A 288,358-nucleotide genomic window follows, 5' to 3' on the forward strand; every position below is an offset into this window, starting at 1 on the left:
TTATATAGGGAGAGCAGGTGCGGCATTATTTCCTTTTTGTAGTGTAGGTAGACCTCCACTGGGAGTCCATCTGGACCCGGTGTCTTATTTTTTTGCCATATCATTTATTGCCTCCTCTATCTCTTCCTCTGTAATGGGGGAGTCTAATAGGGTCTTAGAGGTATCTTGCAATACTGGGAATGTTATGTCGGCTAGGTAACACTCTAGTTCTGCAGGTGAGTAGTCGGTTCGCGATTGGTAGAGGTCATCATAGAATTGCTGAAACCTGTCTATGATGTCTTTTGGGTCTGTGAGCGTTATTCCTTCAGCTGATTTAATTCTTAAAACAGACGGTGGGGCGGTCTCCTGTCTTGCCATGTAGGCTAGTAATTTGCTGGACTGGTTTCTTAATTCAAAAAAGGATTGTCGAGTAAAGAAAAGGTTTCTCTGGGCTTTTTCTTTTAGATATATTAAGTAATCTCTACCTGTCTGTAGCCATCTATCTCTTTTGGTATCTGTAGGGTCGGCGACAAATTCCTTTTCTAGTTGTTGACATTGCTCTGCTAGGAGTTCTCCTTCCCTTGCGGTGTCTTTTTTTATAAAGGAGATTGATGACCTAAAGCAACCTCTAAGGTACGGTTTGAATGCCTCCCACACTAGCATTATATCCGTGTGTGCCTAGTGCGCTTCGTAGTATATCTGGATCTGGTCCGGTATGCGGTCATTGGGGCCAAATAGCGAGAGCCAGAATGGATGCACCTTTAGTCTCTTAATTGTGGCCGGGCCTGGGTTTTTAAGAGCCATGCGGATTGGTGAGGGGTCTGAGATCCCTCGAGGGAGGAACTCTATGGATTCAATTTTGGGAAATAGTGAGGGGGACCCAAATATATAGTCTATTCGACTAAGCGCATGGTTGTGGGCTGCGTGGCAAGTAAACTCTTTTTGTTGTGGGTGGAATATGCGCCATAGATCTAGCCATCCCGTCACTGATATAATAGAGGCTACGCGGGTCATATTGTGTCTCCCTCCCTCCGAGCACCACTTTCGAATCTATCAATAGTGGGATTCATTACCATGTTCATATCTCCCATACAGACGATCGTTGCGTCTGGCGAGAATGATGCGCATTGGATGCCGTCTGCTAAGATGGCTGTTGTCGCCGAAGATGGGTTATAGCAGCACAAAAGGACGTATGGGTCGTTATTGATTCTGGCTCTCACAAAGACGTATCTACCCTCCGGGTCTCTCCTAAGTTGTTCCATCTCCCATCTGAGCGACCTTCCTATTAATAGAGACACCCCTCTGGAGTAGGATGTGTGGCATGAATGGGCAGACCACTGTATCCACGGTTTCGACAGGACTTTTGTAGTTTCAGGTGTCAGGTGGGTCTCCTGCAGGCACAGCACATGTGGTTGCCAGGAGCGTACTAAAGAATTTATTGCTGATCGCTTTCTGGCTGCCCCATGCGCCTGACATTCCAGGACACAAAAACTATCCCCGCCATAGGCTGGGGAGAGTCGATCGGGTCCGGATGAATTTCTTTATATTGTTCCGACCGTCAGGAGTCCCACCCCGACACTCGGTTACATTCTTATTATACATCATGCAACAGTATTTCAGTGCATTTTTAAGATCATCATGGAGCTCTTGATGCGTACAATTTGTTAACATTACGGTAGTATACTACCAACTTAACACTTAAACAGCTTATTTTGGAACAAACTTTAAATGCTTTTTCTGTTGAGATAGTATTCGTGGCGAACTGGTATTAGGGGGAACCTACTTAGCATAGCTTTAATATGGGCTATACTTGAGGTACTGTTATATAGATCAATAATAGAGGCCGACTTTAGCCTGGTGGGCATTATCTAGCTGGGCCCCCTTGCGGGGGGGGGGGGGGGATCTCTCCTCTTCGGGCACTTCCACGTTACCTTTCTCTATATAAATGATAAATTTCGCTATGCCCGGAGCAGAAGACAGGAGGGGGAGAAGGGGGGGGGGGGGAGGAGGTATATGATAGGTCAGAAGGAAGGGGGAGGGATTAATAGTACCAAGGGGGAGGACGGCTCACCGCCATCTTCGGGGGGGAGCATGTCGAGCAGCCACAATAGTTTGCAGGAGTCTCAGTCCTGTGTCTCAGTCTCAGATATGGTCTCGGTATGTCTGGGGCACAGTTTCTGATGCGCAGTCATGTGGCTTTTAAAGGTATGTTCGTGTGTTTACACGGGAGTCCTGGCACCTGGAGGAAGAAAGGAGTGGCTTCTGGACGACGTCTGGTAGCCAGCCACTCTTCTGCTTCGGATGGGGTAGAGAAGAAGCGGGCACGGTGTCCGTCTGTCACTCATAGTTGTGCCGGGTACATCATGGAGTACGGGAGCTGCAGGTCTCGAAGTTGCCTTTTGATTCCGAAGAACGATGCTCGCTGTTTTTGGAGGTTCGCTGAGAAATCTGGGAAAATGGAAACTGTGGCGTTGTCATATCGCAGAGGTCCTCTTTTTCTAGCAGCTTGTAAAATTATATCTCTATCACGAGAGTTGAGTAGTTTAGCCAGCAAGGGTCTAGGTGGTGCGCCTGGTATGGGCGGCTTCATGGGCACCTGGTGGGCTCGCTCAATCACAAAGACTTGTGATAGTCCGGCATTGGGAATAGTGGCATCCCACAGCAGTCCCCAGCAGTAGTAGTGATATCCCACAGTGGCCCCCAGTAGTAATAGTGACATGCCACTGCAGCCACTAGCAGTAATAGTGACATCCCACAGCGGCCCCCAGTAGTAATAGTGATATGCCACAGTGGCCTCAGTAGTAATAGTGACATCGCACAGCGGCCCCCAGCAGTAATAGTGACATCCCACAGCAGCCACCAGCAGTAATAGTGACATCCCGTAGTGGCCCCAGTAATAATAGTGACATCCCACAGCGGCCCCCAGTAGTAATCATTACATGCCACACCGGCCTCAGGAGTAATAGTGGCATCCCTCAGCAGTCCCCAGCAGTAGTAGTGATATCCCACAGTGGCACCCAGTAGTAATAGTGACATGCCACTGCAGCCACTAGCAGTAATAGTGACATCCCACAGCGGCCCCCAGTAGTAATAGAGATATGCCACAGTGGCCTCAGTAGTAATAGTGACATCGCACAGCGGCCCCAAGCAGTAATAGTGACATCCCACAGCAGCCCCAGTAGTAATATTGACACCCCACAGCGGCCCCAGTAGTAATAGTGACACCCCACTGCGGCCCCTAGTAGTAATAGTGACATCCCACAGCGGCCCGCAGTAGTAATAGTGACATCCCACAGTGGCCCCAAGAGTAATAGTGACATTCCACAGCAGTCCTCCGTAGTAATAGTGACATCCCACAGCAGTCCCAGTAGTAATAGTGGCATCCCACAGCGGCCCACAGTAGTAATAGTGGCATCCCACAGCGCCCCAAGAAGTAATAGTGACATCCCACAGCGACCCCAGTAGTTATAGCACCCTCCTGAGACCCATATACTTACCCCTTCCTCCTCATGAAGCGCTGCTCCTCCTCTGCTTGGCACTGCTAGCGGCGCTGATCCCAGGTGCACAGTCTGACCTCAGTGTACGCTGCCGGAAGCCTCCTTTCCCTGCTCTCGCGGAACCTAAGAGGAAGCGTCAGGGAAGGTGAGAGGAGGATCCCGGCTGCACATTAACGTCACAGTGTGCGCCGGGATTAGCACCGCAGCTGAGTGAATATCGGCATGTGCTGCTGCTTAGCCCAATTCCTCCCATTCTTTATGTGCTATTTTTATTTTTCTTGCCCAGATGCAGGACTTTGCATTTCTCCTCGTTAAATATCATTGTGTTAGTCGCCACCCACTGTTCAAGCTATTCTAGATCTTTTGAATACTCTCTCTCTCTTCCCCAATGTTAGCTATCCCTCCTAGCTTTGTGTCGTCAACAAATTTGATCAGTTTACCATTATTTCCCTTCTCCAGATCATTTATAAAAATGTTGAACAACACTGGGCCTAGGACAGAGCCTTGTGGTACCCCACTTGATACATTCTTCCACTTGGATGTGCAGCCATTTATGACCACTCTTTGAGTACGATCACTCAGCCAGTTGTGAATCCACCTACCAGTTGCCTTGCCTTGTTGCGTGTAGCCATCAACCCACACAGTATGTTACAGTTTGCTTTACACATATGCCCCCTACCCTGCGGTTGGGTCCAAACCCACCAGGCCGTGTGCCCGCATCTTGAGCCACATATCATAGTATTTTTGACTGGTCTTGCGTTTAGAATATATATTCCTTTCCCAGGGAAGGATTTGGTTAACTTTATTTTTAAATTCACACAATGTAGGAGGAGCCTCATCCAACCAGCGTTGGGCTATCGTTTTTCTTGCTAGATATAGTAGCCTAGCTACTATTGCAAGTTTTTCATGCTCTTCCAGTGCCAAGTCATACATGTAGCCTAAAATGCATACAAATGGCGTTAGATCTATAGCTACACCAAGCACTGTGCCAACCAAATCACATACCTCTGTCCAATATGGAGGCCCATACTTTTTTTTAGCATAACTATACTAGTTAAAAAAATTAATATAAGGGCTTATTCACACAAGCGTATATCAGCCGGCCGATATACACTACTGCGTGATGCACTGGGAGGTGTATACGCTGTCGGGCGGGGGGGAACAGCCCTTCCCTCCCCCTCGCCGGCTCTCTGCAAGGGGAGGAAGCAGGACTGGACGAGAGGTAGTGTGCGGAGCTCCCGCCCCTCTCCACCCTTTGCTGCTGTTTGCAATGGGAGGGACAAGGCGGGGCTTAGCTGTTTAGGACATTTTCTATAACATACTTAATTGTACTTATATCTACACTTCTTTATTCTACTCTTAGACCTTATGTCCACGGCACGTGCGCATTTCGTGCAGGGAATCCAGCTGTACCCGCGTGGCTGTGTGGGTTTTCTATCTTCTCCACTGCGGATGTGGGAGGCCGCACCATCCGGTGTGCCATTGCACATGCGCAATCAAGTTTTTGTTTTTTTTTAATTTGCTACTTTACCATGGGATCCACGGACCATCTGCAGTGTCAGCTGTGGATGGGTCACGGATCAGACAGTTTCCATTGACTTCAATGGAAGCTGTCAATGCGGGACCCACAGCAAAATGGAGCATGCTGCAATTTGTTTTTCAGACCAAAATGTCCGTAAATCAAATCCGTATGCTAAATTCAGCTGCGGGCACCCATAATTCTCTTTGGGTGGCTTGAACTGCAGATCATCTGTGCGGGTGCCCCGCACTGATTCCTTAATTCAATTTTGCTGGGGGACATGAGGCCTTAAGGTTATTGTCTGCAATCTGTTTCTGACAGCCAAAATCTGAGCACAAATTTGGAATCGACACCCAAAACTGTAAGAAATACAAACATTTGGTCCAGAAAAAATTACGTTTTGCTTTTTGCAACATCGCTCTATACATGTGCAGGGATTCTCTTTTAATGCCCTCATATAATACCCTATTTTTGCTTTTGTTTTTATTTTAGATTTTATTTATCCACGGCTTGCTTCAGCGTATCAGCTGGCTTTCCTTGGGCTGTTGGTACCTGGAAGGTTACCTCCATGAACCTGGTTACTGGATTTTTCCAGTATCTTTGGGGTAAGTCCAGTGAATCGTTGCTTTAGAATGTATACCATTTATATTCTGCTTTGTGCTGTTGCTGTTTAGTCTTTGGGTTATGGATGGAGCTAAAGACAATAATGATGTATGACTAGTAAAGATGGACTTTCAGTGTTAGATTAGTCAATGGTTATATTCTCATCTCTTGTAGGACTTTAGGTGAATTAATAGACTGCAAAATAAGGACAGTTGTAATAAATATATAATATATTATGCTCATGTTATTGATAAAAATAGGATATGGTATATTCTGACTGGCCCGCCTGTTTACAAGTAGAGATCTCTAATAAGCAAGCTTGTAACAAAGTGGCTGTCACATGTCATCACTAGCTGCCAAACAGTAACCAAAATGAATCTTTCTTCTGGGACCTGAATATTGAAGGCTGCTCTGTGTAAGGCCTCCTGCACACTGGTGGATTTGCATTGTGGAGTCCCCGGTGGATGTCCGCCCCCGGACTCCACGGCAAATACCGCCCAATAGCATGCTATGGCAAACCGTGATTTCATCTCCGCTTGCGGAGAAGAAATCACAGCATGCTGTGATTCTGTGCGGGCTATGCACAGACAGCTTCCGTGAGCACTGTGGAAGTAGCACGGAATCCGCGTTATCGCCTAGCGCTGACAGCTACTGCATATGCGTGTTGGAGCGACGGCTGGCACATCCGCACGCTGACATTAGACACCGGACAGGTACGTGGGGTTCACTGGCCAGACATCAACTCAAACTCTGCTGGTGGAATCCGGCATGCGGGGTCTCACCCGCCTGTGTGCAGGAGGCCTAAATGGTCATATAACATCCAAGCTCAAGTCCTGTCAGTTGTGTTGGCTGCTGCATGTTCATAGAATCATGGAATGGTAGACAGATATTTGTCCAGCCTTTGTTTTGAACACTTCCATTGAAGGAGAACCCACCACCTCCCCTGGTAACCTGTTCCACTTATTGATCACCCTCACCATTAGAAAGTTTTTTTCTAATATCTAATCTGTGTCTCCTCTTTCAGTTTCATCCCATTGCTTCTAGTCTTTCCTTGTGCAAAGGAGAATAGGGCTGATCTCTCTGCATTGTGACAACCCTTCAGATATTTGTAGACACCTATTAAGTCTCCTCTCAGCCTTCTTTTTTGCAAGCTAAGCATTCCCAGATCCTTTAAAGGGGTTGTCCCGCGGCAGCAAGTGGGTCTATACACTTCTGTATGGCCATATTAATGCACTTTGTAATGTACATTGTGCATTAATTATGAGCCATACAGAAGTTATAAAAAGTTTTTTACTTACCTGCTCCGTTGCTAGCGTCCTCGTTCCCATGGAGCCGACTAATTTTCGCCCTCCGATGGCCAAATTAGCCGCGCTTGCGCAGTCCGGGTCTTCTGCTCTCTTCAATGGAGCCGCTCGTGCAGAATGGCGGCTCCGTGTAGCTCCGCCCCGTCACGTGCCGATTCCAGCCAATCAGGAGGCTGGAATCGGCAATGGACCGCACAGAAGAGCTGCGGTCCACGGAGGGAGCAGACCCCGGCGGCCATCTACAGCAGATAAATATGAAGACGCCGGACCGCCGGGATTCAGGTAAGCGCTGAGCGGTTTGTTTTTTTAACCCCTGCATCGGGGTTGTCTCGCGCCGAACGGGGGGGGGGGGGTTAAAAAAAAAAAAAAAAAACGTTTCGGCGCGGGACAACCCCTTTAACTGTTCTTCATAGGACATGATTTGCAGACCGCTTACCATTTTGGTAACTCTTCTCTGAACTTGCTCCAGTTTGTCTATGTGCCCAGAGCTGGACACAGTATTCCAGATAAGGTCTGACTAAGGAAGAGTACAGAGGGATAATGATCTCACGTGATCTAGACTCTATGCTTCTCTTAATACATCCCAGAATTGTGTTTGCCTTTTTGGCAACTGCATCACATTGTTGACTCATGTTCATTCTCTGATCTATTAGTATACCCAAGTCTTTGGTTATAGCCGGAAGGAAAATCTATATCCACTTCTGAGGACGGAGGATGAGATAAGTCATTCAGCACAAGGTTAGTGAAGCTTTTCTTTCGCTTCCTCCATGTCCTTCACTATTGTAAAAAAAAAAAAAGTTTTTTATTCACACACAAATGCAACGCGTTTCGGCTAACCGGTAGCCTTTTTCAAACATTAAAATAGATTACTACACCGACAAGGAACGTGTGAAATCTCACATCCCCTTGCACTCCTCTCGACCACAAGTGGTATTCGGGCGACACTGGATTAGGGGTGCACTCATCAGAGGCACCCCTGTGCAGGAAGACCTTCACCATCTACAAACTATATGCATAATCTGGAGCTCTAGGGTTTTTTGTATAGGATTTGCCTATACCATTGTGTTTGCTCCCTCCCCAATAATATATCTTTGGATTCCCATGGATGCTCTCCCAAGTGGATGTCCTAATGGACCAGCGCATTTGTATTTATAGCCTTACCAGTATATAGGATGTACCGGAGCATCCTGCCTTAAAGAGGACTCTGTTACATCGAGTCCAATCAATATTTTTTTACCTCTAACGTATCCACTTAGGTTTTCGGGGTGCTCCCTATTGATTTTTCAAAACATACTTAAATACTTTTTATTTCCACTATGAATTGTATGTAGGGCGGCTTCACACAGGTATATTTGAGTATAAAAATTTTGTGTTTACAATGCATAAGGAATAGAAGCCACTGAAATCAATGGGTTCATTTACATTTCCGTATCTTCTGGTGCATTTTGTGCGTGCAAACCATAGGCAGCATGCTCTACTTTTGTGCACTTTTGGGAATCAAGGGTCTACAAAGAAGTCCACCTTTTTTTTGGTTTAAATACCTGTGCTATTGTGTGTATACGCATCCATAGAGAACAATGGTCTATCACGTGTGTATATATCGGCAAAATAGAACATGCTGCATTTTTTTTGTATTTGCGTATTATTATGCAATTCCGTCGCTCCAATGTGAACTGTGAGTCCGGCCTTCAGCTGTATTTCGGCTCTGTTCACGTGTATTGGGGCTCCTTTCAGAGTCTCCTGTGCAGATCTGGCGTAAGATGCCGGACGAAAGAGTCATGCATGTAGGACTTGTTCATTCGGTAATAATGGCAGACAGATGCAGGAACCAAACGTCCCCCATTATAGTCAGTGGGGTCCATGCGGCGCAGTTTGGTTCTGTTCATCCAGAGGATCCCCACTTCCTGTTCCCATAACTGAATCCCCAGCACAGATCTGAGCTCAGCCGTATGCAGACGGGAGCGTTGGACCCATATTGCACTTGTAAAACTGTCATTTTTTTTTCTTTCTGAGACTATCATGCGTTTTGTGTGAAAAACACATCCTATCATTGTAAATGCGTTTACCCTATCATTGTAAATGCGTTTACCCTATCATTGTATATGCGTTTACCCTATCATTGTATATGCGTTTACCCTATCATTGTATATGCGTTTACCCTATCATTGTATATGCGTTTACCCTATCATTGTATATGCGTTTACCCTATCATTGTATATGCGTTTACCCTATCATTGTATATGCGTTTACCATATCATTGTATGTGCGTTTACCCTATCATTGTATGTGCGTTTACCCTATCATTGTATATGCGTTTACCCTATCGTTGTATATGCGTTTACCCTATCGTTGTATATGCGTTTACCCTATCGTTGTATGTGCGTTGACCCTATCGTTGTATGTGCGTTGACCCTATCGTTGTATGTGCGTTGACCCTGTCGTTGTGTGTGCGTTGACCCTGTCGTTGTGTGTGCGTTGACCCTGTCGTTGTGTGTGCGTTGACCCTGTCGTTGTGTGTGCGTTGACCCTGTCGTTGTGTGTGCGTTGACCCTGTCGTTGTGTGTGCGTTGACCCTGTCGTTGTGTGTGCGTTGACCCTGTCGTTGTGTGTGCGTTGACCCTGTCGTTGTGTGTGCGTTGACCCTGTCGTTGTGTGTGCGTTGACCCTGTCGTTGTGTGTGCGTTGACCCTGTCGTTGTGTGTGCGTTGACCCTGTCGTTGTGTGTGCGTTGACCCTGTCGTTGTGTGTGCGTTGACCCTGTCGTTGTGTGTGCGTTGACCCTGTCGTTGTGTGTGCGTTGACCCTGTCGTTGTGTGTGCGTTGACCCTGTCGTTGTGTGTGCGTTGACCCTGTCGTTGTGTGTGCGTTGACCCTGTCGTTGTGTGTGCGTTGACCCTGTCGTTGTGTGTGCGTTGACCCTGTCGTTGTGTGTGCCTTTACCATAGCATTGTGTGTGCCTTTACCATAGCATTGTGTGTGCCTTTACCATAGCATTGTGTGTGCCTTTACCATAGCATTGTATGTGCCTTTACCATAGCATTGTATGTGCCTTTACCATAGCATTGTATGTGCCTTTACCATAGCATTGTATGTGCCTTTACCATAGCATTGTATGTGCCTTTACCATAGCATTGTATGCGTTCACCATATCATTGTATATGCGTTCACCATATCATTGTATATGCGTTCACCCTATCATTGTATATGCGTTCACCCTATCATTGTATATGCGTTTACCCTATCATTGTATATGCGTTTACCCTATCATTGTATATGCGTTTACCCTATCATTGTATATGTGATTTTCTCATATGTTAAAAAAAAAAATCACATATTTCTTCAGCAGTTAAAATAGAAAAAAACACCCCATTCTTGCACGAAAATCATATGGCATGTGAGTGCGATTCATGTACGTGTAGGAAGGAAGTAATGGGCATTCTTGAATAAAATCGCCCAAAAATAAGATTTGCTGTGAATTTTCAACCTTCACTCTTGGAGCGAGCAAAAAAAAAAATCGCTAATCTACATTAACCCGTTGAAATCTAAGGCTTACTCTCACTTACGGGTTTCATCCATTTCACAGTCGGACAGAACTCGCATGGGAAAATCATTTGCGTAAAAAATCCCTAAGAACCTCATCTATTGTGGTGATGATTAAAATATTGGAAGTTTCTTCTGCATCCATTACTTACACTAAGGGTTAAACTTAGCTCCGCCCCTGTCCCTCCCATTGCAGACAGTGGCAAGGGGGGGGAGATAAAGCGGGAACTCAGTGCACTAGCCCCCCCCCCTTTTCCCGTCCCATCCTGCCTACTCCCTCTCCAAAGAGGGGCAGCGTATATCGGCCGGTGTGAAAACCTGACCGATATACAGTACGTCCCTCTGAATAAGCCCTTATAATGATATAAACCCCTGATTATAACGGTTTTGCTCTCATTAGCGGTATTGTCGCCCCTTACTAGTGCGGGTGAGATAAGATCGGACTTGCCCAGTCCTTCGCGCACACTTTCCCACATGTAGTAATACTATCTTCCCGAGGTTTTATTGCTAGAGCGGTTTTATATTTGTTATAGCGCACAGTTTGAATATTCAGAGATGAAAAATACCCATTCTTGCACAAGCAGCTCCGTAGCGGCGAGCGCGGTTGTGCAGACAAACCATTTTTTTCAATGAGTTCAGTCACAACTGTATTTATCATGCGACTTTCGGTCGTGACGTATTCGCACATGAACAAGTCATTCTTGTACGTGTATCGGCACATAGTACAGTAATTTTTGCACATGCAGGGCATTTTCACGTACATGTGCAAAACACCCAACCTCATCTAAAAGGCTATTGCATCTAATGAGGTCCAGATGTGGTGTTTTCCCCGCGGTGAGTTGTGTATGTATGTATCCCCGCCCTTAACATATAGCGGAATTTTAAAAAAATCACCCACTGCGCATGTCCATGACGTGGGATTCATGCCTACAGGCAGTGCCAGACTCTGCCCATACACGGTCTCTGCCAGCAGCATGGGCTGTGATGTGTAAAACCCGCAGCGTGGTACGCATACAGCCGTGGGCATGAGCCCTCATGTATCACAATACTTTGTAGGAAATATAAGGGCCGCCGTCCATGACCTCCAGCTGAAGGGGCATCAGGTGATGCAATAAGACAAGGATCCAAAGCACAGAAGCATGGAGTGCGTCGGACGGGTGGATTTAGATCCTTGGACTGTCTAAGGATGCAGCACTTGGGGAACCCCGGGTGTCACCCATGACCCCTACCAACTGTATTTGATCTTTGCTGCGAAGTCCCCAAGCGTTACTCACAAGGATAGTCCCGGGAGTGCGGCTGCTGGCGCTGCACTGGGCTGGGGTGCGGTACGTGGTGGTGTGAATGGGTGCGCAGCTGGTGCAATGGTCAGGGCTGGTGGCATCGATAATGGCAGAAGGTTTGGGCAGGCAGCAAGCAATATAGAGGTCAGATACACAGAGCCGAGGTCAGGGAGCTCAGAAAGCCGACAGAGGGGGACATAGGCAGGAACTCAGAACTGCAATGGGGCTTTGTCACAATGGCTTAAGAGACTGATAAACACCAATAAAACATATAAAAACCTCCAGTACGATAGAAGTTCGGATATTTCCTGATATTTTTCAGGCGTCAGAGATGGTAAAAAAAAAGGTTGCATGAATAGGTAAAAAAAATTACGGAATAAAATAAAAATCTATACATAACAAAGAAAATGACCCAAAGCCAAATCCAAAACCATACATATTATATATTAAAACGTCCGAAACAAAATGTGGAACCCGTTCCCATACTTTATTTTAGAGTAAATTTTACTAAAAAAAACTATACATGTTAAAAATATTTTTTTCAAATCTCCTACTTTCCTGTGGGTCCGCGGCACGCTTGCAGTGACAGTTGTGGGTGTGCCGCAGATCGGACGGCTTCCATTGACTCCAATGGAAGCCGTCCCTGCGGGATCTGCGGCAAAATAGAGCATGCTGCGATTTGTTTTCTGGACCCGAAGGTCCGCAAAACAAATCAGCATGCTTTATTAAGCTGCGGGCAACCATAATTGTCTATGGGCGGATTGAACTGCGGATCATCCCTGTGGGTACACCACACAGATTCCGCAATTCAATCCCGCCTGTGGACATGAGCCCTAAGTGGTGACCCTGTGGTTCACTCTTGATGATCCATGTATTTTTCTTAAAACTCAAAGACAGATGTGATCTGGAGGTTGATGGGGTGTAACTACATGCCCCCCCCCCCCCCCCGACCCATGACTTAGGTCAATCAATAGGATGCCTTATCAAGGAGTAACAAAGAAACTAAACTTTAGTAAAGCAAAATTTGATGAGCTTAGAACTACTATCGGTAACATTAATTGGGACAACATCCTCAAAAATATCAGTACGGAGGAAAAATGGGAAGAGTTCAAAAGGATCCTAATCGCCTCATGTGAACAGTTCATTCCCTTCAGAAATAAAAGTAACTCAGCTAAAAGGAAACCAATGTGGCTCGACAAGACGGTACGAGGGGCAATAAACGAAAAGAAGAAAGCGTTCAAACTACTAAAGCAACAAGGCAGCGAAGAAGCGCTAAAATCATACAGGGAAAAAAACAAAATATGCAAAGATACGATTAAAACTGCCAAAGAGGAAGCGGAAAGACGGATCGCAAAAGAGAGCAGAAACAACCCGAAGCTATTTTTCAACTACATAAACAGCAAAAGGATTTGCAGGGAGAGCACTGGCCCTTTAAAAAACAATGCAGGAGAAATCATTGATGATGACGAAGGGAAAGCAAATCTAATAAACAGTTTCTTCTCAAGTGTGTTCACCAAAGAAAAGGAAATGCCACACGAGGAGCAGAGGAATAAAACGAACCCCTCACAAAATATCTCATACCTAACGCAGGAGGAGGTGCGGAAGCGTCTAAAGAAAACTAAAATTGATAAATCACCGGGCCCTGATGGATTACACCCAAGGATACTAAAGGAACTAAGTGACGAGATAGCTAGGCCGCTATACCTTATATTTCTAGACACTATCAAGACTGGAGTAGTACCATTGGACTGGCGCATTGCCAACGTGGTACCAATCTACAAAAAAGGGAGCAAAAGTGAGCCTGGTAACTACAGGCCAGTAAGTCTCACTTCAGTAACGGGAAAAATTTTCGAGGGGATTCTGAGAGACGCCATCGATGAGTACCTCAAGGAGATTAAGGGAATAACTCCTCACCAGCATGGATTCATGAAGGGTCGCTCATGTCAGACAAATCTGATCAGTTTCTACGATGAAGTAAGCTCTAAGCTGGACCAGGGAGAATCTATTGATCTTGTATATCTGGACTTCTCTAAAGCCTTTGACACCGTGCCACATAATAGGCTAATATACAAAATGAGGCAGCTCGGACTGGGCGAAAACGTGTGTAAGTGGGTAAAAAATTGGCTCAACGATAGAAAGCAGAGGGTGGTAATAAATGGTTCGTACTCTGATTGGACCACAGTCGCTAGCGGGGTGCCACAGGGTTCAGTATTAGGCCCCACTCTGTTCAACATATTTATTAATGACTTGATAGAGGGGCTGCACAGCAAAATATCAATATTTGCAGATGACACAAAATTATACAATGTAATTAATGCAACGGAGGACAATATGTGGCTACAAACGGACCTGGATAAGCTCGGGGCTTGGGCAGAAAAATGGCAAATGAAGTTCAATGTTGAAAAATGTAAGACTATGCACATGGGCAAGAGGAACGGATGTCACGAATATTCACTTAATGGGGTACCACTAGGGAAAAGTGATATGGAAAAGGATCTGGGGGTATTAGTGGATAATAGACTAAACTGGAGTAACCAATGCCAGTCAGCCGCTGCAAAGGCAAATAAAGTCTTGGGGTGCATCAAAAGAGGAATAGGGGCGAAGGACGAGAACATCATCCTCCCACTATATAAGGCACTTGTCAGACCTCACATGGAATACTGCGTACAATTCTGGACACCGGTGCTCAGGAAAGATGTCACAGTGCTTGAGGGGGTTCAAAGAAGAGCGACTAAACTAATACATGGAATGACGGGACTGGAATACCCAGAGAGGCTATCCAAATTGGGACTATTTACTCTAGAAAAAAGAAGGTTAAGAGGCGACCAAATAACCATGTATAAGTACATGAGGGGACAACACATGGATCTCTCCCGCGATCTGTTTACACCCAGGACCTCGACGGTAACAAGAGGACATCCGCTACGATTAGAGGAAAGTAGGTTTCATCACCAACACAGAAAGGGGTTCTTTACTGTAAGAGCAGTTAGACTGTGGAACTCTCTACCGGAGGAAGTGGTGATGGCAAAATCCATAGAGGAGTTTAAAAGGGGACTTGATGTCTTTCTGGAGAAGAAGGATATTACAGGATATAAATATTAGGTTAAGTGTCAATCCTGGAATATAGGCAGGTAGGAACTATTAGGGGTTGATCCAGGGAACAGTCTGATTGCCATTAGGGAGTCGGGAAGGAATTTTTTCCCCAAAAGGGCTAATTGACTTCTGGCCTTGGGGTTTTTTGCCTTCCTCTGGATCAACACAGTAGGATAGACAGGCTGGACTAGATGGACAATGTCTTCATTCGGCCTTACATACTATGTTACTATGTTACTATGATACCTAGTGGCATTGGGAGAACATTAAATAGCACATCCAAACGGAAATAAAGACACCGACACAAAGGTTTATGGAGGGAGAAAGAACATTTTATTTCTAGTTGTAGGAAACTGTAGATTTTATTATGGGGAATTTTGAGGCGGAGTTGCTCCAGAGGAAGGCGAAAACCCTTTGATAGGAAAAAGCCAATTATCCTTATTTAAAGGGGAAAAATTCCTTCCTGACCCCAAATATGGCGATCAGAGCAAGTCCCAAGATCAAAGCCGAAATCTGACCTGACTTTCTAAAATGTGTTATTGTTTCCATAAATCTATATAAATCTATTACCATTTATTGTTTGTGTGAGATATAATATGTATTGGAATAAAGCTGTTTATAGACTGTGTTGATCCAGAGGAAGGCGAAAACCCCCTTGAGGAAAGGGCCAATTATCCTGTTTTAAGGGGGTAAAATTCCTTCCTGACCCCAAATATGGCGACCAGAATAAATCCCAGCATCAAACGCCAGCCGCTCACCTCCCTAGTGTATGTGATGTCAGCTAAAGATTGTGTTTCTTTATGTTTATATTATGTTATTTATGTGGCTGGTTCTTTATAAATAAGACCTAACCCTATTTAAGGCTGTGAGTTGATCCAGAAGAAGGCAAAAACCTCCTTGAGGTATGAGCCAATTGTCCTCAAGTTGGAAAAATTCCTTCCTGACCCCAAATATGGCGATCAGAGCAAGTCCCAGGATCAAAGCCGACATCTACACCTATCTGTGTGTATACTTGTGTCTATGTATGTGTTAGTGTCTACACTAGTGTCTAACCTTAATGTATGTGGTGCGTGCTACTTACCTGGCCTGTGCTGAGGTCTTACTAGTAACCAGGAGTTCAGGGATAATAGTCACTTGGGCTATTGTTCCTGAACTCGCCAGTTACCAATCAAGCACAGGCCATTCCTGGGGGTGTAGAGGATCTTCAGGAGAGGATGATGTCCGATGTCAGCCAGAGGATGTCGGGGTCCGGGGTAGCATGATGGTAATGCCGGATACAGTTGGTGGAGAGAGGATGTTCCTGGTAAGCCGGGGTCTTCTACAGCAGCAGAGTTGTGGGTTCAGCAGACAGTTGTCGCGGCCGAGCCTACAAAATATAAGAGAGAATTGTCAGTTTTACCAGTTGTGGATATAAACCAGTGAACTACTGCAACATGACGACTTGTATCAGGATCTGATTTGTATCTGATATAAAGAAAAGATATTTTATATATTAAACTTTTTACAGTATGTGAAGTTCTCCTACAGTGTATGGATATAATCGTAGGTGTCCTGTGTACATAGGTGTATATAGGTGTACAGATATGTGTGTGGAGTTGTATATAGAGGATACTTACCAGATGGTTGTGGCTTCCTTCACAATCGGATTCTTCTCGTCATCGTAAGAAGAAGCAAAGACATAGTAATTACAGAAGCAATAATATTGTAGCCAAGGAGGGAGAAGTCTGCGGACCAGACATGGTGACATGAAGCAGAGGATGATGATGAACACAGAAGTCTGCCTGAAGAACATCATCCCTAAAGGAGGAAGATCTTACCGGGTCCAGCTTGGTGAAGCGTACGAGAATCCGTCTACGGGGTGAAGGGGTGTCCCAACCTTCGGCCATGGAAGGTCTCGATTCTTCGGAACTCTGCTGAAGGGTTTGGATGGCGGCTCTGCTCTTCTCAGTTCCAACTCCTCCCAATTTATGGTGCTGAAGAATCGGTGACCTCTGATGTTCTTCTGGACACCAAGCCTCCTCTTAGGCTTCTTCTGCAGCAGTCCCTTCAGAAGATGCTTTACGTCAGCATCCAGCCAAGATGGAAATTTTGGCTTCTTTCTTTTGATGGACTTGATGATCTTTCTCCTGGAGGAGCCTTGGTAGAAAGGGGACTGTCCTGTCGCCATGCAGGATACGACGATCCCCAGGCTCCACCAGTCGACTGCTGCGTCATAGTCCTTCTCGCGAAGCACCTCTGGGGCCACGAAACGAGATGTGCCCGTCACGCCACTGATGATCTTAGATGGGACGACGCCATCTTGGGCCAGCCCCAGGTCAATAAGGCGAATGTGTCCATCTCCATCCAGCATGATGTTTGTCGGCTTTATGTCACTGCAATGAAGAAAAGAGAAATGTTAATCTGTTCAGTTAGACAGAAGACTTAGGAATGTACCGCAGCAAAACCGGTCCTAATTCAGGACTTTGGGGAAGCTGGGTACATTATCGCCATCATCTCAAGGAAACAGGGAGATGTGGGACAGTTATACTTAACGGTGGATGATGTAGCGTCGGTGCAGGAACTGGAGACCGCATGCTATCTCCGCTGTGTAGAATCTGAGAAAAGAGTGTAGTATCAATGACATGACATCATTCCCCTGACATCATGTCACCATCATAGTGTCCCCACCAGAAGAGGTGCTGTTTATGGCAGCCTGTATGTCCTCCACTCTTCTATACCTGTCATGTCGCCCTCAGTATCCCCCCCCCCCCTACCACCCGACTCCTAATTAGTCATTTACTCACCTCACATGGTTGATGTCCAAGCTGCCGCACATCCTGATCATTGCTGCCAGGCTTCCTCCGGACAGATACTCCGTGATGAAGTAAGCCCGGTCTGCTGACTGCTGTGCGGCGTACCTTACTGAAGATGTCAGCCAGAGAGGACACTGAAAGCAGCCTGCTGGTCAGTAGACTGCTTTGGGAGTACCGGGGAGGGAGGATTGAGACATCAGGATCTGGTGCTGGAAGTCCTTTTTGCTGTCTCCGTCTCTTAGGACAGAGATGCACAAAAGGTTAGAGAGGGCGAGTGCGCAAATGTCCAGTTTGCTTGCGGCGGCTAGAAGAGGGCCACACCAAGCCACTATGTGCGGACTGTGCGGAGAAGGTGATCCGCGAAGAGGGTTCCTCGGGCATGTCGGACATCCGATCCATGATCCGCGAGGAGATTGAAGCCTCGCTCTCATCTCTTTCTCTGCCGCCCCCCACGAAAAGGGTAAGGCGGGCACGAATGGAAGAGTCAGACTCTGAGGAGGTCCTAGAAGATTCTCCTTCAGAATTCATGCCACCCATGGAGGATGCAAGGAAGTATTTCTTTTCATCGGCGGACTTGGGTCAGCTGTTAACTGCAGTCCGGCGCACCATGCAGGTGGAGGAAGAGGTGCCGCAGCAGCCATCCTTTCAGGATAGCCTGTTCCGGGGACTCCTACCACAGCCAAAACCGTCATTTCCAGTTAATGACATTTTAAAACAGCTGATCCTGACAGAGTGGAAACAGGCAGATCAGAAATTCCTCCTGTCCAAGGAATTCAAGGATCGGATGGTCTTCACACCAGAAGATATCGAGTTCCTAGAAACCGTCCCTAAGGTGGATCTGGCGGTTGCCAGGGTCTCAAAAAAAGCAGCCCTTTGAGGACATTTCCCAACTGCGGGATCCACTAGATACCAGAGTGGATTCTGCGATGAAAAAGGCCTGGGAGACCGCGGCCCTGACCGTCAAAGCCAACATCACGGCCACATCTGTGGCGAGATCTATGTCGGTCTGGTTAGACCAACTCCAGACGCTGATTTCTCAGAGGGGCTCTAGGGAGGACATCTCCAGCTGCCCTCCCCTCCTCCAGCAGGCAACCGGCTTCCTGGCAGACGCCTCTGTGGAGTCAGTGAGGTTCGGGGCCCGTTCAGCAGCCCTCTCGAACACAGCCAGGAGGGCTGTCTGGGTTAAGGCCTGGACAGGAGATAACGCCTCCAAGAATAGACTCTGTTCCCTGCCCTTCCAAGGACACAGAATCTTCGGGCCTTCCTTGAATACTCTCCTAGAGAAGGCATCGGATAAGAGCCAGGGACTACCATCGGAGAAATCGTTTAAGCGGCCTTCCTCCTCCTACCCTCCTCCTTTTGCTCCCTCTAGAGCAGGGGTGGGCAATTAATTTTCCCATGGGGCCACATGAGAAATTGGAATAGTTTTAGAGGGCCAGACCAACAAATTCCCCGCTATGTCTTCGACCCGTCTCGTTATAGTTCGCCTGGAGAGGGGCACATTTGCGAATGCTTCTTTTTTCTCAGGACAAATTAGCGCTGCAGAGTCCACCAAACATTCTTTGACAAACTCCCCATCAGAGAATGGCTTACTGTTTCTTGCAATTTTGTAGGATACTACAAAGCAGGTCTTTACGGCTGCATCCCTGGATGAGTGAAGCTTTTTAAAAAATCCTTGCTGACTTTGCAGTTTTGCTAGCAAATCTTCAGATACCCGTGCCCGCTCTGCCTCCGTCAAGTTCTTGTATTTCTCTCCGTGTTTAGTCTCATAATGGCGATGCAAATTGTAATCTTTAAATACAGCTATCTGCTCTCCACAAACTGAACACACAGCTTTACCTTTGGTTTCAGTAAATAGATATTTAGAAGTCCATTCTTTGTTAAAAACTCGGCATTCTGCATCAATTTTTCTTTTTTTAATGTTAGCCGCCATATTTAAGGGTTAACAGCTAACCTCGGAAAATAGATTTTTTTAATACACAGTAGTATGCTCCTAGGAGAGGGCACAGAGAGCTGCCCCAAGAAGAGAGATTAAAAAGTGAATATTATTAGTATTATTATTCTAATTACAATGCAAAGGGAAAAGTCCTGACACTTACCAATGACGAGCGTGGAACGATTGTCCTGGCACTCCCCAAGGTCCGCAACGAGCATCCTGGCACTCAGAAGTTACAGTGGCATCACTTACTCAGCATCGGGAAGCAGTGAAACTACAAACTCCGAAGCCTTGTCCATTTTGTTAACTTATGTGCTGTTTAATAAAGTTATTCAAGCCTACGTCATTGGTAGAGGTGCTTGAATAAGTAAGGCCTGAATAACTATTAGCACAGCACAGAAGTGAACAAAATGGACAAGGCTTCGGAGTGCATAGTTTCGCTGCTTCCCGTTGCTGACACCGGACTCATTGGTGAGTCACCAGGACACTCTTTGCGGGCCGGTCCGAGCTATTCAGCGGGCCAGATGTGGCCCGCGGGCCGTGCTTTGCCCAGGTCTGCTCTAGAGCATACAAGGGGAAAGGAAAAACCGGACGCTGGTCCTATCCCAAAGGCGGAAAGGGTGAGAATCCGCCTTCCCGGATCCTACAAGTAGGGGGTAGACTGAAGGGGTTCGCCCTTAGATGGAGCGAGGTGACCTCCAATCCCTGGCCCTTACGCCTAGTCTCGGATGGCTACAAAATTGAATTTTCCTCCCCTCCTCCCCGGAGGTTCGTGGTCACCCCCTGCCAGTCACCTGCGTCTGCTCAGGCCCTCCAGTTGGGGGTGCAAGAGCTGTTGTCCCTAGGGGCCATCACTCGGGTTCCCGCAGAAGAACTATTCAAGGGGTGCTACTCCCCCTTGTTCCTAATCAAAAAACCCAACGGATCCTATAGAACTATAATTAATCTGAAATTCCTGAATAAATCTATCGCATATCAAAGATTTAAAATGGAATCGGTGCGGTCAGCAATCTTCCTAATTGCGCCGGATAGTGTCATGGCCACCGTGGACTTAAAGGACGCATATTACCATGTCCCCATACACATAGATTCCCAGCGGTTTCTGCGGTTTGCCCTGGTGATAGATGGCTCTGTCTCTCACTTTCAATTTACGTGCCTGCCGTTCGGGATTTCCTCCGCACCCCGGGTGTTCTCCAAACTGGTGTTAGAGATGGTGGCGGCACTAAGGACTGACAAGGTGTTGATTGTCCCATACCGCGACGATTTCCTGATTATAGCAGGATCGGCTTCAGAACTCCAGTTCCAGGCCAACCTCACACTCTGTCTGTTCGAGTCGTTAGGCTGGATCATCAACTCCTCTAAATCCAGTCTTCTGCCCGAGCAGAAGAAAAAATTTCTGGGAGTGATTCTGGACTCACACCATCAGTGCTCATCCCTTCCTAGAAAGGCAAAAAAAAAAAACATCCAGGATGAGTGTCGGGCACTTTCTATAACCACTGAAGTCTCCCTTAGGAGAGGCATGAGGGTCCTCGGCCTCATGACATCTTGCATCGGGGTAGTCCCTTGGGCCCAGTTACATTGTAGAACCCTCCAAGACTTTATCCTAAACAACTGGGATAAATCCCCCGCCTCCCTGGATCGGAAAGTCGTCCTTACCTACAAGATAAAATCCTCCTTGGAATGGTGGATGTCTATCTCCAACCTTGCCATAGCCACGGCTTGGTACCCCGCATCTCCAGTATCCATCTCTACTGACGCAAGTGCAACTGGTTGGGGGGCCCACTTAGGCCGTCATTACGTCCAAGGGGGCTGGAACCGGGAGGAAGTTGCTCAATCCTCCAACTACAAAGAACTTTGCGCTGTCTGGAAGGCCATTCGGGACCTCGAGACAGAGATCAGGGGTAGACACATTAAGATCTTTTTGGATAACATAACAACTGTGTCCCTCATCCGCCACCAGGGATCCACGCGGAACCCCCGACTTCAAGACCTGGCGGTGAAAGTTCTCCGGTGGATAGAGCAGCGGACGCCTTCCGTCACAGCGTACCACGTAAGGGGCCCAGAGAACTCCATGGCGGACCATCTCAGCCGCAGGAAGATAGACCCCGGGGAGTGGACTCTACATCCACACGCGTTCCAGCTAATTTTAGAGAGATGGGGGACACCCAAGGTGGACTTGTTCGCCTCTCGGGAGAACACCAAGTGTCCCCAGTTTTTCTCCAGGGGAGCAGACGGGGGCTCCCTGGGAATAGATGCACTATCCCAGGCCTGGGATTGGGACCTTGCATACGCCTTCCCGCCTATCCCCCTGATTCCTCGGGTCCTAAGGAAAGTTCAGGAGTCCCCAGGCTCTGTTATCCTGGTGGTCCCATTCTGGCCCAAGAGACCCTGGTTTCCGCTCCTGGTCGCTCTCTCGACAAGGAGCCTCTACATCTGCCGCAGAAAGACGACCTCCTTCAGCAGGGCCCCTGATATGCCCAAAGGTCCGACAGTTCAGACTGGCGGCCTGGAAGTTGAGCGGGTAAAATACCTGAGCCAGGGCCTATCAGGGAGGGTGACCACTACGTTATGTGAGAGCCTCAAAAAATCCACCAGGAAAATATACTCCAGGGTGTGGGATACCTGCTCTAGGTGGTTGGGGCATAGTATACATGACCTCCAACAGCCCGACATTAACAAAATACTGGAGTTCCTACAGGATGGGTTGGACATGGGGCTAAGACCTGGTACCCTTAAGGTCCAGGTGGCCGCCCTTGGGGCCTTCTTCGACTTCCCCTTAGGCGACCATAGGCTAATTAAGAAATACCTGAAAGGGGCAGTCAGACTTCACCCCTTTATAAGGGAAACCATGCCCCCCTGGGACCTGAACCTTGTTTTGCAGGCCCTCTGCGCACACCCCTTTGAGCCTCTGGAAGATCTATCAGTAAAGATCCTCTCCTATAAAGTTGCCTTTCTAGTTGCCATCACATCCGCCAAACGGATTGGGGAGATCCAATCCCTCTCTATTAGGCCCCTGTACATGACCACCTTCCCAGATAAAATAGAGTTCAGGCCTGACCCCTTTTTCCAACCGAAAGTTCTCACAGACTTCCACAGAGAACAGCGAATAGTACTTCCCTCCTTCTGCCAAGAACCCCGTAACACCACGGAACAGAGGTTCCATAATCTAGATGTTAGACGAGCAGTCCTGAAGTATTTGGAGGTCACACATTCCTTCAGGAAGTCTAACAATCTCTTTATTCAATTTCAGGGTCCACGCAGAGGAGGGGCCGCTACTAAGGACTCCTTAGCGCGTTGGGTCAGGAGGGCCATAGAAGAGGCATACAGATCCCAGGGGATCCCACTCCCGGGCGACGTTAGAACCATTCCACTAGGGTGGTCGCCTGTTCCTGGGCGGAGAGAGCCCAGGCGACAACCGACCAGATCGGCAGAGCCGCCACATGGTCGAGCACTCATACCTTCACTAAACACTATCGCCTGGACCGGGGGGCCAGCCGTGATATGGCCTTTGGGCGGAAGGTGCTACAGGCGGTGGTCCCTCCCTAAAGCCCTTGGTCGTTGGCATTCCTCCATGTGTATGCTGTCAGGATGACGAGGGGAAGACAGGAATTAGGTCCTACCTGTTAATTCCTTTTCTTGAAGTCATCCTGACAGCATAGGGGCTTTTCCCTCCCCTTGAGTTAATTTTACGTGAAGTAACGTATTGTACTTTAATTGCTGTATTAAAAATGATTGGTTCAGCAAGCCGGGTCACTGTAGTTATTTGGTACACACTGGTGAGCCAGTGGTGGGAGTTGCCTTTTATATTTTCCGCTTCCTGTCCCAACAGGTGTCCAGCAGACAACCTCCATGTGTATGCTGTCAGGATGACTTCAAGAAAAGGAATTAACAGGTAGGACCTAATTCCTGTCATATCCAAGCTAGAAGTAGTACAACAGGATATCAAAGCCTCCATGTCAGCCAGTTTCCCATTTTGTATCCAAGTAGAGGCGGTACAATAGGGTACTATAGTCTCTATTTCCGCGTGTATCACATCTTGTATCCAAGCTAGAAGCGGTACAAATGGAACTAGAGACTCCATACTAACCTGTTTTACACCTTGAAACCAAGCAAGAGGCGGTACAACAGGGTACCAGAGCCTCCGTGCCCACCTTTTTCACATCTTGTATCCAAGCTAGAAGCGGTACAGGATGGTAGTAGAGACTCCATACTAAGCTATTTCACATCTTGTATCCAAGCTAGATGTGGTACAACCGGTTACTAAAACATCCATGCCCGCCCGTATCACGTCTGCTATCCAAGCTATAGGCACTACGACAGTATACTAGAGGCCACATGTCTGCCTGTATTACATCCTGTGTTCACGCTAGAAGCGGTACAACAGGGTTCTAGAGCCTCCCATCAAGGGGTCAATTTTCCACAATAATGGTCAATGTGTACGGATGGAAATTCCGCAGTGAGATTCCGCATGCACGCAATTCTATGCAGACAGCTGCAAGTTTGATCGTGAAAAATCTGTGCAGTAACAAATTTGCGGCATGTCCTATTTCTGTGCGAGCGTCACAAAGGCTTGCATAGAAACATCACCGCTGACACGCTCTGCTCTATGCATGGGTGTCTGTGCCATCTGACGCAGAGCAGAGAGAGAAGGCGCCGGACGGGTAAGCGAGAGGTCACTGCAGGGACACAGGTCTCATTCCGCTGTGAGAATCTCGCAGTGTGAATCCGACCCGCCGTGTGCATTCGGCCTTAATGATACTTTTGCTCTGATATTTTAATTACTTTTATCAACATTACAATGACATATAGGAAGTTCTATTTCATTCAGGCCACTTCTGCCTGATGTTATGTGGTTGTCATCAAAACAACTCTGCCCTCATGTGTCTGCTTTATGTAACTACATGCTGTGTCTCACATTCACTCATCATCACCATAGCATCTACAGCAAACTACATGCCTCACATCATCTAAATCTACACAAGCAGCGCCAATCTGCCCCTCTATGGCTAGGCTCACACAAACATGGCGTATATCTGTGAGTGGCCCAGTAGATATCAATGGGCTATTGGCATTATGTGTTGCACACAGGAAAATGGCGTGCGCAATGACAATACGCCCGTGTGAGATCGGCCTAAGTCAAACACACAAGCCTACATCGGGTGAATGTACTCTTTTTTCAGCAATCATCTGCTGAGTTTCCATGGCGACAATTTCACGAAATGCCAAATATTGAATCAAGAAATTCCAAACTTAAGTCCTCTGAAATCCTGGTGCAGTCTGACATATATGATGGAGAAGAAGAACTCCGAGTCGCACAAGCAGAGACAGCGGCTTAACATTAAGGCCATTCTCACACGACCGAGTTTGAATTGTGGAATCCGTGATCGTCACCCGCATGGAAGCTCCGCGGCATTTCGTACACATTGAAACAAATAGAATATTTGCGATGGCATGGAAAAAAAGATTTGAAAAAAATGTGTACTGCGCCTGTCCAACAGGGAGCCGTCCGGACCATCCGCAGTACAGATAAAATTCAGGTACGTGTGGGCGCCGGCCGGGGACAGGGACAGATTCCGGTACGAGCTCGCACATGGGGAATCCGAATGGTCCATGTGAGGCCGGCCTAAGGGTGCGTTCACGTGTGGCGGAAATCCTGTGGTTTTTTTCTCTAACAGAAATTATGCGGTAAAAACAGCAGAAACGTCAATTAATAAAGTGAATGGGATTAACGCAAATCTTGTTTAGGCCAGTGGCAGACGACCGGATTTGAACTGCACAATCCGCGATCGTCACCCGTGCGGACGATCCGTGATATTCCGCATCCACTGAAAGAATAGAATGTTTTCATGTCCGCTCACATGAGCAGCATGTTCTGTTTTTGTGCGGACTCCACATGGACGGCTTCCATTGTCATTACGGTTTGGTCGTGGTCATTCGCGTCATCGCCTAGCGCTGGAAAAGCAAAGATTTAAAAAACAAAGAGCAAGACCAACGGCGAGCTGCCATGGTCATGCACAATACAAAGCTGACCAGGTATGCAGGGTCCTCAGCCAGGGACAGAGACGGGTTCAGCTGCGGGCTCCTGCAAGCGGAATCCAACCCGTCCGTGTGCAGCTGGCCTCATGTGTAGAGTTAAAAAGAAGCTCACATGAGCGAACAATGATTGTGATTTCCACAAGTGGAAATAAATTCGCAGTATCTACTATTTTTGTGCGATCTATGATAGATAAGCTCACCGCGTAGAATCGCGGCATGCCGCAATTTACCATCCGCGAGCAGAGCGTTTCTATGATTCTCCGCTCGGGGACATGGGAGGTTGCGCCTTCCATAGCTACACGTGCGCTCACTAGGTTCCTCGTGGCGGATTATCGCCGCGGGGAACGCAGATCACAATCGCCTGTGGACAGGAGCCCTTAAAGGTGAGCTCTCTTTTTTTCTCTCTAGTATTTTTTCTCCACTTTTAAAAATGATCCCCCTTTTTTTTATCCGTCCCGTCGCTGTCGGAGGACTGGTGGTTTGCAGGTGTTTTTCAATGATCCTATGTAATGCACTAAAATACTTAAAAAAAACAACTAATGGAGTCAAATGGGGGAAAAAGCGCAATATTGACATGTTCAAGGGGTCAGTCTTTTATGGCGTTCACACTGGCTTCATTCTGCGGGTCGGTACGATTACTACCAGACCGAGTTTATAGAGATTGTTTTAATGTGCTACTTTTAGAAAAATAATTTTTGGAAGAAAATATAATTTCCTGCCGCCTTCTTCAAACAGCCAGAACTTGTTTTATTTCCATTGACATCAGTGTACGACGGCCCGTGTTTTTGCGGGACGTCCTGTACTCTCCATTTGTACCATTTTGGAGTACATACCACTTTTTCATCGCTTTTCATTACATCTTTTTTTGGAGACTGTGAGACCAAAAAGCTCCATTGTGACGAGTATTTTTTTAATTTTTATTTTTCTGCTGACGTTCACCGTGAGGGGAGAATAATGCGTTACATTCATAGATCTCACTTTTATGGATACAGCGATTCCAAATATGTGCTTGTTGGTTTTAGCAAATTTTTTTTTTAACTAGAAATATGGCTTTTTTTTAACTTTATTTAATGCAACTTTTAAAAACTTTTTTTCATAGCTTCTCCAGTATTATGTAATACCATAGTGATACATTATACCACGATCCTGACTTAATAGGCAATCTGCAAAGGCAGCTCTGGGGTTTTCCGAAGTCTTCTGGCTGCCATGGCAACCAAACCGCATCCAAGATCTCATTTCACTGGTGCCGATTGGTACCTCCGATCTCCGATTCGGTAGCAGCATATAAAGGGTTAGCAGCCGCAATCAGCAGGAGTTAAAAGGAGTCTCCAGCACACAAAATGCCCCCAGAGTAAGTAATGGTGCAAAAACAAATATTGCTCACCTCTCACCTTGCCTCCGAGTCAGCACTGCCGATCCGCTACCCGCTGAGCCAGGAAGTGTCATCGTTCGTATGGTGGTGAGTGTACTGTGCCCACCTGCGTATCACAAGCGCACGGATACGTACAGGGGGACTCTTTTTTTTTTTTCCAAAATTCCCCGCTGTGTTTCAGAGTGGGATGCATATGAAGACGCCACCCAAACGCAATGTATTGTGTATGGACAGCATTTCATACAAATGTATAGGGGTAACGCTGCATACCGGTAGTACATAGGGAAATAGAGCGTGCTGCCATCTATTTCTTGTGCGTATCGATACCCAGTGTCTACACCCACATGTGTAAGGATCAGTGAAAGTCCATTGACTCCATTCACTACGTATCGCGCAGCGTGGACAGTCATGGACATGAGCCCCGTAGACCGATAGTCCGAGTTCTCTGCATGGCTTATTCTTCTGCAAGAATCGCCCATTATTTTCTTTGGGAGCGTAAAAATAAGCACATCACAATCACATGTTCCAGCGCGGCTTGTCCAACACGGCTTCTCTGCAGTATGTGGACGAAATTTTTGCAAATCTCGTCCTCTCTGCTGGATCGGCTCAGATTTAAGATCGCTGGTTTCTGCCCCGTGTGACCCTGGCCTTATGCTGCCGGTCCTTCATGTTACTGAGAATTCTGTCTTCTCCATTAGGATATATTCTGTAATCACAAGACAACGGAAACAAATGCCAACATTACTGGACACATATTGTAAATGTAGGGCTCATCCCCACGAGCGTGACGTATCACGCAGGGAATGAAGTCCGTGAAAGTTCATTGATTGTCATTGAAGCATTCACATTGCATATATATATATTGCATGAAATACAGCATGTTCTATTTCACTGCGTATCACGCGTGTACATAACTTTTTTTCTTTGGCTTGTGTATTCAACCATGTTCATACTTGATACATTGTGTATATGCGGCGTTGGATATGCAATGCTGCTACAGAGCGTGTGTGCGTGAGATCCGTATACAGCGACTCTCTGCTGGCATCCATGGCGGGAAAACGCAGGATTCACCTAGCAGTTTCTGCATACGGTTGTGTGAATGAGGCCTTAGGCAATGATTAGGGATGTACTACCATGTTTCCCTGAAAATAAGACCCTGTCTTGTATTAATTTTGCTGCAAAAGAGGCACAGGGTCTTATTTTCGGGGAATGCTTTATTATACTTACCTAGCAGGCGCGGCCCGAGTCCCCCCGCTGGTCTCCACCGTTCCAGCAGGCTTCCGAGTAGTTCTCACCGCCAACAGAACATCGCTTGTTGGTTACGAGGTCTGTAAACCTCATCTACAGCAAGCGATGTTTTGTCGGCGCTGAGAACTGCTAGCAAGCCTGCCTGGGACTGCGGAGACCAGCGGGAGGGACCCGGATGGCGCCTGCTAGCTAAGTATTGCTTTTTTTCATGTATTCTAGCTAGGGCTTATATTTTTGCTGGCAACACACTTCTCTGTTAACCTGACCTATGTCTAAACGCTGCCTACGCTTCTGGCAAAGCAAATGCTGAGGAAGGGGTGCCAAAACACTGAAGCGCGTCTCCTCAGGCTGCCTGTCCACGGGCATTTTTGCACTGTGTTCTCCGTGGCGATAATCCGGCCCCGGGAAAGCGCAGCCCTGTCCACGAGCGGAAAATCACAGCGATTCTCCGCTCGCAGGCAGCAAATGCAGTATGCTGGGCATTGCTGCGATTCTCCACGGTGAGCCTATCTGTCAGGTAGGCTCACTGCGCAGATCCAACAGCTGGCTCCTGCTCCCCGACGGCGACTCCCTCGGCAGACCTCAGCAACGCTGGTGGACAGGCAGCCTTAAGCCGGTTTCAATAAAGCAGAGTAGTTGAGCTAATCCCCGATCCATTGTGCTTCGCTAAGATAGTCACACCTATACCCAGTTTTTTTTTACTATTGACCAACAGAATCCTTGAAGGATGGCAGGCTACATCAGCTGTGCGGACCGGTCGGCGCCTGTAAGATGCGCTACGCTATTTGCCCAGCGCGGCCTTCCTAAGTTTTGACTCAATTACTCAGTGGCACGCTGACGTGGAATGCGTTAGTTGCTACATTTATAAGTTGATGTCTTGTAGATTTAAAATCCGCCCCGCAGGTCAATTTAAACTGTAGTTTTTTCTCCACATAGCTACGCTATTTACTTAGTGCGGCCGTGCTGCACAGATAGTGTAGTGCTGAGTCAAGTTGAGTTGTGACTCAGTTACTCAGTGGCATGCTGCGCCATTTGCCTGGTGGACTTGTGCCAGATGGTCAGTAGTACCTGTGGACGCATTGTTGGCAATGAGACTAGTGCTGCGCAGCCAACGTTTGCTATATAGCCCTGCGACCTCACACTCTCAAGCCGGTTTCACATGACCTTTTTCCTATTGTGGAATCCGTAGTCGGCGTCCACGCGGAGGATGCACAGCAAATAGCACGCATTGAAAGATACATACATTCGTTTTTTTTTTTTCTTTCACACTCGCGGATACGAATTGAAAAAGTCGCAGAATGTTCTATTTGCTGGGGACTTCCTCCATTGAAGTCAATAGAGGTCATCTGACGTGCAGCCCATCCGCAATGTCTGACGGTGCGGGAAATACAAGTATTTTAAAAAACAAAAATCTGTACTGCGCATGACGGCCTGCGAGCCTCCGCGGTCACCTGCATTACAGATTTTACAGGAACACAGGGTCGCCGGCCAGAATCCGCTGCGGTATCGGGATGTGGGACCTGAAGTGGTCATGTGCAGCCGGCCATACTGAAGACAATGGAGTTGCGGTATAACTCACAAGTAGCTGCGACCCGTATATTGCAAGAAATCCAACCTCGGTGGGGTTTTTGAAATCTGTAGGTTGTGGCAACTAGCGCGACCCCATTGATTTAATTGAAAATGCAACTTCACAGGGCTGCACAGCGATCTTTGGTCACATGACCCATGTCATGGCGAAATACTCCATGGAGTTCCAGCCTTAGAGCTCATGTCCATAACTGTGTTCTCACCGCGGAGACCCGCAGCGTTTTATGCCTACAGCCGTGGGTCCTTTGGCCAGATTCACATGAATATATCTGCGCAGCATATCACAGCGGGGGAAATCATGTTACTGTACGCTGCGATCGCAAAAATTACATTAATATGCACCAATATGCCCATAAAAGCACATCACTTACAGCGCAAATGTGTTGCACTTAGTCAAGTGTTTTTGGGCATGCGCTCGTATAAAGGGTCCCTGAAACACGCACGCTTATTTACGCAATACCTATCACACAAACAAGGAGGCCGTGCTCTGTGCCTGCATCATTTAGGCTGCTGTCACATCTGCATTGTGGTTCCGTTTTCCTACTCCATTCCAGGAGCAGGAAAGGATTCCCGTGGCTGAACGGGTACGGCTTATGATGAAACCGAACATCCATTCTGTAATCATCATCCTCTGTACAGCGCCGGTGCTCCAAACGGCACATTCGCAGCAGAGGAGAAAATCGGCGGAGAGGTACGCTGGGTCACCGACAGGGCACCGGGTCGAACTCCGCTGTGGGAATCCCGTATGCTGGGTCCGACCCGACCGTGTGCAGACGGCTGGGAGACACTTTGAGTTTCATAATAGACTGTTGCAATGTTATGGGATCATAGTACAGTAAGTTTATATTATAAGGAGGGCAGCAAGGAGGAAGAAAGTTGTCATATACTTTCTTAGGCCTTGTGTCCACTTGCACGGATACCAATGCTGAATCCCGCAGGGGTATCCGTGCGTGCCCGCGTACATGGAAAGGGAAAGACAGTTTATTACCTCTCCAGGTCCAGAGCAGGTCTCCACTGAGCCGGCCAGATCTTCATTCTTCAGCACGGCGGATGCGTCCGGGGGCGTTGGGCGACACGCCCGGCACATGCGCAGTTCTTTCTCTTTTGTTTTTGAATCTCCTGCTTTCCCGCGTAACTTTAAAGGCTAATTACAATGAAGCCTCTGTATTTGGCCTTCAGTCATTCACCACCTAATATTCTTCCGCTTTGTTCCACATGTAATCGCTTTACAATATACGTATTTTATGTACATGTCGTAGGCTTCTGTCTGATTGGTTACTGAACAACTCTTTCCATTTGGCAGGCGGACAGATATCAGGGACCTTCAGAGGGGACTTTGGAGCTTCTAAAAAGTGAGATGTTTCCTAGAAGCTGGACTCGTGGTCATTCTGCAACCATCACTTTCTTGATGGCCGCCTTCACTAGCAGAATGCTGTCAGAGACATCTGTACCATAAATCTAGCCGAGGAAGAATGTAGCCTTTTCCGTATTGAACTTCTGTAATTCCCTGCTTGCTGATCGGTCATCACAGAAGGTCTCAGCAGTGTTGGTTCAGCACTTGTTCTGCTGACATCAGTAATATTGTCCCATCCGAGAACAGACATTTGCTTTTGGGATTCCTTACAGGAGCTGCAGGAGTTAGCATTGCCTTGTGCTGGAGAAGATATGGCAAACATGGCTACATTCTCCACTGGCCCGAGACTTGGTCATTTGGTACAGCTAACCAAGTTCAGGACAACCAAGGTGCTGTTATGGTCCTTCCGAAACTAGAAGAACAGATTAAGGATGAGCTCAGAGGCAAGAATGATGGGAAGAAGGTTAGTCCGCAGCACCGAAGTCTTTAAAGAAAGAAAAGTGAGACCACAAAGGCATCGGGTGATTATCCTAGTTCTGAGGATGCACAAAGCGAAGGGGGTAAGTGTGAAATACAGTAAATGCCGTAATATGTAATTTTCTTGCGTTCATGCTATCTTGTGTTCTCAGATTATAGATGTGCTGTCCGCTTCCTACTGCATATAATCCATACAATCTGCACATACAGATTATGGCAGTGCTGGCCAGTTACTACGTAATCCTCAAAACTGCATATACAGATTATGGCAGTGCTGGCCAGTTACTACGTAATCCACAAAACTGCATATACAGATTATGGCAGTGCTGGCCATTTACTACATAATCCTCAAAACTGCATATACAGATTATGGCAGTGCTGGCCAGTTACTACGTAATCCACAAAACTGCATATACAGATTATGGCAGTGCTGGTCAGTTACTACATAATCCTCAAAACTGCATATACAGATTATGGCAGCGCTGGCCAGTTACTACATAATCCTCAAAACTGCATATACAGATTATGGCAGCGCTGGCCAGTTACTACGTAATCCACAAAACTGTAAATACAGATGCAGGCAGGGGGCAATGCAGAATAACAGGCCAACACTGATTGGCTGAGTCTCAGCGAACCAACGCTATGTTTCATCTCTGCATTGCTTAGCGCCACAACAGCATAAAGCACACCATTCCACCCCTAGTGGTTCCACCCCTTGTAGCCTGTCCTGCCTGACTTCACGATTCCAATTAGAATCAGAATTGTGCTTCACCAAAATGGTGAATTAAAGGGGCTTTCCAGGCGAAAACTATTGGTGACCTTTTCTTAGGACAGATCAATAGTTAATCCGCTTCAGCCCTGCCACTTAGGATCACTGATCGCCAGGACCGTTGCACTGACTTTTTCATCAGGGTCACGATAGGAAGTACCAAAGTCGTCTTCTCTCCTATTGAAATCACTGGGAGTGCTGCCTCCTGTTACACTTCCAGAACTTCTGCCTCCTACATTGGATTCAGAATGATGGGAGTGAAGCCCACTATAACACTTCCTGTGCCGATGGCTATGTCCGGACTGCCATACTTATAGGGGACCGGATGATCAGCTGATCGCCAGGGATCTTGAGCAGCAGGTTCACAGCATTTAATTATAGTGAGGATAGGTCATCAATAGTTTTTACCTGGACAACCCATTTAATTAAATTCAAATGTGATTAATCGCCCGGCCCTATCTGTAGATGTAGCTTATACCAATGAATGTTTTAAGGCTTTTCTTAAAATCCTACTTTATAGATTTCATTTACTATATACCATACAGTTTTCTTTTTTGCCTTCTTTCTGTCTGCCCATGAAAGATATGTCAGAAGAACTCTGTAATACTATATACTACATATCCAAGTGACTTAAAGGGATCCTGTCATCAGGTTCATGCTTGCCGAACCGCAGGTAGCGTGAACCCCGGGAAGCCTGCTGCAGCCGTGAGTGTTTTATACTGAAACGCTAAAACTCACAGCGACAGTATACTTCTTTTATCTTATTAAGCCCAAATCACCGAAAAATAATCTAAAAACTAACCTTTATTAAATATTTGTTTAACAGAATGAATGGACAGACTCCAAGATGTAGCTGTAAGGGGAGACCCGGGTCTATGGCTGGCCACCAAAGGGTTACACTCCTTACAACCTATTCACCTATAGCTGTATAGGGCCGGAGAACCTACAAATCCATGGATGATGCATCGGTATAATATTGTAGCTCCGCGGCGCTGTACCAGGGATGCCAGGGAATAGGAAGGCACTTGGTGTATAAATCTAAGAGCCTTTTGTTTTGTTGGTCCTCCGAGGGGAATGTCTGTATACTCTGCCTGGATTATTGTAGTATACAGCGCACTATTTGCTGCGGATGCCAACAATAAATGCAGCGCTGACTTATGGATCCATTCTATCCTGTAATAAACCACGTTCTCAGTTACTTTCTTTGGTGTTTTAACCCCATTTCCTTATACCCGCTCCTCTCTTTTATCCTGCGTTATTCCCAGCAGGAGGAATAAAAGAAGGTAAACCCTTGTATGCCAGGGGGAGATTTACACCAATGATGGACAAATAGTGGCAGCATAAAAACAGGTGCGCTATTTGGCATTAATACCGCACACAATGTCATTTCACTAAGACAAATCGTCTGCTCAGTTTCTAATAAATAAATAGAGTCGCACATGGGGATCAGCACTGGACATCCCCCTTCCCTTCTCCCCATATAGTGTGAGATCCCTGATTGTGGAGGCCATCTGTTCGCCCCGTTATTCCACATGGGGATCAGCACTGGACATCCCCCTTCCCGTCTCCCCATATATCGTAAGATTCCTGATTGTGGAGGCCATCTGTTCGCCCCGTTATTCCACATGGGGATCAGCACTGGACATCCCCCTTCTCTTCTCCCCCGATAGCGTGAGATTCCTGATTGTGTGGGGTATCTGTCCGCCCTCTTACTCCACATGGGGATCAGCACTGGACATCCCCCTTCCCTTCTCTCCATATAGCGTGAGATCCCTGATTGTGGAGGGCGTCTGTTCGCCCCGGTACTCCACATGGGGATCAGCACTGGACATCCCCCTTCCCTTCTCTCCATATAGCGTGAGATCCCTGATTGTGGAGGGCGTCTGTTCGCCCCGGTACTCCACATGGGGATCAGCACTGGACAGCTCCCCTCGGCCATTCTATGTATTGTGCCTCCGCTCTTACTGGGGTCTCCGTGCCCCTTAACTCTTCAGTCTCTGAAGCCACAACTAGTAAGCTGGCTTCTACTAGGGATTAACCCCTTCTCAGTCCCCATAAAGTGCTGGCTATATTTGCCTCAATTAAGGGAGATTCATGACTGCCTATATAAGTGCAATCCATGTCTGCGGAGATCTACATAATTGTACAGGGATCTTGTGAGAGGAAATCACCTTAAAGGGACGGTCATTGTTAATATATAGTGGCCCAAAGAAGACGGTGTACATATAGTACCTAAAGACATCTGGTCTGGCTAACATTCGCGTCATATGACTTCTGCATTCAAACCCCAGCTTGAATAGGTGGCTTATTCATTACCCAAACGCTTATTTCAAATCAAGGCATAGCTGCGCTGATGCGGTGACCAGAAATCTAGATGAGGTAGTCGGCACGTTATCTGCAGCTAGCCCAGTGTAGCCGGCGGCCTGATACCATCTATCATGCGGCTACACCGGTGCCCACTAAGCTCTAGGACAGCGCTGCTCCTCAGCATTGGGAGAGATAGCTAGGGTTTCTCCCATTGATACGGACCATTTACATCGGGTATTAACCCTTTCCTCCCCACTCCTCTATCGGAAGCTGGGGAGAATGCTAGTATTTGGTAAATACTAAATGGCGCGCCTGTCGTTCTGGTGTCTCTGTGTACCCCAAACTTTGGAAACCTATTACTGGGATATTGAGCACAGACACCAGTGGTTAACCCCTTCCTCTCTACTCATTTATCAGAAGCTGAGGAGACAAATTATTTCAGAAAAAACGACAGTGCACGCAGAATAAACGCTAAAATGGCGTGCCTGTCGTTCTGCTGTCTCCATGTTAACCCCTTCCTCTCTATTAATTTATTAGAAACTGAGGAGGCGATTTGTCTTAGTGAAATGACATTGTGCGCGGTATAAACGCCAAATAGCGCACCTGTCATTATGCTGCCACTATTTGTCCATCATTGGTGTAAATCTCCCCCTGGCATACAAGGGTTTACCTTCTTTTATTCCTCCTGCTGGGAATAACGCAGGATAAAAGAGAGGAGCGGGTATAAGGAAATGGGGTTAAACACCAAAGAAAATAGCTGAGAATGTGGCTTATTACAGGATAGAATGGATCCATAAGTCAGCGCTGCATTTATTGTTGGCGTCCGCAGCAAATAGTGCGCTGTATACTACAATAATCCAGGCAGAGTATACAGACAATCCCCTCGGAGGACCAACAAAACAAAAGGCTCTTAGATTTATACACCAAGTGCCTTCCTATTCCCTGGCATCCCTGGTACAGCGCCGCGGAGCTACAATATTATACCGATGCATCATCCATGGATTTGTAGGTTCTCCGGCCCTATACAGCTATAAGGGAATAGGTTGTAAGGTGTGTAACCCTTTGGTGGCCAGCCATAGACCCGGGTCTACCCTTATGTCTACATCTATGAGTCTGTCCATTCATTCTGTTAAACACAAATTTAATAAAGTTTAGTTTTAAGATTATTTTTAGGTGATTTGGGCTTATGAGATAAAAGAAGTATACTGTCACTCTATTTCCGTGATTTATACTGAAACACTGTATCTTTTCAGAATAAATATACTATAAATAGAGATGAGCGAGTATACTCGAGCGAGCATTGCCTTTACCAAGTACCTGCCCGCTCGAGATGAAACGTTCGAGTCCCGCCGGCGGGCAGGGAGCTGCGGGGGAGAGCGGGGCGAAATGGAGGGGAGATCTCTCTCTCCCTCTCTCCCCCTCGCTCCCTCCTTATGACAGCCGCTACTCACCGCTCCCCCGCGCCGGCACCCGAACGTTTCATCTCGAGCGGGCAGGTACTCTGCAAAGGCAATGCTCGCTCGAGCAATTGCCTTTACTGAGTATACTCGCTCATCTCTAACTATAAAGTTTGACGTGGCACTGAGTCCGAGTCACGGGGGTGGGCCGCACCGGACCCTCACTGCCCGCTGCATAATAGATATAATTACAAGATGTGCCAGATTATGAGGAGGAAAGACATTATTTGTAGAGTTTCTCCAGTCCGGATAATAGAGGAGGGTCTGAGGGTCCTGAGCAGAACCACCTACTATTATCTTCGGGTCACATGGTGGAATCCGATGCGGACGTTTCCATTTCTAAAAACTGCAGGAGTAACCTGCGGCCAAGTCACATGTTTCTGCCGCTTATTTACTGCACAGACAGCTCCCCTAAAACCATGGCAGAAATCCACAGTTTCTCTGCCGTGGATCGGCACACGGATTTAGCCGCATCAAAGAGCAAAATCGGCGGAATTTTCCTTGCTAACATGCATGAAATGACCTGACGCTACTTCACACAGATACGTGGATTATGTCCATTGACACGGCTAAATCTGCTTGTAAACCTGCGGCAGAAACATGCAGCTCAGCCACAGATTTCTCCTGCGGTTTTTAGAAGTGGAAGATTCCGCATCAGATTCCGCCACGGGACCCTCATGAATCCGTGATACTGCGTTTAAAAAAGTCTCTGGGATATTTCTTGGCATTTTGGGTCAGGATGAGTATCATTTCTCCATAAGGAGAGCACCTAGAAGGTAAGGAAGGAGACTTATAAGGCCATCCATGCTCCTCTGGGAAATATGCAAGTAGGGAAGATGGAACAATACCCCTGCAGCGCCACCTATTGGAGGGCAGTTTTCCTGCAAGTCAATGTCAGACTTTTTAGACAAGCCTTCCATCTTCCTATTTGCATATGGCATTGTGTAAATGCTTTCGTTAAAGGGTCATTTCAGATATGCATACTGCCATCTCTACAATGAGAAGTTTATAAGTAATGAGTAGACGCACAGCTGGAAGATCAGATGCTGTTACTGATGCAGTTGTGCCTTCCAAGAAGCCGTTCCTGCACCCACTATTGCCCCCCTTAGGCTAGGCTCACAAAGGACTGAAATCTCATGGAGCGACCACACGGAAATATCGCCAGATTTCTGCAGGAAAAATGAATCTTCACACTTTTGCAGTGTCTTCGCCGCCTGCATTCCGCTGCAGCCATCTCTCCCCATAGAGAGTAGAGAGGCTGCAGCGGAAACAGTGAAAGAATCGACATGTCGCATCTTTTAATTCTGAGTCACTGCGGAAGTATTGCAGGACAGACGGCTTTCATTGACTGCAATGGAAACCGTCCGTGAGATTTTTCGCATAGAATAAAACATGCTGCACTTCTCCTCTGCGAGCGGAAAATCGCAGTTGATTTCCTCTCGTGGGCAGGGGAGAATCATTTAACACTTCATGTCTATGGACGGACATTGCTGCGGAATTCGCGGTGGGTGTCTGACCGTGAATTCCGCAGCGATAATCCGTCCCTGGGCATTTGGCCTAAATAAGACATCCAATGGAAATAAAGACACCGACACAAAGATTTATGGAGAAGGAACATTTTATTTCTAGTTGTAGGAAATGGTAGATTTTATTATGGGGAATGTTGAGGCGGAGTTGAACCAGAGGAAGGCGAAAACCCTTTGATAGGAAAAAGCCAATTATCCTTGTATAAAGGGGAAAAATTCCTTCCTGACCCCAAATATGGCGATCAGAGCAAGTCCCAAGATCAAAGCCGAAATCTGACCTGACTTTCTAAAATGTATTATTGTTTCCATAAATCTATATAAATCTATTACCATTTATTGTTTGTGTGAGATATAAAGTGTATTGGACTAAAGCTGTTTATAGACTGTGTTGATCCTGAGGAAGGCGAAAACCCCCTTCAGGAAAGAGCCAATTATCCTGTTTAAAGGGGGGAAAATTCCTTCCTGACCCCAAATATGGCGACCAGAATAAATTCCAGGATCAACGCCAGCCGCTCACCTCCCTAGTGTATGTGATGTCAGCTAAAGATTGTGCTTGTTTATGTTATGTTATTTATGTGGCTGATTCCTTATAAATAAGACCTAACCCTATTTAAGGCTGTGAGTTGATCCAGAGGAAGGCAAAAACCTCCTTGAGGTATGAGCCAATTGTCCTCAAGTTGGAAAAATTCCTTCCTGACCCCAAATATGGCGATCAGAGCAAGTCCCTGGATCAAAGCCGACAACTACACCTGTCTGTGTGTATACTTGTGTCTATGTATGTGTTAGTGTCTACACTAGTGTCTAACATTCATGTATGTGGTGCGTGCTACTTACGTGGCCTGTGCCGAGGTCTTACTAGTAACCAGGAGTTCAGGGATAATAGTCACTCGGGCTATTGTTCCTGAACTCGCCAGTTACCAATCAAGCACAGGCCGCTCCTGGGGGCGTTGAGGGTCTTCAGGAGAGGATGATGTCCGATGTCAACTGGAGGATGTCGGGGTTCAGGGTTACATGATGGTAATGCAGGATGCAGTTGGTGGAGAGAGGATGTTGTTGGTAAGCCGGGGTCTTCTACAGCAGCAGAGTCGTGGGTTAAGCAGATAGTTGGCACGGGTTGAGCCTACAAGACATAAACAGAATTGTCAATTTTACCAGCAGTGGATATAAACCAGTGAACTAATGTAACATGATGGCTTGTATCAGGATCTGCTTTGTATCTGATCTAAAGAAAAGATACTTTATATATTAATCTTTCTATAGTATGTATGGATATAATGGTAGATGTCCTGTGTGTATAGGTGTATATAGGTGTACTGATATGAATGTGTAGGTGTATATAGGTGTACAGATATGAATATGTAGGTGTATATAGGTGTACGGATATGAATGTGTAGGTGTATATAGGTGTACAGATGGGTATGTGTAGGTGTATAAAGAAGATACTTACCAGATGGTCGTGGCTTCCTTCACAATCGGATTCTTCTCGTCATCCTAAGAAGAAGCAGAGACATAGTAATTACAGGAGCAATAATAATGTAGCTGAGGAGGGAGAAGTCTGCGGACCAGACATGGTGACATGAAGCAGGGTTACTATATGACCTCCTGTGCTGTCTGACACTAGAGGAACAATGATGGTGAACACAGAGGTCTGCCTGAAGAACATCATCCCTAGAGGGGGAAGATCTTACCGGGTCCAGCTTGGTGAAGTGTACGAGAATCCGTCCACGGGGTGAAGGGGTGTCCCATACTCCGGCCACGGCAGGTCTCTGTTTCTCGGAACTCTGCTGAAGGGCTTGAATGGCGGCTCTGCCCTTCTCAGTTCCAGCTCCTCCCAATTTACGGTGTTGAAGAATCGGTGACCTCTGATGTTCTTGTGGACACCCAGCCTCTTCTTAGGCTTCTTTCGCAGCAGTCTCTTCACAAGATGCTTTACGTCCGCATCAAGCCAAGATGGGAATTTTGGCTTCTTTCTTTTGATGGACTTGATGATCTTTCTCTTGGAGGAGCCGTGGTAGAAAGGGGACTGTCCTGTCGCCATCCAGGATACGACAATCCCCAGGCTCCACCAGTCGACTGCTGCGTCGTAGTCCTTTTTGCGAAGAACCTCTGGGGCCATGAATCGATATGTGCCCGTCACCCCGCTGATCTTCTTAGACGGGACAACGCCGTCTTGGGCCAGCCCCAGGTCAATCAGGCGGATGTGTCCATCTCCGTCCAGCATGATGTTCGCCGGCTTTATGTCACTGCAAAGAAAAAAGAGAAATGTTAGTCTGTTCAGTGATACAGAAGACTTGGGAATGTACCGCAGCCAAACCAGTCCTAATTCAGGATTCTGGGAAAGCTGGGTATATTATCTCCACCAATGAAACGGGGAGATGTGGGAAAGTTGTGCTTACCGATGGATGATGTATCGTCGGTGCAGGAACTGGAGGCCGCAAGCAATTTCCGCTGTGTAGAATCTGAGAAAAGAGTGTAGTATCAATGACATGACATCATTCCCCTGACATCATGTCACCATCATAGTGTCCCCACCAGAAGAGGTGCTGTTTATGGCAGCCTGTATGTCCTCCACTCTTCTATACCTGTCATGTCGCCCTCAGTATCCCCCCCCCCCCCCACCCGGCTCCTGATTAGTCATTTACTCACCTCACATGGTTGATGTCCAAGTTGCCGCACATCCTGATCATTGCTGCCAGGCTTCCTCCGGACAGATACTCCGTGATGAAGTAGGCCCGGTCTGCTGACTGCTGTGCGGCGTACAGATGGCAGATGAAGGGGCAGTCTTGGGCCTTTAGGAGTATCCGCCGCTCTCTCCTTATGACGTCCGCCTTGCTCTTTTCTCTGTCGACAACCTTGATGGCCATAAAGGTGTTCCTTCCGGGGAAAGATGCCAGGACCACCTCAAGAAAGCAGATAGGAAATTATCACTGACAGCGGCCAGAGGGGAAAGTCATATACATTTATTACATAGGGGATTTATCACTAGGCCGCCTTCATACGGCCAAGAAGAGCGCACAAGATTTGTACTCTGCGAGACGCACAAATAAGAACCCCATTCCTTTGAATGGAATCATATATCATGACCGTTTTTCTCTTTTTTTTTTTTTCAGCATCTTGATGCTGGAAAAAAATATTTGCAGCATGTTCTCTCTGCACGTTCCTCGGACGCATCGCCCGTTGTTTTTTTTTTTTTTTACAATGCATGTGTATAAGTCAATCAATTAATAGACGAATAAATCTGCCCCCCCCCAAAAAAAGTCCCCACATTTATAAGAGTTCGCTGTCCATTGAGCATAAAGAGCTTATAAATTCATATATATACAAACAATAAATAATCGCTATTTCCAAGCACATAATATAAATAATACAATGAAGCATAAACAGTAATAAATCTTGTATTTGCTGATAAAACAGTAGATCCTTTCCATCAGGGGTTACTGACTCTTATTACCGCCAGCGTCATCCCATTATAAACACCCGCAGTCACGCCAGGGAATGAAGGGGCGTGCAGAGAGCCGTCCCCCGAAGGACACCGAAACGTCCCACTGTCCAGCAGCGAGGTCACGGAGTGCAGGGAAAGTTTAGCGCCACAGTTGCCTAGCAACAAACCACCAAGAATTATAATAAGAATGCGATCTAGAAATAAGCCTTGTGATTATAACGGCTCAATCATCACCAGTCCCAGAAATATGGAAATGTGCAGAGAATTCCCCCTGATTGTGGTAACGCCGTCCCTACCTGCCAGTTGTCCCATATAGAAGTATCCTAAGCCTCTCCTGTGGGTTACATGGCTGATAACAGGGAACAATAGTCCGCACAGGTAATGGAAGTAGTGAAAATAGCAGTCATATAACTTACCTCGCTGAAGCTTCCTCTGCCCAAGATCTGAAGGGCGGTGAAGCGATTGATGTTAAATCCGCGGTCTGATGGTAGAGGGTCCTGGCTGGTGCCCGGTCGTGGCTCCTCATCCTCTCCGCTCCTCCTCCTCTTTATCTCCGTGAGTCCGCTCACGCACTCCTCTTCTCTCTTACGCTTTTCGGCATCTCTATGTCCATTGGACGACATTTTTCTCAATCCAATAGTCTTCGATCCAACCGCTGCCGTCGTCAGTTGAAAGGAAATGGCAGTTGGCCGAGTGGAGGTCAAAGGTCAGTGAAGCTGCCAGTACTTTGCTTGCCAGTACTCTTCTCTGCCATATACACAGTGATGTGGGCACCTTGAGTGATGGTCTAGTGCCCAAAGAAATGGAGAAATTCATGGCTGGTTCTTCTAGGGCCACATTATTAGTAGATGGGGCAAGGATGGCACTTCATGTCTGGGTTGGCAGTGGTGCCCATAGTTTATCAGAAATTTCTGCAGTTTTAGAAAACTTACAGTTGTGTGGACATTGAAACAAACCCGCTGGAGGGATAAGCCATAAATTGTACTAATGAGAGGAATAATAAAGCCTTCTGAGGGTCATTTTCTGCTGCAGTCAATAAGTGTCCATCATCCAGATACATGGCGTGTATTTCCATAGGTTACAATGGGCAGCGCCCTCGCCAGTGCAGATCTGGGTGTAGCGGGCGGAGATGCTTTTATGGAGGTTATCCCCTTAGAGACCAAGCTTTTTCTTATTTTTTTTTTCGTTTTTCCATTTTTTTGTTTTTTCCTCCTTTCTTTTAAAGCATTGTAACCCCTTTATATATCCCTCGCCGTCGCTATATGAGGGCTTGTGAGGGCGAGACAAGTTTTATTCTTCAATGGTATTATTTAAATTACCATATAATACACTGAAAAAGTGAAATTCCGCCATCTTTCGGTGCGTCTTGTTACAAACTGGTACAATAATGACATACCGTTATTCTGTAGGTCGGTACGACTACTACCATACCAAACTTTATAGAGGTTTTTTTGCTGAACTACTTGTATTTTTTTCAAAGACATTTAATTTTTATAAATTATTTTCTGCCGCCATCTTCTGTGCGCAATAGCTTTTTTAATTTTTCTGTTGACACAGTTGTACGAGGCCTCATTTCTTGCGGGACGTCCTGTAGTTTACGTTGCTGATATTTTGTAATACATAAGACTTTTTGATCGCTTTTTATTGCAGTGTGAACAAAAATGCGAATTTCTGGTGTTCTTTATTTTTTTTCTGCCGACGTTCACCGTGCGGCGTAAATAATGTGATACTTTGGTAGATTGAACTTTTACAGACATGGCGATACCAAATATGTATTTTTGCTTTTATTATTTATATTTTTTTTATTATAAATATGGTTGAAGGTTGTTTTTTTTTTTAAACTTTTATTACTTTGTTTTTCATAATTTAGTAAACTTAATTGATCTTATTCTTCATTTTTTCTTTTAGCCTCCATAGGGAACAAGAACCTACAATGCTTTGATCGCTCCTGCAGTATGATGTGATGCCACAGGAGGTCAAACATAAGTGAATGGTTTCAGTGTTTGCAGCCTTGGGGATCCATCTTCCATCCTTATTATAGGTTATTTCCTGTTTCCCTGTATTACATCCCTCAGTACTAGTGATGGTTGTCGCAGTCATGTAGCCGTCACTCATCTTCATAGTAACCATTATAATAAACATTGTAGAGAATGATACATTGTAATTTCCTATTATGTTCTTGCAGATTCATCACTGCTCAGACTGACCCAGAAGCAGAATCAGAGGACGAGCCTGGAGTGGGAATTGTCAAAGTCGAAAGGGCTAAAATCCTCAAAGAAGAAGCTGAACTTCATCCTCTGCTGCAGCAAGCGGATAGCAGCCACAAAGGCTCCGAGTCCGATAAACATGACGGCTTCAGAGTGTTACTGAACAAGCAGGAAAAGGTACTGAAAGAACTGCCTTCCTGTGGGCCTAATACATATACTGTACGGGGGGCTGTCAGTTGCTCGGGGTGCGTGAACAGGCTTTCTCTAAGGGTACGGGCGCACCTAGCAGAATTGGGGTGGATATTCTGCAATGAAAAATATACACCAAAAGCTGCTTCCAAATGTGGATTATTGGTGTGGATTTAGATGCTGAGTTTACCATAGAGCCGCAGCAGACTTCACATCTTCCATTGAGAGGGTGAAATCGTCTGCAGGTCCGAAGGCAAAAATGGCACCAAAATGTGCACCAAATGCTCTACTGATTTTGGTGCTGATCCACACTAAAATACGCTGTGTGTGAATGCCCCCTCAGCCCAAATCACATGTTACATGACAGTACTAAGTCACATTCTAGAAAAGTATTTCCCCACCTTCCACGTATCCTATGCTGCCCACAAAGTTTTAAAACTTTGCAATCCTCATTTTATTGTAGTCCATCCATAAAGCAACTCGCTGGAACAGTTCTTTTCACACCGATAAGGCACATCCTGTGGACTCACATTGCATATTTAAGACTTAGCTAAATCTCTTTATGTCTCTTGGTTCTGTCTGAATCCTCAAATGGGTTTCATTGGCGACCTTGAACAAAACCATAGGCTGCCATTACTAAAGCTGAGACCAAAGCTGCACGTTTTCATTTCAGCAGGTTTCTGTTGGTTTCCCACATTTGTGCCGGACAGAATAACTTAGTCGACTACACGGCTCTATCTGGCCAGAAACTAACGGAAACCTAGTTAAATGGAGACCTTTTGTCTCCATTTGACTAATGAAAGCCTATTGTTGTGTCCGGGAGCTCCGTCTGAATGACCTGGACATACAAGATCTGTGACTGAAGGCTTAGAAGGGTATTTCAATCTCAGCAAATAAAAGGAATCCCTTGTATAATAAAGAGTTACAATCTTCTGATATAATTTCTATATGAATTCCTCCGTTTACAAGACCTCTGCTTGCAGTCATTTAATAGAAGTTTTCACTGTTTACTCCCAGAGTATAAAATCTCCCGTGGTCCTGTGCAGATCATGCATGTGCTTGACTTGTTGCAAGCACTTAAAGGCCGGGCGCAGAAGAGCGTGTTGTGAAATGCTGTGTGTATACTGCAGAGCTTTACCGCTGTGTAACCCGGTGTACGGCAGCGATTTTTGACTCTGCATGACAGCGTATCTCACACACGCAGTTTCCTTGTTCATTTTTTACTTCCCGCTGTGTCGCTTAGTAACTTTGCGTATAAACCCTACTCATACGCAATGTAATTTGAGCCTGAAGTCCATGGTGGCCGCATCTCGAGTTCTCCACAGGAGCGCTGATAACATTGTTTTCAGCTGCAGTCCTGTGACAGAACAAAGAGGCTGTGTTCAGAGAACAGACCACCTGCTGTTATCTGCATACATCAAAGGCATGCTCATGTTAATGCAAATGAATCTAATAATCCACTAATGGCTATTAGTGCCCATTAGCAGCTTATCCAAAATGATCGCTCGAACTGTCAATCATCCTATCTTTTGATTGTATTTTTATGGATCCTCTTTGTGGGTAAATGGGGCTTAAGGGTTTCAGATGGCCTTTGTTAACGATCGATCGTTCACGGTTGGCCTGTGAAGGCTGCTGTCTGTGATGATGATGATGATGATACATGATTTTAAATGGCAATTTGAACAAAGCGACAGAAGGATCTGTTCCATGATCGGAGACCGAGCCCGGGCTTCTGTTAATGAGATGCAAATCTGTCATTAAACAGGAACAACTTCTTAATGACCCGACAACTGCCAGAAATCCAACACCGCAGATTAACTTTTCGACAAGTATCTGCCGTTACCCGGCATCTGTCATTAATATTCCAAAAAGGCGCAAATCGTTGGATGAAAATGGTCTTTCAGACCAAGACGGATTTTTATCCACTGAAGGTAAAGAAGGAAAATGGCTGTAAGATTTGAGAACCTCGAGGATTTGATACAAGTGTAACAGAATACTTTTCTAAAACCAGAATACCCCTTTAAGTGGACTACAAATACGTAAAGGTTGTAGGGAGATGTAATAGCGGCTGTAGAGCTGTCCATAGACCTCAATGCGAGCAGCCTTGTACTTGTGGCTGTCCGCTCGGCAAGCATGCAGATGCTCTTACAGCTTTCTGCTCCCCGCTGTATTCTGTCGCCTCCCGTGCACAAACACATTATAACACAAGATCAGTTGTGATGATTGGTGCCTACCATAAACAATAATAAAAGCTGTGATGGAACGGCTTTTATGTTTAATATGTTTTTATTGGAATTTTCACATATTAATCACATATAAAACAGAACAACAGATAGAGAGAAATAGATAACATTGGTTTTATGGTGGGTTGCGCGGACCGCAACTTGTGATTGGGGGTTTGATGACAAATGTCACAATAACTGAATAAACTGTATCATCATTTACAAGGTCCTTCTGGTGAAATCTTGCGGACCGCCTTCTAAAGTAATTAAGGTGTGTCACTAGGCCCTCGTAACCAGCACCTTCTTACACTTGCTGAACCTGTTCAACTCTTAACTAGATGTACTTTCAAACAGCAAAATTGCTAACCAACGTTGAAAAGGACCAACAAACACATAAGGTACTTAGGGGAAGATTAGAGATAAGGGAGAAAAAGAGACTCTCAGGAGTAGAGAAAGCAGCACGAAGGCAAAAGGGGGGAGAGCCCCACGTGGGTCTGGCTGTTAAAAGTCGTCTGGTTATATCTGTCGCGGCATCGGCTCCCCGCACCCCCCGAGACCCATCGCTCACCATCCCACCGCCAGCTGGAACTGCGGTGAGTCACGGTACGTGTTCCACAACTCCCAAGCTTGATTACTTAGCCTGGGTCCCTCCGCTCCTTCGTCGCCTAGCTCTTCCATATACATTAACTGGTTCAGTCCCTGAACGAATTCCAGGATTGAAGGAGCTGAGATTACCGCTCGGGCCGCTGTAAGGAAATGCCGTAGAAGCTCCTTTTTGATGACAGCGAATGGGCCCAGATAATTGACAGCAGTGCCAGCTGCAAGGTGACCTCCGCTGCACAATGCGACGCTCCCTCATACTGGAACGGCTTTTATATGCAACTTAGCGCAGATGCTGATGTGTAAAGGCTGGATCTGCCGGTCTGGCTCTCCTAGCGGGGACACTCTATGGATTACATAAGCCCTGTGAACAGAAGTCTTCTTCATAAGAACCCCTTTATAGGGATGGAATTGGTAGTGACATTCTGAACATTACTTCAGTATATTTTAATGTTTTTTTCCAGAAAAAAATAGTTTGTTTTCGGGAAAACCTCCAGCATAAATGATGCAACACTTCTTCATGTACAAGATAATATACCTACTGACTGGGTTTCCTGTACGAAGTGTTTTCCGGTATCATGGCCCCACTTAATCATTTCTATGCTCAGATTTTTTCAGCTTGTGATGAATTAGATCACGTTATGAAAGTTTTTTTTGTCTTTTTTCAGTACGGAAATAAGGTTGACTTCCTCTGGAGGCTGGCGCCGGCGTACAGCGACATGTTTTCTCTCACAAACGATGTAGAAGAGAAGAAGCGCTATGCAGCCGACGGTAAGACGGGATTTATGAAAATCTTCTATGTTTGCTCGTGTAAAGGATTTTTCCCAAGATAGATATTTATAACACATTAGTTATTTTGTAAGCGCAAAATATCTGATTGGTGGGGGTGAGATCACTGAGACCCACGCCCATCTCCTGGATGGGTACTGCTGCCCCGTTCACCATTGCCTCCAGAGTGGTGATGGCATGTACATGCTCCCCATCCAAACTATAAGTGGTACAACGAGGTACCAGAGCGTCCATTCTTGCCTGTATCACATCTCGTATTCAAGCTAGAAGTGTTACAACTGTTTACTAAACCCCCCCATGCCCGCCGGTATCACATTTGCTATCCAAGCTAGAGATGGTACGACAGCGTACTAGAGTCCATATACCCATAGAGTCCATATCTAAGCTAGAAGTGCTACAAAAGAGTACTATAGCCTCCGTGCCCAACCGTATCACATCTGCTAGCAAAGCTTAGTGTGCCTTCACATGGGCGTTACGTTTTTGGTCGGTGCCAAAATGCAGTGAAAGGACAAATGTGTATCTGCTTTGTAAAGTGGTCATGCCTTTTTACACCGAAATCGATGAAAAGATGGCTTCATATTATTGATGCAAAAAAAGCCGAAAAATAAAACATGCCAAGATTTTTGGCTATCGCAACTGAGAACACATCACAGTTGTAAATGAAACCATCGAAAGACATTGCTTTCATAAATCAGCTTTTTTACTCACTCTCGCATAGAGCAAAAAACATGCAATTTTAGTGTCCGTGTGGAGGTACCATAAAGGTAGTACAACAGGGAACTACAGCCTCCATGTCCGCCTGTATCACATCTAGTATCTAAGCTAGAGGCAGTACAACAGGGTACTAAAGCCTCCATGCCCGCCTGTATCACTTCTAGTATCTAAGCTAGAGGCAGTACAACAGGGTACTAAAGCCTCCATGTCCGCCTGTATCACATCTAGTATCTAAGCTAGAGGCAGTACAACAGGGTACTAAAGCCTCCATGCCCGTCCGTGTCACATCTGCTATCCAGCTAGAGGTGGTACAACAACGTAGTATAGCTTCCATACCCCCTGCATGACATCTTGTATCCAAGGTAGAATGGCACAACAGGGTACTAGAGCCTCCATGCCTACCTGTATCAAATCGTTTATCCAAGCTAGAATTGTTACAACAGGATACTAGAGTCACCGTGCCCACCTGTATCAAATCGTTTATCCAAGTGAGAGGTGGTAAAACAGGGAACTAGATTCTAAATGCCCGCCTCTTTCACATATTGTAAGCCAGAAGCTGGACAACGGGATACTAGAGCCTCCATAGACAACTGTCTAACATCTTGTATTCAAGCTAAAAGTGTTAAAACAGGGTACTAGAGGCGCCATGCCTGCCTATATCACATCTTGTATCCAAGCTAGAAGTGGTGCAACAGGATACTAGAGCCTCCAAAGACACCTGTTTCACTTCTTGTTTTTAAGCTCGAAGTGGTATAAAAGGGTACCATAGCCTCCATGCCCGCCCGTATCACATCTAGTATCCAAGGTAGAGGTGGTATAACAGGGTATTAGAGCCTCCATGTCCGCCTGTATCACATCTAGTATCCAAGCTAGAGGTGGTATAACAGGGTACTAGAGCCTCCATGCCTGCCTGTGTCTCATCTTGCATCCTAACTAGAAGCCGTGCAGCAGGGTACTAGAGCCAACATAGTCACCTGTTTCACATCTTGTATCCAAGCTAAAAGTGGTACAACAGGGTACTAAAGCCTTCATGCCCGCCCTATATCGCATCTTGTATCCAAGCTAGAAGCGGTACAACAGGGTGGGTATTAGGGCCTCCATGCCCACCTGTATCACATCTACTATCCAAGCTACAGATGGCACAACAGTGTATTAGGGCTTCCATGCCCCCTGTAAACCATCTTGTATCCAAGCGAGAGATGGTACAACAGAGTACTAGAGTCTACATGTCTGCCCCTGTCACATCTTATATTCAAGCTAGAAGTGGTACAACAAGGTACAAAAGCTTCCATGCCCGATCTGTATCACATCTTGTTTCCAAGCTAGAAGTGGTACAACAGGGTAATATCATAGCATTCTAGAAAGATATCTAGTCCCCTCTTAAACTGCTCTTTGGATTTTGCCATCACCATGTCCTCAGGCAGTGAGTTCCACACTCTCAGGGCTCCCATCCACTGGCATTTTTTTTCTCCACTGCGATGCGATTCTAAAGTTAAAGTCTCGCATTGCAGTGCGAGAAAAACGCAGGCAGATATCCCAAAATCGCTGGGATATCGCTGCGACATCGCCAGTCTCTTCAATGGGGCCAGCGGCAGCAGCGCTAGCCCCATTGAAAAGATATGGAGAATGCCGCTGACTTCTGCCGGAGGACGCAGCTGACAGCAGGAGAGGTGAGTAACTTTTTTAATAATTTTTTTTAACCACTTTTTTATGATTATTGAGGAAGGGCTTATATTTCAAGCCCTTCTCCGATAATCATTCTGCAGGGCTTATCAGAAACCACTGCTTTCAATGGGATCGGCAGCAGTGTCGATCCCATTGAAAGCAATGGGATAGCATGCCGCTGTCTTCTGCCACAGCTGTGACAGCTGTCACAGCTGTGACAGAGAGCTCCTTTATCCCCGCGGTCCCCGCGGGGAAGAAGGAAACTCCTGCCACAGCTGTCGCAGCTGTGGCAGAAGTCCGCGTCATTCTCCATATCTTTTCAATGGGGCTAGCGCTGCTGCCGCTGGCCCCATTGATAAGACTGTCGCAGCGATATCCCAGCGGTTTTTCGGACTGCTCTCGCAGCGCAGTGGAGAAAAAAACGCTAGTGGGTGGGAGCCCTCACTGCTCTTATAGTGCTGGTATCGGCTGCTGAGCTGCTCCGCTGTCCCCTTTAGCCCCCTGCTCATGCCTCCGTCTCGTGCCGCTGCTCCTGGCGTCAGCCCCAGTAGTACGTGTTCCCCACAGTGGCCCCAGTAGTAAGTGTTCTCCACAGTGGCCCCAGTAGTAAGTGTTCTCCACAGTGGCCCCAGTAGTAAGTGTTCCCCACAGTGGCCCCAGTAGTACGTCTTCCCCACAGTGGCCCCAGTAGTACGTCTTCCCCACAGTGGCCCCAGTAGTACGTCTTCCCCACAGTGGCCCCAGTAGTAAGTGTTCCCCACAGTGGCCCCAGTAGTAAGTGTTCCCCACAGTGGCCCCAGTAGTAAGTGTCCCCCACAGTGGCCCCAGTAGTAAGTGTCCCCCACAGTGGCCCCAGTAGTAAGTGTCCCCCACAGTGGCCCCAGTAGTAAGTGTCCCCCACAGTGGCCCCAGTAGTAAGTGTCCCCCACAGTGGCCCCAGTAGTAAGTGTCCCCCACAGTGGCCCCAGTAGTAAGTGTCCCCACAGTGGCCCCAGTAGTAAGTGTCCCCCACAGTGGCCCCAGTAGTAAGTGTCCCCCACAGTGGCCCCAGTAGTAAGTGTCCCCCACAGTGGCCCCAGTAGTAATAGTGTCCCCCACAGTGGCCCCAGTAGTAATAGTGTCCCCCACAGTGGCCCCAGTAGTAATAGTGTCCCCCACAGTGGCCCCAGTAGTAATAGTGTCCCCCACAGTGGCCCCAGTAGTAATAGTGTCCCCCACAGTGGCCCCAGTAGTAATAGTGTCCCCCACAGTGGCCCCAGTAGTAATAGTGTTCCCCACAGTGGCCCCAGTAGTAATAGTGTTCCCCACAGTGGCCCCAGTAGTAATAGTGTTCCCCACAGTGGCCCCTGCAGTAATAGTGTTCCCCACAGTGGCCTCTGCAGTAAGTGTTCCCCCACAGTGGTCTCTGCAGTAATAGTGCCCCCCCCCACAGTGGCCTCTGCAGTAATAGTGACCACCCCACAGTGGCCTCTGCAGTAATAGTGACCACCCCACAGTGGCCTCTGCAGTAATAGTGACCCCCCACAGTGGCCTCTGCAGTATTAGTGACCCCCCACAGTGGCCTCTGCAATAATAGTGACCCCCCCCCCACAGTGGCCTCTGCAATAATAGTGCCCCCCCCCCCACAGTGGCCTCTGCAGTAATAGTGACCGCCATACACACACACAGTGGCCTGTGCAGTAATAGTGACCCCCCCCCTCAGTGGTCTCTGAGGTAATAGTGACCCCCCACATGTGGCCTCTGCAGTAATAGTGACCCCCCCCCCCACAGTGGCCTCTGCATTAATAGTGACCCCCCCCCCCACAGTGGCCTCTGCATTAATAGTGACCCCCCCCCCACAGTGGCCTCTGCAGTAATAGTGACCCCTCCCCACAGTGGCCTCTGCAGTAATAGTGACCCCCCCCCCCACAGTGGCCTCTGCATTAATAGTGACCCCCCCCCCCACAGTGGCCTCTGCATTAATAGTGACCCCCCCCCCACAGTGGCCTCTGCAGTAATAGTGACCCCTCCCCACAGTGGCCTCTGCAGTAATAGTGACCCCTCCCCACAGTGGCCTCTGCAGTAATAGTGACCCCCCCCCCCCCCACAGTGGCCTCTGCAGTAATAGTGACCCCCCCCCTACAGTGGCCTCTGCAGTAATAGTAACCCCCCCCCCACAGTGGCCTCTGCAGTAATAGTGACCCCCCCTCCCCCCCACACAGTGGCCTCTGCAGTAATAGTGACTCCCCACAGTGGCCTCTGTAGTAATAGTGACCCCCCACAGTGGCCTCTGCAGTAACAACGACCCCCACAATTGCCTAAGCAGTAATAGTGCCCCCCAACCCCCCATAGCGGCCCCAGTGGTAATAGTGAATTAAGATGAGTCAGCACGATGAACAATAAAATGTCTATGTGCACACGAGCGTGTAGACCATTTTTGTAAATAGTATATAAGACGGGCTGAGAGTATAAGGGCAGGAGGCTCGCCTATGGATCTGATGAGATGCCTGGGACCTTTACCCTGATTTGATGTGACTCCTGCCTCGATAGAAATCCAGGGCTTCATTTACAATGGGCTCTGGGTCTCTAGAGCGATGGCAGTTTTTGGAGACCGCTATAGACCAGAAATGGAAGGGACCTTTTTATTTGTTTTTAATACTTCTGTCTGCTTTATTGTCCTTTCTCTTGTGTCAGTGCGTCCCAAAATCAATCCTTCCACTATAAGGGGGTATTGCAGGCTAATGCTGAGGATGTGATGTCCTCGGGATGGGTTGTCAGTGGTTGACCAGCTGGGGTCCGCCACTTCGATTCGCCGCCGATCAGCTGATTGTCCGGCTTGTCAGTGCAGCAAGCTGGACATTGTCATTGGTGGTCTGGGTCAGGAGTGTGGTAGGTGGCTTCATTCCCATTGAGATCAGTGGGAGTGATGCTTTCAATTACACTTCCGGATTCTCATTGCAGTCAGAGCCAAAGGTGAAATGGGAGGCATCGCTCCTGTTGGTTTTGGTGAGGGGGGAAGCTATCTATTGCATTTCTAGCCTTGACTACCAATGACTATATCCAGCCCCGCTGTACTGACAGTGAGCCAGAGGATAAACTAATGTAGCGGGGATTCTGAGCGGCGGATCCCCGCTGGTTGACTGTTGGTGCTCTATCTTGGGGATAGGTCATCAATGGTAAAAGCACGGAATAACCCTTTAATTGCCAACATATTCCTTACATATACTTTTGATGTATATATTCTATATATATTGATATTTTATCAATTGCAGCTTGAACAAGGTAGTAAATGGTTGGCTATCTATCAGTTCCATGGAAATAGAGCCGTGCTCACACATTAGCAGTATAACTCTATTCACAAGGGGGCTAGGGGACTGCCATTCTCGTGATCACTGGAGGTCCCGGTGGTCGGTCTCCCAGCCTCGTACATTTATCTCCTAGTTTTCCTGGTGGTTTAGGGTAGAAGAACGGGTTCAAATGTATTTCACTTCACACTGTGAGGTGCCCCTAAGTGGTTTAGGGAGTTTTGACCAAAGTGATTATATGTTGCACAGGGCTTCTGTGGGTTCAGCTATTTCCAGTTCAGCAACAGAACTACCCTGCACTTCTTTTAATGTTTTTATGGGTTCAGGTGAGAAATGTTAAGATAAAGTAACTTTTAAAAAGGTTGAAATGCTTTAGTATGGAAAACTAATTTGAACTAAACGTCTTATATATAATGTTTATGGCCATCTCTACCACCCCAGCTGAGGCCATGCGGACACACAACTGGGTACATAGAAGTGTCGGACAAAGCCTAAGGCCTCATGTTCACTTGAAAAATACAATCCGCGCAGAATCTGCCGCGTATTTGCTTTAAGTGGTATTTTTTTTGCATGCAGATATCCGCACACATTGCTATCAATGTGATAGCAATGTTGCTGATTCGCGCGGAATGCGCGGCAGAATCGAGCATGCCGCTTTTTTTCTCCCGCGCATGAAAAATGCAATTCTTTTAAAATGCCATCCGCGGGTGCAAAATTCAATTTAATGGACCGTGGATGGCCAATGATTCCCTATGGGCAAAATCCGCTGCGGATTCCGCAATTCCATTTAGCTAGTGGACATGAGGCCTTAGAGCTCTCCTTACTGCTACACATGAAGTTCAGTTCTGGTCCCAGGGCCTTAAAGGGGTTCTACCAAGATTATAACTTATCCCCTATACACAGGATGAGGGAATAAGTGTTTAATCAGTGAAGGTCCAGTTGCTAGTACACCTACCAATGAGAAGAATTGGGGTCTTTTGTTTTTCATGGATGAATGGAGTGGCGGTCAAGCATACACATTGCTTCCTCTACATCCCTATGGAACTGCCAGAGATAGCGAGCATGCGTGCTGGGGGAGAGCTGTATCATGGGATTGATTGGCTAGTGGGAGTGGCCTAATTTAGGGATGTTGACACTATAGGGGATTATAGGACAATCAGGCATCTATAAAGCAACATGCTCTACAGGGGCTCCTGTGAAGTAAGCAGGAACAGAGTAGAGGAGAACAAACAGTCTTTCTCGTATTATAAGCTTGCAACGTTTAAGCTTTTCTTTAGATTTCTGTACGACTTGTTGGCGGTTGCATTTAGTAAAGTTGCGTTGTTTACACTAAATGTGGTTGCAGTTGTTTTCTTAATGGGGAACCACTTGGGATTCACCACCCTGCGTGTTACTAATCAGTGTATCGCTTCACATCAGGAAGGAGGACATGATGGGTTGGTTGTCTGGTTATGCCCAGGATCTGTGATCATCTCAAGTGTCTCTGATCCTGGGTTTACACATACAATATCTTCCCTTGGGCTTGCCGTACAGGCTGCACTGCAGTTTGTGGCTTACGTGTTAATATTCATATCTTTGTGGAAACCAGAGCTGTAATTGCCTTCACATGCGGCAAATATTCAGTTTGTTGCACTTGCCCTGCATTTACATACCTTACCAAGGCCTCCCCCTGGCACCTGGGGCACGTGCTCCCTTTCATCCCTCATTTACATACCTCACCAAGGCTTCCCCCGACACCTGGGGCACGTGCTCCCTCTCATCCCTCATTTACATACCTCATCAAGGCCCCCCTGGCACCTGGGGCACATGCCCTTTCTCATCCCTCATTTACATACCTCGCCAAGGCCCCCCACCGCTCCCGACACCTGGGGTACATGCCCTTTCTCATCCCTCATTTACATACTTCACCAAGGCCCCCCCCCCTGGCACCTGGGGCACATGCCCCCTCTGATCCCTCCCTGACCTCCGTCTAGCTACAACTTTGCTGCAAACAACCATTTTCTCACCCATATGTATTTGGATTCAATTCCATAAATTTAAGAAATGGTTTATTTAGAAAGTATTGTCTGAAATCAACCTTCACCAGAAAATAAATTCTCGCATGCTCCAAAATAAAAACTTAAGAGAAGTGTCAATTATAAAAGACTTTATTTATTTAAGGTTTTCAACATTTTAGTTTTATGGCTTCCCTAAGGCTGCAGATCCAAAAGAAGGCGAAAAATCCCTCGACACTTTTAGCCAATTTGTGTCACAGGGGAAAAATTCCTTCTTGACCCCGGGAAAAGGCGATCAGTCCTAGAACCCTGGATCAGAGCCACTGATGATAGTGTGATGGTGGTGGGCATTGTACATGTAGAGCTGGAGGGGGCGCGCTGTGTGGGTGTCCAAATGAAGTTGCTGGCTGGGTGTACAGCTAGTAGACGCTGTGTGGTGGGGTGCATGGTGACGGCGCTGTACGGCGGGGTGCAGGGTGAGAGTGTTGTGTGGCGGGGTGCAGGGTGAGGGCGCTGTATGGCAGGGTACAGGGTGGGACGGTGTGTGACTGCACCCCCCTTATAGTCCGAGGGAAGAATCATTTGCTGTTTCAGTGGATGAATGAGCGATCCTGGTTGTCAGGTCATGGTCACATGATCAGTACTTCCAGAATTACAGCCTTCATTCATTCAGAATTGTTGTCACAGCAAATGGAGGATAATGCTTGCTTGATTGCAGCATCTCTCTGTAGAGCTGGGGGGCGCTGTGTGGCTGCGTGCAGGGTGAATGCGCTGTGCGGCTGCCTGTTGGGTGAGGGCGCTGTGCGGCTGCGTGCGGGGTGAGTGCGCTGTGTGACTGCACCCGTCCAAGGGAAGAATCATTTGCTGTTCCAGTGGATGAATGAGCGATCCTGGTTGTCAGGTCATGGTCACATGATCAGTACTTCCAGAATTACAGCCTTCATTCATTCAGAATTGTTGTCACAGCAAATGGAGGATAATGCTTGCTTCATTGCAGCATCTCTCTGTAGAGCTGGGGGGCGCTGTGTGGCTGCGTGCAGGGTGAATGCGCTGTGCGGCTGCCTGTTGGGTGAGGGCGCTGTGTGGCGGGGCGCAGGGTGGGACGCTGTGTGACTGCACCCGTCCAAGGGAAGAATCATTTGCTGTTCCAGTGGATGAATGAGCGATCCTGGTTGTCAGGTCATGGTCACATGATCAGTACTTCCAGAATTACAGCCTTCATTCATTCAGAATTGTTGTCACAGCAAATGGAGGATAATGCTTGCTTGATTGCAGCATCTCTCTGTAGAGCTGGGGGGGGCGCTGTGTGGCTGCGTGCAGGGTGAATGCGCTGTGCGGCTGCCTGTTGGGTGAGGGCGCTGTGTGGCTGCGTGCAGGGGTAAGTGCGCTGTGTGACTGCACCCGTCCAAGGGAAGAATCATTTGCTGTTCCAGTGGATGAATGAGCGATCCTGGTTGTCAGGTCATGGTCACATGATCAGTACTTTCAGAATTACAGCCTTCATTCATTCAGAATTGTTGTCACAGCAAATGGAGGATAATGCTTGCTTCATTGCAGCATCTCTCTGTAGAGCTGGGGGGCGCTGTGTGGCTGCGTGCAGGGTGAATGCGCTGTGCGGCTGCCTGTTGGGTGAGGGCGCTGTGTTGCGGGGCGCAGGGTGGGACGCTGTGTGACTGCACCCGTCCAAGGGAAGAATCATTTGCTGCTCCAGTGGATGAATGAGCGATCCTGGTTGTCAGGTCATGGTCACATGATCAGTACTTCCAGAATTACAGCCTTCATTCATTCAGAATTGTTGTCACAGCAAATGGAGGATAATGCTTGCTTGATTGCAGCATCTCTCTGTAGAGCTGGGGGGCGCTGTGTGGCTGCGTGCAGGGTGAATGCGCTGTGCGGCTGCCTGTTGGGTGAGGGCGCTGTGTGGCGGGGCGCAGGGTGGGACGCTGTGTGACTGCACCCGTCCAAGGGAAGAATCATTTGCTGTTGCAGTGGATGAATGAGCGATCCTGGTTGTCAGGTCATGGTCACATGATCAGTACTTCCAGAATTACAGCCTTCATTCATTCTGAATTGTTGTCACAGCAAATGGAGGATAATGCTTGCTTCATTGCAGCATCTCTCTGTAGAGCTGGGGGGTGCTGTGTGGCTGCGTGCAGGGTGAATGCGCTGTGCGGCTGCCTGTTGGGTGAGGGCGCTGTGTGGCGGGGCGCAGGGTGTGACGCTGTGTGACTGCACCCGTCCAAGGGAAGAATCATTTGCTGTTCCAGTGGATGAATGAGCGATCCTGGTTGTCAGGTCATGGTCACATGATCAGTACTTCCAGAATTACAGCCTTCATTCATTCAGAATTGTTGTCACAGCAAATGGAGGATAATGCTTGCTTCATTGCAGCATCTCTCTGTAGAGCTGGGGGGCGCTGTGTGGCTGCGTGCAGGGTGAATGCGCTGTGCGGCTGCCTGTTGGGTGAGGGCGCTGTGCGGCTGCGTGCGGGGTGAGTGCGCTGTGTGACTGCACCCGTCCAAGGGAAGAATCATTTGCTGTTGCAGTGGATGAATGAGCGATCCTGGTTGTCAGGTCATGGTCACATGATCAGTACTTCCAGAATTACAGCCTTCATTCATTCTGAATTGTTGTCACAGCAAATGGAGGATAATGCTTGCTTCATTGCAGCATCTCTCTGTAGAGCTGGGGGGTGCTGTGTGGCTGCGTGCAGGGTGAATGCGCTGTGCGGCTGCCTGTTGGGTGAGGGCGCTGTGTGGCGGGGCGCAGGGTGGGACGCTGTGTGACTGCACCCGTCCAAGGGAAGAATCATTTGCTGTTCCAGTGGATGAATGAGCGATCCTGGTTGTCAGGTCATGGTCACATGATCAGTACTTCCAGAATTACAGCCTTCATTCATTCAGAATTGTTGTCACAGCAAATGGAGGATAATGCTTGCTTGATTGCAGCATCTCTCTGTAGAGCTGGGGGGCGCTGTGTGGCTGCGTGCAGGGTGAATGCGCTGTGCGGCTGCCTGTTGGGTGAGGGCGCTGTGCGGCTGCGTGCAGGGGTAAGTGCGCTGTGTGACTGCACCCGTCCAAGGGAAGAATCATTTGCTGTTCCAGTGGATGAATGAGCGATCCTGGTTGTCAGGTCATGGTCACATGATCAGTACTTCCAGAATTACAGCCTTCATTCATTCAGAATTGTTGTCACAGCAAATGGAGGATAATGCTTGCTTCATTGCAGCATCTCTCTGTAGAGCTGGGGGGCGCTGTGTGGCTGCGTGCAGGGTGAATGCGCTGTGCGGCTGCCTGTTGGGTGAGGGCGCTGTGTGGCGGGGCGCAGGGTGGGACGCTGTGTGACTGCACCCGTCCAAGGGAAGAATCATTTGCTGTTCCAGTGGATGAATGAGCGATCCTGGTTGTCAGTTCATGGTCACATGATCAGTACTTCCAGAATTACAGCCTTCATTCATTCAGAATTGTTGTCACAGCAAATGGAGGATAATGCTTGCTTCATTGCAGCATCTCTCTGTAGAGCTGGGGGGCGCTGTGTGGCTGCGTGCAGGGTGAATGCGCTGTGCGGCTGCCTGTTGGGTGAGGGCGCTGTGCGGCTGCGTGCAGGGGTAAGTGCGCTGTATGACTGCACCCGTCCAAGGGAAGAATCATTTGCTGTTCCAGTGGATGAATGAGCGATCCTAGTTGTCAGGTCATGGTCACATGATCAGTACTTCCAGAATTACAGCCTTCATTCATTCAGAATTGTTGTCACAGCAAATGGAGGATAATGCTTACTTCATTGCAGCATCTCTCTGTAGAGCTGGGGGGCGCTGTGTGGCTGCGTGCAGGGTGAATGCGCTGTGCGGCTGCCTGTTGGGTGAGGGCGCTGTGTTGCGGGGCGCAGGGTGGGACGCTGTGTGACTGCACCCGTCCAAGGGAAGAATCATTTGCTGCTCCAGTGGATGAATGAGCGATCCTGGTTGTCAGGTCATGGTCACATGATCAGTACTTCCAGAATTACAGCCTTCATTCATTCAGAATTGTTGTCACAGCAAATGGAGGATAATGCTTGCTTGATTGCAGCATCTCTCTGTAGAGCTGGGGGGCGCTGTGTGGCTGCGTGCAGGGTGAATGCGCTGTGCGGCTGCCTGTTGGGTGAGGGCGCTGTGTGGCGGGGCGCAAGGTGGGACGCTGTGTGACTGCACTCGTCCAAGGGAAGAATCATTTGCTGTTGCAGTGGATGAATGAGCGATCCTGGTTGTCAGGTCATGGTCACATGATCAGTACTTCCAGAATTACAGCCTTCATTCATTCAGAATTGTTGTCACAGCAAATGGAGGATAATGCTTACTTCATTGCAGCATCTCTCTGTAGAGCTGGGGGGCGCTGTGTGGCTGCGTGCAGGGTGAATGCGCTGTGCGGCTGCCTGTTGGGTGAGGGCGCTGTGTTGCGGGGCGCAGGGTGGGACGCTGTGTGACTGCACCCGTCCAAGGGAAGAATCATTTGCTGCTCCAGTGGATGAATGAGCGATCCTGGTTGTCAGGTCATGGTCACATGATCAGTACTTCCAGAATTACAGCCTTCATTCATTCAGAATTGTTGTCACAGCAAATGGAGGATAATGCTTGCTTCATTGCAGCATCTCTCTGTAGAGCTGGGGGGCGCTGTGTGGCTGCGTGCAGGGTGAATGCGCTGTGCGGCTACCTGTTCAGTGAGGGCGCTGTGTGGCGGGGCGCAGGGTGGGACGCTGTGTGACTGCACCCGTCCAAGGGAAGAATCATTTGCTGTTGCAGTGGATGAATGAGCGATCCTGGTTGTCAGGTCATGGTCACATGATCAGTACTTCCAGAATTACAGCCTTCATTCATTCAGAATTGTTGTCACAGCAAATGGAGGATAATGCTTGCTTGATTGCAGCATCTCTCTGTAGAGCTGGGGGGCGCTGTGTGGCTGCGTGCAGGGTGAATGCGCTGTGCGGCTGCCTGTTGGGTGAGGGCGCTGTGCGGCTGCGTGCAGGGGTAAGTGCGCTGTGTGACTGCACCCGTCCAAGGGAAGAATCATTTGCTGTTCCAGTGGATGAATGAGCGATCCTGGTTGTCAGGTCATGGTCACATGATCAGTACTTCCAGAATTACAGCCTTCATTCATTCAGAATTGTTGTCACAGCAAATGGAGGATAATGCTTGCTTGATTGCAGCATCTCTCTGTAGAGCTGGGGGGCGCTGTGTGGCTGCGTGCAGGGTGAATGCGCTGTGTGGCTGCCTGTTGGGTGAGGGCGCTGTGTGGCGGGGTGCAGGGTGGGATGCTGTGTGACTGCACCCGTCCAAGGGAAGAATCATTTGCTGTTCCAGTGGATGAATGAGCGATCCTGGTTGTCAGGTCATGGTCACATGATCAGTACTTCCAGAATTACAGCCTTCATTCATTCAGAATTGTTGTCACAGCAAATGGAGGATAATGCTTGCTTCATTGCAGCATCTCTCTGTAGAGCTGGGGGGGGCGCTGTGTGGCTGCGTGCAGGGTGAATGCGCTGTGCTGCTGCCTGCAGGGTCAGGGCGCTGTGTGGCGGGGCGCAGGGTGGGACGCTGTGTGACTGCACCCGTCCAAGGGAAGAATCATTTGCTGTTCCAGTGGATGAATGAGCGATCCTGGTTGTCAGGTCATGGTCACATGATCAGTACTTCCAGAATTACAGCCTTCATTCATTCAGAATTGTTGTCACAGCAAATGGAGGATAATGCTTGCTTGATTGCAGCATCTCTCTGTAGAGCTGGGGGGCGCTGTGTGGCTGCGTGCAGGGTGAATGCGCTGTGCGGCTGCCTGTTGGGCACTGTGCGGCTGCGTGCAGGGGTAAGTGCGCTGTATGACTGCACCCGTCCAAGGGAAGAATCATTTGCTGTTCCAGTGGATGAATGAGCGATCCTGGTTGTCAGGTCATGGTCACATGATCAGTACTTCCAGAATTACAGCCTTCATTCATTCAGAATTGTTGTCACAGCAAATGGAGGATAATGCTTGCTTCATTGCAGCATCTCTCTGTAGAGCTGGGGGGCGCTGTGTGGCTGCGTGCAGGGTGAATGCGCTGTGCGGCTGCCTGTTGGGTGAGGGTGCTGTGTGGCGGGGCGCAGGGTGGGACGCTGTGTGACTGCACCCGTCCAAGGGAAGAATCATTTGCTGCTCCAGTGGATGAATGAGCGATCCTGGTTGTCAGGTCATGGTCACATGATCAGTACTTCCAGAATTACAGCCTTCATTCATCCAGAATTGTTGTCACAGCAAATGTAGGATAATGCTTGGTTCATTGCAGCATCTCTCTGTAGAGCTGGGGGGCGCTGTGTGGCTGCGTGCAGGGTGAATGCGCTGTGCGGCTGCCTGTTGGGTGAGGGCGCTGTGTGGCGGGGCGCAGGGTGGGACGCTGTGTGACTGCACCTGTCCAAGGCAAGAATCATTTGCTGTTCCAGTGGATGAATGAGCGATCCTGGTTGTCAGGTCATGGTCACATGATGAGTACTTCCAGAATTACAGCCTTCATTCATCCAGAATTGTTGTCACAGCAATGGAGGATAATGCTTGCTTCATTGCAGCATCTCTCTGTAGAGCTGGGGGGCGCTGTGCGGGGTGAGTGCGCTGTGCGGCTGCGTGCGGGGTGAGTGCGCTGTGCGGCTGCGTGCGGGGTGAGGGCGCTGCGCGGCTGCGTGCGGGGTGAGGGCGCTGTGCGGCTGCGTGCGGGGTGAGGGCGCTGTGCGGCTGCCTGCGGGGTGAGGGCGCTGTGCGGCTGCCTGCGGGGTGAGGGCGCTGTGCGGCTGCCTGCGGGGTGAGGGCGCTGTGCGGCTGCCTGCGGGGTGAGGGCGCTGTGCGGCTGCCTGCGGGGTGAGGGCGCTGTGTGGTGGGGCGCAGGCTGGGCATGGGCTGGGCTACTCACAGATCGTCCATGCTTGGCGGGTTGGTAGCGTGTGGTGTTGGGTAGTTCCGCAGTATCTTCCTTTATCTTTCACTGGATGCCATGAACTCTTGCTTCCTGTCCGTCTAGGTTGGCCCGTTCCTCACGCACATTGCCTGGTAGCCAGCAGCTCTGCGACTTCCGGAAAGTGATGGTGTTACCTGCGCTGCATCCTCTCTCTTCGTCCTCGCCTCGTGATCAGAATGCGGTGATGTCACAATGTTTAGAATTCTCTCATCCTATGATGTCACAATAAGTGCTCCACAGGCCGCCATCTTGTTATATCGCAAATGATGATGAAAGTGGTCGCATCACTACATGCAAAGTGGATGGGACCATAAAGGTCGCATATAAATTATACACAACATTAACCCCTTAATGCTCCATGATGTACTGTTAAGTCATGGTGGTTTGGGGTTTGTATGGAATGGGTTCTGGGCCCGTCCAAGGGAAGAATCATTTGCTGTTCCAGTGGATGAATGAGCGATCCTGGTTGTCAGGTCATGGTCACATGATCAGTACTTCCAGAATTACAGCCTTCATTCATTCAGAATTGTTGTCACAGCAAATGGAGGATAATGCTTGCTTGATTGCAGCATCTCTCTGTAGAGCTGGGGGGCGCTGTGTGGCTGCGTGCAGGGTGAATGCGCTGTGCGGCTGCCTGTTGGGTGAGGGCGCTGTGCGGCTGCGTGCAGGGGTAAGTGCGCTGTGTGACTGCACCCGTCCAAGGGAAGAATCATTTGCTGTTCCAGTGGATGAATGAGCGATCCTGGTTGTCAGGTCATGGTCACATGATCAGTACTTCCAGAATTACAGCCTTCATTCATTCAGAATTGTTGTCACAGCAAATGGAGGATAATGCTTGCTTGATTGCAGCATCTCTCTGTAGAGCTGGGGGGCGCTGTGTGGCTGCGTGCAGGGTGAATGCGCTGTGTGGCTGCCTGTTGGGTGAGGGCGCTGTGTGGCGGGGTGCAGGGTGGGATGCTGTGTGACTGCACCCGTCCAAGGGAAGAATCATTTGCTGTTCCAGTGGATGAATGAGCGATCCTGGTTGTCGTCCTCGCCTCGTGATCAGAATGCGGTGATGTCACAATGTTTAGAATTCTCTCATCCTATGATGTCACAATAAGTGCTCCACAGGCCGCCATCTTGTTATATCGCAAATGATGATGAAAGTGGTCGCATCACTACATGCAAAGTGGATGGGACCATAAAGGTCGCATATAAATTATACACAACATTAACCCCTTAATGCTCCATGATGTACTGTTAAGTCATGGTGGTTTGGGGTTTGTATGGAATGGGTTCTGGGCCGATTCTACTCTATACAATGCTGTCTGGTATAGCTGACACCCGCCTGCAACAAATTAACCCTTTAAATGCTCCGATCGAAGTTTGGAGGTCCCTTACGGTTACAATGGCAGCTGGGGGCCTTCTGCACACTCTCAGGGCTTCCATTGCAGATTGCCTATGAAGCCATGCCTGTGATCTGTTCTCTGCCTGATCTTAAAAGGGGTTGTCCCAAGTTTGCATTCATTATAATGTTGCTTCCATCAAAAAGGCTCTTAGAGAATCATTATATTGTGCATGAGACCTAAGGTGAAATGCAAGTGCCTGTAGCGCCAAATGGTGAGGGATAGAGGAATACAATGCTTTGACATCGCAAGTTACCCAGGTTTTATCTGCCCCCCATTTGTGTCCTGCTAATATTTGAATGACTTTATTGCTATTAGGAATATATCCGGGGATTTGAACTACCACAGCAATTGGGTAGATAGAAAATTACAGCCTGAGTCTCTCACATAGGGATCCTCGTCCCGAAACTATTGGGCGCATGGGAGGTGGAAATACATTTTTGTGAGACTTGGGAATCCCATAAAAATTTGCAAGAATAGGATTTTTGGGAACTAGATAAGCCATTTCTTTGTCGCTTAATACCCCCATTGAGCCCCCTCTGGTAATCAAATCAGACAATGAATGGGTGAATGTTACGGTGGGATCAATCTCTAATTTTCTATAAGTTTTATCATCATTGAGTATTTTTTCAACACCTAAACTGTATAATGCATTATCCATTATGGCAATGGTGCCCCCTTTGTCCGATTGCTGAATTATTAAATCAGTATCGTTAATGAGATTCTGTAAGTCACGTCTCTGGGACACTGAGATGTTAACATTTTTATATTTGGATGCATCTTTCTTTTGACTGGATCTATATAGGTCATTAAGATCTCTTTCCATACTGTTTTGAAAATCATCCACCCATCTAGTTCTGAGATGTTTGGGGTAAAAAGAGGGATTGGGAATCCTCGTATCTGATGGCATTGGAATTGAATCTGGTGCCATATCAGTGTCCATCTGTTCTTTTTCTAGTTGTTCTAAATCCCAGAGAAAGGCAATGTCCCTTGTTGTTAGGTCTCCATGTTTGTCGTCTTGTTTTGCAGACTCCTAAGAAGCTGTTCTGTTTGCCCCATTGATTCTGGTTTGTTCGCAGAAATACTTCTTTACAATGAGGTCCCGAACAAATTTGTTTAGGTCCAGCATAGTATTGAAAGGGTCAAACGTGCAGTCAGGTACAAAATTCCTACCCTTATTGATAATTTCCAATTGCTGGTTAGAGAGAATACGGGGTGTGAAAACAATTATATTGTCCGCTAATTCCGAATGGTTGGTCTGCGGCTGGGGTATCTCCTTCTTGGCATATGGCCCCCTCTCGGTGCCTCGTTTTTTGACAGTCTCCCCATAGTCTGCATTCTTTGTGTTGGTTCTTCAAATACCTGAGGGTCACCACTGGAGACATCTGATGATACATAGGATGTGTCCCCTTCCCACTCTGAGGAGGAGAATGTGACACTATTCAAATTGCCTGTATGATTTCTCATTGATTGTTTCTTGAGAATTGATTTGGGGTTTTGAATCCTTTTGGAACTCCAGTTGTAAACTTTGTCATCTTGGTAATCGCGTCTGTCTCTTTCCAGTTTGGTTTTTTTTATGTGAATTATCTTTTCTTCCATTTTATGTAGTTCCATATCCTGTTTTTGTATTAGATTATCCCATTCTGTGGAATTCTAAGTTGCTCTCAATTTATGTTCAATGTCTTGTATGTCTTTCTGCAATTTATTTAATTTTAATTGCTCATTATCAACTATAAATCTCATCAGTTTAGCAGAGCAATCGGAGAGGATATCATTCCAACTGGACAGAAAATCATCATCATAAATTGTTGTTGGTATTTTTTTCAAACGCAATCCTCTTGGGATCATTGTAAGATCCCAATATTTATTCAGGGAGTGTTGGTCCCACCAAGTCTGTAATTCTGATTTCTTATAGTTGGTTAATGATTGGATTAACCCCTTTGTGTCAGGATGCATACTTTGTATATTGTCCTGAAACAGACTGGATAATTTTTGCATCCTGGCCCGGACAACTGTTTCTTGTTCATGCAATCATACTTTGTTGAAAACCCCAATAAAAATTAACATAGGTACATTAGAGTCCCATAAAACTACTAATAATAGATGGTATACCTTAGTGGCTAAATTTTCATTTACAAATAGTGTGAGGATCGTGAGCAAATGTCCAAAAATAATGGAGATACTGCACTTATAAATATGGGTAGAATTTACCTCAATCCTTGTATACTTGCATTTGGTGCTGTGCATAGTCTCCTCTGAACAAGTTATTCATTGCAACACCGGCCGGGTAATTCCAAAGAAAAAGACACTTGAAAATAGTGTGCTGTGCTGTCAGCTTGCTCACTTCATATGTCTCACGATCCACTGCTTGCTCAAGCGGTTTCACCTGCCCCCGGTCCTGGGCTTAAACAGCAGAAAATTCCATGCAGGAAAAAGTGTCATCCACGCTTGCTTGCAGAATAAAATGTATAATCTTCCTTTATTTAGACATATTTAAAATTTGCCAGGTATACACATCTCTGGACCAGACGCGTATGGGGATGGGATGAGGTGAGAGGACATTATATGGGAGATGTGATGAGGAGCAGCAGACAGTACATGGGGGATGTGATGAGTCTTAAAGAGTATCTGCAGCACCTGAAGTAAGGAATGTCTTCTCATTCACTGCCTGACTGACATGAGGCTCTTCTTAAGGAGAGTATATAGTAGATAGGTTGTTGAATCGTATATATTGTATATCATACATGTGACTATATATATGTGCGATCAAGGAGACGTACTGTCAGATGGGTTCTTCTTCCCCCTTTCGTTTACTTCCTTTCCTTAAAGGGGTTGCCCCGCGCCGAAACGGGGTGTTATTTTTTTTTCAATAGCCCCCCCGTTCGGCGCGAGACAAACCCGATGCAGGGGTTAAAAAAGAAAACCGGAGAGTGCTTACCTGAATCCCCGCGCTCCGGTGACTTCTTACTTACCTGGTGAAGATGACCGCCGGGATCTTCACCCTCGGTGGACCGCAGGGCTTCTGTGCGGTCCATTGCCGATTCCAGCCTCCTGATTGGCTGGAATCGGCACGTGACGGGGCGGAGCTACGAGGAGCCGGTCTCCGGCACAAGCGGCCCCATTCCGAAAAGAAGGCCGGACTGCGCAAGCGCTTCTAATCCGGCGATTAGACGCTGAAAATTAGACGGCACCATGGAGACCAGGACGCTAGCAACGGAACAGGTAAGTGAATAACTTCTGATAACTTCTGTATGGCTCATAATTAATGCACAATGTACATTACAAAGTGCATTAATATGGCCATACAGAAGTGTATACCCCCTCTTGCTTTCGCGGGACAACCCCTTTAATTAATTCTGAATACTTGTAAATTTCAGCTTTTTCTTCCCCAACGGAGGACACGGCCCAGGTACGATCCTGTCCTATAACAGAGCTAACAGTGCGGTTGCTATACTTTGCATCAGCAGGAACCCCTGAACATTCAATCATCCATGGCTAATCTGAGATCAGAGGTGGGCAAGAAATATAATGTCACTCGCAGTCACCAATAAGATGGTGGATCAGTGATTTGCAGCCGACGGCTCTCCAGCTGTTCTGTGACCGCAGTGTGATGGGAGTTACATATCACAGACCACTTTATGTAGTAGTACAAGTATTTTGTTAGTGTTTTATATAATTGAAGCTTAATTTATATAAAACCCTAACAATATACTTGCACTACTACAACTGATCAGCTGTTCAGCGGTCGGTGCACACCTGCACTTATATGACTGCTGCAGGAAGCACACAGCTCTGTTCCCGCTGTGGTGAGGCTTGGTATTACAGGCCATTCACTTCAATGGGAAGTTACCCTGCAATATGAGACCGGACCCTTGCTGTGGGAACAGAGCTGTCTGCTTCTTGTAGAGATTAGCTAGTGTGCAAGTGCAGCGGCCCAGCGAAAAGCAGAGTGTTGGGGGTCCTGGAAAGCAGACCCCACTGATCTCCTATTGATCATCTATTCTAAGGACAGGTCATCAATGGTTTATAACTGGACAACCCCTTTGTCTTCTCTTATTTCTCTCCAGATTGAGGCCAATAAAGAGCAGATTTCATAAAGAAGAATCTGAATGAAGAGAAGAAAGAAGCTAAAGAAAACAACCCGGAGAAGCTGGTGTAGTATGTAGGATGCCCTAAATGTCATCTTAATAGGACTAGCATTGTGGTGTGCACCATGTAAATGAGCGTGCAGCTATTTCTGGGGGACTTTTTCCTTCCAGATCCCCCTGTGTATTAATCCTTCGGATTCCATATATCAGCTACCACTATGGTCAGTTCATATGAGGTGTAATGACGATGTGATGCTGGCAGGAAAATTCATCAAAACTGGTGCAGGTGAAAAATGGTCAGTGGAAATCTATTTGCTTTGGGTAACTGCGCCAGTTTTCCTTGCACAAAGTTCATTGAAATTCTCCCTTTGCGAGTAGACTACTGTAGGTGAAGTGATATTCTGAGATGTTCCCCATAACTTCTGACAGCACCTAATAATATAACAGGGGGGGTCTACTGAATGAGCAGCTGTATAGGACGTAATTTACTTAGACAGCCTGTTCGCTCCATATCGCTGCTAAAGACTTAAAGGGATTGTACCAAGATATAACGTTATCCCCTATCCCCCACTGATCACAAGAACGGGGATCCTAATGGTCTCCCCACATGAATGGAGCAGTGATAACGCATGCCTACTGCCACTCAAATCAATTAAATGACAGCACTGGAGTTTGCTGGGAGTTTGTACAATTTCTGCATTGTGATTGACTGAATATGCGCATTCTCCTCTCCATTTATCTAGGCACTTTCAGGAACTCTTTTCTCAGGATTAGTGGGAGTCCCAGCGTTTGGATCACCACTGATCATAAGGTTATTCCCTATCTGGTGGATATGGGATAATTTTAGTTCTTGGTACAATTCCTTTAAACAAAGGTTTTAAACTCCTCCTTTCTGCTGGAATCCACTCCTGGGTTTGGCTCAAAGAACTGCAGTGGAGTTATTCCAAAAAGCGCTGTGTGGGAAACCACCTTTAGCGTAAGGCCAGACGTAGAATACGCATCTACCGCCGCAGAATTGTGTGTGGTAAATCTGCGATGTGTCACAGTACAAGCAATGCAGATGCGACTTCACGTAACCTTCGCACCACTTGGGGCAGATTTTGCCACTGCAAAAAATTAGTGTCAGATCTGTAACGTACGGCTTTACCGTAACAGTCACTTGGGGAACTCTTTCTATGGATGTGGTATATGATGTCTTCCTTTTGTCTTAGACTTGTGGAAAGCAAGAAGAAAGCTGTCATAAGAACAGAAGAACGGCTACTGAACTTGGAGGTGCAGGAGACTGACTGAGAAGACAAGAAACAGATGGCCTTGAGTTCCTTCAAGCTGAACTATCTGGATCCCCAGATTTCGGTGGCTGGTGAGTTCTTTAATTTCTTGTGGAAAGTTTGCATATTCTTCATGTCTGCAAATCAATTATGTGCATTGCATGTCTTTATAACAAAGTCTATTGCTGGTCTCACACATTAGATAGCAGTCGGCCAAATAGTTATTTGGGTGACAGCTATTCCTTTTGACACAGTTGGAACATCCCTGTACACATGAAATGGTAGTCTGGTCCTACCAAAATCAGTGTGTTCAGCTGCTGTTGATCTAATGTGTATGGGCACATTTTAAAGGGAACCTGTCACCACCTGAGAGCACCATAAACTAAGCTCTACTGCTCATAGGGCAGGTTCTGAGGGGTTCAGGAATGTTATTATGATTACCTGACTCTCTGTTCCCGCGCGGTCACCCACGGAGGGCAGCAGCAGAGGACTCCTCTCTACAGCTGTGTGTCCGCTTCCATAGAGCGCAATATGTATTTCTCGTCCGTATCATTGGGGGCCACAGCCTAGACCATGGGATATAGCCACTGCCCTAGGAGGCGACACTAAGCAAAAAAGTGTTAGCTCCTCCCCACCTGGCTATATCCCCCCTGCAGGCACTCAGCTAATTAATTAGTCTTTAGCTTAGTGTCTGCTAGGAGGCAGACGTGGAAAGAGCTATTCGCGGGAATCCGGGGAGTCGGGGCTTTTCCCTGGCTCTACTGGCCTCTCGGGGGAGACGCAGGGGGGGGGTGTCTCCACCACTACTGCGGCGTCTCACCCAGAGAAGAAAAAGGGGCCCGACCATGCAATGCGCATCTGAGTCGGTTACCCGCCAGCCATAGGGCTCCCCCTCCCTGGAGTAGCGCACTGTCTGACGGTGACGTGTAGGGGGCAGCACTGCTGGAGTGGTTGACGCAAGGGCAGGCTGTGGCTCCCAGGACAAAGACACCCCCGCTTGGGACTATGGACAGCACGGCAAGCATTCCGGCGCCACACGGACAGTGCATACCTTAAGGAGCATCAGGACGACGGCGGGGGCAGCGGCAGCGGCGATGGCAGCGGCGAAGGCGGCGGCAGCGGCAGCTCTCCCGGCCAGGGATAGAAGCTTGCGTGTTGCAGGACGCAGGGACGCCGGTCGGCAGGCCACTTCCGGGCACGGTGCTCCGGGGGGCGGAGCGCCGTCGTCACGGCCAGAAAGCGTCACTTCCGGGTCGCGGGGACGCTTCCGGGGCAGGCCACGCCCCCTCCGACCGGGGTGAATGTAAAAAGACCGCCAGACAGAGGAATGGCCGCGCTCTGGGACACTTCATTGGTCTACACCTCTGAGCCCAGCACCTGCAGCTCTCTGAAGCACACAGCAGCCTTCCAGCCGTTCAGCCCTGCAGTCCTGCAGTTTCCCTCTGCAGTTTTCCTTCTGCAACGGAGAAAGCACCCGGACAGCAGCAGCACCTCCTGTCTCGGGCACCAGCAGCAGTAACAACTCCGCAGCAGTCCCTGCCACAGCACCTGCCGGGTCACCAACGCCGCGAGATCGTGTGGTACACCAGCGTCGACTTCCGACAGCATCCAAGCGTCAGGACCAGAGGCTCCAGCTGGACCGGGGGAACCGCAGAAACAGCTGCTAGACCGGGTAAGCCCTGCCCAAGGCAGCACTTTGCGGTGTTCTCCCCTCGCCCTCCCCGTCCCCCCCTGCAGGCATTCCTGTAACGGTACTTAGCTTACCCGCTACCTGGGAATTGTTTTTCTGTTGCCATGTCTGACCCTAGATCAGAGGGTTCCAGCCCGGCCAAGGGGAGGGTGAAGCATTACGCTTGCACTATCTGCAGCGTTAAGTTCACTTGCGGTCAAGTCGACCCCCGCTGCACTAGATGTGCCGCGGTGCACGCAGCTCCAGGGACCCCGGTGCCCCCCGCCGCCCCTGTGGAGCCAGGGCCCGAACCCCAACGGGCGAGGTCCCTGGCCGCTGCCATTTCTGGCTTGGCCACATCATCTGCGGCGATTTTACGCCGGTTAGAGTCCAGCTCAGACGCGTCCTCCTCGGAATATGCACGAGGGAGGGCACACAAGAGGAGGAGGTCCCGTAGCAGCGAGGACACTCCCCATAGATCGTGCCACACCGGGAGGTCGTCTAGACCCTCAAAGTCCAGACAACCCAGGGACTCTCATGGCTCTCATGGTCCAGGGAGTCCATGCATACTTATCATAGATCAAGGCATTCTTCACGGTCCCGGTATTCTGCGAGACCAGCCCGGGCTCGCCATGAGTCCCCTCGAGTATCTTGCTCATGGGCGCCCCAGGACACGGCCCAAACGGCAGGCAAGGGCAGTGGGTCTGAAGACTACGACCACTCTGCAGGCTCGTCAGTTTTGGAACTAGACGAGGAACAGGTGTCGCGCCTAGCCAGCCTAATGTATGGCCTGGTAATATCCATAAGAGAAACCCTCCAAGTAATGGAGGAAACAGTGGAGACGCCTCCTTCCGCGGTGTCATTTAGACGGCAGAAGAGATCACGACAGGTCTTCCCAGACCATCCGGATTTTTCGGAGGTCCTTAACAAGGAATGGCAGAACCCGGATAAGAAATTTAGGCAACCCGGGAAGACTTGGGAAAGTACATATCCATTCCCAGGGGGCCTGAAAAAGGGTTGGACGGTACCTCCGGTAGTTGACCCGCCAGTGTCGCGACTGTCTAGAAGTTCAGCACTGCCAACAGCCGAGGTAGCAATGCTGGCTAATCCTCAAGACAGGAAGCTGGATGCGTTGGCAAAAACCGTGTTTTAAGCCACAGGCACCGCCTTACAGCCGATTTTTTGCGGCCGCATGGGTCAGCAAGGCATCCATAGCCTAGGCCAAGCAGCTACGGAGAGACAGTGTAGCAGGCGCTCCACCAAATGAGTTGCTCGAAATGACAGACAACGTCATACAGGCAAACAAATTTGTATGCGCAGCAGAACTAGACGCAGCCAAGTTCGTTGCCCGGCCATCCGCTGCATCGGTTGCGGCAAGGAGAACTCTCTGGCTGAAAAAGCTGGTCAGCAGATATAGCATCCAAGATGGCCCTAACAAAATTGCCATTCGAAGGAAACAGGCTGTTTGGACCTAAACTGGATGACATGATAAAGGACGCTACAGGCGGCAAGAGCACGTCGTTACCACAAATGCCGGCAAGAAAGGAGAAGGTTCCACTAAAAAGGAAACCGTTTTTTAGATCCTTTCGGCGTTTTTCGTCCCGCCCAGGGTCAGGGCAGTGGTCCCAGTCTACAAGAACCCCGACGGACGCAAAGAGGGGCCCCTCTTTCAAAACAAGACAAACATGGCGATCCCGACCCGGAACATCTAAAACAGCGGGATCAAAGAGCGCGGCATGAGATGCTGCCCCCACCCAGTGTCACCAGGGTGGGGGGCAGGCTCTCCCAATTTCGAGAGACATGGGGGAGGCGCGTGAGCAACAAGTGGGTGCAGGAAATTGTGACATCCGGTTACGCAATCGAATTCACGACTCTCCCACGGAATTCATTCTGCAGGTCCAGAGTGCCTACCACCCCGGAAGGAGTAGCCAACCTACAGCAGGCAGTGCGGAACCTTCTGGCACAGGGGGTTGTGAAACCGGTACCGGGGGCCCAAGAGAGGCAAGGGTTCTATTCGAATCTTTTTCTTGTACCCAAAAAGGACGGCAGAGTGAGGCCGGTGCTGGATTTAAGGAGGTTGAACCAATTCATCAGAACAAAACATTTCCGGATGGAGTCAATCAAGTCCGTGATAACCTCCATGCAACCAGGCGAATTTCTGTCCTCAATAGATATCAAGGACGCTTATCTCCATATCCCGATTCGGGAAACACATCAAAAATTCCTTCGTTTCAAAACACAGGGAAGGTATTTTCAGTTTACGGCGCTGCCATTCGGCCTGTCTACCTCTCCAAGGGTCTTTACGAAGGTACTAGCAGCAGTGAGGGCCGCTCCATGCGGAAGGTATATCAGCCATTCCATACCTGGACGATATACTAATAAAGGCACCGTCGTGGGACGGCAACATCAAAAGCTTACACGTCACGATGAAGATTCTAGAAGAATTCGGCTGGATAGTGAACCGCGAAAAATCATGCCTAATACCGACACAACACTTGGAGTTTTGGGCATGATATTCGATACCAGCCAGCACCGGGTCCGGCTACCTCAAGCAAAGGTAGACAAGCTCCGGCAGGAGGTCCGGTCCCTAATACAGGGGAAACCGTTAACCCTCAGACACTGCATGGCTATCCTGGGCCAGATGGTGGCAGCATTCGAGGCGTTTTCGTTCTCCCAGTTCCAGTCAAGGAAACTACAACACTTGATATTGTCACGCCGGAATGGGTTCCGGATGACCCTGGAGCAGCGAATCCAGATAACCCCTCAAGTCCAAAGGTCACTGAAGTGGTGGCTGAAACCTGGGAGGCTTCAGGCGGGATGCCTTTGGGTCCAAGTCGCTGGACAGTAGTGACGACGGACGCCAGCCTTTCAGGTTGGGGCGGAACACTAGGGGACCAGTCTGTGCAAGGAGTGTGGTCTCAAAAAGAGACAAGGCTACAAATAAACATCCTAGAGTTGCGGGCCATCTACTGGACGCTCCGACACTTCGGGCCCAATCTCAAGAGAAAAAATGTACGCATTCAGACGGACAACACCACAGCTGTGGCCTATGTCAACCGACAAGGAGGAACACGGAGCGTGTCGGTAATGAGCGAGGTAGCAGGCATACTAACGTGGGCAGAGAAGCATCTGAGCTCGCTTTCCGCAGTCTACATTCCCGGAATAGAGAAAACTGGGTGGCGGATTACCTAAGCCGAGAAACAGTGGATCCCGGCGAATGGGGGCTGCACCCAGAAGTATTTCGGACGATATGCCGGAAGTGGGGCACGCCAGACGTGGACCTCAGGGCGTCCCGACTAAATTACAAGCTACGCCCGTTTATGTCCCGAGCGCGGGATCCACAAGCAGCGGCAACGGATGCGCTGACCATTTCGTGGGAGGAGTACAAGCTCCTATACGTATTTCCACCCATCCCTCTCATACCGAGGATCCTAGGGAAAATCAAGCAGGAAGCATGATCAGCAATATTAATAGCACCAGACTGGCCAAGAAGAAGCTGGTACGCGACCATCATAGAAATACTGTTCGACACACCGTGGCATCCTCCAGAGCAAAGAGACCTGCTATCCCAGGGGCCTTTTTTCTACACCCAAATTCCAAGTCTCTACATTTGACGGCTTGGCCATTGAGACCGAGGTGTGGAGGAGGAAAGGTTATTCGGAGAAGGTTATTCAGACAATGATACGGGCCAGAAAACCAGCCTCATCTGCAGTTTTATAGAGTCTGAGAAGCGCTCCTTCACCTGTGTGAGGAGGGGCGGGTACAACCAATGCAATTGTCGGTGGCCAGAATTCTTGCATTCCTACAATCAGGCCTCGAGGTAGGATTGAGGGTAGGCTCGTTAGGGGGACAGGTGTCGGCATTGACGGTACTGTTCCAAAAGCCAATCGCAAAGAGGATGGCAGTACGTACATTCCTGCAAGGAGTCGCCCATACGACACCCCCGTTTAAACCCCCGGTCCAAACTTGGGACCTTAATCTCGTGTTGGACACTATGACGGGCCAGCCGTTTGAGCCGCTGAAGGAGATTTCTATGCGACTACTGACCTGGAAGGTGGTATTCCTCGTCGCCATTACGGCAATCCGTAGGGTCTCGGAGCTGGCGGCTTTGTCTATACAGGCGCCATATATGACCGTCCACCAGGACAAAGTGGTGCTGAGGCCATCACCCGAGTTTCTACCAAAGGTGGTATCACAGTTTCATACTAATGAAGAAAATTGTCTTGCCTTCTTTTTGTCCAGATCCAGTACACAAAAAGGGAAAAATGCTGCACCACCTGGACGTAGTAAGGGCGCTGAGGATCTATGTGAAAAGAACAAAGGCGTATCGCACCTCAGGGCGCTCGCCGCCATTTCGGGTTACGGCCCGCTCCACACGGTAGGGGCTAACCGGGCAGTCCGTCACGGAGCCTCAGCCCTTCAGGAGGGTAAGGCAGCCACCTGGACTTCCTTACATATGTTCTCAAAATTTTATAAGGTCCACACAGCCGCATCATCTGACGCCGCTCTTGGCCGGAAGATCTTGCAGGCGGCGGTCGTTGACCGCACAGCCGAACTTTGAATGCCCACCCAATATATTGTTTTCGGGACTGCTTGTGGACGTCCCATGGTCTAGGCTGTGGCCCCGAATGATACGGACGAGAAACAGATATTTTTGGTATAACTTACCGTAAAATCTCTTTCTCGTCGCGTTCATTGGGGGCCACAGCACCCACCCCTTATTTATTTAGGCGGTTGCTGGAACTTTCTGTGCTTCGGTCATGGTTCGGCAGAAAATTGTGCCAAGAGTTTGTTTTTGGTATGTATAAAACATAATATGTATAATCTTACTCCCACTGGCTTCCTACTGCTTGCAGACAGACTAATTAGCTGAGTGCCTGCAGGGGGGATATAGCCAGGTGGGGAGGAGCTAACACTTTTTTGCTTAGTGTCGCCTCCTAGGGCAGTGGCTATATCCCATGGTCTAGGCTGTGGCCCCCAATGAACGCGACGAGAAAGATTTTACGGTAAGTTATACCAAAAATATCTGTTTTCCGGCACAGCCTGCAGACGTGAGTCCACTTGTGCATCCTTTCACATGTGATGGCGTGGGAATGAGCCGGGTGAGCTTAAAAACTACATCCCCGGACTCCTTGGAACCTGCCCTGTGAGCACTATAATTTAGTCTATACAGATTCAAGAATAGGTTTTTGTCCTGCGCTCATAAGGATTACATAAAAACAGCCTGATAAATGGAAAACTTACTTAGATGGGAGCTCTCATGTCCTTGAGACCTCCCCAAATGGATTCCAGGCCGGGTAAGTTTATCCAAAACAGTTGTCGTCCAAAAAGGGGGGATTTTAATTGACCAAATAGCAATAAATACTGGTAGGTAGACAAATCACTGGGCACAGGTAATAAAACAGATGGTGCAACGTGTTTCAGGACGGTATGTGGCCCTTTATAAAGCATAGTAAACAGGGTATCAGGACTTCCTTTTATACTAGGTGGTATTCCCTTCATAGAGGAGCAGTGTACTGGCGCTGTTCTCACTGTAAGGCCCACATCGATGACATCACACGTCATAACGCTGGCGTCCGTCACTGCCAGCTTTATAGTAACGTGGTGTCTCCCCGAGCTCGCTCGCCCGGGTGCTGTCACGGCACGTAGTTGTGATGTAACTAGTGATATTAGCTATGTGAAACGTTATCCCGAACGGGCGCTGCATTCCAGCGCCCGTTCCACTGGACATTGGATGGCCTCCCTGGAGTGTCATGTGCTCCAAAGGGTGCGTTCCAGCGGGGTGTGTATATCTCTTAGCTAGGTAGCCATCCTGAGAGTGAAAAAATGTAGTGTTGTTGTTTGTACAGCATTAATGATTAAAGCAGTGTGTTTAATATGGTCCATCCCTGGTCTAATGTATATAAGGTTGTTAAAATGTTGCGGATTTGGGAAACATTAAATATAAATAGTTGTAACATATAGTATTTTTGAATATGAAAACTACACATAACTAATTACATATATTATTAAGCAAATAAAAGCAGCTGCAGCACTACTGCAGGCAATCAATATATTATTATGCCATGGCTGCGACGATACAAGCAAATACAAGCGGCTGCAGCACTACTGCAGGCAATTCATATCTAAATATAAGCGGCATTGTGAGATTTTTTTTTTTTTAAACACGTTTTATTGAACAGTATGTATTTTGTACAATACATGAATAAATAACTTTGAATACATCATAGGCTCCATGTACTCATGTAATCAAAACTTGAGTACGTTAGATTGATATATGCAGTAGTTGAATACAGTGCGTCAGTACATTTTCTCATGGTATCAGTGGAAGGCGGTAACATTCGTTCGTTTTACCGAGCATTCCTAGGTATCGTTGCCCTCAGCAGGTCCTGTAATCGATCTTGCGTGAATACTGTGTACGTTGATCCGCACCATCTTTCCCAAACCTTGTTGAATTTTTCAGGGCATTTTCTGTTTTTATATACTATTTTTTCGTATGGCAGAATTGCATTAATGATATTCTGCCATTTCGAGAGTGTCGGAGGACGTCTGTCCATCCAACGTAGGGCTATTGCTTTGCAAGCAAAGAATAATACTTTGGTAAGGAATATCCTATCGTGATGTTGCCATTGCTCTTTGTCTAGAAGGCCTAATAGGCACACTGCTGGATTGTGTGGTACTGGTATACCCATCAATTGGGTTAGAAATTCTGTGACCTCTCCCCAGTACGTATAGATATCTGGGCAGCTCCATATTAGGTGGTTAAAATTTGCATTAGGTGCTCTGCACCGATGGCACTGGTTTGTGGGTGTCCTATTCATTTTATATAGTCTGGTCGGTGTTAGGCAGCATTGGTGTAGGATGTATAATTGTGTTAGTTTATTATTTGCAGCTGGTGATACCGTGGTGTATGTGGACACTGCAGACTCCCAGTCCTCGCTAGTGAGAGTGGGAATGAGCTCTCTCCATCTCTCTACCACCGCCATCGGCGTGTCAGGGATCTTGGATTGTAGTAAGTGTGTGTACAGCACCGATATCAGGCCTTTGGGCCCTTGGGTGCGAAGTATGCCTATTAATGGATATTGTGAGAAGGATTGTCTGGGCTCTGGGAATTGTGTTGTCAGAGCGTGCCTGAGTTGCAGGTATCTAAAGAAGCCCTCTCTTGGGATTTGATATAATTGTTGTAGTTGTTCGAAGGAGGCCAATACTTGGTCGATATATAGATGTTCCAGTGTGGTAATTCCTAGATTTATCCAGAACTGTTTATCCGGTAGATTCATCAGGTGCGGCAATGCTCTATTGTCCCATAAGGGGGTCTCCAGAGGGGTGTCGTCTGTCTTAGTCAGTGCTTTGCATGTCTGCCATACGTTGACTGCAAGTCTATGGATTGGTAGCATCTGCTTAGTCAATAGTCCTGGTTTTTCCAGGAGGACCCAGAGTGATGTCTCCGAGAGAAAGAACATCAAGTGGTGCTCGGAGTTTGGGAGAAGAGAGCCCGATAACCAGTGACGGATATATCTCACCTGTCTCGCTAAGTAGTAAAGTTTGAGGTCTGGTAGCGCCATTCCTGCCATCTCCTTGGGTCGCTGTAGGGTGTCCATGCGGAGTTTCGCTCTGGAGTTCCCCCAAATGAATGATGTTATTAGGGAGTTAGTTTTTTTGAAGAACTTTTGTGGTATGGCTGTTTCTGCGTGCTCTAGACAGTATAGGTACTTGGGGAGTATTATCATTTTTATAAGGTTTATTCTGCCCGCTACAGATAGTGGTAAGGAGCTCCAGTTTTTTAATTTTAGTTGTAGGGTTGCCAATAAGGGGGTGATGTTTAAATCAAGGCTCTGAGTGTGATCTCTGGTGATGTGTATCCCTAGGTATTTGAATTTAGGAGTGACTTGTAGTTTACAAAATACGTCTCCCTTTGCCATCCCTCTGGTCTTAGGGGCATAAAAGCGGATTTTTGCCATTTGATACACAGGCCTGAAAAGTTCCCGAATTCATCTATTAGTGAGATAGCCAGCGGCAGGGCATTCTTGGGGTCTGACATGTATAGTATTAGATCGTCTGCATATAATCCTATTCTATCTTCTCTGGGTCCTATCTGGATACCCCTATATGACGTGTGTTGTCGGATTCTCAGAGCCAGCGGTTCTATTGCAATTGCAAACAGGAGGGGGGAAAGCGGGCAGCCCTGTCGGGTTCCTCTGTGGAGTGAGAAGGAGGTGGAGGCCAGGCCGTTTACTACTACTCTGGCTGTCGGAGATTTATATAGAATAGAGATCCACTTGATGAATGAGTCTCCGAATCCAAACCTCCGTAAGACCTCCATCAAATATGGCCATTCAACTGAATTGAATGCCTTAGCCGCATCTAGTGAGGCCAAGGCCCAATCTGACCTCCACCTCCATCCCACCTGTGTAATCACCTACGTCCTTCTGATGTTGTCTGATGTAGACATTTCTGGGATAAAGCCAGATTGATCAGGGTGTATAATTTCCTTAATGGCTTGGTTTAAACGAGAGGCCAATATTTTAGTGAGGATTTTGTAGTCTGTATTTAATAAGGAAATTGGTCTATACGAACCGCAATCTTCTGTGTTTTTATCTGGTTTTAAAATAAGGACTATATTGGCTTCTAACATTGACTCTGGGAGTTGGTTTTTATCGAATATGTATTTATATAGGGAGAGCAGGTGCGGCATTATTTCCTTTTTGTAGTGTAGGTAGACCTCCACTGGGAGTCCATCTGGACCCGGTGTCTTATTTTTTTGCCATATCATTTATTGCCTCCTCTATCTCTTCCTCTGTAATGGGGGAGTCTAATAGGGTCTTAGAGGTATCTTGCAATACTGGTAATGTTATGTCGGCTAAGTAACACTCTAGTTCTGCAGGTGAGTAGTCGGTTCGCGATTGGTAGAGGTCATCATAAAATTGCTGAAACCTGTCTATGATGTCTTTTGGGTCTGTGAGCGTTATTCCTTCAGCTGATTTAATTCTTAAAACAGACGGTGGGGCGGTCTCCTGTCTTGCCATGTAGGCTAGTAATTTGCTGGACTGGTTTCTTAATTCAAAAAAGGATTGTCAAGTAAAGAAAAGGTTTCTCTGGGCTTTTTCTTTTAGATATATTAAGTAATCTCTACCTGTCTGTAGCCATCTATCTCTTTTGGTATCTGTAGGGTCGGCGACAAATTCCTTTTCTAGTTGTTGACATTGCTCTGCTAGGAGTTCTCCTTCCCTTGCGGTGGCTTTTTTTATAAAGGAGATTGATGACCTAAAGCAACCTCTAAGGTACGGTTTGAATGCCTCCCACACTAGCATTATATCCGTGTGTGCCTAGTGCGCTTCGTAGTATATCTGGATCTGGTCCGGTATGCGGTCATTGGGGCCAAATAGCGAGAGCCAGAATGGATGCACCTTTAGTCTCTTAATTGTGGCCGGGCCTGGGTTTTTAAGAGCCATGCGGATTGGTGAGGGGTCTGAGATCCCTCGAGGGAAGAACTCTATGGATTCAATTTTGGGAAATAGTGAGGGGGACCCAAATATATAGTCTATTCGACTAAGCGCATGGTTGTGGGCTGCGTGGCAAGTAAACTCTTTTTGTTGTGGGTGGAATATGCGCCATAGATCTAGCCATCCCGTCACTGATATAATAGAGGCTACGCGGGTCATATTGTGTCTCCCTCCCTCTGAGCACCACTTTCGAATCTATCAATAGTGGGATTCATTACCATGTTCATATCTCCCATACAGACGATCGTTGCGTCTGGCGAGAATGATGCGCATTGGATGCCGTCTGCTAAGATGGCTGTTGTCGCCGAAGGTGGGTTATAGCAGCACAAAAGGACGTATGGGTCGTTATTGATTCTGGCTCTCACAAAGACGTATCTACCCTCCGGGTCTCTCCTAAGTTGTTCCATCTCCCATCTGAGCGACCTTCCTATTAATAGAGACACCCCTCTGGAGTAGGATGTGTGGCATGAATGGGCAGACCACTGTATCCACGGTTTCGACAGGACTTTTGTAGTTTCAGGTGTCAGGTGGGTCTCCTGCAGGCACAGCACATGTGGTTGCCAGGAGTGTACTAAAGAATTTATTGCTGATCGCTTTCTGGCTGCCCCATGCGCCTGACATTCCAGGACACAAAAACTATCCCCGCCATAGGCTGGGGAGAGTCGATCGGGTCCGGATGAATTTCTTTATATTGTTCCGACCGTCAGGAGTCCCACCCCGACACTCGGTTACATTCTTATTATACATCATGCAACAGTATTTCAGTGCATTTTTAAGATCATCATGGAGCTCTCGATGCGTACAATTTGTTAACATTACGGTAGTATACTACCAACTTAACACTTAAACAGCTTATTTTGGAACAAACTTTAAATGCTTTTTCTGTTGAGATAGTATTCGTGGCGAACTGGTATTAGGGGGAACCTACTTAGCATAGCTTTAATATGGGCTATACTTGAGGTACTGTTATATAGATCAATAATAGAGGCTGACTTTAGCCTGGTGGGCATTATCTAGGTGGGCCCCCTTGCGGGGGGGATCTCTCCTCTTCGGGCACTTCCACGTTACCTTTCTCTATATAAATGATAAATTTCGCTATGCCCGGAGCAGAAGACAGGAGGGGGAGAAGGGGGGGGGGGGAGGTATATGATAGGTCAGAAGGAAGGGGGAAGGATTAATAGTACCAAGGGGGAGGACGGCTCACCGCCATCTTCGGGGGGGAGCATGTCGAGCAGCCACAATAGTTTGCAGGAGTCTCAGTCCTGTGTCTCAGTCTCAGATATGGTCTCTGTATGTCTGGGGCACAGTTTCTGATGCGCAGTCATGTGGCTTTTAAAGGTATGTTCGTGTGTTTACACGGGAGTCCTGGCACCTGGAGGAAGAAAGGAGTGGCTTCTGGACGACGTCTGGTAGCCAGCCACTCTTCTGCTTCGGATGGGGTAGAGAAGAAGCGGGCACGGTCTCCGTCTGTCACTCATAGTTGTGCCGGGTACATCATGGAGTACGGGAGCTGCAGGTCTCGAAGTTGCCTTTTGATTCCGAAGAACGATGTTCGCTGAGAAATCTGGGAAAATGGAAACTGTGGCGTTGTCATATCGCAGAGGTCCTCTTTTTCTAGCAGCTTGTAAAATTATATCTCTATCACGAGAGTTGAGTAGTTTAGCCAGCAAGGGTCTAGGTGGTGCGCCTGGTATGGGCGGCTTCATGGGCACCCGGTGGGCTCGCTCAATCACAAAGACTTGTGATAGTCCGGCATTGGGAATAGTGGCATCCCACAGCAGTCCCCAGCAGTAGTAGTGATATCCCACAGTGGCCCCCAGTAGTAATAGTGACATGCCACTGCAGCCACTAGCAGTAATAGTGACATCCCACAGCGGCCCCCAGTAGTAATAGTGATATGCCACAGTGGCCTCAGTAGTAATAGTGACATCGCACAGCGGCCCCCAGCAGTAATAGTGACATCCCACAGCAGCCACCAGCAGTAATAGTGACATCCCGTAGTGGCCCCAGTAATAATAGTGACATCCCACAGCGGCCCCCAGTAGTAATCATTACATGCCACACCGGCCTCAGGAGTAATAGTGGCATCCCTCAGCAGTCCCCAGCAGTAGTAGTGATATCCCACAGTGGCGCCCAGTAGTAATAGTGACATGCCACTGCAGCCACTAGCAGTAATAGTGACATCCCACAGCGGCCCCCAGTAGTAATAGTGATATGCCACAGTGGCCTCAGTAGTAATAGTGACATCGCACAGCGGCCCCCAGCAGTAATAGTGACATCCCACAGCAGCCCCAGTAGTAATATTGACACCCCACAGCGGCCCCAGTAGTAATAGTGACACCCCACTGCGGCCCCTAGTAGTAATAGTGACATCCCACAGCGGCCCCCAGTAGTAATAGTGACATCCCACAGTGGCCCCAAGAGTAATAGTGACATTCCACAGCAGTCCTCCGTAGTAATAGTGACATCCCACAGCAGTCCCAGTAGAAATAGTGGCATCCCACAGCGGCCCACAGTAGTAATAGTGGCATCCCACAGCGCCCCAAGAAGTAATAGTGACATCCCACAGCGACCCCAGTAGTTATAGCACCCTCCTGAGACCCATATACTTACCCCTTCCTCCTCATGAAGCGCTGCTGCTCCTCTGATTGGCACTGCTAGCTGCGCTGATCCCAGGTGCACAGTCTGACCTCAGTGTACGCTGCCGGAAGCCTCCTTTCCCTGCTCTCGCGGAACCTAAGAGGAAGCGTCAGGGAAGGTGAGAGGAGGATCCCGGCTGCACATTAACGTCACAGTGTGCGCCGGGATTAGCACCGCAGCTGAGTGAATATCGGCATGTGCTGCTGCTTAGCCCAATTCCTCCCATTCTTTATGTGCTATTTTTATTTTTCTTTCCCAGATGCAGGACTTTGCATTTCTCCTCGTTAAATATCATTGTGTTAGTCGCCACCCACTGTTCAAGCTATTCTAGATCTTTTGAATACTCTATCTCTCTTCCCCAATGTTAGCTATCCCTCCTAGCTTTGTGACGTCAACAAATTTGATCAGTTTACCATTATTTCCCTTCTCCAGATCATTTATAAAAATGTTGAACAACACTGGGCCTAGGACAGAGCCTTGTGGTACCCCACTTGATACATTCTTCCACTTGGATGTGCAGCCATTTATGACCACTCTTTGAGTACGATCACTCAGCCAGTTGTGAATCCACCTACCAGTTGCCTTGCCTTGTTGCGTGTAGCCATCAACCCACACAGTATGTTACAGTTTGCTTTACACATATGCCCCCTACCCTGCGGTTGGGTCCAAACCCACCAGGCCGTGTGCCCGCATCTTGAGCCACATATCATAGTATTTTTGACTGGTCTTGCGTTTAGAATATATATTCCTTTCCCAGGGAAGGATTTGGTTAACTTTATTTTTAAATTCACACAATGTAGGAGGAGCCTCATCCAACCAGCGTTGGGCTATCGTTTTTCTTGCTAGATATAGTAGCCTAGCTACTATTGCAAGTTTTTCATGCTCTTCCAGTGCCAAGTCATACATGTAGCCTAAAATGCATACAAGGGTTTCACAGTTACAGGACGCATACAAATGCATACAAATGGCGTTAGATCTATAGCTACACCAAGCACTGTGCCAACCAAATCACATACCTCTGTCCAATATGGAGGCCCATACTTTTTTTTAGCATAACTATACTAGTTTAAAAAAATTAATATAAGGGCTAATTCACACAAGCGTATATCAGCCGGCCGATATACACTACTGCGTGATGCACTGGGAGGTGTATACGCTGTCGGGCGGGGGGGAACAGCCCTTCCCTCCCCCTCGCCGGCTCTCTGCAAGGGGAGGAAGCAGGACTGGACGAGAGGTAGTGTGCGGAGCTCCTGCCCCTCTCCACCCTTTGCTGCTGTTTGCAATGGGAGGGACAAGGCGGGGCTTAGCTGTTTAGGACATTTTCTATAATATACTTAATTGTACTTATATCTACACTTCTTTATTCTACTCTTAGACCTTATGTCCACGGCACGTGCGTATTTCGTGCAGGGAATCCAGCTGTACCCGCATGGCTGTGTGGGTTTTCTATCTTCTCCACTGCGGATGTGGGAGGCCGCACCATCCGGTGTGCCATTGCACATGCGCAATCAAGTTTTTTTTTTTTTTTAATTTGCTACTTTACCATGGGATCCACGGACCATCTGCAGTGTCAGCTGTGGATGGGTCACGGATCAGACAGTTTCCATTGACTTCAATGGAAGCTGTCAATGCGGGACCCACAGCAAAATGGAGCATGCTGCAATTTGTTTTTCAGACCAAAATGTCCGTAAATCAAATCCGTATGCTAAATTCAGCTGCGGGCACCCATAATTCTCTTTGGGTGGCTTGAACTGCAGATCATCTGTGCGGGTGCCCCGCACTGATTCCTTAATTCAATTTTGCTGGGGGACATGAGGCCTTAAGGTTATTGTCTGCAATCTGTTTCTGACAGCCAAAATCTGAGCACAAATTTGGAATCGACACCCAAAACTGTAAGAAATACAAACATTTGGTCCAGAAAAAATTACGTTTTGCTTTTTGCAACATCGCTCTATACATGTGCAGGGATTCTCTTTTAATGCCCTCATATAATACCCTATTTTTGCTTTTGTTTTTATTTTAGATTTTATTTATCCACGGCTTGCTTCAGCGTATCAGCTGGCTTTCCTTGGGCTGTTGGTACCTGGAAGGTTACCTCCATGAACCTGGTTACTGGATTTTTCCAGTATCTTTGGGGTAAGTCCAGTGAATCGTTGCTTTAGAATGTATACCATTTATATTCTGCTTTGTGCTGTTGCTGTTTAGTCTTTGGGTTATGGATGGAGCTAAAGACAATAATGATGTATGACTAGTAAAGATGGACTTTCAGTGTTAGATTAGTCAATGGTTATATTCTCATCTCTTGTAGGACTTTAGGTGAATTAATAGACTGCAAAATAAGGACAGTTGTAATAAATATATAATATATTATGCTCATGTTATTGATAAAAATAGGATATGGTATATTCTGACTGGCCCGCCTGTTTACAAGTAGAGATCTCTAATAAGCAAGCTTGTAACAAAGTGGCTGTCACATGTCATCACTAGCTGCCAAACAGTAACCAAAATGAATCTTTCTTCTGGGACCTGAATATTGAAGGCTGCTCTGTGTAAGGCCTCCTGCACACGGGTGGATTTGCATTGTGGAGTCCCCGGTGGATGTCCGCCCCCGGACTCCACGGCAAATACCGCCCAATAGCATGCTATGGCAAACCGTGATTTCATCTCCGCTTGCGGAGAAGAAATCACAGCATGCTGTGATTCTGTGCGGGCTATGCACAGACAGCTTCCGTGAGCACTGTGGAAGTAGCACGGAATCCGCGTTATCGCCTAGCGCTGACAGCTACTGCATATGCGTGTTGGAGCGACGGCTGGCACATCCGCACGCTGACATTAGACACCGGACAGGTACGTGGGGTTCACTGGCCAGACATCAACTCAAACTCTGCTGGTGGAATCCGGCATGCGGGGTCTGACCCGCCTGTGTGCAGGAGGCCTAAATGGTCATATAACATCCAAGCTCAAGTCCTGTCAGTTGTGTTGGCTGCTGCATGTTCATAGAATCATGGAATGGTAGACAGATATTTGTCCAGCCTTTGTTTTGAACACTTCCATTGAAGGAGAACCCACCACCTCCCCTGGTAACCTGTTCCACTTATTGATCACCCTCACCATTAGAAAGTTTTTTTCTAATATCTAATCTGTGTCTCCTCTCTTTCAGTTTCATCCCATTGCTTCTAGTCTTTCCTTGTGCAAAGGAGAATAGGGCTGATCTCTCTGCATTGTGACAACCCTTCAGATATTTGTAGATAGCTATTAAGTCTCCTCTCAGCCTTCTTTTTTGCAAGCTAAGCATTCCCAGATCCTTTAAAGGGGTTGTCCCGCGGCAGCAAGTGGGTCTATACACTTCTGTATGGCCATATTAATGCACTTTGTAATGTACATTGTGCATTAATTATGAGCCATACAGAAGTTATAAAAAGTTTTTTACTTACCTGCTCCGTTGCTAGCGTCCTCGTTCCCATGGAGCCGACTAATTTTCGCCCTCCGATGGCCAAATTAGCCGCGCTTGCGCAGTCCGGGTCTTCTGCTCTCTTCAATTGAGCCGCTCGTGCAGAATGCCGGCTCCGTGTAGCTCCGCCCCGTCACGTGCCGATTCCAGCCAATCAGGAGGCTGGAATCGGCAATGGACCGCACAGAAGAGCTGCGGTCCACGGAGGGAGCAGACCCCGGCGGCCATCTTCAGCAGGTAAGTATGAAGACTCCGGACCGCCGGGATTCAGGTAAGCGCTGAGCGGTTTGTTTTTTTAACCCCTGCATCGGGGTTGTCTCGCGCCGAACGGGGGGGGGGGTTAAAAAAAAAAAAAAACGTTTCGGCGCGGGACAACCCCTTTAACTGTTCTTCATAGGACATGATTTGCAGACCGCTTACCATTTTGGTAACTCTTCTCTGAACTTGCTCCAGTTTGTCTATGTGCCCAGAGCTGGACACAGTATTCCAGATAAGGTCTGACTAAGGAAGAGTACAGAGGGATAATGATCTCACGTGATCTAGACTCTATGCTTCTCTTAATACATCCCAGAATTGTGTTTGCCTTTTTGGCAACTGCATCACATTGTTGACTCATGTTCATTCTCTGATCTATTAGTATACCCAAGTCTTTGGTTATAGCCGGAAGGAAAATCTATATCCACTTCTGGGGACGGAGGATGAGATAAGTCATTCAGCACAAGGTTAGTGAAGCTTTTCTTTCGCTTCCTCCATGTCCTTCACTATTGTAAAAAAAAAAAAAGTTTTTTATTCACACACAAATGCAACGCGTTTCGGCTAACCGGTAGCCTTTTTCAAACATTAAAATAGATTACTACACCGACAAGGAACGTGTGAAATCTCACATCCCCTTGCATTCCTCTCGACCACAAGTGGTATTCGGGCAACACTGGATTAGGGGTGCACTCATCAGAGGCACCCCTGTGCAGGAAGACCTTCACCATCTACAAACCATATGCATAATCTGGAGCTCTGGGGTTTTTTGTATAGGATTTGCCTATACCATTGTGTTTGCTCCCTCCCCAATAATATATCTTTGGATTCCCATGGATGCTCTCCCAAGTGGATGTCCTAATGGACCAGCGCATTTGTATTAATAGCCTTACCAGTATATAGGATGTACCGGAGCATCCTGCCTTAAAGAGGACTCTGTTACATCGAGTCCAATCAATATTTTTTTACCTCTAACGTATCCACTTAGGTTTTCGGGGTGCTCCCTATTGATTTTTCAAAACATACTTAGATACTTTTTATTTCCACTATGAATTGTATGTAGGGCGGCTTCACACAGGTATATTTGAGTATAAAAATTTTGTGTTTACAATGCATAAGGAATAGAAGCCACTGAAATCAATGGGTTCATTTACATTTCCGTATCTTCTGGTGCATTTTGTGCGTGCAAACCATAAGCAGCATGCTCTACTTTTGTGCACTTTTGGGAATCAAGGGTCTACAAAGAAGTCCACCTTTTTTTTGGTTTAAATACCTGTGCTATTGTGTGTATACGCATCCATAGAGAACAATGGTCTATCACGTGTGTATATATCGGCAAAATAGAACATGCTGCATTTTTTTTTGTATTTGCGTATTATTATGCAATTCCGTCGCTCCAATGTGAACTGTGAGTCCGGCCTTCAGCTGTATTTCGGCTCTGTTCACGTGTATTGGGGCTCCTTTCAGAGTCTCCTGTGCAGATCTGGCGTAAGATGCCGGACGAAAGAGTCATGCATGTAGGACTTGTTCATTCGGTAATAAGGGCAGACAGATGCAGGAACCAAGCGTCCCCCATTATAGTCAGTGGGGTCCATGCGGCGCAGTTTGGTTCTGTTCATCCAGAGGATCCCCACTTCCTGTTCCCATAACTGAATCCCCAGCGCAGATCTGAGCTCAGCCGTACGCAGACGGGAGCGTTGGACCCATATTGCACTTGTAAAACTGTCATTTTTTTTTCTTTCTGAGACTATCATGCGTTTTGTGTGAAAAACACATCCTATCATTGTAAATGCGTTTACCCTATCATTGTATATGCGTTTACCCTATCATTGTATATGCGTTTACCCTATCATTGTATATGCGTTTACCATATCATTGTATATGCATTCACCATATCATTGTATATGCGTTTACCCTATCATTGTATGTTCGTTTACCCTATCATTGTATATGCGTTGACCCTATCATTGTATATGCGTTGACCCTATCATTGTATATGCGTTTACCCTATCATTGTATATGCGTTTACCCTATCATTGTATATGCATTCACCATATCATTGTATGTGCGTTTACCATAGCATTGTATGTGCCTTTACCATATCATTGTATGTGCGTTTACCCTATCATTGTATATGCGTTTACCCTATCATTGTATATGCATTCACCATATCATTGTATATGCATTCACCATATCATTGTATATGCGTTTACCCAATCATTGTATATGCGTTAACCATATCATTGTATATGCGTTTACTCTATCATTGTATATGCGTTTACTCTATCATTGTATATGCGTTTACTCTATCATTGTATATGCGTTTACTCTATCATTGTATATGCGTTTACTCTATCATTGTATATGCGTTTACCCTATCATTGTATATGCGTTGACCCTATCATTGTATATGCATTCACCATATCATTGTATATGCGTTTACCCAATCATTGTATATGCGTTAACCATATCATTGTATATGCGTTTACCCTATCATTGTATATGCGTTTACCCTATCATTGTATGTGCGTTTACCCTATCATTGTGTGTGCGTTTACCCTGTCATTGTGTGTGCGTTTACCCTGTCATTGTGTGTGCGTTTACCCTGTCATTGTGTGTGCGTTTACCCTGTCATTGTGTGTGCGTTGACCCTGTCATTGTGTGTGCGTTGACCCTGTCATTGTGTGTGCGTTGACCCTGTCATTGTGTGTGCGTTGACCCTGTCATTGTGTGTGCGTTGACCCTGTCATTGTGTGTGCGTTGACCCTGTCATTGTGTGTGCGTTGACCATGTCATTGTGTGTGCGTTGACCATGTCATTGTGTGTGCGTTGACCCTGTCATTGTGTGTGCGTTGACCCTGTCATTGTGTGTGCGTTGACCCTGTCATTGTGTGTGCGTTGACCCTGTCATTGTGTGTGCGTTGACCCTGTCATTGTGTGTGCGTTGACCCTGTCATTGTGTGTGCGTTGACCCTGTCATTGTGTGTGCGTTGACCCTGTCATTGTGTGTGCGTTGACCCTGTCATTGTGTGTGCGTTGACCCTGTCATTGTGTGTGCGTTGACCCTGTCATTGTGTGTGCGTTGACCGTAGCATTGTGTGTGCGTTGACCGTAGCATTGTGTGTGCGTTGACCGTAGCATTGTGTGTGCCTTTACCGTAGCATTGTGTGTGCCTTTACCGTAGCATTGTGTGTGCCTTTACCGTAGCATTGTGTGTGCCTTTACCCTATCATTGTATGTGCGTTTACCATAGCATTGTATATGCGTTTACCATAGCATTGTATATGCGTTTACCATAGCATTGTATATGTGATTTTCTCATATGTTAAAAAAAAAAATCACATATTTCTTCAGCAGTTAAAATAGAAAAAAACGCCCCATTCTTGCACGAAAATCATATGGCATGTGAGTGCGATTCATGTACGTGTAGGAAGGAAGTAGTGGGCATTCTTGAATAAAATCGCCCAAAAATAAGATTTGCTGTGAATTTTCAACCTTCACTCTTGGAGCGAGCAAAAAAAAAAATCGCTAATCTACATTAACCCGTTGAAATCTAAGGCTTACTCTCACTTACGGGTTTCATCCATTTCACAGTCGGACAGAACTCGCATGGGAAAATCATTTGCGTAAAAAATCCCTAAGAACCTCATCTATTGTGGTGATGATTAAAATATTGGAAGTTTCTTCTGCATCCATTACTTACACTAAGGGGTTAAACTTAGCTCCGCCCCTGTCCCTCCCATTGCAGACAGTGGCAAGGGGGGGAGATAAAGCGGGAACTCAGTGCACTAGCCCCCCCCCCCTTTTCCCGTCCCATCCTGCCTACTCCCTCTCCAAAGAGGGGCAGCGTATATCGGCCGGTGTGAAAACCTGACCGATATACGTCCCTCTGAATAAGCCCTTATAATGATATAAACCCCTGATTATAACGGTTTTGCTCTCATTAGCGGTATTGTCGCCCCTTACTAGTGCGGGTGAGATAAGATCGGACTTGCCCCATCCTTCCCGCACTCTTTCCCACATGTAGTAATACTATCTTCCCGCGGTTTTATTGCTAGAGCGGTTTTATATTTGTTATAGCGCACAGTTTGAATATTCAGAGATGAAAAATACCCATTCTTGCACAAGCAGCTCCGTAGCGGCGAGCGCGGTTGTGCAGACAAACCATTTTTTTCAATGAGTTCAGTCACAACTGTATTTATCATGCGACTTTCGGTCGTGACGTATTCACACATGAACAAGTCATTCTTGTACGTGTATCGGCACATAGTACAGTAATTTTTGCACATGCAGGGCGTTTTCACGTACATGTGCAAAACACCCAACCTCATCTAAAAGGCTATTGCATCTAATGAGGTCCAGATGTGGTGTTTTCCCCGCGGTGAGTTGTGTATGTATGTATCCCCGCCCTTAACATATAGCGGAATTTAAAAAAAATCACCCACTGCGCATGTCCATGACGTGGGATTCATGCCTACAGGCAGTGCCAGACTCTGCCCATACACGGTCTCTGCCAGCAGCATGGGCTGTGATGTGTAAAACCCGCAGCGTGGTACGCATACAGCCGTGGGCATGAGCCCTCATGTATCACAATACTTTGTAGGAAATATAAGGGCCGCCGTCCATGACCTCCAGCTGAAGGGGCATCAGGTGATGCAATAAGACAAGGATCCAAAGCACAGAAGCATGGAGTGCGTCGGACGGGTGGATTTAGATCCTTGGACTGTCTAAGGATGCAGCACTTGGGGAACCCCGGGTGTCACCCATGACCCCTACCAACTGTATTTGGTCTTTGCTGCGAAGTCCCCAAGCGTTACTCACAAGGATAGTCCCGGGAGTGCGGCTGCTGGCGCTGCACTGGGCTGGGGTGCGGTACGTGGTGGTGTGAATGGGTGCGCAGCTGGTGCAATGGTCAGGGCTGGTGGCATCGATAATGGCAGAAGGTTTGGGCAGGCAGCAAGCAATATAGAGGTCAGATACACAGAGCCGAGGTCAGGGAGCTCAGAAAGCCGACAGAGGGGGACATAGGCAGGAACTCAGAACTGCAATGGGGCTTTGTCACAATGGCTTAAGAGACTGATAAACACCAATAAAACATAGAAAAACCTCCAGTACGATAGAAGTTCGGATATTTCCTGATATTTTTCAGGCGTCAGAGATGGTAAAAAAAAAAGGTTGCATGAATAGGTAAAAAAAATTACGGAATAAAATAAAAATCTATACATAACAAAGAAAATGACCCAAAGCCAAATCCAAAACCATACATATTATATATTAAAACGTCCGAAACAAAATGTGGAACCCGTTCCCATACTTTATTTTAGAGTAAATTTTACTAAAAAAAACTATACATGTTAAAAATATTTTTTTCAAATCTCCTACTTTCCTGTGGGTCCGCGGCACGCTTGCAGTGACAGTTGTGGGTGTGCCACAGATCGGACGGCTTCCATTGACTCCAATGGAAGCCGTCCCTGCGGGATCTGCGGCAAAATAGAGCATGCTGCGATTTGTTTTCTGGACCCGAAGGTCCGCAAAACAAATCAGCATGCTTTATTAAGCTGCGGGCAACCATAATTGTCTATGGGCGGATTGAACTGCGGATCATCCCTGTGGGTACACCACACAGATTCCGCAATTCAATCCCGCCTGTGGACATGAGCCCTAAGTGGTGACCCTGTGGTTCACTCTTGATGATCCATGTATTTTTCTTAAAACTCAGACAGATGTGATCTGGAGGTTGATGGGGTGTAACTACATGCCCCCCCCCCCGACCCATGACTTAGGTATACGATACCTAGTGGCATTGGGAGAACATTAAATAGCACATCCAAACGGAAATAAAGACACCGACACAAAGGTTTATGGAGGGAGAAAGAACATTTTATTTCTAGTTGTAGGAAACTGTAGATTTTATTATGGGGAATTTTGAGGCGGAGTTGCTCCAGAGGAAGGCGAAAACCCTTTGATAGGAAAAAGCCAATTATCCTTATTTAAAGGGGAAAAATTCCTTCCTGACCCCAAATATGGCGATCAGAGCAAGTCCCAAGATCAAAGCCGAAATCTGACCTGACTTTCTAAAATGTGTTATTGTTTCCATAAATCTATATAAATCTATTACCATTTATTGTTTGTGTGAGATATAATGTGTATTGGAATAAAGCTGTTTATAGACTGTGTTGATCCAGAGGAAGGCGAAAACCCCCTTGAGGAAAGGGCCAATTATCCTGTTTTAAGGGGGTAAAATTCCTTCCTGACCCCAAATATGGCGACCAGAATAAATCCCAGCATCAAACGCCAGCCGCTCACCTCCCTAGTGTATGTGATGTCAGCTAAAGATTGTGTTTCTTTATGTTTATATTATGTTATTTATGTGGCTGGTTCTTTATAAATAAGACCTAACCCTATTTAAGGCTGTGAGTTGATCCAGAAGAAGGCAAAAACCTCCTTGAGGTATGAGCCAATTGTCCTCAAGTTGGAAAAATTCCTTCCTGACCCCAAATATGGCGATCAGAGCAAGTCCCAGGATCAAAGCCGACATCTACACCTATCTGTGTGTATACTTGTGTCTATGTATGTGTTAGTGTCTACACTAGTGTCTAACCTTAATGTATGTGGTGCGTGCTACTTACCTGGCCTGTGCTGAGGTCTTACTAGTAACCAGGAGTTCAGGGATAATAGTCACTTGGCCTATTGTTCCTGAACTCGCCAGTTACCAATCAAGCACAGGCCATTCCTGGGGGTGTAGAGGATCTTCAGGAGAGGATGATGTCCGATGTCAGCCAGAGGATGTCGGGGTCCGGGGTAGCATGATGGTAATGCCGGATACAGTTGGTGGAGAGAGGATGTTGCTGGTAAGCCGGGGTCTTCTACAGCAGCAGAGTTGTGGGTTCAGCAGACAGTTGTCGCGGCCGAGCCTACAAAATATAAGAGAGAATTGTCAGTTTTACCAGTTGTGGATATAAACCAGTGAACTACTGCAACATGACGACTTGTATCAGGATCTGATTTGTATCTGATATAAAGAAAAGATATTTTATATATTAAACTTTTTACAGTATGTGAAGTTCTCCTACAGTGTATGGATATAATCGTAGGTGTCCTGTGTACATAGGTGTATATAGGTGTACAGATATGTGTGTGGAGTTGTATATAGAGGATACTTACCAGATGGTTGTGGCTTCCTTCACAATCGGATTCTTCTCGTCATCCTAAGAAGAAGCAAAGACATAGTAATTACAGAAGCAATAATATTGTAGCCAAGGAGGGAGAAGTCTGCGGACCAGACATGGTGACATGAAGCAGAGGATGATGATGAACACAGAAGTCTGCCTGAAGAACATCATCCCTAGAGGAGGAAGATCTTACCGGGTCCAGCTTGGTGAAGCGTACGAGAATCCGTCTACGGGGTGAAGGGGTGTCCCAACCTTCGGCCATGGAAGGTCTCGATTCTTCGGAACTCTGCTGAAGGGTTTGAATGGCGGCTCTGCTCTTCTCAGTTCCAACTCCTCCCAATTTATGGTGCTGAAGAATCGGTGACCTCTGATGTTCTTCTGGACACCAAGCCTCCTCTTAGGCGTCTTCTGCAGCAGTCCCTTCAGAAGATGCTTTACGTCAGCATCCAGCCAAGATGGAAATTTTGGCTTCTTTCTTTTGATGGACTTGATGATCTTTCTCCTGGAGGAGCCATGGTAGAAAGGGGACTGTCCTGTCGCCATGCAGGATACGACAATCCCCAGGCTCCACCAGTCGACTGCTGCGTCATAGTCCTTCTCGCGAAGCACCTCTGGGGCCACGAAACAATATGTGCCTGTCACGCCGCTGATGATCTTAGATGGGACGACGCCATCTTGGGCCAGCCCCAGGTCAATAAGGCGAATGTGTCCATCTCCATCCAGCATGATGTTTGTCGGCTTTATGTCACTGCAATGAAGAAAAGAGAAATGTTAATCTGTTCAGTTAGACAGAAGACTTAGGAATGTACCGCAGCAAAACCGGTCCTAATTCAGGACTTTGGGGAAGCTGGGTACCATATCGCCACCATCTCAAGGAAACAGGGAGATGTGGGACAGTTATACTTAACGGTGGATGATGTAGCGTCGGTGCAGGAACTGGAGACTGCATGCTATCTCCGCTGTGTAGAATCTGAGAAAAGAGTGTAGTATCAATGACATGACATCATTCCCCTGACATCATGTCACCATCATAGTGTCCCCACCAGAAGAGGTGCTGTTTATGGCAGCCTGTATGTCCTCCACTCTTCTATACCTGTCATGTCGCCCTCAGTATCCCCCCCCCTACCACCCGGCTCCTGATTAGTCATTTACTCACCTCACATGGTTGATGTCCAAGCTGCCGCACATCCTGATCATTGCTGCCAGGCTTCCTCCGGACAGATACTCCGTGATGAAGTAGGCCCGGACTGCTGTGCGGCGTACCTTACTGAAGATGTCAGCCAGAGAGGACACTGAAAGCAGCCTGCTGGTCAGTAGACTGCTTTGGGAGTACCGGGGAGGGAGGATTGAGACATCAGGATCTGGTGCTGGAAGTCCTTTTTGCTGTCTCCGTCTCTTAGGACAGAGATGCACAAAAGGTTAGAGAGGGCGAGTGCGCAAATGTCCAGTTTGCTTGCGGCGGCTAGAAGAGGGCCACACCAAGCCACTATGTGCGGACTGTGCGGAGAAGGTGATCCGCGAAGAGGGTTCCTCGGGCATGTCGGACATCCGATCCATGATCCGCGAGGAGATTGAAGCCTCGCTCTCATCTCTTTCTCTGCCGCCCCCCACGAAAAGGGTAAGGCGGGCACGAATGGAAGAGTCAGACTCTGAGGAGGTCCTAGAAGATTCTCCTTCAGAATTCATGCCACCCATGAAGGATGCAAGGAAGTATTTCTTTTCATCGGCGGACTTGGGTCAGCTGTTAACTGCAGTCCGGCGCACCATGCAGGTGGAGGAAGAGGTGCCGCAGCAGCCATCCTTTCAGGATAGCCTGTTCCGGGGACTCCTACCACAGCCAAAACCGTCATTTCCAGTTAATGACATTTTAAAACAGCTGATCCTGACAGAGTGGAAACAGGCAGATCAGAAATTCCTCCTGTCCAAGGAATTCAAGGATCGGATGGTCTTCACACCAGAAGATATCGAGTTCCTAGAAACCGTCCCTAAGGTGGATCTGGCGGTTGCCAGGGTCTCAAAAAAAGCAGCCCTTTGAGGACATTTCCCAACTGCGGGATCCACTAGATACCAGAGTGGATTCTGCGATGAAAAAGGCCTGGGAGACCGCGGCCCTGACCGTCAAAGCCAACATCACGGCCACATCTGTGGCGAGATCTATGTCGGTCTGGTTAGACCAACTCCAGACGCTGATTTCTCAGAGGGGCTCTAGGGAGGACATCTCCAGCTGCCCTCCCCTCCTCCAGCAGGCAACCGGCTTCCTGGCAGACGCCTCTGTGGAGTCAGTGAGGTTCGGGGCCCGTTCAGCAGCCCTCTCGAACACAGCCAGGAGGGCTGTCTGGGTTAAGGCCTGGACAGGAGATAACGCCTCCAAGAATAGACTCTGTTCCCTGCCCTTCCAAGGACACACAATCTTCGGCCCTTCCTTGAATACTCTCCTAGAGAAGGCATCGGATAAGAGCCAGGGACTACCATCGGAGAAATCGTTTAAGCGGCCTTCCTCCTCCTACCCTCCTCCTTTTGCTCCCTCTAGAGCATACAAGGGGAAAGGAAAAACCGGACGCTGGTCCTATCCCAAAGGCGGAAAGGGTGAGAATCCGCCTTCCCGGATCCTACAAGTAGGGGGTAGACTGAAGGGGTTCGCCCTTAGATGGAGCAAGGTGACCTCCAATCCCTGGCCCTTACGCCTAGTCTCGGATGGCTACAAAATTGAATTTTCCTCCCCTCCTCCCCGGAGGTTCGTGGTCACCCCCTGCCAGTCACCTGCGTCTGCTCAGGCCCTCCAGTTGGGGGTGCAAGAGCTGTTGTCCCTAGGGGCCATCACTCGGGTTCCCGCAGAAGAACTATTCAAGGGGTGCTACTCCCCCTTGTTCCTAATCAAAAAACCCAACGGATCCTATAGAACTATAATTAATCTGAAATTCCTGAATAAATCTATCGCATATCAAAGATTTAAAATGGAATCGGTGCGGTCAGCAATCCTCCTAATTGCGCCGGATAGTGTCATGGCCACCGTGGACTTAAAGGACGCATATTACCATGTCCCTATACACATAGATTCCCAGCGGTTTCTGCGGTTTGCCCTGGTGATAGATGGCTCTGTCTCTCACTTTCAATTTACGTGCCTGCCGTTCGGGATTTCCTCCGCACCCCGGGTGTTCTCCAAACTGGTGTTAGAGATGGTGGCGGCACTAAGGACTGACAAGGTGTTGATTGTCCCATACCGCGACGATTTCCTGATTATAGCAGGATCGGCTTCAGAACTCCAGTTCCAGGCCAACCTCACACTCTGTCTGTTCGAGTCGTTAGGCTGGATCATCAACTCCTCTAAATCCAGTCTTCTGCCCGAGCAGAAGAAACAATTTCTGGGAGTGATTCTGGACTCACACCATCAGTGCTCATCCCTTCCTAGAAAGGCAAAAAAAAAAAACCATCCAGGATGAGTGTCGGGCACTTTCTCTAACCACTGAAGTCTCCCTTAGGAGAGGCATGAGGGTCCTCGGCCTCATGACATCTTGCATCGGGGTAGTCCCTTGGGCCCAGTTACATTGTAGAACCCTCCAAGACTTTATCCTAAACAACTGGGATAAATCCCCCGCCTCCCTGGATCGGAAAGTCGTCCTTACCTACAAGATAAAATCCTCCTTGGAATGGTGGATGTCTATCTCCAACCTTGCCATAGCCACAACTTGGTACCCCGCATCTCCAGTATCCATCTCTACTGACGCAAGTGCAACTGGTTGGGGGGCCCACTTAGGCCGTCATTACGTCCAAGGGGGCTGGAACCGGGAGGAAGTTGCTCAATCCTCCAACTACAAAGAACTTTGCGCTGTCTGGAAGGCCATTCGGGACCTCGAGACAGAGATCAGGGGTAGACACATTAAGATCTTTTCGGATAACATAACAACTGTGTCCCTCATCCGCCACCAGGGATCCACGCGGAACCCCCGACTCCAAGACCTGGCGGTGAAAGTTCTCCGGTGGATAGAGCAGCGGACGCCTTCCGTCACAGCATACCACGTAAGGGGCCCAGAGAACTCCATGGCGGACCATCTCAGCCGCAGGAAGATAGACCCCGGGGAGTGGACTCTACATCCACACGCGTTCCAGCTAATTTTAGAGAGATGGGGGACACCCAAGGTGGACTTGTTCGCCTCTCGGGAGAACACCAAGTGTCCCCAGTTTTTCTCCAGGGGAGCAGACGGGGGCTCCCTGGGAATAGATGCACTATCCCAGGCCTGGGATTGGGACCTTGCATACGCCTTCCCGCCTATCCCCCTGATTCCTCGGGTCCTAAGGAAAGTTCAGGAGTCCCCAGGCTCTGTTATCCTGGTGGTCCCACTCTGGCCCAAGAGACCCTGGTTTCCGCTCCTGGTCGCTCTCTCGACAAGGAGCCTCTACATCTGCCGCAGAAAGACGACCTCCTTCAGCAGGGCCCCTGATATGCCCAAAGGTCCGACAGTTCAGACTGGCGGCCTGGAAGTTGAGCGGGTAAAATACCTGAGCCAGGGCCTATCAGGGAGGGTGACCACTACGTTATGTGAGAGCCTCAAAAAATCCACCAGGAAAATATACTCCAGGGTGTGGGATACCTGCTCTAGGTGGTTGGGGCATAGTATACATGACCTCCAACAGCCCGACATTAACAAAATACTAGAGTTCCTACAGGATGGGTTGGACATGGGGCTAAGACCTGGTACCCTTAAGGTCCAGGTGGCCGCCCTTGGGGCCTTCTTCGACTTCCCCTTAGGCGACCATAGGCTAATTAAGAAATACCTGAAAGGGGCAGTCAGACTTCGCCCCTTTATAAGGGAAACCATGCCCCCCTGGGACCTGAACCTTGTTTTGCAGGCCCTCTGCGCACACCCCTTTGAGCCTCTGGAAGATCTATCAGTAAAGATCCTCTCCTATAAAGTTGCCTTTCTAGTTGCCATCACATCCGCCAAACGGATTGGGGAGATCCAATCCCTCTCTATTAGGCCCCTGTACATGACCACCTTCCCAGATAAAATAAAGTTCAGGCCTGACCCCTTTTTCCAACCGAAAGTTCTCACAGACTTCCACAGAGAACAGCGAATAGTACTTCCCTCCTTCTGCCAAGAACCCCGTAACACCACGGAACAGAGGTTCCATAATCCTAGATGTTAGACGAGCAGTCCTGAAGTATTTGGAGGTCACACATTCCTTCAGGAAGTCTAACAATCTCTTTATTCAATTTCAGGGTCCACGCAGAGGAGGGGCCGCTACTAAGGACTCCATAGCGCGTTGGGTCAGGAGGGCCATAGAAGAGGCATACAGATCCCAGGGGATCCCACTCCCGGGCGACGTTAGAACCATTCCACTAGGGTGGTCGCCTGTTCCTGGGCGGAGAGAGCCCAGGCGACAACCGACCAGATCGGCAGAGCCGCCACATGGTCGAGCACTCATACCTTCACTAAACACTATCGCCTGGAACGGGGGGCCAGCCGTGATATGGCCTTTGGGCGGAAGGTGCTACAGGCGGTGGTCCCTCCCTAAAGCCCTTGGTCGTTGGCATTCCTCCATGTGTATGCTGTCAGGATGACGAGGGGAAGACAGGAATTAGGTCCTACCTGTTAATTCCTTTTCTTGAAGTCATCCTGACAGCATAGGGGCTTTTCCCTCCCCTTGAGTTAATTTTACGTGAAGTAACGTATTGTACTATGATTGCTGTATTAAAAATGATTGGTTAAGCAAGCCGAGTCACTGTAGTTATTTGGTACACACTGGTGAGCCAGTGGTGGGAGTTGCCTTTTGTATTTTCCGCTTCCTGTCCCAACAGGTGTCCAGCAGACAACCTCCATGTGTATGCTGTCAGGATGACTTCAAGAAAAGGAATTAACAGGTAGGACCTAATTCCTGTCATATCCAAGCTAGAAGTAGTACAACAGGATATCAAAGCCTCCATGTCAGCCAGTTTCCCATTTTGTATCCAAGTAGAGGCGGTACAATAGGGTACTATAGTCTCTATTTCCGCGTGTATCACATCTTGTATCCAAGCTAGAAGCGGTACAAATGGAACTAGAGACTCCATACTAACCTGTTTTACACCTTGAAACCAAGCAAGAGGCGGTACAACAGGGTACCAGAGCCTCCGTGCCCACCTTTTTCACATCTTGTATCCAAGCTAGAAGCGGTACAGGATGGTAGTAGAGACTCCATACTAAGCTATTTCACATCTTGTATCCAAGCTAGATGTGGTACAACCGGTTACTAAAACATCCATGCCCGCCCGTATCACGTCTGCTATCCAAGCTATAGGCACTACGACAGTATACTAGAGGCCACATGTCTGCCTGTATTACATCCTGTGTTCACGCTAGAAGCGGTACAACAGGATTCTAGAGCCTCCCATCAAGGGGTCAATTTTCCACAATAATGGTCAATGTGTACGGATGGAAATTCCGCAGTGAGATTCCGCGTGCACGCAATTCTATGCAGACAGCTGCAAGTTTGATCGTGAAAAATCTGTGCAGTAACAAATTTGCGGCATGTCCTATTTCTGTGCGAGCGTCACAAAGGCTTGCATAGAAACATCACCGCTGACACGCTCTGCTCTATGCATGGGTGTCTGTGCCATCCGACGCAGAGCAGAGAGAGAAGGCGCCGGACGGGTAAGCGAGAGGTCACTGCAGGGACACAGGTCTCATTCCGGTGTGAGAATCTCGCAGTGTGAATCCGACCCGCCGTGTGCATTCGGCCTTAATGATACTTTTGCTCTGATATTTTAATTACTTTTATCAACATTACAATGACATATAGGAAGTTCTATTTCATTCAGGCCACTTCTGCCTGATGTTATGTGGTTGTCATCAAAACAACTCTGCCCTCATGTGTCTGCTTTATGTAACTACATGCTGTGTCTCACATTCACTCATCATCACCATAGCATCTACAGCAAACTACATGCCTCACATCATCTAAATCTACACAAGCAGCGCCAATCTGCCCCTCTATGGCTAGGCTCACACAAACATGGCGTATATCTGTGAGTGGCCCAGTAGATATCAATGGGCTATTGGCATTATGTGTTGCACACAGGAAAATTGCGTGCGCAATGACAATACGCCCGTGTGAGATCGGCCTAAGTCAAACACACAAGCCTACATCGGGTGAATGTACTCTTTTTTCAACAATCATCTGCTGAGTTTCCATGGCGACAATTTCACGAAATGCCAAATATTGAATCAAGAAATTCCAAACTTAAGTCCTCTGAAATCCTGGTGCAGTCTGACATATATGATGGAGAAGAAGAACTCCGAGTCGCACAAGCAGAGACAGCGGCTTAACATTAAGGCCATTCTCACACGACCGAGTTTGAATTGTGGAATCCGTGATCGTCACCCGCATGGAAGCTCCGCGGCATTTCGTACACATTGAAACAAATAGAATATTTGCGATGGCATGGAAAAAAAGATTTGAAAAAAATGTGTACTGCGCCTGTCCAACAGGGAGCCGTCCGGACCATCCGCAGTACAGATAAAATTCAGGTACGTGTGGGCGCCGGCCGGGGACAGGGACAGATTCCGGTACGAGCTCGCACATGGGGAATCCGAATGGTCCATGTGAGGCTGGCCTAAGGGTGCGTTCACGTGTGGCGGAAATCCTGTGGTTTTTTTCTCTAACAGAAATTATGCTGTAAAAACAGCAGAAACGTCAATTAATAAAGTGAATGGGATTAACGCAAATCTTGTTTAGGCCAGTGGCAGACGACCGGATTTGAACTGCACAATCCGCGATCGTCACCCGTGCGGACGATCCGTGATATTCCGCATCCACTGAAAGAATAGAATGTTTTCATGTCCGCTCACATGAGCAGCATGTTCTGTTTTTGTGCGGACTCCGCATGGACGGCTTCCATTGTCATTACGGTTTGGTCGCGGTCATTCGTGTCATCGCCTAGCGCTGGAAAAGCAAAGATTTAAAAAACAAAGAGCAAGACCAACGGCGAGCTGCCATGGTCATGCACAATACAAAGCTGACCAGGTATGCAGGGTCCTCAGCCAGGGACAGAGACGGGTTCAGCTGCGGACTCCTGCAAGCGGAATCCAACCCGTCCGTGTGCAGCTGGCCTCATGTGTAGAGTTAAAAAGAAGCTCACATGAGCGAACAATGATTGTGATTTCCACAAGTGGAAATAAATTCGCAGTATCTACTATTTTTGTGCGATCTATGATAGATAAGCTCACCGTGTAGAATCGCGGCATGCCGCAATTTACCATCCGCGAGCAGAGAGTTTCTATGATTCTCCGCTCGGGGACATGGGAGGTTGCGCCTTCCATAGCTACACGTGCGCTCACTAGGTTCCTCGTGGCGGATTATCGCCGCGGGGAACGCAGATCACAATCGCCCGTGGACAGGAGCCCTTAAAGGTGAGCTCTCTTTTTTTCTCTCTAGTATTTTTTCTCCACTTTTAAAAATGATCCCCCTTTTTTTATCCGTCCCGTCGCTGTCGGAGGACTGGTAGTTTGCAGGTGTTTTTCAATGATCCTATGTAATGCACTAAAATACTTAAAAAAAACAACTAATGGAGTCAAATGGGGGAAAAAGCGCAATATTGACATGTTCAAGGGGTCAGTCTTTTATGGCGTTCACACTGGCTTCATTCTGCGGGTCGGTACGATTACTACCAGACCGAGTTTATAGAGATTGTTTTAATGTGCTACTTTTAGAAAAATAATTTTTGGAAGAAAATATAATTTCCTGCCGCCTTCTTCAAACAGCCAGAACTTGTTTTATTTCCATTGACCTCAGTGTACGACGGCTCGTGTTTTTGCGGGACGTCCTGTACTCTCCGTTTGTACCATTTTGGAGTACATACCACTTTTTCATCGCTTTTCATTACATCTTTTTTTGGAGACTGTGAGACCAAAAAGCTCCATTGTGACGAGTATTTTTTTAATTTTTATTTTTCTGCTGACGTTCACCGTGAGGGGAGAATAATGCGTTACATTCATAGATCTCACTTTTATGGATACAGCGATTCCAAATATGTGCTTGTTGGTTTTAGCAAAATTTTTTTTTAACTAGAAATATGGCTTTTTTTTTAACTTTATTTAATGCAACTTTTAAAAACTTTTTTTCATAGCTTCTCCAGTATTATGTAATACCATAGTGATACATTATACCACGATCCTGACTTAATAGGCAATCTGCAAAGGCAGCTCTGGGGTTTTCCGAAGTCTTCTGGCTGCCATGGCAACCAAACCGCATCCAAGATCTCATTTCACTGGTGCCGATTGGTACCTCCGATCTCCGATTCGGTAGCAGCATATAAAGGGTTAGCAGCCGCAATCAGCAGGAGTTAAAAGGAGTCTCCAGCACACAAAATGCCCCCAGAGTAAGTAATGGTGCAAAAACAAATATTGCTCACCTCTCACCTTGCCTCCGAGTCAGCACTGCCGATCCGCTACCCGCTGAGCCAGGAAGTGTCATCGTTCGTATGGTGGTGAGTGTACTGTGCCCGCCTGCGTATCACAAGCGCACGGATACGTACAGGGGGACTCTTTTTTTTTTTTTTTTTTTGTTCCAAATTCCCCGCTGTGTTTCAGAGAGGGATGCATATGAAGACGCCACCCAAACGCAATGTATTGTGTATGGACAGCATTTCATACAAATGTATAGGGGTAATGCTGCATACCGGTAGTACATAGGGAAATAGAGCGTGCTGCCATCTATTTCTTGTGCGTATCGATACCCAGTGTCTACACCCACATGTGTAAGGATCAGTGAAAGTCCATTGACTCCATTCACTACGTATCGCGCAGCGTGGACAGTCATGGACATGAGCCCCGTAGACCGATAGTCCGAGTTCTCTGCATGGCTTATTCTTCTGCAAGAATCGCCCATTATTTTCTTTGGGAGCGTAAAAATAAGCACATCACAATCACATGTTCCAGCGCGGCTTGTCCAACACGGCTTCTCTGCAGTATGTGGACGAAATTTTTGCAAATCTCGTCCTCTCTGCTGGATCGGCTCAGATTTAAGATCGCTGGTTTCTGCCCCGTGTGACCCCGGCCTTATGCTGCCGGTCCTTCATGTTACTGAGAATTCTGTCTTCTCCATTAGGATATATTCTGTAATCACAAGACAACGGAAACAAATGCCAACATTACTGGACACATATTGTAAATGTAGGGCTCATCCCCACGAGCGTGACGTATCACGCAGGGAATGAAGTCCGTGAAAGTTCATTGATTGTCATTGAAGCATTCACATTGCATATATATATTGCATGAAATACAGCATGTTCTATTTCACTGCGTATCACGCGTGTACATAACTTTTTTTCTTTGGCTTGTGTATTCAACCATGTTCATACTTGATACATTGTGTATATGCGGCGTTGGATATGCAATGCTGCTACAGAGCGTGTGTGCGTGAGATCCGTATACAGCGACTCTCTGCTGGCATCCATGGCGGGAAAACGCAGGATTCACCTAGCAGTTTCTGCATACGGTTGTGTGAATGAGGCCTTAGGCAATGATTAGGGATGTACTACCATGTTTCCCTGAAAATAAGACCCTGTCTTGTATTAATTTTGCCCCAAAGGAGGCACAGGGTCTTATTTTCGGGGAATGCTTTATTATACTTACCTAGCAGGCGCGGCCCGAGTCCCCCCGCTGGTCTCCACCGTTCCAGCAGGCTTCCGAGTAGTTCTCACCACCAACAGAACATCACTTGTTGGTTACGAGGTCTGTAAACCTCATCCACAGCAAGCGATGTTTTGTCGGCGCTGAGAACTGCTAGCAAGCCTGCCTGGGCCTGCGGAGACCAGCGGGAGGGACCCGGATGGCGCCTGCTAGCTAAGTATTGCTTTTTTTCATGTATTCTAGCTAGGGCTTATATTTTTGCTGGCAACACACTTCTCTGTTAACCTGATCTATGTCTAAACGCTGCCTACGCTTCTGGCAAAGCAAATGCTGAGGAAGGGGTGCCAAAACACTGAAGCGCGTCTCCTCAGGCTGCCTGTCCACGGGCATTTTTGCATTGTGTTCTCCGTGGCGATAATCCGGCCCCGGGAAAGCGCAGCTCTGTCCACGAGCGGAAAATCACAGCGATTCTCCGCTCGCAGGCAGCAAATGCAGTATGCTGCGCATTGCTGCGATTCTCCGCGGTGAGCCTATCTGTCAGGTAGGCTCACTGCGCAGATCCAACAGCTGGCTCCTGCTCCCCGACGGCGACTCCCTTGGCAGACCTCAGCAACGCTGGTGGACAGGCAGCCTTAAGCCGGTTTCAATAAAGCAGAGTAGTTGAGCTAATCCCCGATCCATTGTGCTTCGCTAAGATAGTCACACCTATACCCAGTTTTTTTTTACTATTGACCAACAGAATCCTTGAAGGATGGCAGGCTACATCAGCTGTGCGGACCGGTCGGCGCCTGTAAGATGCGCTACGCTATTTGCCTAGCGCGGCCTTCCTAAGTTTTGACTCAATTACTCAGTGGCACGCTGACGTGGAATGCGTTAGTTGCTACATTTATAAGTTGATGTCTTGTAGATTTAAAATCCGCCCCGCAGGTCAATTTAAACTGTAGTTTTTTCTCCACATAGCTACGCTATTTACTTAGTGCGGCCGTGCTGCACAGATAGTGTAGTGCTGAGTCAAGTTGAGTTGTGACTCAGTTACTCAGTGGCATGCTGCGCCATTTGCCTGGTGGACTTGTGCCGGATGGTCAGTAGTACCTGTGGACGCATTGTTGGCAATGAGACTAGTGCTGCGCAGCCAACGTTTGCTATATAGCCCTGCGACCTCACACTCTCAAGCCGCTTTCACATGACCTTTTTCCTATTGTGGAATCCGTAGTCGGCGTCCACGCGGAGGATGCACAGCAAATAGCACGCATTGAAAGATACATACGTTCGTTTTTTTTTTTTCTTTCACACTCGCGGATACGAATTGAAAAAGTCATCACTGCTCACTGCTCTTATAGTGCTGGTATCGGCTGCTGAGCTGCTCCGCTGTCCCCTTTAGCCCCCTGCTCATGCCTCCGTCTCGTGCCGCTGCTCCTGGCGTCAGCCCCAGTAGTACGTGTTCCCCACAGTGGCCCCAGTAGTAAGTGTTCTCCACAGTGGCCCCAGTAGTAAGTGTTCTCCACAGTGGCCCCAGTAGTAAGTGTTCCCCACAGTGGCCCCAGTAGTACGTCTTCCCCACAGTGGCCCCAGTAGTACGTCTTCCCCACAGTGGCCCCAGTAGTAAGTGTTCCCCACAGTGGCCCCAGTAGTAAGTGTTCCCCACAGTGGCCCCAGTAGTAAGTGTCCCCCACAGTGGCCCCAGTAGTAAGTGTCCCCCACAGTGGCCCCAGTAGTAAGTGTCCCCCACAGTGGCCCCAGTAGTAAGTGTCCCCCACAGTGGCCCCAGTAGTAAGTGTCCCCCACAGTGGCCCCAGTAGTAAGTGTCCCCCACAGTGGCCCCAGTAGTAAGTGTCCCCCACAGTGGCCCCAGTAGTAAGTGTCCCCCACAGTGGCCCCAGTAGTAAGTGTCCCCCACAGTGGCCCCAGTAGTAAGTGTCCCCCACAGTGGCCCCAGTAGTAAGTGTCCCCACAGTGGCCCCAGTAGTAAGTGTCCCCCACAGTGGCCCCAGTAGTAAGTGTCCCCCACAGTGGCCCCAGTAGTAAGTGTCCCCCACAGTGGCCCCAGTAGTAATAGTGTCCCCCACAGTGGCCCCAGTAGTAATAGTGTCCCCCACAGTGGCCCCAGTAGTAATAGTGTCCCCCACAGTGGCCCCAGTAGTAATAGTGTCCCCCACAGTGGCCCCAGTAGTAAGTGTTCTCCACAGTGGCCCCAGTAGTAAGTGTTCCCCACAGTGGCCCCAGTAGTACGTCTTCCCCACAGTGGCCCCAGTAGTACGTCTTCCCCACAGTGGCCCCAGTAGTAAGTGTTCCCCACAGTGGCCCCAGTAGTAAGTGTTCCCCACAGTGGCCCCAGTAGTAAGTGTCCCCCACAGTGGCCCCAGTAGTAAGTGTCCCCCACAGTGGCCCCAGTAGTAAGTGTCCCCCACAGTGGCCCCAGTAGTAAGTGTCCCCCACAGTGGCCCCAGTAGTAAGTGTCCCCCACAGTGGCCCCAGTAGTAAGTGTCCCCCACAGTGGCCCCAGTAGTAAGTGTCCCCCACAGTGGCCCCAGTAGTAAGTGTCCCCCACAGTGGCCCCAGTAGTAAGTGTCCCCACAGTGGCCCCAGTAGTAAGTATCCCCCACAGTGGCCCCAGTAGTAAGTGTCCCCCACAGTGGCCCCAGTAGTAAGTGTCCCCCACAGTGGCCCCAGTAGTAATAGTGTCCCCCACAGTGGCCCCAGTAGTAATAGTGTCCCCCACAGTGGCCCCAGTAGTAATAGTGTCCCCCACAGTGGCCCCAGTAGTAATAGTGTCCCCCACAGTGGCCCCAGTAGTAATAGTGTCCCCCACAGTGGCCCCAGTAGTAATAGTGTTCCCCACAGTGGCCCCAGTAGTAATAGTGTTCCCCACAGTGGCCCCAGTAGTAATAGTGTTCCCCACAGTGGCCCCTGCAGTAATAGTGTTCCCCACAGTGGCCTCTGCAGTAAGTGTTCCCCCACAGTGGTCTCTGCAGTAATAGTGCCCCCCCCCCCACAGTGGCCTCTGCAGTAATAGTGACCACCCCACAGTGGCCTCTGCAGTAATAGTGACCACCCCACAGTGGCCTCTGCAGTAATAGTGACCCCCCACAGTGGCCTCTGCAGTATTAGTGACCCCCCACAGTGGCCTCTGCAATAATAGTGACCCCCCCCCCCCACAGTGGCCTCTGCAATAATAGTGCCCCCCCCACAGTGGCCTCTGCAGTAATAGTGACCCCCACACACACACACAGTGGCCTGTGCAGTAATAGTGACCCCCCCCCCTCAGTGGTCTCTGAGGTAATAGTGACCCCCCCACATGTGGCCTCTGCAGTAATAGTGACCCCCCCCCCCCACAGTGGCCTCTGCATTAATAGTGACCCCCCCCCCACAGTGGCCTCTGCATTAATAGTGACCCCCCCCCCCCACAGTGGCCTCTGCAGTAATAGTGACCCCTCCCCACAGTGGCCTCTGCAGTAATAGTGACCCCTCCCCACAGTGGCCTCTGCAGTAATAGTGACCCCCCCCCCCACAGTGGCCTCTGCAGTAATAGTGACCCCCCCCCCACAGTGGCCTCTGCAGTAATAATGACCCCCCCTCCCCCCCCCCACAGTGGCCTCTGCAGTAATAGTGACCCCCCCCCCCCACACAGTGGCCTCTGCAGTAATAGTGACTCCCCACAGTGGCCTCTGTAGTAATAGTGACCCCCCACAGTGGCCTCTGCAGTAACAACGACCCCCACAATTGCCTAAGCAGTAATAGTGCCCCCCAACCCCCCATAGCGGCCCCAGTGGTAATAGTGAATTAAGATGAGTCAGCACGATGAACAATAAAATGTCTATGTGCACACGAGCGTGTAGACCATTTTTGTAAATAGTATATAAGACAGGCTGAGAGTATAAGGGCAGGAGGCTCGCCTATGGATTTGATGAGATGCCTGGGACCTTTACCCTGATTTGACGTGACTCCTGCCTCGATAGAAATCCAGGGCTTCATTTACAATGGGCTCTGGGTCTCTAGAGCGATGGCAGTTTTTGGAGACCGCTATAGACCAGAAATGGAAGGGACCTTTTTATTTGTTTTTAATACTTCTGTCTGCTTTATTGTCCTTTCTCTTGTGTCAGTGGGTCCCAAAATCAATCCTTTCACTATAAGGGGGTATTGCAGGCTAATGCTGAGGATGTGATGTCCTCGGGATGGGTTGTCAGTGGTTGACCAGCTGGGGTCCGCCACTTCGATTCGCCGCCGATCAGCTGATTGTCCGGCTTGTCAGTGCAGCAAGCTGGACATTGTCATTGGTGGTCTGGGTCAGGAGTGTGGTAGGTGGCTTCATTCCCATTGAGATCAGTGGGAGTGATGCTTTCAATTACACTTCCGGATTCTCATTGCAGTCAGAGCCAAAGGTGAAATGGGAGGCATCGCTCCTGTTGGTTTTGGTGAGGGGGGAAGCTATCTATTGCATTTCTAGCCTTGACTACCAATGACTATATCCAGCCCCGCTGTACTGACAGTGAGCCAGAGGATAAACTAATGTAGCGGGGATTCTGAGCGGCGGATCCCTGCTGGTTGACTGTTGGTGCTCTATCCTGGGGATAGGTCATCAATGGTAAAAGCACGGAATAACCCTTTAATTGCCAACATATTCCTTACATATACTTTTGATGTATATATTCTATATATATTGATATTTTATCAATTGCAGCTTGAACAAGGTAGTAAATGGTTGGCTATCTATCAGTTCCATGGAAATAGAGCCGTGCTCACACATTAGCAGTATAACTCTATTCACAAGGGGGCTAGGGGACTGCCATTCTCGTGATCACTGGAGGTCCCGGTGGTCGGTCTCCCAGCCTCGTACATTTATCTCCTAGTTTTCCTGGTGGTTTAGGGTAGAAGAACGGGTTCAAATGTATTTCACTTCACACTGTGAGGTGCCCCTAAGTGGTTTAGGGAGTTTTGACCAAAGTGATTATATGTTGCACAGGGCTTCTGTGGGTTCAGCTATTTCCAGTTCAGCAACAGAACTACCCTGCACTTCTTTTAATGTTTTTATGGGTTGAGGTGAGAAATGTTAAGATAAAGTAACTTTTAAAAAGGTTGAAATGCTTTAGTATGGAAAACTAATTTGAACTAAACGTCTTATATATAATGTTTATGGCCATCTCTACCACCCCAGCTGAGGCCATGCAGACACACAACTGGGTACATAGAAGTGTCGGACAAAGCCTAAGGCCCCACTTGAAAAATACAATCCGCGCAGAATCTGCCGCGTATTTGCTTTAAGTGGTATTTTTTTTGCATGCAGATATCCGCACACATTGCTATCAATGTGATAGCAATGTTGCCGATTCGCGCGGAATGCGCGGCAGAATCGAGCATGCCGCTTTTTTTCTCCCGCACATGAAAAATGCAATTCTTTTAAAATGCCATCTGCGGGTGCAAAATTCAATTTAATGGACCTTGGATGGCCAATGATTCCCTATGGGCAAAATCCGCTGCGGATTCCGCAATTCCATTTAGCTAGTGGACATGAGGCCTTAGAGCTCTCCTTACTGCTACACATGAAGTTCAGTTCTGGTCCCAGGGCCTTAAAGGGGTTCTACCAAGATTATAACTTATCCCCTATACACAGGATGAGGGAATAAGTGTTTAATCAGTGAAGGTCCAGTTGCTAGTACACCTACCAATGAGAAGAATTGGGGTCCTTTGTTTTTCATGGATGAATGGAGTGGCGGTCAAGCATACACATTGCTTCTTCTACATCCCTATGGAACTGCCAGAGATAGCGAGCATGCGTGCTGGGGGAGAGCTGTATCATGGGATTGATTGGCTAGTGGGAGTGGCCTAATTTAGGGATGTTGACACTATAGGGGATTATAGGACAATCAGGCATCTATAAAGCAACATGCTCTACAGGGGCTCCTGTGAAGTAAGCAGGAACAGAGTAGAGGAGAACAAACAGTCTTTCTCGTATTATAAGCTTGCAACGTTTAAGCTTTTCTTTAGATTTCTGTACCACTTGTTGGCGGTTGCATTTAGTAAAGTTGCGTTGTTTACACTAAATGTGGTTGCAGTTGTTTTCTTAATGGGGAACCACTTGGGATTCACCACCCTGCGTGTTACTAATCAGTGTATCGCTTCACATCAGGAAGGAGGACATGATGGGTTGGTTGTCTGGTTATGCCCAGGATCTGTGATCATCTCAAGTGTCTCTGATCCTGGGTTTACACATACAATATCTTCCCTTGGGCTTGCCGTACAGGCTGCACTGCAGTTTGTGGCTTACGTGTTAATATTCATATCTTTGTGGAAACCAGAGCTGTAATTGCCTTCACATGGGGCAAATATTCAGTTTGTTGCACTTGCCCTGCATTTACATACCTTACCAAGGCCTCCCCCTGGCACCTGGGGCACGTGCTCCCTTTCATCCCTCATTTACATACCTCACCAAGGCTTCCCCCGACACCTGGGGCACGTGCTCCCTCTCATCCCTCATTTACATACCTCATCAAGGCCCCCCTGGCACCTGGGGCACATGCCCTTTCTCATCCCTCATTTACATACCTCGCCAAGGCCCCCCACCGCTCCCGACACCTGGGGTATATGCCCTTTCTCATCCCTCATTTACATACTTCACCAAGCCCCCCCCCCCCCCGGGCACCTGGGGCACATGCCCCCTCTGATCCCTCCCTGACCTCCGTCTAGCTACAACTTTGCTGCAAACAACCATTTTCTCACCCATATGTATTTGGATTCAATTCCATAAATTTAAGAAATGGTTTATGTAGAAAGTATTGTCTGAAATCAACCTTCACCAGAAAATAAATTCTTGCATGCTCCAAAATAAAAACTTAAGAGAAGTGTCAATTATAAAAGACTTTATTTATTTAAGGTTTTCAACATTTTAGTGTTATGGCTTCCCTAAGGCTGCAGATCCAAAAGAAGGCGAAAAATCCCTCGACACTTTTAGCCAATTTGTGTCACAGGGGAAAAATTCCTTCTTGACCCCGGGAAAAGGCGATCAGTCCTAGAACCCTGGATCAGAGCCGCTGATGATAGTGTGATGGTGGTGGGCATTGTACATGTAGAGCTGGAGGGGGCGCGCTGTGTGGGTGTCCAAATGAAGTTGCTGGCTGGGTGTACAGCTAGTAGACGCTGTGTGGTGGGGTGCATGGTGACGGCGCTGTATGGCGGGGTGCAGGGTGAGAGTGTTGCGTGGCGGCGTGCAGGGTGAGGGCGCTATATGGCGGGTGCAGGATGGGACGCTGTGTGACTGGACCCCCCTTATCATCCGAGGGAAGAATCATTTGCTGTTTCAGTGGATGAATGAGTGATCCTGGTTGTCAGGTCATGGTCACATGATCAGTACTTCCAGAATTACAGCCTTCATTCATTCAGAATTGTTGTCACAGCAAATGGAGGATAATGCTTGCTTGATTGCAGCATCTCTCTGTAGAGCTGGGGGGCGCTGTGTGGCTGCGTGCAGGGTGAATGCGCTGTGCGGCTGCCTGTTGGGTAAGGGCGCTGTGCGGCTGCGTGCGGGGTGAGTGCGCTGTGTGACTGCACCCGTCCAAGGGAAGAATCATTTGCTGTTCCAGTGGATGAATGAGCGATCCTGGTTGTCAGGTCATGGTCACATGATCAGTACTTCCAGAATTACAGCCTTCATTCATTCAGAATTGTTGTCACAGCAAATGGAGGATAATGCTTGCTTCATTGCAGCATCTCTCTGTAGAGCTGGGGGGCGCTGTGTGGCTGCGTGCAGGGTGAATGCGCTGTGCGGCTGCCTGCAGCGTGAGGGCGCTGTGTGGCGGGGCGCAGGGTGGGACGCTGTGTGACTGCACCCGTCCAAGGGAAGAATCATTTGCTGTTCCAGTGGATGAATGAGCGATCCTGGTTGTCAGGTCATGGTCACATGATCAGTACTTCCAGAATTACAGCCTTCATTCATTCAGAATTGTTGTCACAGCAAATGGAGGATAATGCTTGCTTCATTGCAGCATCTCTCTGTAGAGCTGGGGGGCGCTGTGTGGCTGCGTGCACGGTGAATGCGCTGTGCGGCTGCCTGCAGGGTGAGGGCGCTGTGTGGCGGGGCGCAGGGTGGGACGCTGTGTGACTGCACCCGTCCAAGGGAAGAATCATTTGCTGTTCCAGTGGATGAATGAGCGATCCTGGTTGTCAGGTCATGGTCACATGATCAGTACTTCCAGAATTACAGCCTTCATTCATTCAGAATTGTTGTCACAGCAAATGGAGGATAATGCTTGCTTGATTGCAGCATCTCTCTGTAGAGCTGGGGGGCGCTGTGTGGCTGCGTGCAGGGTGAATGCGCTGTGCGGCTGCCTGTTGGGTGAGGGCGCTGTGTGGCGGGGCGCAGGGTGGGACGCTGTGTGACTGCACCCGTCCAAGGGAAGAATCATTTGCTGTTCCAGTGGATGAATGAGCGATCCTGGTTGTCAGGTCATGGTCACATGATCAGTACTTCCAGAATTACAGCCTTCATTCATTCTGAATTGTTGTCACAGCAAATGGAGGATAATGCTTGCTTCATTGCAGCATCTCTCTGTAGAGCTGGGGGGCGCTGTGTGGCTGCGTGCAGGGTGAATGCGCTGTGCGGCTGCCTGTTGGGTGAGGGCGCTGTGTGGCGGGGCGCAGGGTGGGACGCTGTGTGACTGCACCCGTCCAAGGGAAGAATCATTTGCTGTTCCAGTGGATGAATGAGCGATCCTGGTTGTCAGGTCATGGTCACATGATCAGTACTTCCAGAATTACAGCCTTCATTCATTCTGAATTGTTGTCACAGCAAATGGAGGATAATGCTTGCTTCATTGCAGCATCTCTCTGTAGAGCTGGGGGGCGCTGTGTGGCTGCGTGCAGGGTGAATGCGCTGTGCGGCTGCCTGTTGGGTGAGGGCGCTGTGTGGCCGGGCGCAGGGTGGGACGCTGTGTGACTGCACCCGTCCAAGGGAAGAATCATTTGCTGTTCCAGCGGATGAATGAGCGATCCTGGTTGTCAGGTCATGGTCACATGATCAGTACTTCCAGAATTACAGCCTTCATTCATTCAGAATTGTTGTCACAGCAAATGGAGGATAATGCTTGCTTCATTGCAGCATCTCTCTGTAGAGCTGGGGGGCGCTGTGTGGCTGCGTGCAGGGTGAATGCGCTGTGCGGCTGCCTGCAGGGTGAGGGCGCTGTGTGGCGGGGCGCAGGGTGGGACGCTGTGTGACTGCACCCGTCCAAGGGAAGAATTATTTGCTGTTCCAGTGGATGAATGAGCGATCCTGGTTGTCAGGTCATGGTCACATGATCAGTACTTCCAGAATTACAGCCTTCATTCATTCAGAATTGTTGTCACAGCAAATGGAGGATAATGCTTGCTTGATTGCAGCATCTCTCTGTAGAGCTGGGGGGCGCTGTGTGGCTGCGTGCAGGGTGAATGCGCTGTGCGGCTGCCTGTTGGGTAAGGGCGCTGTGTGGCGGGGCGCAGGGTGGGACGCTGTGTGACTGCACCCGTCCAAGGGAAGAATCATTTGCTGTTCCAGTGGATGAATGAGCGATCCTGGTTGTCAGGTCATGGTCACATGATCAGTACTTCCAGAATTACAGCCTTCATTCATTCAGAATTGTTGTCACAGCAAATGGAGGATAATGCTTGCTTCATTGCAGCATCTCTCTGTAGAGCTGGGGGGGCGCTGTGCGGGGTGAGGGCGCTGTGCGCCTGCGTGCGGGGTCAGGGCGCTGTGCGCCTGCGTGCGGGGTCAGGGCGCTGTGCGCCTGCGTGCGGGGTGAGGGTACTGTGCGGCTGCCTGCGGGGTGAGGGCGCTGTGCGGCTGCCTGCGGGCTGAGGGCGCTGTGCGGCTGCCTGCGGGCTGAGGGCGCTGTGCGGCTGCCTGCGGGCTGAGGGCGCTGTGCGGTTGCCTGCGGGCTGAGGGCGCTGTGCGGCTGCCTGCGGGCTGAGGGCGCTGTGCGGCTGCCTGCGGGCTGAGGGCGCTGTGAGGCTGCCTGCAGGGTGAGGGCGCTGTGTGGTGGGGCGCAGGCTGGGCATGGGCTGGGCTACTCACAGATCGTCCATGCTTGGCGGGTTGGTAGCGTGTGGTGTTGGGTAGTTCCGCAGTATCTTCCTTTATCTTTCACTGGATGCCATGAACTCTTGCTTCCTGTCCGTCTAGGTTGGCCCGTTCCTCACGCACATTGCCTGGTAGCCAGCAGCTCTGCGACTTCCGGAAAGTGATGGTGTTACCTGCGCTGCATCCTCTCTCTTCGTCCTCGCCTCGTGATCAGAATGCGGTGATGTCACAATGTTTAGAATTCTCTCATCCTATGATGTCACAATAAGTGCTCCACAGGCCGCCATCTTGTTATATCGCAAATGATGATGAAAGCGGTCGCATCACTACATGCAAAGTGGATGGGACCATAAAGGTCGCATATAAATTATGCACAACATTAACCCCTAAATGCTCCTTGATGTACTGTCAAATCATGGAGGTTTGGGGTTTGTATGGAATGGGTTCTGGGCCGATTCTACTCTATACAATGCTGTCTGGTATAGCTGACACCCGCCTGCAACATATTAACCCTTTAAATGCTCCGATCGAAGTTTGGAGGTCCCTAACGGTTACAATGGCAGCTGGGGGCCTTCTGCACACTCTCAGGGCTTCCATTGCAGATTGCCTATGAAGCCATGCCTGTGATCTGTTCTCTGCCTGATCTTAAAAGGGGTTGTCCCAAGTTTGCATTCATTATAATGTTGCTTCCATCAAAAAGGCTCTTAGAGAATCATTATATTGTGCATGAGAGCTAAGGTGAAATGCAAGTGCCTGTAGCGCTAAATGGTGAGGGATAGAGGAATACAATGCTTTGACATCGCAAGTTACCCAGGTTTTATCTGCCCCCCATTTGTGTCCTGCTAATATTTGAATGACTTTATTGCTATTAGGAATATATCCGGGGATTTGAACTACCACAGCAATTGGGTAGATAGAAAATTACAGCCTGAGTCTCTCACATAGGGATCCTCGTCCCGAAACTATTGGGCGCATGGGAGGTGGAAATACATTTTTGTGAGACTTGGGAATCCCATAAAAATTTGCAAGAATAGGATTTTTGGGAACTAGATAAGCCATTTCTTTGTCGCTTAATACCCCCATTGAGCCCCCTCTGGTAATCAAATCAGACAATGAATGGGTGAATGTTACGGTGGGATCAATCTCTAATTTTCTATAAGTTTTATCATCATTGAGTATTTTTTCAACACCTAAACTGTATAATGCATTATCCATTATGGCAATGGTGCCCCCTTTGTCCGATTGCTGAATTATTAAATCAGTATCGTTAATGAGATTCTGTAAGTCACGTCTCTGGGACACTGAGATGTTAACATTTTTATATTTGGATGCATCTTTCTTTTGACTGGATCTATATAGGTCATTAAGATCTCTTTCCATACTGTTTTGAAAATCATCCACCCATCTAGTTCTGAGATGTTTGGGGTAAAAAGAGGGATTGGGAATCCTCGTATCTGATGGCATTGGAATTGAATCTGGTGCCATATCAGTGTCCATCTGTTCTTTTTCTAGTTGTTCTAAATCCCAGAGAAAGGCAATGTCCCTTGTTGTTAGATCTCCATGTTTGTCGTCTTGTTTTGCAGACTCCTAAGAAGCTGTTCTGTTTGCCCCATTGATTCTGGTTTGTTCGCAGAAATACTTCTTTACAATGAGGTCCCGAACAAATTTGTTTAGGTCCAGCATAGTATTGAAAGGGTCAAACGTGCAGTCAGGTACAAAATTCCTACCCTTATTGATAATTTCCAATTGCTGGTTAGAGAGAATACGGGGTGTGAAAACAATTATATTGTCCGCTAATTCCGAATGGTTGGTCTGCGGCTGGGGTATCTCCTTCTTGGCATATGGCCCCCTCTCGGTGCCTCGTTTTTTGACAGTCTCCCCATAGTCTGCATTCTTTGTGTTGGTTCTTCAAATACCTGAGGGTCACCACTGGAGACATCTGATGATACATAGGATGTGTCCCCTTCCCACTCTGAGGAGGAGAATGTGACACTATTCAGATTGCCTGTATGACTTCTCATTGATTGTTTCTTGAGAATTGATTTGGGGTTTTGAATCCTTTTGGAACTCCAGTTGTAAACTTTGTCATCTTGGTAATCGCGTCTGTCTCTTTCCAGTTTGGTTTTTTTATGTGAATTATCTTTTCTTCCATTTTATGTAGTTCCATATCCTGTTTTTGTATTAGATTATCCCATTCTGTGGAATTCTAAGTTGCTCTCAATTTATGTTCAATGTCTTGTATGTCTTTCTGCAATTTATTTAATTTTAATTGCTCATTATCAACTATCAATCTCATCAGTTTAGCAGAGCAATCGGAGAGGATATCATTCCAACTGGACAGAAAATCATCATCATAAATTGTTGTTGGTATTTTTTTCAAACGCAATCCTCTTGGGATCATTGTAAGATCCCAATATTTATTCAGGGAGTGTTGGTCCCACCAAGTCTGTAATTCTGATTTCTTATAGTTGGTTAATGATTGGATTAACCCCTTTGTGTCAGGATGCATACTTTGTATATTGTCCTGAAACAGACTGGATAATTTTTGCATCCTGGCCCGGACAACTGTTTCTTGTTCAGCCATCATACTTTGTTGAAAACACCAATAAAAATTAACATAGGTACATTAGAGTCCCATAAAACGTACTAATAATAGATGGTATACCTTAGTGGCTAAATTTTCATTTACAAATAGTGTGAGGATCGTGAGCAAATGTCCAAAAATAATGGAGATACTGCACTTATAAATATGGGTAGAATTTACCTCAATCCTTGTATACTTGCATTTGGTGCTGTGCATAGTCTCCTCTGAACAAGTTATTCATAGCAACACCGGCCGGGTAATTCCAAAGAAAAAGACACTTGAAAATAGTGTGCTGTGCTGTCAGCTTGCTCACTTCATATGTCTCACGATCCACTGCTTGCTCAAGCGGTTTCACCTGCCCCCGGTCCTGGGCTTAAACAGCAGAAAATTCCATGCAGGAAAAAGTGTCATCCACGCTTGCTTGCAGAATAAAATGTATACTCTTCCTTTATTTAGACATATTTAAAATTTGCCAGGTATACACATCTCTGGACCAGACGCGTATGGGGATGGGATGAGGTGAGAGGACATTATATGGGGGATGTGATGAGGAGCAGCAGACAGTACATGGGGGATGTGATGAGTCTTAAAGAGGATCTGCAGCACCTGAAGTAAGGAATGTCTTCTCATTCACTGCCTGACTGACATGAGGCTCTTCTTAAGGAGAGTATATAGTAGATAGGTTGTTGAATCGCATATATTGTATATCATACATGTGACTATATATATGTGCGATCAAGGAGACGTACTGTCAGATGGGTTCTTCTTCCCCCTTTCGTTTACTTCCTTTCCTTAAAGGGGTTGTCCCGCGCCGAAACGTTTTTTGTTTTTTTTTCAATAACCCCCCCGTTCGGCGCGAGACAAACCCGATGCAGGGGTTAAAAAAGAAAACCGGAGAGTGCTTACCTGAATCCCCGCGCTCCGGTGACTTCTTACTTACCTGGTGAAGATGGCCGCCGGGATCTTCACCCTCGGTGGACCGCAGGGCTTCTGTGCGGTCCATTGCCGATTCCAGCCCCCTGATTGGCTGGAATCGGCACGTGACGGGGCGGAGCTACGAGGAGCCGGTCTCCGGCACGAGCGGCCCCATTCCGAAAAGAAGAAGACCGGACTGCGCAAGCGCGTCTAATCCGGCGATTAGACGCTGAAAATTAGACGGCACCATGGAGACGAGGATGCTAGCAACGGAGCAGGTAAGTGAATAACTTCTGATAACTTCTGTATGGCTCATAATTAATGCACAATGTACATTACAAAGTGCATTATTATGACCATGCAGAAGTGTATACCCCCACTTGCTTTCGCGGGACAACCCCTTTAATTAATTCTGAATACTTGTAAATTTCAGCTTTTTCTTCCCCAACGGAGGACACGGCCCAGGTACGATCCTGTCCTATAACAGAGCTAGCAGTGCGGTTGCTATACTTTGCATCAGCAGGAACCCCTAAACATTCAATCATCCATGGCTAATCTGAGATCAGAGGTGGGCAAGAAATATAATGTCACTCGCAGTCACCAATAAGATGGTGGATCAGTGATTTGCAGCCGATGGCTCTCCAGCTGTTCTGTGACCGCAGTGTGATGGGAGTTACATATCACAGACCACTTTATGTAGTAGTACAAGTATTTTGTTAGTGTTTTATATAATTGAAGCTTAATTTATATAAAACCCTAACAATATACTTGCACTACTACAACTGATCAGCTGTTCAGCGGTCGGTGCACACCTGCACTTATATGACTGCTGCAGGAAGCACACAGCTCTGTTCCCGCTGTGGTGAGGCTTGGTATTACAGGCCATTCACTTCAATGGGAAGTTACCCTGCAATATGAGACCGGACCCTTGCTGTGGGAACAGCGCTGTCTGCTTCTTGTAGAGATTAGCTAGTGTGCAAGTGCAGCGGCCCAGCGAAAAGCAGAGTATTGGGGGTCCTGGAAAGCAGACCCCACTGATCTCCTATTGATCATCTATTCTAAGGACAGGTCATCAATGGTTTATAACTGAGACAACCCCTTTGTCTTCTCTTATTTCTCTCCAGATTGAGGCCAATAAAGAGCAGATTTCATAAAGAAGAAGCTGAATGAAGAGAAGAAAGAAGCTAAAGAAAACAACCCGGAGAAGCTGGTGTAGTATGTAGGATTCCCTAAATGTCATCTTAATAGGACTAGCATTGTGGTGTGCACCATGTAAATGAGCGTGCAGCTATTTCTGGGGGACTTTTTCCTTCCAGATCCCCCTGTGTATTAATCCTTCGGATTCCATATATCAGCTACCACTATGGTCAGTTCATATGAGGTGTAATGACGATGTGATGCTGGCAGGAAAATTCATCAAAACTGGTGCAGGTGAAAAATGGTCAGTGGAAATCTATTTGCTTTGGGTAACTGCGCCAGTTTTCCTTGCACAAAGTTCATTGAAATTCTCCCTTTGCGAGTAGACTACTGTAGGTGAAGTGATATTCTGAGATGTTCCCCATAACTTCTGACAGCACCTAATAATATAACAGGGGGGGTCTACTGAATGAGCAGCTGTATAGGACGTAATTTACTTAGACAGCCTGTTCGCTCCATATCGCTGCTAAAGACTTAAAGGGATTGTACCAAGATATAACGTTATCCCCTATCTCCCACTGATCACAAGAACGGGGATCCTAATGGTCTCCCCACATGAATGGAGCAGTGATAACGCATGCCTACTGCCACTCAAATCAATTAAATGACAGCACTGGAGATTGCTGGGAGTTTGTACAATTTCCGCATTGTGATTGAATGAATAGAGCGACTGTCACATGCGCATTCTCCTCTCCATTTATCTAGGCACTTTCAGGAACTCTTTTCTCAGGATTAGTGGGAGTCCCAGCGTTTGGATCACCACTGATCATAAGGTTATTCCCTATCTGGTGGATACGGGATAATTTTAGTTCTTGGTACAATTCCTTTAAACAAAGGTTTTAAACTCCTCCTTTCTGCTGGAATCAACTCTTGGGTTTGGCTCAAAGAACTGCAGTAGAGTTATTCCAAAAAGCGCTGTGTGGGAAACCACCTTTAGCGTAAGGCCAGATGTAGAATACGCATCTACTGCCGCAGAATTGTGTTCGGTAAATCTGCGATGTGTCACAGTACAAGCAATGCAGATGTGACTTCACGTAACCTTCACACCACTTGGGGCAGATTTTGCCACTGTAAAAAATTAGTGTCAGATCTGTAACGTACGGCTTTACCGTAATAGTCACTTGGGGAACTCTTTCTATGGACGTGGTATATGATGTCTTCCTTTTGTCTTAGACTTGTGGAAAGCAAGAAGAAAACTGTCATAAGAACAGAAGAACGGCTACTGAACTTGGAGGTGCAGGAGACTGACTGAGAAGACAAGAAACAGATGGCCTTGAGTTCCTTCAAGCTGAACTATCTGGATCCCCGGATTTCGGTGGCTGGTGAGTTCTTTAATTTCTTGTGGAAAGTTTGCATATTCTTCATGTCTGCAAATCAATTATGTGCATTGCATGTCTTTATAACAAAGTCTATTGCTGGTCTCACACATTAGATAGCAGTCGGCCAAATAGTTATTTGGGTGACAGCTATTCCTTTTGACACAGTTGGAACATCACTGTACACATGAAATGGTAGTCTGGTCCTACCAAAATCAGTGTGTTTAGCTGCTGTTGATCTAATGTGTATGGGCACATTTTAAAGGGAACCTGTCACCACCTGAGAACACCATAAACTAAGCTCTACTGCTCATAGGGCAGGTTCTGAGGGGCCCAGGAATGTTATTATGATTACCTGTCTCTCTGTTCCCGCGCGGTCACCCACGGAGGTCGGCAGCAGAGGACTCATCTCTACAGCTGTGTGTCCGCTTCCATAGAGCGCAATATGTATTTTCCTGCACAGCCTGCAGACGTGAGTCCACTTGCGCATCCTTTCACATGTGATGGCGTGGGAATGAGCCGGGTGAGCTTAAAAACTACATCCCCGGACTCCTTGGAACCTGCCCTGTGAGCACTATAATTTAGTCTATACAGATTCAAGAATAGGTTTTTGTCCTGCGCTCATAAGGATTACATAAAAACAGCCTGATAAATGGAAAACTTACTTAGATGGGAGCTCTCATGTCCTTGAGACCTCCATAAATGGATTCCAGGCCGGGTAAGTTTATCCAAAACAGTTGTCGTTCAAAAAGGGGGGATTTTAATTGACCAAATAGCAATAAATACAGGTAGGTAGACAAATCACTGGGCACAGGTAATAAAACAGATGGTGCAACGTGTTTCAGGACGGTATGTGGCCCTTTATAAAGCATAGTAAACAGGGTATCAGGACTTCCTTTTATACTAGGTAGTATTCCCTTCATAGAGGAGCAGTGTACTGGCGCTGTTCTCACTGTAAAGCCCACATCGATGACATCACACGTCATAACGCTGGCGTCCGTCACTGCCAGCTTTATAGTAACGTGGTGTCTCCCCGAGCTCGCTCGCCCGGGTGCTGTCACGGCACGTAGTTGTGATGTAACTAGTGATATTAGCTATGTGAAACGTTATCCCGAACGGGCGTTGGATGGCCTCCCTGGAGTGTCATGTGCTCCAAAGGGTGCGTTCCAGCGGGGTGTGTATATCTCTTAGCTAGGTAGCCATCCTGAGAGTGAAAAAATGTAGTGTTGTTGTTTGTACAGCATTAATGATTAAAGCAGTGTGTTTAATATGGTCCATCCCTGGTCTAATGTATATAAGGTTGTTAAAATGTTGCGGATTTGGGAAACATTAAATATAAATAGTTGTAACATATAGTATTTTTGAATATGAAAACTACACATAACTAATTACATATATTATTAAGCAAATAAAAGCAGCTGCAGCACTACTGCAGGCAATCAATATATTATTATGCCATGGCTGCGACGATACAAGCAAATACAAGCGGCTGCAGCACTACTGCAGGCAATTCATATCTAAATATAAGCGGCATTGTGATTTTTTTTTTTTTTTTTTAAACTCGTTTTATTGAACAGTATGTATTTTGTACAATACATGAATAAATAACTTTGAATACATCATAGGCTCCATGTACTCATGTAATCAAAACTTGAGTACGTTAGATTGATATATGCAGTAGTTGAATACAGTGCGTCAGTACATTTTCTCATGGTATCAGTGGAAGGCGGTAACATTCGTTCGTTTTACTGAGCATTCCTAGGTATCGTTGCCCTCAGCAGGTCCTGTAATCGATCTTGCATGAATACTGTGTACGTTGATCCGCACCATCTTTCCCAAACCTTATTGAATTTTTCAGGGCATTTTCTATTTTTATGGCCATCACAGATATAGAATTTAAAATTTCACTTTTATTTAGAATTAATATATAAAAAGGGTCAGGGCCTACTAACAAAACAAAACATAGAACATATAACACAAGACAGACAGATCCACGCCAGTGGAGTCCCGGGGAATATAGGGGAAGGAGAGAGGATCTCAACAACTCCCGTATATTCTTTCCCAGAGAAGCACCAAGAGTCTTTATTTAAAAGACTTTTATGTGTAAGAAGTTTAGATGAATGTCTTTTGGTGTATTACACTTTGTTAAATGGTGCGTTTCTTGTACTTTTTTTCACCATTTCTCACATGAAAACTCTCCAAGACAATAAAGTGAGAGTTTTATTGGTATAGCTCATGTACAAGAAATTTCTGTTATTACGTAGATATAGTTGTTGCTCGAAGGATGAGAGCTTTTTATTTTATTGCTCATATAGAGAACTTCTGCTTTTGCTCAACAATAAGAGCTTTTTTAGAGTTTGTTTTTGCTCGTATAGAAAGCTTCTGCTTTTGCTCGACGCGTTTCTGTATCGGAAATGACCGATAGTTCATCAGGAGCTGGGCAAAAAAATATGCCCTTGAGTGAGCAGAGAGGAGTTTACTAACTGAGAAGGTATAACAGAAGAATAACTCAAATGTGTCTGTCAATATTTCATAAAGGGAGATGCTCCCAATTGCCTTATTATAATATATTGCTTGACCCTAACAATATTCGGGTTCACCAGCATACTCTACCCATCTATAGATCAATACACCTGGATCTAAGTTAGCTCGCAATTAGAAGCTGAAGGTAGACATGGGGGGTGTGTCACTCTGGAGTGAGAAATCTTAAATATGCACTATGTGCATCGTGTGAGGATAATGCACACGATCCGTATAAGTGCTACCTGCATCTGTACGGAATAACCAGGTTTTACTTTGGTATTTAGCATAAAACCATGAACCATACGCTAGGGCTGGTGGCTACTAAATGAACAGCCACCAGGTTAAATACCTATTGGCCCAGCCGGTTAAAGGGATATGCGCACAACATATGCAGGCACTATCAGAGTAGAATCTATCTTAGGTAGCCCCCAAGGTCTCTGAGAGGTCAATCTAGACCAGTGAGTCGTCTGCCAAGACTAGTAGCTTCACATGAATAGGCTGCCAGATTGTAAATTCATTAATTCAATCTGGGACAATGCCCAAGTCTAGCCTAGCTACTGTTAGTAACTGCCACAATGGCACAAAGCAATTTTAGGCTAGCTATACTAGTCAGCAGAGCGAGAGAGATAGAGTAGAGTAAGGCAAAGAGAGATTTTAGGAGTAATCTCCAGCAGCGCCTGCGGCTCTGATGGTGAGCTTTAGGCACCTGACCCTTTTTATATATTAATTCTAAATAAAAGTGAAATTTTAAATTCTATATCTGTGATGGCCTCAACTTTGGACTAATATAGATATTACATACCACTGTGACTTCATTTTCTATTTTTATATACTATTTTTTCGTATGGCAAAATGGTGTTAATAATAATCTGCCATTTCGAGAGTGTCGGAGGACGTCTGTCCATCCAACGTAGGGCTATTGCTTTGCGGGCAAAGAATAATACTTTGGTAAGAAATATCCTGTCATGGTATTGCCATTGTTCTTCATCTAGAAAGCCTAATAGGCACACTGCTGGATTGTGTGGTACTGGTATACCCATCAATTGGGTTAGAAATTCTGTGACCTCTCCCCAGTATGTATAGATATCTGGGCAGCTCCATATTAGGTGGTTAAAATTTGCATTAGGTGCTCTGCACCGATGGCACTGGTTTGTGGGTGTCCTATTCATTTTATATAGTCTGGTCGGTGTTAGGTAGCATTGGTGTAGGATGTATAATTGTGTTAGTTTAATATTTGCAGCTGGTGATACCGTGGTGTATGTGGACACTGCAGACTCCCAGTCCTCGTTAGTGAGAGTGGGAATGAGCTCTCTCCATCTCTCTACCACCGCCATCGGCGTGCCAGGGATCTTGGATTGTAGTAAGTGTGTGTACAGCACCGATATCAGGCCTTTGGGCCCTTGGGTGCGAAGTATGCCTATTAATGGATATTGTGAGAAGGATTGTCTGGGCTCTGGGAATTGTGTTGTCAGAGCGTGCCTGAGTTGCAGGTATCTAAAGAAGCCCTCTCTTGGGATTTGATATAATTGTTGTAGTTGTTCGAAGGAGGCCAATACTTGGTCGATATATAGATGTTCCAGTGTGGTAATTCCTAGATTTATCCAGAACTGTTTATCCGGTAGATTCATCAGGTGCAGCAATGCTCTATTGTCCCATAAGGGGGTCTCCAGAGGGGTGTCGTCTTACTTAGTCAGTGCTTTGCATGTCTGCCATACGTTGACTGCAAGTCTATGGATTGGTAGCATCTGCTTAGTCAATAGTCCTGGTTTTTCCAGGAGGACCCAGAGTGATGTCTCCGAGAGAAAGAACATCAAGTGGTGCTCGGAGTTTGGGAGAAGAGAGCCCGATAACCAGTGACGGATATATCTCACCTGTCCCGCTAAGTAGTAAAGTTTGATTGTAGATAGTCGCATCTCAGAGTAGCTCCTGCAAGATCCGACATTCCCATCCTGTTAACGGGACCCAGAGACGCCGAAAGGCAATCAAAAAGCAGCGGAGGCACAGTAGCAAGCTCCGGAGACAGAACAGACAGCAGCAGAGTTAATGGTGCGAGGCAAGGAGCGGGGGAAGGCAGATGAAGCCGGCGGCAGGCAGAAACAACACGGCGCCGGAGGGAGGGAGCCGAGAACGCTCATACCGCGGCCCAGCACAAACAGTGCAGACACAGCACGTAAACTGGCAAGGTATGCCAGGGAGGAGGGGGGCAGAAAACAGGACTCCATAAGCCCTAAACAACAGAGGGGAGAGTGGGAGAGCCCACAGAGAAGCACACAAACGGAGGGAGCAGGAGGGGAGGAAGAAACTGCAGACACAGTACATGCAGAAAGTGAAAGTCAAAAGGAAAGAGCAGACAAAGCAAACACAACAACGGACCCTGCTAAACACAGCAAGGACAAGGAAAAACAAAATAGTCTACATGCTGTACAAGATCATGCTGGAAATAAGCAGGAAGTCACAAGTCAGGCAGACAACCCCAACTACAAAAATAAAGGTGCAAACAGTGTCAATCCAGACGAAAACTACACAGAAGACAGCATGAATAATGCAAGCAGCCCAGGCATATGCACGCACAGCGCAAATCACGCAGACACCTCAGAAAGCACTATACGAGACACCTCCCAAAGTGCAGAAGATGCCGCCAAAAAAGATCAAAGGCAGGAGGACGAAAGGTGCGCCAGGGAGCCTACGTTGAAAGAAATATTCAGCGAAATCACTAAAGGCAACGCATCACTGAACAACCTTAATATGCAGATGGGGGCGATGCAAAGTAATGTAAACCTGCTACGGCAAGATATGAGGAAAATATCAGAGCGTCTGACAGAAACTGAACAACGTATAAGCGACGTAGAAGACGCAATACAGCCGATGCAACGAGACGTGGAAAAAAATCTGCATGACATACAATATCTACAGAACAAGGTAGACGACCTAGAAAATAGGTCAAGAAAGAACAATGTGCGGATTGTGGGCCTCCCAGAAAAGACGGAAGGAAGAAACCCTGCAGAATTTTTTGAAACATGGCTGCCCGAACTGTTCGGAAGAAACACTCTAACTGCAATGTTTGCAGTCGAAAGAGCCCACCGTGTACCGACACGACCCCTCCCCCTGGGGGCTCCAGCCAGACCGATACTCATCAAAGTACTGCATTACAGAGACCGTGATACCATACTCCAAAAGGCCCGCGAAAAGGGTGAAATCCAATATAATGGCGTGAAAGTCTCCTTCTATCCAGATTTCTCCACGGAAATACAAAAGAAGCGAGCAACATTTGTAGAAATAAAAAGACGACTGCGAAACCTACAAGTGCCCTACGGGATGCTGTACCCGGCTAAACTGAGAGTGGCGGCGCTGGGCACGACACAATTCTTTGAAAACCCAAAAGATGCAGGTGCCTGGATAGATCAAAATGAAGAACAGATTCGGAGGGGAAGATCGCCGCGCAAGACACCATGAAGAGGCTGCACCTAAAGAAACGTTCATGCAAAGGGAACCGAAAATTTCTGAAAGGAGCTCCTGGGACGACAGGATGCATCGCGTAGGAGAATGGAGGACTGGTACCCCGATCCGATGAGACAACGGATCAGTGAGTTACATGTTGGGGGTGTCTGTTGTTTGGTCTCTCTCTCGCATATTAGGGGAATATTAGATAAGATACAGTTAAAAGGGATAAGGTTAAACGATAGAAAAATGATTCAGGGTGGGATAAGGGGAAGAAATGTCAACGTAAATGTACAAATGATAAATGTGTTGCAAATAACGAAAATATGTATAGTAAATGTGGATAAATGTCTGTACTGGGGGATGTGGGGGACCAAACCAAAATGTTACTGGAGAAGCCCTATGCGGAGAACAAACAGTAATACACATACACATATACGGGGCGACACGGGCGAGACACAAATACAGAGATGGGGACCCTCCCAGTGCGTCTCACTCATAAAAACAAAAAGGGGTGGAGGCGCCCAGAAAATAATAACCCTGCGGAAAACAAAAAACAAGGAAAATGGGTAGTAGGATAAGGGTCGTATCGTGGAACGTGAGAGGTATGAGTGACCAGACAAAACGATCAGCAGTACTGCAAGTCATCAAGGAACAAGGCCCGGCTATTATATGCTTGCAGGAAACACATTTATCAAAAGAAAATACGGACACGTTCAAAATAGGGGGGATGGGTCAGAGCTTCCACTCCACACACACGAGGTATTCCAGGGGGGTCAGCATAGTGATACACAGAAATATACCGTTTAAATGTCTCTCACAAAAAATTGACCCAGAAGGCCGCTTTATATGCCTACACTGCAGAATCTACAACTACACATGCATTATAGCTTCAGTATATATCCCGCCACCATATAATAACATGATAATGAGGCAAGTTATAGGTTTCATAACAGATAAACCGGACATTCCAGTCCTTATCATAGGCGACTTTAATTCGGTCATTAACCCTGCACAGGACAGACTAAGGGCAGGAAACGCAAACGAAGAAAGGAACCTGAACCACTAGGTAAACTAATAAACGAGATATCATTGATAGACATATGGAGAACACGGCACCCCACAAACAAACAATACTCCTGCTACTCATCCACATACCAATGCTTATCTAGAATAGACCTAGCGGTAGGGAATATTCAGATATATAGAGATATAACCTCGATAGAATATCTACCAAGAGTTGTTTCTGACCACTCCATCCTACGTCTGGACATACAGCACAGTAACACTGTGAGTCATTCCCAAAAAAGATGGAATCTGAACTCGCACTGGCTAAATATATTAAACAAGGAAATAGTGAAAAAAACACTAGAGGAATACTTCATATTAAATAAGGATACCACAAGTATGACGATTTGCTGGGAGGCCATGAAGGCATATATGAGGGGGGTATACATACAGCAAATCACACAGGCAAAAAAAGGACATAGAGAAAGAGGGCAAAAAATACGAGACAAACTAAAAGAATCAGAAGAAAATTACATAAAAGAGAAAACTATAACAACACTCAACCTATGGAAACAGGCCCAAGAGGCCCTTAATAAATACGTCCTAGAAACGGCAGCCACTAAAAATGGGTTCAGGAAACAGACATATTATGAGGAGGGAGAAAAAACAGGACATATGCTGGCAGTTATAGCCCGAGCACAAACTAGCCCCACATACATCATTGAACTAAAAGACGCACAAGGCGAGATAGTCAGGGACGCAACATCCATAAGAGAGATTGCACGGGAATTTTACTCCTCTCTGTATTCCTCGAAACTGGAAAAAACGGTAGAACAAATCGAGGAATACTTGGCGGATATAAGAACACATAAATTGACGGAGGAACAGAGAGAGTTTCTAGATGCACCAATAGACTTGGAGGAGATGCAAGAGGCAGTAAAAGATATGCAAAATAACAAGGCCCCAGGGGAGGATGGTTTCCCAATAGAATTTTACAAACAACATGCAGACACTTTATTACCACAACTCCTGGAGACATGGGCGGGGGCGGAAAAGGAAGGGGAACTGCCGCAAACAATGCGAAAAGCAAAAATAATAATTCTGTTAAAACCAGAAAAGGACCCCCTGTTGATGGACTCGTATAGGCCGATATCGCTGTTAAACGCGGATGTCAAAATTATAGCAAAAGTTTTAGCCAAGCGGCTATCACAAGTGGCATCCACCCTGGTGCATCCAGACCAGAGTGGGTTTATACCAGCAAGATCAACGGCAACGAACATCCGTAGAGTATTTCTAAACCTACAAATACCCGTAGATAATACCGGAGACAGAATCATATGCTCACTGGACGCGGCCAAGGCGTTTGATAGCGTTGAGTGGCAATACCTGTGGAAGGTACTAGAAAAAATGGGCTGTGGCCCAATATTTGTGAGACGAGTAAAACTCCTATATGCTAGAGCGGAGGCGGATGTGTCCATCAATGGGGGGTCATCAGAAACATTCCCACTACATAGAGGGACAAGGCAGGGATGCCCACTATCGCCACTCCTGTTTGCACTTGCAATAGAGCCCCTAGCATGCAAAATTCGGTCACACCAGGAAATAGTGGGATTCATAAGAGGAAACATGGAGGAGAAAATCGCTTTGTATGCAGACGACATGTTATTATTTTTAGGGGACAGGGAAAAATCTTTAGAAACCACGATGCAAACAATAAAAGAATTTGGAGCCTTCTCAGGACTCGCTATCAATTGGACCAAATCCAAAATACTATCAATAGACACCCCAGACATGCAAGTTGCCAACAGAGAATTAACCCTGAAATGCACCCCAACAATTAAATATCTGGGAGTTAAAATTACGAAAGAGGTCAGTGAGTACGGGAAAATAAACCTGGAACCACTTATGGAAAAATGGAACCAAAAACTTCACATATGGAAAAAACTACCCATGACAATCATAGGAAGAGTGAATCTTATAAAAATGATATGGATGCCCCAATTACTGTATCTAATACACAACTCCCCACACTGGATAACACAAAAATTTTTCCACAAGGCCAAGGGACTGTTTAGAGAACTCATATGGGGAGGGAAGACACCTAGGATAAAATTAGAACTGCTATACAATTCAAAAGAAAAGGGAGGATTAGCCTTGCCCAATCCGTTCTCGTACTTCATGGCCTCCCAGCTGCAACATCTCAGGGGATGGGAGACAGAAGAAACACACGACGCTAGTTTCAGAATCCTTAAAAATCTCTTTAACGGATCACATTTGTTTGAAACCCTGGAACGTGGAGCGTTTAAAAAAAACGGTCAAAGTGCCCCCACGCTATTATTGATACATAAAATATGGTGGAAGACCAGAAACATGCTTGATATAAAAAACTGCACACAACATACCCCCATATGGAATAACCCGCACCTGCCAGAAATCAACAAGCTAAAAGGATTCCAAGGGTGGAAAGACAGGGGAGTTAGGAGAATGGATCAGATACTGGAGGGGGGGGAACTAAAAACCTTTGAGCAGTTAAGGCAAAACCACGACATCCCCAATAGTGACTTTTACAAATATCTGCAACTTAGACACGCTATACAAGCGGAAAAAAACACGGCGGAAATAACAATGGCAATAAATATAGTAGCGGACATAATAGGAAAAGCCACCACCACAGCGGGGAAAATATCTGTACTATATTCCCATATACAGGACACGGTCAATGCACACAACCCGTTATCAACAAGAGCAAAATGGGAGGCAGACATAGGGCCCATTGAGGAGTCGCACTGGGAGGAAATCCTACAAATGACACCCAAGCTATCTCTGAGCGAATCACACAGAGTCTCACAAATATTTCTAATACACAGAGTGTACCGCACCCCGGCCTTCTTACACAATATAGGAATGAGAACCTCCCCGATATGTGTAAGGTGCAAAACCCACACGGTGGACCTAATCCACATGCTATGGCGATGTCCGAAATTGCACAGATATTGGATGGGAATAAGAAATGCAATTAACGCGGCATTTGGCATACGTATGGACTTTACACCATACGTGTGCATTCTGGGATACATACAGGATCTAACATTAGATGATCATGAAAAACTAGCGGTAGCCAGACTATTGTATATAGCCAGAAAAACAATAGCCCAGCGCTGGTTGGACGAAGAACCACCCACGCTGGGAGAATTCAAAAATAAGGTCAACCAAATTTTACCGTGGGAAAGGAGTATTTACACTAAGCGTAAGACCAGTCAAAAATATCAGGACATATGGCTGAGATGGATACACGCCCAGAGCAGTAATGTTGGATCAAATACATAGGGAGTGGTGAGCCGTGTGGGGAGGCACCAGTAAACCGGGGATTTACTAAGACATAACAACGTATGTAATGGATATATATAAAGTTTATTGGGAAATTTACAGACTCGATATACAATAAAATAAAGTGGTAAGGAGTAATAGGGAAAAGTTAAGAAAGGAGGGATTGGAGAGAGAGAGACCGGGCAACGGGCAAAAGAAATATGACCCCCCCTCGAATGCAACAAAAAATCTAACCCTGAATCAATAAAAGAAAACAGCAAGAAGATAAGCAACACGAAGACCAAAGAAGAAAACAAATATACGTTACAAGAACTGTTATTATTGTTTACAACACAACACGGTGTTCATTCAGAGACAGTTTACCCAAAGAACAGAACGTTGAGAGAGAGATCTTAGGGGGGATGGGGGAGGGAGGGGGGTGAGGGGAAGGGGGTGGGTGAGAGGGGGAGGGGGAGGGAGGGGAAACCAAAGATTTGTTAAAAAAACTGTTTTAAAATATGCAAAAGGTGAAAAAGTTTAATAAAAAATACTTTAATTAAAAAAAAAAGTAGTAAAGTTTGAGGTCTGGTAGCGCCATTCCTGCCATCTCCTTGGGTCGCTGTAGGGTGTCCATGCGGAGTTTCACTCTGGAGTTCCCCCAAATGAATGATGTTATTAGGGAGTTAGTTTTTTTGAAGAACTTTTGTGGTATGGCTGTTTCTGCGTGCTCTAGACAGTATAGGTACTTGGGGAGTATTATCATTTTTATAAGGTATATTCTGCCCGCTACAGATAGTGGTAAGGAGCTCCAGTTTTTTAATTTTAGTTGTAGGGTTGCCAATAAGGGGGTGATGTTTAAATCAAGGCTCTGAGTGTGATCTCTGGTGATGTGTATCCTTAGGTATTTGAATTTAGGAGTGACTTGTAGTTTACAAAATACGTCTCCCTTTGCCATCCCTCTGGTCTTAGGGGCATAAAAGCGGATTTTTGCCATTTGATACACAGGCCTGAAAAGTTCCCGAATTCATCTATTAGTGAGATAGCCAGCGGCAGGGCATTCTTGGGGTCTGACATGTATAGTATTAGATCGTCTGCATATAATCCTATTCTATCTTCTCTGGGTCCTATCTGGATACCCCTATATGACGTGTGTTGTCGGATTCTCAGAGCCAGCGGTTCTATTGCAATTGCAAACAGGAGGGGGGAAAGCGGGCAGCCCTGTCGGGTTCCTCTGTGGAGTGAGAAGGAGGTGGAGGCCAGGCCGTTTACTACTACTCTGGCTGTCGGAGATTTATATAGAATAGAGATCCACTTGATGAATGAGTCTCCGAATCCAAACCTCCGTAAGACCTCCATCAAATATGGCCATTCAACTGAATCAAATGCCTTAGCCGCATCTAGTGAGGCCAAGGCCCAATCTGACCTCCACCTCCATCCCACCTGTGTAATCACCTACGTCCTTCTGATGTTGTCTGATGTAGACATTCCTGGGATAAAGCCAGATTGATCGGGGTGTATAATTTCCTTAATGGCTTGGTTTAAACGAGAGGCCAATATTTTAGTGAGGATTTTGTAGTCTGTATTTAATAAGGAAATTGGTCTATACGAACCGCAATCTTCTGGGTTTTTATCTGGTTTTAAAATAAGGACTATATTGGCTTCTAACATTGACTCTGGGAGTTGGTTTTTATCGAATATGTATTTATTAGAGATGAGCGAACACCAAAATGTTCGGGTGTTCGTTATTCGGAACGAACTTCCCGCGATGCTCGAGGGTTCGTTTCGAACAACGAACCCCATTGAAGTCAATGGGCGACCAGAGCATTTTTGTATTTCGCCGATGCTCGCTAAGGTTTTCATGTGTGAAAATCTGGGCAATTCAACAAAGTGATGGGAACGACACAGCAACGGATAGAGCAGGCGAGGGGCTACATGTTGGGCTGCATCTCAAGTTCACAGGTCCCACTATTAAGCCACAATACCGGCAAGAGTGGGCCCCCCCCCCCCCCTCCCAACAACTTTTACTTCTGAAAAGCCCTTATTAGCATGGCATACCTTTGCTAAGCACCACACTAGCTACAACAAAGCACAATCACTGCCTGCATGACACTCCGCTGCCACTTCTGCTGGGTTACATGCTGCCCAACCGCCCCCCCCCCCCCCCACAGCGCACACCAAAGTGTCCCTGCGCAGCCTTCAGCTGCCCTCATGCCACGCCACACTCATGTCTATTTAGAAGTGCGTCTGCCATGAGGAGGAACCGCAGGCACACACTGCAGAGGGTTGGCACGGCTAGGCAGCGACCCTCTTTAATAGGGGCGGGGCGATAGCCCACAATGCTGTACAGAAGCAATGAGAAATAGAATCCTGTGCCACCGCCATCAGGAGCTGCACACGTGGGCATAGCAATGGGGAAGCTATGTGCCACACACTATTCATTCTGTCAAGGTGTCTGCATGCCCCAGTCAGACTGGTAATATGCACCTTAACAGTAGCCGCGTTGGTGGTAATGTGGTGGTGACTGCGGACCTAGTAGCACGGTTGTATTTTGTTGGTTTTCGGAATGTGGCCAGGATTAAGTAGGTCGTGGCGGGGGGATGGTGTGGGGGCTCTCTTGTTGTGTCGGTAAAGGTGAAATTCTTGGACTGCCACCAGACGAACCAATGCAAAGGCATTTGCCAAGAATGTTTTCCCTGTTGGAGGAGGAGGGGGATGTTTTTGAGGCACTACGTGTCCTCTCCACGTGTCCGTGGTTATATGCACCTTAACAGTAACCGCGTTGGTGGTAATGTGGTGGTGACTGCGGACCTAGTAGCACGGTTGTATTTTGTTGGTTTTCGGAATGTGGCCAGGATTAAGTGGGCCGTGGCGGGGGGATGGTGTGGGGGCTCTCTTGTTGTGTCGGTAAAGGTGAAATTCTTGGACTGCCACCAGACGAACCAATGCAAAGGCATTTGCCAAGAATGTTTTCCCTGTTGGAGGAGGAGGGGGATGTTTTTGAGGCACTACGTGTCCTCTCCACGTGTCCGTTCCATGTCAGCAATAGTAGCACTCAGGACAGGCCCCATTAACAATTCTGAAGCAGCAGTATAGCGGGAGCGCAGTCTTCGTTCCATGTAAGCAATAGTAGCACTCAGGACAGGCCCCATTAACAATTCTGAAGCAGCAGTATAGCGGGAGCGCAGTCTTCGTTCCATGTAAGCAATAGTAGCACTCAGGACAGGCCCCATTAACAATTCTGAAGCAGCAGTATAGCGGGAGCGCAGTCTTCGTTCCATTTCAGTAGCCTTAGTATAGCCAAGGCACAAGTTACATTTATGTAGCTAAACTGTAGGCCAACCCCACACACCTTTCTGTACCATGAGTGCAGGCGAAGAACATAGAAATTACTATGATTACACTGTAGGTGAGGGCCCCAAAAAATTGGTGTACCAACAGTACTAATGTACCTCAGTAAAAATTGGCCATGCCCAACCAAGATGGCAGGTGAATCGCTTTGGTTAATGTGGCTTAAGTGGTAACTAGGCCTGGAGGCAGCCCAGTGTAACGAAAAATTGGTTCAAGTTAAAGTTCCAACGCTTTTAAGCGCATTGAAACTTATAAAAATTGTTCAGAAAAATTATTTGAGTGAGCCTTGTGGCCCTAAGAAAAATTGCCCGTTCAGCGTGATTACGTGAGGTTTCAGGAGGAGGAGGAGGAGGAATATTAGACACAGATTGATGAAGCAGAAATGTCCCCGTTTTGGATGGTGAGAGAGAACGTAGCTTCCATCCGCGGGTGCAGCCTACGTATTGCTTACGTATCGCTGCTGTCCGCTGGTGGAGAACAGAAGTCTGGGGAAATCCAGCCTTTGTTCATCTTGATGAGTGTTAGCCTGTCGGCACTGTCGGTTGACAAGCGGCTACGCTTATCTGTGATGATTCCCCCAGCCGCACTAAACACCCTCTCCGACAAGACGCTAGCCGCAGGACAAGCAAGCACCTCCAGGGCATACAGCGCTAGTTCAGGCCACGTGTCCAGCTTCGACACCCAGTAGTTGTAGGGGGCAGAGGCGTCACCGAGGATGGTCGTGCGATCCGCTACGTACTCCCTCACCATCCTTTTACAGTGCTCCCGCCGACTCAGCCGTGACTGGGGAGCGGTGACACAGTCTTGGTGGGGAGCCATAAAGCTGGCCAGGCCCTTAAAGACTGTTGCACTGCCTGGGATGTACATGCTGCTCGATCTACGCACATCCCCTGCTACCTTGCCCTCGGTACTGCGCCTTCTGCCACTAGCGCTGTCGGCTGGGAATTTTACCATCAGCTTGTCCGCAAGGGTCCTGTGGTATAGCAACACTCTCGAACCCCTTTCCTCTTCGGGAATCAGAGTGGGCAGGTTCTCCTTATACCGTGGATCGAGCAGTGTGTACACCCAGTAATCCGTCGTGGCCAGAATGCGTGCAACGCGAGGGTCACGAGAAAGGCATCCTAACATGAAGTCAGCCATGTGTGCCAGGGTACCTGTACGCAACACATGGCTGTCTTCACTAGGAAGATCACTTTCAGGATCCTCCTCCTCCTCAGGCCATACACGCTGAAAGGATGACAGGCAATCAGCCGGTGTACCGTCAGCAGCGGCCCAAGCTGTCTCTTCCCCCTCCTCCTCATCCTCCTCATGCTCCTCCTCCTCCTCCTGTACGCGCTGAGAAATAGACAGGAGGGTGCCCTGACTATCCAGCGGCATACTGTCTTCCCCCGCCCCCGTTTCCGAGCGCAAAGCAGCTGCCTTTATGGTTTGCAGGGAATTTCTCAAGATGCATAGCAGAGGAATGGTGACGCTAATGATTGTAGCATCGCCGCTCACCACCTGGGTAGACTCCTCAAAATTACCAAGGACATGGCAGATGTCTGCCAACCAGGCCCACTCTTCTGAAAGGAATTGAGGAGGCTGACTCCCACTGCGCCGCCCATGTTGGAGTTGGTATTCGACTATAGCTCTACGTTGTTCATAGAGCCTGGCCAACATGTGGAGCGTAGAGTTCCACCGTGTGGGCACGTCGCACAGCAGTCGGTGCACTGGCAGCTTAAAGTGATGTTGCAGGGTGCGCAGGGTGGCAGCGTCCGTGTGGGACTTGCGAAAATGTGCACAGAGCCGGCGCGCCTTTACGAGCAGGTCTGACAAGCGTGGGTAGCTTTTCAGAAAGCGCTGAACCACCAAATTAAAGACGTGGGCCAGGCATGGCACGTGCGTGAGGCTGCCGAGCTGCAGAGCCGCCACCAGGTTACGGCCGTTGTCACACACGACCATGCCCGGTTGGAGGCTCAGCGGCGCAAGCCAGCGGTCGGTCTGCTGTGTCAGACCCTGCAGCAGTTCGTGGGCCGTGTGCCTCTTATCGCCTAAGCTGAGTAGTTTCAGCACGGCCTGCTGACGCTTGCCCACCGCTGTGCTGCCACACCGCGCGACACCGACTGCTGGCGACATGCTGCTGCTAACACATCTTGATTGCGATACAGAGGAGGAGGAGGAGGAGGAGGGTGCTTTAGTGGAGGAAGCATACACCTCCGCAGATACCAGCACCGAGCTGGGGCCCGCAATTCTGGGGGTGGGTAGGACGTGAGCGGTCCCAGGCTCTGACTCTGTCCCAGCCTCCACTAAATTCACCCAATGTGCCGTCAGGGAGATGTAGTGGCCCTGCCCGCCTGTGCTTGTCCACGTGTCCGTAGTTAAGTGGACCGTGGCAGTAACCGCATTGGTGAGGGCGCGCACAATGTTGCGGGAGACGTGGTCGTGCAGGGCTGGGACGGCACATCGGGAAAAGTAGTGGCGACTGGGAACTGAGTAGCGCGGGGCCGCCGCCTCCATGATACTTTTGAAGGACTCAGTTTCCACAACCCTATACGGCAGCATCTCAAGGCTGATGAATTTTGCTATGCGGACGGTTAACGTTTGAGCGTGCGGGTGCGTGGCGGCGTACTTGCGCTTGCGCTCGAACACTTGCGCAAGCGACGGCTAAACGGTGCGCTGAACTACACTGCTGGATGGGGCCGAGGACAGCGGAGATGAGGGTGTGGGTGCAGGCCATGAGGCGGTAGTGCCTGTGTCCTGAGAGGGGGGTTGCATCTCAGTGGCAGGTTGGGGCACAGGGGGAGAGGCAGGGGTGCAAACCGGAGGCGGTGAACGGCCTTCGTCCCACCTTGTGGGGTGCTTGGCCATCATATGTCTGCGCATGGTGGTGGTGGTGAGGCTGTTGGTGTTGGCTCCCCGGCTGAGCTTTGCGCAACAAAGGTTGCACACCACTGTTCGTCGGTCGTCAGGCGTCTCTGTGAAAAACTGCCAGACCTTAGAGCACCTCGGCCTCTGCAGGGTGGCATGGCGCGAGGGGGCGCTTTGGGAAACACTTGGTGGATTATTCGGTCTGGCCCTGCCTCTACCCCTGGCCACCGCACTGCCTCTTGCAACCTGCCCTGCTGATGCCCTTGACTCCCCCTCTGAAGACCTGTCCTCCTGAGTAAGCGTTGCACACCAGGTGGGGTCAGTCACCTCATCGTCCTGCTGCTCTTCCTCCGAATCCTCTGTGCGCTGCTCCCTCGGACTTACTGCCCTTACTACTACCTCACTGCAAGACAACTGTGTCTGATCGTCATCGTCCTCCTCACCCACAGAAAGTTGTTGAGACAGTTGGCGGAAGTCCCCAGCCTCTTCCCCCGGACCCCGGGAACTTTCGAATGGTTGGGCATCAGTGACGATAAACTCCTCTGGTGGGAGAGGAACCGCTGCTGCCCAATCTAAGCAGGGGCCCGAGAACAGTTCCTGGGAGTGTTCCCGCTCCTGAGCAGGTGTTATTGTAGTGGAGTGAGGAGGCTGGGAGGAAGGAGGAGCAGCAGACAGAGGATTCGGATTGGCAGCAGTGGACGGCGCAGAACTGCGGGTAGACGATAGGTTGCTCGAAGCACTTTCTGCCATCCAGGACAGGACCTGCTCACACTGCTCATTTTCTAATAACCGTCTCCCGCGTGGACCCATTAATTGGGCGATGAATGTGGGGACGCCAGAAACGTGCCTCTCTCCTAATCGCGCAGCAGTCGGCTGCGACACACCAGGATCAGGAGCTCGGGCTGTGCCCACACCCTGACTTGGCCCTCCGCGTCCTCGGCCGCGTCCACGTCCTCTAGGCCTACCCCTACCCCTCAGCATGCTGTATTACCAGTGATTTGATTTCACAGGCAGGAAATAAATTGGCGCAAGACTGCAGGCCAAATATAATTTTTGCCCTTTTTGGAAAACGAAAGGCCCCACTGCCTCTAGTGAATGAATTATCTAAGTTTAATAACTGTGCTGTGTCCCTGCTAATGTGTCACAGAACGTGAGGGTAGCAGAGTTATTAACTCTGGCAGAGCAGGTATTTTTTTCCCAATTAAGGAAAGCAAATGGCGAAGCCAGCAGTAAAGCGTAGCTGGGTGCGTCTGATTTAGCAATGTTGTTCACGCAGCTCACACGTCTCCACCGCCCTTAGGACGGACAGAGGCTGGACAAATAGATTTGTTTTCAGTTTTTTTCCACCAAAAGGCAGCACTGCGTATATTCAATGAACATGAGAAGTTTAATAACTGTGCTGTGTCCCTGCTTATGTGTCACAGAACGTGAGGGTAGCAGAGTTATTATAACTCTTGGAGAGCAGGTATTTTTTTCCCAATTAAGGAAAGCAAATGGCGAAGCCAGCAGTAAAGCGTAGCTGGGTGCGTCTGATTTAGCAATGTTGTTCACGCAGCTCACACGTCTCCACCGCCCTTAGGACGGACAGAGGCTGGACAAATAGATTTGTTTTCAGTTTTTTTCCACCAAAAGGCAGCACTGCGTATATTCAATGAACATGAGAAGTTTAATAACTGTGCTGTGTCCCTGCTTATGTGTCACAGAACATGAGGGTAGCAGAGTTATTATAACTCTTGGAGAGCAGGTATTTTTTTCCCAATTAAGGAAAGCAAATGGCGAAGCCAGCAGTAAAGCGTAGCTGGGTGCGTCTGATTTAGCAATGTTGTTCACGCAGCTCACACGTCTCCACCGCCCTTAGGACGGACAGAGGCTGGACAAATAGATTTGTTTTCAGTTTTTTTCCACCAAAAGGCAGCACTGCGTATATTCAATGAACATGAGAAGTTTAATAACTGTGCTGTGTCCCTGCTTATGTGTCACAGAACGTGAGGGTAGCAGAGTTATTATAACTCTTGGAGAGCAGGTATTTTTTTCCCAATTAAGGAAAGCAAATGGCGAAGCCAGCAGTAAAGCGTAGCTGGGTGCGTCTGATTTAGCAATGTTGTTCACGCAGCTCACACGTCTCCACCGCCCTTAGGACGGACAGAGGCTGGACAAATAGATTTGTTTTCAGTTTTTTTCCACCAAAAGGCAGCACTGCGTATATTCAATGAACATGAGAAGTTTAATAACTGTGCTGTGTCCCTGCTTATGTGTCACAGAACGTGAGGGTAGCAGAGTTATTATAACTCTTGGAGAGCAGGTATTTTTTTCCCAATTAAGGAAAGCAAATGGCGAAGCCAGCAGTAAAGCGTAGCTGGGTGCGTCTGATTTAGCAATGTTGTTCACGCAGCTCACACGTCTCCACCGCCCTTAGGACGGACAGAGGCTGGACAAATAGATTTGTTTTCAGTTTTTTTCCACCAAAAGGCAGCACTGCGTATATTCAATGAACATGAGAAGTTTAATAACTGTGCTGTGTCCCTGCTTATGTGTCACAGAACGTGAGGGTAGCAGAGTTATTATAACTCTTGGAGAGCAGGTATTTTTTTCCCAATTAAGGAAAGCAAATGGCGAAGCCAGCAGTAAAGCGTAGCTGGGTGCGTCTGATTTAGCAATGTTGTTCACGCAGCTCACACGTCTCCACCGCCCTTAGGACGGACAGAGGCTGGACAAATAGATTTGTTTTCAGTTTTTTTCCACCAAAAGGCAGCACTGCGTATATTCAATGAACATGAGAAGTTTAATAACTGTGCTGTGTCCCTGCTTATGTGTCACAGAACGTGAGGGTAGCAGAGTTATTATAACTCTTGGAGAGCAGGTATTTTTTTCCCAATTAAGGAAAGCAAATGGCGAAGCCAGCAGTAAAGCGTAGCTGGGTGCGTCTGATTTAGCAATGTTGTTCACGCAGCTCACACGTGTCCACCGCCCTTAGGACGGACAGAGGCTGGACAAATAGATTTGTTTTCAGTTTTTTTCCACCAAAAGGCAGCACTGCGTATATTCAATGAATAACAACTGTGTTGTCGCCCTGCCTATACAATTCTTTCCCTGCAGTATCAATGGAGGGTGCAATGGTCTGCAGAGGCGATTTTGAGAAGCAAAAAAAAATGCAGCACAGCTAACAGCAGCCTGGACAGTACTGCACACGGATAAATATGGCCCTAGAAAGGACCGTTGAGGTTCTTGAAGGCTACACTCACTCCTAACACTCTCCCTGCCTATGCAGCACTTCTGTCCCTAATGCCAGGTGCATCGGTCTGCAGAGGCGATTTTGAGAAAAAAAAATTTGCCACTGCTAACAGCAGCCAACACACAGCTATCAGTGGCCCTAATAAGGACCTTTGGGGGGTCTTGAAGCCTACACTAACTACCAATTCTTTCCCTACAGCAGCTCCGGTACAAACAGCACTGTCCCTCATCTAACTCACACCGCATCTGAGGCGAACCGCGGGAGGGGCCGACTTTTATGTTCGGGTGACACCTGATCTTCCCAGCCACTCACAGCAGGGGGGTGGTATAGGGCTTGAACGTCACAGGGGGAAGTTGTAATGCCCTCCCTGTCTTTCAATTGGCCAGAAAAGCGCGCTAACGTCTCAGGGAAGGAAGTGAAAATAACCAGAACACCGCATGGTGTTCGTTACGAATAACGAACATCCCGAACACCCTAATATTCGCACGAATATCAAGCTCGGAAGAACACGTTCGCTCATCTCTAGTATTTATATAGAGAGAGCAGGTGCGGCATTATTTCCTTTTTGTAGTGTAGGTAGACCTCCACTGGGAGTCCATCTGGACCCAGTGTCTTATTTTTTTGCCATATCATTTATTGCCTCCTCTATCTCTTCCTCTGTAATGGGGGAGTCTAATAGGGTCTTAGAGGTATCTTGCAATACTGGGAATGTTATGTCGGCTAGGTAAGACTCTAGTTCTGCAGGTGAGTAGTCGGTTCGCGATTGGTAGAGGTCATCATAGAATTGCTGAAACCTGTCTATGATGTCTTTTGGGTCTGTGAGCGTTATTCCTTCAGCTGATTTAATTCTTAAAACAGACGGTGGGGCGGTCTCCTGTCTTGCCATGTAGGCTAGTAATTTGCTGGACTGGTTTCTTAATTCAAAAAAGGATTGTAGAGTAAAGAAAAGGTTTCTCTGGGCTTTTTCTTTTAGATATATTAAGTAATCTCTACCTGTCTGTAGCCATCTATCTCTTTTGGTATCTGTAGGGTCGGCGACAAATTCCTTTTCTAGTTGTTGACATTGCTCTGCTAGGAGTTCTCCTTCCCTTGCGGTGGCTTTTTTTTATAAAGGAGATTGATGATCTAAAGCAACCTCTAAGGTACGGTTTGAATGCCTCCCACACTAGCATTATATCCGTGTGTGCCTAGTGCGCTTCGTAGTATATCTGGATCTGGTCTGGTATGCGGTCATTGGGGCCAAATAGCGAGAGCCAGAATGGATGCACCTTTAGTCTCTTAATTGTGGCCGGGCCTGGGTTTTTAAGAGCCATGCGGATTGGTGAGGGGTCTGAGATCCCTCGAGGGAGGAACTCTATGGATTCAATTTTGGGAAATAGTGAGGGGGACCCAAATATATAGTCTATTCGACTAAGCGCATGGTTGTGGGCTGCGTGGCAAGTAAACTCTTTTTGTTGTGGGTGGAATATGCGCCATAGATCTAGCCATCCCGTCACTGATATAATAGAGGCTACGCGGGTCATATTGTGTCTCCCTCCCTCCGAGCACCACTTTTGAATCTATCAATAGTGGGATTCATTACCATGTTCATATCTCCCATACAGACGATCGTTGCGTCTGGCGAGAATGATGCGCATTGGATGCCGTCTGCTAAGATGGCTGTTGTCGCCGAAGATGGGTTATAGCAGCACAAAAGGACGTATGGGTCGTTATTGATTCTGGCTCTCACAAAGACGTATCTACCCTCCGGGTCTCTCCTAAGTTCTTCCATCTCCCATCTGAGCGACCTTCCTATTAATAGAGACACCCCTCTGGAGTAGGATGTGTGGCATGAATGGGCAGACCACTGTATCCACGGTTTCGACAGGACTTTTGTAGTTTCAGGTGTCAGGTGGGTCTCCTGCAGGCACAGCACATGTGGTTGCCAGGAGCGTACTAAAGAATTTATTGCTGATCGCTTTCTGGCTGCCCCATGCGCCTGACATTCCAGGACACAAAAACTATCCCCGCCATAGGCTGGGGAGAGTCGATCGGGTCCGGATGAATTTCTTTATATTGTTCCGACCGTCAGGAGTCCCACCCCGACACTCGGTTACATTCTTATTATACATCATGCAACAGTATTTCAGTGCATTTTTAAGATCATCATGGAGCTCTTGATGCGTACAATTTGTTAACATTACGGTAGTATACTACCAACTTAACACTTAAACAGCTTATTTTGGAACAAACTTTAAATGCTTTTTCTGTTGAGATAGTATTCGTGGCGAACTGGTATTAGGGGGAACCTACTTAGCATAGCTTTAATATGGGCTATACTTGAGGTACTGTTATATAGATCAATAATAGAGGCCGACTTTAGCCTGGTGGGCATTATCTAGGTGGGCCCCCTTGCGGGGGGGGGGGGGGGGGAATCTCTCCTCTTCGGGCACTTCCACGTTACCTTTCTCTATATAAATGATAAATTTCGCTATGCCCGGAGCAGAAGACAGGAGGGGGAGAAGGGGGGGGGGGAGGTATATGAAAGGTCAGAAGGAAGGGGGGGGGGATTAATGGTACCAAGGGGGAGGACAGCTCACCGCCGTCTTCGGGGGGAGCAAGTCGAGCAGCCACAATAGTTTGCAGGAGTCTCAGTCCTGTGTCTCAGTCTCAGATATGGTCTCTGTATGTCTGGGGCACAGTTTCTGATGCGCAGTCATGTGGATTTTGAAGGTATGTTCGTGTGTTTACACGGGAGTCCTGGCACCTGTAGGAAGAAAGGAGTGGGATTATGTATACATTACGGCCCTTCTGGACGACGTCTGGTAGCCTGCCACTCTTCTGCTTCGAATGGGGTAGAGAAGAAGCAGGCACGGTCTCCGTCTGTCACTCATAGTTGTGCCGGGTACATCATGGAGTACGGGAGCTGCAGGTCTCGAAGTTGCCTTTTGATTCCGAAGAATGATGCTCGCTGTTTTTGGAGGTCCGCTGAGAAATCTGGGAAAATGGAAACTGTGGCGTTGTCATATCGCAGAGGTCCTCTTTTCTAGCAGCTTGTAAAATTATATCTCTATCATGAGAGTTGAGTAGTTTAGCCAGCAAGGGTCTAGGTGGTGCGCCTGGTATGGGCGGCTTCATGGGCACCCGGTGGGCTCGCTCAATCACAAAGACTTGTGATAGTCCGGCATTGGGAATAGTGGCATCCCACAGCAGTCCCCAGCAGTAGTAGTGATATCCCACAGTGGCCCCCAGTAGTAATAGTGACATGCCACTGCAGCCACTAGCAGTAATAGTGACATCCCACAGCGGCCCCCAGTAGTAATAGTGATATGCCACAGTGGCCTCAGTAGTAATAGTGACATCGCACAGCGGCCCCCAGCAGTAATAGTGACATCCCACAGCAGCCACCAGCAGTAATAGTGACATCCCGTAGTGGCCCCAGTATTAATAGTGACATCCCACAGCGGCCCCCAGTAATAATCATGACATGCCACACCGGCCTCAGGAGTAATAGTGGCATCCCACAGCAGTCCTCAGCAGTAGTAGTGATATCCCACAGTGGCCCCCAGTAGTAATAGTGATATGCCACTGCAGCCACTAGCAGTAATAGTGACATCCCACAGCGGCCCCCAGTAGTAATAGTGATATGCCACAGTGGCCGCAGTAGTAATAGTGACATCGCACAGCGGCCCCCAGCAGTAATAGTGACATCCCACAGCAGCCACCAGCAGGAATAGTGACATCCCGTAGTGGCCCCAGTAATAATAGTGACATCCCACAGCGGCCCCCAGTAGTAATCATGACATGCCACACCGGCCTCAGGAGTAATAGTGGCATCCCACAGCAGTCCCCAGCAGTAGTAGTGATATCCCACAGTGGCGCCCAGTAGTAATAGTGACATGCCACTGCAGCCACTAGCAGTAATAGTGACATCCCACAGTGGCCCCCAGTAGTAATAGTGATATGCCACTGTGGCCTCGGTAGTAATAGTGACATCGCACAGCGACCCCAAGCAGTAATAGTGACATCCCACAACAGCCCCAGTAGTAATAGTGACACCCCACTGCGGCCCCCAGTAGTAATAGTGACATCCTACAGCGGCCCCCAGTAGTAATAGTGACATCCCACAGTGGCCCCAAGAGTAATAGTGACATTCCACAGCAGTCCTCAGTAGTAATAGTGACATCCCACAGCAGTCCCAGTAGTAATAGTGGCATCCCACAGCGGCCCACAGTAGTAATAGTGGCATCCCACAGCGGCCCACAGTAGTAATAGTGGCATCCCACAGCGCCCCAAGAAGTAATAGTGACATCCCACAGCAACCCCAGTAGTTATAGCACCCTCCTGAGACCCATATACTTACCCCTTCCTCCTCATGAAGCGCTGCTGCTCCTCTGCTTGGCACTGCTAGCGGCGCTGATCCCAGGTGCACAGTCTGACCTCAGTGTACACTGCCGGAAGCCTCCTTTCCCTGCTCTCGCGGAACCTAAGAGGAAACGTCAGGGGAGGTGAGAGGAGGATCCCGGCTGCACATTAACATCACAGTGTGCGCCGTGATTAGCACCGCAGCTGAGTGAATATCGGCATGTGCTGCTGCTTAGCCCAATTCCTCCCATTCTTTATGTGCTATTTTTTTTCTTGCCCAGATGCAGGACTTTGCATTTCTCCTTGTTAAATATCATTGTGTTAGTCGCCACCCACTGTTCAAGCTATTCTAGATCTTTTTGAATACTCTCTCTCTCTTCCCCAGTGTTAGCTATCCCTCCTAGCTTTGTGTCGTCAACAAATTTGATCAGTTTACCATTATTTCTCGCTCGTGTCATTGGGGTACACAGCAAAGACCGTGGGATATAGCTTCTGCCACTAGGAGGCGACACTAAGCACAAAAAAGTTAGCTCCGCCCTCTGGCTATATCCCTCCTGCCGACAGCAGGCTAATTAGTTTTTAGCTTAGTGTCTCGTAGGAGGACAGTCGTGCCCCTTAGGGCTGCTTTAAGGGCCAGGGTTAGACGGAGAGGCAAGACGCTCCCCATCAAACCCGAACGGAGAGGAGGGCGAACAACCTCGGGTTTGTCCAGGTTGTTTCTTGCCCGGCCCGCCTCAGAAGAAAAGGTGGCACATCTGGATCATATATATCTGCATGTGGCCCTCCAGCGAGAGCCCCCCATGTTTGGTGCAGAGGTCCGCATCCCCTTCCCATGGGCAGGCGATGTTATAGGGGTAGGCTGCTGGAACTGGGGAGCCGCTTTTTCTTCCAGCAAGCACGCAGGAGGCAAGTATGCGCTTGCGACATCCCTCCCTCCCTCTCCCTCCCCCCTTCCTGGCTCTCCCAGTATGTCGCTTTTTGCACACGTACCTTGTGGGTTGCAGCGAGGCGCAGGGATTGGCGCAGGCGGACAGGATCCTTTTCGTCGGGAGTAGTATATGCTATGCATGAGCTGCGGCAGCGGAGGGCATTATTTGCTGGGGCATTCCTGCATTCGGCTCCCCTTGAGCTTCCAGGCGGGGTGGGGGGAGGGCAGGTGAGTTCACCGTGGAGGTATGGGCTCACCTGATATTCAGGGCGCTGGTTCCAGGCACAAGCCGGCGGGGGGGCGTGGCCTCGCGGGCATGGTACTTCAGGGCAACAACTTTCAGTATGCCCTGGCCTCCTGGCTCCCTGCAGGGGCTCTCAGCAGGAGTTCCTGCGATGTGGGGGCTCAATGGAGAGGGCTGCACAGCAGCCCCGGGCGCGGCAACGGCGGAATCGGAGGGGGCGTGGCCTCGGTGTGTGACCTTGCCCCATCATGTGCCACAAGGGGCGTGGCTTTGCGGCAACACCTCCGTGGATGGGTGTGGCCACGCCCCCCCGCCCTCAATGACTCCGTGCAGGGGGCGTGGCCTCACCGGCAATGCATGCCGCCATGCCCCTCCCCCTTCCTCCCTCAGCCCAGGTGAAGGGGGATGACATCAGAGAAGCAGCCTATTGGGGACAGCATGCCAGGACTTAAAAACCGCCCTGCTGCTCCACTCCTTGCTGCCTTTTTCTGCTCAGCTTATACGCTGTACAGCTCAAGCTCCTGGAAAGAAGGCCCTTCAGCACCTGCAGGCTCCCCGGACCTCTTCGGACCTCGGCAAGGACCTGGGTAAGCTCTGCCTGGCGGCTAGCTCCCCTCTTTCGCTGCGTATCCCTCCTGCCGGCGGTTGGCATAGCAGAGGCTAGCTCGCAGTTTTCTTTGTCCGGTGAAATCCCAGCACCATGTCTGACCCCAGAGCCCTGGAGGCTGGACCAGGGACAGCAAGAGTAACGCACTTTGCTTGCTTACGCTGTAACCTAAAGTTTGCATGCGGACAGGCTGAGCCCTTTTGTAGAGATTGTCCCCCTGCGAAACAGGCGGCTGTGCAGGGCACCCATCCCCCCATTCAGCCCCCAGCTATGGCCGAGCCGGAGTGGGCCCGCTCCTTGTCACTGGCGGTGTCTGACCTCTCTCGGGCATCTGGCGCAATTTTGGAAAAATTAGCGCAGGACGCCTCCAGTTCGCGTGAGGAGCGCGGCCGTAGACGAAAACGGGTCAGGCCTTCGAACTCCCGGCGGTTCTCCCGGTCACCATCCTCCTCGTCACTTTTGCGCTTTTCTGGCACTAGGTCGCGGCGCTTGTTGGCAGAGGATGTTTCGGACGAGGAATCATCTGAATCCTCCTCAGACTCTGTCGTGGAGGAGGATCAGGTCCCAAAATTTTCGGCTATGGTGGAGAGCTTAGTGGTTGCGGTGCGTGACGCTTTTCAGCTCACTGAACAGGAACTACAGGCATCTGGGATATCGTTTTCTTTCAGGCAGCCTAGACGCTCTCCAAAAACCTTTCCTCCTCATGAGGACTTTGACAAGGTCCTATCTAAGGAGTGGAAGGCACCGAATAAGCGTCTTTCCAAGATGGGTTACTTGGACGGGAAATACCCCTTCCCACAGGACTTAGTGAAGAAGTGGTCGGTCCCACCGCTAGTAGATCTACCCATTTCGCACCTGGCTAAGCATACCGTGCTATCCACGGCAGAGTCCTCCTCCCTCAGGGATCCCAGGGATCGAGGAGTCGAGGCCTTGGCAAAGACCGTTTTTGAGGCGGCAGGGTCAGCTTTTAGGCCTGTGTTTGCCTCGTCCTGGGTCAGTAAGGCTGTTACTGACTCGGCAAAGCGGTTACGGGAAGGAATCCTCGAAGGGGCGTCAACCGAGTATCTGGTGGGCATTACACGCCAGATTGAACAAGCAGGCATGTTTCTCTGTGAGGCCTCTATGGATACAGCCAGGCTGGCGGCCCGAGCCTCCGCGGCATCGGTGGCGACTCGCCGGACCCTATGGTTAAAATCGTGGGATGCGGATGCTTCCTCCAAGGGGTCGTTAATCAGTATGCCCTTTGTAGGATCTCATCTTTTCGGTGCCAAGCTAGACGAGCTAATCTCAGAGGCTACGGGTGGAAAGAGCTCACTTTAGCACAGAACCGTCCAAAGCGGTCATCTCCGCAGCACAGACGTTTTCGTTCCTATCGCCGGACGAGTCCTCATAGGGTGGAGAGAGAGGGTCCACAGGAGCGGGAACAAAGGAAGGTTCCTTCCTTTAAACCAAGCTCCTCTTGGCGGGGGCCCCTGCCCACAAAGGGTGTTAAGGACCGTTACACATGACCGGTCACATTAACCTTTCAAGCCTTGGGTTCCAAATTAGTTCATACCTGGATGCATCAGAGAGGACAAAAACTATATGATTTATAGTAATTAGCTCTCACAGATATGTAGAGATGAGCCGCGGCAGGTATTCAGCCCACCCTGCTTAAGGCGCGTACACACTGAATCTTTATTGACTGAGTATATTTCTTAATACAGGAAAGCAATACGTCATTAGTCATGAGGTTAATCTTATTGGGTTAGAAAAAACATCAAGAATTGTGCTTTGTTGAACAATCAGCGCAGTGAGAATAAATATGTGAAATGTCCTTCAAATGATTATTCTCTCTTGTGAGTTTGGATGATCGCAGCGTCTTATCAGCACGATTTGCTCTTTTCCAAAGCTCAGGACATGGGGGAGGTTTTTCTGATAGCGACTGTACCAGGCAAATGTTCTCGGATGAATAGAAAGGAAAGAAAAAACAAACAAATCATTAGACAATGCACCGAATACCCTGCTGTAAAGTTATTTTTGCAAATTTATTGTTTCACTACACACAAGCTTATTTACATCTTATAATGCTCCATTTTGAATTTAGCGGCCATTTTGAGACAGATTCTTCCATTTTATGGACCTGTACCTTCTCAAATCCCCCTAGAAACTGTCTCAAAATAAACAATACCTTATAACTTCTACTGGGCGGGGTAAGGTTTGCTTTCCCTATCTTTAGTTTATTATCTATGCCCTACCTATCATTGTTGGTCAGCTGTCCAAGGGCTAATCCCTTCCCCGACAACTAATCCTAGCTAACTAAACGCGAAGACCTAATAGACACAGAAGGGATCTACAACACACATGCTACTCTATTCTAATGGCTGGGAGACTAGAGTGGTCACCCCTGTTTCTGCTGAGACAGATTCATAAGGGGACAAATCGCTCTGTTGTATTATAGGCATATAGCCATCGCCTGGGGTTTCCGCATCAACATACACGGGAGCAACAGGCACCATCTGATCTGTAAGCTTAGCACAGGAGCGTTTTATGCAGGGCACAATACAGACAGAAAGTAGCAGGAGTATGATAAGAGTAACCAGAATCCCTATTCCTATCTGCATCAAGAATTGTTTCCATTGTCCGGTCCATACAAACCACTCATCCCAGGGGTTAGTTATCCCAGAATTACGCTTCAGCTCTACTGACAATGTGGCCAATTTCTTTATTGCGATAGTCACCTTACCTGAGGGCCCTGTGTTATCTGGAATATACGTACAGCAAGTTTCACCAATCATTTTACAAACACCACCTTTCTCGGCTAGCATCATATCCAGAGCCACTCGGTTCCGGAAAGCCATGGTGGCCGTGGGGCCCAACTGATCAGCAAGCCCCTAAAGTGCATCTCTTGTATAGCTCACGAACCCCTGCTGGTTGTAATATATATACAAACATTCTTATTGATGGTTACTATTCCAAACAGGGACTCAAATCCGGCCTTAACTTGATCCCTGGCTTTAAACTCATCTGGCACCCCCCTTTGGCACTCTGATTGCATCTATATATATATATATATATATATACACATGTGGATCAAACCTGCCACCTGGTTTCAGATTGTGATGCTCGTCTGTAGGACCTGAGAGAGAAGCAGAGACCACAGAATGCGTTATTGACAATTCATTGGAGAGACCTATGACAAAATTAACAAGAGAATCATTTCCCAAACTTGGCTACTGTGGCATGTATCCTCCGGAGAAAAAGAAAAAACTAATGGAAGACACTCAGTTCAAGATTTACCCGTTTCCTTCATTGCCCATGGATCTACTTTCCCACTACTCCGTGGACGGTAGGGTGTGTGAAAAGCCTGGAATATACCCAAAGCAGACATGATGTATTGCATTATTTCACCTGTGAAGTGTGTACCTTTGTTTGACTCAATCACTTCCGGTGCCCCATATCTGCAGATTACCTCATTCATGAGCTTCTGTGCGGTTACCTGCTTATTTACTTTGGTAACAGAGTAGGTCTCCAACCTGAAAAGAAATCAACAACAAGCACATATTCATGCTTCCCAACAAGTGGGAGCTGAATGTAGCCAATTTGCAATCCCTGAAATGGGTAGAGTGGTCTAGGCAAGCGTTATGTGGCAAATTTACTTCTGCCCTGTTGCTTACGGCAAAGATCATGCAAAATTGGACAAATGATACAGCAGCTACAGCAGCTGTAGGACCTGAGAGAGAAGCAGAGACCACAGAATGCGTTATTGACAATTCATTGGAGAGACCTATGACAAAATTAACAAGAGAATCATTTCCCAAACTTGGCTACTGTGGCATGTATCCTCCGGAGAAAAAGAAAAAACTAATGGAAGACACTCAGTTCAAGATTTACCCGTTTCCTTCATTGCCCATGGATCTACTTTCCCACTACTCCGTGGACGGTAGGGTGTGTGAAAAGCCTGGAATATACCCAAAGCAGACATGATGTATTGCATTATTTCACCTGTGAAGTGTGTACCTTTGTTTGACTCAATCACTTCCGGTGCCCCATATCTGCAGATTACCTCATTCATGAGCTTCTGTACGGTTACCTGCTTATTTACTTTGGTAACAGAGTAGGTCTCCAACCTGAAAAGAAATCAACAACAAGCACATATTCATGCTTCCCAACAAGTGGGAGCTGAATGTAGCCAATTTGCAATCCCTGAAATGGGTAGAGTGGTCTAGGCAAGCGTTGTGTGGCAAATTACTTCTGCCCTGTTGCTTACGGCAAAGATCATGCAAAATTGGACAAATGATGCAGCAGCTACAGAAAACCCAGGAGCCACCCGTCCTTGCTCAAGCGTTGACATCATTGCTGCTTTGAACGGGGTGCTGGATGAGGCAAGCATCGCCATCATGCTGAAGGAGGTGCTAGAAGGCCTGGAGTACCTGCATAAGAACGGCCAGATCCACAGGGATGTTAAGGCTGGAAACATCCCCCTGGGTGAAGACGGCTCAGTGCAGATCGCAGATTTTGGCGTCAGCGCGTTTCTAGCCACAGGAGGCGACATCACCAGGAATAAAGTCAGAAAGACCTTTGTGGGCACGCCATGTCGGACGGCACCGGAGGCGACGGAGCAGGCCAGAGGACACGACCTCAAGGCGGACATCTAGACCCCCGGTAGGTGTGTCTTTCCGTGCATCAGCTGGGCCATCATGGGGCACAGGGACCGTGGTGGGCAAGTTCTGTTGACCGGCCTATTTCTGCTGCTCCCATATTTAGTCCATTTGTCTTTTTTCTTCATTGCTGGCTTGTAACTGTAAAGTCTTTAGCATATCAAAGTCCAAGTTTGTATCAAAGTCCAAGTTCATATCAAAGTAGTCAAAGTCCAAGGTTTATATCAAAGTCCAAAGTTATTGTCAAATTCTTCTTTTCTTCTTTTCTTCCACGGCTTCAGGGCCGCTGCCTTCACTGTGTGGTTTGTGATGGCGTTGCCTCTTGCTTCTCCGGTGTAGGAATTGGTGTGAGCTTTCCACTTTGTCACCGCTGCACCATTCTTAACAAGCTGTCTGGCCTTCCATGTTAGGCCGTAGTCATGAGCTATGCCAAATGCATACCGGGAGTCAGTGTAAATGTTTGCCGTCTTACCTTCTACCACTCCACACGCCTCAGTGAGGGCCTGTAACTCCGCTTCCTGTCCTGGGACATGCGGAGGCATTCTGCTTTTAGGACATCTTGTTGCGTGACCACTGCATATCCAGCGTGGAGTCGTCAATTACCCTGGTACCATCTACAAAAACAACTCAGAATATACATTATTAACAAGGGCTTTCAGTTAACATTTATTATGGCCACCTGTTCTGGCAACATGATGGCTTCCATTAGTAAACTTACAACTTTTCTATTCTTGATGGAGGAAACACAAAAGGCTTAGTGATACATTGAGGTAACTATTTGGGTCAGGAGTACATAAAAAAAGGTAAATCATCAACATATTACAAGAGGGTAGTGCCCTCGGGAATTGGCCAGGCATCTAATATCAGCTTCATGCATCTGGTAAACTGGTTTTGGGCTATTCTGTGCCCCTTATGGCAGCACTGTCCAACAGTACTGCTTTCCTCTGAAAATAAATGCAAACAAATGCTGACAGTCTGGCTGGCCCTTTAAACTCTTTCTGCTAATGGGGAACAAAAAGGGGTATTGGCTGGGAAGACACATTTCTTAAGGGCTTTAAATTAACATAAAGAAGAGACAATGTCTGCAATTGCATCTTCCTGGACATGTGCCAGGGGGTACTGACGGACCAAGGGGGCTAAGAGCTTGGTCCTCTGCGTACGTAAAAGTGAGGACGGGTAGAGGTGTCGCTTGGTCTGCTGCCATCCGACATAGGGTCGGGTGACTTTCAGACCCGGGGTGTATACAAGCCTCACCGGACGGGTGAAGTTTGATACAACCTCCCAAGGGTCCCATCACGCAATTCTCAATGTGCTTTCAGGACCTTCCAGCATAAGGAAGCGCGTGAGGTATCGTGACCCTTTAAACATTACCTCAAGCGGTTCATTTTCTGCCAGCTGAATTGGCACTTCTGAAACCCCTTGCACCGATTACCGCTAGACAATCGGGCTGGTATTCTATTTTAAATAGATCATAACCTTATTGTAAAAAGGAAAAAGAAAAAAATTTAAAATTTAAAAATAGCTGACCTGCAATACCTAGATCACCTATATCTTCTCTCCCCCCCCCCCCCTTTGAACTAGGGTACTTAATTGGGAGAGTAACCGAGTTCAAGGTAGTAGCAACAGTGAGAAGAATGACAAGAGCACATTGTAGCTGGATTTGACGGGCCAGAAATAAGTGCTTGGGTTGCACTTGCGTGTATACGCTCCGAATGACATGAGGGGTGAGGACCACTAAGGAATGGGGGGGGGCGGGGGGGTGTAGTCCAATACCAACTCAGAAGGTTTGTCAACCATTACCTGTACTGCTGCCACCGCACAAACACATGAGGGAGCTCCTCGAGCCACTGGATCCACCCTCATTGAGTAGTATCCAAGTGGCCGTGGTTGTCCTCCGTGCTTTTGTGTCAACACTGCCGTCACATGGCTAGAAAGTTCAGTACAGAAAAGAGTAAAGGGTAAAGAGTAGTTGGGAATACCCAAGACTAGAGAGCTGCTTCAGAGGTGAGAGAGAAAAGAATAATTGAAAGACAGTCATAGAGTGGTTGCATGAGAGAGGAAACCGAGGGGATTCATGGGCAGCAGTATGAAACAAGGCCCAGAAAGGTGCAGAGTTTGGCAACAGATGTAGGTACAGGTATGGCCTGGACAGCAGCCTTTTGTTCCTCTGTCAGATGTCCAGTTCCTTGGCCTAAACAATGACCCAGGAGAACAACCTTTATTTTGCAGGACTGGAGTTTGTCATTTCTGCAAGAAAAATTAACAGTGAAATTGTGGCCTGTTGGCAGGCTTCCAAATTATCAGCATACAGAACCGACATGCCGTAGGTGTCTGACTGACACCTCATCAGCACACAGTGCCTACATCCCACAGCGCCGACAGCACACAGCGCCTACATGTGGTAGGCGCCTGGCTGACTCTTCAGCGTTTTTTCTGGACTGGAAAAAAGAGGGGTGTTTGTTGGAGCAGTTAGTTTACAAAACTCTTCTGAACCGGCACCTGAGGTCTCAACCCGTACCGATCTATCCGGTAGGAATTTGATGGATGCAGATAAGGCCTGTAAGATATCAGTGCCAATAACAGACATGAATATTCTACAAACATCTATCCACATTGGAAATTTACAGTCTCCATATGCAGGGGGGAGGAGGGGAAATTGTATTCCCAGTCAATATCTGCATCGTCTGAACACGGGTCATTAACTCTCATCCATCCATGCGGTCAAGTATGTCTCTCTCATTCAAATGCCTATGATTCACCACACACACAATGTTTGTGCCGTTAGAGTTCAGGAAATTGTGGATACATTGCACTAGGATGCACACCATTCACACCAGGAGATAACGCAAAGGATGCAACTGTCCTCATCTTGCAAACAAATGCATTCAATCACTACCACCTCTCCCTGGAATCAGTCAAACTTTAACTGTCTGTAATACTAGAGATGTACAACAGATCCCACAACACTAATATTTCCCACAAAAGGAGCACACATCTAGCAATTATGCACACGTCCAACCAAAGCAAACTTCTCTAATCTTTGGCCTTGAGAGTTAGATGAAGAAAACCAAAGGGAAGGGGGGGGGGGGGAGATTGGAGACGGGGGAGAACCTGCTCCGGTCTAGCTGCAGCTTCTAATAGATCAAGCATTAACCCTCTATGTACTTCTATATATAGATATATATTATCCCATATTGACCCTCTCCTTCGTTCTGTAAGCTTTCCTACTGCCGTCTGCGATCCTAGCACCTATAGTGACCTTTCTTCTCAGCAGTATCTGACTTATGAGATATGGACAACACGTACAGCAATGACACAATGTTAGGACATTAAAACATACAAATTGTCACATAATTGTCTGCAGATTTTGCATGAACTTGCTTCATGTCATAGGGGGACACAGACTAGAGGATTCCCTTTCTCCTCCATTTTTCCCCCTTGCAAAGTGGAAAAGATTTTTCCAGCAACAACTACATTTATGGTAAATTTTAAGCACAAACCTACTTGGGATGGGGGTGCTAAACACAGACTGCAGAACAGATAATCGGGAGGAGGCTGTTCGCAGGCGCGATGAGGGGACTTGAATGTTTCTATGCAAAATTCAGAAAAGGCACTCGTCATTGCAGTTCAAAGAATTGGTATGCCAGGTAAAAACATACATAGATGGGAGTTCAGAGGCCAGCTCATTTCTGCTGCGGAGCTAAGAGGACGTCTGAGCGGCAGCTGAAGGTATTGTTACAACAGATGCTAAAATGGCCGCTGGGCTATGGCTGGCACTGAAATGGCCACCGAAGGCGTGGCCTGACTGGGCGATGGTGACGGGAGGGTCCAGGAATACTACATACTAGACACGTATCAAGATATATCGACTGGTATTGGCCCCAATAACAACACGGCCATCTAGGGGCAGGACAAAAGGGAGAAAAACATCGTCCATGACACGGCCGGGGCGGTGCCCTCAGATGTGGTGAAGAAGCACTGCCTTCCTTTGTCTTCAACTCAAAGCATATGAATAATCGCCATCTTGAATCTGCAACTTTCTTACTTCAACTTTACGTTACTTACTGAAACATCTTTCTCTGCAAACTTGAGCAAACGTCTATTAACTACAATTCCTTCATTATCAGCTAACACACTTTTCAAGCCTTCTCCGACAGCCCCCACCTTTGTAAAACGGCTGTCCGCTCTCTGTGAATATGAACTATTCCCTGCATTTAGACTCATAGATAAACACATATTCTTGGTTTTGAATTCCACACCTTGTGCACATCCAATGTGGAACATCATCAGTCTTATCAGAGCCCTCGTATGGAGGCGGTCTGACAGGCTTACGGTGCTTGTAAGACTTTACATGTTCTTCAATCCATTCAACTTCCTCATAACCTTCAGCTTTCAACTGTACAGAAACCTTATGCCACATTTCAGCATCTTTCAATAAACCAGCATCATTCAGTGACCCTCTACACTTAATCAACATTTCTGACCACAATCCAGGTTGTAACCTGCCACCAGACGGCATACCCACTATCTCACATAACTTCTTAACCTTCTTCACATACTCCTCTTCTCTACATGACACCAAGTGGACAGAATCCAGGAGACCCTGATCAGTAGTCTTCTTAAAGAACTTCAACATGTTTCTAATATCCGAGCCCTTTTTCCATTGGAGGTCTGACGCCCTATGCTCAATCACGTGATGTTCAAAGACTTTCACGTCTGATGCCCTATGCTCAATCACCCCCTGGAACCTATACTCATGGATATCTTTAAATACATCTAATATCCGAGCCCTTTTTCCAATGGAGGTCAGGATCGCCCCCTGGAACCTATACTCATGGATATCTTTAAATACACAATAAATTTGCAACAACAACTTAGGTACCTATATCTATCGATTCTGTCCCTTGGTGTCACTTAAGATTACCCAAGACCTGAGGTAACAATGTCTATTGATGACAGCTTAACAATTGTACATTGAAATAATGACTGACCGCAGGACAGACTACAATCAAACGTGCCAAAACAGACCACGGTAGACATCATATATATGTATATATGAGACTTACCGCGCTGTATGGGGTTGATCAGTCCCCGGACTTTGGCACGGCTGATATCATCAATCCAGGTCTGTGTCGCAGTCCAATGGTTATCATCAGCGTCAATCAATAAATATCCTGCCGACTACGCCAGTTGTTAAGGACCGTTACACATGACCGGTCACATTAACCTTTCAAGCCTTGGGTTCCAAATTAGTTCATACCTGGATGCATCAGAGAGGACAAAAACTATATGATTTATAGTAATTAGCTCTCACAGATATGTAGAGATGAGCCGCGGCAGGTATTCAGCCCACCCTGCTTAAGGCGCGTACACACTGAATCTTTATTGACTGAGTATATTTCTTAATGCAGGAAAGCAATACGTCATTAGTCACGAGGTTAATCTTATTGGGTTAGAAAAAACATCAAAAATTGTGCTTTGTTGAACAATCAGCTCAGTGAGAATAAATATGTGAAATGTCCTTCAAATGATTATTCTCTCTTGTGAGTTTGGATGATCGCAGCGTCTTATCAGCACGATTTGCTCTTTTCCAAAGCTCAGGACATGGGGGAGGTTTTTCTGATAGCGACTGTACCAGGCAAATGTTCTCGGATGAATAGAAAGGAAAGAAAAAACAAACAAATCATTAGACAATGCACCGAATACCCTGCTGTAAAGTTATTTTTGCAAATTTATTGTTTCACTACACACAAGCTTATTTACATCTTATAATGCTCCATTTTGAATTTAGCGGCCATTTTGAGACAGATTCTTCCATTTTATGGACCTGTACCTTCTCAAGGGTACCGAAGGCAAGCCCCCCGCATGAGGGACTGCCCCCACCCGTTTCGGACAAGGTGGGGGGGGATGGCTTCTCCAATTCAGCCAGGTTTGGTCGTCTCAGGTCACAGACACCTGGGTACAGGAGGTCGTGTCCAGGGGCTATGCGATGGAGTTCCACTCACAACCGCATGACCGCTTCTTTCGGTCCAGAACCCCAAAAAAGGACGGCTCCGTCCGTACAGTTCTGGACCTAAAGAAGCTGATGGTATCGTCTTTCGAGGCAATTCCTTCTGCCCTGTTCCACTCCCGCCCCTTGCAGTGGGCGATACTCTCAAGGTGGGACAGGTTAGCGCGATCCCTCGAGGGGAAGATAAGGTTTCCACCAGGAGTTCAGCTGTCACTCCAGTGGTGGTTGGACTCGCCACGCATCCAGCAGGGCAGGTCGTTCCTGCCCCTGCAGTGGTAGGTGCTGGCTACAGTCGCCAGTATGACGGGCTGGGGGTGCATCAATTCCTTTCTTTCCTCGGATGCTCAGGAGGATCAGGAAGGAAGGGCTACCAATGATTCTTATAGCCCAGATTGGCCGCGAAGAACGCGGAACGCTGAGCTCATGGACATGTTAGCAGACGTGCCCTGGCGATTACCCCTACGAAAGGATCTACTCTCTCAGGGGAACCATTAGCGGAAGTACTGTGGCGCTTGCTGTCCTGGAAGGGCGCTTTCCTGGTGGCAGTTACCTCCCTTCGTAGGGTTTCGGAGATTGCGGCGCTGGTGGCAAAACCACCCTTTTACGTTTTTTTTCACCAGGATAAGGTGGTGTTGCGAATCGTAACGGATGTCCTCTTGTTACCGTTGTGGTCCTGGGTGTAAACAGATCGCGGGAGAGATCCATGTGTTGTCCCCTCATGTACTTATACATGGTTATTTGGTCGCCTCTTAACCTTCTTTTTTCTAGAGTAAATAGTCCCAATTTGGATAGCCTCTCTGGGTATTCCAGTCCCGTCATTCCATGTATTAGTTTAGTTGCCCTTCTTTGAACCCCCTCAAGCACTGTGACATCTTTCCTGAGCACCGGTGACCAGAATTGTACGCAGTATTCCATGTGAGGCCTGACAAGTGCCTTATATAATGGAAGGATAATGTTCTTGTCCTTCGCCCCTATACCTCTTTTAATGCACCCCAAGACTTTATTTGCCTTTGCAGCAGCTGACTGGCATTGGTTACTCCAGTTTAGTCTATTATCCACTAATACCCCCAGATCCTTTTGCAAATCACTTTTCCCTAGTGGTACCCCATTAAGTGAATATTTGTGACATCCGTTTCTCCTGCCCATGTGCATAATCTTACATTTTTCAACATTGAACTTCATTTGCCATTTTTCTGCCCAAGCCCCCAGCTTATCCAGGTCCATTTGTAGCCGCACATTGTCCTCCGTTGCATTAATTATGTTGTATAATTTTGTGTCATCTGCAAATATTGATATTTTGCTGTGCAGCCCCTCTATCAGGTCATTGATAAATATGTTGAACAGAGTGGGGCCTAATACTGAACCCTGTGGCACCCCGCTAGCGACTGGTCCAGAGTACGCACCATTTATTACCACCCTCTGCTTTCTATCATTGAGCCAATTTTTTACCCACTTACACACGTTTTCGCCTAGTCCGAGCTGCCTCATTTTGTATATTAGCCTATTATGTGGCACGGTGTCAAAGGCTTTAGAGAAGTCCAGATATACAAGATCAATAGATTCTCCCTGGTCCAGCTTAGAGCTTACTTCATCGTAGAAACTGATCAGATTTGTCTGACATGAGCGACCCTTCATGAATCCATGCTGGTGAGGAGTTATTCCCTTATTCTCCTTGAGGTACTCATCGATGGCGTCTCTCAGAATCCCCTCGAAAATTTTTCCCGTTACTGAAGTGAGACTTACTGGCCTGTAGTTACCAGGCTCACTTTTGCTCCCTTTTTTGTAAATTGGAACCACGTTGGCAATGCGCCAATCCAATGGTACTACACCGGTCTTGATAGTGTCTAGAAATATTAGGTATAGTGGCCTAGCTATCTCGTCGCTTAGTTCCCTTAGTATCCTTGGGTGTAATCCATCTGGGCCTGGCGATTTATCAATTTTAGTTTTCTTTAGACGCTTCCACACCTCCTCCTGCGTTAGGTATGAGATCTTTTGTGAGGGGTTCGTTTTATTCCCCTGCATCTCGTGTGGCATTTCCTTTTCTTTTGTGAATACACTTAAGAAAAAACTGTTTAGTAGATTTGCTTTCCCTTCGTCATCATCAATGATTTCTCCTGCATTGTTTTTTAAAGGGCCAGCGCTCTCCCTGCAAATCCTTTTGCTGTTAATGTAGTTGAAAAATAGCTTCGGGTTGTTTTTGCTCTCTTTGGCGATCCGTCTTTCTGCTTCCTCCTTGGCAGTTTTGATCGTATCTTTGCATATTTTGTTTTTTTCCCTGTATGTTTTTAGCGCTTCTTCGCTGCCTTGTTGCTTTAGTAGTTTAAACGCTTTCTTTTTTTCGTTTATTGCCCCGCTTACCGTCTTGTCGAGCCACATTGGTTTCCTTTTAGTTGAGTTTCTTTTATTTTTAAAGGGAATGAACTGCTCACATGAGGCGATTAGGATTCTTTTGAACTTTTCCCATTTGTCCTCCGTACTGATATTTTTGAGGATGTTGTCCCAATTAATGTTACTGATAGTTCCAAGCTCATCAAATTTTGCTTTACTAAAGTTTAGTTTCTTTGTCACTCCCTGATAAGGCTTCCTATTGATTGACAGCTGGAAGTTGATTATATTGTGGTCACTGTTCCCCAAGTGCCCCTCAACCTGCACCCCCTTTATACGTTCCGGTTTGTTGGTTAGTACTAGGTCCAGAATGGCCCTCCTTCTTGTTGGTTCCTGCACAAGTTGGTTCAGGTAATTGTCTTTAATTACTCTCAAGAATTTATCACCCCTGTGAGATTTGCAGGTTTCGTTCTCCCATGTTATATCTGGATAATTAAAGTCCCCCATGATAATTACTTCGTTTCGCTTTGACACCTCTTCTATCTGCCTTAGTAGTAAGTTTTCAGTTTCTTCTGTTGCTTTTGGTGGTCTATAGAAGACCCCTATCAGGATTTTGTTATTTTTTTCCTCCCTGTATTTCTACCCAGGAACCCAAATCCCTCCTTCTTACACCAACTCTGGAGCCACTTGTTTACCTCCCTAAGATCCTGCTGCCTTTCTAGTGTGGCTTTAGGTACAGGTAGTATTTCCGAGAAAACTACCCTGGAGGTCCTCGCCCTGAGCTTGGACCCTAAGTCCCTGAAATCATTTTTGAGGGCCCTCCATTGACCTCTAACTTGTTCGTTGGTGCCAACGTGCACCATGACCGCTGGATCCTCACCAGCCCCTCCCAGTAATCTGTCAATCCAATCCGCGATGTGTCGAACTCGAGCGCCAGGAAGACAACACACCGTTCGACGATCCCGGTCTTTATGGCAGATTGCCCTCTCTGTCCCCCTAATAATTGAGTCCCCCACCACTAGAACCTGTCTAGCCTGCCCTGCGCTCCCCGTCTCACTGGAGCAGTCATCCCCCTGGCGTTCAGAGGGCATGTCGTGCTGCAGCGGTGCTGGCTCTGTAATGGCATCGCCCTCATCTGCCAACGTTGCAGACATGTTGGGTTGTGCCAGTTCAGGACCAGCCTCCCTGGATCTATTCCCTCTACGCCTCCTTCTATCTGACACCCAGCTGACTGCCTGCTCCCCCTGCACTTCCGTACTACCATCCGCCCCCGCCTCTACCCCAGCGAGTGTCTGCTCAGTGAGCACCAAACTCCTTTCCATGATGTCAATGGCTCTCAGTGTTGCCAGTTGCCCATTTAGATCCAGAATTTGGGCTTCTAAATGTGCGACGTGCACGCATCTTGCGCAACAGTATGCACCCTCGATCGGCTGATCAAGGACCGCATACATTGCACAAGTAGCACACTGGATGACATTGCCAGACATGGAGCTCATCCTAATGGGGGATCTACAATTTACTTGTGGAAGTAGTGAAGATAGACTTGTTCACACTCCGCTCACACGCTGCTGCAACCGCTGACCCGCTGCTGCAACCGCTGACCCGCTGCTGCAACCCCTCACCCGCTGCTGCCTCTGTGCAACCACTTACACGCTGCCGTTCTCGCGCAACCTCTTACCCGCTGAGACTTATGCGCAACCGGTCACAATTTTTTTTTTTTTTTTTACCCCCCTCACAAACACTTAGACCCCCAGACACACACACACACACACAGAAGACACAAATAACCGGATACACAGAAGACACACACTTAGCTCACAAACACATACAGAAGATACTTATCAGCTCCTCCACTCCTCCTGGTGACGTCACCCGCTGTCCCGGCGGCCGCTCACTCTGCCCTCCTGTCTCAGCTGCTCCGTTCTGGTCCCCTCCGCTGCTGCTGGTGCTGGACTCCTGGTGGCCTCTTGGCGCCGGCTGCTGCGCTCCGGTCTTCTCCTTGCTGCCCCCGCACCTGCTTCGGTGCTGGTATCGGCTGCTGAGCTGCTCCACTGTCCCCTTCAGCCCCCTGCTCGTGCCTCCGTCTCGTGCCGCTGCTCCTGGCATCAGCCCCAGTAGTACGTGTTCCCCACAGTGGCCCCAGTAGTAAGTGTTCCCCACAGTGGCCCCAGTAGTAAGTGTTCTCCACAGTGGCCCCAGTAGTAAGTGTTCTCCACAGTGGCCCCAGTAGTAAGTGTTCTCCACAGTGGCCCCAGTAGTAAGTGTTCCCCACAGTGGCCCCAGTAGTAAGTGTTTCCCACAGTGGCCCCAGTAGTAAGTGTTTCCCACAGTGGCCCCAGTAGTAAGTGTTTCCCACAGTGGCCCCAGTAGTAAGTGTTCCCCACAGTGGCCCCAGTAGTAAGTGTTCCCCACAGTGGCCCCAGTAGTAAGTGTTCCCCACAGTGGCCCCAGTAGTAAGTGTTCCCCACAGTGGCCCCAGTAGTAAGTGTTCCCCACAGTGGCCCCAGTAGTAAGTGTTCCCCACAGTGGCCCCAGTAGTAAGTGTTCCCCACAGTGGCCCCAGTAGTAAGTGTTCCCCACAGTGGCCCCAGTAGTAAGTGTTCCCCACAGTGGCCCCAGTAGTAAGTGTTCCCCACAGTGGCCCCAGTAGTAAGTGTCCCCCACAGTGGCCCCAGTAGTAAGTGTCCCCCACAGTGGCCCCAGTAGTAAGTGTCCCCCACAGTGGCCCCAGTAGTAAGTGTCCCCCACAGTGGCCCCAGTAGTAAGTGTCCCCCACAGTGGCCCCAGTAGTAAGTGTCCCCCACAGTGGCCCCAGTAGTAAGTGTCCCCCACAGTGGCCCCAGTAGTAAGTGTCCCCCACAGTGGCCCCAGTAGTAAGTGTCCCCCACAGTGGCCCCAGTGGTAAGTGTCCCCCACAGTGGCCCCAGTGGTAAGTGTCCCCCACAGTGGCCCCAGTAGTAAGTGTCCCCCACAGTGGCCCCAGTAGTAAGTGTCCCCCACAGTGGCCCCAGTAGTAAGTGTCCCCCACAGTGGCCCCAGTAGTAAGTGTCCCCCACAGTGGCCCCAGTAGTAAGTGTCCCCCACAGTGGCCCCAGTAGTAAGTGTCCCCCACAGTGGCCCCAGTAGTAAGTGTCCCCCACAGTGGCCCCAGTAGTAAGTGTCCCCCACAGTGGCCCCAGTAGTAAGTGTCCCCCACAGTGGCCCCAGTGGTAAGTGTCCCCCACAGTGGCCCCAGTGGTAAGTGTCCCCCACAGTGGCCCCAGTAGTAAGTGTCCCCCACAGTGGCCCCAGTAGTAAGTGTCCCCCACAGTGGCCCCAGTGGTAAGTGTCCCCTACAGTGGCCCCAGTGGTAAGTGTTCCCCACAGTGGCCCCAGTGGTAATAGTGTTCCCCACAGTGGCCCCAATAGTAATAGTGTTCCCCACAGTGGCCCCAGTAGTAATAGTGTTCCCCACAGTGGCCCCAGTAGTAATAGTGTTCCCCACAGTGGCCCCAGTAGTAATAGTGTTCCCCACAGTGGCCCCAGTAGTAATAGTGTTCCCCACAGTGGCCTCTGCAGTAATAGTGTTCCCCACAGTGGCCCCAGTAGTTATAGTTTTCCCCACAGTGGCCTCTGCAGTAAGTGTTCCCCCACAGTGGTCTCTGCAGTTTAGTGACCCCCCACAGTGGCCTCTGCAGTAATAGTGCCCCCCCCACAGTGGCCTCTGCCGTAATAGTGACCACCCCACAGTGGCCTCTGCCGTAATAGTGACCCCCCACAGTGGCCTCTGCAGTAATAGTGACTCCCCACAGTGGCCTCTGCAGTAACAACGACCCCCACAAGCAGTAATAGTGCCCCCCAACCCCCCATAGCGGCCCCAGTGGTAATAGTGAATTAAGATGAGTCAGCACGATGAACAATAAAATGTCTATGTGCACACGAGCGTGTAGACCATTTTTGTAAATAGTATATAAGACGGGCTGAGAGTATATGGGCAGGAGGCTCGCCTATGAATCTGATGAGATGCCTGGGACCTTTACCCTGATTTGACGTGACTCCTGCCTCGATAGAAATCCAGGGCTTCATTTACAATGGGCTCTGGGTCTCTAGAGCGATGGCAGTTTTTGGAGACCGCTATAGACCAGAAATGGAAGGGACCTTTTTATTTGTTTTTAATACTTCTGTCTGCTTTATTGTCCTTTCTCTTGTGTCAGTGGGTCATTACGTCCAAGGGGGCTGGAACCGGGAGGAAGTTGCTCAATCCTCCAACTACAAAGAACTTTGCGCTGTCTGGAAGGCCATTCGGGACCTCGAGACAGAGATCAGGGGTAGACACATTAAGATCTTTTCGGATAACATAACAACTGTGTCCCTCATCTGCCACCAGGGATCCACGCGGAACCCCCGACTCCAAGACCTGGCGGCGAAAGTTCTCCGGTGGATAGAGCAGCGGACGCCTTCCGTCACAGCGTACCACGTAAGGGGCCCAGAGAACTCCATGGCGGACCATCTCAGCCGCAGGAAGATAGACCCCGGGGAGTGGACTCTACATCCACACGCGTTCCAGCTAATTTTAGAGAGATGGGGGACACCCAAGGTGGACTTGTTCGCCTCTCGGGAGAACACCAAGTGTCCCCAGTTTTTCTCCAGGGGAGCAGACGGGGGCTCCCTGGGAATAGATGCACTATCCCAGGCCTGGGATTGGGACCTTGCATACGCCTTCCCGCCTATCCCCCTGATTCCTCGGGTCCTAAGGAAAGTTCAGGAGTCCCCAGGCTCTGTTATCCTGGTGGCCCCATTCTGGCCCAAGAGACCCTGGTTTCCGCTCCTGGTCGCTCTCTCGACAAGGAGCCTCTACATCTGCCGCAGAAAGACGACCTCCTTCAGCAGGGCCCCTGATATGCCCAAAGGTCCGACAGTTCAGACTGGCGGCCTGGAAGTTGAGTGGGTAAAATACCTGAGCCAGGGCCTATCAGGGAGGGTGACCACTACGTTATGTGAGAGCCTCAAAAAATCCACCAGGAAAATATACTCCAGGGTGTGGGATACCTGCTCTAGGTGGTTGGGGCATAGTATACATGACCTCCAACAGCCCGACATTAACAAAATACTGGAGTTCCTACAGGATGGGTTGGACATGGGGCTAAGACCTGGTACCCTTAAGGTCCAGGTGGCCGCCCTTGGGGCCTTCTTCGACTTCCCCTTAGGCGACCATAGGCTAATTAAGAAATACCTGAAAGGGGCAGCCAGACTCCACCCCTTTATAAGGGAAACCATGCCCCCCTGGGACCTGAACCTTGTTTTGCAGGCCCTCTGCGCACACCCCTTTGAGCCTCTGGAAGATCTATCAGTAAAGATCCTCTCCTATAAAGTTGCCTTTCTAGTTGCCATCACATCCGCCAAACGGATCGGGGAGATCCAATCCCTCTCTATTAGGCCCCTGTACATGACCACCTTTCCAGATAAAATAAAGTTCAGGCCTGACCCCTTTTTCCAACCGAAAGTTCTCACAGACTTCCACAGAGAACAGCGAATAGTACTTCCCTCCTTCTGCCAAGAACCCCGTAACACCACGGAACAGAGGTTCCATAATCTAGATGTTAGACGAGCAGTCCTGAAGTATTTGGAGGTCACACATTCCTTCAGGAAGTCTAACAATCTCTTTATTCAATTTCAGGGTCCACGCAGAGGAGGGGCCGCTACTAAGGACTCCTTAGCGTGTTGGGTCAGGAGGGCCATAGAAGAGGCATACAGATCCCAGGGGATCCCACTCCCGGGCGACGTTAGAACCATTCCACTAGGGTGGTCGCCTGTTCCTGGGCGGAGAGAGCCCAGGCGACAACCGACCAGATCGGCAGAGCCGCCACATGGTCGAGCACTCATACCTTCACTAAACACTATCGCCTGGACCGGGGGGCCAGCCGTGATATGGCCTTTGGGCGGAAGGTGCTATAGGCGGTGGTCCCTCCCTAAAGCCCTTGGTCGTTGGCATTCCTCCATGTGTATGCTGTCAGGATGACGAGGGGAAGACAGGAATTAGGTCCTACCTGTTAATTCCTTTTCTTGAAGTCATCCTGACAGCATAGGGGCTTTTCCCTCCCCTTGAGTTAATTTTACGTGAAGTAACGTATTGTACTATGATTGCTGTATTAAAAATGATTGGTTAAGCAAGCCGGGTCACTGTAGTTATTTGGTACACACTGGTGAGCCAGTGGTGGGAGTTGCCTTTTGTATTTTCCGCTTCCTGTCCCAACAGGTGTCCAGCAGACAACCTCCATGTGTATGCTGTCAGGATGACTTCAAGAAAAGGAATTAACAGGTAGGACCTAATTCCTGTCATATCCAAGCTAGAAGTAGTACAACAGGATATCAAAGCCTCCATGTCAGCCAGTTTCCCATTTTGTATCCAAGTAGAGGCGGTACAATAGGGTACTATAGTCTCTATTTCCGCGTGTATCACATCTTGTATCCAAGCTAGAAGCGGTACAAATGGAACTAGAGACTCCATACTAACCTGTTTTACACCTTGAAACCAAGCAAGAGGCGGTACAACAGGGTACCAGAGCCTCCGTGCCCACCTTTTTCACATCTTGTATCCAAGCTAGAAGCGGTACAGGATGGTAGTAGAGACTCCATACTAAGCTATTTCACATCTTGTATCCAAGCTAGATGTGGTACAACCGGTTACTAAAACATCCATGCCCGCCCGTATCACGTCTGCTATCCAAGCTATAGGCACTACGACAGTATACTAGAGGCCACATGTCTGCCTGTATTACATCCTGTGTTCACGCTAGAAGCGGTACAACAGGGTTCTAGAGCCTCCCATCAAGGGGTCAATTTTCCACAATAATGGTCAATGTGTACGGATGGAAATTCCGCAGTGAGATTCCGCGTGCACGCAATTCTATGCAGACAGCTGCAAGTTTGATCGTGAAAAATCTGTGCAGTAACAAATTTGCGGCATGTCCTATTTCTGTGCGAGCGTCACAAAGGCTTGCATAGAAACGTCACCGCTGACATGCTCTGCTCTATGCATGGGTGTCTGTGCCATCCGACACATCGCAGAGCAGAGAGAGAAGGCGCCGGACGGGTAAGCGAGAGGTCACTGCAGGGACACAGGTCTCATTCCGCTGTGAGAATCTCGCAGTGTGAATCTGACCCGCCGTGTGCATTCGGCCTTAATGATACTTTTGCTCTGATATTTTAATTACTTTTATCAACATTACAATGACATATAGGAAGTTCTATTTCATTCAGGCCACTTCTGCCTGGTGTTATGTGGTTGTCATCAAAACAACTCTGCCCTCATGTGTCTGCTTTATGTAACTACACGCTGTGTCTCACATTCACTCATCATCACCATAGCATCTACAGCAAACTTCATGCCTCACATCATCTAAATCTACACAAGCAGCGCCAATATGCCCCTCTATGGCTAGGCTCACACAAACATGGCGTATATCTGTGAGTGGCCCAGTAGATATCAATGGGCTATTGGCATTATGTGTTGCACACAGGAAAATTGCGTGCGCAATGACAATACGCCCGTGTGAGATCGGCCTAAGTCAAACACACAAGCCTACATCGGGTGAATGTACTCTTTTTTCAGCAATCATCTGCTGAGTTTCCATGGCGACAATTTCACGAAATGCCAAATATTGAATCAAGAAATTCCAAACTTAAGTCCTCTGAAATCCTGGTGCAGTCTGACATATATGATGGAGAAGAAGAACTCCGAGTCGCACAACAGAGACAGCGGCTTAACATTAAGGCCATTCTCACACGACCGAGTTTGAATTGTGGAATCCGTGATCGTCACCCGCATGGAAGCTCCGCGGCATTTCGTACACATTGAAACAAATAGAATATTTGCGATGGCATGGAAAAAAAGATTTGAAAAAAATGTGTACTGCGCCTGTCCAACAGGGAGCCGTCCGGACCATCCGCAGTACAGATAAAATTCAGGTACGTGTGGGCGCCGGCCGGGGACAGGGACAGATTCCGGTATGAGCTCGCACATGGGGAATCCGACTGGTCCATGTGAGGCCGGCCTAAGGGTGCGTTCACGTGTGGCGGAAATCCTGTGGTTTTTTTCTCTAACAGAAATTATGCGGTAAAAACAGCAGAAACGTCAATTAATAAAGTGAATGGGATTAACGCAAATCTTGTTTAGGCCAGTGGCAGACGACCGGATTTGAACTGCACAATCCGCGATCGTCACCCGTGCGGACGATCCGTGATATTTCGCATCCACTGAAAGAATAGAATGTTTTCATGTCCGCTCACATGAGCAGCATGTTCTGTTTTTGTGCGGACTCCGCATGGACGGCTTCCATTGTCATTACGGTTAGGTCGCGGTCATTCGTGTCATCGCCTAGCGCTGGAAAAGCAAAGGTTTAAAAAACAAAGAGCAAGACCAACGGCGAGCTGCCATGGTCATGCACAATACAAAGCTGACCAGGTATGCAGGGTCCTCAGCCAGGGACAGAGACGGGTTCAGCTGCGGGCTCCTGCAAGCGGAATCCAACCCGTCCGTGTGCAGCTGGCCTCATGTGTAGAGTTAAAAAGAAGCTCACATGAGCGAACAATGATTGTGATTTCCACAAGTGGAAATAAATTCGCAGTATCTACTATTTTTGTGCGATCTATGATAGATAAGCTCACCGTGTAGAATCGCGGCATGCCGCAATTTACCATCCGCGAGCAGAGAGTTTCTATGATTCTCCGCTCGGGGACATGGGAGGTTGCGCCTTCCATAGCTACACGTGCGCTCACTAGGTTCCTCGTGGCAGATTATCGCCGCGGGGAACGCAGATCACAATCGCCCGTGGACAGGAGCCCTTAAAGGTGAGCTCTCTTTTTTTCTCTTTAGTATTTTTTCTCCACTTTTAAAAATGATCCCCCTTTTTTTATCCGTCCCGCCGCTGTCGGAGGACTGGTGGTTTGCAGGTGTTTTTCAATGATCCTATGTAATGCACTAAAATACTTAAAAAAAACAACTAATGGAGTCAAATGGGGGAAAAAGCGCAATATTGACATGTTCAAGGGGTCAGTCTTTTATGGCGTTCACACTGGCTTCATTCTGCGGGTCGGTACGATTACTACCAGACCGAGTTTATAGAGATTGTTTTAATGTGCTACTTTTAGAAAAATAATTTTTGGAAGAAAATATAATTTCCTGCCGCCTTCTTCAAACAGCCAGAACTTGTTTTATTTCCATTGACCTCAGTGTACGACGGCTCGTGTTTTTGCGGGACGTCCTGTACTCTCCGTTTGTACCATTTTGGAGTACATACCACTTTTTCATCGCTTTTCATTACATATTTTTTTGGAGACTGTGAGACCAAAAAGCTCCATTGTGACGAGTATTTTTTACATTTTTATTTTTCTGCTGACGTTCACCGTGAGGGGAGAATAATGCGTTACATTCATAGATCTCACTTTTATGGATACAGCGATTCCAAATATGTGCTTGTTGGTTTTAGCAATTTTTTTTTTAACTAGAAATATGGCTTTTTTTTTTAACTTTATTTAATGCAACTTTTAAAAACTTTTTTTCATAGCTTCTCCAGTATTATGTAATACCATAGTGATACATTATACCACGATCCTGACTTAATAGGCAATCTGCAAAGGCAGCTCTGGGGTTTTCCGAAGTCTTCTGGCTGCCATGGCAACCAAACCGCACCCAAGATCTCATTTCACTGGTGCCGATTGGTACCTCCGATCTCCGATTCGGTAGCAGCATATAAAGGGTTAGCAGCCGCAATCAGCAGGAGTTAAAAGGAGTCTCCAGCACACAAAATGCCCCCAGAGTAAGTAATGGTGCAAAAACAAATATTGCTCACCTCTCACCTTGCCTCCGAGTCAGCACTGCCGACCCGCTACCCGCTGAGCCAGGAAGTGTCATCGTTCGTATGGTGGTGAGTGTACTGTGCCCGTCTGCGTATCACAAGCGCACGGATACGTTCCAAATTCCCCGCTGTGTTTCAGAGTGGGATGCATATGAAGACGCCACCCAAACGCAATGTATTGTGTATGGACAGCATTTCATACAAATGTATAGGGGTAACGCTGCATACCGGTAGTACATAGGGAAATAGAGCGTGCTGCCATCTATTTCTTGTGCGTATCGATAGCCAGTGTCTACACCCACATGTGTAAGGATCAGTGAAAGTCCATTGACTCCATTCACTACGTATCGCGCAGCGTGGACAGTCATGGACATGAGCCCCGTAGACCGATAGTCCGAGTTCTCTGCATGGCTTATTCTTCTGCAAGAATCGCCCATTATTTTCTTTGGGAGCGTAAAAATAAGCACATCACAATCACATGTTCCAGCGCGGCTTGTCCAACACGGCTTCTCTGCAGTATGTGGACGAAATTTTTGCAAATCTCGTCCTCTCTGCTGGATCGGCTCAGATTTAAGATCGCTGGTTTCTGCCCCGTGTGACCCTGGCCTTATGCTGCCGGTCCTTCATGTTACTGAGAATTCTGTCTTCTCCATTAGGATATATTCTGTAATCACAAGACAACGGAAACAAATGCCAACATTACTGGACACATATTGTAAATGTAGGGCTCATCCCCACGAGCGTGACGTATCACGCAGGGAATGAAGTCCGTGAAAGTTCATTGATTGTCATTGAAGCATTCACATTGCATATATATATTGCATGAAATACAGCATGTTCTATTTCACTGCGTATCACGCGTGTACAGAACTTTTTTTCTTTGGCTTGTGTATTCAACCATGTTCATACTTGATACATTGTGTATATGCGGCGTTGGATATGCAATGCTGCTACAGAGCGTGTGTGCGTGAGATCCGTATACAGCGACTCTCTGCTGGCATCCATGGCGGGAAAACGCAGGATTCACCTAGCAGTTTCTGCATACGGTTGTGTGAATGAGGCCTTAGGCAATGATTAGGGATGTACTACCATGTTTCCCTGAAAATAAGACCCTGTCTTGTATTAATTTTGCCCCAAAAGAGGCACAGGGTCTTATTTTCGGGGAATGCTTTATTATACTTACCTAGCAGGCGCGGCCCGAGTCCCCCCGCTGGTCTCCACCGTTCCAGCAGGCTTCCGAGTAGTTCTCACCGCCAACAGAACATCGCTTGTTGGTTACGAGCTCTGTAAACCTCATCTACAGCAAGCGATGTTTTGTCGGCGCTGAGAACTGCTAGCAAGCCTGCCTGGTACTGCGGAGACCAGCGGGAGGGACCCGGATGGCGCCTGCTAGCTAAGTATTGCTTTTTTTCATGTATTCTAGCTAGGGCTTATATTTTTGCTGGCAACACACTTCTCTGTTAACCTGACCTATGTCTAAACGCTGCCTACGCTTCTGGCGAAGCAAATGCTGAAGAAGGGGTGCCAAAACACTGAAGCGCGTCTCCTCAGGCTGCCTGTCCATGGGCATTTTTGCATTGCGTTCTCCGTGGCGATAATCCGGCCCCGGGAAAGCGCAGCCCTGTCCACAAGCGGAAAATCACAGCGATTCTCCGCTCGCAGGCAGCAAATGCAGTATGCTGCGCATTGCTGCGATTCTCCGCGGTGAGCCTAACTGTCAGGTAGGCTCACTGCGCAGATCCAACAGCTGGCTCCTGCTCCCCGACGGCGACTCCCTCGGCAGACCTCAGCAACGCTGGTGGACAGGCAGCCTTAAGCCGGTTTCAATAAAGCAGAGTAGTTGAGCTAATCCCCGATCCATTGTGCTTCGCTAAGATAGTCACACCTATACCCAGTTTTTTTTTTACTATTGACCAACAGAATCCTTGAAGGATGGCAGGCTACATCAGCTGTGCGGACCGGTCAGCGCCTGTAAGATGCGCAACGCTATTTGCCTAGCGCAGCCTTCCTAAGTTTTGACTCAATTACTCAGTGGCACGCTGACGTGGAATGCGTTAGTTGCTACATTTATAAGTTGATGTCTTGTAGATTTAAAATCCGCCCCGCAGGTCAATTTAAACTGTAGTTTTTTCTCCACATAGCTACGCTATTTACTTAGTGCGGCCGTGCTGCACAGATAGTGTAGTGCTGAGTCAAGTTGAGTTGTGACTCAGTTACTCAGTGGCATGCTGCGCCATTTGCCTGGTGGACTTGTGCCGGATGGTCAGTAGTACCTGTGGACGCATTGTTGGCAATGAGACTAGTGCTGCGCAGCCAACGTTTGCTATATAGCCCTGCGACCTCACACTCTCAAGCCGGTTTCACATGACCTTTTTCCTATTGTGGAATCCGTAGTCGGCGTCCACGCGGAGGATGCACAGCAAATAGCAAGCATTGAAAGATACATACGTTCGTTTTTTTTTTTCTTTCACACTCGCGGATACGAATTGAAAAAGTCGCAGAATGTTCTATTTGCTGGGGACTTCCTCCATTGAAGTCAATAGAGGTCATCTGACGTGCAGCCCATCCGCAATGTCTGACGGTGCGGGAAATACAAGTATTTTAAAAAACAAAAATCTGTACTGCGCATGACGGCCTGCGAGCCTCCGCGGTCACCTGCATTACAGATTTTGCAGGAACACAGGGTCGCCGGCCAGATTCCGCTGCGGTATCGGGATGTGGGACCTGAAGTGGTCATGTGCAGCCGGCCAGACTGAAGACAATGGAGTTGCGGTATAACTCACAAGTAGCTGCGACCCGTATATTGCAAGAAATCCAACCTCGGTGGGGTTTTTGAAATCTGTAGGTTGTGGCAACTAGCGCAACCCTATTAATTTAATTGAAAATGCAACTTCACAGGGCTGCACAGCGATCTTTGGTCACATGACCCATGTCATGGTGAAATACTCCATGGAGTTCCAGCCTTAGAGCTCATGTCCATAACTGTTCTCACCGCGGAGACCCGCAGCGTTTTATGCCTACAGCCGTGGGTCCTTTGGCCAGATTCACATGAATATATCTGCGCAGCATATCACAGCGGGGGGAAATCATGTGACTGTACGCTGTGATCGCAAAAATTACATTAATATGCACCAATATGCCCGTAAAAGCACATCACTTACAGCACAAATGTGTTGCACTTAGTCAAGCGTTTTTGGGCATGCGCTCGTATAAAGGGTCCCTGAAACACGCACGCTTATATACGCAATACCTATCACACAAACAAGGAGGCCGTGCTCTGTGCCTGCATCATTTAGGCTGCTGTCACATCTGCGTTGTGGTTCCGTTTTCCTACTCCATTCCAGGAGCAGGAAAGGATTCCCGTGGCTGAACGGGTACGGCTTATGATGAAACCGAACATCCATTCTGTAATCATCATCCTCTGTACAGCGCCGGTGCTCCAAACGGCACATTCGCAGCAGAGGAGAAAATCGGCGGAGAGGTACGCTGGGTCACCGACAGGGCACCGGGTCGAACTCCGCTGTGGGAATCCCGTATGCTGGGTCCGACCCGACCGTGTGCAGACGGCTGGGAGACACTTTGAGTTTCATAATAGACTGTTGCAATGTTATGGGATCATAGTACAGTAAGTTTATATTATAAGGAGGGCAGCAAGGAGGAAGAAAGTTGTCATATACTTTCTTATGCCTTGTGTCCACTTGCACGGATACCAATGCTGAATCCCGCAGGGGTATCCGTGCGTGCCCGCGTACATGGAAAGGGAAAGACAGTTTATTACCTCTCCAGGTCCAGCGCAGGTCTCCACTGAGCCGGCCAGATCTTCATTCTTCAGCACGGCGGATGCGTCCGGGGGCGTTGGGCGACACGCCCGGCACATGCGCAGTTCTTTCTCTTCTGTTTTCCCGCGTAACTTTAAAGGCTAATTACAATGAAGCCTCTGTATTTGGCCTTCAGTCATTCACCACCTAATATTCTTCCGCTTTGTTCCACATGTAATCGCTTTACAATATACGTATTTTATGTACATGTCGTAGGCTTCTGTCTGATTGGTTACTGAACAACTCTTTCCATTTGGCAGGCGGACAGATATCAGGGACCTTCAGAGGGGACTTTGGAGTTTCTAAAAAGTGAGATGTTTCCTAGAAGCTGGACTCGTGGTCATTCTGCAACCATCACTTTCTTGATGGCCGCCTTCACTAGCAGAATGCTGTCAGAGACATCTGTACCATAAATCTAGCCGAGGAAGAATGTAGCCTTTTCCGTATTGAACTTCTGTAATTCCCTGCTTGCTGATCGGTCATCACAGAAGGTCTCAGCAGTGTTGGTTCAGCACTTGTTCTGCTGACATCAGTAATATTGTTCCATCCGAGAACAGACATTTGCTTTTGGGATTCCTTACAGGAGCTGCAGGAGTTAGCATTGCCTTGTGCTGGAGAAGATATGGCAAACATGGCTACATTCTCCACTGGCCCGAGACTTGGTCATTTGGTACAGCTAACCAAGTTCAGGACAACCAAGGTGCTGTTATGGTCCTTCCGAAACTAGAAGAACAGATTAAGGATGAGCTCAGAGGCAAGAATGATGGGAAGAAGGTTAGTCCGCAGCACCGAAGTCTTTAAAGAAAGAAAAGTGAGACCACAAAGGCATCGGGTGATTATCCTAGTTCTGAGGATGCACAAAGCGAAGGGGGTAAGTGTGAAATACAGTAAATGCCGTAATATGTAATTTTCTTGCGTTCATGCTATCTTGTGTTCTCAGATTATAGATGTGCTGTCCGCTTCCTACTGCATATAATCCATACAATCTGCACATACAGATTATGGCAGTGCTGGCCAGTTACTACGTAATCCTCAAAACTGCATATACAGATTATGGCAGTGCTGGCCAGTTACTACGTAATCCACAAAACTGCATATACAGATTATGGCAGTGCTGGCCATTTACTACATAATCCTCAAAACTGCATATACAGATTATGGCAGTGCTGGCCAGTTACTACGTAATCCACAAAACTGCATATACAGATTATGGCAGTGCTGGCCAGTTACTACATAATCCTCAAAACTGCATATACAGATTATGGCAGCGCTGGCCAGTTACTACGTAATCCACAAAACTGTAAATACAGATGCAGGCAGGGGGCAATGCAGAATAACAGGCCAACACTGATTGGCTGAGTCTCAGCGAACCAACGCTATGTTTCATCTCTGCATTGCTTAGCGCCACAACAGCGTAAAGCACACCATTCCACCCCTAGTGGTTCCACCCCTTGTAGCCTGTCCTGCCTGACTTCACGATTCCAATTAGAATCAGAATTGTGCTTCACCAAAATGGTGAATTAAAGGGGCTTTCCAGGCGAAAACTATTGGTGACCTTTTCTTAGGACAGATCAATAGTTAATCCGCTTCAGCCCTGCCACTTAGGATCACTGATCGCCAGGACCGTTGCACTGACTTTTTCATCAGGGTCACGATAGGAAGTACCAAAGTCGTCTTCTCTCCTATTCAAATCACTGGGAGTGCTGCCTCCTGTGACACTTCCAGAACTTCTGCCTCCTACATTGGATTCAGAATGATGGGAGTGAAGCCCACTATAACACTTCCTGTGCCGATGGCTATGTCTGGACTGCCATACTTATAGGGGACCGGATGATCAGCTGATCGCCAGGGATCTTGAGCAGCAGGTTCACAGCATTTAATTATAGTGAGGATAGGTCATCAATAGTTTTTACCTGGACAACCCATTTAATTAAATTCAAATGTGATTAATCGCCCGGCCCTATCTGTAGATATAGCTTATACCAATGAATGTTTTAAGGCTTTTCTTAAAATCCTACTTTATAGATTTCATTTACTATATACCATACAGTTTTCTTTTTTGCCTTCTTTCTGTCTGCCCATGAAAGATATGTCAGAAGAACTCTGTAATACTATATACTACATATCCAAGTGACTTAAAGGGATCCTGTCATCAGGTTCATGCTTGCCGAACCGCAGGTAGCGTGAACCCCAGGGAAGCCTGCTGCAGCCGTGAGTGTTTTATACTGAAACGCTAAAACTCACAGCGACAGTATACTTCTTTTATCTTATTAAGCCCTCCACACCCTCCACAATCAGGGATCTCACGCTATATGGAGAGAAGGGAAGGGGGATGTCCAGTGCTGATCCCCATGTGGAGTAAGAGGGCAGACAGATACCCCACACAATCAGGGATCTCACGCTATCGGGGGAGAAGAGAAGGGGGATGTCCAGTGCTGATCCCCATGTGGAATAACGGGGCGAACAGATGGCCTCCACAATCAGGAATCTTACGATATATGGGGAGACGGGAAGGGGGATGTCCAGTGCTGATCCCCATGTGGAGTAACGGGGCGAACAAACGCCCTCCACAATCAGGGATCTCACACTATATGGGGAGAAGGGAAGGGGGATGTCCAGTGCTGATCCCCATGTGCGACTCTATTAATTTATTAGAAACTGAGGAGGCGATTTGTCTTAGTGAAATGACATTGTGCGCGGTATAAACGCCAAATAGCGCACCTGTCATTATGCTGCCACTATATGTCCATCATAGGTGTAAATCTCCCCCTGGCATACAAGGGTTTACCTTCTTTTATTCCTCCTGCTGGGAATAACGCAGGATAAAAGAGGAGCGGGTATACGGAAATGGGGTTAAAACACCAAAGAAAGTAACTGAGAACGTGGCTTATTACAGGATAGAATGGATCCATAAGTCAGCGCTGCATTTATTGTTGGCGTCCGCAGCAAATAGTGCGCTGTATACTACAATAATCCAGGCAGAGTATACAAACAATCCCCTCGAAATGAAACGTTCGAGTGCCGCCGGCGGGCAGGGAGCTGCGGGGGAGAGCGGGGCGAAATGGAGGGGAGATCTCTCTCTCCCTCTCTCCCCCTCGCTCCCTCCTTATGACAGCCGCTACTCACCGCTCCCCCGCGCCGGCACCCGAACGTTTCATCTCGAGCGGGCAGGTACTCTGCAAAGGCAATGCTCGCTCGAGCAATTGCCTTTACTGAGTATACTCGCTCATCTCTAACTATAAAGTTTGACGTGGCACTGAGTCCGAGTCACGGGGGTGGGCCGCACCGGACCCTCACTGCCCGCTGCATAATAGATATAATTACAAGATGTGCCAGATTATCAGGAGGAAAGACATTATTTGTAGAGTTTCTCCAGTCCGGATAATATAGGAGGGTCTGAGGGTCCTGAGCAGAACCACCTACTATTATCTTCGGGTCACATGGTGGAATCCGATGCGGACGTTTCCATTTCTAAAAACTGCAGGAGTAACCTGCGGCCAAGTCACATGTTTCTGCCGCTTATTTACTGCACAGACAGCTCCCCTAAAACCATGGCAGAAATCCACAGTTTCTCTGCCGTGGATCCGCACACGGATTTAGCCGCATCAAAGAGCAAAATCGGCGGAATTTTCCTTGCTAACATGCATGAAATGACCTGATACTTCACACAGATACGTGGATTATGTCCATTGACACGGCTAAATCTGCTTGTAAACCTGCGGCAGAAACATGCAGCTCAGCCACAGATTTCTCCTGCGGTTTTTAGAAGTTGAAGATTCCGCATCAGATTCCGCCACGGGACCCTCATGAATCCGTGATACTGCGTTTAAAAAAGTCTCTGGGATATATTTTTTTGGCATTTTGGGTCAGGAAGGGCATCGTTTCTCCATAAGGAGAGCACCTAGAAGGTGAGGAAGGAGACTTATAAGGCCATCCATGCTCCTCTGGGAAATATGCAAGTAGGGAAGATGGAACAATACCCCTGCAGCGCCACCTATTGGAGGGCAGTTTTCCTGCAAGTCAATGTCAGACTTTTTAGACAAGCCTTCCATCTTCCTATTTGCATATGGCATTGTGTAAATGCTTTCGTTAAAGGGTCATTTCAGATATGCATACTGCCATCTCTACAATGAGAAGTTTATAAGTAATGAGTAGACGCACAGCTGGAAGATCAGATGCTGTTACTGATGCAGTTGTGCCATCCTAGAAGCCGTTCCTGCACCCACTATTGCCACCCTTAGGCTGGGCTCACAAAGGACTGAAATCTCATGGAGTGACCACACGGAAATATCGCCAGATTTCTGCAGGAAAAATGAATCTTCACACTTTTGCAGTGTCTTCGCCGCCTGCATTCCGCTGCAGCCATCTCTCCCCATAGAGAGTAGAGAGGCTGCAGCGGAAACGGTGAAAGAATCGACATGTCGCATCTTTTAATTCTGAGTCACTGCGGAAGTATTGCAGGACAGACGGCTTTCATTGACTGCAATGGAAACCGTCCGTGAGATTTTTCGCATAGAATAAAACATGCTGCACTTCTCCTCTGCGAGCGGAAAATCGCAGTTGATTTCCTCTCGTGGGCAGGGGAGAATCATTTAACACTTCATGTCTATGGACTGACATTGCTGCGGAATTCGCGGTGGGTGTCTGACCGTGAATTCTGCAGCGATAATCCGTCTGTGGGCATTTGGCCTAAATAAGACATCCAATGGAAATAAAGACACCGACACAAAGATTTATGGAGAAGGAACATTTTATTTCTAGTTGTAGGAAATGGTAGATTTTATTATGGGGAATGTTGAGGCCGTTGATCCAGAGGAAGGCGAAAACCCTTTGATAGGAAAAAGCCAATTATCCTTGTATAAAGGGGAAAAATTCCTTCCTGACCCCAAATATGGCGATCAGAGCAAGTCCCAAGATCAAAGCCGAAATCTGACCTGACTTTCTAAAATGTATTATTGTTTCCATAAATCTATATAAATCTATTACCATTTATTGTTTGTGTGAGATATAAAGTGTATTGGACTAAAGCTGTTTATAGACTGTGTTGATCCTGAGGAAGGCGAAAACCCCCTTCAGGAAAGAGCCAATTATCCTGTTTTAAGGGGGGAAAATTCCTTCCTGACCCCAAATATGGCGACCAGAATAAATTCCAGGATCAACGCCAGCCGCTCACCTCCCTAGTGTATGTGATGTCAGCTAAAGATTGTGCTTGTTTATGTTTATATTATGTTATTTCTGTGGCTGATTCCTTATAAATAAGACCTAACCCTATTTAAGGCTGTGAGTTGATCCAGAGGAAGGCAAAAACCTCCTTGAGGTATGAGCCAATTGTCCTCAAGTTGGAAAAATTCCTTCCTGACCCCAAATATGGCGATCAGAGCAAGTCCCTGGATCAAAGCCGACATCTACACCTATCTGTGTGTATACTTGTGTCTATGTATGTGTTAGTGTCTACACTAGTGTCTAACCTTCATGTATGTGGTGCGTGCGACTTACCCGGCCTGTGCCGAGGTCTCACTAGTAACCAGGAGTTCAGGGATAATAGTCACTCGGGCTATTGTTCCTGAACTCGCCAGTTACCAATCAAGCACAGGCCGCTCCTGGGGGCGTAGAGGGTCTTCAGGAGAGGATGATGTCCAATGTCAGCTGGAGGATGTCGGGGTTCAGGGTTACATGATGGTAATGCAGGATGCAGTTGGTGGAGAGAGGATGTTGTTGGTAAGCCGGGGTCTTCTACAGCAGCACAGTCGTGGGTTAAGCAGATAGTTGGCACGGGTTGAGCCTACAAGACATAAGACAGAATTGTCAATTTTACCAGCAGTGGATATAAACCAGTGAACTAATGTAACATGATGGCTTGTATCAGGATCTGCTTTGTATCTGATCTAAAGAAAAGATACTTTATATATTAATCTTTCTATAGTATGTATGGAAATAATGGTAGATGTCCTGTGTGTATAGGTGTATATAGGTGTACAGATATGAATGTGTAGGTGTATATAGGTGTACAGATATGAATATGTAGGTGTATATAGGTGTACGGATATGAATGTGTAGGTGTATATAGGTGTACAGATATGAATGTGTAGGTGTATATAGGTGTACAGATGGGTATGTGTAGGTGTATATAGAAGATACTTACCAGATGGTCGTGGCTTCCTTCACAATCGGATTCTTCTCGTCATCCTAAGAAGAAGCAGAGACATAGTAATTACAGGAGCAATAATAATGTAGCCGAGGAGGGAGAAGTCTGCGGACCAGACATGGTGACATGAAGCAGGGTTACTATATGACCTCCTGTGCTGTCTGACACTAGAGGAACAATGATGGTGAACACAGAGGTCTGCCTGAAGAACATCATCCCTAGAGGAGGAAGATCTTACCGGGTCCAGCTTGGTGAAGTGTACGAGAATCCGTCCACGGGGTGAAGGGGTGTCCCATCCTCCGGCCATGGCAGGTCTCTGTTTCTCGGAACTCTGCTGAAGGGCTTGAATGGCGGCTCTGCCCTTCTCAGTTCCAGCTCCTCCCAATTTACGGTGTTGAAGAATCGGTGACCTCTGATGTTCTTGTGGACACCCAGCCTCTTCTTAGGCTTCTTTCGCAGCAGTCTCTTCACAAGATGCTTTACGTCCGCATCAAGCCAAGATGGGAATTTTGGCTTCTTTCTTTTGATGGACTTGATGATCTTCCTCCTGGAGGAGCCTTGGTAGAAAGGGGACTGTCCTGTCGCCATCCAGGATACGACAATCCCCAGGCTCCACCAGTCCACTGCTGCGTCATAGTCCTTTTTACGAAGCACCTCTGGGGCCATGAATCGATATGTGCCCGTCACCCCGCTGATCTTCTTAGACGGGACAACGCCGTCTTGGGCCAGCCCCAGGTCAATCAGGCGGATGTGTCCATCTCCGTCCAGCATGATGTTCGCCGGCTTTATGTCACTGCAAAGAAAAAAGAGAAATGTTAGTCTGTTCAGTGATACAGAAGACTTGGGAATGTACCGCAGCCAAACCAGTCCTAATTCAGAACTCTGGGAAAGCTGGGTACATTATCTCCACCAATGAAACGGGGAGATGTGGGAAAGTTGTGCTTACCGATGGATGATGTATCGTCGGTGCAGGAACTGGAGGCCGCAAGCAATCTCCGCTGTGTAGAATCTGAGAGAAGAGTGTAGTATCAATGACATGACATCAGTCCCCCGACATCATGTCACCATCATAGTGTCCCCACCAGAAGAGGTGCTGTTTATGGCAGCCTGTATGTCCTCCACTCTTCTGTACCTGTCATGTCGCCCTCAGTATCCCCCCTCCGTCTCCTGATTAGTCATTTACTCACCTCACATGGTTGATGTCCAAGCTGCCGCACATTCTGATCATTGCTGCCAGGCTTCCTCCGGACAGATACTCCGTGATGAAGTAGGCCCGGTCTGCTGACTGCTGTGCGGCGTACAGATGGCAGATGAAGGGGCAGTCTTGGGCCTTTAGGAGTATCCGCCGCTCTCTCCTTATGACATCCGCCTTGCTCTTTTCTCTGTCGACAACCTTGATGGCCATAAAGGTGTTCCTTCCGGGGAAAGATGCCAGGACCACCTCAAGAAAGCAGATAGGAAATTATCACTGACAGCGGCCAGAGGGGAAAGTCATATACATTTATTACATAGGGAATTTATCACTAGGCCGCCTTCACACGGCCAAGAAGAGCGGGCAAGATTTGTACTCTGCGAGACGCACAAATAAGAACCCCATTCCTTTGAATGGAATCATATATCATGACTGTTTTTCTCTTTTTTTTCAGCATCTTGATGCTGGAAAAAAAACAACTTGCAGCATGTTCTCTCTGCACGTTCCTCGGACGCATCGCCCGTTGTTTTTTTTTTACAATGCATGTGCATAAGTCAATCAATCAATAGATGAATAAATCTGCCCCCCCCCAAAAAACCCCACATTTATAAAAGTTCGCTGTCCGTTGAGCATAAAGAGCTTATAAATTCATATATATACAAACAATAAATAGTTGCTATTTCCAAGCACATAATATAAATAATACAATGAAGCATAAACAGAAATACATCTTTTATTTGCTGATAAAACAGTAGATCCTTTCCATCAGGGGTTACTGACTCTTATTACCGCCAGCGTCATCCCATTATAAACACCCGCACTCATGCCAGGGCATGAAGGGGCGTGCAGAGAGCCGTCCCCCGAAGGACACCGAAACGTCCCACTGTCCAGCAGCGAGGTCCCGGAGTGCAGGGAAAGTTTAGCGCCACGGTTGCCTAGCAACAAGCCACCAAGAATTATAATAAGAATGCGATCTAGAAATAAGCCTTGTGATTATAACGGCTCAATCATCACCAGTCCCAGAAATATGGAAATGTGCAGAGAATGCCCCATGATTGTGGTAACGCCGTCCCTACCTGCCAGTTGTCCCATATAGAAGTATCCTAAGCCTCTCCTGTGGGTTACATGGCTGATAACAGGGAACAATAGTCTGCACAGTTAATGGAAGTAGTGAAAATAGCAGTCATATAACTTACCTCGCTGAAGCTTCCTCTGCCCAAGATCTGAAGGGCGGTGAAGCGATTGATGTTAAATCCGCGGTCTGATAGTAGAGGGTCCTGGCTGGTGCCCGGTCTTGGCTCCTCATCCTCTCCGCTCCTCCTCCTCTTTATCTCCGTGAGTCCGCTCACGCACTCCTCTTCTCTCTTACGCTTTTCGGCATTTCTATGTCCATTGGACGACATTTTTCTCAATCCAATAGTCTTCGATCCAACCGCTGCCGTCGTCAGTTGAAAGGAAATGGCAGTTGGCCGAGTGGAGGTCAAAGGTCAGTGAAGCTGCCAGTACTTTGCTTGCCAGTACTCTTCTCTGCCATATACACAGTGATGTGGGCACCATGAGTGATGGTCTAGTGCCCAAAGAAATGGAGAAATTCATGGCTGGTTCTTCTAGGGCCACATTATTAGTAGATGGGGCAAGGATGGCACTTCATGTCTGGGTTGGCAGTGGTGCCCATAGTTTATCAGAAATTTCTGGAGTTTTAGAAAACTTACAGTTGTGTGGGAATTGAAACAAACCCGCTGGAGGGATAAACCATAAATTGTACTAATGAGAGGAATAATAAAGCCTTCTGAGGGTCATTTTCTGCTGCAGTCAATAAGTGTCCATCATCCAGATACATGGCGTGTATTTCCATAGGTTACAATGGGCAGCGCCCTCGCCAGTGCAGATCTGGGTGTAGTGGGCGGAGATGCTTTTATGGAGGTTATCCCCTTAGAGACCAAGCTTTTTTTTTTTTTTTTTTTTTTTCGTTTTTCCATTTTTTTGTTTTTTCCTCCTTTCTTTTAAAGCATTGTAACCCCTTTATATATCCCTCGCCGTCGCTATATGAGGGCTTGTGAGGGCGAGACAAGTTTTATTCTTCAATGGTATTATTTAAATTACCATATAATGCACTGAAAAAGTGAAATTCCGCCATCTTTCAGTGCGTCTTGTTACAAACTGGTACAATAATGACATAACGTTATTCTGTAGGTCGGTACGACTACTACCATACCAAACTTTATAGAGTTTTTTTTGCTGAACTACTTGTATTTTTTTCAAAGACATTTAATGTTTATAAATTATTTTCTGCCGCCATCTTCTGTGCGCAATAGCTTTTTTAATTTTTCTGTTGACATGGTTGTGCGAGGCCTCATTTCTTGCGGGACGTCCTGTAGTTTACGTTGCTGATATTTTGTAATACATAAGACTTTTTGATCGCTTTTTATTGCAGTGTGAACAAAAATGCGAATTTCTGGTGTTCTTTATTTTTTTTCTGCCGACGTTCACCGTACGGCGTAAATAATGTGATACTTTGGTAGGTTGAACTTTTACAGACATGGCGATACCAAATATGTGTTTTTGCTTTTATTATTTATATTTTTTTTAATTATAAATATGGTTGAAGGTTGTTTTTTTTTTTAACTTTTATTACTTTGTTTTTCATAATTTAGTAAACTTAATTGATCTTATTTTTCATTTTTTCTTTTAGCCTCCATAGGGAACAAGAACCTACAATGCTTTGATCGCTCCTGCAGTATGATGTGATGCCACAGGAGGTCAAACATAAGTGAATGGTTTCAGTGTTTACAGCCTTGAGGATCCATCTTCCATCCTTATTATAGGTTATTTCCTGTTTCCCTGTATTACATCCTCAGTACTAGTGATGGTTGTCGCAGTCATGTATCCGTCACTCATCTTCATAGTAACCATTATAATAAACATTGTAGAGAATGATACATTGTAATTTCCTATTATGTTCTTGCAGATTCATCACTGCTCAGACTGACCCAGAAGCAGAATCAGAGGACGAGCCTGGAGTGGGAATTGTCAAAGTCGAAAGGGCTAAAATCCTCAAAGAAGAAGCTGAACTTCATCCTCTGCTGCAGCAAGCGGATAGCAGCCACAAAGGCTCCGAGTCCGATAAACATGACGGCTTCAGAGTGTTACTGAACAAGCAGGAAAAGGTACTGAAAGAACTGCCTTCCTGTGGGCCTAATACATATACTGTACGGGGGGCTGTCAGTTGCTCGGGGTGCGTGAACAGGCTTTCTCTAAGGGTACGGGCGCACCTAGCAGAATTGGGGTGGATATTCTGCAATGAAAAATATACACCAAAAGCTGCTTCCAAATGTGGATTATTGGTGTGGATTTAGATGCTGAGTTTACCATAGAGCCGCAGCAGACTTCACATCTTCCATTGAGAGGGTGAAATCGTCTGCAGGTCCGAAGGCAAAAATGGCACCAAAATGTGCACCAAATGCTCTACTGATTTTGGTGCTGATCCACACTAAAATACGCTGTGTGTGAATGCCCCCTCAGCCCAAATCACATGTTACATGACAGTACGAAGTCACATTCTAGAAAAGTATTTCCCCACCTTCCACGTATCCTATGCTGCCCACAAAGTTTTAAAACTTTGCAATCCTCATTTTATTGTAGTCCATCCATAAAGCAACTCGCTGGAACAGTTCTTTTCACACCGATAAGGCACATCCTGTGGACTCACATTGTATATTTAAGACTTAGCTAAATCTCTTTATGTCTCTTGGTTCTGTCTGAATCCTCAAATGGGTTTCATTGGCGACCTTGAACAAAACCATAGGCTGCCATTACTAAAGCTGAGACCAAAGCTGCACGTTTTCATTTCAGCAGGTTTCTGTTGGTTTCCCACATTTGTGCCGGACAGAATAACTTAGTCGACTACACGGCTCTATCTGGCCAGAAACTAACGGAAACCTAGTTAAATGGAGACCTTTTGTCTCCATTTGACTAATGAAAGCCTATTGTTGTGTCCGGGAGCTCCGTCTGAATGACCTGGACATACAAGATCTGTGACTGAAGGCTTAGAAGGGTATTTCAATCTCAGCAAATAAAAGGAATCCCTTGTATAATAAAGAGTTACAATCTTCTGATATAATTTCTATATGAATTCCTCCGTTTACAAGACCTCTGCTTGCAGTCATTTAATAGAAGTTTTCACTGTTTACTCCCAGAGTATAACATCTCCCGTGGTCCTGTGCAGATCATGCATGTGCTTGACTTGTTGCAAGCACTTAAAGGCCGGGCGCAGAAGAGCGTGTTGTGAAATGCTGTGTGTATACTGCAGAGCTTTACCGCTGTGTAACCCGGTGTACGGCAGCGATTTTTGACTCTGCATGACAGCGTATCTCACACACGCAGTTTCCTTGTTCATTTTTTACTTCCCGCTGTGTCGCTTAGTAACTTTGCGTATAAACGCTACTCATACGCAATGTAATTTGAGCCTGAAGTCCATGGTGGCCGCATCTCGAGTTCTCCACAGGAGCGCTGATAACATTGTTTTCAGCTGCAGTCCTGTGACAGAACAAAGAGGCTGTGTTCAGAGAACAGACCACCTGCTGTTATCTGCATACATCAAAGGCATGCTCATGTTAATGCAAATGAATCTAATAATCCACTAATGGCTATTAGTGCCCATTAGCAGCTTATCCAAAATGATCGCTCGGACTGTCAATCATCCTATCTTTTGATTGTATTTTTATGGATCCTCTTTGTGGGTAAATGGGGCTTAAGGGTTTCAGATGGCCTTTGTTAACGATCGATCGTTCACGGTTGGCCTGTGAAGGCTGCTGTCTGTGATGATGATGATGATGATGATACATGATTTTAAATGGCAATTTGAACAAAGCGACTGAAGGATCTGTTCCATGATCGGAGACCGAGCCCGGGCTTCTGTTAATGAGATGCAAATCTGTCATTAAACAGGAACAACTTCTTAATGACCCGACAACTGCCAGAAATCCAACACCGCAGATTAACTTTTCGACAGGTATCTGCCGTTACCCGGCATCTGTCATCGTCATTAATATTCCAAAAAGGCGCAAATCGTTGGATGAAAATGGTCTTTCAGACCAAGACGGGTTTTTATCCACTGAAGGTAAAGAAGGAAAATGGCTGTAAGATTTGAGAACCTCGAGGATTTGATACAAGTGTAACAGAATACTTTTCTAAAACCAGAATACCCCTTTAAGTGGACTACAAATACGTAAAGGTTGTAGGGAGATGTAATAGCGGCTGTAGGGCTGTCCATAGACCTCAATGCGAGCAGCCTTGTACTTGTGGCTGTCCGCTCGGCAAGCATGCAGATGCTCTTACAGCTTTCTGCTCCCCACTGTATTCTGTCGCCTCCCGTGCACAAACACATTATAACACAAGATCAGTTGTGATGATTGGCGCCTACCATAAACAATAATAAAAGCTGTGATGGAACGGCTTTTATGTTTAATATGTTTTTATTGGAATTTTCACATATTAATCACATATAAAACAGAACAACAGATAGAGAGAAATAGATAACATTGGTTTTATGGCGGGTTGCGCGGACCGCAACTTGTGATTGGGGATTTGATGACAAATGTCACAATAACTGAATAAACTGTATCATCATTTACAAGGTCCTTCTGGTGAAATCTTGCGGGCCGCCTTCTAAAGTAATTAAGGTGTGTCACTAGGCCCTCGTAACCAGCACCTTCTTACACTTGCTGAACCCGTTCAACTCTTAACTAGATGTACTCTCAAACATCAAAATTGCTAACCAACGTTGAAAAGGACCAACAAACACATAAGGTACTTAGGGGAAGATTAGAGATAAGGGAGAAAAAGAGACTCTCAGGAGTAGAGAAAGCAGCACGAAGGCAAAAGGGGGGAGAGCCCCACGTGGGTCTGGCTGTTAAAAGTCGTCTGGTTATATCTGTCGCGGCATCGGCTCCCCGCACCCCCCGAGACCCATCACTCACCATCCCACCGCCAGCTGGAACTGCGGTGAGTCACGGTACGTGTTCCACAACTCCCAAGCTTGATTACTTAGCCTGGGTCCCTCCGCTCCTTCGTCGCCTAGCTCTTCCATATACATTAACTGGTTCAGTCCCTGAACGAATTCCAGGATTGAAGGAGCTGAGATTACCGCTCGGGCCGCTGTAAGGAAATGCCGTAGAAGCTCCTTTTTGATGACAGCGAATGGGCCCGGATAATTGACAGCAGTGCCAGCTGCAAGGTGACCTCCGCTGCACAATGCGACGCTCCCTCATATTGGAACGGCTTTTATATGCAACTTAGCGCAGATGCTGACGTGTAAAGGCTGGATCTGCCTGTCTGGCTCTCCTAGCGGGGGACACTCTATGGATTACATAAGCCCCGTGAACAGAAGTCTTCTTCATAAGAACCCCTTTATAGGGATGGAATTGGTAGTGACATTCTGAACATTACTTCAGTATATTTTAATGTTTTTTTCCAGAAAAAAATAGTTTGTTTTCGGGAAAACCTCCAGCATAAATGATGCAACACTTCTTCATGTACAAGATAATATACCTACTGACTGGGTTTCCTGTACGAAGTGTTTTCCGGTATCATGGCCCCACTTAATCATTTCTCTGCTCAGATTTTTTCAGCTTGTGATGAATTAGATCACGTTATGAAAGTTTTTTTTGTCTTTTTTCAGTACGGAAATAAGGTTGACTTCCTCTGGAGGCTGGCGCCGGCGTACAGCGACATGTTTTATCTCACAAACGATGTAGAAGAGAAGAAGCGCTATGCAGCCGACGGTAAGACGGGATTTATGAAAATCTTCTATGTTTGCTCATGTAAAGGATTTTTCCCAAGATAGATATTTATAACACATTAGTTATTTTGTAAGCGCAAAATATCTGATTGGTGGGGGTGAGATCACTGAGACCCACGCCCATCTCCTGGATGGGTACTGCTGCCCCGTTCACCATTGCCTCCAGAGTGGTGATGGCATATACATGCTCCCCATCCAAACTATAAGTGGTACAACGAGGTACCAGAGCGTCCATTCTTGCCTGTATCACATCTCGTATTCAAGCTAGAAGTGGTACAACTGTTTACTAAACCCCCCCATGCCCGCCGGTATCACATTTGCTATCCAAGCTAGAGATGGTACGACAGCGTACTAGAGTCCATATACCCATAGAGTCCATATCTAAGCTAGAAGTGCTACAAAAGAGTACTATAGCCTCCGTGCCCAACCGTATCACATCTGCTATCAAAGCTTAGTGTGCCTTCACATGGGCGTTACATTTTTGGTCGGTGCCAAAATGCAGTGAAAGGACAAATGTGTATCTGCTTTGTAAAGTCGTCATGCCTTTTTACACCGAAATCGATGAAAAGATGGCTTCATATTAATGATGCAAAAAAAGCCGAAAAATAAAACATGCCAAGATTTTTGGCTATCGCAACTGAGAACACATCACAGTTGTAAATGAAACCATCGAAAGACATTGAGTAAAAAAGCTGATTTATGAAAGCACTCTCGCATAGAGCAAAAAACATGCAATTTTAGTGTCCGTGTGGAGGTACCATAAAGGTAGTACAACAAGGAACTACAGCCTCCATGTCCGCCTGTATCACATCTAGTATCTAAGCTAGAGGCAGTACAACAGGGTACTAAAGCCTCCATGCCCGCCTGTATCACATCTAGTATCTAAGCTAGAGGCAGTACAACAGGGTACTAAAGCCTCCATGCCCGCCTGTATCACATCTAGTATCTAAGCTAGAGGCAGTACAACAGGGTACTAAAGCCTCCATGTCCGCCTGTATCACATCTAGTATCTAAGCTAGAGGCAGTACAACAGGGTACTAAAGCCTCCATGCCCGTCCGTGTCACATCTGCTATCCAGCTAGAGGTGGTACAACAACGTAGTATAGCTTCCATACCCCCTGCATGACATCTTGTATCCAAGGTAGAATGGCACAACAGGGTACTAGAGCCTCCATGCCTACCTGTATCAAATCGTTTATCCAAGCTAGAATTGTTACAACAGGATACTAGAGTCACCGTGCCCACCTGTATCAAATCGTTTATCCAAGTGAGAGGTGGTAAAACAGGGAACTAGATTCTAAATGCCCGCCTCTTTCACATATTGTAAGCCAGAAGCTGGACAACGGGATACTAGAGCCTCCATAGACAACTGTCTAACATCTTGTATTCAAGCTAAAAGTGTTAAAACAGGGTACTAGAGCCTCCATGTCTGCCTATATCACATCTTGTATCCAAGCTAGAAGTGGTGCAACAGGATACTAGAGCCTCCACAGACACCTGTTTCACTTCTTGTTTTTAAGCTCGAAGTGGTATAAAAGGGTACCATAGCCTCCATGCCCGCCCGTATCACATCTAGTATCCAAGGTAGAGGTGGTATAACAGGGTACTAGAGCCTCCATGCCTGCCTGTGTCTCATCTTGCATCCTAACTAGAAGCCGTGCAGCAGGTTACTAGAGCCAACATAGTCACCTGTTTCACATCTTGTATCCAAGCTAAAAGTGGTACAACAGGGTACTAAAGCCTTCATGCCCGCCCTATATCGCATCTTGTATCCAAGCTAGAAGCGGTACAACAGGGTGGGTATTAGGGCCTCCATGCCCACCTGTATCACATCTACTATCCAAGCTACAGATGGCACAACAGTGTATTAGGGCTTCCATGCCCCCTGTAAACCATCTTGTATCCAAGCGAGAGATGGTACAACAGAGTACTAGAGTCTACATGTCTGCCTCTGTCACATCTTATATTCAAGCTAGAAGTGGTACAACAAGGTACAAAAGCTTCCATGCCCGATCTGTATCACATCTTGTTTCCAAGCTAGAAGTGGTACAACAGGGTAATATCATAGCGTTCTAGAAAGACATCTAGTCCCCTCTTAAACTGCTCTTTGGATTTTGCCATCACCATGTCCTCAGGCAGTGAGTTCCACACTCTCAGGGCTCCCATCCACTGGCGTTTTTTTTCTCCACTGCAATGCGATTCTAAAGTTAAAGTCTCGCATTGCAGTGCGAGAAAACGCAGGCAGATATCCCAAAATCGCTGGGATATCGCTGCGACATCGCCAGTCTCTTCAATGGGGCCAGCGGCAGCAGCGCTAGCCCCATTGAAAAGATATGGAGAATGCCGCTGACTTCTGCCGGAGGACGCAGCTGACAGCAGGAGAGGTGAGTGACTTTTTTAATTATTTTTTTTAACCACTTTTTTATGATTATTGAGGAAGGGCTTATATTTCAAGCCCTTCTCCGATAATCATTCTGCAGGGCTTATCAGAAACCACTGCTTTCAATGGGATCGGCAGCAGTGTCGATCCCATTGAAAGCAATGGGATAGCATGCCGCTGTCTTCTGCCACAGCTGTGACAGCTGTCACAGCTGTGACAGAGAGCTCCTTTATCCCCGCGGTCCCCGCGGGGAAGAAGGAAACTCCTGCCACAGCTGTCACAGCTGTGGCAGAAGTCCGCGTCATTCTCCATATCTTTTCAATGGGGCTAGCGCTGCTGCCGCTGGCCCCATTGATAAGACTGTCGCAGCGATATCCCAGCGGTTTTTCGGACTGCTCTCGCAGCGCAGTGGAGAAAAAAACGCTAGTGGGTGGGAGCCCTCACTGCTCTTATAGTGCTGGTATCGACTGCTGAGCTACTCCGCTGTCCCCTTTAGCCCCCTGCTCATGCCTCCGTCTCGTGCCGCTGCTCCTGGCGTCAGCCCCAGTAGTACGTGTTCCCCACAGTGGCCCCAGTAGTAAGTGTTCTCCACAGTGGCCCCAGTAGTAAGTGTTCTCCACAGTGGCCCCAGTAGTAAGTGTTCTCCACAGTGGCCCCAGTAGTAAGTGTTCCCCACAGTGGCCCCAGTAGTACGTCTTCCCCACAGTGGCCCCAGTAGTAAGTGTTCCCCACAGTGGCCCCAGTAGTAAGTGTTCCCCACAGTGGCCCCAGTAGTAAGTGTTCCCCACAGTGGCCCCAGTAGTAAGTGTTCCCCACAGTGGCCCCAGTAGTAAGTGTTCCCCACAGTGGCCCCAGTAGTAAGTGTTCCCCACAGTGGCCCCAGTAGTAAGTGTTCCCCACAGTGGCCCCAGTAGTAAGTGTCCCCCACAGTGGCCCCAGTAGTAAGTGTCCCCCACAGTGGCCCCAGTAGTAAGTGTCCCCCACAGTGGCCCCAGTAGTAAGTGTCCCCCACAGTGGCCCCAGTAGTAATAGTGTTCCCCACAGTGGCCCCAGTAGTAATAGTGTTCCCCACAGTGGCCCCAGTAGTAATAGTGTTCCCCACAGTGGCCCCTGCAGTAATAGTGTTCCCCACAGTGGCCCCTGCAGTAATAGTGTTCCCCACAGTGGCCTCTGCAGTAAGTGTTCCCCCACAGTGGTCCCTGCAGTTTAGTGACCCCCCACAGTGGCCTCTGCAGTATTAGTGACCCCCCACAGTGGCCTCTGCAATAATAGTGACCCCCCCCCCCACAGTGGCCTCTGCAATAATAGTGACCCCCCCCCCCCACAGTGGCCTCTGCAGTAATAGTGACCCCCCCACACACACACAGTGGCCTGTGCAATAATACTGACCCCCCCCCTCAGTGGTCTCTGAGGTAATAGTGACCCCCCACATGTGGCCTCTGCAGTAATAGTGACCCCCCCCCCCACAGTGGCCTCTGCATTAATAGTGCCCCCCCCCCCCCCACAGTGGCCTCTGCAGTAATAGTGACCCCTCCCCACAGTGGCCTCTGCAGTAATAGTGCCCCCCCCCCGCAGTGGCCTCTGCAGTAATAGTGACCCCCCCCCCCCCCACAGTGGCCTCTGCAGTAATAGTGACACCCCCCCCCCCCCCACAGTGGCCTCTGCAGTAATAGTGACCCCCACACACAGTGGCCTCTGCAGTAATAGTGACTCCCCACAGTGGCCTCTGTAGTAATAGTGACCCCCCACAGTGGCCTCTGCAGTAACAACGACCCCCACAATTGCCTAAGCAGTAATAGTGCCCCCCAACCCCCCATAGCGGCCCCAGTGGTAATAGTGAATTAAGATGAGTCAGCACCATGAACAATAAAATGTCTATGTGCACACGAGCGTGTAGACCATTTTTGTAAATAGTATATAAGACGGGCTGAGAGTATATGGGCAGGAGGCTCGCCTATGGATCTGATGAGATGCCTGGGACCTTTACCCTGATTTGACGTGACTCCTGCCTCGATAGAAATCCAGGGCTTCATTTACAATGGGCTCTGGGTCTCTAGAGCGATGGCAGTTTTTGGAGACCGCTATAGACCAGAAATGGAAGGGACCTTTTTATTTGTTTTTAATACTTCTGTCTGCTTTATTGTCCTTTCTCTTGTGTCAGTGGGTCCCAAAATCAATCCTTCCACTATAAGGGGGTATTGCAGGCTAATGCTGAGGATGTGATGTCCTCGGGATGGGTTGTCAGTGGTTGACCAGCTGGGGTCCGCCACTTCGATTCGCCGCCGATCAGCTGATTGTCCAGCTTGTCAGTGCAGCAAGCTGGACATTGTCATTGGTGGTCTGGGTCAGGAGTGTGGTAGGTGGCTTCATTCCCATTGAGATCAGTGGGAGTGATGCTTTCAATTACACTTCCGGATTCTCATTGCAGTCAGAGCCAAAGGTGAAATGGGAGGCATCGCTCCTGTTGGTTTTGGTGAGGGGGGAAGCTATCTATTGCATTTCTAGCCTTGACTACCAATGACTATATCCAGCCCCGCTGTACTGACAGTGAGCCAGAGGATAAACTAATGTAGCGGGGATTCTGAGCGGCGGATCCCCGCTGGTTGACTGTTGGTGCTCTATCCTGGGGATAGGTCATCAATGGTAAAAGCACGGAATAACCCTTTAATTGCCAACATATTCCTTACATATACTTTTGATGTATATATTCTATATATATTGATATTTTACCAATTGCAGCTTGAACAAGGTAGTAAATGGTTGGCTATCTATCAGTTCCATGGAAATAGAGCCGTGCTCACACATTAGCAGTATAACTCTATTCACAAGGGGGCTAGGGGACTGCCATTCTCGTGATCACTGGAGGTCCCGGTGGTCGGTCTCCCAGCCTCGTACATTTATCTCCTAGTTTTCCTGGTGGTTTAGGGTAGAAGAACGGGTTAAAATGTATTTCACTTCACACTGTGAGGTGCCCCTAAGTGGTTTAGGGAGTTTTGACCAAAGTGATTATATGTTGCACAGGGCTTCTGTGGGTTCAGCTATTTCCAGTTCAGCAACAGAACTACCCTGCACTTCTTTTAATGTTTTTATGGGTTCAGGTGAGAAATGTTAAGATAAAGTAACTTTTAAAAAGGTTGACATGCTTTAGTATGGAAAACTAATTTGAACTAAACGTCTTATATATAATGTTTATGGCCATCTCTACCACCCCAGCTGAGGCCATGCGGACACACAACTGGGTACATAGAAGTGTCGGACAAATCCTAAGGCCTCATGTCCATTTGAAAAATACAATCCGCGCAGAATCTGCCGCGTATTTGCTTTAAGTGGTATTTTTTTTGCATGCAGATATCCGCACACATTGCTATCAATGTGATAGCAATGTTGCTGATTCGCGCGGAATGCGCGGCAGAATCGAGCATGCCGCTTTTTTTCTCCCGCGCATGAAAAATGCAATTCTTTTAAAATGCCATCCGCGGGTGCAAAATTCAATTTAATGGACCGTGGATGGCCAATGATTCCCTATGGGCAAAATCCGCTGCGGATTCCGCAATTCCATTTAGCTAGTGGACATGAGGCCTTAGAGCTCTCCTTACTGCTACACATGAAGTTCAGTTCTGGTCCCAGGGCCTTAAAGGGGTTCTACCAAAATTATAACTTATCCCCTATACACAGGATGAGGGAATAAGTGTTTAATCAGTGAAGGTCCAGTTGCTAGTACACCTACCAATGAGAAGAGTTGGGGTCCTTTGTTTTTCATGGATGAATGGAGTGGCGGTCAAGCATACACATTGCTTCTTCTACATCCCTATGGAACTGCCAGAGATAGCGAGCATGCGTGCTGGGGGAGAGCTGTATCATGGGATTGATTGGCTAGTGGGAGTGGCCTAATTTAGGGATGTTGACACTATTGGGGATTATAGGACAATCAGGCATCTATGAAGCAACATGCTCTACAGGGGCTCCTGTGAAGTAAGCAGGAACAGAGTAGAGGAGAACAAACAGTCTTTCTCATATTATAAGCTTGCAACGTTTAAGCTTTTCTTTAGATTTCTGTACCACTTGTTGGCGGTTGCATTTAGTAAAGTTGCGTTGTTTACACTAAATGTGGTTGCAGTTGTTTTCTTAATGGGGAACCACTTGGGATTCACCACCCTGCGTGTTACTAATCAGTGTATCGCTTCACATCAGGAAGGAGGACATGATGGGTTGGTTGTCTGGTTATGCCCAGGATCTGTGATCATCTCAAGTGTCTCTGATCCTGGGTTAATGAAAACAAAGGTCTGGTACCGTGTTAGCCAGTAGAGCAAAATGTGATTGGTCTCAGCAAGAGAAACGACGTAATCTTGTAGATATGATACCTTTTAATGGCTAACAAAAATACATGATGTAATAATGCATGCCTCTTCAGATCCAATCCATTTAAGCCGGAAGAAGTACCCTGCGTTGGTACGAAAGCTCGCTATTATTACATCATGTATTTTTGTTAGCCATTAAAAGGTATCATATCTACAAGATTACGTCGTTTCTCTTGCTGAGAACAATCACATTTTGATCCTGGGTTTACACATACAATATCTTCCCTTGGGCTTGCCGTACAGGCTGCACTGCAGTTTGTGGCTTACGTGTTAATATTCATATCTTTGTGGAAACCAGAGCTGTAATTGCCTTCACATGGGGCAAATATTCAGTTTGTTGCACTTGCATTTACATACCTCATCAAGGCCCCCCTGGCACCTGGGGCACATGCCCTTTCTCATCCCTCATTTACATACCTCGCCAAGGCCCCCCACCGCTCCCGACACCTGGGGTACATGCCCTTTCTCATCCCTCATTTACATACCTCACCAAGGCCCCCTCCCCCTGGCACCTGGGGCACATGCCCCCTCTGATCCCTCCCTGACCTCCGTCTAGCTACAACTTTGCTGCAAACAACCATTTTCTCACCCATATGTATTTGGATTCAATTCCATAAATTTAAGAAATGGTTTATTTAGAAAAGAATTGTCTGAAATCAACCTTCACCAGAAAATAAATTCTCGCATGCTCCAAAATAAAAACTTAAGAGAAGTGTCAATTATAAAAGACTTTATTTATTTAAGGTTTTCAACATTTTAGTGTTATGGCTTCCCTAAGGCTGCAGATCCAAAAGAAGGCGAAAAATCCCTCGACACTTTTAGCCAATTTGTGTCACAGGGGAAAAATTCCTTCTTGACCCCGGAAAAAGGCGATCAGTCCTAGAACCCTGGATCAGAGCCGCTGATGATAGTGTGATGGTGGTGGGCATTGTACATGTAGAGTGGATGTTTCAGTGGATGAATGAGCGATCCTGGTTGTCAGGTCATGGTCACATGATCAGTACTTCCAGAATTAGAGCCTTCATTCATTCAGAATTGTTGTCGCAGCAAATGGAGGATAATGCTTGCTTCATTGCAGCATCTCTCTGTAGAGCTGGGGGGTGCTGTGCGGCTGCGTACAGGGTGAGTGCGCTGTGCGGCTGCATGCAGGGTGAGTGCGCTGTGCGGCTGCGTGCAGGGTGAGTGCGCTGTGCGGCTGCGTGCAGGGTGAGGGCGCTGTGCGGCTGCGTGCAGGGTGAGTGCGCTGTGCGGCTGCGTGCAGGATGAGGGCGCTGTGCGGCTGCGTGCAGGGCGAGGGCGCTGTGCGGCTGCCTGAAGGGGGAGGTCGCTGTGCGGCTGCCTGCAGGGTGAGGGCGCTGTGCGGCTGCCTGCAGGGTGAGGGCGCTGTGTGGCGGGGCGCAGGGTGGGACTCTGTGTGACTGCACCCGTCCAAGGGAAGAATCATTTGCTGTTCCAGTGGATGAATGAGTGATCCTGGTTGTCAGGTCATGGTCACATGATCAGTACTTCCTGAATTACAGCCTTCATTCATCCAGAATTGTTGTCACAGCAAATGGAGGATAATGCTTGCTTCATTGCAGCATCTCTCTGTAGAGCTGGGGGGCGCTGTGTGGCTGCGTGCAGGGTGAATGCGCTGTGCGGCTGCCTGCAGGGTGAGGGCGCTGTGTGGCGGGGCGCAGGGTGGGACGCTGTGTGACTACACCCGTCCAAGGGAAGAATCATTTGCTGTTCCAGTGGATGAATGAGCGATCCTGGTTGTCAGGTCATGGTCACATGATCAGTACTTCCAGAATTACAGCCTTCATTCATTCAGAATTGTTGTCACAGCAAATGGAGGATAATGCTTGCTTCATTGCAGCATCTCTCTGTAGAGCTGGGGGGCGCTGTGTGGCTGCCTGCAGGGTGAATGCGCTGTGCGGCTGCCTGTTGGGTGAGGGCGCTGTGTGGCGGGGCGCAGGGTGGGACGCTGTGTGACTGCACCCGTCCAAGGGAAGAATCATTTGCTGTTCCAGTGGATGAATGAGCGATCCTGGTTGTCAGGTCATGGTCACATGATCAGTACTTCCAGAATTACAGCCTTCATTCATTCAGAATTGTTGTCACAGCAAATGGAGGATAATGCTTGCTTGATTGCAGCATCTCTCTGTAGAGCTGGGGGGCGTTGTGTGGCTGCGTGCAGGGTGAATGCGCTGTGCGGCTGCCTGTTGGGTGAGGGCGCTGTGCGGCTGCGTGCGGGGTGAGTGCGCTGTGTGACTGCACCCGTCGAAGGGAAGAATCATTTGCTGTTCCAGTGGATGAATGAGCGATCCTGGTTGTCAGGTCATGGTCACATGATCAGTACTTCCAGAATTACAGCCTTCATTCATTCAGAATTGTTGTCACAGCAAATGGAGGATAATGCTTGCTTCATTGCAGCATCTCTCTGTAGAGCTGGGGGACGCTGTGTGGCTGCGTGCAGGGTGAATGCGCTGTGCGGCTGCCTGTTGGGTGAGGGCGCTGTGTGGCGGGGCGCAGGGTGGGACGCTGTGTGACTGCACCCGTCCAAGGGAAGAATCATTTGCTGTTTCAGTGGATGAATGAGCGATCCTGGTTGTCAGGTCATGGTCACATGATCAGTACTTCCAGAATTAGAGCCTTCATTCATTCAGAATTGTTGTCGCAGCAAATGGAGGATAATGCTTGCTTCATTGCAGCATCTCTCTGTAGAGCTGGGGGGTGCTGTGCGGCTGCGTACAGGGTGAGTGCGCTGTGCGGCTGCATGCAGGGTGAGTGCGCTGTGCGGCTGCGTGCAGGGTGAGTGCGCTGTGCGGCTGCGTGCAGGGTGAGGGCGCTGTGCGGCTGCGTGCAGGGTGAGTGCGCTGTGCGGCTGCGTGCAGGATGAGGGCGCTGTGCGGCTGCGTGCAGGGCGAGGGCGCTGTGCGGCTGCCTGAAGGGGGAGGTCGCTGTGCGTCTGCCTGCAGGGTGAGGGCGCTGTGCGGCTGCCTGCAGGGTGAGGGCGCTGTGTGGCGGGGCGCAGGGTGGGACTCTGTGTGACTGCACCCGTCCAAGGGAAGAATCATTTGCTGTTCCAGTGGATGAATGAGTGATCCTGGTTGTCAGGTCATGGTCACATGATCAGTACTTCCTGAATTACAGCCTTCATTCATCCAGAATTGTTGTCACAGCAAATGGAGGATAATGCTTGCTTCATTGCAGCATCTCTCTGTAGAGCTGGGGGGCGCTGTGTGGCTGCGTGCAGGGTGAATGCGCTGTGCGGCTGCCTGCAGGGTGAGGGCGCTGTGTGGCGGGGCGCAGGGTGGGACGCTGTGTGACTGCACCCGTCCAAGGGAAGAATCATTTGCTGTTCCAGTGGATGAATGAGCGATCCTGGTTGTCAGGTCATGGTCACATGATCAGTACTTCCAGAATTACAGCCTTCATTCATTCAGAATTGTTGTCACAGCAAATGGAGGATAATGCTTGCTTCATTGCAGCATCTCTCTGTAGAGCTGGGGGACGCTGTGTGGCTGCGTGCAGGGTGAATGCGCTGTGCGGCTGCCTGTTGGGTGAGGGCGCTGTGTGGCGGGGTGCAGGGTGGGACGCTGTGTGACTGCACCCGTCCAAGGGAAGAATCATTTGCTGTTCCAGTGGATGAATGAGCGATCCTGGTTGTGAGGTCATGGTCACATGATCAGTACTTCCAGAATTACAGCCTTCATTCATTCAGAATTGTTGTCACAGCAAATGGAGGATAATGCTTGCTTCATTGCAGCATCTCTCTGTAGAGCTGGGGGGCGCTGTGTGGCTGCCTGCAGGGTGAATGCGCTGTGCGGCTGCCTGTTGGGTGAGGGCGCTGTGTGGCGGGGCGCAGGGTGGGACGCTGTGTGACTGCACCCGTCCAAGGGAAGAATCATTTGCTGTTCCAGTGGATGAATGAGCGATCCTGGTTGTCAGGTCATGGTCACATGATCAGTACTTCCAGAATTACAGCCTTCATTCATTCAGAATTGTTGTCACAGCAAATGGAGGATAATGCTTGCTTGATTGCAGCATCTCTCTGTAGAGCTGGGGGGCGTTGTGTGGCTGCGTGCAGGGTGAATGCGCTGTGCGGCTGCCTGTTGGGTGAGGGCGCTGTGCGGCTGCGTGCGGGGTGAGTGCGCTGTGTGACTGCACCCGTCGAAGGGAAGAATCATTTGCTGTTCCAGTGGATGAATGAGCGATCCTGGTTGTCAGGTCATGGTCACATGATCAGTACTTCCAGAATTACAGCCTTCATTCATTCAGAATTGTTGTCACAGCAAATGGAGGATAATGCTTGCTTCATTGCAGCATCTCTCTGTAGAGCTGGGGGACGCTGTGTGGCTGCGTGCAGGGTGAATGCGCTGTGCGGCTGCCTGTTGGGTGAGGGCGCTGTGTGGCGGGGCGCAGGGTGGGACGCTGTGTGACTGCACCCGTCCAAGGGAAGAATCATTTGCTGTTCCAGTGGTTGAATGAGCGATCCTGGTTGTCAGGTCATGGTCACATGATCAGTACTTCCAGAATTAAAGCCTTCATTCATTCAGAATTGTTGTCACAGCAAATGGAGGATAATGCTTGCTTCATTGCAGCATCTCTCTGTAGAGCTGGGGGGCGCTGTGTGGCTGCGTGCAGGGTGAATGCGCTGTGCGGCTGCCTGTTGGGTGAGGGCGCTGTGTGGCGGGGGGCAGGGTGGGACGCTGTGTGACTGCACCCGTCCAAGGGAAGAATCATTTGCTGTTCCAGTGGATGAATGAGCGATCCTGGTTGTCAGGTCATGGTCACATGATCAGTACTTCCAGAATTACAGCCTTCATTCATTCAGAATTGTTGTCACAGCAAATGGAGGATAATGCTTGCTTCATTGCAGCATCTCTCTGTAGAGCTGGGGGGCGCTGTGTGGCTGCGTGCAGGGTGAATGCGCTGTGTGGCTGCCTGTTGGGTGAGGGCGCTGTGTGGCGGGGGGCAGGGTGGGACGCTGTGTGACTGCACCCGTCCAAGGGAAGAATCATTTGCTGTTCCAGTGGATGAATGAGCGATCCTGGTTGTCAGGTCATGGTCACATGATCAGTACTTCCAGAATTACAGCCTTCATTCATTCAGAATTGTTGTCACAGCAAATGGAGGATAATGCTTGCTTCATTGCAGCATCTCTCTGTAGAGCTGGGGGGCGCTGTGTGGCTGCGTGCAGGGTGAATGCGCTGTGCGGCTGCCTGTTGGGTGAGGGCGCTGTGTGGCGGGGCGCAGGGTGAGACGCTGTGTGACTGCACCCGTCCAAGGGAAGAACCATTTGCTGTTCCAGTGGATGAATGAGCGATCCTGGTTGTCAGGTCATGGTCACATGATCAGTACTTCCAGAATTACAGCCTTCATTCATTCAGAATTGTTGTCACAGCAAATGGAGGATAATGCGTGCTTCATTGCAGCATCTCTCTGTAGAGCTGGGGGGCGCTGTGTGGCTGCGTGCAGGGTGAATGCGCTGTGCGGCTGCCTGTTGGGTGAGGGCGCTGTGTTGCGGGGCGCAGGGTGGGACGCTGTGTGACTGCACCCGTCCAAGGGAAGAATCATTTGCTGCTCCAGTGGATGAATGAGCGATCCTGGTTGTCAGGTCATGGTCACATGATCAGTACTTCCAGAATTACAGCCTTCATTCATTCAGAATTGTTGTCACAGCAAATGGAGGATAATGCTTGCTTGATTTCAGCATCTCTCTGTAGAGCTGGGGGGCGCTGTGTGGCTGCGTGCAGGGTGAATGCGCTGTGCGGCTGCCTGTTGGGTGAGGGCGCTGTGTGGCTGCGTGCGGGGTGAGTGCGCTGTGTGATTGCACCCGTCCAAGGGAAGAATCATTTGCTGTTCCAGTGGATGAATGAGCGATCCTGGTTGTCAGGTCATGGTCACATGATCAGTACTTCCAGAATTACAGCCTTCATTCATTCAGAATTGTTGTCACAGCAAATGGAGGATAATGCTTGCTTCATTGCAGCATCTCTCTGTAGAGCTGGGGGACGCTGTGTGGCTGCGTGCAGGGTGAATGCGCTGTGCGGCTGCCTGTTGGGTGAGGGCGCTGTGTGGCGGGGTGCAGGGTGGGACGCTGTGTGACTGCACCCGTCCAAGGGAAGAATCATTTGCTGTTCCAGTGGATGAATGAGCGATCCTGGTTGTCAGGTCATGGTCACATGATCAGTACTTCCAGAATTACAGCCTTCATTCATTCAGAATTGTTGTCACAGCAAATGGAGGATAATGCTTGCTTCATTGCAGCATCTCTCTGTAGAGCTGGGGGGCGCTGTGTGGCTGCGTGCGGGGTGAATGCGCTGTGCGGCTGCCTGTTGGGTGAGGGCGCTGTGTGGCGGGGTGCAGGGTGGGACGCTGTGTGACTGCACCCGTCCAAGGGAAGAATCATTTGCTGTTCCAGTGGATGAATGAGCGATCCTGGTTGTCAGGTCATGGTCACATGATCAGTACTTCCAGAATTACAGCCTTCATTCATTCAGAATTGTTGTCGCAGCAAATGGAGGATAATGCTTGCTTCATTGCAGCATCTCTCTGTAGAGCTGGGGTGTGCTGTGCTGGGTGAGGGCGCTGTGCGCCTGCGTGCGGGGTGAGGACGCTGTGCGGCTGCCTGCGGGGTGAGGACGCTGTGCGGCTGCCTGCGGGGTGAGGACGCTGTGCGGCTGCCTGCGGGGTGAGGGCGCTGTGCCGCTGCCTGCGGGGTGAGGGCGCTGTGCGGCTGCCTGCGGGCTGAGGGCGCTGTGCGGCTGCCTGCGGGCTGAGGGCGCTGTGCGGCTGCCTGCGGGCTGAGGGCGCTGTGCGGCTGCCTGCGGGCTGAGGGCGCTGTGCGGCTGCCTGCGGGCTGAGGGCGCTGTGAGGCTGCCTGCAGGGTGAGGGCGCTGTGCGGCTGCCTGCGGGCTGAGGGCGCTGTGCGGCTGCCTGCGGGCTGAGGGCGCTGTGAGGCTGCCTGCGGGCTGAGGGCGCTGTGAGGCTGCCTGCAGGGTGAGGGCGCTGTGTGGTGGGGCGCAGGCTGGGCATGGGCTGGGCTACTCACAGATCGTCCATGCTTGGCGGGTTGGTAGCGTGTGGTGTTGGGTAGTTCCGCAGTATCTTCCTTAATCTTTCACTGGATGCCATGAACTCGGGTCTTGCTTGCTGTCTGTCTAGGTTGGCCCGTTCCTCACGCACATTGCCTGGTAGCCAGCAGCTCTGCGACTTCCGGAAAGTGATGGTGTTAACTGCGCTGCATCCTCTCTCTTCGTCCTCGCCTCGGGATCAGAATGCGGTGATGTCACAATGTTTAGAATTCTCTCATCCTATGATGTCACAATAAGTGCTCCACAGGCCGCCATCTTGTTATATCGCAAATGATGATGAAAGCGGTCGCATCACTACATGCAAAGTGGATGGGACCATAAAGGTCGCATATAAATTATGCACAACATTAACCCCTAAATGCTCCTTGATGTACTGTTAAGTCATGGAGGTTTGGGGTTTGTATGGAATGGGTTCTGGGCCGATTCTACTCTATACAATGCTGTCTGGTATAGCTGACACCCGCCTGCAACATATTAACCCTTTAAATGCTCCGATCGAAGTTTGGAGGTCCCTAACGGTTACAATGGCAGCTGGGGGCCTTCTGCACACTCTCAGGGCTTCCATTGCAGATTGCCTATGAAGCCATGCCTGTGATCTGTTCTCTGCCTGATCTTAAAAGGGGTTGTCCCAAGTTTGCATTCATTATAATGTTGCTTCCATCAAAAAGGCTCTTAGAGAATCATTATATTGTGCATGAGACCTAAGGTGAAATGCAAGTGCCTGTAGCGCCAAATGGTGAGGGATAGAGGAATACAATGCTTTGACATCGCAAGTTACCCAGGTTTTATCTGCCCCCCATTTGTGTCCTGCTAATATTTGAATGACTTTATTGCTATTAGGAATATATCCGGGGATTTGAACTACCACAGCAATTGGGTAGATAGAAAATTACAGCCTGAGTCTCTCACATAGGGATCCTCGTCCCGAAACTATTGGGTGCATGGGAGGTGGAAATACATTTTTGTGAGACTTGGGAATCCCATAAAAATTTGCAAGAATAGGATTTTTGGGAACTAGATAAGCCATTTCTTTGTCGCTTAATACCCCCATTGAGCCCCCTCTGGTAATCAAATCAGACAATGAATGGGTGAATGTTACGGTGGGATCAATCTCTAATTTTCTATAAGTTTTATCATCATTGAGTATTTTTTCAACACCTAAACTGTATAATGCATTATCCATTATGGCAATGGTGCCCCCTTTGTCCGATTGCTGAATTATTAAATCAGTATCGTTAATGAGATTCTGTAAGTCACGTCTCTGGGACACTGAGATGTTAACATTTTTATATTTGGATGCATCTTTCTTTTGACTGGATCTATATAGGTCATTAAGATCTCTTTCCATACTGTTTTGAAAATCATCCACCCATCTAGTTCTGAGATGTTTGGGGTAAAAAGAGGGATTGGGAATCCTCGTATCTGATGGCATTGGAATTGAATCTGGTGCCATATCAGTGTCCATCTGTTCTTTTTCTAGTTGTTCTAAATCCCAGAGAAAGGCAATGTCCCTTGTTGTTAGGTCTCCATGTTTGTCGTCTTGTTTTGCAGACTCCTAAGAAGCTGTTCTGTTTGCCCCATTGATTCTGGTTTGTTCGCAGAAATACTTCTTTACAATGAGGTCCCGAACAAATTTGTTTAGGTCCAGCATAGTATTGAAAGGGTCAAACGTGCAGTCAGGTACAAAATTCCTACCCTTATTGATAATTTCCAATTGCTGGTTAGAGAGAATACGGGGTGTGAAAACAATTATATTGTCCGCTAATTCCGAATGGTTGGTCTGCGGCTGGGGTATCTCCTTCTTGGCATATGGCCCCCTCTCGGTGCCTCGTTTTTTGACAGTCTCCCCATAGTCTGCATTCTTTGTGTTGGTTCTTCAAATACCTGAGGGTCACCACTGGAGACATCTGATGATACATAGGATGTGTCCCCTTCCCACTCTGAGGAGGAGAATGTGACACTATTCAAATTGCCTGTATGACTTCTCATTGATTGTTTCTTGAGAATTGATTTGGGGTTTTGAATCCTTTTGGAACTCCAGTTGTAAACTTTGTCATCTTGGTAATCGCGTCTGTCTCTTTCCAGTTTGGTTTTTTTATGTGAATTATCTTTTCTTCCATTTTATGTAGTTCCATATCCTGTTTTTGTATTAGATTATCCCATTCTGTGGAATTCTAAGTTGCTCTCAATTTATGTTCAATGTCTTGTATGTCTTTCTGCAATTTATTTAATTTTAATTGCTCATTATCAACTATCAATCTCATCAGTTTAGCAGAGCAATCGGAGAGGATATCATTCCAACTGGACAGAAAATCATCATCATAAATTGTTGTTGGTATTTTTTTCAAACGCAATCCTCTTGGGATCATTGTAAGATCCCAATATTTATTCAGGGAGTGTTGGTCCCACCAAGTCTGTAATTCTGATTTCTTATAGTAGGTTAATGATTGGATTAACCCCTTTGTGTCAGGATGCATACTTTGTATATTGTCCTGAAACAGACTGGATAATTTTTGCATCCTGGCCCGGACAACTGTTTCTTGTTCAGCCATCATACTTTGTTGAAAACACCAATAAAAATTAACATAGGTACATTAGAGTCCCATAAAACGTACTAATAATAGATGGTATACCTTAGTGGCTAAATTTTCATTTACAAATAGTGTGAGGATCGTGAGCAAATGTCCAAAAATAATGGAGATACTGCACTTATAAATATGGGTAGAATTTACCTCAATCCTTGTATACTTGCATTTGGTGCTGTGCATAGTCTCCTCAGAACAAGTTATTCATAGCAACACCGGCCGGGTAATTCCAAAGAAAAAGACACTTGAAAATAGTGTGCTGTGCTGTCAGCTTGCTCACTTCATATGTCTCACGATCCACTGCTTGCTCAAGTGGTTTCACCTGTCCCCGGTCCTGGGCTTAAACAGCAGAAAATTCCATGCAGGAAAAAGTGTCATCCACGCTTGCTTGCAGAATAAAATGTATAATCTTCCTTTATTTAGACATATTTAAAATTTGCCAGGTATACACATCTCTGGAGCAGACGCGTATGGGGATGGGATGAGGTGAGAGGACATTATATGGGGGATGTGATGAGGAGCAGCAGACAGTACATGGGGGATGTGATGAGTCTTAAAGAGGATCTGCAGCACCTGAAGTAAGGAATGTCTTCTCATTCACTGCCTGACTGACATGAGGCTCTTCTTAAGGAGAGTATATAGTAGATAGGTTGTTGAATCGTATATATTGTATATCATACATGTGACTATATATATGTGCGATCAAGGAGACGTACTGTCAGATGGGTTCTTCTTCCCCCTTTCGTTTACTTCCTTTCCTTAAAGGGGTTGTCCCGTGCCGAAACGAGTTTTTTTTTTTTTCAATAGCCCCCCCGTTCGGCGCGGGACAAACCCGATGCAGGGGTTAAAAAAGAAAACCGGAGAGTGCTTACCTGAATCCCCGCGCTCTGGTGACTTCTTACTTACCTGGTGAAGATGGCCGCCGGGATCTTCCCCCTCGGTGGACCGCAGGGCTTCTGTGCGGTCCATTGCCGATTCCAGCCTCCTGATTGGCTGGAATCGGCACTTGACGGGGCGGAGCTACGAGGTCCATTCCGAAAAGAAGAAGACCGGACTGTGCAAGCGCGTCTAATCCGGCGATTAGACGCTGTAAATTAGACGGCACCATGGAGACGAGGACGCTAGCAATGGAACAGGTAAGTGAATAACTTCTGATAACTTCTGTATGGCTCATAATTAATGCACAATGTACATTAATATGGCCATACAGAAGTGTATACCCCCACTTGCTTTCGCGGGACAACCCCTTTAATTAATTCTGAATACTTGTAAATTTCAGCTTTTTCTTTCCCAGCGGAAGACACGGCCCAGGTACGATCCTGTCCTATAACAGAGCTAACAGTGCGGTTGCTATACTTTGCATCAGCAGGAACCCCTAAACATTCAATCATCCATGGCTAATCTGAGATCAGAGGTGGGCAAGAAATATAATGTCACTCGCAGTCACCAATAAGATGGTGGATCAGTGATTTGCAGCCGATGGCTCTCCAGCTGTTCTGTGACCGCAGTGTGATGGGAGTTACATATCACAGACCACTTTATGTAGTAGTACAAGTATTTTGTTAGTGTTTTATATAATTGAAGCTTAATTTATATAAAACCCTAACAATATACTTGCACTACTACAACTGATCAGCTGTTCAGCGGTCGGTGCACACCTGCACTTATATGACTGCTGCAGGAAGCACACAGCTCTGTTCCCGCTGTGGTGAGGCTTGGTATTACAGGCCATTCACTTCAATGGGAAGTTACCCTGCAATATGAGACCGGACCCTTGCTGTGGGAACAGAGCTGTCTGCTTCTTGTAGAGATTAGCTAGTGTGCAAGTGCAGCGGCCCAGCGAAAAGCAGAGTGTTGGGGGTCCTGGAAAGCAGACCCCACTGATCTCCTATTGATCATCTATTCTAAGGACAGGTCATCAATAAGAACAGAAGAACGGCTACTGAACTTGGAGGTGCAGGAGACTGACTGAGAAGACAAGAAACAGATGGCCTTGAGTTCCTTCAAGCTGAACTATCTGGATCCCCAGATTTCGGTGGCTGGTGAGTTCTTTAATTTCTTGTGGAAAGTTTGCATATTCTTCATGTCTGCAAATCAATTATGTGCATTGCATGTCTTTATAACAAAGTCTATTGCTGGTCTCACACATTAGATAGCAGTCGGCCAAATAGTTATTTGGGTGACAGCTATTCCTTTTGACACAGTTGGAACATCCCTGTACACATGAAATGGTAGTCTGGTCCTACCAAAATCAGTGTGTTTAGCTGCTGTTGATCTAATGTGTATGGGCACATTTTAAAGGGAACCTGTCACTACCTGAGAGCACCATAAACTAAGCTCTACTGCTCATAGGGCAGGTTCTGAGGGGCCCAGGAATGTTATTATGATTACCTGTCTCTCTGTTCCCGCGCGGTCACCCACGGAGGTCGGCAGCAGAGGACTCATCTCTACAGCTGTGTGTCCGCTTCCATAGAGCGCAATATGTATTTTCCTGCACAGCCTGCAGACGTGAGTCCACTTGCGCATCCTTTCACATGTGATGGCGTGGGAATGAGCCGGGTGAGCTTAAAAACTACATCCCCGGACTCCTTGGAACCTGCCCTGTGAGCACTATAATTTAATTTATACAGATTCAACAATAGGTTTTTGTTCTGCGCTCATAAGGATTACATAAAAACAGTCCGATAAATGGAAAACTTACTTAGATGGGAGCTCTCATGTCCTTGAGACCTCCATAAATGGATTCCAGGCCGGGTAAGTTTATCCAAAACAGTTGTCGTCCAAAAAGGGGGGATTTTAATTGACCAAATAGCAATAAATACTGGTAGGTAGACAAATCACTGGGCACAGGTAATAAAACAGATGGTGCAACGTGTTTCAGGACGGTATGTGGCCCTTTATAAAGCATAGTAAACAGGGTATCAGGACTTCCTTTTATACTAGGTGGTATTCCCTTCATAGAGGAGCAGTGTACTGGCGCTGTTCTCACTGTAAGGCCCACATCGATGACATCACACGTCATAACGCTGGCGTCCGTCACTGCCAGCTTTATAGTAACGTGGTGTCTCCCCGAGCTCGCTCGCCCGGGTGCTGTCACGGCACGTAGTTGTGATGTAACTAGTGATATTAGCTATGTGAAACGTTATCCCGAACGGGCGCTGCATTCCAGCGCCCATTCCACTGGACATTGGATGGCCTCCCTGGAGTGTCATGTGCTCCAAAGGCTGCGTTCCAGCGGGGTGTGTATATCTCTTAGCTAGGTAGCCATCCTGAGAGTGAAAAAATGTAGTGTTGTTGTTTGTACAGCATTAATGATTAAAGCAGTGTGTTTAATATGGTCCATCCCTGGTCTAATGTATATAAGGTTGTTAAAATGTTGCGGATTTGGGAAACATTAAATATAAATAGTTGTAACATATAGTATTTTTGAATATGAAAACTACACATAACTAATTACATATATTATTAAGCAAATAAAAGCAGCTGCAGCACTACTGCAGGCAATCAATATATTATTATGCCATGGCTGCGACGATACAAGCAAATACAAGCGGCTGCAGCACTACTGCAGGCAATTCATATCTAAATATAAGCGGCATTGTGAGATTTTTTTTTTTTTAAACTCGTTTTATTGAACAGTATGTATTTTGTACAATACATGAATAAATAACTTTGAATACATCATAGGCTCCATGTACTCATGTAATCAAAACTTGAGTACGTTAGATTGATATATGCAGTAGTTGAATACAGTGCGTCAGTACATTTTCTCATGGTATCAGTGGAAGGCGGTAACATTCGTTCGTTTTACCGAGCATTCCTAGGTATCGTTGCCCTCAGCAGGTCCTGTAATCGATCTTGCGTGAATACTGTGTACGTTGATCCGCACCATCTTTCCCAAACCTTGTTGAATTTTTCAGGGCATTTTCTGTTTTTATATACTATTTTTTCGTATGGCAGAATTGCATTAATGATATTCTGCCATTTCGAGAGTGTCGGAGGACGTCTGTCCATCCAACGTAGGGCTATTGCTTTGCAAGCAAAGAATAATACTTTGGTAAGGAATATCTTATCGTGATGTTGCCATTGCTCTTTGTCTAGAAGGCCTAATAGGCACACTGCTGGATTGTGTGGTACTGGTATACCCATCAATTGGGTTAGAATTTCTGTGACCTCTCCCCAGTACGTATAGATATCTGGGCAGCTCCATATTAGGTGGTTAAAATTTGCATTAGGTGCTCTGCACCGATGGCACTGGTTTGTGGGTGTCCTATTCATTTTATATAGTCTGGTCGGTGTTAGGTAGCATTGGTGTAGGATGTATAATTGTGTTAGTTTATTATTTGCAGCTGGTGATACCGTGGTGTATGTGGACACTGCAGACTCCCAGTCCTCGTTAGTGAGAGTGGGAATGAGCTCTCTCCATCTCTCTACCACCGCCATCGGCGTGTCAGGGATCTTGGATTGTAGTAAGTGTGTGTACAGCACCGATATCAGGCCTTTGGGCCCTTGGGTGCGAAGTATGCCTATTAATGGATATTGTGAGAAGGATTGTCTGGGCTCTGGGAATTGTGTTGTCAGAGCGTGCCTGAGTTGCAGGTATCTAAAGAAGCCCTCTCTTGGGATTTGATATAATTGTTGTAGTTGTTCGAAGGAGGCCAATACTTGGTCGATATATAGATGTTCCAGTGTGGTAATTCCTAGATTTATCCAGAACTGTTTATCCGGTAGATTCATCAGGTGCAGCAATGCTCTATTGTCCCATAAGGGGGTCTCCAGAGGGGTGTCGTCTTACTTAGTCAGTGCTTTGCATGTCTGCCATACGTTGACTGCAAGTCTATGGATTGGTAGCATCTGCTTAGTCAATAGTCCTGGTTTTTCCAGGAGGACCCAGAGTGATGTCTCCGAGAGAAAGAACATCAAGTGGTGCTCGGAGTTTGGGAGAAGAGAGCCCGATAACCAGTGACGGATATATCTCACCTGTCCCGCTAAGTAGTAAAGTTTGAGGTCTGGTAGCGCCATTCCTGCCATCTCCTTGGGTCGCTGTAGGGTGTCCATGCGGAGTTTCGCTCTGGAGTTCCCCCAAATGAATGATGTTATTAGGGAGTTAGTTTTTTTGAAGAACGTTTGTGGTATGGCTGTTTCTGCGTGCTCTAGACAGTATAGGTACTTGGGGAGTATTATCATTTTTATAAGATAGTGGTAAGGAGCTCCAGTTTTTTAATTTTAGTTGTAGGGTTGCCAATAAGGGGGTGATGTTTAAATCAAGGCTCTGAGTGTGATCTCTGGTGATGTGTATCCCTAGGTATTTGAATTTAGGAGTGACTTGTAGTTTACAAAATACGTTTCCCATTTGCCATCCCTCTGGTCTTAAGGGCATAAAAGCGGATTTTTGCCATTTGATACACAGGCCTGAAAAGTTCCCGAATTCATCTATTAGTGAGATAGCCAGCGGCACGGCATTCTTGGGGTCTGACATGTATAGTATTAGATCGTCTGCATATAATCCTATTCTATCTTCTCTGGGTCCTATCTGGATACCCCTATATGACGTGTGTTGTCGGATTCTCAGAGCCAGCGGTTCTATTGCAATTGCAAACAGGAGGGGGGAAAGCGGGCAGCCCTGTCGGGTTCCTCTGTGGAGTGAGAAGGAGGTGGAGGCCAGGCCGTTTACTACTACTCTGGCTGTCGGAGATTTATATAGAATAGAGATCCACTTGATGAATGAGTCTCCGAATCCAAACCTCCGTAAGACCTCCATCAAATATGGCCATTCAACTGAATCGAATGCCTTAGCCGCATCTAGTGAGGCCAAGGCCCAATCTGACCTCCACCTCCATTCCACCTGTGTAATCACCTACGTCCTTCTGATCTTGTCTGATGTAGACATTCCTGGGATAAAGCCAGATTGATCAGGGTGTATAATTTCCTTAATGGCTTGGTTTAAACGAGAGGCCAATATTTTAGTGAGGATTTTGTAGTCTGTATTTAATAAGGAAATTGGTCTATACGAACCGCAATCTTCTGGGTTTTTATCTGGTTTTAAAATAAGGACTATATTGGCTTCTAACATTGACTCTGGGAGTTGGTTTTTATCGAATATGTATTTATATAGGGAGAGCAGGTGCGGCATTATTTCCTTTTTGTAGTGTAGGTAGACCTCCACTGGGAGTCCATCTGGACCCGGTGTCTTATTTTTTTGCCATATCATTTATTGCCTCCTCTATCTCTTCCTCTGTAATGGGGGAGTCTAATAGGGTCTTAGAGGTATCTTGCAATACTGGTAATGTTATGTCGGCTAGGTAACACTCTAGTTCTGCAGGTGAGTAGTCGGTTCGCGATTGGTAGAGGTCATCATAGAATTGCTGAAACCTGTCTATGATGTCTTTTGGGTCTGTGAGCGTTATTCCTTCAGCTGATTTAATTCTTAAAACAGACGGTGGGGCGGTCTCCTGTCTTGCCATGTAGGCTAGTAATTTGCTGGACTGGTTTCTTAATTCAAAAAAGGATTGTCGAGTAAAGAAAAGGTTTCTCTGGGCTTTTTCTTTTAGATATATTAAGTAATCTCTACCTGTCTGTAGCCATCTATCTCTTTTGGTATCTGTAGGGTCGGCGACAAATTCCTTTTCTAGTTGTTGACATTGCTCTGCTAGGAGTTCTCCTTCCCTTGCGGTGTCTTTTTTTATAAAGGAGATTGATGACCTAAAGCAACCTCTAAGGTACGGTTTGAATGCCTCCCACACTAGCATTATATCCGTGTGTGCCTAGTGCGCTTCGTAGTATATCTGGATCTGGTCCGGTATGCGGTCATTGGGGCCAAATAGCGAGAGCCAGAATGGATGCACCTTTAGTCTCTTAATTGTGGCTGGGCCTGGGTTTTTAAGAGCCATGCGGATTGGTAAGGGGTCTGAGATCCCTCGAGGGAGGAACTCTATGGATTCAATTTTGGGAAATAGTGAGGGGGACCCAAATATATAGTCTATTCGACTAAGCGCATGGTTGTGGGCTGCGTGGCAAGTAAACTCTTTTTGTTGTGGGTGGAATATGCGCCATAGATCTAGCCATCCCGTCACTGATATAATAGAGGCTACGCGGGTCATATTGTGTCTCCCTCCCTCCGAGCACCACTTTCGAATCTATCAATAGTGGGATTCATTACCATGTTCATATCTCCCATACAGACGATCGTTGCGTCTGGCGAGAATGATGCGCATTGGATGCCGTCTGCTAAGATGGCTGTTGTCGCCGAAGATGGGTTATAGCAGCACAAAAGGACGTATGGGTCGTTATTGATTCTGGCTCTCACAAAGACGTATCTACCCTCCGGGTCTCTCCTAAGTTGTTCCATCTCCCATCTGAGCGACCTTCCTATTAATAGAGACACCCCTCTGGAGTAGGATGTGTGGCATGAATGGGCAGACCACTGTATCCACGGTTTCGACAGGACTTTTGTAGTTTCAGGTGTCAGGTGGGTCTCCTGCAGGCACAGCACATGTGGTTGCCAGGAGCGTACTAAAGAATTTATTGCTGATCGCTTTCTGGCTGCCCCATGCGCCTGACATTCCAGGACACAAAAACTATCCCCGCCATAGGCTGGGGAGAGTCGATCGGGTCCGGATGAATTTCTTTATATTGTTCCGACCGTCAGGAGTCCCACCCCGACACTCGGTTACATTCTTATTATACATCATGCAACAGTATTTCAGTGCATTTTTAAGATCATCATGGAGCTCTTGATGCGTACAATTTGTTAACATTACGGTAGTATACTACCAACTTAACACTTAAACAGCTTATTTTGGAACAAACTTTAAATGCTTTTTCTGTTGAGATAGTATTCGTGGCGAACTGGTATTAGGGGGAACCTACTTAGCATAGCTTTAATATGGGCTAAACTTGAGGTACTGTTATATAGATCAATAATAGAGGCCGACTTTAGCCTGGTGGGCATTATCTAGGTGGGCCCCCTTGCGGGGGGGGGGGGGATCTCTCCTCTTCGGGCACTTCCACGTTACCTTTCTCTATATAAATGATAAATTTCGCTATGCCCGAAGCAGAAGACAGGAGGGGGAGAAGGGGGGGGGGAGGAGGTATATGATAGGTCAGAAGGAAGGGGGAGGGATTAATAGTACCAAGGGGGAGGACGGCTCACCGCCATCTTCGGGGGGGAGCATGTCGAGCAGCCACAATAGTTTGCAGGAGTCTCAGTCCTGTGTCTCAGTCTCAGATATGGTCTCGGTATGTCTGGGGCACAGTTTCTGATGCGCAGTCATGTGGCTTTTAAAGGTATGTTCGTGTGTTTACACGGGAGTCCTGGCACCTGGAGGAAGAAAGGAGTGGCTTCTGGACGACGTCTGGTAGCCAGCCACTCTTCTGCTTCGGATGGGGTAGAGAAGAAGCGGGCACGGTCTCCGTCTGTCACTCATAGTTGTGCCGGGTACATCATGGAGTACGGGAGCTGCAGGTCTCGAAGTTGCCTTTTGATTCCGAAGAACGATGCTCGCTGTTTTTGGAGGTTCGCTGAGAAATCTGGGAAAATGGAAACTGTGGCGTTGTCATATCGCAGAGGTCCTCTTTTTCTAGCAGCTTGTAAAATTATATCTCTATCACGAGAGTTGAGTAGTTTAGCCAGCAAGGGTCTAGGTGGTGCGCCTGGTATGGGCGGCTTCATGGGCACCTGGTGGGCTCGCTCAATCACAAAGACTTGTGATAGTCCGGCATTGGGAATAGTGGCATCCCACAGCAGTCCCCAGCAGTAGTAGTGATATCCCACAGTGGCCCCCAGTAGTAATAGTGACATGCCACTGCAGCCACTAGCAGTAATAGTGACATCCCACAGCGGCCCCCAGTAGTAATAGTGATATGCCACAGTGGCCTCAGTAGTAATAGTGACATCGCACAGCGGCCCCCAGCAGTAATAGTGACATCCCACAGCAGCCACCAGCAGTAATAGTGACATCCCGTAGTGGCCCCAGTAATAATAGTGACATCCCACAGCGGCCCCCAGTAGTAATCATGACATGCCACACTGGCCTCAGGAGTAATAGTGGCATCCCACAGCAGTCCTCAGCAGTAGTAGTGATATCCCACAGTGGCCCCCAGTAGTAATAGTGACATGCCACTGCAGCCACTAGCAGTAATAGTGACATCCCACAGCGGCCCCCAGTAGTAATAGTGACATCCCACAGTGGCCCCAAGAGTAATAGTGACATTCCACAGCAGTCCTCCGTAGTAATAGTGACATCCCACAGCAGTCCCAGTAGTAATAGTGGCATCCCACAGCGGCCCACAGTAGTAATAGTGGCATCCCACAGCGCCCCAAGAAGTAATAGTGACATCCCACAGCGACCCCAGTAGTTCTAGCACCCTCCTGAGACCCATATACTTACCCCTTCCTCCTCATGAAGCGCTGCTGCTCCTCTGCTTGGCACTGCTAGCGGCGCTGATCCCAGGTGCACAGTCTGACCTCAGTGTACGCTGCCGGAAGCCTCCTTTCCCTGCTCTCGCGGAACCTAAGAGGAAGCGTCAGGGAAGGTGAGAGGAGGATCCCGGCTGCACATTAACGTCACAGTGTGCGCCGGGATTAGCACCGCAGCTGAGTGAATATCGGCATGTGCTGCTGCTTAGCCCAATTCCTCCCATTCTTTATGTGCTATTTTTATTTTTCTTGCCCAGATGCAGGACTTTGCATTTCTCCTCGTTAAATATCATTGTGTTAGTCGCCACCCACTGTTCAAGCTATTCTAGATCTTTTGAATACTCTCTCTCTCTTCCCCAATGTTAGCTATCCCTCCTAGCTTTGTGTCGTCAACAAATTTGATCAGTTTACCATTATTTCCCTTCTCCAGATCATTTATAAAAATGTTGAACAACACTGGGCCTAGGACAGAGCCTTGTGGTACCCCACTTGATACATTCTTCCACTTGGATGTGCAGCCATTTATGACCACTCTTTGAGTACGATCACTCAGCCAGTTGTGAATCCACCTACCAGTTGCCTTGCCTTGTTGCGTGTAGCCATCAACCCACACAGTATGTTACAGTTTGCTTTACACATATGCCCCCTACCCTGCGGTTGGGTCCAAACCCACCAGGCCGTGTGCCCGCATCTTGAGCCACATATCATAGTATTTTTGACTGGTCTTGCGTTTAGAATATATATTCCTTTCCCAGGGAAGGATTTGGTTAACTTTATTTTTAAATTCACACAATGTAGGAGGAGCCTCATCCAACCAGCGTGGGGCTATCGTTTTTCTTGCTAGATATAGTAGCCTAGCTACTATTGCAAGTTTTTCATGCTCTTCCAGTGCCAAGTCATACATGTAGCCTAAAATGTATACAAATGGCGTTAGATCTATAGCTACACCAAGCACTGTGCCAACCAAATCACATACCTCTGTCCAATATGGAGGCCCATACTTTTTTTTAGCATAACTATACTAGTTAAAAAAAATTAATATAAGGGCTTATTCACACAAGCGTATATCAGCCGCCCGATATACACTACTGCGTGATGCACTGGGAGGTGTATACGCTGTCGGGCGGGGGGGGAACAGCCCTTCCCTCCCCCTCGCCGGCTCTCTGCAAGGGGAGGAAGCAGGACTGGACGAGAGGTAGTGTGCGGAGCTCCCGCCCCTCTCCACCCTTTGCTGCTGTTTGCAATGGGAGGGACAAGGCGGGGCTTAGCTGTTTAGGACATTTTCTATAACATACTTAATTGTACTTATATCTACACTTCTTTATTCTACTCTTAGACCTTATGTCCACGGCACGTGCGCATTTCGTGCAGGGAATCCAGCTGTACCCGCGTGGCTGTGTGGGTTTTCTATCTTCTCCACTGCGGATGTGGGAGGCCGCACCATCCGGTGTGCCATTGCACATGCGCAATCAAGTTTTTGTTTTTTTTTAATTTGCTACTTTACCATGGGATCCACGGACCATCTGCAGTGTCAGCTGTGGATGGGTCACGGATCAGACAGTTTCCATTGACTTCAATGGAAGCTGTCAATGCGGGACCCACAGCAAAATGGAGCATGCTGCAATTTGTTTTTCAGACCAAAATGTCCGTAAATCAAATCCGTATGCTAAATTCAGCTGCGGGCACCCATAATTCTCTTTGGGTGGCTTGAACTGCAGATCATCTGTGCGGGTGCCCCGCACTGATTCCTTAATTCAATTTTGCTGGGGGACATGAGGCCTTAAGGTTATTGTCTGCAATCTGTTTCTGACAGCCAAAATCTGAGCACAAATTTGGAATCGACACCCAAAACTGTAAGAAATACAAACATTTGGTCCAGAAAAAATTACGTTTTGCTTTTTGCAACATCGCTCTATACATGTGCAGGGATTCTCTTTTAATGCCCTCATATAATACCCTATTTTTGCTTTTGTTTTTATTTTAGATTTTATTTATCCACGGCTTGCTTCAGCGTATCAGCTGGCTTTCCTTGGGCTGTTGGTACCTGGAAGGTTACCTCCATGAACCTGGTTACTGGATTTTTCCAGTATCTTTGGGGTAAGTCCAGTGAATCGTTGCTTTAGAATGTATACCATTTATATTCTGCTTTGTGCTGTTGCTGTTTAGTCTTTGGGTTATGGATGGAGCTAAAGACAATAATGATGTATGACTAGTAAAGATGGACTTTCAGTGTTAGATTAGTCAATGGTTATATTCTCATCTCTTGTAGGACTTTAGGTGAATTAATAGACTGCAAAATAAGGACAGTTGTAATAAATATATAATATATTATGCTCATGTTATTGATAAAAATAGGATATGGTATATTCTGACTGGCCCGCCTGTTTACAAGTAGAGATCTCTAATAAGCAAGCTTGTAACAAAGTGGCTGTCACATGTCATCACTAGCTGCCAAACAGTAACCAAAATGAATCTTTCTTCTGGGACCTGAATATTGAAGGCTGCTCTGTGTAAGGCCTCCTGCACACGGGTGGATTTGCATTGTGGAGTCCCCGGTGGATGTCCGCCCCCGGACTCCACGGCAAATACCGCCCAATAGCATGCTATGGCAAACCGTGATTTCATCTCCGCTTCACTGGCCAGACATCAACTCAAACTCTGCTGGTGGAATCCGGCATGCGGGGTCTGACCCGCCTGTGTGCAGGAGGCCTAAATGGTCATATAACATCCAAGCTCAAGTCCTGTCAGTTGTGTTGGCTGCTGCATGTTCATAGAATCATGGAATGGTAGACAGATATTTGTCCAGCCTTTGTTTTGAACACTTCCATTGAAGGAGAACCCACCACCTCCCCTGGTAACCTGTTCCACTTATTGATCACCCTCACCATTAGAAAGTTTTTTTCTAATATCTAATCTGTGTCTCCTCTCTTTCAGTTTCATCCCATTGCTTCTAGTCTTTCCTTGTGCAAAGGAGAATAGGGCTGATCTCTCTGCATTGTGACAACCCTTCAGATATTTGTAGACAGCTATTAAGTCTCCTCTCAGCCTTCTTTTTTGCAAGCTAAGCATTCCCAGATCCTTTAAAGGGGTTGTCCCGCGGCAGCAAGTGGGTCTATACACTTCTGTATGGCCATATTAATGCACTTTGTAATGTACATTGTGCATTAATTATGAGCCATACAGAAGTTATAAAAAGTTTTTTACTTACCTGCTCCGTTGCTAGCGTCCTCGTTCCCATGGAGCCGACTAATTTTCGCCCTCTGATGGCCAAATTAGCCGCGCTTGCGCAGTCCGGGTCTTCTGCTCTCTTCAATGGAGCCGCTCGTGCAGAATGCCGGCTCCGTGTAGCTCCGCCCCGTCACGTGCCGATTCCAGCCAATCAGGAGGCTGGAATCGGCAATGGACCGCACAGAAGAGCTGCGGTCCACGGAGGGAGCAGACCCCGGCGGCCATCTTCAGCAGGTAAGTATGAAGACGCCGGACCGCCGGGATTCAGGTAAGTGCTGAGCGGTTTGTTTTTTTAACCCCTGCATCGGGGTTGTCTCGCGCCGAACGGGGGGGGGTTAAAAAAAAAAAAAAAAACCAGTTTCGGCGCGGGACAACCCCTTTAACTGTTCTTCATAGGACATGATTTGCAGACCGCTTACCATTTTGGTAACTCTTCTCTGAACTTGCTCCAGTTTGTCTATGTGCCCAGAGCTGGACACAGTATTCCAGATAAGGTCTGACTAAGGAAGAGTACAGAGGGATAATGATCTCACGTGATCTAGACTCTATGCTTCTCTTAATACATCCCAGAATTGTGTTTGCCTTTTTGGCAACTGCATCACATTGTTGACTCATGTTCATTCTCTGATCTATTAGTATACCCAAGTCTTTGGTTATAGCCGGAAGGAAAATCTATATCCACTTCTGGGGACGGAGGATGAGATAAGTCATTCAGCACAAGGTTAGTGAAGCTTTTCTTTCGCTTCCTCCATGTCCTTCACTATTGTAAAAAAAAAAAAAAGTTTTTTATTCACACACAAATGCAACGCGTTTCGGCTAACCGGTAGCCTTTTTCAAACATTAAAATAGATTACTACACCGACAAGGAACGTGTGAAATCTCACATCCCCTTGCATTCCTCTCGACCACAAGTGGTATTCGGGCGACACTGGATTAGGGGTGCACTCATCAGAGGCACCCCTGTGCAGGAAGACCTTCACCATCTACAAACTATATGCATAATCTGGAGCTCTGGGGTTTTTTGTATAGGATTTGCCTATACCATTGTGTTTGCTCCCTCCCCAATAATATATCTTTGGATTCCCATGGATGCTCTCCCAAGTGGATGTCCTAATGGACCAGCGCATTTGTATTTATAGCCTTACCAGTATATAGGATGTACCGGAGCATCCTGCCTTAAAGAGGACTCTGTTACATCGAGTCCAATCAATATTTTTTTACCTCTAACGTATCCACTTAGGTTTTCGGGGTGCTCCCTATTGATTTTTCAAAACATACTTAGATACTTTTTATTTCCACTATGAATTGTATGTAGGGCGGCTTCACACAGGTATATTTGAGTATAAAAATTTTGTGTTTACAATGCATAAGGAATAGAAGCCACTGAAATCAATGGGTTCATTTACATTTCCGTATCTTCTGGTGCATTTTGTGCGTGCAAACCATAGGCAGCATGCTCTACTTTTGTGCACTTTTGGGAATCAAGGGTCTACAAAGAAGTCCACCTTTTTTTTGGTTTAAATACCTGTGCTATTGTGTGTATACGCATCCATAGAGAACAATGGTCTATCACGTGTGTATATATCGGCAAAATAGAACATGCTGCATTTTTTTTTGTATTTGCGTATTATTATGCAATTCCGTCGCTCCAATGTGAACTGTGAGTCCGGCCTTCAGCTGTATTTCGGCTCTGTTCACGTGTATTGGGGCTCCTTTCAGAGTCTCCTGTGCAGATCTGGCGTAAGATGCCGGACGAAAGAGTCATGCATGTAGGACTTGTTCATTCGGTAATAATGGCAGACAGATGCAGGAACCAAACGTCCCCCATTATAGTCAGTGGGGTCCATGCGGCGCAGTTTGGTTCTGTTCATCCAGAGGATCCCCACTTCCTGTTCCCATAACTGAATCCCCAGCACAGATCTGAGCTCAGCCGTATGCAGACGGGAGCGTTGGACCCATATTGCACTTGTAAAACTGTCATTTTTTTTTCTTTCTGAGACTATCATGCGTTTTGTGTGAAAAACACATCCTATCATTGTAAATGCGTTTACCCTATCATTGTAAATGCGTTTACCCTATCATTGTATATGCGTTTACCCTATCATTGTATATGCGTTTACCCTATCATTGTATATGCGTTTACCCTATCATTGTATATGCGTTTACCCTATCATTGTATATGCGTTTACCCTATCATTGTATATGCGTTTACCCTATCATTGTATATGCGTTTACCATATCATTGTATGTGCGTTTACCCTATCATTGTATGTGCGTTTACCCTATCATTGTATATGCGTTTACCCTATCGTTGTATATGCGTTTACCCTATCGTTGTATATGCGTTTACCCTATCGTTGTATGTGCGTTGACCCTATCGTTGTATGTGCGTTGACCCTATCGTTGTATGTGCGTTGACCCTGTCGTTGTGTGTGCGTTGACCCTGTCGTTGTGTGTGCGTTGACCCTGTCGTTGTGTGTGCGTTGACCCTGTCGTTGTGTGTGCGTTGACCCTGTCGTTGTGTGTGCGTTGACCCTGTCGTTGTGTGTGCGTTGACCCTGTCGTTGTGTGTGCGTTGACCCTGTCGTTGTGTGTGCGTTGACCCTGTCGTTGTGTGTGCGTTGACCCTGTCGTTGTGTGTGCGTTCACCATGTCGTTGTGTGTGCGTTCACCATGTCGTTGTGTGTGCGTTCACCATGTCGTTGTGTGTGCGTTCACCATGTCGTTGTGTGTGCGTTCACCATGTCGTTGTGTGTGCGTTCACCATGTCGTTGTGTGTGCGTTCACCATGTCGTTGTGTGTGCGTTCACCATGTCGTTGTGTGTGCGTTCACCATGTCGTTGTGTGTGCGTTCACCATGTCGTTGTGTGTGCGTTCACCATGTCGTTGTGTGTGCGTTCACCATGTCGTTGTGTGTGCGTTCACCATGTCGTTGTGTGTGCGTTCACCATGTCGTTGTGTGTGCGTTCACCATGTCGTTGTGTGTGCGTTCACCCTGTCGTTGTGTGTGCGTTGACCATGTCGTTGTGTGTGCGTTGACCATAGCATTGTATGTGCCTTTACCATAGCATTGTATGTGCCTTTACCATAGCATTGTATGTGCCTTTACCATATCATTGTATATGCGTTCACCATATCATTGTATATGCGTTCACCATATCATTGTATATGCGTTCTCCATATCATTGTATATGCGTTCTCCATATCATTGTATATGCGTTTACCATAGCATTGTATATGCGTTTACCATAGCATTGTATATGCGTTTACCATATCATTGTATATGTGATTTTCTCATATGTTAAAAAAAAAAAATCACATATTTCTTCAGCAGTTAAAATAGAAAAAAACGCCCCATTCTTGCACGAAAATCATATGGCATGTGAGTGCGATTCATGTACGTGTAGGAAGGAAGTAGTGGGCATTCTTGAATAAAATCGCCCAAAAATAAGATTTGCTGTGAATTTTCAACCTTCACTCTTGGAGCGAGCAAAAAAAAAAATCGCTAATCTACATTAACCCGTTGAAATCTAAGGCTTACTCTCATTTACGGGTTTCATCCATTTCACAGTCGGACAGAACTCGCATGGGAAAATCATTTGCGTAAAAAATCCCTAAGAACCTCATCTATTGTGGTGATGATTAAAATATTGGAAGTTTCTTCTGCATCCATTACTTACACTAAGGGGTTAAACTTAGCTCCGCCCCTGTCCCTCCCATTGCAGACATTGGCAAGGGGGGGAGATAAAGCGGGAACTCAGTGCACTAGCCCCCCCCCCCCCCCTTTTCCCGTCCCATCCTGCCTACTCCCTCTCCAAAGAGGGGCAGCGTATATCGGCCGGTGTGAAAACCTGACCGATATACGTCCCTCTGAATAAGCCCTTATAATGATATAAACCCCTGATTATAACGGTTTTGCTCTCATTAGCGGTATTGTCGCCCCTTACTAGTGCGGGTGAGATAAGATCGGACTTGCCCCATCCTTCTCGTACTCTTTCCCACATGTAGTAATACTATCTTCCCGCGGTTTTATCGCTAGAGCGGTTTTATATTTGTTATAGCGCACAGTTTGAATATTCAGAGATGAAAAATACCCATTCTTGCACAAGCAGCTCCGTAGCGGCGAGCGCGGTTGTGCAGACAAACCATTTTTTTCAATGAGTTCAGTCACAACTGTATTTATCATGCGACTTTCGGTCGTGACGTATTCACACATGAACAAGTCATTCTTGTACAGGCAGTGCCAGACTCTGCCCATACACGGTCTCTGCCAGCAGCATGGGCTGTGATGTGTAAAACCCGCAGCGTGGTACGCATACAGCCGTGGGCATGAGCCCTCATGTATCACAATACTTTGTAGGAAATATAAGGGCCGCCGTCCATGACCTCCAGCTGAAGGGGCATCAGGTGATGCAATAAGACAAGGATCCAAAGCACAGAAGCATGGAGTGCGTCGGACGGGTGGATTTAGATCCTTGGACTGTCTAAGGATGCAGCACTTGGGGAACCCCGGGTGTCACCCATGACCCCTACCAACTGTATTTGATCTTTGCTGCGAAGTCCCCAAGCGTTACTCACAAGGATAGTCCCGGGAGTGCGGCTGCTGGCGCTGCACTGGGCTGGGGTGCGGTACGTGGTGGTGTGAATGGGTGCACAGCTGGTGCAAAGGTCAGGGCTGGTGGCATCGATAATGGCAGAAGGTTTGGGCAGGCAGCAAGCAATATAGAGGTCAGATACACAGAGCCGAGGTCAGGGAGCTCAGAAAGCCGACAGAGGGGGACATAGGCAGGAACTCAGAACTGCAATGGGGCTTTGTCACAATGGCTTAAGAGACTGATAAACACCAATAAAACATATAAAAACCTCCAGTACGATAGAAGTTCGGATATTTCCTGATATTTTTCAGGCGTCAGAGATGGTAAAAAAAAAGGTTGCATGAATAGGTAAAAAAAATTACGGAATAAAATAAAAATCTATACATAACAAAGAAAATGACCCAAAGCCAAATCCAAAACCATACATATTATATATTAAAACGTCCGAAACAAAATGTGGAACCCGTTCCCATACTTTATTTTAGAGTAAATTTTACTAAAAAAAACTATACATGTTAAAAATATTTTTTTCAAATCTCCTACTTTCCTGTGGGTCCGCGGCACGCTTGCAGTGACAGTTGTGGGTGTGCCGCAGATCGGACGGCTTCCATTGACTCCAATGGAAGCCGTCCCTGCGGGATCTGCGGCAAAATAGAGCATGCTGCGATTTGTTTTCTGGACCCGAAGGTCCGCAAAACAAATCAGCATGCTTTATTAAGCTGCGGGCAACCATAATTGTCTATGGGCGGATTGAACTGCGGATCATCCCTGTGGGTACACCACACAGATTCCGCAATTCAATCCCGCCTGTGGACATGAGCCCTAAGTGGTGACCCTGTGGTTCACTCTTGATGATCCATGTATTTTTCTTAAAACTCAAAGACAGATGTGATCTGGAGGTTGATGGGGTGTAACTACATGCCCCCCCCCCCCCCGACCCATGACTTAGGTATACGATACCTAGTGGCATTGGGAGAACATTAAATAGCACATCCAAACGGAAATAAAGACACCGACACAAAGGTTTATGGAGGGAGAAAGAACATTTTATTTCTAGTTGTAGGAAACTGTAGATTTTATTATGGGGAATTTTGAGGCGGAGTTGCTCCAGAGGAAGGCGAAAACCCTTTGATAGGAAAAAGCCAATTATCCTTATTTAAAGGGGAAAAATTCCTTCCTGACCCCAAATATGGCGATCAGAGCAAGTCCCAAGATCAAAGCCGAAATCTGACCTGACTTTCTAAAATGTGTTATTGTTTCCATAAATCTATATAAATCTATTACCATTTATTGTTTGTGTGAGATATAATGTGTATTGGAATAAAGCTGTTTATAGACTGTGTTGATCCAGAGGAAGGCGAAAACCCCCTTGAGGAAAGGGCCAATTATCCTGTTTTAAGGGGGTAAAATTCCTTCCTGACCCCAAATATGGCGACCAGAATAAATCCCAGCATCAAACGCCAGCCGCTCACCTCCCTAGTGTATGTGATGTCAGCTAAAGATTGTGTTTCTTTATGTTTATATTATGTTATTTATGTGGCTGGTTCTTTATAAATAAGACCTAACCCTATTTAAGGCTGTGAGTTGATCCCGAAGAAGGCAAAAACCTCCTTGAGGTATGAGCCAATTGTCCTCAAGTTGGAAAAATTCCTTCCTGACCCCAAATATGGCGATCAGAGCAAGTCCCAGGATCAAAGCCGACATCTACACCTATCTGTGTGTATACTTGTGTCTATGTATGTGTTAGTGTCTACACTAGTGTCTAACCTTAATGTATGTGGTGCGTGCTACTTACCTGGCCTGTGCTGAGGTCTTACTAGTAACCAGGAGTTCAGGGATAATAGTCACTTGGGCTATTGTTCCTGAACTCGCCAGTTACCAATCAAGCACAGGCCATTCCTGAGGGTGTAGAGGATCTTCAGGAGAGGATGATGTCCGATGTCAGCCAGCGGATGTCGGGGTCCGGGGTAGCATGATGGTAATGCCGGATACAGTTGGTGGAGAGAGGATGTTGCTGGTAAGCCGGGGTCTTCTACAGCAGCAGAGTTGTGGGTTCAGCAGACAGTTGTCGCGGCCGAGCCTACAAAATATAAGAGAGAATTGTCAGTTTTACCAGTTGTGGATATAAACCAGTGAACTACTGCAACATGACGACTTGTATCAGGATCTGATTTGTATCTGATATAAAGAAAAGATATTTTATATATTAAACTTTTTACAGTATGTGAAGTTCTCCTACAGTGTATGGATATAATCGTAGGTGTCCTGTGTACATAGGTGTATATAGGTGTACAGATATGTGTGTGGAGTTGTATATAGAGGATACTTACCAGATGGTTGTGGCTTCCTTCACAATCGGATTCTTCTCGTCATCCTAAGAAGAAGCAAAGACATAGTAATTACAGAAGCAATAATATTGTAGCCAAGGAGGGAGAAGTCTGAGGAACAAACATGGTGACATGAAGCAGAGGATGATGATGAACACAGAAGTCTGCCTGAAGAACATCATCCCTAGAGGAGGAAGATCTTACCGGGTCCAGCTTGGTGAAGCGTACGAGAATCCGTCTACGGGGTGAAGGGGTGTCCCAACCTTCGGCCATGGAAGGTCTCGATTCTTCGGAACTCTGCTGAAGGGTTTGAATGGCGGCTCTGCTCTTCTCAGTTCCAACTCCTCCCAATTTATGGTGCTGAAGAATCGGTGACCTCTGATGTTCTTCTGGACACCAAGCCTCCTCTTAGGCTTCTTCTGCAGCAGTCCCTTCAGAAGATGCTTTACGTCAGCATCCAGCCAAGATGGAAATTTTGGCTTCTTTCTTTTGATGGACTTGATGATCTTTCTCCTGGAGGAGCCATGGTAGAAAGGGGACTGTCCTGTCGCCATGCAGGATACGACAATCCCCAGGCTCCACCAGTCGACTGCTGCGTCATAGTCCTTCTCGCGAAGCACCTCTGGGGCCACGAAACGATATGTGCCCGTCACGCCGCTGATGATCTTAGATGGGACGACGCCATCTTGGGCCAGCCCCAGGTCAATAAGGCGAATGTGTCCATCTCCATCCAGCATGATGTTTGTCGGCTTTATGTCACTGCAATGAAGAAAAGAGAAATGTTAATCTGTTCAGTTAGACAGAAGACTTAGGAATGTACCGCAGCAAAACCGGTCCTAATTCAGGACTTTGGGGAAGCTGGGTACATTATCGCCACCATCTCAAGGAAACAGGGAGATGTGGGACAGTTATACTTAACGGTGGATGATGTAGCGTCGGTGCAGGAACTGGAGACCGCATGCTATCTCCGCTGTGTAGAATCTGAGAAAAGAGTGTAGTATCAATGACATGACATCATTCCCCTGACATCATGTCACCATCATAGTGTCCCCACCAGAAGAGGTGCTGTTTATGGCAGCCTGTATGTCCTCCACTCTTCTATACCTGTCATGTCGCCCTCAGTATCCCCCCCCCTACCACCCGGCTCCTGATTAGTCATTTACTCACCTCACATGGTTGATGTCCAAGCTGCCGCACATCCTGATCATTGCTGCCAGGCTTCCTCCGGACAGATACTCCGTGATGAAGTAGGCCCGGTCTGCTGACTGCTGTTCGGCGTACCTTACTGAAGATGTCAGCCAGAGAGGACACTGAAAGCAGCCTGCTGGTCAGTAGACTGCTTTGGGAGTACCGGGGAGGGAGGATTGAGACATCAGGATCTGGTGCTGGAAGTCCTTTTTGCTGTCTCCGTCTCTTAGGACAGAGATACACAAAAGGTTAGAGAGGGCGAGTGCGCAAATGTCCAGTTTGCTTGCGGCGGCTAGAAGAGGGCCACACCAAGCCACTATGTGCGGACTGTGCGGAGAAGGTGATCCGCGAAGAGGGTTCCTCGGGCATGTCGGACATCCGATCCATGATCCGCGAGGAGATTGAAGCCTCGCTCTCATCTCTTTCTCTGCCGCCCCCCACGAAAAGGGTAAGGCGGGCACGAATGGAAGAGTCAGACTCTGAGGAGGTCCTAGAAGATTCTCCTTCAGAATTCATGCCACCCATGGAGGATGCAAGGAAGTATTTCTTTTCATCGGCGGACTTGGGTCAGCTGTTAACTGCAGTCCGGCGCACCATGCAGGTGGAGGAAGAGGTGCCGCAGCAGCCATCCTTTCAGGATAGCCTGTTCCGGGGACTCCTACCACAGCCAAAACCGTCATTTCCAGTTAATGACATTTTAAAACAGCTGATCCTAACAGAGTGGAAACAGGCAGATCAGAAATTCCTCCTGTCCAAGGAATTCAAGGATCGGATGGTCTTCACACCAGAAGATATCGAGTTCCTAGAAACCGTCCCTAAGGTGGATCTGGCGGTTGCCAGGGTCTCAAAAAAAGCAGCCCTTTGAGGACATTTCCCAACTGCGGGATCCACTAGATACCAGAGTGGATTCTGCGATGAAAAAGGCCTGGGAGACCGCGGCCCTGACCGTCAAAGCCAACATCACGGCCACATCTGTGGCGAGATCTATGTCGGTCTGGTTAGACCAACTCCAGACGCTGATTTCTCAGAGGGGCTCTAGGGAGGACATCTCCAGCTGCCCTCCCCTCCTCCAGCAGGCAACCGGCTTCCTGGCAGACGCCTCTGTGGAGTCAGTGAGGTTCGGGGCCCGTTCAGCAGCCCTCTCGAACACAGCCAGGAGGGCTGTCTGGGTTAAGGCCTGGACAGGAGATAATGCCTCCAAGAATAGACTCTGTTCCCTGCCCTTCCAAGGACACAGAATCTTCGGGCCTTCCTTGAATACTCTCCTAGAGAAGGCATCGGATAAGAGCCAGGGACTACCATCGGAGAAATCGTTTAAGCGGCCTTCCTCCTCCTACCCTCCTCCTTTTGCTCCCTCTAGAGCAGGGGTGGGCAATTAATTTTCCCCTGGGGCCACATGAGAAATTGGAATGGTTTTAGAGGGCCAGACCAACAAATTCCCCGCTATGTCTTCGACCCGTCTCGTTATAGTTCGCCTGGAGAGGGGCACATTTGCGAATGCTTCTTTTTTCTCAGGACAAATTAGCGCTGCAGAGTCCACCAAACATTCTTTGACAAACTCCCCATCAGAGAATGGCTTACTGTTTCTTGCAATTTTGTAGGATACTACAAAGCAGGTCTTTACGGCTGCATCCCTGGATGAGTGAAGCTTTTTAAAAAATCCTTGCTGACTTTGCAGTTTTGCTAGCAAATCTTCAGATACCCGTGCCCGCTCTGCCTCCGTCAAGTTCTTGTATTTCTCTCCGTGTTTAGTCTCATAATGGCGATGCAAATTGTAATCTTTAAATACAGCTATCTGCTCTCCACAAACTAAACACACAGCTTTACCTTTGGTTTCAGTAAATAGATATTTAGAAGTCCATTCTTTGTTAAAAACTCGGCATTCTGCATCAATTTTTCTTTTTTTAATGTTAGCCGCCATATTTAAGGGTTAACAGCTAACCTCGGAAAATAGATTTTTTTAATACACAGTAGTATGCTCCTAGGAGAGGGCACAGAGAGCTGCCCCAAGAAGAGAGATTAAAAAGTGAATATTATTAGTATTATTATTCTAATTACAATGCAAAGGGAAAAGTCCTGACACTTACCAATGACGAGCGTGGAACGATTGTCCTGGCACTCCCCAAGGTCCGCAACGAGCATCCTGGCACTCAGAAGTTACAGTGGCATCACTTACTCAGCATCGGGAAGCAGTGAAACTACAAACTCTGAAGCCTTGTCCATTTTGTTAACTTATGTGCTGTTTAATAAAGTTATTCAAGCCTACGTCATTGGTAGAGGTGCTTGAATAAGTAAGGCCTGAATAATTATTAGCACAGCACAGAAGTGAACAAAATGGACAAGGCTTCGGAGTGCATAGTTTCGCTGCTTCCCGTTGCTGACACCGGACTCATTGGTGAGTCACCAGGACACTCTTTGCGGGCCGGTCCGAGCTATTCAGCGGGCTGGATGTGGCCCGCGGGCCGTGCTTTGCCCAGGTCTGCTCTAGAGCATACAAGGGGAAAGGAAAAACCGGACGCTGGTCCTATCCCAAAGGCGGAAAGGGTGAGAATCCGCCTTCCCGGATCCTACAAGTAGGGGGTAGACTGAAGGGGTTCGCCCTTAGATGGAGCGAGGTGACCTCCAATCCCTGGCCCTTACGCCTAGTCTCGGATGGCTACAAAATTGAATTTTCCTCCCCTCCTCCCCGGAGGTTCGTGGTCACCCCCTGCCAGTCACCTGCGTCTGCTCAGGCCCTCCAGTTGGGGGTGCAAGAGCTGTTGTCCCTAGGGGCCATCACTCGGGTTCCCGCAGAAGAACTATTCAAGGGGTGCTACTCCCCCTTGTTCCTAAGTAAAAAAAACCCAACGGATCCTATAGAACTATAATTAATCTGAAATTCCTGAATAAATCTATCGCATATCAAAGATTTAAAATGGAATCGGTGCGGTCAGCAATCTTCCTAATTGCGCCGGATAGTGTCATGGCCACCGTGGACTTAAAGGACGCATATTACCATGTCCCCATACACATAGATTCCCAGCGGTTTCTGCGGTTTGCCCTGGTGATAGATGGCTCTGTCTCTCACTTTCAATTTACGTGCCTGCCGTTCGGGATTTCCTCCGCACCCCGGGTGTTCTCCAAACTGGTGTTAGAGATGGTGGCGGCACTAAGGACTGACAAGGTGTTGATTGTCCCATACCGCGACGATTTCCTGATTATAGCAGGATCGGCTTCAGAACTCCAGTTCCAGGCCAACCTCACACTCTGTCTGTTCGAGTCGTTAGGCTGGATCATCAACTCCTCTAAATCCAGTCTTCTGCCTGAGCAGAAGAAAAAATTTCTGGGAGTGATTCTGGACTCACACCATCAGTGCTCATCCCTTCCTAGAAAGGCAAAAAAAAAAAACCATCCAGGATGAGTGTCGGGCACTTTCTATAACCACTGAAGTCTCCCTTAGGAGAGGCATGAGGGTCCTCGGCCTCATGACATCTTGCATCGGGGTAGTCCCTTGGGCCCAGTTACATTGTAGAACCCTCCAAGACTTTATCCCAAACAACTGGGAAAAATCGCCAGCCTCCCTGGATCGGAAAGTCGTCCTTACCTACAAGATAAAATCCTCCTTGGAATGGTGGATGTCTATCTCCAACCTTGCCATAGCCACGGCTTGGTACCCCGCATCTCCAGTATCCATCTCTACTGACGCAAGTGCAACTGGTTGGGGGGCCCACTTAGGCCGTCATTACGTCCAAGGGGGCTGGAACCGGGAGGAAGTTGCTCAATCCTCCAACTACAAAGAACTTTGCGCTGTCTGGAAGGCCATTCGGGCCCTCGAGACAGAGATCAGGGGTAGACACATTAAGATCTTTTCGGATAACATAACAACTGTGTCCCTCATCCGCCACCAGGGATCCACGCGGAACCCCCGACTCCAAGACCTGGCGGTGAAAGTTCTCCGGTGGATAGAGCAGCGGACGTCTTCCGTCACAGCGTACCACGTAAGGGGCCCAGAGAACTCCATGGCGGACCATCTCAGCCGCAGGAAGATAGACCCCGGGGAGTGGACTCTACATCCACACGCGTTCCAGCTAATTTTAGAGAGATGGGGGACACCCAAGGTGGACTTGTTCGCCTCTCGGGAGAACACCAAGTGTCCCCAGTTTTTCTCCAGGGGAGCAGACGGGGGCTCCCTGGGAATAGATGCACTATCCCAGGCCTGGGATTGGGACCTTGCATACGCCTTCCCGCCTATCCCCCTGATTCCTCGGGTCCTAAGGAAAGTTCAGGAGTCCCCAGGCTCTGTTATCCTGGTGGTCCCATTCTGGCCCAAGAGACCCTGGTTTCCGCTCCTGGTCGCTCTCTCGACAAGGAGCCTCTACATCTGCCGCAGAAAGACGACCTCCTTCAGCAGGGCCCCTGATATGCCCAAAGGTCCAACAGTTCAGACTGGCGGCCTGGAAGTTGAGCGGGTAAAATACCTGAGCCAGGGCCTATCAGGGAGGGTGACCACTACGTTATGTGAGAGCCTCAAAAAATCCACCAGGAAAATATACTCCAGGGTGTGGAATACCTGCTCTAGGTGGTTGGGGCATAGTATACATGACCTCCAACAGCCCGACATTAACAAAATACTGGAGTTCCTACAGGATGGGTTGGACATGGGGCTAAGACCTGGTACCCTTAAGGTCCAGGTGGCCGCCCTTGGGGCCTTCTTCGACTTCCCCTTAGGCGACCATAGGCTAATTAAGAAATACCTGAAAGGGGCAGTCAGACTTCACCCCTTTATAAGGGAAACCATGCCCCCCTGGGACCTGAACCTTGTTTTGCAGGCCCTCTGCGCACACCCCTTTGAGCCTCTGGAAGATCTATCAGTAAAGATCCTCTCCTACAAAGTTGCCTTTCTAGTTGCCATCACATCCGCCAAACGGATTGGGGAGATCCAATCCCTCTCTATTAGGCCCCTGTACATGACCACCTTCCCAGATAAAATAGAGTTCAGGCCTGACCCCTTTTTCCAACCGAAAGTTCTCACAGACTTCCACAGAGAACAGCGAATAGTACTTCCCTTCTTCTGCCAAGAACCCCGTAACACCACGGAACAGAGGTTCCATAATCTAGATGTTAGACGAGCAGTCCTGAAGTATTTGGAGGTCACACATTCCTTCAGGAAGTCTAACAATCTCTTTATTCAATTTCAGGGTCCACGCAGAGGAGGGGCCGCTACTAAGAACTCCTTAGCGCGTTGGGTCAGGAGGGCCATAGAAGAGGCATACAGATCCCAGGGGATCCCACTCCCGGGCGACGTTAGAACCATTCCACTAGGGTGGTCGCCTGTTCCTGGGCGGAGAGAGCCCAGGCGACAACCGACCAGATCGGCAGAGCCGCCACATGGTCGAGCACTCATACCTTCACTAAACACTATCGCCTGGACCGGGGGGCCAGCCGTGATATGGCCTTTGGGCGGAAGGTGCTACAGGCGGTGGTCCCTCCCTAAAGCCCTTGGTCGTTGGCATTCCTCCATGTGTATGCTGTCAGGATGACGAGGGGAAGACAGGAATTAGGTCCTACCTGTTAATTCCTTTTCTTGAAGTCATCCTGACAGCATAGGGGCTTTTCCCTCCCCTTGAGTTAATTTTACGTGAAGTAACGTATTGTACTATGATTGCTGTATTAAAAATGATTGGTTAAGCAAGCCGAGTCACTGTAGTTATTTGGTACACACTGGTGAGCCAGTGGTGGGAGTTGCCTTTTATATTTTCCGCTTCCTGTCCCAACAGGTGTCCAGCAGACAACCTCCATGTGTATGCTGTCAGGATGACTTCAAGAAAAGGAATTAACAGGTAGGACCTAATTCCTGTCATATCCAAGCTAGAAGTAGTACAACAGGATATCAAAGCCTCCATGTCAGCCAGTTTCCCATTTTGTATCCAAGTAGAGGCGGTACAATAGGGTACTATAGTCTCTATTTCCACGTGTATCACATCTTGTATCCAAGCTAGAAGCGGTACAAATGGAACTAGAGACTCCATACTAACCTGTTTTACACCTTGAAACCAAGCAAGAGGCGGTACAACAGGGTACCAGAGCCTCCGTGCCCACCTTTTTCACATCTTGTATCCAAGCTAGAAGCGGTACAGGATGGTAGTAGAGACTCCATACTAAGCTATTTCACATCTTGTATCCAAGCTAGATGTGGTACAACCGGTTACTAAAACATCCATGCCCGCCCGTATCACGTCTGCTATCCAAGCTATAGGCACTACGACAGTATACTAGAGGCCACATGTCTGCCTGTATTACATCCTGTGTTCACGCTAGAAGCGGTACAACAAGGTTCTAGAGCCTCCCATCAAGGGGTCAATTTTCCACAATAATGGTCAATGTGTACGGATGGAAATTCCACAGTGAGATTCCGCGTGCACGCAATTCTATGCAGACAGCTGCAAGTTTGATCGTGAAAAATCTGTGCAGTAACAAATTTGCGGCATGTCCTATTTCTGTGCGAGCGTCACAAAGGCTTGCATAGAAACATCACCGCTGACACGCTCTGCTCTATGCATGGGTGTCTGTGCCATCCGACGCAGAGCAGAGAGAGAAGGCGCCGGACGGGTAAGCGAGAGGTCACTGCAGGGACACAGGTCTCATTCCGCTGTGAGAATCTCGCAGTGTGAATCCGACCCGCCGTGTGCATTCGGCCTTAATGATACTTTTGCTCTGATATTTTAATTACTTTTATCAACATTACAAGGACATATAGGAAGTTCTATTTCATTCAGGCCACTTCTGCCTGATGTTATGTGGTTGTCATCAAAACAACTCTGCCCTCATGTGTCTGCTTTATGTAACTACATGCTGTGTCTCACATTCACTCATCATCACCATAGCATCTACAGCAAACTACATGCCTCACATCATCTAAATCTACACAAGCAGCGCCATCTGCCCCTCTATGGCTAGGCTCACACAAACATGGCGTATATCTGTGAGTGGCCCAGTAGATATCAATGGGCTATTGGCATTATGTGTTGCACACAGGAAAATTGCGTGCGCAATGACAATACGCCCGTGTGAGATCGGCCTAAGTCAAACACACAAGCCTACATCGGGTGAATGTACTCTTTTTTCAGCAATCATCTGCTGAGTTTCCATGGCGACAATTTCACGAAATGCCAAATATTGAATCAAGAAATTCCAAACTTAAGTCCTCTGAAATCCTGGTGCAGTCTGACATATATGATGGAGAAGAAGAACTCCGAGTCGCACAAGCAGAGACAGCGGCTTAACATTAAGGCCATTCTCACACGACCGAGTTTGAATTGTGGAATCCGTGATCGTCACCCGCATGGAAGCTCCGCGGCATTTCGTACACATTGAAACAAATAGAATATTTGCGATGGCATGGAAAAAAAGATTTGAAAAAAATGTGTACTGCGCCTGTCCAACAGGGAGCCGTCCGGGCCATCCGCAGTACAGATAAAATTCAGGTACGTGTGGGCGCCGGCCGGGGACAGGGACAGATTCCGGTACGAGCTCGCACATGGGGAATCCGACTGGTCCATGTGAGGCCGGCCTAAGGGTGCGTTCACGTGTGGCGGAAATCCTGTGGTTTTTTTCTCTAACAGAAATTATGCTGTAAAAACAGCAGAAACGTCAATTAATAAAGTGAATGGGATTAACGCAAATCTTGTTTAGGCCAGTGGCAGACGACCGGATTTGAACTGCACAATCCGCGATCGTCACCCGTGCGGACGATCCGTGATATTCCGCATCCACTGAAAGAATAGAATGTTTTCATGTCCGCTCACATGAGCAGCATGTTCTGTTTTTGTGCGGACTCCGCATGGACAGCTTCCATTGTCATTACGGTTTGGTCGCGGTCATTCGTGTCATCGCCTAGCGCTGGAAAAGCAAAGATTTAAAAAACAAAGAGCAAGACCAACGGCGAGCTGCCATGGTCATGCACAATACAAAGCTGACCAGGTATGCAGGGTCCTCAGCCAGGGACAGAGACGGGTTCAGCTGCGGACTCCTGCAAGCGGAATCCAACCCGTCCGTGTGCAGCTGACCTCATGTGTAGAGTTAAAAAGAAGCTCACATGAGCGAACAATGATTGTGATTTCCACAAGTGGAAATAAATTCGCAGTATCTACTATTTTTGTGCGATCTATGATAGATAAGCTCACCGTGTAGAATCGCGGCATGCCGCAATTTACCATCCGCGAGCAGAGAGTTTCTATGATTCTCCGCTCGGGGACATGGGAGGTTGCGCCTTCCATAGCTACACGTGCGCTCACTAGGTTCCTCGTGGCGGATTATCGCCGCGGGGAACGCAGATCACAATCGCCCGTGGACAGGAGCCCTTAAAGGTGAGCTCTCTTTTTTTCTCTTTAGTATTTTTTCTCCACTTTTAAAAATGATCCCCCTTTTTTATCCGTCCCGTCGCTGTCGGAGGAGTGGTGGTTTGCAGGTGTTTTTCAATGATCCTATGTAATGCACTAAAATACTTAAAAAAAACAACTAATGGAGTCAAATGGTGGAAAAAGCGCAATATTGACATGTTCAAGGGGTCAGTCTTTTATGGCGTTCACACTGGCTTCATTCTGCGGGTCGGTACGATTACTACCAGACCGAGTTTATAGAGATTGTTTTAATGTGCTACTTTTAGAAAAATAATTTTTGGAAGAAAATATAATTTCCTGCCGCCTTCTTCAAACAGCCAGAACTTGTTTTATTTCCGTTGACATCAGTGTACGACGGCTCGTGTTTTTGCGGGACGTCCTGTACTCTCCGTTTGTACCATTTTGGAGTACATACCACTTTTTCATCGCTTTTCATTACATCTTTTTTTGGAGACTGTGAGACCAAAAAGCTCCATTGTGACGAGTATTTTTTTAATTTTTATTTTTCTGCTGACGTTCACCGTGAGGGGAGAATAATGCGTTACATTCATAGATCTCACTTTTATGGATACAGCGATTCCAAATATGTGCTTGTTGGTTTTAGCAATTTTTTTTTTTAACTAGAAATATGGCTTTTTTTTTAACTTTATTTAATGCAACTTTTAAAAACTTTTTTTCATAGCTTCTCCAGTATTATGTAATACCATAGTGATACATTATACCACGATCCTAACTTAATAGGCAATCTGCAAAGGCAGCTCTGGGGTTTTCCGAAGTCTTCTGGCTGCCATGGCAACCAAACCGCACCCAAGATCTCATTTCACTGGTGCCGATTGGTACCTCCGATCTCCGATTCGGTAGCAGCATATAAAGGGTTAGCAGCCGCAATCAGCAGGAGTTAAAAGGAGTCTCCAGCACACAAAATGCCCCCAGAGTAAGTAATGGTGCAAAAACAAATATTGCTCACCTCTCACCTTGCCTCCGAGTCAGCACTGCCGACCCGCTACCCGCTGAGCCAGGAAGTGTCATCGTTCGTATGGTGGTGAGTGTACTGTGCCCGCCTGCGTATCACAAGCGCACGGATACGTACAGGGGGACTCTTTTTTTTTTTTCCCCAAATTCCCCGCTGTGTTTCAGAGTGGGATGCATATGAAGACGCCACCCAAACGCAATGTATTGTGTATGGACAGCATTTCATACAAATGTATAGGGGTAACGCTGCATACCGGTAGTACATAGGGAAATAGAGCGTGCTGCCATCTATTTCTTGTGCGTATCGATACGCAGTGTCTACACCCACATGTGTAAGGATCAGTGAAAGTCCATTGACTCCATTCACTACGTATCGCGCAGCGTGGACAGTCATGGACATGAGCCCCGTAGACCGATAGTCCGAGTTCTCTGCATGGCTTATTCTTCTGCAAGAATCGCCCATTATTTTCTTTGGGAGCGTAAAAATAAGCACATCACAATCACATGTTCCAGCGCGGCTTGTCCAACACGGCTTCTCTGCAGTATGTGGACGAAATTTTTGAAAATCTCGTACTCTCTGCTGGATCGGCTCAGATTTAAGATCGCTGGTTTCTGCCCCGTGTGACCCTGGCCTTATGCTGCTGGTCCTTCATGTTACTGAGAATTCTGTCTTCTCCATTAGGATATATTCTGTAATCACAAGACAACGGAAACAAATGCCAACATTACTGGACACATATTGTAAATGTAGGGCTCATCCCCACGAGCGTGACGTATCACGCAGGGAATGAAGTCCGTGAAAGTTCATTGATTGTCATTGAAGCATTCACATTGCATATATATATATTGCATGAAATACAGCATGTTCTATTTCACTGCGTATCACGCGTGTACATAACTTTTTTTCTTTGGCTTGTGTATTCAACCATGTTCATACTTGATACATTGTGTATATGCGGCGTTGGATATGCAATGCTGCTACAGAGCGTGTGTGCGTGAGATCCGTATACAGCGACTCTCTGCTGGCATCCATGGCGGGAAAACGCAGGATTCACCTAGCAGTTTCTGCATACGGTTGTGTGAATGAGGCCTTAGGCAATGATTAGGGATGTACTACCATGTTTCCCTGAAAATAAGACCCTGTCTTGTATTAATTTTGCCCCAAAAGAGGCACAGGGTCTTATTTTCGGGGAATGCTTTATTATACTTACCTAGCAGGCGCGGCCCGAGTCCCCCCGCTGGTCTCCACCGTTCCAGTAGGCTTCCGAGTAGTTCTCACCGCCAACAGAACATCGCTTGTTGGTTACGAGGTCTGTAAACCTCATCTACAGCAAGCGATGTTTTGTCGGCGCTGAGAACTGCTAGCAAGCCTGCCTGGGACTGCGGAGACCAGCGGGAGGGACCCGGATGGCGCCTGCTAGCTAAGTATTGCTTTTTTTCATGTATTCTAGCTAGGGCTTATATTTTTGCTGGCAACACACTTCTCTGTTAACCTGACCTATGTCTAAACGCTGCCTACGCTTCTGGCAAAGCAAATGCTGAGGAAGGGGTGCCAAAACACTGAAGCGCGTCTCCTCAGGCTGCCTGTCCATGGGCATTTTTGCATTGCATTCTCCATGGCGATAATCCGGCCCCGGGAAAGCGCAGCCCTGTCCACGAGCGGAAAATCACAGCGATTCTCCGCTCGCAGGCAGCAAATGCAGTATGCTGCGCATTGCTGCGATTCTCCGCGGTGAGCCTATCTGTCAGGTAGGCTCACTGCGCAGATCCAACAGCTGGCTCCTGCTCCCCGACGGCGACTCCCTCGGCAGACCTCAGCAACGCTGGTGGACAGGCAGCCTTAAGCCGGTTTCAATAAAGCAGAGTAGTTGAGCTAATCCCCGGTCCATTGTGCTTCGCTAAGATAGTCACACCTATACCCAGTTTTTTTTTTACTATTGACCAACAGAATCCTTGAAGGATGGCAGGCTACATCAGCTGTGCGGACCGGTCGGCGCCTGTAAGATGCGCTACGCTATTTGCCTAGCGCGGCCTTCCTAAGTTTTGACTCAATTACTCAGTGGCACGCTGACGTGGAATGCGTTAGTTGCTACATTTATAAGTTGATGTCTTGTAGATTTAAAATCCGCCCCGCAGGTCAATTTAAACTGTAGTTTTTTCTCCACATAGCTACGCTATTTACTTAGTGCGGCCGTGCTGCACAGATAGTGTAGTGCTGAGTCAAGTTGAGTTGTGACTCAGTTACTCAGTGGCATGCTGCGCCATTTGCCTGGTGGACTTGTGCCGGATGGTCAGTAGTACCTGTGGACGCATTGTTGGCAATGAGACTAGTGCTGCGCAGCCAACGTTTGCTATATAGCCCTGCGACCTCACACTCTCAAGCCGGTTTCACATGACCTTTTTCCTATTGTGGAATCCGTAGTCGGCGTCCACGCGGAGGATGCACAGCAAATAGCACGCATTGAAAGATACATACGTTCGTTTTTTTTTTTCTTTCACACTCGCGGATACGAATTGAAAACGTCGCAGAATGTTCTATTTGCTGGGGACTTCCTGCATTGAAGTCAATAGAGGTCATCTGACCTGCAGCCCATCCGCAATGTCTGACGGTGCGGGAAATACAAGTATTTTAAAAAACAAAAATCTGTACTGCGCATGACGGCCTGCGAGACTTCACAGGGCTGCACAGCGATCTTTGGTCACATGACCCATGTCATGGCGAAATACTCCATGGAGTTCCAGCCTTAGAGCTCATGTCCATAACTGTGTTCTCACCGCGGAGACTGGCAGCGTTTTATGCCTACAGCCGTGGGTCCTTTGGCCAGATTCACATGAATATATCTGCGCAGCATATCACAGCGGGGGGAAATCATGTGACTGTACGCTGCGATCGCAAAAATTACATTAATATGCACCAATATGCCCGTAAAAGCACATCACTTACAGCGCAAATGTGTTGCACTTAGTCAAGCGTTTTTGGGCATGCGCTCGTATAGAGGGTCCCTGAAACACGCACGCTTATATACGCAATACCTATCACACAAACAAGGAGGCCGTGCTCTGTGCCTGCATCATTTAGGCTGCTGTCACATCTGCGTTGTGGTTCTGTTTTCCTACTCCGTTCCGGGAGCAGGAAAGGATTCCCCTGGCTGAACGGGTACGGCTTATGATGAAACCGAACATCCATTCTGTAATCATCATCCTCTGTACAGCGCCGGTGCTCCAAACGGCACATTCGCAGCAGAGGAGAAAATCGGCGGAGAGGTACGCTGGGTCACCGACAGGGCACCGGGTCGAACTCCGCTGTGGGAATCCCGTATGCTGGGTCCGACCCGACCGTGTGCAGACGGCTGGGAGACACTTTGAGTTTCATAATAGACTGTTGCAATGTTATGGGATCATAGTACAGTAAGTTTATATTATAAGGAGGGCAGCAAGGAGGAAGAAAGTTGTCATATACTTTCTTAGGCCTTGTGTCCACTTGCACGGATACCAATGCTGAATCCCGCAGGGGTATCCGTGCGTGCCCGCGTACATGGAAAGGGAAAGACAGTTTATTACCTCTCCAGGTCCAGCGCAGGTCTCCACTGAGCCGGCCAGATCTTCATTCTTCAGCACGGCGGATGCGTCCGGGGGCGTTGGGCGACACGCCCGGCACATGCGCAGTTCTTTCTCTTCTGTTTTTTAATCTCCTGCTTTCCCGCGTAACTTTAAAGGCTAATTACAATGAAGCCTCTGTATTTGGCCTTCAGTCATTCACCACCTAATATTCTTCCGCTTTGTTCCACATGTAATCGCTTTACAATATACGTATTTTATGTACATGTAGTAGGCTTCTGTCTGATTGGTTACTGAACAACTCTTTCCATTTGGCAGGCGGACAGATATCATGGACCTTCAGAGGGGACTTTGGAGCTTCTAAAAAGTGAGATGTTTCCTAGAAGCTGGACTCGTGGTCATTCTGCAACCATCACTTTCTTGATGGCCGCCTTCACTAGCAGAATGCTGTCAGAGACATCTGTACCATAAATCTAGCCGAGGAAGAATGTAGCCTTTTCCGTATTGAACTTCTGTAATTCCCTGCTTGCTGATCGGTCATCACAGAAGGTCTCAGCAGTGTTGGTTCAGCACTTGTTCTGCTGACATCAGTAATATTGTCCCATCCGAGAACAGACATTTGCTTTTGGGATTCCTTACAGGAGCTGCAGGAGTTAGCATTGCCTTGTGCTGGAGAAGATATGGCAAACATGGCTACATTCTCCACTGGCCCGAGACTTGGTCATTTGGTACAGCTAACCAAGTTCAGGACAACCAAGGTGCTGTTATGGTCCTTCCGAAACTAGAAGAACAGATTAAGGATGAGCTCAGAGGCAAGAATGATAGGAAGAAGGTTAGTCCGCAGCACCGAAGTCTTTAAAGAAAGAAAAGTGAGACCACAAAGGCATCAGGTGATTATCCTAGTTCTGAGGATGCACAAAGCGAAGGGGGTAAGTGTGAAGTACAGTAAATGCCGTTATATGTAATTTTCTTGCGTTCATGCTATCTTGTGTTCTCAGATTATAGATGTGCTGTCCGCTTCCTACTGCATATAATCCATACAATCTGCACATACAGATTATGGCAGTGCTGGCCAGTTCCTACATAATCCTCAAAACTGCATATACAGATTATGGCAGTGCTGGCCAGTTACTACGTAATCCTCAAAACTGCATATACAGATTATGGCAGTGCTGGCCAGTTACTACGTAATCCACAAAACTGCATATACAGATTATGGCAGTGCTGGCCAGTTACTACATAATCCTCAAAACTGCATATACAGATTATGGCAGCGCTGGCCAGTTACTACGTAATCCACAAAACTGTAAATACAGATGCAGGCAGGGGGCAATGCAGAATAACAGGCCAACACTGATTGGCTGAGTCTCAGCGAACCAACGCTATGTTTCATCTCTGCATTGCTTAGCGCCACAACAGCGTAAAGCACACCATTCCACCCCTAGTGGTTCCACCCCTTGTAGCCTGTCCTGCCTGACTTCACGATTCCAATTAGAATCAGAATTGTGCTTCACCAAAATGGTGAATTAAAGGGGCTTTCCAGGCGAAAACTATTGGTGACCTTTTCTTAGGACAGATCAATAGTTAATCCGCTTCAGCCCTGCCACTTAGGATCACTGATCGCCAGGACCGTTGCACTGACTTTTTCATCAGGGTCACGATAGGAAGTACCAAAGTCGTCTTCTCTCCTATTGAAATCACTGGGAGTGCTGCCTCCTGTTACACTTCCAGAACTTCTGCCTCCTACATTGGATTCAGAATGATGGGAGTGAAGCCCACTATAACACTTCCTGTGCCGATGGCTATGTCCGGACTGCCATACTTATAGGGGACCGGATGATCAGCTGATCGCCAGGGATCTTGAGCAGCAGGTTCACAGCATTTAATTATAGTGAGGATAGGTCATCAATAGTTTTTACCTGGACAACCCATTTAATTAAATTCAAATGTGATTAATCGCCCGGCCCTATCTGTAGATATAGCTTATACCAATGAATGTTTTAAGGCTTTTCTTAAAATCCTACTTTATAGATTTCATTTACTATATACCATACAGTTTTCTTTTTTGCCTTCTTTCTGTCTGCCCATGAAAGATATGTCAGAAGAACTCTGTAATACTATATACTACATATCCAAGTGACTTAAAGGGATCCTGTCATCAGGTTCATGCTTGCCGAACCGCAGGTAGCGTGAACCCCGGGAAGCCTGCTGCAGCCGTGAGTGTTTTATACTGAAACGCTAAAACTCACAGCGACAGTATACTTCTTTTATCTTATTAAGCCCAAATCACCGAAAAATAATCTAAAAACTAACCTTTATTAAATATTTGTTTAACAGAATGAATGGACAGACTCCAAGATGTAGCTGTAAGGGGAGACCCTGGTCTATGGCTGGCCACCAAAGGGTTACACACCTTACAACCTATTCACCTATAGCTGTATAGGGCCGGAGAACCTACAAATCCATGGATGATGCATCGGTATAACATTGTAGCTCCGCGGCGCTGTACCAGGGATGCCAGGGAATAGGAAGGCACTTGGTGTATAAATCTAAGAGCCTTTTGTTTTGTTGGTCCTCCGAGGGGATTGTCTGTATACTCTGCCTGGATTATTGTAGTATACAGCGCACTATTTGCTGCGGACGCCAACAATAAATGCAGCGCTGACTTATGGATCCATTCTATCCTGTAATAAACCACGTTCTCAGTTACTTTCTTTGGTGTTTTAACCCCATTTCCTTATACCCGCTCCTCTCTTTTATCCTGCGTTATTCCCAGCAGGAGGAATAAAATAAGGTAAACCCTTGTATGCCAGGGGGAGATTTACACCAATGATGGACATATAGTGGCAGCATAAAGACAGGTGCGCTATTTGGCATTAATACCGCACACAATGTCATTTCACTAAGACAAATCGTCTGCTCAGTTTCTAATAAATAAATAGAGTCGCACATGGGGATCAGCACTGGACATCCCCCTTCCCTTCTCCCCATATAGTGTGAGATCCCTGATTGTGGAGGGCATTTGTTCGCCCCGTTACTCCACATGGGGATCAGCACTGGACATCCCCCTTCCCGTCTCCCCATATATCGTAAGATTCCTGATTGTGGAGGCCATCTATTCGCCCCGTTATTCCACATGGGGATCAGCACTGGACATCCCCCTTCTCTTCTCCCCCGATAGCGTGAGATCCCTGATTGTGTGGGGTATCTGTCTGCCCTCTTACTCCACATGGGGATCAGCACTGGACATCCCCCTTCCCTTCTCTCCATATAGCGTGAGATCCCTGATTGTGGAGGACGGCTGTCCGCCCCGTTACTCCACATGGGGATCAGCACTGGACAGCTCCCCTCGGCCGTTCTATATATTGTGCCTCCGCTCTTACTGGGGTCTCCGTGCCCCTTAACTCTTCAGTCTCTGAAGCCACAACTAGTAAGCTGGCTTCTACTAGGGATTAACCCCTTCTCAGTCCCCATAAAGTGCTGGCTATATTTGCCTCAATTAAGGGAGATTCATGACTGCCTATATAAGTGCAATCCATGTCTGTGGAGATCTACATAATTGTACAGGGATCTTGTGAGAGGAAATCACCTTAAAGGGACGGTCATTGTTAATATATAGTGGCCCAAAGAAGACGGTGTACATATAGTACCTAAAGACATCCGGTCTGGCTAACATTCGCGTCATATGACTTCTGCATTCAAACCCCAGCTTGAATAGGTGGCTTATTCATTACCCAAACGCTTATTTCAAATCAAGGCATAGCTGCGCCGATGCGGTGACCAGAAATCTAGATGAGGTAGTCGGCACGTTATCTGCAGCTAGCCCAGTGTAGCCGGCGGCCTGATACCATCCATCAGGTGGCTACACCGGTGCCCACTAAGCTCTACGACGGCGCTGCTCCTCAGCATTGGGAGAGATAGCTAGGGTTTCTCCCATTGATACGGACCATTTACATCGGGTATTAACCCTTTCCTCCCCACTCCTCTATCGGGAGCTGGGGAGAATGCTAGTATTTGGTAAATACTAAATGGCGCGCCTGTCGTTCTGGTGTCTCTGTGTACCCCAAACTTTGGAAACCTATTACTGGGATATTGAGCACAGACACCAGTGGTTAACCCCTTCCCCTCTACTCATTTATCAGAGGCTGAGGAGACAAATTATTTCAGAAAAAACGACAGTGCACGCGGAATAAACGCTAAAATGGCGTGCCTGTCGTTCTGCTGTCTCCATGTTAACCCCTTCCTCTCTATTAATTTATTAGAAACTGAGGAGGCGATTTGTCTTAGTGAAATGACATTGTGCGCGGTATAAACGCCAAATAGCGCACCTTTCATTATGCTGCTACTATATGTCCATCATTGGTGTAAATCTCTCCCTGGCATACAAGGGTTTACCTTCTTTTATTCCTCCTGCTGGGAATAACGCAGGATAAAAGAGAGGAGCGGGTATAAGGAAATGGGGTTAAACACCAAAGAAAATAGCTGAGAACGTGGCTTATTACAGGATAGAATGGATCCATAAGTCAGCGCTGCATTTATTGTTGGCGTCCGCAGCAAATAGTGCGCTGTATACTTCAATAATCCAGGCAGAGTATACAGACAATCCCCTCGGAGGACCAACAAAACAAAAGGCTCTTAGATTTATACACCAAGTGCCTTCCTATTCCCTGGCATCCCTGGTACAGCGCCGCGGAGCTACAATGTTATACCGATGCATCATCCATGGATTTGTGGGTTTGCCGGCCCTATACAGCTATAAGGGAATAGGTTGTAAGGTGTGTAACCCTTTGGTGGCCAGCCATAGACCCGGGTCTACCCTTATGTCTACATCTATGAGTCTGTCCATTCATTCTGTTAAACAAAAATTTAATAAAATTTAGTTTTAAGATTATTTTTAGGTGATTTGGGCTTAATAAGATAAAAGAAGTATACTGTCACTTTATTTCGGTGATTTATACTGAAACACTGTATCTTTTCAGAATAAATATACTATAAATAGAGATGAGCGAGTATACTCGGTAAAGGCAATTGCTCGAGCGAGCATTGCCTTTACCGAGTACCTGCCCGCTCAAGATGAAACGTTCGAGTGCCGCCGGCGGGCAGGGAGCTGCGGGGGAGAGCGGGGCGAAATGGAGGGGAGATCTCTCTCTCCCTCTCTCCCCCTCGCTCCCTCCTTATGACAGCCGCTACTCACCGCTCCACCGCGCCGGCACCCGAACGTTTCATCTCGAGCGGGCAGGTACTCTGCAAAGGCAATGCTCGCTCGAGCAATTGCCTTTACTGAGTATACTCGCTCATCTCTAACTATAAAGTTTGACGTGGCACTGAGTCCGAGTCACGGGGGTGGGCCGCACCGGACCCTCACTGCCCGCTGCATAATAGATATAATTACAAGATGTGCCAGATTATCAGGAGGAAAGACATTATTTGTAGAGTTTCTCCAGTCCGGATAATAGAGGAGGGTCTGAGGGTCCTGAGCAGAACCACCTACTATTATCTTCGGGTCACATGATGGAATCCGATGCGGACGTTTCCATTTCTAAAAACTGCAGGAGTAACCTGCGGCCAAGTCACATGTTTCTGCCGCTTATTTACTGCACAGACAGCTCCCCTAAAACCATGGCAGAAATCCACAGTTTCTCTGCCGTGGATCCGCACACGGATTTAGCCGCATCAAAGAGCAAAATCGGCGGAATTTTCCTTGCTAACATGCATGAAATGACCTGACGCTACTTCACACAGATACGTGGATTATGTCCATTGACACGGCTAAATCTGCTTGTAAACCTGCGGCAGAAACATGCAGCTCAGCCACAGATTTCTCCTGTGGTTTTTAGAAGTTGAAGATTCCGCATCAGATTCCGCCACGGGACCCTCATGAATCCGTGATACTGCGTTTAAAAAAGTCTCTGGGATATATTTTTTGGGCATTTTGGGTCAGGATGAATATCATTTCTCCATAAGGAGAGCACCTAGAAGGTGAGGAAGGAGACTTATAAGGCCATCCATGCTCCTCTGGGAAATATGCAAGTAGGGAAGATGGAACAATACCCCTGCAGCGCCACCTATTGGAGGGCAGTTTTCCTGCAAGTCAATGTCAGACTTTTTAGACAAGCCTTCCATCTTCCTATTTGCATATGGCATTGTGTAAATGCTTTCGTTAAAGGGTCATTTCAGATATGCATACTGCCATCTCTACAATGAGAAGTTTATAAGTAATGAGTAGACGCACAGCTGGAAGATCAGATGCTGTTACTGATGCAGTTGTGCCATCCTAGAAGCCGTTCCTGCACCCACTATTGCCACCCTTAGGCTGGGCTCACAAAGGACTGAAATCTCATGGAGTGACCACACGGAAATATCGCCAGATTTCTGCAGGAAAAATGAATCTTCACACTTTTGCAGTGTCTTCGCCGCCTGCATTCCGCTGCAGCCATCTCTCCCCATAGAGAGTAGAGAGGCTGCAGCGGAAACGGTGAAAGAATCGACATGTCGCATCTTTTAATTCTGAGTCACTGCGGAAGTATTGCAGGACAGACGGCTTTCATTGACTGCAATGGAAACCGTCCGTGAGATTTTTCGCATAGAATAAAACATGCTGCACTTCTCCTCTGCGAGCGGAAAATCACAGTTGATTTCCTCTCGTGGGCAGGGGAGAATCATTTAACACTTCATGTCTATGGACTGACATTGCTGCGGAATTCGCGGTGGGTGTCTGACCATGAATTCCGCAGCGATAATCCGTCCCTTGGCATTTGGCCTAAATAAGACATCCAATGGAAATAAAGACACCGACACAAAGATTTATGGAGAAGGAACATTTTATTTCTAGTTGTAGGAAATGGTAGATTTTATTATGGGGAATGTTGAGGCGGAATTGATCCAGAGGAAGGCGAAAACCCTTTGATAGGAAAAAGCCAATTATCCTTGTATAAAGGGGAAAAATTCCTTCCTGACCCCAAATATGGCGATCAGAGCAAGTCCCAAGATCAAAGCCAAAATCTGACCTGACTTTCTAAAATGTATTATTGTTTCCATAAATGTATATAAATCTGTTACCATTTATTGTTTGTGTGAGATATAAAGTGTATTGGACTAAAGCTGTTTATAGACTGTGTTGATCCTGAGGAAGGCGAAAACCCCCTTCAGGAAAGAGACAATTATCCTGTTTTAAGGGGGGAAAATTCCTTCCTGATCCCAAATATGGCGACCAGAATAAATTCCAGGATCAACGCCAGCCGCTAACCTCCCTAGTGTATGTGATGTCAGCTAAAGATTGTGCTTGTTTATGTTATGTTATTTATGTGGCTGATTCCTTATAAATAAGACCTAGCCCTATTTACGGCTGTGAGTTAATCCAGAGGAAGGCAAAAACCTCCTTGAGGTATGAGCCAATTGTCCTCAAGTTGGAAAAATTCCTTCCTGACCCCAAATATGGCGATCAGAGCAAGTCCCTGGATCAAAGCCGACATCTACACCTGTCTGTGTGTATACTTGTGTCTATGTATGTGTTAGTGTCTACACTAGTGTCTAACCTTCATGTATGTGGTGCGTGCTACTTACCCGGCCTGTGCCGAGGTCTTACTAGTAACCAGGAGTTCAGGGATAATAGTCACTCGGGCTATTGTTCCTGAACTCGCCAGTTACCAATCAAGCACAGGCTGCTCCTGGGGGCGTTGAGGGTCTTCAGGAGAGGATGATGTCCGATGTCAGCTGGAGGATGTCGGGGTTCAGGGTTACATGATGGTAATGCAGGATGTAGTTGGTGGAGAGAGGATGTCGTTGGTAAGCCGGGGTCTTCTACAGCAGCAGAGTCGTGGGTTAAGCAGATAGTTGGCACGGGTTGAGCCTACAAGACATAAGACAGAATTGTCAATTTTACCAGCAGTGGATATAAACCAGTGAACTAATGTAACATGATGGCTTGTATCAGGATCTGCTTTGTATCTGATCTAAAGAAAAGATACTTTATATATTAATCTTTCTATAGTATGTATGGAAATAATGGTAGATGTCCTGTGTGTATAGGTGTATATAGGTGTACAGATATGAATGTGTAGGTGTATATAGGTGTACAGATATGAATATGTAGGTGTATATAGGTGTACGGATATGAATGTGTAGGTGTATATAGGTGTACAGATATGAATGTGTAGGTGTATATAGGTGTACAGATGGGTATGTGTAGGTGTATATAGAAGATACTTACCAGATGGTCGTGGCTTCCTTCACAATCGGATTCTTCTCGTCATCCTTAGAAGAAGCAGAGACATAGTAATTACAGGAGCAATAATAATGTAGCCGAGGAGGGAGAAGTCTGCGGACCAGACATGGTGACATGAAGCAGGGTTACTATATGACCTCCTGTGCTGTCTGACACTAGAGGAACAATGATGGTGAACACAGAGGTCTGCCTGAAGAACATCATCCCTAGAGGAGGAAGATCTTACCGGGTCCAGCTTGGTGAAGTGTACGAGAATCCGTCCACGGGGTGAAGAGGTGTCCCATCCTCCGGCCACGGCAGGTCTCTGTTTCTCGGAACTCTGCTGAAGGGCTTGAATGGCGGCTCTGCCCTTCTCAGTTCCAGCTCCTCCCAATTTACGGTGTTGAAGAATCGGTGACCTCTGATGTTCTTGTGGACACCCAGCCTCTTCTTAGGCTTCTTTCGCAGCAGTCTCTTCACAAGATGCTTTACGTCTGCATCCAGCCAGGATGGGAATTTTGGCTTCTTTCTTTTGATGGACTTGATGATCTTTCTCTTGGAGGAGCCGTGGTAGAAAGGGGACTGTCCTGTCGCCATCCAGGATACGACAATCCCCAGGCTCCACCAGTCAACTGCTGCGTCGTAGTCTTTCTCACGAAGCACCTCTGGGGCCATGAATCGGTATGTGCCCGTCACGCCGCTGATCTTCTTAGACGGGACAACGCCGTCTTGGGCCAGCCCCAGGTCAATCAGGCGGATGTGTCCATCTCCGTCCAGCATGATGTTCGCCGGCTTTATGTCACTGCAAAGAAAAAAGAGAAATGTTAGTCTGTTCAGTGATACAGAAGACTTGGGAATGTACTGCAGCCAAACCAGTCCTAATTCAGGATTCTGGGAAAGCTGGGTACATTATCTCCACCAATGAAACGGGGAGATGTGGGAAAGTTGTGCTTACCGATGGATGATGTATCGTCGGTGCAGGAACTGGAGGCCGCAAGCAATCTCCGCTGTGTAGAATCTGGGAGAAGAGTGTAGTATCAATGACATGACATCAGTCCCCCGACATCATGTCACCATCATAGTGTCCCCACCAGAAGAGGTGCTGTTTATGGCAGCCTGTATGTCCTCCACTCTTCTATACCTGTCATGTCGCCCTCAGTATCCCCCCTCCGTCTCCTGATTAGTCATTTACTCACCTCACATGGTTGATGTCCAAGCTGCCGCACATCCTGATCATCGCCGCCAGGCTTCCTCCGGACAGATACTCCGTGATGAAGTAGGCCCGGTCTGCTGACTGCTGTGCGGCGTACAGATGGCAGATGAAGGGGCAGTCTTGGGCCTTTAGGAGTATCCGCCGCTCTCTCCTTATGACATCCGCCTTGCTCTTTTCTCTGTCGACAACCTTGATGGCCATAAAGGTGTTCCTTCCGGGGAAAGATGCCAGGACCACCTCAAGAAAGCAGATAGGAAATTATCACTGACAGCGGCCAGAGGGGAAAGTCATATACATTTATTACATAGGGGATTTATCACTAGGCCGCCTTCGCACGGCCAAGAAGAGCGCGCAAGATTTGTACTCTGCGAGACGCACAAATAAGAACCCCATTCCTTTGAATGGAATCATATATCATGACTGTTTTTCTCTTTTCTTTCAGCATCTTGATGCTGGAAAAAAAACTACTTGCAGCATGTTCTCTCTGCACGTTCCTCGGACGCATCGCCCGTTGTTTTTTTTTTTTACAATGCATGTGCATAAGTCAATCAATCAATAGATGAATAAATCTGCCCCCCCCCCCAAAAATCCCCATATTTATAAAAGTTCGCTGTCCATTGAGCATAAAGAGCTTATAAATTCATATATATACAAACAATAAATAATCGCTATTTCCAAGCACATAATATAAATAATACAATGAAGCATAAACAGAAATACATCTTTTATTTGCTGATAAAACAGTAGATCCTTTCCATCAGGGGTTACTGACTCTTATTACCGCCAGCGTCATCCCATTATAAACACCCGCACTCATGCCAGGGCATGAAGGGGCGTGCAGAGAGCCGTCCCCCGAAGGACACCGAAACGTCCCACTGTCCAGCAGCGAGGTCACGGAGTGCAGGGAAAGTTTAGCGCCATGGTTGCCTAGCAACAAACCACCAAGAATTATAATAAGAATGCGATCTAGAAATAAGCCTTGTGATTATAACGGCTCAATCATCACCAGTCCCAGAAATATGGAAATGTGCAGAGAATGCCCCATGATTGTGGTAACGCCGTCCCTACCTGCCAGTTGTCCCATATAGAAGTATCCTAAGCCTCTCCTGTGGGTTACATGGCTGATAACAGGGAACAATAGTCTGCACAGTTAATGGAAGTAGTGAAAATAGCAGTCATATAACTTACCTCGCTGAAGCTTCCTCTGCCCAAGATCTGAAGGGCGGTGAAGCAATTGATGTTAAATCCGCGGTCTGATGGTAGAGGGTCCTGGCTGGTGCCCGGTCTTGGCTCCTCATCCTCTCCGCTCCTCCTCCTCTTTATCTCCGTGAGTCCGCTCACGCACTCCTCTTCTCTCTTACGCTTTTCGGCATTTCTATGTCCATTGGACGACATTTTTCTCAATCCAATAGTCTTCGATCCAACCGCTGCCGTCGTCAGTTGAAAGGAAATGGCAGTTGGCCGAGTGGAGGTCAAAGGTCAGTGAAGCTGCCAGTACTTTGCTTGCCAGTACTCTTCTCTGCCATATACACAGTGATGTGGGCACCTTGAGTGATGGTCTAGTGCCCAAAGAAATGGAGAAATTCATGGCTGGTTCTTCTAGGGCCACATTATTAGTAGATGGGGCAAGGATGGCACTTCATGTCTGGGTTGGCAGTGGTGCCCATAGTTTATCAGAAATTTCTGGAGTTTTAGAAAACTTACAGTTGTGTGGACATTGAAACAAACCCGCTGGAGGGATAAACCATAAATTGTACTAATGAGAGGAATAATAAAGCCTTCTGAGGGTCATTTTCTGCTGCAGTCAATAAGTGTCCATCATCCAGATACATGACGGGTATTTCCATAGGTTACAATGGGCAGCGCCCTCGCCAGTGCAGATCTGGGTGTAGCGGGCGGAGATGCTTTTATGGAGGTTATCCCCTTAGAGACCAAGCTTTTTTTTTTTTTTCGTTTTTCCATTTTTTTGTTTTTTCCTCCTTTCTTTTAAAGCATTGTAACCCCTTTATATATCCCTCGCCATCGCTATATGGGGGCTTGTGAGGGCGAGACAAGTTGTATTCTTCAATGGTATTATTTAAATTACCATATAATGCACTGAAAAAGTGAAATTCCGCCATCTTTCAGTGCATCTTGTTACAAACTGGTACAATAATGACATAACGTTATTCTGTAGGTCGGTACGACTACTACCATACCAAACTTTATAGAGTTTTTTTTGCTGAACTACTTGTATTTTTTTCAAAGACATTTAATTTTTATAAATTATTTTCTGCCGCCATCTTCTGTGCACAATAGCTTTTTTAATTTTTCTGTTGACACAGTTGTACGAGGCCTCATTTCTTGCGGGACGTCCTGTAGTTTACGTTGCTGATATTTTGTAATACATAAGACTTTTTGATCGCTTTTTATTGCAGTGTGAACAAAAATGCGAATTTCTGGTGTTCTTTATTTTTTTTCTGCCGACGTTCACCGTGCGGTGTTAATAATGTGATACTTTGGTAGGTTGAACTTTTACAGACATGGCGATACCAAATATGTATTTTTGCTTTTATTATTTATATTTTTTTTTATTATAAATATGGTTGAAGGTTGTTTTTTTTTTACTTTTATTACTTTGTTTTTCATAATTTAGTAAACTTAATTGATCTTATTTTTCATTTTTTCTTTTAGCCTCCATAGGGAACAAGAACCTACAATGCTTTGATCGCTCCTGCAGTATGATGTGATGCCACAGGAGGTCAAACATAAGTGAATGGTTTCAGTGTTTACAGCCTTGGGGATCCATCTTCCATCCTTATTATAGGTTATTTCCTGTTTCCCTGTATTACATCCCTCAGTACTAGTGATGGTTGTCGCAGTCATGTAGCCGTCACTCATCTTCATAGTAACCATTATAATAAACATTGTAGAGAATGATACATTGTAATTTCCTATTATGTTCTTGCAGATTCATCACTGCTCAGACTGACCCAGAAGCAGAATCAGAGGACGAGCCTGGAGTGGGAATTGTCAAAGTCGAAAGGGCTAAAATCCTCAAAGAAGAAGCTGAACTTCATCCTCTGCTGCAGCAAGCGGATAGCAGCCACAAAGGCTCCGAGTCCGATAAACATGACGGCTTCAGAGTGTTACTGAACAAGCAGGAAAAGGTACTGAAAGAACTGCCTTCCTGTGGGCCTAATACATATACTGTACGGGGGGCTGTCAGTTGCTCGGGGTGCGTGAACAGGCTTTCTCTAAGGGTACGGGCGCACCTAGCAGAATTGGGGTGGATATTCTGCAATGAAAAATATACACCAAAAGCTGCTTCCAAATGTGGATTATTGGTGTGGATTTAGATGCTGAGTTTACCATAGAGCCGCAGCAGACTTCACATCTTCCATTGAGAGGGTGAAATCGTCTGCAGGTCCGAAGGCAAAAATGGCACCAAAATGTGCACCAAATGCTCTACTGATTTTGGTGCTGATCCACACTAAAATACGCTGTGTGTGAATGCCCCCTCAGCCCAAATCACATGTTACATGACAGTACGAAGTCACATTCTAGAAAAGTATTTCCCCACCTTCCACGTATCCTATGCTGCCCACAAAGTTTTAAAACTTTGCAATCCTCATTTTATTGTAGTCCATCCATAAAGCAACTCGCTGGAACAGTTCTTTTCACACCGATAAGGCACATCCTGTGGACTCACATTGTATATTTAAGACTTAGCTAAATCTCTTTATGTCTCTTGGTTCTGTCTGAATCCTCAAATGGGTTTCATTGGCGACCTTGAACAAAACCATAGGCTGCCATTACTAAAGCTGAGACCAAAGCTGCACGTTTTCATTTCAGCAGGTTTCTGTTGGTTTCCCACATTTGTGCCGGACAGAATAACTTAGTCGACTACACGGCTCTATCTGGCCAGAAACTAACGGAAACCTAGTTAAATGGAGACCTTTTGTCTCCATTTGACTAATGAAAGCCTATTGTTGTGTCCGGGAGCTCCGTCTGAATGACCTGGACATACAAGATCTGTGACTGAAGGCTTAGAAGGGTATTTCAATCTCCGCAAATAAAAGTAATCCCTTGTATAATAAAGAGTTACAATCTTCTGATATAATTTCTATATGAATTCCTCCGTTTACAAGACCTCTGCTTGCAGTCATTTAATAGAAGTTTTCACTGTTTACTCCCAGAGTATAAAATCTCCCGTGGTCCTGTGCAGATCATGCATGTGCTTGACTCGTTGCAAGCACTTAAAGGCCGGGCGCAGAAGAGCGTGTTGTGAAATGCTGTGTGTATACTGCAGAGCTTTACCGCTGTGTAACCCGGTGTACGGCAGCGATTTTTGACTCTGCATGACAGCGTATCTCACACACGCAGTTTCCTTGTTCATTTTTTACTTCCCGCTGTGTCGCTTAGTAACTTTGCGTATAAACGCTACTCATACGCAATGTAATTTGAGCCTGAAGTCCATGGTGGCCGCATCTCGAGTTCTCCACAGGAGCGCTGATAACATTGTTTTCAGCTGCAGTCCTGTGACAGAACAAAGAGGCTGTGTTCAGAGAACAGACCACCTGCTGTTATCTGCATACATCAAAGGCATGCTCATGTTAATGCAAATGAATCTAATAATCCACTAATGGCTATTAGTGCCCATTAGCAGCTTATCCAAAATGATCGCTCGAACTGTCAATCATCCTATCTTTTGATTGTATTTTTATCGATCCTCTTTGTGGGTAAATGGGGCTTAAGGGTTTCAGATGGCCTTTGTTAACGACCGATCGTTCACGGTTGGCCTGTGAAGGCTGCTGTCTGTGATGATGATGATGATGATACATGATTTTAAATGGCAATTTGAACAAAGCGACTGAAGGATCTGTTCCATGATCGGAGACCGAGCCCGGGCTTCTGTTAATGAGATGCAAATCTGTCATTAAACAGGAACAACTTCTTAATGACCCGACAACTGCCAGAAATCCAACACCGCAGATTAACTTTTCGACAGGTATCTGCCGTTACCCGGCATCTGTCATCGTCATTAATATTCCAAAAAGGCGCAAATCGTTGGATGAAAATGGTCTTTCAGACCAAGACGGGTTTTTATCCACTGAATGACCTGAAGGTAAAGAAGGAAAATGGCTGTAAGATTTGAGAACCTCGAGGATTTGATACAAGTGTAACAGAATACTTTTCTAAAACCAGAATACCCCTTTAAGTGGACTACAAATACGTAAAGGTTGTAGGGAGATGTAATAGCGGCTGTAGGGCTGTCCATAGACCTCAATGCGAGCAGCCTTGTACTTGTGGCTGTCCGCTCGGCAAGCATGCAGATGCTCTTACAGCTTTCTGCTCCCCGCTGTATTCTGTCGCCTCCCGTGCACAAACACATTATAACACAAGATCAGTTGTGATGATTGGCGCCTACCATAAACAATAATAAAAGCTGTGATGGAACGGCTTTTATGTTTAATATGTTTTTATTGGAATTTTCACATATTAATCACATATAAAACAGAGCAACAGATAGAGAGAAATAGATAACATTGGTTTTATGGCGGGTTGCGCGGACCGCAGCTTGTGATTGGGGATTTGATGACAAATGTCACAATAACTGAATAAACTGTATCATCATTTACAAGGTCCTTCTGGTGAAATCTTGCGGGCCGCCTTCTAAAGTAATTAAGGTGTGTCACTAGGCCCTCGTAACCAGCACCTTCTTACACTTGCTGAACCCGTTCAACTCTTAACTAGATGTACTCTCAAACATCAAAATTGCTAACCAACGTTGAAAAGGACCAACAAACACATAAGGTACTTAGGGGAAGATTAGAGATAAGGGAGAAAAAGAGACTCTCAGGAGTAGAGAAAGCAGCACGAAGGCAAAAGGGGGGAGAGCCCCACGTGGGTCTGGCTGTTAAAAGTCGTCTGGTTATATCTGTCGCGGCACCGGCTCCCCGCACCCCCCAAGACCCATCGCTCACCATCCCACCGCCAGCTGGAACTGCGGTGAGTCACGGTACGTGTTCCACAACTCCCAAGCTTGATTACTTAGCCTGGGTCCCTCCGCTCCTTCGTCGCCTAGCTCTTCCATATACATTAACTGTAGAAGAGAAGAAGCGCTATGCAGCCGACGGTAAGACGGGATTTATGAAAATCTTCTATGTTTGCTCGTGTAAAGGATTTTTCCCAAGATAGATATTTATAACACACTAGTTATTTTGTAAGCGCAAAATATCTGATTGGTGGGGGTGAGATCACTGAGACCCACGCCCATCTCCTGGATGGGTACTGCTGCCCCGTTCACCATTGCCTCCAGAGTGGTGATGGCATGTACATGCTCCCCATCCAAACTATAAGTGGTACAACGAGGTACCAGAGCGTCCATTCTTGCCTGTATCACATCTCGTATTCAAGCTAGAAGTGGTACAACTGTTTACTAAACTCCCCCATGCCCGCCGGTATCACATTTGCTATCCAAGCTAGAGATGGTACGACAGCGTACTAGAGTCCATATACCCATAGAGTCCATATCTAAGCTAGAAGTGCTACAAAAGAGTACTATAGCCTCCGTGCCCAACCGTATCACATCTGCTATCAAAGCTTAGTGTGCCTTCACATGGGCGTTACATTTTTGGTCGGTGCCAAAATGCAGTGAAAGGACAAATGTGTATCTGCTTTGTAAAGTGGTCATGCCATTTTACACCGAAATCGATGAAAAGATGGCTTCATATTATTGATGCAAAAAAAGCCGAAAAATAAAACCTGCCAAGATTTTTGGCTATCGCAACTGAGAACACATCACAGTTGTAAATGAAACCATCGAAAGGCATTGCTTTCATAAATCAGCTTTTTTACTCACTCTCGCATAGAGCAAAAAACATGCAATTTTAGTGTCCGTGTGGAGGTACCATAAAGGTAGTACAACAGGGAACTACAGCCTCCATGTCCGCCTGTATCACATCTAGTATCTAAGCTAGAGGCAGTACAACAGGGTACTAAAGCCTCCATGCCCGCCTGTATCACATCTAGTATCTAAGCTAGAGGCAGTACAACAGGGTACTAAAGCCTCCATGTCCGCCTGTATCACATCTAGTATCTAAGCTAGAGGCAGTACAACAGGGTACTAAAGCCTCCATGCCCGTCCGTGTCACATCTGCTATCCAGCTAGAGGTGGTACAACAACGTAGTATAGCTTCCATACCCCCTGCATGACATCTTGTATCCAAGGTAGAATGGCACAACAGGGTACTAGAGCCTCCATGCCTACCTGTATCAAATTGTTTATCCAAGCTAGAATTGTTACAACAGGATACTAGAGTCACCGTGCCCACCTGTATCAAATCGTTTATCCAAGTGAGAGGTGGTAAAACAGGGAACTAGATTCTAAATGCCCGCCTCTTTCACATATTGTAAGCCAGAAGCTGGACAACGGGATACTAGAGCCTCCATAGACAACTGTCTAACATCTTGTATTCAAGCTAAAAGTGTTAAAACAGGGTACTAGAGGCGCCATGCCTGCCTATATCACATCTTGTATCCAAGCTAGAAGTGGTGCAACAGGATACTAGAGCCTCCAAAGACACCTGTTTCACTTCTTGTTTTTAAGCTCGAAGTGGTATAAAAGGGTACCATAGCCTCCATGCCCGCCCGTATCACATCTAGTATCCAAGGTAGAGGTGGTATAACAGGGTATTAGAGCCTCCATGTCCGCCTGTATCACATCTAGTATCCAAGCTAGAGGTGGTATAACAGGGTACTAGAGCCTCCATGCCTGCCTGTGTCTCATCTTGCATCCTAACTAGAAGCCGTGCAGCAGGGTACTAGAGCCAACATAGTCACCTGTTTCACATCTTGTATCCAAGCTAAAAGTGGTACAACAGGGTACTAAAGCCTTCATGCCCGCCCTATATCGCATCTTGTATCCAAGCTAGAAGCGGTACAACAGGGTGGGTATTAGGGCCTCCATGCCCACCTGTATCACATCTACTATCCAAGCTACAGATGGCACAACAGTGTATTAGGGCTTCCATGCCCCCTGTAAACCATCTTGTATCCAAGCGAGAGATGGTACAACAGAGTACTAGAGTCTACATGTCTGCCCCTGTCACATCTTATATTCAAGCTAGAAGTGGTACAACAAGGTACAAAAGCTTCCATGCCCGATCTGTATCACATCTTGTTTCCAAGCTAGAAGTGGTACAACAGGGTAATATCATAGCGTTCTAGAAAGACATCTAGTCCCCTCTTAAACTGCTCTTTGGATTTTGCCATCACCATGTCCTCAGGCAGTGAGTTCCACACTCTCAGGGCTCCCATCCACTGGCGTTTTTTTTCTCCACTGCGATGCGATTCTAAAGTTAAAGTCTCGCATTGCAGTGCGAGAAAAACGCAGGCAGATATCCCAAAATCGCTGGGATATCGCTGCGACATCGCCAGTCTCTTCAATGGGGCCAGCGGCAGCAGCGCTAGCCCCATTGAAAAGATATGGAGAATGCCGCTGACTTCTGCCGGAGGACGCAGCTGACAGCAGGAGAGGTGAGTAACTTTTTTAATTATTTTTTTTAACCACTTTTTTATGATTATTGAGGAAGGGCTTATATTTCAAGCCCTTCTCCGATAATCATTCTGCAGGGCTTATCAGGAACCACTGCTTTCAATGGGATCGGCAGCAGTGTCGATCCCATTGAAAGCAATGGGATAGCATGCCGCTGTCTTCTGCCACAGCTGTGACAGAGAGCTCCTTTATCCCCGCGGTCCCCGCGGGGAAGAAGGAAACTCCTGCCACAGCTGTCACAGAAGTCCGCGTCATTCTCCATATCTTTTCAATGGGGCTAGCGCTGCTGCCGCTGGCCCCATTGATAAGACTGTCGCAGCGATATCCCAGCGGTTTTTCGGACTGCTCTCGCAGCGCAGTGGAGAAAAAAACGCTAGTGGGTGGGAGCCCTCACTGCTCTTATAGTGCTGGTATCGGCTGCTGAGCTGCTCCGCTGTCCCCTTTAGCCCCCTGCTCATGCCTCCGTCTCGTGCCGCTGCTCCTGGCGTCAGCCCCAGTAGTACGTGTTCCCCACAGTGGCCCCAGTAGTAAGTGTTCTCCACAGTGGCCCCAGTAGTAAGTGTTCTCCACAGTGGCCCCAGTTGTAAGTGTTCCCCACAGTGGCCCCAGTAGTACGTCTTCCCCACAGTGGCCCCAGTAGTAAGTGTTCCCCACAGTGGCCCCAGTAGTAAGTGTTCCCCACAGTGGCCCCAGTAGTAAGTGTTCCCCACAGTGGCCCCAGTAGTAAGTGTTCCCCACAGTGGCCCCAGTAGTAAGTGTCCCCCACAGTGGCCCCAGTAGTAAGTGTCCCCCACAGTGGCCCCAGTAGTAAGTGTCCCCCACAGTGGCCCCAGTAGTAAGTGTCCCCCACAGTGGCCCCAGTAGTAAGTGTCCCCCACAGTGGCCCCAGTAGTAAGTGTCCCCCACAGTGGCCCCAGTAGTAAGTGTCCCCCACAGTGGCCCCAGTAGTAATAGTGTTCCCCACAGTGGCCCCAGTAGTAATAGTGTTCCCCACAGTGGCCCCAGTAGTAATAGTGTTCCCCACAGTGGCCCCTGCAGTAATAGTGTTCCCCACAGTGGCCCCTGCAGTAATAGTGTTCCCCACAGTGGCCTCTGCAGTAAGTGTTCCCCCACAGTGGTCTCTGCAGTTTAGTGACTCCCCACAGTGGCCTCTGCAGTAATAGTGCCCCCCCCCCCACAGTGGCCTCTGCAGTAATAGTGACCACCCCACAGTGGCCTCTGCAGTAATAGTGACCCCCCACAGTGGCCTCTGCAGTATTAGTGACCCCCTACAGTGGCCTCTGCAATAATAGTGCCCCCCCCACAGTGGCCTCTGCAGTAATAGTGACCCCCACACACACACACAGTGGCCTGTGCAGTAATAGTGACCCCCCCCTCAGTGGTCTCTGAGGTAATAGTGATCCCCCCACATGTGGCCTCTGCAGTAATAGTGACCCCCCACAGTGGCCTCTGCAGTAACAACGACCCCCACAATTGCCTAAGCAGTAATAGTGCCCCCCAACCCCCCATAGCGGCCCCAGTGGTAATAGTGAATTAAGATGAGTCAGCACGATGAACAATAAAATGTCTATGTGAACACGAGCGTGTAGACCATTTTTGTAAATAGTATATAAGACGGGCTGAGAGTATATGGGCAGGAGGCTCGCCTATGGATCTGATGAGATGCCTGGGACCTTTACCCTGATTTGACGTGACTCCTGCCTCGATAGAAATCCAGGGCTTCATTTACAATGGGCTCTGGGTCTCTAGAGCGATGGCAGTTTTTGGAGACCGCTATAGACCAGAAATGGAAGGGACCTTTTTATTTGTTTTTAATACTTCTGTCTGCTTTATTGTCCTTTCTCTTGTATCAGTGGGTCCCAAAATCAATCCTTCCACTATAAGGGGGTATTGCAGGCTAATGCTGAGGATGTGATGTCCTCGGGATGAGTTGTCAGTGGTTGACCAGCTGGGGTCCGCCACTTCGATTCGCCGCCGATCAGCTGATTGTCCGGCTTGTCAGTGCAGCAAGCTGGACATTGTCATTGGTGGTCTGGGTCAGTAGTGTGGTAGGTGGCTTCATTCCCATTGAGATCAGTGGGAGTGATGCTTTCAATTACACTTCCGGATTCTCATTGCAGTCAGAGCCAAAGGTGAAATGGGAGGCATCGCTCCTGTTGGTTTTGGTGAGGGGGGAAGCTATCTATTGCATTTCTAACCTTGACTACCAATGACTATATCCAGCCCCGCTGTACTGACAGTGAGCCAGAGGATAAACTAATGTAGCGGGGATTCTGAGCGGCGGATCCCCGCTGGTTGACTGTTGGTGCTCTATCCTGGGGATAGGTCATCAATGGTAAAAGCACGGAATAACTTTTTAATTGCCAACATATTCCTTACATATACTTTTGATGTATATATTCTATATATATTGATATTTTATCAATTGCAGCTTGAACAAGGTAGTAAATGGTTGGCTATCTATCAGTTCCATGGAAATAGAGCCGTGCTCACAGATTAGCAGTATAACTCTATTCACAAGGGGGCTAGGGGACTGCCATTCTCGTGATCACTGGAGGTCCCGGTGGTCGGTCTCCCAGCCTCGTACATTTATCTCCTAGTTTTCCTGGTGGTTTAGGGTAGAAGAACGGGTTAAAATGTATTTCACTTCACACTGTGAGGTGCCCCTAAGTGGTTTAGGGAGTTTTGACCAAAGTGATTATATGTTGCACAGGGCTTCTGTGGGTTCAGCTATTTCCAGTTCAGCAACAGAACTACCCTGCACTTCTTTTAATGTTTTTATGGGTTCAGGTGAGAAATGTTAAGATAAAGTAACTTTTAAAAAGGTTGAAATGCTTTAGTATGGAAAACTAATTTGAACTAAACGTCTTATATATAATGTTTATGGCCATCTCTACCACCCCAGCTGAGGCCATGCGGACACACAACTGGGTACATAGAAGTGTCGGACAAAGCCTAAGGCCTCATGTCCACTTGAAAAATACAATCCGCGCAGAATCTGCCGCGTATTTGCTTTAAGTGGTATTTTTTTTGCATGCAGATATCTGCAACATTTGCATGCAATGTTGCTGATTCGCACGGAATGCGCGGCAGAATCGAGCATGCCGCTTTTTTTCTCCCGCGCATGAAAAATGCAATTCTTTTAAAATGCCATCCGCGGGTGCAAAATTCAATTTAATGGACCGTGGATGGCCAATGATTCCCTATGGGCAAAATCCGCTGCGGATTCCGCAATTCCATTTAGCTAGTGGACATGAGGCCTTAGAGCTCTCCTTACTGCTACACATGAAGTTCAGTTCTGGTCCCAGGGCCTTAAAGGGGTTCTACCAAGATTATATCTTATCCCCTATACACAGGATGAGGGAATAAGTGTTTAATCAGTGAAGGTCCAGTTGCTAGTACACCTACTAATGAGAAGAATTGGGGTCCTTTGTTTTTCATGGATGAATGGAGTGGCGGTCAAGCATACACATTGCTTCTTCTACATCCCTATGGATAGCGAGCATGCGTGCTGGGGGAGAGCTGTATCATGGGATTGATTGGCTAGTGGGAGTGGCCTAATTTAGGGATGTTGACACTATAGGGGATTATAGGACAATCAGGCATCTATAAAGCAACATGCTCTACAGGGGCTCCTGTGAAGTAAGCAGGAACAGAGTAGAGGAGAACAAACAGTCCTTCTCGTATTATAAGCTTGCTACGTTTAAGCTTTTCTTTAGATTTCTGTACCACTTGTTGGCGGTTGCATTTAGTAAAGTTGCATTGTTTACACTAAATGTGGTTGCAGTTGTTTTCTTAATGGGGAACCACTTGGGATTCACCACCCTGCGTGTTACTAATCAGTGTATCGCTTCACATCAGGAAGGAGGACATGATGGGTTGGTTGTCTGGTTATGCCCAGGATCTGTGATCATCTGAAGTGTCTCTGATCCTGGGTTTACACATACAATATCTTCCCTTGGGCTTGCCGTACAGGCTGCACTGCAGTTTGTGGCTTACGTGTTAATATTCATATCTTTGTGGAAACCAGAGCTGTAATTGCCTTCACATGGGGCAAATATTCAGTTTGTTGCACTTGCCCTGCATTTACATACCTTACCAAGGCCTCCCCCTGGCACCTGGGGCACGTGCTCCCTTTCATCCCTCATTTACATACCTCACCAAGGCTTCCCCCGGCACCTGGGGCACGTGCTCCCTCTCATCCCTCATTTACATACCTCATCAAGGCCCCCCTGGCACCTGGGGCACATGCCCCCTGTGATCCCTCCCTGACCTCCGTCTAGCTACAACTTTGCTGCAAACAACCATTTTCTCACCCATATGTATTTGGATTCAATTCCATAAATTTAAGAAATGGTTTATTTAGAAAGTATTGTCTGAAATCAACCTTCACCAGAAAATAAATTCTCGCATGCTCCAAAATAAAAACTTAAGAGAAGTGTCAATTATAAAAGACTTTATTTATTTAAGGTTTTCAACATTTTAGTGTTATGGCTTCCCTAAGGCTGCAGATCCAAAAGAAGGCGAAAAATCCCTCGACACTTTTAGCCAATTTGTGTCACAGGGGAAAAATTCCTTCTTGACCCCGGGAAAAGGCGATCAGTCCTAGAACCCTGGATCAGAGCCGCTGATGATAGTGTGATGGTGGTGGGCATTGTACATGTAGAGCTGGAGGGGGCGCGCTGTGTGGGTGTCCAAAGGAAGTTTCTGGCTGGGTGTACAGCTAGTAGACGCTGTGTGGTAGGGTGCATGGTGACGGCGCTGTATGGCGGGGTGCAGGGTGAGAGTGTTGTGTGGCGGGGTGCAGGGTGAGGGCGCTGTATGGCAGGGTACAGGGTGGGACGGTGTGTGACTGCACCCCCCTTATAGTCCGAGGGAAGAATCATTTGCTGTTTCAGTGGATGAATGAGCGATCCTGGTTGTCAGGTCATGGTCACATGATCAGTACTTCCAGAATTACAGCCTTCATTCATTCAGAATTGTTGTCACAGCAAATGGAGGATAATGCTTGCTTGATTGCAGCATCTCTCTGTAGAGCGGGGGGGCGCTGTGTGGCTGCGTGCGGGGTGAATGCGCTGTGCGGCTGCCTGTTGGGTGAGGGCGCTGTGCGGCTGCGTGCGGGGTGAGTGCGCTGTGTGACTGCACCCGTCCAAGGGAAGAATCATTTGCTGTTCCAGTGGATGAATGAGCGATCCTGGTTGTCAGGTCATGGTCACATGATCAGTACTTCCAGAATTACAGCCTTCATTCATTCAGAATTGTTGTCACAGCAAATGGAGGATAATGCTTGCTTCATTGCAGCATCTCTCTGTAGAGCTGGGGGGCGCTGTGTGGCTGCGTGCAGGGTGAATGCGCTGTGCGGCTGCCTGTTGGGTGAGGGCGCTGTGTGGCGGGGCGCAGGGTGGGACGCTGTGTGACTGCACCCGTCCAAGGGAAGAATCATTTGCTGTTCCAGTGGATGAATGAGCGATCCTGGTTGTCAGGTCATGGTCACATGATCAGTACTTCCAGAATTACAGCCTTCATTCATTCAGAATTGTTGTCACAGCAAATGGAGGATAATGCTTGCTTGATTGCAGCATCTCTCTGTAGAGCTGGGGGGCGCTGTGTGGCTGCGTGCAGGGTGAATGCGCTGTGCGGCTGCCTGTTGGGTGAGGGCGCTGTGCGGCTGCGTGCGGGGTGAATGCGCTGTGTGACTGCACCCGTCCAAGGGAAGAATCATTTGCTGTTCCAGTGGATGAATGAGCGATCCTGGTTGTCAGGTCATGGTCACATGATCAGTACTTCCAGAATTACAGCCTTCATTCATTCAGAATTGTTGTCACGGCAAATGGAGGATAATGCTTGCTTCATTGCAGCATCTCTCTGTAGAGCTGGGGGGCGCTGTGTGGCTGCGTGCAGGGTGAATGCGCTGTGCGGCTGCCTGTTGGGTGAGGGCGCTGTGTGGCGGGGCGCAGGGTGGGACTCTGTGTGACTGCACCCGTCCAAGGGAAGAATCATTTGCTGTTCCAGTGGATGAATGAGTGATCCTGGTTGTCAGGTCATGGTCACATGATCAGTACTTCCAGAATTACAGCCTTCATTCATTCAGAATTGTTGTCGCAGCAAATGGAGGATAATGCTTGCTTCATTGCAGCATCTCTCTGTAGAGCGGGGGGCGCTGTGCGGCTGCATGCAGGGTGAATGCGCTGTGCGGCTGCCTGTTGGGTGAGGGCGCTGTGTGGCGGGGCGCAGGGTGGGACGCTGTGTGACTGCACCCGTCCAAGGGAAGAATCATTTGCTGCTCCAGTGGATGAATGAGTGATCCTGGTTGTCAGGTCATGGTCACATGATCAGTACTTCCAGAATTACAGCCTTCATTCATTCAGAATTGTTGTCACAGCAAATGGAGGATAATGCTTGCTTCATTGCAGCATCTCTCTGTAGAGCTGGGGGGCGCTGTGTGGCTGCGTGCAGGGTGAATGCGCTGTGCGGCTGCCTGTTGGGTTTGGGCGCTGTGTTGCGGGGCGCAGGGTGGGACGCTGTGTGACTGCACCCGTCCAAGGGAAGAATCATTTGCTGTTCCAGTGGATGAATGAGCGATCCTGGTTGTCAGGTCATGGTCACATGATCAGTACTTCCAGAATTACAGCCTTCATTCATTCAGAATTGTTGTCACAGCAAATGGAGGATAATGCTTGCTTGATTGCAGCATCTCTCTGTAGAGTTGGGGGGCGCTGTGTGGCTGCGTGCAGGGTGAATGCGCTGTGCGGCTGCCTGTTGGGTGAGGGCGCTGTGTGGCGGGGCGCTGGGTGGGACGCTGTGTGACTGCACCCGTCCAAGGGAAGAATCATTTGCTGTTCCAGTGGATGAATGAGCGATCCTAGTTGTCAGGTCATGGTCACATGATCAGTACTTCCAGAATTACAGCCTTCATTCATTCAGAATTGTTGTCACAGCAAATGGAGGATAATGCTTGCTTGATTGCAGCATCTCTCTGTAGAGCTGGGGGGCGCTTTGTGGCTGCGTGCAGGGTGAATGCGCTGTGCGGCTGCCTGTTGGGTGAGGGCGCTGTGCGGCTGCGTGCGGGGTGAGTGCGCTGTGTGACTGCACCCGTCCAAGGGAAGAATCATTTGCTGTTCCAGTGGATGAATGAGCGATCCTGGTTGTCAGGTCATGGTCACATGATCAGTACTTCCAGAATTACAGCCTTCATTCATTCAGAATTGTTGTCACGGCAAATGGAGGATAATGCTTGCTTCATTGCAGCATCTCTCTGTAGAGCTGGGGGGCGCTGTGTGGCTGCGTGCAGGGTGAATGCGCTGTGCGGCTGCCTGTTGGGTGAGGGCGCTGTGTGGCGGGGCGCAGGGTGGGACGCTGTGTGACTGCACCTGTCCAAGGGAAGAATCATTTGCTGTTCCAGTGGATGAATGAGCGATCCTGGTTGTCAGGTCATGGTCACATGATCAGTACTTCCAGAATTACAGCCTTCAATCATTCAGAATTGTTGTCACAGCAAATGGAGGATAATGCTTGCTTCATTGCAGCATCTCTCTGTAGAGCTGGGGGGCGCTGTGTGGCTGCGTGCAGGGTGAATGCGCTGTGCGGCTGCCTGTTGGGTGAGGGCGCTGTGTGGCGGGGCGCAGGGTGGGACGCTGTGTGACTGCACCCATCCAAGGGAAGAATCATTTGCTGCTCCAGTGGATGAATGAGCGATCCTGGTTGTCAGGTCATGGTCACATGATCAGTGCTTCCAGAATTACAGCCTTCATTCATTCAGAATTGTTGTCACAGCAAATGGAGGATAATGCTTGCTTCATTGCAGCATCTCTCTGTAGAGCTGGGGGGCGCTGTGTGGCTGCGTGCAGGGTGAATGCGCTGTGCGGCTGCCTGTTGGGTGAGGGCGCTGTGTGGCGGGGCGCAGGGTGGGACGCTGTGTGACTGCACCCGTCCAAGGGAAGAATCATTTGCTGTTCCAGTGGATGAATGAGCGATCCTGGTTGTCAGGTCATGGTCACATGATCAGTACTTCCAGAATTACAGCCTTCATTCATTCAGAATTGTTGTCACAGCAAATGGAGGATAATGCTTGCTTCATTGCAGCATCTCTCTGTAGAGCGGGGGGGCGCTGTGCGGCTGCGTGCAGGGTGAATGCGCTGTGCGGCTGCCTGTTGGGTGAGGGCGCTGTGTGGCGGGGCGCAGGGTGGGACGCTGTGTGACTGCACCCGTCCAAGGGAAGAATCATTTGCTGTTCCAGTGGATGAATGAGCAATCCTGGTTGTCAGGTCATGGTCACATGATCAGTACTTCCAGAATTACAGCCTTCATTCATTCAGAATTGTTGTCGCAGCAAATGGAGGATAATGCTTGCTTCATTACAGCATCTCTCTGTAGAGCTGGGGTGTGCTGTGCGGGGTGAGGGCGCTGTGCGCCTGCGTGCGGGGTGAGGGCGCTGTGCGGCTGCCTGCGGGGTGAGGGCGCTGTGCGGCTGCCTGCGGGGTGAGGGCGCTGTGCGGCTGCCTGCGGGGTGAGGGCGCTGTGCGGCTGCCTGCGGGCTGAGGGCGCTGTGCGGCTGCCTGCGGTCTGAGGGCGCTGTGCGGCTGCCTGCGGGCTGAGGGCGCTGTGCGGCTGCCTGCGGGCTGAGGGCGCTGTGCGGCTGCCTGCGGCCTGAGGGCGCTGTGCGGCTGCCTGCGGCCTGAGGGCGCTGTGCGGCTGCCTGCGGCCTGAGGGCGCTGTGAGGCTGCCTGCAGGGTGAGGGCGCTGTGTGGTGGGGCGCAGGCTGGGCATGGGCTGGGCTACTCACAGATCGTCCATGCTTGGCGGGTTGGTAGCGTGTGGTGTTGGGTAGTTCCGCAGTATCTTCCTTAATCTTTCACTGAATGCCATGAACTTGGGTCTTGCTTGCTGTCCGTCTAGGTTGGCCCGTTCCTCACGCACATTGCCTGGTAGCCAGCAGCTCTGCGACTTCCGGAAAGTGATGGTGTTACCTGCGCTGCATCCTCTCTCTTCGTCCTCGCCTCGTGATCAGAATGCGGTGATGTCACAATGTTTAGAATTCTCTCATCCTATGATGTCACAATAAGTGCTCCACAGGCCGCCATCTTGTTATATCGCAAATGATGATGAAAGCGGTCGCATCACTACATGCAAAGTGGATGGGACCATAAAGGTCGCATATAAATTATGCACAACATTAACCCCTAAATGCTCCTTGATGTACTGTTAAGTCATGGTGGTTTGGGGTTTGTATGGAATGGGTTCTGGGCCGATTCTACTCTATACAATGCTGTCTGGTATAGCTGACACCCGCCTGCAACATATTAACCCTTTAAATGCTCCGATCGAAGTTTGGAGGTCCCTAACGGTTACAATGGCAGCTGGGGGCCTTCTGCACACTCTCAGGGCTTCCATTGCAGATTGCCTATGAAGCCATGCCTGTGATCTGTTCTCTGCCTGATCTTAAAAGGGGTTGTCCCAAGTTTGCATTCATTATAATGTTGCTTCCATCAAAAAGGCTCTTAGAGAATCATTATATTGTGCATGAGAGCTAAGGTGAAATGCAAGTGCCTGTAGCGCCAAATGGTGAGGGATAGAGGAATACAATGCTTTGACATCGCAAGTTACCCAGGTTTTATCTGCCCCCCATTTGTGTCCTGCTAATATTTGAATGACTTTATTGCTATTAGGAATATATCCGGGGATTTGAACTACCACAGCAATTGGGTAGATAGAAAATTACAGCCTGAGTCTCTCACATAGGGATCCTCGTCCCGAAACTATTGGGTGCATGGGAGGTGGAAATACATTTTTGTGAGACTTGGGAATCCCATAAAAATTTGCAAGAATAGGATTTTTGGGAACTAGATAAGCCATTTCTTTGTCGCTTAATACCCCCATTGAGCCCCCTCTGGTAATCAAATCAGACAATGAATGGGTGAATGTTACGGTGGGATCAATCTCTAATTTTCTGTAAGTTTTATCATCATTGAGTATTTTTTCAACACCTAAACTGTATAATGCATTATCCATTATGGCAATGGTGCCCCCTTTGTCCGATTGCTGAATTATTAAATCAGTATCGTTAATGAGATTCTGTAAGTCACGTCTCTGGGACACTGAGATGTTAACATTTTTATATTTGGATGCATCTTTCTTTTGACTGGATCTATATAGGTCATTAAGATCTCTTTCCATACTGTTTTGAAAATCATCCACCCATCTAGTTCTGAGATGTTTGGAGTAAAAAGAGGGATTGGGAATCCTCGTATCTGATGGCATTGGAATTGAATCTGGTGCCATATCAGTGTCCATCTGTTCTTTTTCTAGTTGTTCTAAATCCCAGAGAAAGGCAATGTCCCTTGTTGTTAGGTCTCCATGTTTGTCGTCTTGTTTTGCAGACTCCTAAGAAGCTGTTCTGTTTGCCCCATTGATTCTGGTTTGTTCGCAGAAATACTTCTTTACAATGAGGTCCCGAACAAATTTGTTTAGGTCCAGCATAGTATTGAAAGGGTCAAACGTGCAGTCAGGTACAAAATTCCTACCCTTATTGATAATTTCCAATTGCTGGTTAGAGAGAATACGGGGTGTGAAAACAATTATATTGTCCGCTAATTCCGAATGGTTGGTCTGCGGCTGGGGTATCTCCTTCTTGGCATATGGCCCCCTCTCGGTGCCTCGTTTTTTGACAGTCTCCCCATAGTCTGCATTCTTTGTGTTGGTTCTTCAAATACCTGAGGGTCACCACTGGAGACATCTGATGATACATAGGATGTGTCCCCTTCCCACTCTGAGGAGGAGAATGTGACACTATTCAAATTGCCTGTATGACTTCTCATTGATTGTTTCTTGAGAATTGATTTGGGGTTTTGAATCCTTTTGGAACTCCAGTTGTAAACTTTGTCATCTTGGTAATCGCGTCTGTCTCTTTCCAGTTTGGTTTTTTTTATGTGAATTATCTTTTCTTCCATTTTATGTAGTTCCATATCCTGTTTTTGTATTAGATTATCCCATTCTGTGGAATTCTAAGTTGCTCTCAATTTATGTTCAATGTCTTGTATGTCTTTCTGCAATTTATTTAATTTTAATTGCTCATTATCAACTATCAATCTCATCAGTTTAGCAGAGCAATCGGAGAGGATATCATTCCAACTGGACAGAAAATCATCATCATAAATTGTTGTTGGTATTTTTTTCAAACGCAATCCTCTTGGGATCATTGTAAGATCCCAATATTTATTCAGGGAGTGTTGGTCCCACCAAGTCTGTAATTCTGATTTCTTATAGTTGGTTAATGATTGGATTAACCCCTTTGTGTCAGGATGCATACTTTGTATATTGTCCTGAAACAGACTGGATAATTTTTGCATCCTGGCCCAGACAACTGTTTCTTGTTCAGCCATCATACTTTGTTGAAAACACCAATAAAAATTAACATAGGTACATTAGAGTCCCATAAAACGTACTAATAATAGATGGTATACCTTAGTGGCTAAATTTTCATTTACAAATAGTGTGAGGATCGTGAGCAAATGTCCAAAAATAATGGAGATACTGCACTTATAAATATGGGTAGAATTTACCTCAATCCTTGTATACTTGCATTTGGTGCTGTGCATAGTCTCCTCAGAACAAGTTATTCATAGCAACACCGGCCGGGTAATTCCAAAGAAAAAGACACTTGAAAATAGTGTGCTGTGCTGTCAGCTTGCTCACTTCATATGTCTCACGATCCACTGCTTGCTCAAGCGGTTTCACCTGCCCCCGGTCCTGGGCTTAAACAGCAGAAAATTCCATGCAGGAAAAAGTGTCATCCACGCTTGCTTGCAGAATAAAATGTATAATCTTCCTTTATTTAGACATATTTAAAATTTGCCAGGTATACACATCTCTGGACCAGACGCGTATGGGGATGGGATGAGGTGAGAGGACATTATATGGGGGATGTGATGAGGAGCAGCAGACAGTACATGGGGGATGTGATGAGTCTTAAAGAGGATCTGCAGCACCTGAAGTAAGGAATGTCTTCTCATTCACTGCCTGACTGACATGAGGCTCTTCTTAAGGAGAGTATATAGTAGATTGTTGAATCGTATATATTGTATATCATACATGTGACTATATATATGTGCGATCAAGGAGACGTACTGTCAGATGGGTTCTTCTTCCCCCTTTCGTTTACTTCCTTTCCTTAAAGGGGTTGTCCCGCGCCGAAACGTTTTTTTGTTTTTTTTTCAATAGCCCCCCCTGTTCGGCGCGAGACAAACCCAATGCAGGGGTTAAAAAAGAAAACCGGAGAGTGCTTACCTGAATCCCCGCGCTCCGGTGACTTCTTACTTACCTGGTGAAGATGGCCGCCGGGATCTTCACCCTCGGTGGACCGCAGGGCTTCTGTGCGGTCCATTGCCGATTCCAGCCTCCTGATTGGCTGGAATCGGCACGTGACGGGGCGGAGCTACGAGGAGCCGGTCTCCGGCACGAGCGGCCCCATTCCGAAAAGAAGAAGACCGGACTGCGCAAGCGCGTCTAATCCGGCGATTAGACGCTGAAAATTAGACGGCACCATGGAGACGAGGATGCTAGCAACGGAACAGGTAAGTGAATAACTTCTGATAACTTCTGTATGGCTCATAATTAATGCACAATGTACATTACAAAGTGCATTAATATGGCCATACAGAAGTGTATACCCCCACTTGCTTTCGCGGGACAACCCCTTTAATTAATTCTGAATACTTGTAAATTTCAGCTTTTTCTTCCCCAACGGAGGACACGGCCCAGGTACGATCCTGTCCTATAACAGAGCTAACAGTGCGGTTGCTATACTTTGCATCAGCAGGAACCCCTGAACATTCAATCATCCATGGCTAATCTGAGATCAGAGGTGGGCAAGAAATATAATGTCACTCGCAGTCACCAATAAGATGGTGGATCAGTGATTTGCAGCTGATGGCTCTCCAGCTGTTCTGTGGCCGCAGTGTGATGGGAGTTACATATCACAGACCACTTTATGTAGTAGTACAAGTATTTTGTTAGTGTTTTATATAATTGAAGCTTAATTTATATAAAACCCTAACAATATACTTGCACTACTACAACTGATCAGCTGTTCAGTGGTCGGTGCACACCTGCACTTATATGACTGCTGCAGGAAGCACACAGCTCTGTTCCCGCTGTGGTGAGGCTTGATATTACAGGCCATTCACTTCAATGGGAAGTTACCCTGCAATATGAGACCGGACCCTTGCTGTGGGAACAGAGCTGTCTGCTTCTTGTAGAGATTAGCTAGTGTGCAAGTGCAGCGGCCCAGCGAAAAGCAGAGTGTTGGGGGTCCTGGAAAGCAGACCCCACTGATCTCCTATTGATCATCTATTCTAAGGACAGGTCATCAATGGTTTATAACTGAGACAACCCCTTTGTCTTCTCTTATTTCTCTCCAGATTGAGGCCAATAAAGAGCAGATTTCATAAAGAAGAAGCTGAATGAAGAGAAGAAAGAAGCTAAAGAAAACAACCCGGAGAAGCTGGTGTAGTATGTAGGATGCCCTAAATGTCATCTTAATAGGACTAGCATTGTGGTGTGCACCATGTAAATGAGCGTGCAGCTATTTCTGGGGGACTTTTTCCTTCCAGATCCCCCTGTGTATTAATCCTTCGGATTCCATATATCAGCTATCACTATGGTCGGTTCATATGAGGTGTAATGACGATGTGATGTTGGCAGGAAAATTCATCAAAACTGGTGCAGGTGAAAAATGTTCAGTGGAAATCTATTTGCTTTGGGTAACTGCGCCAGTTTTCCTTGCACAAAGTTCATTGAAATTCTCCCTTTGCGAGTAGACTACTGTAGGTGAAGTGATATTCTGAGATGTTCCCCATAACTTCTGACAGCACCTAATAATATAACAGGGGGGTCTACTGAATGAGCAGCTGTATAGGACGTAATTTACTTAGACAGCCTGTTCGCTCCATATCGCTGCTAAAGACTTAAAGGGATTGTACCAAGATATAACGTTATCCCCTATCCCCCACTGATCACAAGAACGGGGATCCTAATGGTCTCCCCACATGAATGGAGCAGTGATAACGCATGCCTACTGCCACTCAAATCAATTAAATGACAGCACTGGAGATTGCTGGGAGTTTGTACAATTTCTGCATTGTGATTGAATGAATAGAGCGACTGTCACATGCGCATTCTCCTCTCCATTTATCTAGGCACTTTCAGGAACTCTTTTCTCGGGATTGGTGGGAGTCCCAGCGTTTGGATCACCACTGATCATAAGGTTATTCCCTATCTGGTGGATACGGGATAATTTTAGTTCTTGGTACAATTCCTTTAAACAAAGGTTTTAAACTCCTCCTTTCTGCTGGAATCAACTCTTGGGTTTGGCTCAAAGAACTGCAGTGGAGTTATTCCAAAAAGCGCTGTGTGGGAAACCACCTTTAGCGTAAGGCCAGACGTAGAATACGCATCTACCGCCGCAGAATTGTGTGCGGTAAATCAGCGATGTGTCACAGTACAAGCAATGCAGATGCGACTTCACGTAACCTTCACACCACTTGGGGCAGATTTTGCCACTGCAAAAAATTAGTGTCAGATCTGTAACGTACGGCTTTACCGTAACAGTCACTTGGGGAACTCTTTCTATGGATGTGGTATATGAGGTCTTCCTTTTGTCTTAGACTTGTGGAAAGCAAGAAGAAAACTGTCATAAGAACAGAAGAACGACTACTGAACTTGAAGGTGCAGGGAACTGACTGAGAAGACAAGAAACAGATGGCCTTGAGTTCCTTCAAGCTGAACTATCTGGATCCCCGGATTTCGGTGGCTGGTAAGTTCTTTAATTTCTTGTGGAAAGTTTGCATATTCTTCATGTCTGCAAATCAATTATGTGCATTGCATGTCTTTATAACAAAGTCTATCGCTGGTCTCACACCTTAGATAGCAGTCGGCCAAATGGTTATTTGGGTGACAGCTATTCCTTTTGACACAGTTGGAACATCCCTGTACACATGAAATGGTAGTCTGGTCCTACCAAAATCAGTGTGTTCAGCTGCTGTTGATCTAATGTGTATGGGCACATTTTAAAGGGAACCTGTCACCACCTGAGAGCACCATAAACTAAGCTCTACTGCTCATAGGGCAGGTTCTGAGGGGCCCAGGAATGTTATTATGATTACCCGTCTCTCTGTTCCCGCGCGGTCACCCACGGAGGTTGGCACGGCCTGCAGACATGAGTCCACTTGCGCATGCTTCCACATGTGATGGCATGGGAATGAGCCGGGTGAGCTTAAAAACTACATCCCCGGACTCCTTGGAACCTGCCCTAAATGGAAAACTTACTTAGATGGGAGCTCTCATGTCCTTGAGACTTCCCCAAATGGATTCCAGGCCGGGTAAGTTTATCCAAAACAGTTGTCGTCCAAAAAGGGGGGATTTTAATTGACCAAATAGCAATAAATACAGGTAGGTAGACAAATCACTGGGCACAGGTAATAAAACAGATGGTGCAACGTGTTTCAGGACGGTATGTGGCCCTTTATAAAGCATAGTAAACAGGGTATCAGGACTTCCTTTTATACTAGGTGGTATTCCCTTCATAGAGGAGCAGTGTACTGGCGCTGTTCTCACTGTAAGGCCCACATTGATGACATCACGCATCATAACGCTGGTGTCCGTCACTGCCAGCTTTATAGTAACGTGGTGTCTCCCCGAGCTCGCTCGCCCGGGTTCTATCACGGCACGTAGTTGTGATGTAACTAGTGATATTAGCTATGTGAAACGTTATCCCGAACGGGCGCTGCATTCCAGCGCCCATTCCACTGGACATTGGATGGCCTCCCTGGAGTGTCATGTGCTCCAAAGGGTGCGTTCCAGCGGGGTGTGTATATCTCTTAGCTAGGTAGCCATCCTGAGAGTGAAAAAATGTAGTGTTGTTGTTTGTACAGCATTAATGATTAAAGCAGTGTGTTTAATATGGTTCATCCCTGGTCTAATGTATATAAGGTTGTTAAAATGTTGTGGATTTGGGAAACATTAAATATAAATAGTTGTAACATATAGTATTTTTGAATATGAAAACTACGCATAACTAATTACATATATTATTACATATATTATTAAGCAAATACAAGCTAATACAGGCAGCTGCAGCACTACTGCAGGCAATCAATATATTATTATGCCATGGCTACGACGATACAAGCAAATACAAGCGGCTGCAGCACTACTGCAGGCAATTCATATCTAAATATAAGCGGCATTGTGAGATTTACTGACTCCTAAACGCGTGGGGTTCTTAGCACACATTTTGATCAAAACATGTGAGCCCATCTGCCACGTCAAGGCGACCTCTTGTAGATGGGACCTACACTACACTAACCTCTCTTTAGGCCTATTGGGCTAACCCCTTCAAGTTCTCACTGTGGGAGGAGGGTAAAACATTCAAGGAGGGACAAATGGAAGCATCTAACTGATGCTTGGGGTCTAAGTTGCAAGACATTTTTCCATCTATCTAGATGTCTTGGGGTTTGTTTTTTGCAGGACAATTTTTTAATTCGTTTACCATATAATGTATGGGAAAACTGTACAATGTACATCAAACATGAGCTCAGTGTATTCTGTAGGTCGGTACGATTGTGATACCAAATTTAAGTAGCTCTTTGTTGGGCGACGTTTAAAATATGAAATATCTTTTTAATTAAGAATTATTTTTGGTTACCGTGAGTTTTTTTATTTTTCCGTTGATGCAGCTGTGTGGCGGCTTGTTTATTGTGGATGACTGACGGTTTCTAGTTCTATTATTTTGGGGTACATACGACTTTTTGTCCGTTTTTAGTTACATTTTTTCTAGGTAAACCAAAAAGTGGAATTCTGGTTTTGTATACTATTTTTTTGGACGATGTTCACCGATATTTTAATAGATCAGACTTACAGGCGCAGCATTACCAAATGTGTTTTTTTTATGCCCCTTTTAGAATTAAATTATTTACAGCTGCTATTATTGTTATCTTCAATCACAGCTGTTGTGGCTGGAGGTGAGATGTCATAGACAGCAGACCCCCTCCATGTATGGAGCAGGCTCCGCTCCCGGGCACACTCCATTCAAAAAACATGCGCACATCTGCTTGGCATGTGAAAAAAAAAATCCGGCCTCCTCCACCCCTTAACCCCTTAATGACACGGCCTATTTTGGCGTTGAGGACCAAGCGATTTTTTGGTATTTTTCCATCTCCATTTTTCAAAAGCCATAACTTTTTTATTTTTCCGTGGACGCGGCCGTATAAGGGCTTGTTTTTTGCACGGCAATCTGTAGTTTTTATCGGTGCCACTTTTGGGTATATAGACAATATCGTAAAATTGTTTTTTGTTTTTTTTAATGATAACAGGGAGAGAAAACGCATCAATTCTGCCATAGATTTGATTATTTTTTTTACAGCGTTAATCATGCAGCATAAATGACACACTAAATTTTTTTCTGCGGGTCGGTACGGTAACAACGATACCAAAATTGTTATATTTTTTTTAGGTTTTTACACTTTTTTGCAATAAAACCCCCTTTTTTTTGGAAATCTTTTTTTTTTCTCTATAGCTGCATTCAAAGTCCTGTAACTTTTTTATTTTTCTATGTACGGAGCTCTTTAAGTGCTTATTTTTTGCGAGACGAGCTGTAGTTTTTATTGGTACCATTTTGGGAAATGTACGGCTTTTTTGATCACTTTTATTGCATTTTTGTGAGGCAAAATGCTAAAAATTAGCATTTTGCCTCTGTTTTTTAGCGGTTTTTTTTACGCTTTTTGTCGTACAAAATAAAAAGCATGTTCAACTTTTTGTACACGTCGTTATGGACGCGTCAATATCCAATATGTGGGGTTTTAGTTTTTTTTCCCTTTTTTTATGCTAATATTAGGAAAAGCATAAAAAAGGGGGTTTTTTACATTTTTTTTTTACATTTTTCTTTTTTTTTACACTTTTCTTTTCTTTTTTTTATACTATTTGAGTCCCTCTGAGGGACTTACATCACTGTGCCTATGATCGCTGTGATAAGGCATGGCAGAGCTACTGCTCTCCCATGCCTTATCACTTGTACAGCGATTATAGGCATAGGCAATACAGGACGCCAGTGTCTGGCGTCCTGTTGCCATGGTGACAGGCCGGGATCTCGCGATGACATCGCGAGAGCCTGCCGGAGACACAGAGGGATCGCGATCCCTCTGTGAACTCTTTCCCTGCCGCGTTCTACTTAGATCGCGGCAGGGAAGGGGTTAACAGCGGCGGGCGCATCTCCGATGTCCCCCCGCTGTTGGAGCGGGACGCCGGCTGTGACTGACAGCCGGCTCCCGCTGCGGGATAGCGCGGGATCTTGTGTGATCCCGTGCTATCTCCAGGACGTACCGGTACGTCCTTTTGCGGGAAGTACCAGGCTCCCGGGACGTACCGGTACGTCCTGGAGCGGGAAGGGGTTAATAGCCGGCCATCACTCACTTCATTTCCCCATCGCTCCTTACAATACTGTGATGGGCGGGAGGAAATGCAATTACCAGTAAATGTGAAATAATCATAGACATGTGCTGCAATGTCATTACCAAAAAAAATAAAAAATCCGGCCTCCTTCCACCCCTTAATAGCCAGCCATCGTGCACCAATGTGTTTCCCCTTCACCCGTGGCAGCACCATCAGCTGCTGCTGTCATTGGTTCGGGGAAATCCATCTACTGGTAAGAAAACAAAAATATTTTTGTTAAGGTCTTTAGTATAGCGCACATGTCTATGATTCTATGGGCGCAGATGTTGTGGCGCCTGTACTTACCGCCAGCTGGGTGGTACTGCTGGCACACTCCTAGGGGGTCCCTCAGCGTTCTTTCTCCTGGTGTTCTCACGGGGGCTCAGTAGGGCTGCTCGCTCCGGTTGTCTTAGAGCCGGTGTCTAAGAGGGTCTTCAAGTTGGAGAATGAAAACTCTCTGAACATGGCCTGGTCTTTAGGTGACGGGCGGAAGTCCTTGGCCTCTGCTGCTTCCACGGCGTCCAGATGGAATGGCTCTAGATGTTCAGGCTTAGATGACTGCAAAAAAAAGGAGAAACAATTCTGATTATGGTGAGAAGAGTTTTCCAATGTGAGACAGTTATGGCATATCTACGGTTCTGGCTGTACTAGAGAGGAAGACTAGCAGGGGGTGTCACTGAGGTCAGATCCCCAACAATTAGGCTAATATGGCATATTCTGTGAATACACAATATATGCTGTAGATGGGGTTAGCATTTTAAGGCTTTGATTTCTTGAAACTCCGGACCTGTTCACTGACTGCTTTTGAATCAATGGAATTAAGCTGCAATACCAGGCACAGCCACTAAATGATATATGGAACTGTGCCTGGTATACAAGGAAGATCCCGCAGTGCCCACCTCCCACTGATCTGATATTGATAGCCTATCCTAAGAATAAGTCATCAATATTTAATGTGGCTTTCCAATCATGAACTATTGATGGTCCATCCTCTGGATAGACACTCAGTAGTAGATCGGGAATGGCGCCCTCACCATTCAGGATTTTTTACAACTTCTGTTCATTTACTTACCTCAAGGATGTGCGGTGGGGGCACCCTCAGGGATTCCACAGAGATCCAGTCGATTTGCTGGAAAAAACGGTGTTTTCGGATGTCTCTGTTAACTCCTAGACGCTTGGCTGGGTTTCTCTTCAGGAGCTGAAATGAGAAATGTAGTTGTGGTTACTGACTATAATTACAAGAATCTGACTAGAAAAGACAATAAAAGCATCACAAATAATTTTTACAACATTAGCAACTCAAAAAAGTAAAAGTGACCTGCTTACCTGTAAGATGATGTTCTTCGCTCCGGAGGTGGACTCATTGAAGAGTTTGTGATGATACTTACGCTCACCAGTAATCATTTGATTGATGATGACTCCAAATGAAAACCAATCAACGGCGGCGTTATATTCCTCTCTGGCGTCCATCTGCCATAAACAGAAAACAGTTAGCTGGTAAATAAGTTCTACATCATTGATAACTTCGACCGTAATAGAAAGCCATTACATGGGATCTGTGTACTGCTCTAGGCGAGCGCTGAGACCGCAGTCCTCTATACCATCCTTGGACTGCTGTCTCCACGATCCATGACCCAAGAATATTAAAACATTTATGTCAAGTAATGGTATGAAGAGTCTAATCCTCTCACCTCAGGAGCAACATAGCCTTCGGTTCCAGCATAATCGTTGGCCGTTCGGTCTCCGTACATGTTCTCTAAGGCCAGACCGAAATCGGTGATCTTTACATGGCCCGTCGGCCACCAGGATATTCTCGGGCTTCAGGTCTCTATGGATGATCCCCATGGTGTGGAGGTGCTGGATGCCGCACACGATCTCCGCAGCGTAGAATCTGGCGCTGTTGACATCAAGCGGTCCCTTTCACTGGAGGAGTTGGTCCAGGTCCCCGCAGCTTAGGTACTCCAATCCAAGCAGAACGTGCATCTGTAATGTAGAAGAGACATATAAGGAGGTTGGTTAATATGAAGTTATACTACAAAGTCCACATCTACGGTGAACATAGCGGTGGAGTTTGGAGATGTGTGATAACAACTATACCTTGGTCTGAAATGCAAATTCTGCATGGACGAGGAAGGGACTCCCAGACGTCAGCTGCAACACGCGGTGCTCCACCATCACATCTGCCAGCTCCACTTCCGCTAGCAGGGCTCTCTTCCTGATCACTTTCACTGCATACCGCTGGCAGGTAACGGTGTCTTCTGCCAGCACGACTTCCCCATAGGCTCCCCGGCCGAGCACGTGATGGAATCGCAGTCTCCTTCGGATGGTCTTAGAGGTGGTGCTTCCTGATCTAGTTGGCCGAACACCACAGGGTCCTCCTAACAGGGGGCAGAATAGTAGAAGTGATGAAGTAACATCCGCTGCAGAATTGCATCAAAAACAGAATTTGATGTGGTTTTTGATGCAAATTTTGGTGCAGATTTGCCACTGCAAAAAATCCACACTATTTCCATAATATGTGAATGTACGCCGAAAACACATTTTAAACTCGAAGGGTTCATTATTGCAAAGCAGATGCCAATGTAAACACGCTGCAGCCAATGACATTATAGCTCCTTATTGTTTTAGGACTGCCTAGAGACTTTCCTTCCCGCTCTAAACAGTTCACGGTTCCAAGTCTAATTCCTACTAAGGCCACTGTGGCTGTCACTATTACTACTGAGGGCTACTGTGGGGGTCAGCATTACTACTGAGGCTACTGTGGGGGTCAGCATTACTACTGAGGCCACTGTGGTGGTCAGCATTACTACTGGGACCACTATAGGGGTCACTATTACTACTTTTGCCACTGTGGTGGTCTGTATTACTACTGAGACCACTGTGGGGATGAGCATTACTACTGAGAGCCACTGTAGGGGTCACTATTACTACTTAGGTCACTGTGGTGGTCATTATTACTACTGAGAACACTGTGGCAGTCAGTATTACTACTGAGGACACTATGGGGATCACTATTACGGCTGAGACCATTGTGGGTGTCACTATTACCGCTAAGGGCCACTGTGGAGGTCACAATTACTACTGAGGCCACTGTGGAGGTCACTATTACTATTGAGGGTCACTGTGTTGGTCACTATTATTACTGAGGCCACTATGGGGGGCCACTATTACTACTTTTGCCACTTTTCACACCGTCCATACCCACCTATATTTATATATTCTACTTGTATGTATATTTAGTTATTCACATTTAAGTTTTATTACGACAATGTCGTCTAAAATAGGCCGCGCGCCAACATGTGCATACTCTATAAGGATGCCAGGGGAGTCTATTACTCCGGTCATGTGACCTATATGTCTATACATAGGGTCATGTGACCCACCAGCTATACGCCCCGTAATACGTGCCCTAGCACGTCTGATCATCCTACTTTTACGGCGCTTTTAAATAACTGCATTCCTATTTTTAAGTACGGGACAGCGCTTTCTACAAGCCGTGCCCCCTACAAGCCGCGCCCCTACCTCAATCACGTGACGACCACGTCACCGCGATCATGAGCATCCGCGCTACTTTTTAGATCACCCATATCGTACATTTACTTACACACATGATAAGTATAGCCCCATAGGGCACAAAAAATACGCCTTGTTGTTACTATTTGGAGACACAACACGGTAACCCCGCCCCCTCTCTGATGACGCTCTACCCGTCATCACGTCACAACCATGTGACCCATCACGTTGTCATGTGACCTCCCAATCATGGCGGCCGCCACATAGCAGTGTGGGCAGGTACTTTTTACATTTATCTTACAGGTATATATATATATATATATATATATATATATATATATATATATATATATATATATATATATATAAAAGGTGATGTTGCTATGTATATCTTATGTCATTTTTTGTGCTTGATAAAGTCTTGCTAGACGAAACGCCTTGCACTTAGGACCTGTGTGTCCCAATAAAGAATCCTTTTTTGTTATTACTTTTCTGTGGATTCTTTTGGCCATTACAGTCCCCTGTAAGCAGTACTATTGCACTTAGGCCTTTTTGCGGCCTTCTTGACTATTTTTTTCTGCCCGGAGTTTGCCTTACTATACCGCTCTCAGAGACAAAGTCTACGCACATAATTCCAAGATTATTTACACCGGCCTGTGTCTGCAGTGAATTTGACGATCAGCGTACGGCCAACACAGATACTTATAGAGAGAAAGTGATATACACAGTATATAGCCTGTCTTCTTTTAAAAAAAAAACGCCAAAAAGCTCCTTCGTTGGGCTACCTCTGACCGTCTGCATTTTACTGGGTGCCTGGTGGGAGTTTTGGTGCATCACTATTGCATTGCTAGGCCTGTTTGCGGCCTTCCTTCCATTTTTTTCTGCCTGGAGTTAGCGTTACGATTCTGCTCTCTGCGTGAAAGTGTTTGCATATAATTCCATAATTATTTACAGCGGTCTGTGTCTGCTCTATTCATAATCCACCATGCTGAGGGGTAGGGGTCGAGGATGTGGATTCCTCTCGCTAAGAAACCCGAATGTTCCTCAGTAACTTCTCCATTTTTGTCTGGTTCTTCATGAGGAAGATGCCGATGCCTGAGGCGGCCCGCAGGCTGTTGCCCCCGGCAACCAATCACAGAGCAGCTTTCGCTTTCCCTCAGCTCTGGTTTAGAACAGTTTTTGTTTTAGTCCCCTTCATAAATCTCCCGCCATGTTCGTCAGACCATCAACTCTCAGCAACCTAGGCCGTTCCCGTGACGTTGTGACACGACCGCTAGACAGGTGTGCGCGACAGACATGTACTCCGGTGAGCGTCTCGTGGCAAACGGCTTCATTTAATCAACGTCAGAGAATATATCTATGAAGGATGCGAGACGCGCAAAACTCGTGTGACTATGAACTATATATTATATCCATACACACGAGCGATGCTGTGAGGGGGAAAATAAAAAACGCAGCAGGTTCTTTTTTTCCCGCGTTCCTCAGTACGCCTCGCCCATTGATTTCAATGGGACCTTAAATACGTTGCATGGCTCTCATGCGATGCGATGATTCCGATTGAAATCAATGAGAAACACTTCTGATCCGCTATCGCGCTATGAAGCGTTTTGCCTAAAAGTCGCCTCGCAGCCGCGGAGTAAAAAGTTGATAAGCGTGTTATCGAGCCAAAAATTGCGCCCGCCTGTGTGTAACTAGCCTCAGAGACGTGATATGGCGGGAGGCTGCTGCCATCACTGGTGTCACACTAGCAGATGGCCGGCTATATGCAGATTCACATAAAAAAGGTCATGGATGCTGCAGGCGCCATTTTCTGCACTCTTCAGAGGGAATGAGGCAAAAGAGTACAAAGTTAGGGCTTAAGCAGACAAGCGGATGCACAAATATGCTCACCGCAATGGAGGGTGTTGGTGCATGAACACGTTAGAAGTCTTTTTTACTGTTTAAACCCGTGTAATCGCGTGCGTTAAAAAAAAAGGGGGCAAGGCCTATCTTTTCTCGCACGCGAGAAACACGGTCGTCAGAATTAAACCATTAAGATCAATAACTATGCTTCATCATGTTGTGCGTGCGCAAAAAGCTCCACAACCGCGTTCATCTGTTTACGGGCTTATTTAGACGACCTTTAGTGCTGTTAGAAAAGAAAAAAAACATGAAACGCGACCCCAGGAACGATTTTTTTGACGCTTAAAATATTACGCCTTGAAAAATAGGACATACGCGACCGTTTTCAGTCGTGCATTTTATATGTCGCGTGAAAAGACAGGTCTTCAGGGAGTTACTGGCGTACAACGCAGGGAAAAGAAGGTGGCTCACCCCAACTAGGCGTTTATCGACTTTCTGAGGATTTTACAGCGATCGATTGTTTCATCGTTTCTGCGTGTTTTTTTTACATTCAAACGGCAGCGAATATAGATCAGGACTTGATTCATCTCGGGTGAACGTTACGATACATACGGTCATGTGGAGGTGGTCTTAGGGCTTCTTTACACTGGCTATTGCGGCAAAATAGTGTCTTTCTCGTCCGTATCATTGGGGGCCACAGCCTAGACCATGGGATATAGCCACTGCCCTAGGAGGCGACACTAAGCAAAAAAGTGTTAGCTCCTCCCCTCTGGCTATATCCCCCCTGCAGGCACTCAGCTAATTAGTCTTTAGCTTAGTGTCTGCTAGAAGGCAGACGTGGCTATTCGCGGGAATCCGGGGAGTCGGGGCTTTTCCCTGGCTCTACTAGCCTCCCGGGGGAGACGCAGGCAGGGGGTGTCTCCACCACTACTGCGGCGTCTCACCCAGCGAAGAAAAAGGGGCCAGACCATGCAATGCGCATATGAGTCGGTTACCCGCCAGCCATAGGGCTCCCCCTCCCTGGAGTGCGCACTGTCTGACGGTGACGCATAGGGGGCAGCCCTGCTGGAGCGGTCGACGCACGGACAGGCTGTGGCCCCCGGACAAGACACCTCGTTTGGGACTCTGTACAAGCAGCGGCGGCGGCAACGTCTGGGCAATGCAGGGCACCTTTGGGAGCACCAGGACGACAGCGGCAGCAGCAGCTCTCCCGGGCAGGGGCAGAAGCAAGGCAGGTTACAGAACGCTGGGACGCCGACCGGCAAGCCACTTCTGGGCGTTGCGCTCCGGGGGGCGGGGTGCCGTCGGCACGGCCGGAAAACGTCACTTCCGGGTCGCGGGCGGGCTTCTGGGGCAGGCCACGCCCCCTCCGACCGCGGCAAGTTTAAAAAGAGCAGGCAGACAGGGGACTGACCGCTCTCAGCAGCTGGACACCTAGTTCTGCCTGCACTTCGGAGCCCAGCACTGCACAGCTCTCTGAGCATACAGAGGCACACAGGCATTCAGCCATCCAGACCTGCAGTCTTCCCTTCGGCTACGGAGAAAGCACCCGGACAGCAGCAGCACCTCCTGTCTTGGGCACCAGTAGCGATAACAACGCCGCAGCAGTCCCTGCCACAACACCTGCCGGGTCACCAACGCTGCTAGATCTTGTGGTGGACCCGCGTCGACTTCCGACAGCATTCAAGCGTCAGGACCAGAGACTCCAGCTGGACCGGGGGAACTGTGGAAACAGCTGCTAGACCGGATAAGCCCTGCCCAAGGCAGCACTTCGCGGTGTTTCCCCCCGCCCTCCCTATCCCCCCTGCAGGCATTACTGCAACAGTACGTAGCTTCCCCGCTACCTGGAAGTTTGTTCCCCTTGCCATGTCTGACCCTAGATCAGAGGGTTCCAGCCCGGCCAAAGGGAGGGTGAAGCATTACGCTTGCTCTACTTGCGGCGTTAAGTTTGCTTGCGGTCAAGCCGACCCTCGCTGCGCTAGATGTGCCACGGCACGCGCAACTCCAGGGCCCCCGATGCCCCCCGCCGCCCCTGTGGAGCCAGGGTCCGAACCCCAATGGGCAAGGTCCCTGGCCGCTGCCGTTTCTGGCTTGGCCACATACTCTGCGGCGATTTTACGCCGCTTAGAGCCCAGCTCAGACGCGTCCTCCTCGGAATACGTACGAGGGAGGGCACGCAAAAGAAGGAGGTCCTGCAGCAGCGAGGACACTCCCCGTAGATCGCGCCACACCAGGAGGTTGTCTAGATCCTCCAAGTCCAGACGATCCAGGGACTCGCATGGCTCTCATGGGTCCAGGGAGTCCGTGCATACGTACCACAGATCAAGGCATTCTTCACGGTCCCGTTATTCTGCAAGATCGGCCCGGGCTCACCATGAGTCCCCTCGAGCGTCTTGCTCACGGGCGTCCCATGACACGGCCCAAACGGCAGGCGAGAGCAATGGGTCGGAAGACTACGACCACTCTGCGGGCTCGTCGGTTTCGGAGCTAGACGAGGAGCAAATGTCGCGCCTAGCCAGTCTAATGGACAGCCTGGTAATATCCATAAGAGAAACCCTCCAGGTTACGGAGGAAACAGTAGAGACGGCACCTTCCACGGTGTCGTTTAGACGGCAGAAGAGATCATGACAGGTCTTTCCAGACCATCCGGATTTTTCAGAAGTCCTTAACAAGGAATGGCAGAACCCGGACAAAAAATTTAGGCAACCCGGGAAAACTTGGGAAATTACGTACCCATTCCCAGGGGGTTTGAAAAAGGGTTGGGCGGTACCTCCGGTAGTCGACCCACCAGTGTCACGACTAGCTAGAAGCACAGCATTGCCAACAGCCGAAGTAGCAACGCTGGCTAACCCGCAAGACAGGAAGCTGGATACTTTGGCAAAAACAGTGTTTTCAGCCACAGGCACGACCTTGCAGCCGAATTTTGCGGCTGCATGGGTCAGTAAGGCGTCTATAGCCTGGGCCAAACAACTACGAAGAGACATTATAGCAGGCGCTCCACCAAGTGAGTTGCTCGAGCTGACAGACAATGTCATACAGACAAACAAGTTTGTATGCACAGCAGAACTTGACGCAGCCAAGTTTGTGGCCCGGGCGTCCGCTGCATCGGTCGCGGCAAGGAGAACTCTCTGGCTGAAGAGCTGGTCAGCGGATACAGTGTCCAAGATGGCTCTAACAAAGTTGCCATTCGAAGGAAACAGGCTATTTGGGCCTAAACTGGATGACATGATAAAGGATGCCACAGGCGGCAAGAGCACGTCATTACCGCAAATGCCGGCAAGAAAGGAGAAGGTCCCTTTAAAAAGGAAACCGTTTTTTAGATCCTTTCGGCGTTTTTCGTCCCGCCCAGGGTCGGGGCAGTGGTCCCAGTCTACAAGAACTCCGACAGAGTCAAAGAGGGGCCCCTCTTTCAAAACAAAACAAACGTGGCGATCCCGACCCGGAACATCTAAAACGGCGGGATCAAAGAGCGTGGCGTGAGATGCTGCCCCCACCCAGTGTCACCAGGGTGGGGGGCAGGCTCTCCCAATTTCGGGAGACATGGGGGAGGCGCGTGAACGACAAGTGGGTACAGGAGATTGTGACATCCGGGTATGCAATCGAATTCACGACTCTCCCACGGAATTTGTTCTGTAGGTCCAGAGTGTCTACCACCCCGGAAGGGGTAGCCAACCTACAGCAGGCAGTGCAGAATCTGCTGGCACAAGGGATTGTGAAACCGGTGCCAGGGGCTCAGGAGAGGCAAGGGTTCTACTCGAACCTTTTTCTGGTACCCAAAAAGGACGGCAGAGTGAGGCCGGTTCTGGATTTAAGAAGGTTGAATCGATTCGTCAGAACAAAACATTTCCGGATGGAGTCAATCAAGTCCGTGATAACCTCCATGCAGCCGGGGGAATTCCTGTCCTCAATAGATATCAAGGATGCCTATCTCCATATCCCGATTCGGGAAACACATCAAAAATTTCTTCGTTTCGAAACACAGGGAAGGCATTTTCAATTTACGGCCCTACCATTCGGCCTGTCCACCTCGCCAAGAGTTTTTACGAAGGTACTAGCAGCAGTGATGGCGCTAGTCCATGCGGAAGGTATATCGACCATTCCATACCTGGACGATATACTAATAAAAGCACCATCGTGGGACGACAACATCAGGAGCTTACGCGTCACGATAAAAACTCTAGAAGAATTCGGCTGGATAGTGAACCGCGAAAAGTCATGCCTAATACCGACACAACGCTTGGAGTTTTTGGGCCTGATATTCGACACCAGCCAGCACCGGGTCCTGCTACCTCAGGCAAAGGCAGACAAGCTCCGGCAGGGTGTCCGGTCCCTAATGCATGGGAAACCACTAACCATCAGACACTGCATGGCTACCTTGGGCCAGATGGTGGCAGCATTCAAGGCGATTCCCTTCGCCCAGTTCCGGTCAAGGAGGCTACAACACCTGATATTGTCGCGCTGGAATGGGTCCCGGCTGATCCTGGAACAGCGGATCCAGATAACCCCTCAAGTCCAAGGGTCGCTGAAGTGGTGGCTGAAACCTGGGAGGCTTCAGGCGGGACGGCCTTTGGGCCCAAGGCGATGGACAGTAGTGACGACGGACGCCAGCCTTTCGGGTTGGGGCGGAACACTGAGGGACCAGTCTGTTCAAGGAGTTTGGTCTCAAAGAGAAACAAGGCTACACATAAACATCCTAGAATTACGGGCCATCTACCTGACTCTCCGACACTTTGGGCCCAGTCTCAAGAGAAAAAGTGTACGCATCCAGACGGACAACACCACAGCGGTGGCCTATGTCAACCGGCAAGGGGGTACACGGAGCGCTTCGGTAATGAGCGAGGTAGCAGGCATACTAACATGGGCGGAGAAGCATCTGAGCTCAATATCCGCGGTCTACATCCCCGGAGTAGAAAACTGGGTGGCGGATTACCTAAGCCAGGAAAGAGTAGATCCCGGCGAATGGGGTCTGCATCCAGAAGTCTTTCAGACGATATGCCAGAAATGGGGCACACCAAATGTGGACCTCATGGCGTCCCGGCTAAACTACAAAGTACAGCCATTTGTGTCCCGAGCGTGGGATCCACAGGCAACGGCAACGGATGCGCTGACCATTCCGTGGGGGGAGTACAAACTTCTATACGTATTCCCGCCAATCCCGCTCATACCGAGGATCCTAGGGAAAATCAAGCAGGAAGGGCGACCAGCGATATTAGTAGCGCCAAACTGGCCAAGAAGAAGCTGGTACGCGACCATCATAGAAATGCTGTTCGACACACCGTGGCATCTTCCGGAGCGAAGAGACCTGCTATCCCAGGGACCTTTCGTTCACCCGGATTCCAAGTCTCTACATTTGATGGCCTGGCCGTTGAGACCGAGGTGTTGAGAAGAAAAGGGTATTCGGAGAATGTTATTCAGACAATGATACGAGCCAGGAAACCAGCCTCATCAGCAATTTACTATAGAGTCTGGAAGCGCTTCTTCATCTGGTGTGAGGAGAGGCGGTTACAACCGATGCAATTTTCGGTGGCCAGAATTCTTGCATTCCTACAATCAGGCCTCGAAGTAGGATTAAGGGTAGGCTCGCTGAGGAGACAGGTGTCAGCATTAACGGTACTGTTCCAAAGATCAATCGCAAATAGGATGGCTGTATGTACATTCCTGCAAGGAGTCGCCCATACAACACCCCCGTTTAAACCTCCGATCCAAACTTGGGAACTTAATCTCGTGTTGGACACTATTTCAGACCAGCCTTTTGAGCCGCTGAAGGAAATCTCGATGCGGCTACTGACCTGGAAGGTGGCATTCCTCGTCGCTATCACGTCGATCCGTAGGGTCTCAGAACTAGCGGCTTTGTCTATACAGACGCCATATATGACCTTCCACCAGGACAAAGCGGTACTAAGACCATCACCTGAGTTTCTACCAAAAGTAGTCTCGCAGTTTCATATTAATGAAGAAATTGTCTTGCCTTCTTTTTGTCCAAATCCAGTACACAAAAAGAAAAACAAAATGCTGCACCACCTGGACGTAGTAAGGGCGCTGAAAACCTATGTGAAAAGAACAAAGGAATTTCGTAAGACCAACTCCCTCTGGGTTATTCCGGAGGGGACCCGAAGGGGCTTGGCAGCCTCAAAAGTCACCCTATCGAAATGGATAAGGTCCCTGATAACAGAAGCGTATCGCGCCTCGGGACGCTCGCCACCATTTCGGGTTACGGCCCACTCCACACGGGCGGTAGGGGCTTCCTGGGCAGTCCGCCACGGAGCCTCAGCCCTTCAGGTGTGTAAGGCAGCCACCTGGACTTCCTTACATACATTCTCAAAATTTTATAAGGTCCACATAGCTGCATCATCTGACGCCGCTCTTGGACGGAAGATCTTGCAGGCGGACTGTGAATGCCCACCCAATATATTTTTTCGGGACTGCTTGCGGACGTCCCATGGTCTAGGCTGTGGCCCCCAATGATACGGACGAGAAACAGATATTTTTGGTATAACTTACCGTAAAATCTCTTTCTCGTCGCGTTCATTGGGGGCCACAGCACCCACCCCTTATTATTTAGGCGGTTGCTGGAACTTTCTGTTCTTTGGTCATTCTTTTGGCAAAAAAAAAAAATTTTTTTACGCCAAAGATATGTGTTCTGTTATTTATAAAACATAATTTTATGTTTAAATTGTATAATTTTACTCCCACTGGCTTCCTACTGCTTGCAGACAGACTAATTAGCTGAGTGCCTGCAGGGGGGATATAGCCAGAGGGGAGGAGCTAACACTTTTTTGCTTAGTGTCGCCTCCTAGGGCAGTGGCTATATCCCATGGTCAAGGCTGTGGCCCCCAATGAACGCGACGAGAAAGAGATTTTACGGTAAGTTATACGAAAAATATCTGTTTTTTCCCACAATTTTTGAGCGTCATTTTTTTTTTCTTCACGCAATTTTGTAGTAATTTTTGCGTAAAAGTTAATAAGACTTTGTAATGTTAAAAATGCATTGCACGATTGTGCTTTGCGATGCGATAAAAGGGAGGCTATATAGGGAAAAAACGCAAAATGCAGAAAGATAGGGCATTGCGTTATTTTTTTTGTCACGCAACATCGCATGAATAAAAACATTGCCAATGTGAAGGTAAACATTAAAAATCATAATTCTGCATTTTTCTAGCTCCCGCATGGCGCAAAAATTGCATGATTTTATCACAAGTGTATAGCCGGCCTTAGCCCTAAATAAGAAACATTTGGGTTTCACAGGAAGGGAATCAGCCTGTATATAAACTGATGTACCAGTCCAGCTCACACGACCGTAAGCGTAAAACGCTGCGCGTTACCGCTGTGGAGCCGGCCTATCGCTGCGTATGGCAGCGGTTTTGGACTGCGCATGACAATGTATCTGGCTCACACTGTCGTGCGCAGCCTTCCTGGTTTTGTTTAACTTTCAAGCTCTGTCGCTTTGCAGTGGCGCGTATAAACGCCGCACATGCGCCGTGTAATTGTGTATGTATAGCATTAATTATGCGCCCGTAGAGAACAATGGGCTTCATCATGCAGTAAAGGCTACGGCCTCTTTTACATGCGGAGCTATGCGTGCAAAAATCACCGCAGAAAAATCACGCGACTATTAGGATGAATGGTTTCCTACGGGATCGTTCAGATGTTTTTTGCGCATCTAAAATTCCTTCATCTGAACGTTCGCATAGAAAACCGTCGGTTCCAATAGCTGCAGGTTTTTTACGTGCGTGATTTTTGCACACGTAGGTCCTCGTGTGAATGAGCCCTTAACCGGGCCCTTTTTTTTTCCAGGCCCTTTTGTTTTTTGCTCCCCCGTTTTAATAAATCGTAACTTGTATTTCTCCATCGCCGTCGCTGTCTGAGGGCTTGTTTTTTTGCAGGCCGAAAAAAAATTGTAAGTGGAAAAAAAAGGAAGAAATTCTGCCATATTTGGGTGCATCTTGTTTCTACGATGTACACACTGCAACGGAAATGACATGATAGCTTTAATCCATGGGTCAGTGCGATTACTACGATACCAAATCAAGTAGTTTATTATTTTTATTTATTTTTTGCTGTACTACTTTTATTTTTTTCCCCAAGATATTTAATTTTTTTAAATGATCTTCTGCCGCCATAACATCTTTATTTTTTCGTTGACGTAGCTGTGTGAGGGCTCAGTTTTTGCGGGATGTCCTGTAGTTTTCCGTTGGTACCATTCTGGAGTATTACATTTTTTTCTTAAAGACGGGATGTCCAAAAAGTAAAATTCTGGTGTTTTTTTTTTTTTGATGACGTTCACTGTGGAGGGTAAGTAATGTGTTACTTTGACAGATTGGTCTTTTACGGAAGCAGTGATGCCAAATATGTATTTTTGTTTTATTAATTAGAGTCTTTTACTATAAATATGGCAAAATGTTGTTTTTTTTTTTATAATTAGTAAGACTTTTTTAAACTTATTTTCACTTTTTTTTGTCCCAGAGTGAACATGAGCATGTGATGCTTTGATCACTCTTGCAATATGATCATCATAGTAACATAGTATGTAAGGCTGAATGAAGACAATGTCCATCTAGTCCAGCCTGTCTATCCTCCTGTGTTGATCCAGAGGAAGGCAAAAAACCCTAAGGCCAGAAGCCAATTAGCCCTTTTGGGGAAAAAATTCCTTCCCGACTCCCTAATGGCAGAAATGATGAAATGCCATAGCGTTACATCATACTGTGAATTGACAGGCAGTCTACCAAGCCACCCCACGAGAATGCCTGGATAGGCATTCTGTTTTGACAGTCCTGGGGCCTTTCAGAAGGCCCCTGGCTGCCATGATACCCGCACGGCTCCCTGTGATCTCCATAGGTTCATTCTCATAAGCGTGTTTCTCACCTCATCTTTCTGCATGACAGGGAAGGGTTGTGACCCAGCGGACGTCGCAGGGAGAAGATGACCATCGCCACTGTATGCCACGGAAAGGAGGTATCGTGCGTGTGAACTGGCATTGTGAGTGCAACCCGATTACTGTAAACCTTGTTTATGCACAAATACGCTCCACTGTGACAATCGTCTTGTCGCGTACATTCGTCTGCCGAAGCCCTAGGGCCTCTTTCACACGGCGATTTAGCACGCTGTTTTCTGTGCAGAAAAGCGGTCGCAGAAACCGCAATGATTTTTACGTGCATTTGCGCTCCTGATATTCCATTAGAGTCTAGGGGGGTAAGCAAATGCACTCTCATATGCATAAAATTGCGCCGACGGCTCCTTCACACGAATGTACTTTAGTCCCCTTATAATCACAACCATATAAAGGGAAAAAACGAAACCGCGGATCTCTATGGGATTTCAGTGGTTTCGTTTTCAGCACCTCCTTTCCTGCCCGTGATTTGTACGCATGATTTGTCCGTGCCGCCGAGCGTAGTTTCGCCTGTGCCAGCCTTAGGCCTTATTCACACGACGAATTTTACATCAGTATTTTGTGAGCCAAACCTGGAACGGGCCAAAATACGGAAGAAATGAAAATCTTCCCATTAGACTTTCTCTACACTTCTGGTTTTAGCTCACAAAATACTGATAAAAATCCGGCCGTGTGAATAAGCCCCCAATTCTGTGTGCATGAAAAGAAAAATTGTGTCTCACTGGCTTGGCAAGTGATTTATATGCGATGCGTTTTTTCCGTCATATTGGAGCGATATATGATTTTTTTTCACTCGCATGAAAGTAGCGTGCACGGTATATACAAAATAGGTGAAAAATCGCAGCTTTAGGCCTCTTTCACACAAGCGTTGCGTTTACACGCAAAAGCATCACGTGGAAGAATTGAGGCAGCGCAGCATTGCTGCAATCTAATCCCTTTTGTAATTAGCGCTGTCTCGTCCATTCACAGGGCTGCATCGCGTGAATGGACTCTGCTGCCGCGCTCGGCAGAATGGCTTCTATTAAGCCTTAATAGCTAAATACAAACCAGCCGTCTTCTGCAACAAGCGTCGGTAAACTCCTTCCCCCTCTCTGTGATTTTCGTCAAAAGATAGGTCATGGCTCATATTTTGATGCTGTGCGGGAGGGGGAGGAGGGGGGGTAATAATCGCCCGTGTGAATGAATGCATTGGAGTCC

At 47.6% G+C, this 288,358-nt stretch overlaps 1 protein-coding gene, 1 long non-coding RNA gene and 1 pseudogene across 2 annotated transcripts; all 3 read left to right on the forward strand.

Moving 5' to 3' along the window:
- Positions 1–31,097: 31,097 nt before the first annotated feature.
- LOC136619778 (uncharacterized) lies at positions 31,098–43,360 on the forward strand. The gene is made up of 3 exons (XR_010791027.1): positions 31,098–31,700; positions 43,027–43,159; positions 43,304–43,360. It is a non-coding gene; the product is annotated as an uncharacterized lncRNA (long non-coding RNA).
- A 4-nt stretch (positions 43,361–43,364) lies between these two features.
- On the forward strand, positions 43,365–172,592 carry LOC136620139 (regulator of microtubule dynamics protein 2-like; the record flags this gene model as incomplete). The annotated part of the gene is made up of 3 exons (XM_066594855.1): positions 43,365–43,502; positions 47,005–47,107; positions 172,540–172,592. Coding segments are annotated over 3 exons (294 nt in total), but the record flags the coding sequence as incomplete, so codon positions are not given.
- A 52-nt stretch (positions 172,593–172,644) lies between these two features.
- LOC136620140 (regulator of microtubule dynamics protein 2-like) lies at positions 172,645–214,447 on the forward strand (annotated as a pseudogene).
- Positions 214,448–288,358: the final 73,911 nt, after the last annotated feature.

The sequence above is a fragment of the Eleutherodactylus coqui genome, chromosome 3 (genome assembly GCF_035609145.1).
Source record: "Eleutherodactylus coqui strain aEleCoq1 chromosome 3, aEleCoq1.hap1, whole genome shotgun sequence".
NCBI classification, from domain to species: domain Eukaryota; kingdom Metazoa; phylum Chordata; class Amphibia; order Anura; family Eleutherodactylidae; genus Eleutherodactylus; species Eleutherodactylus coqui.